The sequence below is a fragment of the Eptesicus fuscus genome, chromosome 10 (genome assembly GCF_027574615.1).
Source record: "Eptesicus fuscus isolate TK198812 chromosome 10, DD_ASM_mEF_20220401, whole genome shotgun sequence".
Taxonomy (NCBI): domain Eukaryota; kingdom Metazoa; phylum Chordata; class Mammalia; order Chiroptera; family Vespertilionidae; genus Eptesicus; species Eptesicus fuscus.
Genome location: NC_072482.1, coordinates 60,384,844 through 60,635,368, shown reverse-complemented (window position 1 = coordinate 60,635,368; position 250,525 = coordinate 60,384,844). Strand labels below are relative to the sequence as shown.

At 42.2% G+C, this 250,525-nt stretch overlaps 3 protein-coding genes across 9 annotated transcripts; 1 reads left to right on the top strand and 2 right to left on the bottom strand.

Moving 5' to 3' along the window:
* Positions 1-16,477: 16,477 nt before the first annotated feature.
* On the bottom strand, positions 16,478-35,578 carry CEP57L1 (centrosomal protein 57 like 1). Of its 3 annotated transcripts, XM_054722634.1 has the most exons (11): positions 34,794-35,578; positions 32,809-32,974; positions 31,189-31,368; positions 29,924-30,045; positions 26,658-26,774; positions 25,163-25,240; positions 24,432-24,518; positions 21,032-21,109; positions 20,675-20,916; positions 19,341-19,485; positions 16,478-17,284 (listed from the first exon to the last, which is right to left on the bottom strand). In XM_054722634.1, exons 2-11 carry the CDS (start codon positions 32,969-32,971, stop codon positions 17,066-17,068), a joined length of 1,431 nt encoding a protein of 476 aa, XP_054578609.1. In that variant the 5' UTR covers positions 32,972-32,974; positions 34,794-35,578; the 3' UTR covers positions 16,478-17,065. The 3 variants fall into 3 exon arrangements, with proteins under 3 accessions (XP_054578609.1, XP_054578610.1, XP_054578611.1); XM_054722635.1 differs by lacking the exon at positions 24,432-24,518; XM_054722636.1 differs by lacking the exon at positions 16,478-17,284 and having other exon boundaries at positions 19,373-19,485; positions 20,679-20,916.
* A 178-nt stretch (positions 35,579-35,756) lies between these two features.
* SESN1 (sestrin 1) lies at positions 35,757-130,151 on the top strand. 4 transcript variants are annotated; one of them, XM_054722633.1, is made up of 11 exons: positions 105,567-105,611; positions 110,819-110,878; positions 115,115-115,180; positions 115,928-116,128; positions 116,672-116,854; positions 118,993-119,235; positions 122,139-122,286; positions 124,488-124,600; positions 126,659-126,849; positions 128,007-128,151; positions 128,970-130,151. In XM_054722633.1, the coding sequence occupies exons 4-11, from the start codon at positions 115,958-115,960 to the stop codon at positions 129,054-129,056; spliced, it is 1,281 nt and encodes a 426-aa protein (XP_054578608.1). In that variant the 5' UTR covers positions 105,567-105,611; positions 110,819-110,878; positions 115,115-115,180; positions 115,928-115,957; the 3' UTR covers positions 129,057-130,151. The 4 variants fall into 4 exon arrangements, with proteins under 4 accessions (XP_054578606.1, XP_054578607.1, XP_027995482.2 ...); XM_054722631.1 differs by lacking the exons at positions 105,567-105,611; positions 110,819-110,878 and adding an exon at positions 35,757-36,579; XM_054722632.1 differs by lacking the exons at positions 105,567-105,611; positions 110,819-110,878; positions 128,970-130,151 and adding exons at positions 35,757-36,579; positions 128,256-128,949.
* A 14,129-nt stretch (positions 130,152-144,280) lies between these two features.
* On the bottom strand, positions 144,281-235,915 carry ARMC2 (armadillo repeat containing 2). Of its 2 annotated transcripts, none has more exons than XM_054722043.1 (18): positions 235,769-235,915; positions 230,242-230,502; positions 229,734-229,806; positions 220,452-220,623; positions 214,017-214,224; positions 200,604-200,680; positions 195,897-195,995; positions 191,954-192,129; positions 186,591-186,693; positions 184,663-184,886; positions 175,462-175,607; positions 171,632-171,731; positions 158,653-158,971; positions 155,068-155,190; positions 154,620-154,733; positions 151,999-152,131; positions 151,482-151,642; positions 144,281-144,591 (listed from the first exon to the last, which is right to left on the bottom strand). In XM_054722043.1, exons 2-18 carry the CDS (start codon positions 230,457-230,459, stop codon positions 144,434-144,436), a joined length of 2,604 nt encoding a protein of 867 aa, XP_054578018.1. In that variant the 5' UTR covers positions 230,460-230,502; positions 235,769-235,915; the 3' UTR covers positions 144,281-144,433. The 2 variants fall into 2 exon arrangements, with proteins under 2 accessions (XP_054578018.1, XP_008155002.3); XM_008156780.3 differs by lacking the exon at positions 235,769-235,915 and adding an exon at positions 234,685-234,816.
* Positions 235,916-250,525: the final 14,610 nt, after the last annotated feature.

Below are 250,525 nucleotides of genomic sequence, written 5' to 3'. Positions count from 1 at the left end.
GGAGGGGAGGCGGGGAACCGTGAGGTGGTGGGGCGCTGATGGTGGCATCAGTGTCCATTCCTTCCACGCCCGGCCTGGCAACTGTCACCTCCTCTCTTGACCCCACCGGGGCCTTCAGGGCCTGGGCTGGGACAGGGAACTGGGGGTGGGTGGTGGCGAATACAGCCTCTTTCCCATGGGGGCTGAGGACCGGCTCTCTCCTTGTGGACAGCAGCCAACCTCCCACAGTCCCTCTCCTCTCCCCCCGCCAGCCAACCTCCTGCGGTTCCCCCCCCCCCCCCGCCCGCCACGTGCATGAATTTGTGCACCGGGATTCTAGTCTAACATAATCATGATCCATGCACTTTACCGTTTGGAAGAAAATCAAACTTATGCATTTGAATGTGTTTTCTTAATTATGAATGCTTACATTTGTCCCTCTGTTTTTACCATTAAGTAAAATAGTTGAGAATCCCCTACCCCACTTAATTCACAGCCTGTCAAATTCAACACAATTGCTTACTAAGTACGTAGTTTCAACATTCTACTAAAAAACAGATTAACTGCATGTGCCAGAATGGAACCCAGACTGCAGGGATTCACCGTCCTTGACAAGTAGGGGTAAAGCCACTCCTGGCCACATTTAAGAGGTTTAAAATATTGAAACCTTCCTTTTTTCCTTTGACATTTCTAGGATTTTTAGTTTTCCTTTCAGAGATATTTTCTCAAGTTAATGTGCTGCTGTTTCAACAAGTAATTAAGCTGTAGAGATGTTTTGGTAGAGGTTTCCTTTGGGACCCTATTTATTCTTTTAATAAATATTAAAAATGGAACAGAGAAAGCTAAGAACTATATGATTTCACTCATATGTGGAATATAAAACTGAAACTTATGTACACAAACAGCAGGGTGGTGGTTGCCAGAGGGAGAGGGGTAGGGGAAGAAAGGGGTCCTAATATGAGGTGACAGGAGAAGATTTGACTTTGGGTGGTGGGCACATGGCCATATATACAGATTTTGTAAGTTAGCAATCCACACATGAAACCTATATGTTCATGTTGAGCAATGTCACCCCAATCAAATAAAAAAAAAAAAAAAGAACGTGGTTGAGGGTGTGGGTGGGCTCTGGATGGTTGGTGTGCACTGGAAAAGCAAGCACTTGGGCAAGTTGTTTACTATCTCTAGGAATTGGCCAACCCTGGGAGGGCAGTTGCTCCAGAGTCAGCAAGGCCGTTGATGTCAAAGCAGAAAATAAAATACATGGTTAATACAAAAAAAAAAAGAAAGGAAAGGAGCAGCCACGTTCAGCCTAGGTTGTGAACCTGCTGAGTAATGTCCATCGTGTTGGGCACACTGCCGGAGCTCAGTAAAGGGCACAGTTGTTCTCAGCAAAAGTGAAATGTTGTTATGAAAAATATTTGCCACTTGGCAGTGTCCTTTCAAGTTGGGCAAACAGTTAAACAGCTGCCTTAACAGCTGCATTCCAACCGGCAGCCAAGAGCAGCAGCAACATAGACTGGCTGATTCTTCTCCCAGAGGATGGACATTCTGCCCTCATTTCCTGATCAGTTTCAACACTTCACAGCTCAGAAATGAGAACATTTAATCCTGCACCCTTTAGCTTGCTACACAGTCAAGTACAGTATTCACAAAACTAACCTCCGGACAGGTCAGGCGTTGACAGCTGCGCATGAAAATGGATCCACCCCAGCGTAACCCATGCCTGTGAGCACTCATGTCTGGCACTAAAGAGACAGACAACTGTTTATTTTGGGAGCGGGGATAGGTTTTATTTATTGAGCACCTACTCTGTGCTGGACATTTAAAGTCTCTGCAAGGAGATTCTCAAGAATTGCTTAATAGTACTTTTTTTTTTTAAAGTACACTCAATAAATATTGATTGTAAACAAACAATAAACCTTTTTATGTGTTTAAAAAGTGGTAAAATCTAATCTCTAAGAGAAAGATAGGAAGATTAGCTTGAGCAGGGTCTGAGGTTGTTCATTGGGTGGTGGCAATGGGCTTTGCTGGGTTAGAGCAGACATATTTAGAAGAGAAATACATACTGAGTAACTTTAGACTCAGCTAGAAAAATGTATAATGCATGTCAAAAACTGGAAAGTGACTCCTATAAGAAGAATAGAAATGCAACCTAGAGCTTTCCAAACAGGTGGGGTTAAGAGGTAGAAATGCATCTTTTAAATCCAATAGAAAGCAGGAAAAGAGAGAAAAGGGCAACAAAAGGAAGTATGGTAGAAATAAATTCAAATATATCAGCAATTGTAATAAATGGAAATAGATTAAGCCCATCTACCAAACACACAAATCAACACAACTTCACACATTTTTAAAGCCCCTAAGATTTGGTAATGTGATGTGTACAAAAAAGAACACAATGAATTTTATTCTAGCAAAAACCAGAATTTAAACCGATGAGCAAGCTGGCCCCACATCACCAATCTTCTTCATGAAGAGCCGCATGAATAAATACTCTATAACCTCCTTGGGCAAACATGTTTCATGCTTGGTCATCTTTGTTCATCAAATGCTCTTCCTATATACAAATGAAACTTCTCCTACTTTACATTACATGCCATCTCTAGATTCGTAGGAATAAGCCCAAGCTGTTTTAACAAAAAGGCACAGTCATCAGTGGCTTAAGGAACAAAATGTTGTGTGTGTTTTGTTTTGTTTTTTTGTTAACCTCACCTAAGGATATTTTTTCCATTGATTTTTAGGGAGAGTGGCAGAGAGAGGGAATGACAGAGAGAAACATCAATGTGAGAGAAACACATCGATTGGTTGCCTCCAGCACATGCCTCCACTAGGGCCTGGGCCCGGGAGGAGCCTGCAACCCAGGTATGTGACCTTGACTGGAATCGAACCAGGTACCCTTTGGTCTGCAGGCCAACACGCTATCCACTGAGCCAAACCAGCTAGGGCAGGAATAAAATGTTTAAGTGTGTCTAACGGAATGATGCTGATGTGAATGGTCCAGGGCAATGGTCGGCAAACTCATTAGTCAACAGAGCCAAATATCAACAGTACAACGATTGAAATTTCTTTTGAGAGCCGAAAACCGACTTCTGCACGTGGGCCACGAAGTTTCAATCGCACTGAACGTGCGCGCCCGCACATGGTATTTTGTGGAAGAGCCACACTCAAGGGGCCAAAGAGCCGCATGTGGCTTGCGAGCCGCAGTTTGCCGACCACGGGTCCAGGGGAACAGAGCAGCTCTGCTCCTCTTGGACATTCAAGGACCCAGGTTCCTTTCCAAGCAGCTCCTCCATCCCCTAGGCATTGTTCAGACAAACATATTAGTGTCTTCTCTCCAGTGTGGCTATAGGACATGACCTTTGGTTGGGGACACATGACACAGATTTGATGGTTTGAATTCAATAACCTGGTTGTACTTGTAGTTTACTGAGAGTTTGCGTTTATTTTCTTGAATGGGTATTAAGTAATGTCAAATTCTATTTCTGCATCTATAGAGATAATGTGACTTTCCTCATCTAATTGTTAATGCAGTGAATGGTTGTTGTTTTTTATTGTTGATCCAAAACTGCTTTCTTGAATAAACCCCACTTGGTCATGATTTATCTCTTTTTAAAGGAAAGTGGACTCAATTTGCTATTATGTTGTTTAGAATTTTTGCATTTATATTCATGAGAAAAATTGGCCTGCATTTTCTTATGAGGCTCTTGTCAGGTTTTGATATCAAGATTATACTGCCCTCTTTTTAAAAAGTTGTGAAGTGCTCCCTTCTCTATTTTCTGAAAAAGTTTAAGATTAGTATTATTTCTTCCTTAAATGTTTAAATTAATTCACCTGTGAAAAATCTCAGCCTGAAATTTTGTTTATGGGAGGATTTTAAATTACATATTAAATAACTTTAATATATTATGATTATTCACATTTCAATTTCTTTTTGTGTTCATTTAATGAAAGTTTTTTAAAAGAATATTTCGCCTAAGTAGACAACTTTTTTGATGTAACGTTTTATTTACAATATCCTTTAATATTTCAAAAGCTTTTTTGAGATACAATTAACCCACTTAGAGTATACAATTCTATGATTTCTAGTGTATTCATGGAACTATTCAACAATCCATTTTGGAACATTTTCATCACCCCCGAAAGAAAACCCATATCCATTAGCAGCAATTTACCATCTTTCTCTAAGCCATCCAACCCTCAGCAATAGGCAACCACTAGTCTACTTTCTATCTGTATAGATTTGCCCATTCTAGACATTTTATATAAATGGAATCATACAATATATGGTGTTTTGTGATTGCCTTCATTTTGCATGTTTTCAAGGTTCACTCATGTTCTAGCATGTGTCAGTATATCATTCCTTTTTATGGCCATGGAATTTCTTTTTTAATCCTTTTAAATTGTCTGTGTCTTTTTGTGTCTTGAATCCAATTTGAAAATCTTTTAGTTCATTTACATGTAATGGTATTACTGTTATAGTTGGGTTTAAGTGAACAATCTTACCATGTATTTTATTATTATATTTATTTTTCTATTTGTCCCATCTATTCCTTGTTCCTTTATTCCTCCTTTCCTTTATCAATTTGGAGATATATATTCCTCACCTGAGGATACACTTTTACTGATTTTAGAGTGAGAAGGAAACATCAATGTGAGAGGAACATCGATCAGTTGCCTCCCATATGTGCTCCAAGCAGGGATGGAACCTGCAACCCAGGTATGTGCCCTGACCAGGAATCAAATCCTCAACCTTTTGGTGCATGGGATGACGCTCCAACCAACTGGGCCACCTGGCCAGGGAAATCAGTATTTTTATTATTCTATTTTACCTCTTCTATTAGGTTTTTTATTTTTTTAACTTATCTTTATTGTTGTATTACAGATGTCCCCTTTGTTTCTTTGTTGCTGGTTTTTCCCCATTGACTCCCTCCATCCTGCACCCACCTCTCCCAAGCCTTCCACACTCTATTGTCTGTGTCCATAGGCTATGCATCTATTAGGTTTTAAATTAAACCTGTTTTCTTTTGGCAGTTACCTAGAGCAGTGGTTCTCAAAGTTAGTGTGCCTCAAATCACTTAGAGGACTTTTCAGACATAGATTTCTAGGCTCCACCTCCAAAGTTTCTGATTTAGTAAATCTGAAGGAAGCCTGAGAATTTTGAGTTCTAAGAAATTCCCAGAGAGTGCTTATGTCTTCTCTGAACAAAAAGCAGTTAAAAGATATTTTGAGCCTATATAACAGAAGTTTTTTTTTCATATTACCAAAATAATCTGAGACTAACATTTTGTGCTTTTTTCATGCCCTTGAACTATTTTTCTAAACAAAAGTTCTTCATCTTTAAAAAAGTTCCCAAAAGATATCACTACTGATGCTTAGTTTATTTTAAATATTGCCTGTAACCCTTTTTCTTTAGTCACGTAATCATATCTTTTCTCCTCTTTTTTTTTTTTTTTTTTTTTTTTGAGATTGCATTTCTCAAATTCAGCCCCCAAATTCAGAATAATGAACTCTTACTATGTCTTTTTACCAAAATTGTCTTTGGGAGTTTCCTGATCAGGTGCTACACAGCCACAAAGGTGTGCTCATTTATTCTATTAAAGGAGGAATACTAAAAATAATTTGATACTTTTGGTATACTCCAGATTTTTTATTAGCTAGAAAATACTGTAAAAGTCTTCAATATGAAAAGACCTTGAAGTCCATAAGAGTTTAAGCTAAGTTAATCACACTTCAGTAAAGTGTATTACAATGAATGTAAAATAAATGAATTTTTTAGCAATTGTGTAACTTTCAGGTTTTACAGAAGCATACTCATGTCCATATATAAAGACTGGCGCAATAACTAGTCTTAAAAATTGATTTTTTTAAAAGGAATATTTTGTTTTCAGGTGACAATCCCAAAATGTTTTGTGGGATAAATGAAAAGCTGGAGACTTATTTTTCCTCTCTGGGTTACTATAGACTAAATCCTTATAAAATGATTATGTGTTATTCCAGAAAAAAAGGATTCCACTTTCCACTATTCTAGCAAAGTTGGCTATTACAAATGAACCTGAGCCACTGAGACGTGTCATCCACAGACAGCTTTTGCTTTTCCCTTACATTTGCCTGAAGTCCCTACTATAAGCTACATACCAGAAACGGAGTCTTCTGGAAGAAACATAAAAAGAATGAAAGCTCCAGTGAAGGTTTTCACTGTACTCATAACTGTTGTTTCTACAGGGAGTAACAGATGTTTCAGTATAAGCTGATATCAGCATAGCAAACAGATACCTGGCAGATTACCAAGAGATAGAGTTCTAGGATTCTTTAAATCTAGAAGCAGATGACTTTGTGAAATTGCTTGCATTACCCCAAATCAGAAAAATAAGAATCCATTACCTAGGACTAAATGAGCCAATTATGGCTAATGTTCTATTTCCAATGGGCATAGAAGAAAAATTCCTTTCTTTTTATTTTGAACTCTCTATTGGCTACACTTGTATAAACTGGAATGAAAACACTCTTTAAGTGATATCATGATCTATCTGACCCATTGTAATTCACATAAAATTTCTATGAAAATTCTTAATGTAGCTTGTACATAATACATTATCAGAAAAACATAAAATAATAATTCTGGAGAAAATGACGAAAAATACAAAAGTATCTCCAAATGGTAAAAGTGGTAAAATATTAGCCTTTGCTTTTCACAGCCATGTAGCTATTTTGCATAGGTTCTGTAAATCTACTCCCCTTTCCACCTGCCAGTAATTTAAACATCACTTTGGTGACCATACTTTAAATCTTATTCAGTTAGGTATGGCAAGCCCATTATTAAACAAAGTCCAAGTGAATTAATGGTTCCTGGTTCCTGATCTCAGTGTATGGGCTGGTGAGAGCAATATCTTACATACAAAACTAATGACAACCTTATGAACTTTACAAAGCCTCCAAAGCCAACTCTTCAATTTTAGTATCAGCTTTATTAACCATACTAGAGGCCCAGTGCATGATTGAATCATGCACGTGTAGGGTCCCCTACACGCTTTTGCTTTTCGCGGTGGAGCTGGGTGCCTGCCCGCTGGTGCACCAGGCCTTTCAGAAGCCTCCTGCTCAGCGGAGGCTTCTGAAAGGCCTGGTGCCGGAGCAGACAGGCACCCAGCTCCCTCACTTTTGATGGTCCGTGGCCGCTGAGGGGGGCTGCCGTGGACACCTGGCTACCCTGCCGTTGAGAGGCGCAGCTGGGTGTCCGTGGCAGGCCGTGGATCTGGCCGTTGAGAGGCGCAGGGGGCGGGACTCCTGCCCCCTGCGCCTCTCAACAGCAGGGTAGCCCCCCTCAGTGGCAGCGGATCCGTGCCTCTCAATGGCCGGATAGGCCACCCCGAGTCCCACCCCCCAGCCTCCCGCCGCCCAATCGTGGGCATAGCGGAGTGATGGTAATTTACATGTTACTCTATTATTAGATAGGATTATAGGGTCTTTGTAAACTAAGCATCACCTTTTCTCACACTTACTGGTATATACAAAACTGGCCAAATAAAACAAAACATCAAAATAGCGACACTGCGTCAGAAACTCATTAAGTAAATTTACGTGGTCACAGTACACCTTAGGAGGAAATTTGGAGGCAATATTGACACCTTAACCAGATGGGTAAGCAGTGACCATTACATTCCAGAGTCAGAAAACAAAACAACACAACACTGTGCAGTAAAGGATTAACACAGCATGTCTAGGTTGTATAAACCTTTCGTATTCCCAAGAAAGGTATGGCCCCTGCTCAGCTCCTGGGAGATAGCCATAAACCCTTGGAATACCCTGCTTGATAAGAATGTTTTTGTCTACCTGGGGAACTTAGGCCCTGCCAGACAGTCTATGTTAACAATGTGATTTATGGTGCGGGGCCTTGGGCCATGGGGTCCAGCTTGAACTCTAGAGGGGCTGGTCACACAGGCATGGGCAGTCAGCCATGCCTGTGTGACCAGCCTACAATAAAAAACTTGGCCACCAAGGCTTGGAGGAGCTCCCCTGGTTGGCAATACGCCAAGCATATCACCACACGTGGATGCAGGGAGAATTAAGGGCTGTCTGCATGACTTCACTGGAAGAGGACCATTGGAAGCTCATGCCTGGTGTTTCCTGAAATTTGCCCCATGTCCCTCTTTCCGTTGCTGGTTGAAATCTGTATCCTTTCACGGTAATAAACCATAACAGTGCTTCTCTGAGTTCTATGTATCCTTTTAGTGACTCTTTGGACCCAAATGTGATCTTTGGGGACCCATGAAACACACACTGCAACCCTGAGATAAAGTAACAACAACAAAAAGTCACTCTGTCTAGTTTTTGTTCCCCGAAGTAAATGAAACCCTGAGTCTCTCCTGTAAGTTACTCTCTAAAACAACAACTATTTCTCTGAAAATGCTGATGTCTGAAGATACAAAATGACCTTTTTGGATATGATAATTATGTGAGAAAACTGCTGTTTTCCGCCTTGAAGAGAATCACTGTAAACTTGGTGACTTTGGTAATTTTTTAGGTTTTTTTTTTTCTCCTTTAAATACTTGTCATAGTTTTAATTTGATAAGAACGTCCTTCTAAAGCTTGGACTCTCTTGTAAATGGTCTTTGCATATAAATGCCTTTTCTTTTCTAAATGCTTTAGTCTCTGAGTGGTTTGTGTTTTATTTCAGCAGGTGAGCCAATATTATTTTAGTAGACTGGTTAAGAGAAGCAAACTGTACCTTCTGCAGCATATCCAGAGGCATGCTCAGAAGTAGCTTTGAGAATGAGAAATCACAGGCAAATATCCTATCCAAATACCAAAGGCACACCCCGCCCTCTTCTTCAGAGCTATATTGTAAAAGCACAAAGAGGAAAAACCCCTCCCTGAAAAATTAACTTAGGTGCTCAATATTTAGCTCTGACCAGTTTTGCTCAGTGGATAGAGCATCAGTCTGCAGACTGAAGGGTCCCAGATTCTATTCTGTTCAAGGGCATGTACCTTGGTTGTGGGCACATCCCCAGTAGCGGGTGTGCAGGAGGCAGCTGATGGATGTTTCTCTATCACCGATGTTTCTCTAACTCTCTATCCCTCTCCCTTCCCCTCTGTAAAAAAATCAATAAAATATATTTTTTAAAAAATATTTAAACCAAACCACAAGAGAGAATCAAAGTATGTAATACTGATATAAATTTTTCCAATCTTATTAAACAGAGAAGTTATAGATATAAAATCATAGAATAAGTTTTTAAAAGATCAATTACTTTTGAGATGAAAGAAAAAGTAGAAATTCATAACCTAGAAATAAATTCTTTTAACTCTGGTACTGAATTTCCCAGCTTTACATTTGTAGCTTATATTTGGGAAAAGGAAGGCGGTAGTAACGCTTTTTATGTTGTGTTCAAGCATTCAATATTTAAGATATTAATAATGCTATTCTCTCACATGTATTACATATTGTGGATTTAGCTATCTCTGAAAAAATATTTTTACGGTACATTTTCTTTTGCTAGAAATTATAAACTATAAAACCATTAGTGTTTCATGGAATTTTCAGGAATGTCCTTAAATTTAATTTTAAATGAGTTTCCTGTGTACCAGTATGATTTATGTTTTAAATAACACATTTGTAAAGTTAAAGGACCTACAGTGATGGGCAGTGAAGTACGTTCCAGTTCAGCAAGAAGATTTTGGGCAACTGCCCTGTAAACATTAATCTTATATTTCAGGCCAGAAATGCTTCACATTCTGTGCTAGCTCAGTAATAGATTTTTCTAAGAAATGCCCCACAAGTCAATGTACATTTAATTTTAAGAAAAACTAACCAAAAAATACCTTACAACGTTTTTCAGAAGTTATCCTAAAATGTACTTAATCAGATTAAGCAGAATTAATTCAAAAGGATATTATTTTAGCTCTGACTACAAGGTCTGACTCACTTTACAATCCTCTTTATAAAGACTAAAATTCCTTTATATTCTTTCTCCCTCTCTCCTCTCTCTCTCTCTTTTGTTACTCATCACCCAAGGATATTTTTCCATTGATTTTTTTTTTAAAAGAGAGACAGAGAGACTGATAGATGTTAGAGAGACACATCATTGGTTGCCTCCTGCATGGGCCCTGAACAGGGCTGGAGATTGAGCCTGTAACTGAGGTATGTACCCTTGAGTGGAATTGAACCCAGGACCCTTCAGTCCTTGGGCCGATGCTCTACCCACTGAGACAAACCAGCTAGGGCTAACATTCCTCTCTTTAACGTTTTAAGCAACTTTAATAATTTGTAATGGTGGAAACTTTTACAAGTGGGTAGAATCCCATTATTAACACCACTCAAATGTTTACTTCCCTGTGGCACGTCTATGTTCTGACCATAGCTCAGAGCAAAATTTCACAAAATACTGACCACCTTCTCTATGTGTGATGCACTCTGATATTTTTAATGCTATTCTGTAGCATTTAAAAATGTTGGTAGTGACCCACCAAACTGATTTCATGATCCATTAATAGGATATGACCTGCAGTTTGAAAACCACTGACTTGGTCCAACAAATGGGAAATATGAAGTGTGAAGAAATTGTGTAGCTTAAATTCATAAAGAAAGTGAGTGGCAATCATTTGCATATTTTGTACAAGTCAATAATTAGCCTCTAAAATGTAACATTTCTGTATTTTATTTTTTCGTTAGTCTAACTCATTATTGCTTGATTTCTGCTCCCCTTGCTCTCCACTCCCTATTTAGTTTAATGTTTCATACGCAATTTTCTCTATTCAGGCCTTGAATTTGATACTGTTTATATGGATAGTATTACGTTTAAACTTACTAGGTGAACTAGTATCTTCAATCAACAAGCTTATAGATTAAGAATGCTAGATCAATGCTGCTACAGGTAAAAAAGCAGATGAAAGCTATATATATATATGAAGAAATACCATCAGGCCAACTTTATCAAGAAATGAAAACAAAGATTTAGTAGACAAATATTTGTTGAACACTTACTCTATGTTAGTCATTATACCTCTATGTCACATATTGTTTTCTTCCTTGTATTATATTTAAGTATGCCTTATTTCCCCTATCAACTTATAAACAACTAGAAGACAGAATCCATGCATAATTTGTCTTTGAATCTCCTATAGCCGTGGTTGGCAAACTGCGGCTTGCGAGCCACATGCGGCTCTTTGGCCCCTTAAGTGTGGCTCTTCCACAAAATACCATGGCCTGGGCGAGTCTATTTTGAAGAAGTGGCATTAGAAGAAGTTTAAGTTTAAAAAATTTGGCTCTCAAAAGAAATTTCAATCGTTGTACTGTTGATATTTGGCTCTGTTGACTAATGAGTTTGCCGACCACTGTCCTATAGCATCTAACACAGTATCTTGAGATCCCCAAATAGTTGATTAGAGATGGATAAACACTTGCTGAATGAACAAGGCAAATATACCAATCCTATATAATAAAAGCCTAATATGCAAATAGACTGAACTGCAGAACGACAGATTGCTATGGCACACACTAACCACCAGGGGCAGATGCTCAATGCAGGAACTGCCCTCAGCCCGCAGGCCCTGACCGGTGGTGGTGGGGGGCAGGGCCAGTGAGCGGGCACTGCCAGGCCAGCCAAGGCGGGTGCTTCACCCCGCAGATCGGCCCTGATCACCAGCCAGGCCTAGGGACCTTACCCATGCACAAATTTTGTGCACCGGGCCTCTAGTATACAAAGAAAGAAATACCTTGGCTCTCAACCCTCTTCCGCTTAGCATTATAATAGCAAAGAAAGCATCATTTGAGTGCCTATTGTCTGTGCCCCCTAGTAAACAAACAATAAAATACTAGCATAATCTTGAGGGATTATGTAAAACTAGTAGCCCATTTGCAGGAAAAATCTTGCAAGCGGCCGCTGCGGCCGCATGCGCTGCCACTGCTGCCGCTGTTGCGGCCGCCGCGCCTGCACCTGCACGCCTCTGCCACCCGCCCCACTCTGCCCTGCTCCGCCCCGCCCCGCCCGGGCTTTCCCTCTGGCAGCCAACTTGCTTTCCGCTTTTCCTCGGTCTTCCTTCTAAGTTGTCTTCAGTCTTCACTCCTCCCTCCCTCAGCGTATGCAAATTAACCAACATCTTTGTTGGGTAATTTGCATACTCGCCCTGATTGGCTGGCAGGCGTGGCTTGGGCGTAGCGAGGGTGCGGTCAATTTGCATGTTACTATTTTATTAGGTAGGATATGATCACATAATCCTTGAAAGGTGAAACTGCAGAACAGCTGACTTGGTGCCTGAAACAGCACCTGATCCAAAATGCTCACTTAGATGAGACCACCAGAATATATTTTCATTACATTTATCAGATACTTATTGAGGGGTTACTATGGGCCAGATATTGTGCTAGGTGCTGGGCTACAGCGGTGAGCAAGAATCTTATTTTCAAGGAGCTTTCAGTCTACTGGGAAGACAAACAATAACAAGAAAGTTTGCTAAGTACAAAGACAGTAGAAATACCTAGAAGAGGCAGCTAAGTCAGATTTGGGAGAAGGCAAGGGTGTGAAGGGGAGGCTTAAAGAGGGCTTCTTAGAGGAAGCAATAAATTGAGATCTGAGTAATAAGGGAAAGCTAGGTGAGCAAAATCTAGGTAAGAAAATCTAGACAGAGAATATGGTGGATAACTTCACCCTTATTTTAAAAATTCTAGAAAGCTGATTATATCATTCATATAACTTTTTACCTTCCTTTGATAATTCATAATGTCCAACATTCCTCCTCCAACCACCAACACCTGGATCCAGTCTTCAACATTACAGACAGTTGGTCATTAATAAGTCTTATATTGTCACATAACTGCCTCAGAGCAAAAGTAACAAGAGATCAACAGTGATTTTCTACTAAAACTGCTCAACAAATGGGTTTATAATGGGACATGCACATATAATAAAAAATAAATTTCTTCAGGGGTAGGAGGGCGGTATGCTCATTTATAATTCTGATTACCCATGATATCTTGTAGGATCTTTCACCAAATAAAAATTCAATGGCTCCATACCAATAAGGAGAACACTCCCAAAACACCCATCAGAAAAACAAAATACACCTAATTTTTAAAAATTATTTTTTATTTTTTTGTTAATCCTCACCTGAGGATATTTTCCCATTGATTTTAGAGAGTGGAAGAAAGAGGGAAAAACAGAGAGAAACATCCATGTGAGAAACACATCGATTGGTTGCCTCCTGCACAAGCCCGGAGTGGGGAGGAGCCTGCAACCAAGGTACATGCCCTTGACCAGAATCGAACCTGGGACCCTTTGGTCTGCAGGCCGACCCTCTATCCACTGAGCAAAACCAGCTAGGGAGATTCTTTTAAAAATATATATATATATTTTTTATTGATTTTAGAGAAAGAGAGAGAGAGAGAGAGAGAGAGACAGACACACACACACATTAATGATGAATCATTGATCAGCTGCCCACTGCACATCCCCAACCAGGGATTGGGCTCTGCAACCTTGACCGGGAATTGAACTGTACCTTCTGGTTCATAGGTCAACGCTCAATCACTGAGCCATGCTGGTGGGGCGCACCTAATTCGTGAAGTAAACAATTAATATGTAGCTATGATAAAAACAAACTCTGGCCTAGACAATATTTTAAAACTTTAATTTTATAACTTTATGCCTAATTCTCCTTAAATTAAAAAACACACAAAAAAGGAATGAATGGAGGAAAGTTACATGAAGATAAAGATATAGGTTACGAAGGTAATTGCTGAGGCAAGGGCAAGGCCTAATTAACAAAAAGTAAAAAATATTTTTATTTATCTTCACTTTGCTTTAATTAAAAGGTGCCATGGCACCCATAAAGAGTGGGTTTTTTTTTTTTTTTAATCTTACAGATGCTATTATGTCTTAGAGAGGTTTGTCTTGCGTACATCTGGGAGTCAGCTTGTACTTATCTAAACCTCACATACAATTAAATGTTCTCAGTAGGGACAGCTTTAGGTACAGCTGAATGGAGTTCCAGGAAACCCCACTAGGAGTTTCACTATTTACTCTACACCAACAATGGCAGCTGGTGCGTTTTGGCCATGGTGTTCCCTTCTATTGTGCGAGACCTTTACCCGTAAGTCAAATTTCAATTTAATCTTTCACATCTTATCAAAAAACTAAGAATAATACTTTACAATTAAAGCTGTATTTTTAAATGCTATACAGAAAGCTCAAAAATAATTTTGAAGTATATCATCCCAGCCAGCTAGCTCACTACATTAAGCATGCCCTTCCGTAAATTTACACTGCTGAAGCTGAGCATTTCCCTTCGACTCTCCCAGCTTTAGCGACAATCTAATAAAAATGGCTGGGTTGCCAATGACCCAAATAAGTACAATTAATGCAAGATTCCAACTCCTATTTCCAGGATTAGAATATTCACAATACCTGCTGCTTTAAACATTTGAACTTTCTCGTTTCACCCAAGTTGAGACCTATCTTGGCTAGAAAGTTCCAATCTTATTTTCTCAATTTCTGATAAAAAACCAACCAACCTGTTTTTCACTTTTGCGAACAAAATCAAGGCTCTCCTACCGCGTTTCTGCTAGGCGGTGCACAGCTGGAGGGTTGCTACAGCAACTCTTGTACACTGACTACAGATGGACCCAGTCCAGGAAGGAAATGGTTTGCTCCACCCCCTGAGGAGTCAAAGGCTCTGGGGAGCAGCAGTCTGTGAGCTGGGACACATTTTTAGTCCAGTAGGTGTGATGGAGGAACAAGAGACCATTCTTTGTTGCCTCTCAGTAAGAAACGTCACCCCAGCAACCAAACCAAGTTGCTGTGTGTGATTAGGTAGTTCTGCACCATGGTAGGGCTATATTCTTTACCCCCCTCGTCCTAGAAACCTGAGCTAGGGAACAAACAAAAGTAATTTCCTTCCAGGCACAGAGAAAAAGAAAAAACAAAGAGCAAAGATACTCCCCCGAATAAATTAGAATATTCCCACTGTTAAGAAGAATGCATGCCAGCTCTTGCTTTCAGGCTTTAAGCCATGTAAACTTCGATTCTTGACATTCCCCGCCCTCCTCCCCCGCCCCCCCCCCCCCCCCCCCGCACTCAGATTTAAATTTATTTAATTTTTACTCAGTGCCAACCTTTTTGCTGAGGGCTTTAACATGTTATTTCATTTATCCCTCACAATAACTCCACAAGGTAGATAGTAATATAATCCCCACTTTACAGAGGCTCCAACAATTTGGTGTTTGAGCTACTAAATGGTAGAATCACAATTTTAACCCAAGTCTCCTAATTCTGAAATCACATTTTTTCTACCACACTACACTGATTTTGCAAGAAAATTCTAAATAGAAATATTCAAACATTCTTGAAAGTAACTTTAACATTTTTTATGGTATTTTGTTTTAGAAACATATTTCTATAAGTAATGACTTCACTACTGATAAACTAAGTATTATATTCAGTCACTTTCATAAGTGCATAGAAAAAGGCACAGAAAGATAGGGCTATATTATGGTCCAGTGCTTTTTGTTGCTGTTTTTGTTTTTTTTTCTAAATATAAACTACAGAACTCACATCACTGAGAAAGGCAAAGTAGAAAAATAGGTGACAAAACTGAGTTTAGATGAGGTACTCTGTGGGAATCTCTGGGGCTGAAGGAACTGATAGAGGAAGGGAAACACTTTTCTCTCTGCCGTTAGTTATTTTCAAGGACAATTCCAAGCATCAATCTGCCTAGTCTCAGCCATTTCCCCACTTCAGGAACGGAAAGGTCTTCTAACCTAGTGCAGCTTCTCTTACCGAGAATGAATCTAGTTCTCCCCAGAAAGACAGTTACCCCCTTTACCCACGCACTTTTTGGGAATTTCCTAGGACATAAAAACTGTCCTTTGTAAAAATTTAAATCTTTATGAAATATGGAAGTATTACATATGCCCCCCCATTGACCCCTTCTAGCCCACCCCTGTTAAAATTGCTTTTCCTAGCTCCCTACGATCCTGACCAAAAATGCTTTTACATCTTAGCTTGAACATTCCCCCAGCTGTGGACTCAATAAAGATATACCTCTAATTCTCTCCCCTTGGAATCACCATTTCTTAAACTATTACCCTATTTTCTGAGTTCTTCCCTCCTAGTTTGCCTTTCCTGTCAGTCTCCTATTTTTATTTCAGTTAGTGACTGCAATTCTCTAGTTGTCCTGAGGGATTTCAGTGAGAAAACAAAAAGTTCAGAAGAGTCATACTAGTTTCCAAAGGCTCCTGGAAAGATAGGTCAACAAATGTTAATTTATTATAAAACATACAAATACACAGAAATCTTTTATAGCACAGATTTAAAACTATAAAAAATAAGAATGTACCATATTTCCTCAAACTTTTACTGGATGAGGTAATAAAATGTCCAACTTCTTCCCATAATTTCCTATAAAAAATATGCTGGCTTTGAGGGTCCTGAAAACTCATTCTCAATTTATACTGATGAATATTATATATAATGCAAAAACTAAAAGTCGCCAAAAGCTATAGTTATTGTAAAGGAGAATGGGAATAGTTGAGGAAAGCTTTTGCAGTTGGGTTGTCATCTAAAATTGGAGTAACTATGGGTTCTTATTGGTAATTGTCATAGAAACTTGGGCTAAAGGCTTCTTCACAAAGCTTTTCCATTCCAAAAAAGAAAAATATGTCACAGCTCTAAAACAAGATAGGGAGGAAAGTTACAAAACCTTTCTATACTCTATTAATTTTATATTGGTTCTTAGGGTTACAGGCCTAAATGAAAAAGTGGGATGGTACTTGAAATAGTATTTCAAATTGAAGCTCAATTTTAAATATCATCAATCTAGTATAATTTCTCAGATTTAGCTTAAGATATCTGAAAGTGAACAATGTTTCTAAAATATGGTGAGATTAGTATTTCAGTCAATAAGAAAAACAAAACAGCATATCATTTATTATTTGGGACTCTTAGATCATTAGGCATTAATTAAAAGATACTACAACTTGACACTTTATAGAGGCTAGAAACATAATTCAAAATTTCATAAAGATATATTAAGTTAAAACCATTTTAACAATATAAGATCTCATTGACAGTTCATTTAAGGTGACAGTTTTGCTATAGTGTTACTGTTCCCACATGATATCATCTCTTCTTAATTTCATTTGAAGATTATGGACTTGCGTTGGATGAAAGTTGCTGTTCTTCTGAAGAGAGTGATTTAGCAGACATTTTCTGGGGCTATATTTTATGTTCTTTAATCCTTTAGGGTTGCTGTCTTCTCGTTGAATACATGAAGCTTCACTCATCTTTGAGTTTTGAACTTTTTGCTGCAGTTTACGAACCTGGAGAGAAAAAGATCTACCATTTTAATACAAAACATTAAAGATATATCCTATAATAGATGGACTGGATTGATGGCTAAAGATTACATAAAATTAAAAAGCTCATTAAGGTCTTATTTATTGACTACCTATTAGATGCCTATTACTGTGCTAGTCAGGTAGAAATAAAGTAGAGCTCCTTGTTCTCAAGACACTTACTGCTCTTATTAGTGAAAGAAAACTATAAACACGACAGCTAGAGAATAATTCAAGCTGGGATAACTTGGAATAGGACAAAAACTGTGTATCAGAGAAGGCCAACGCAGGACAAGATCAATGTGGGCTGGAGAAAGGTTTATGGAGGATATGAAATGGGTAAAAACTATAAAAAAGAGAGGAGAGAGAAGAACCTTTCAGGCGATATTAACAGTAAAGACTGGGTGCTAGGAATGAACATCAAGTTTATAGAATCAAAATATATATATTACTTAAAAGTATTCCTGAATTTAAAGTACTACTGAATGCCAGTAACAACAGCAACAAAAAAGTCAAGGGAATAACCTTATCTCATTAGGAGTATCTAGTTATGGTTGGACAGACAGAATTTAAAAAACTCCAAACCTAACAACTAGCCAAATCCATTTCTTCCAAGTCTAGTCAATTACTTAGTCTATTTACTAATGCATAAGTCTAATTTGTAGAGCTGATCCTAACACAGGCAAAATACCTGATGTTCTATTTGTCTAAGGCCATTTTAATCATAGACATTAAATTTATCATGGTAAAATACTTGAAAATGTATGCTGCTACAGCTATTATGGAATATAAATATTTTCACAATATAATTTATGTTCACACTGCCTAAATTTTAAAAAATGACTACTTTTCTATTCCCTTCAAGTTTCTCCTAAGGAAGTATGTCATATAATCTTCATCCTAGCACAATCATACAACATTTTTTTACTTACTATAGCCTTAAAAGCCAATAAAATGAAAACTTGCTTCAAAACATTCATTTACCTTTTTCTTTCTTTTTTAAATATATTTTTATTGATTTTGGAAAGGAAGGGAGAGAGGAAAGGGAGAGAGAGATGAAACATCAATGATGAGAAAGAATCATTCATCGGCTACCTCCTGCACACTCCACTGAGGAGTCCGCAACCAGGGCATGTGCCCTGACTGGGAATCGAATCATGACCTCCTGGTTCAGAGGTCAACGCTCAACCACTGAGCCATGCCGGCTGGGCCCTCTTTCTTTGTTGGCCACAGAAGAATAAAGGCAGTAAAATCCTGTACCCTTTATTACTGTCCCATAAAGTGGGGGAGGCTTAATTGTGAGGTTAATATATCACCAACTTATATTAATGTTATTACACAGGCTGATGACTATGTGACTTGAGAGTTCCTAGAAAGACTCCCTCTGCCTTCTGCTCCAGAAGTGTAGTAATGCTAATATTCCCACTTATAAAGTTATTATTTTGGGATATAATAATGATCCATGATTGCTCTGTTAAAATATTAAAATTATTATGCCACTCTTAGTTATTAAGAATTCCCATGCCAGGATAGAGTCTCCCTCACCACCTCACTACAGCACAGAGCTGCAGGGAATGCAGCAAAGCACAGTTTTTTTCTGGGAAAGTGGAAATAGTGGTTATAGGATTGGGTACTGCTTAAGGAGCCAGGTACATATATGGTACTGAATTAGAGACCTGTCAACATAAGGGGCTTCATTAAGGAATCAGAGAAGGGAGGAATAGGGGGGAAATGCTAAAAGGGTAACTGGAAAGGTTATAAAGCAAATTCAGCATACCTCACTATTTTCCCAAAGACATTTCTGAATACATAACTAAATTTTCTTCCTCCCTTTTCATTATCTTATCTTGGAGAGTTCTGTAGGAGGCCATGTTATTCTGATGGAACAGATGGCTCTAATAATAGGCACAAGTGACTCCTGTTTATCATCTTTTCACTAAGTCATACATACAGACCTCAAATTTGGAAGGTCAAACAGAGATATACACTGAATCCAGGTATATTATCGTTTTATTAAAATCTTTTACTAAAACTTTCTTACACTGTCTTGATGCTTCATCAGTTTGGAAATCTGTTCTCGTTTAATTTCCATTTTCTTGACTAAATGCTCTAGTTCACATTCTATGTCTTCACAGACTGCATGGCTTTCAGTTTCCTTCATTTGATTCAGTAGCTCTTGGTGTTCTCTATAAAAGAAAAGCAAATATTAGACACATAAATTTTAGACAGAGTTAAATATTAATCTTCAAAGACAATCTGTTCCTATAATTAGGGCTATCTAATTAAATGTATGATAAATATAAATAGGTTCTTATGATTTGAGACTAGATATATATATAGAAATATCTTAGGACTCAGGATCTTAAAGAAGCTTAAAAAAAGTCCAAATTCTTGATGTTTATAGCTAAATGTAGCAAAATATGCTGATGTCCTTAGATAGAGGCATTAAAGTATTCTTTTTAGTTCCAACTTTGGAATTATTAACATAGGACCGTGGTTGGCAAACTGTGGCTTGCGAGCCACATGCGGCTCTTTGGCCCCTTGAGTGTGGCTCTTCCACAAAATACCATGGCCTGGGCGAGTCTATTTTGAAGAAGTGGCATTAAAAGAAGTTTAAGTTTAAAAAATTTGGCTCTCAAAAGAAATTTCAATCGTTGTACTGTTGATATTTGGCTCTGTTGACTAATGAGTTTGCCGACCATTGACATAGGATCTTTGGAAGAATTCCAGCTATACAAGTATTTGCCAGAGAATTCCTTAGATAGCCTACTCAAAGAAATACTGCCAAAGGAACTAGTTACCTCTTCTACATCAGTCTTAGTTCAATTAGCTGGCTAGCCAAATCATTTATTTTCTGGAATTTTGTTAAATATATATTTAAACTTGGGGCTAAAAATATGTATCCCATACAAAATTTTGTTTGCTATGGATACTTCAACTTGTAATGCAGACCAGCCAGAGTTTAAAACAAGAGACTACATTCCTACTTGTCTAATGAAATCATTCATATAACTAAAAGATTATAAAAAAGACAAAAATAATCTTTCTTTTAAAAGCCTTTGTGAGTTATAATTTAAGATCACCAGAACTCATTTGTTAGAATGACAGTAATATTGCGCTGTAAGTTGAGATCTTGGGACTACAGAGACTCCTTAGATTAGATTAATAGTAATTATACACAGTTGAAAATTTAAATCCAGTAGTATCAATAAATACAATGAAAAATCAGTGACAAGAAATCTACAGATCAAAATAAGTCCAAATGACTAAGTAAGGCCATTAAAAATTTGTAAGTGGCACTGCTCTTAAGACTAAGAAGGAAAATAATACCTAAATATCTTGCTATTTCTTCTGATAAAAAATAAAAATACTTACACACCCATTTGGTCCAGCTCTTCCTGCATCGCCATCAAAAGTTCAGACAAATTGTCACAAATGGAAACAGATTTTTCAGAGTCAGGAGGTACCACTTTACACTGGGAAGCTGTTCTAGTAGGCTTGTAGAGACATCTAGGCTCAGCAACTTCAGGTTTCTGAAGAATCTGTGGCCCATAATGTTGCACCATCTGCAGGAGGTTTTGCACACTTGCATTTACAGAATGGCATGACCTGGCAGGCTTTGGGGGAAAAGAAATAGCTGAGAATAATTTCAAGTGACTGATGGCATTTAAATAGAACTTATAACAAAGCAGGAGTTTTTCTGAAAAAGCATCTTCATTTTTTCCCTCTCACCTTTTCAGCCACCATAGGCATTGATCCAAACTTTGAATACATTTGCTGAGGTGGTCCTCTTTTTAAACATTTAGTTTTCTAAATATTAGGAAGGGAAAAAGTAAACAAAAATGTTTTAAAAGACATTTATGACATGAATAAATCTCAAAACTCAAGAGTAAACAATCTGATGAGAAAATAGACAAAAAACTGAGATTTCACTGAAGAGGACATACAGATGGCAAATAAACACAAGAAAAGATGCAGGATTAGATAACTGAACTTTATATAAACGGACTTATTTTGTTTCTGTTCTTCAGCAACTTGCTTTTTCTACTCAACATTAAGTTTATGAGGTTCATTCAACTGATATATATATATATCTGTGGTTCACTGCTTTTTATGGCTATAAAAGCTTTATTTATTCTTCCTCCTTTCAATAATCATTTGGATTGTTTCTTTTTGTTATTAGAAACAACACTGTTATGGACATTTTGTATCTGCCTTCTGGTGTATATAAATTAGGAATTTCTCTTAGATGCTGGGCCATAGAGTTGTGCATTCTTAACTTTATAAGTTAATGTCCAAAGTGATTAGACCAATCTATGTTTTAGCCAACTTGTGATTGTTCCATATCCTTACCATAAGTGTCTTTTTTTTTGTTTGCTTTGTTTTTACATTTTACTGGGAGGTCCTCTCTATCTTTAACCAGTGTCTCACAATGGTAATAGCTGGCATAGTAAAGTATAATCTATAATAATAAAAGTGTAATATGCTAATTAGACTGGACGTCCTTCCAGACGTCCTTCCGGACGAAGCAGGTGCTGTGAGGGAAGCCCAGGTCCTGGCTGCTAGAGAGTAGCTGGTGCCGGCAGCCGAGGGAAGCAAGGCCTATCTTGCACGAATTTTGTGCATCGGGCCTCTAGTATATAGAGATTCCAAGATGGCTGCAGAGAACCTTGGAAGCTGTGCCCACTGCTCCCAGCCCCAAACTGATTTACAACTAAATTACAGCACAATCAACCTGAAAAACCAACTGAAGGCTAGCTGATCTGAAATATAACCATGAAGTACAGAGCCACAGAGAGACTGGTAAGAAGGGTGAAAACGTGGAAAGGGATAGCCTTCTCACACAGGTGCAGTGGCCAATGAGGAGCCTGAGGAATAACAGAGCTACAGAATTCCCTCCCCCTAGAACCCTGGGGTCTCAACCCAGGGCAACAGAGATGGGAAGAGGAGCTTGCCAGCATCTGGTGGTGGGAATCAGTGGGATTCAGCCAGCCTGGGATACTGACCACACCTAGGGATAGAGCACTCCTAAAGTTAGAGCACCAGCCTGGGGAGTCACTCCAGACTAAGGGACGAAGGCTGGTGAGGCCAAGCTGCCATACTTGGGTCCTGCTGAGGAATCCGCTGGCTACACCAGTGTGACTTTAAGGGACCCTGCATTTTGTGGTGGAGACCCGGAGTAAACTGTATGACTTGGGAAAAGGACTGTCTCCCCGCCTCCATCACACAGCCGGCACCCCTCCCCCGACCTGTTGAGCTGTTGGGCCTGCCCAGTCCTGCTGGGTTGGGGGTGAGGGGAGGGAGCCACACAGAGCTGGGATTTTCGACTGTGTCTCCTGGGGAGGCTTCTGTTCCGGAGCCAGATGGGCAAGTGCTGGGCTGTGTGGCTACATTGGGAGGAGGCAAATCCAAGCTTCCTGTGAGTTTAGCCACCACTACCTTGGGAAGGAGAAGTGCCCACCATCTCCTACAGACTTGCAGGCACCACCCCCAACAGGAGACAGTTTGGATCAGCCCAGCCAAGTCCCAGATACTGGCAATGAGCGCAGTGGGGGGAAGGGAAAGTGGCTCAGAGTGGGAGCATTCAAAGTGTGAGACCCTCAGAGGCTACAGTCTGGGACCAGGACCAAGTGCTCAGCCCCCTCCTGTGGGCTAGGTGGGCGTCATTCCCAATGGGAAACTCTTTTGATCTGTCCCCCTGAGCCCAGGGCAGCTAAACTTGCTTCTGTTGAGGGGCTAGCTGGATGTAACCAAACTGAACCTGAAGTGAGACACACACCCTCCGCGCCCTTCCCCCCCCTCCCCGCCCCAGGGAAGTTAGAGCTGGAGACTGGCAGAAGCTGAAGGGTTTGGCTTTGAAGCAGGGGCTACTTTTTCCTCATTTGAGTGCCTGACTGCATGATTCCCAGGTAGGGGACCCACTGGCCCTCGATAGGCCAGCCTGGGCTCTTTCACTAGTAGAAGCTACCTTTTCTCTCCTTCATTTCTTTTACCTTACTTCTCCCTCTACCTTCATCATTTTTACAATGAATAGAAAAATTAAAAAAAATTTCCACTAACTCATCAAAGGATGCCATAAAACATAAATATAAAAAAAATTCATATTTTTTCTCCACTGGCAAATTACTTATAGCAATTTTCTATTTGGTTTTGCAGCTTCTAATCTCACTGTGCAAACAAGATACAGAATAAATATTTAAGAAAGGAAATAAGAAGAAAAAGTTTCATTGGGAAAATGCTTTAAATTATTGCAGTCTGCAAATTCTCTGAAAGAAAAAAATTATGAAAAATACAGCCAGACTATTGAATAGTAATTCGTATTTATGCAATAAAAGAGTAGCGCACGTAAGGACAATGTTCTCTACATTACTGTATCCACAGGGTGAGCCTATGGCAGTGGCCGGAATTCTCAAAAAGCGTCTCTGCTTCCACAGCAAACGGCACACGGAAACAATAAGTAATCACACGCATATTGAATAAATAGTGATAATGGTCATCAAAACTGTAATTTCAGAATCGCAAGATTAAAAGGAATTGAAAATTTCTTACCATTACAGATAATTAAGAAGGTTTAATACCATTTATCCGAAACATCAACTCATCTATAAAGTACTAACTTTCCAATTCTATTTTTAGGGTAAAAAGAAAATAAATAAATTGATTCCCTAGAGAAATTACTTCATAGATCTATAATTTAATATTATATGGCCTTCTCTTTTTATTGTGCTCAGAGTGGGATCTGAGTGTTGTTGGCCTGTTTTATAGAGTATCACAAAGTAATTTCTCTAAGAATTTAGTACTAGGAAAATGTCTGCCTTTCTAGAGACACTGGAATGCTTATTGCTGTTGCACAAAGGCAGATAATACTGCCCATCATTTACTCCTTTTTGCTTTTATTGTCAAGCAAACACAGCTAGGTTTTGTGCTCAACTGCTGTGGAGGTTTTATGGAATTTCTATCCTTTTACCTCAAACCATCATCACTAGATTCATATTTTTATCTCCATTTCATTGCAGTATTGCATGTCTTTTATTATAAATCTCTTCAAAAACTTCTTTTGGAAATGAATAAATATAAATATGAAAAGAGTGAATAAATAAGTATTAGCAAATAAAATAAAACGTTTGCATACCTTTGAAGATTTCTTCTTTTCCTTAGATAGTTTTGGGTTTGATACTGAAGACATTAAAATTCTATTGATTTCAAGTCCAGTTTGAAGCTACAGTATTAAAGACAAAACTTTATAGAATTGATTTTTAACAAGCTTCTTTACAATGAAAGATCAGGTTCAGTTTATAAAGATAAAAATGCTTTTTGAAAAAAAAAAGAAACCCCCAAATACTGTTTTTGTGTGCATGAAAGTCATTAAATCTATTGGTAATTGCAATCATTTTCTGTTTATAAGAGAATGAATTATTTGAGATATCAACCAAATGGAAAACAATCTATGACCAGGAGTTGATATATACATATATTTATTTGTCAAAATTCCAAAACACCAAAAGACCTCTTGTAATGCATCCCAGTATATGAATGTATTGGCTTATTGAGAATTTCATTAAACAGACAAAACTAAAAAGCTAGGAAGCAGAAATTAGAGTCTAGAATTTAGGCTCCAGTTAAGAAAATAAAGGATCAGCAGTTAGAGCGTTGGCCCACATAACAATGGGTCCCAGATTTGATTTCCAGTCAAGGGCATGTACCAAGCAGGAAGCAACCAATTGATGTGTCTCTCTCTCATCGACTCTCTCTCCTCCCCTCCTCCACTCTCTCTAAAAAGTAATGGAAAAGTTATCCTCGGGTGAGGATTAACAACAACAAAAGAAAGTATAATTGTGATACATGATATAGTGCTCTATTTACCTCAGAAGCTTTGTCTTGAAATAGCTTACGCTGGTGCTCTTCTTCCTTAAGTTTTTCCTCTAAATGTTTAATCTTGTCCTGCAAAAGAATAAAATAACTAGAGCCAACTACCCTTTGTTCCTTTTCCAAATAGTCCTTGGGGGTCTTGATTCTTAATAATTTGGCAAATTAGAGCAGAAAGTTAAGAAAAAAGTAACGGCAAAAGATGGTAAGATTTTTCTTGGCTTTCTTCTTATGCTCCTTGACCTATTACACATAAGAACAAAGGAAAAGCAAAGAATGTACATGCATAGGCATTATTAACTTCCAGGAACAAAACCATAATGATGAAACTTTGAGGGATATTAAAGGTCTAGAAGATCAAACAATTATATTCTTGGGTCTCAATGTTTCATTCAAAACACAGACAAATCACAATAAATGTCCATCATGTGCATACAGTAAGGGCACAGTTTGAGGAGGAGGGAAGGGATAGGAAGACATTAGAAATATAAGATTAGAAATATAAGATACTAGAGGCCCGGTACACGAAATTTGTGCACTGGGGGGGGGGGGGGGAGGGTCCCTGAGCTCAGCCTACACCCTCTCCAATCTGGGACATCCCTCTCACAATCTGGGACTGCTGGCTCCTAACCACTCGCCTGGCTGCCTGCCCCTAACCACACCCCTGCAGGTTTGATTGATGCCTAACCGCTCCCCTGCCGGCATGATTGACACCTAACTGCTCCCCTTGCCAGCCCGATCGCCAACTGCCCTCCCCTGCCAGCCATCTTGTGACAACGTGAGGGCAGCCATCTTGTGACAACGTGGGGGCGGCCATCTTGTGTGAGGGTATGAGGGTCAATTTGCATATCACTGCTTTATTATATAGTCCTTTTTACTTAATAGCTTATATTATATCAAGGAAATCAAAAGTAACACATGAAACAAACAACAAAGCAATGAATATGATTTGACCCAGACCATGTATATATACTTAGGCACATAAGTAATTTCATCTTATATCCTTGGTGTGGTTCACAATAGGAGGACAATACCATTGCAAAGAAAGAGTTTCCTGAATGTAGGAGAACTCAAGGAAAGCTTCATAGAGGAAGCAGGACCTGAAGAAAGTCCTATGGAATAAATAGGATTTTGGTGGAAAACGAAGAGGGCATTTCAGGATGGGACGTAGGATAGGCTTAACTTAATTAACTGGTGAAAGACAATCTTCTCAATATTTTTTAGGTAAGTTATCTGAAATGAAAATGTTCTGTCATCTCAAAAGAAGCCAAAATTACAATTTTACATCAACAGGCAAGCTCATTCATGCTGTGACAGAATATATTAATTTTTCATCTCTATGGGCAGGAATTCATGTTTGGATTACTAAAAGTTGTTAACAAAGTTTTATAAATCTAAGATTTACTGCATATTCACATACAGAGCCAATTATGCCTAATACTAAAGATTTATTCCTGGCACCACTACTTCAAAGAAATAAGTGGAAGCTTACCTCAGCAGTTTTCTGAGTTGTTGTAAGTTTAAAACATTCTTTTTCTAAGAGATCAAGCTTGTCAAGTTTTGCTTGCAGCTTCATTTGATCTTGTTCTTTTTCCCTTTGAAGCTGGGTCTGGAAAGGATAAAAACAAAACCTGAATTTGGCAAGTGATGCCAATGGCTCAAGAATAATACAATTTCTCAGAATTCAAAGCACAATATAAATATGTCATTAGAAACATGCATTTACATGCACCGAGTTTAGGTGCAATATAAATCTGTCATAAGAAACATGTACAGCCCTGGCCAGTGTGGCTCAGTTGGTTGGAGTGTTGTCCTGTACACCGAAAGGTGGTGGGTTCGATTCTCAGTTGAGGTGCATATGGGAGGCAACCAATCAATGTTTCTTTCTCACATTTCTCTCTCTCTTTCTTTCTCTCTAAATAAACAAACCAACAACAGCAACACAAACACAGAAATGTACATACATGCACCTACTTTTAGGTACTTACTAGCAAAGGCCAAGAAAATCAAATATTGTTAAAGGAGAAATAAAATGTGCAAAAACAGATGTGCTATATTAGCACTAATGGGACAAACACTTCTATGCATCTTTATATAACATTTCAACTAAGAAAAACATCACCAGTGAAACCTGTATTAAATAGTGTTGCACACAGGGTGACCAAATCTACTCACTGAATTACCCTTTCTCTGTAAGGAAGAAAAGCAGCTATCAGAGGAATAAAGCACACAAAGAACACAGAGAAAAGTAAAGTTATACATATATATGCATATCTATGTACTGTTTTGTAATGGTATTTATTACAATGCAAGATGTTAATAATAAAGGCAACTGTGAGAGGGCAAGGGGTAATAGAAAATATTCTATAAGACAGTTTAGTAGTTTCTTACAAAGTTAAACATATACCTACCCTGTGGCTCAGCAATTCTTCTACATATTTATCCAAGAGAAATTAAAACATATGTCCACAGAAAAGATATGTATAAGAATAGTCATAGCAGCTTTATCTATATAATAAAAGCCTAAGCGACCGTTATGGCGGAACGACTAGAATGACTGGTCGCTATGATGCGCACTGGCCATCAGGGGGCAGATGCTCAATGCAGGAGCTGCCCCCTAGTGGTCAGTGAGCTCCCACAGGGGGAGTGCTGCTCAGCCAGAAGCTGGGCTCATGGCTGGCAAGTGCAGCGGCAGGGGTGGGAGCCTCTCCCGCCTCTGTGGCAGCGCTAAGGAGCAGCGAGCAGGTGGGCAGTAAGGAGTGAGGGATCCCAGGTTGCGAGAGGGATGCCCGCCTGCTGGCTTAGGCCTGATTCCCCTGGGATCGGCCAGCAGGCAGACATCCCCCGAGGGGTCCTGAACTGTGAGAGGGTGCAGGCCGGCAGCCGCTAGGGACCCTACCCATGTACGAATTCCATGCACTGGGCCTCTAGTTTATAATAACCCCAAACTGGAAGCAAGCCAAATGTCTATCAACAGGAAAATGGGTAACCAAATTGTGGCATATCTATATAATGAAATTCTACACTACAATAAAAAGGAATGAACTACTGACACATAAAACAACATGGATGAATCTCAAAAACTTTATGTTAAAAAAGAAAAACAAACCCAGATACAAAAGAATATACAAAGTTCTAAGATTTTACCTTATAAAGTTCTAAGGTAAAATAAGTCAGAATAGTAATTGTCTTATTGGGAGGTGAAAAGAGAACAGAGAATAACTGTGAAGAGATGAAATAATTTCTGATGAAAATGTTTTATTATTTGATAGGGCTGTGGATTACATGAGTATATGCATTTATCAATAATCAATGATCTCTATACTTAAGATCTGTACCTTCCACTGTATGTAGATTATATATCAGAACATTTTAAAAACTATTATAAGTCACTAGTCTACTATAGCCAGGATAGAAATTTCTAGGCTGTTGGGAATGTGTATGCTGAACTTTACAAGATAAAGTGGTTGCTCTTCTGGGTGTTGTATCCTCATTTACACACAGAATTGTCAGACTTTTAAATTATTTCTAATCTGGTAGATGTGAAGTAGTATCTTACTGTGGCTCTTTTTAAATCCACCCGAGGATATGTTTTTTACTGATTTTAGAGAGAGAAATGTTGATCAGTTGCCTTCCTTACATAGCCTGACCAGGGATTGAATCCACAACTTAGGTATGTGCCCAGACTGGGAATCGAACCCACGACCCTTTGGTGCATGGGACAACGAACTGAACCACACTGACCAGGGCACAAGCATAAGTATTTTAAAGACTGTGTCTGTTAGAGCCAGTACCTAACTGGAGCGTGTTTGTGAAAGTATTATAGATAGTCTATTAAGTATGCTATATCTTGTTCTTAGTGTCTTATCTCCTTCTGCCTGGTTATCTCTGAAAGTTTCTCGCTGTGTCAAAGTAATGTTTGTAGAAATAATTTGAAGTACCTGAGAATATTAGCAATTCAGTATCACTTTAATACAATTTCAGGGATTAAGATTTTCTGAATTACTTTGATAACCTAGAGCAAAGCTGTAATCTGGTTTTTTTTTCTACTGTCCACCCTTACAAAGATTGAGCACAGAGGATATACTAGGGTTCCTATTCTTGATAGGCCATGAATTCTAACTTTAATTTCCTTAACCCCAAAAGGATGGCTGTCAAAAGCATTTTGAGCCTCTCAATGGACTGTTCTGGAATCAGAAATGAACTCAGAAGGGACCTGAAATATCAGGCCTACCTCTCTGGATTAAAGTCTGCACACAGATAATACTGAACGGGTGATTTTTTTATCAACTTATTAAATCTCCAATGCCTTTGTGTATTTTTTCTTTCTCTTGTCTTCCTTTTAATATTCTGTACAGTTTTTCTTATTTTCCTCTATAGGAAGGTTGGTCTAAATGACCTTGTCTGCATCACTGTAGGTGGAAATTTCCTATATACAGCTTTATATCCTATTTTACTTAAGACTATAATGTAATATGACAAATTTCCCACAACATTAAATATTCTTTTTTCCTGAGGGCAAACTTACCTTTTTTTGCGTATTTAATTTGTGTCATTTAATTTACATCTTACTTTTTTTACTGAGGTCTAGTTAACATACCATGTTATATTAGTTTCAAGTATACAACTTAGTGATTTCATCTTTGTATACATTGTGAAATGATCACCTCAGTAAGTCCAGTACCATCTGTCACCACAGAGACATTAAATATTCTTCAAAACCATATTAAATTATATTCCTTATACAAATATGTTCACCTGCTGTTCTAGGATCATATTCTTCTCTCGCTCTACATTGAGAACCATTCTCTTTGTATATTCCAGTTGCTTCTCCAGGAGCGTACAGCGAGCCTGAGCTGAGCTTAATTGTATACTTATATCTATGAAAAAGAAGAAGTAATTATGAGTCAATTAGTTGATTACCACATAGACCAGAGATCTGGTTACCATAAGAAATACATTATACAAATTCTACCAAGAGTTAAAAGTTCAAGACTTCATTAGTTCTACGTACTGACTCTCCCAGTGTTATAAACATACATTTTGTGAATATTTCATTAATTATATATCACTGGTTTAACATTATCTCTAACTAAGGACCTAGAGAGCATACATCTGAAAGGGGAAGATGCCAGTGACTTGTGAGATGAGAAAGATTCTGGCTGTCCCTGGGAAATGACACTAACTGGAAAAACAGAGGCTCCAATGTCTCTTTCCCATCAGTACGTTTCCTCTTTTTCAAAAAACTCAGGTACATGCATCCTACCATTCCCCCTTTCCTCTGCCCTTGACTACACACAGCATAGTTAAATTCGTAAGGTGTAACAATTTCTTTTTAATCCTTTAAGATCTTACTTTCCTCAGCTCTTTCTTCCACTTTTGTCCAATTACCTCAGAAAAATATTTCTCCCCATTTCTTCATTCCACAAGTTGAAACACAAACTTGAACCCTGTTTTTGAGGGTGAGTGTCATGTTACAAAAAGCCACATTTTGAAATGAAATTATATAAAGAATTTACGCCTAAATCTCTAAAACCTGTGTCCAGATGTCTTTTTCATAATTTCCACAGAATGGCCACCTATCGGTCCATTTCATCTAATTAACCATTCAAGTTTTTATTTTTTATTCATTTTTATTGTTTTTATATTGCTTACTTACTAGTGTTGTTTTCAAATTTTAAAAACGTGTTAACTAATGCTATAAAGCATTTCAATTATGTCCAGGTTAAACTGGATTTTGCTGGAATTCTGAGAATATTCTAATTTCTAAACACAACTTGTCTAAATACAATTTTTCTTTTAATCTCAAAAACTTATGAACCAGGATAAAACAGATATAAAAATAAGTTCAAAATTATATTCATTTCCTACAAATATCAAAATGTCTGAGAACGAGGTTTCAGGGTTTGACTATATGTAAAAGAATAAATATATTTGAGTAAATCTGCTTAGACTGGGCTTATTATTTTCAAATTGTAAACTTTAGTAACTCCTTGCTTCTGAGAACTACTGAATTTTCTTACCTTTTTTCTGCTTTATCAGTTCCTGGTGTACCAGATTTCTCTCATTTGTTTCATCTTCCAAGGCCTTTTTATACTGTGCTGCTTCTCTGGATAGAATGTTCAGGTTATCTTCAGCTTGTGTTCTTTCTAACTCTAAACGGTGAATCTTTTCTTGAAGAGTTTTTAAGGCTAAAATAAGAGCTGTTGAAAAAAACATTGCTTGATATTATAAATAAGAATATTTGAACACTTACAATCATATAAAAGTTACCAGTATATTTTTGTTAGCCAGAAAAATGTATAATACGTATTTCTAATAAAAATGGAAAATAATAACAAAAATTCTAAAAAGGAACAAATTTTTTTCTAACATATCTTGTAAAAATAATATATTTGACTGTATTTAGTGATTTTTCTATGCTTGAGAAAGATAATGACATAAGACTTAAAGACAATGTACAGTCTAGGAGGCGTATGAATCTGAGTATGACTAAAGAAAATTAAAATATAGTACCCACTATCATAAAATTTAGGTTTAAAGTTAAAGGTTCTTTTCAGTTATTAATGTGTTCAGTTTTAATCAAACTACAAACATATATTATTCATTTGTCCAAGATAGTGTTAATATTCAGGATATATGAAGAACAGTTTCTTCCACTGGAAAAAAATTATAACCTAGTGGCTTACCTGATATCAAGCTTGAAAGATTGTAAGTAGCACACATAAACTACTAAAACTTTTTTCAGTTATATTAATATCATCATGATTCAGATAAGTTCAGAGTTATAAAATATTCAAATATTACCTTACACTTTCTATTCATTTATAACTTCAAACTATAAAAATAGAGATGAATAGAATATAAATAAATGTTATAGGTTATCTTTTGTATAGTTTATATCCAATTAGAAAGATGTTTGCTAGAGATTATCATTTATTTTTTACAATTAAGATCAAGTAATTATATTTACAGTATTGTTCTTTATATGGTACCTGTGGCTGACTCATTGGTTTGGAATATTATTTCTTGTGGTTTACTCCACTCCATAAGGCTACCTTTATTAACGGCAACCTTTATCAAAGAATATTAAAAGACAAAATGATAATCAGCATCTTAGAAAGTAATCTGAATCACACAAGGTATGTCTGGGGTCATAAATCTTTTTCTAATTCAGTTTTAACATCCTTCTAAATTTATATTTTAAAATTACAATACTTGTATTTTGTAGTTACTCCAATATACTGGTTCCTCAGGAATTTTCCAGGCAATTTTGGATATATGTTACTTCTGAATTTAATCCTAAAATAAGACACAACTCTATTTACCTCACTAGCATTCTAATCATCTAGACGGATTCTAAATCTGACCTTTTAGTCTTCAAAGAATTTTCCATTTTCTAATGATGTTTTTATAATAAACCTGTGATATACTAGTATGTCATCTTACAGCTGAAGCCAAAATAAAAAATGTTAAATAACTTGCGTTAAGTTTACAGAAACTTTTAACAACAGAATAAAAATTAGTAGTTTAAGGCTAGTTAAAAACACAATATATTGTTTTTACATAAAAATAAAACATTTTATATAACATACTTTGTACCACTCCCCTATTTTTAAGTGATATTTTTATATGAATATTACCTTGGCTATTTGGACTGTGAAGCATTTTAGGAGAGGTAACTTCAAAGTTCACAGATCGGTGATTCCGAGATAATTCATCATTCTGGGTGAATGATGGAGCAAACATTCTTTCTGGAGGTTTAATATAGCTTCCTACTATACTATGCATTAATTCAGAATCCATTATCTGTACAGAATAAAGAAATTATATAGTATAGCATCACTCTTTCCTATTTGAATGACAAAAACATTAAAAGTTCAAATGAAACTTTAACATAAATAAAAAACTGTATCCTTCTGACCTTACTTGTCACAAATTCAACTATAATAATATAAGCTCAGCAGTAAAAGAAAAATGACTATTTACTATATAATCAGTATGGACAATTCTGCCTGATTTGCAATGAGCATATGGCCCTGGATTGAGCATAGGGGTGATGTGAATTTTCTGGTTTCTCAGTTGATCATAAGTTCAGATACATCTCATCATATGAGCACCTCTTTATAAACAGAGTGATTCTAGAGTTCAAAGAGAAAATACATATTTTAAAAGATAACACAGCTTTTAAAACAAGCCACTGATATAATTTAATTCTCTAAACCATTGAACTCCACTGTACTGGCTTCCCAAGGGATTTTCGAGAGTAATTTTGGATATATCAATTTCTGAATGGAACCCTTAAATAAGACACAACTCCATTTAATGCATTAGCATTCTAATTATCTAGTTTAGATGAAGAATCTAAAATGGCCATATTTTATTATTTAATCAGTAGCTTGGCATGTAGCAAGGCTTTCCAAATTAGACCAATTCTTTAAAACTATAAATCTGTTCAAGAATAGGTCACCTTCAGCATCTATCTGGAAAATTCATAGTACCTGTCTCTCTGTAGCTTCAAAGTACAGCACATCAATACACAAAAAGTCACCCCTTCCACAATGTCTATGATTTGGCTCAGGCAGTCTCCTGAAAACACCACCTCTCTTTCACTTCAGGCCTCACCATATGCTGTTTTTTGGTCCTCTTTCCCTGACTTTCCAAAACTGGGCTAAGCGACCTTTGTGGCCATCCCAATTATATCATACAGCACTGTTACTGTATGTTTAACCATTTGTTTCTCTCGGACAGGTAGGGGCTGTGTCTTTCACACTCAGTACCCAAAAAGGCGCCATGTTTTGAAACACATCTATTCTGCAATGTGAAGAATTAGAATCTGATTTGGTTATGAGCCCACTGGGAGACCTTTCTCACCGCTACTTTTCCTAAAGGGAGTTATTTTAAGCCCTAGCCCCAGAGCTCAGAGGGTGAGACCACTGTCCCACAGGCCCAGGTTGTGGGTGGGATCCCTCAGGGCACAAACAAAAATCAACCAATGAATGCATAAATAAGTGGAACAACAAAGCGATGTTCCTCTCACTCCCTAAACTCAATCAATCAAGAAACATTTTAAAAAGGAATAATTTAAAACAACAGTACTTTGTAAACAAGTGGTTGAATCCTTTTACTATACAACAATTTGAATATTTTCATGTTTTTTCACAAAGTATCCTTTAATCCTGCAAAAATTCATATCAAGGAATGCTGGGTATTCTTTGCCCCTTAGCCTCATACAACGTGGATTTGACAACCCGCTTCCAAAGCCCTGCTTGGGAGGTCACTGGGCTGAGCAAACAAAGCACAGAGCAAGCACCCCGAGGCAGGATCAAAGGTGCAATTGCCAGGGGTTCCCTAATCCGCTCCGCACGAATCCAAAAGAGCGGAAGCAGAGGCAGCAGTGCAGAGCGTCCCTCTTGCCGGGACTAAGGCGATCCCTCCGGATTGCCACCTTTCTCCTGCATCTGCGCCTTCACGCGCCCTCGGATTTGGGCACCCGGACTAGTCTTTCTCACGCAGAAAAAGTCCCTGGACAGCCCCAGATGGCTTCGTCTCCAAAACCTCAGAGGAAATGGAGGAAGGAAAAATCCCGTGGAGGGAAAAGCGGCAGCTCTGCCTAGAGTTCTCTCACCAAGCCGATGCTCTCAGTCAGTCTCCGTGAGCGCTAACCGTCGACTCGCAGGCCGACACAGGAAACGTTGCAGCGGCTCCAGGGGGCTGTAGTTTCTGTCGCAAACAGAACGCGCCAGCAGCATCCAAAACTACATTTCCCAGAAGTCCACGTAATGACGCCCTATCTCCTCAAATAAAAGGTTTGACGTAATTAAAGAGACCGTTACTATTTTTAGGCTAACCTTAACATTAGATTAAGTTCCTTCCAGAAATGCATCTTTCCCTTTCCTGTGCTTGCCTTGTCTGTGAAAGTTACAGCACTTCAACTCTTCCTGACTTTTGTTTCTTGCCCAGTCCACAGACTCCAAACGTCCAGCTACAGGAAAACGCCCCCCGCGGCACACTAAGTGCCGTTCAAGACGCATGCGCCCCGTTCGCCATGACGCATGCGTAGCAGCGGGCAGCCGTTGGCGGCAGCGCGCGGACGAGGGTCCGGAGGTAGCCCGCGGAGGGCGGGGCTTTTTTCCAATGGCTTTGCCTCCGCGGGTCGCGTCTGCCTGGGCGGGGAAGAGGGCGCTAGGGCAGGGACGGCTCCTGGGCTCCTGGTTTGGGCCGGGCGGAGAAAGGGGAGGGACTGGGGGTGAGGACCCCATCTCCCCTCCCCGCTCCCGCCCTCTGGGGCGAGCCCCACCGATGGGGCTGGGCGAAGGGGCGGGCTCTGCGCCTCGGGCCCAGCGCCGCTGCCAGCTCCGCGGCGCAACCCCGCGCTCGGGGACTGCAGGGCGGCCGGGCGTCCGTCGGGATTAGCGGGCGGTGGGCGAGGACGCCGACGTCGGGAAAGAAACGGCATCTGCCCAAGGGTCTGGCAGCGACGGGGCGGGGGACGCTTTCCTTCTACGTCGCTGCCGAGACCGCGACGGCTGGAGGCTGCCGCCCCCCGGGAGCGCCTGGATCTCTCGGCCGCAGCAGCGAGCGAACCAGGCTCGGCCAGCCTTCCCCGCCGGCGTCCAGCCAGCGTCGGGCCGCGGCCGAGGCGCGGGGAGGGCGGGGCCTGGTGCGGAGGAGGGCGGGGCGGGAACGCTCCCGAGAGCCTGGAGGCTGCCCGACAAAACCCCGAATGGCTGGAGGGCGCTCCACTGGTACCAGCCTTTCTGGGCAGAGCACGGATTTGACAGCTCGGCCGCGTGAGAATATCCGCTGACCCCGCAAGACCCAGGCGAGCGCTTCGCTGCCCAGCAAAGCCAGCTCTGCGAGGTTTCCACTTTCCAACGCTGGTTTCTGAGTCTGATCCGAGAAGACTGCCCCTTGGTGTGGAAGGAGAGCGTGAGCTCTGTCTTGCAGTTCGCTTGAAAGCCATCTATAGAAAAAGACACTCTGGTTCCACAGGTCACCCGGACGTTATGTTTTCATGAAGATTCGATTTCTCTGACACTGTTGTTACGTTTCTCGCTTAAAAAAAATACAAAGTGCTTTTGGGGACATGCTGAAAGGTAACTGAAGACTGCAAAGAAAAATCTCCAATTGTCATGGCTGAAGGGGAGAATGAAGTGAGATGGGATGGGCTGTGCAGTAGAGATTCAACTACTAGAGAGACGGCACTGGAAAACATTAGGCAGATCATTTTGAGAAAAACTGAGTATCTTCGTTCGGTGAAAGAGACACCTTATCGTCCATCGGACGGGCTTTCAGATGCTGGTTCTCTGGATGGGTTGAATAAGCTTCTTGCTCATCTGCTTATGCTTTCTAAGAGGTGTCCCTTTAAAGATGTAAGAGAGAAAAGCGAGTTTATTTTGAAGAGCGTCCAGGTAAGGAAGAGCATTGTAATTACAACTGTCTATGTAGTGAAATTTTACTTGCACTTAAATTCGCTTTGTGTTTACTTCTAATAGGTTGTTATATGAACTCATTATGAGTTCACTCTACATCTTAAAATTAGAATGTTCTATAAAACATTGAATTGGGGGCCAAAATTGTACAAGATGAACTAAAAAAAAAAAAAGCAATTTTCAAATATGAGTAAACAAGTATTGTCTTTCTAGAGAGTTTTAGCAGAAACTACATTCCTCCTGGGAAGATAAGTGAAAATTACAGTTATTTGCAAGTTAAGACTCTCTTTTCCTTTTATTTACTTTTACATGTTGTTGGGAAGTGTAGCCAGTATGCTTTTCACATTGTTACAAACTGTTCTGTGTGGAAAGTTTCACATTTAAAACTCTTTAAAATGATAAAGGACATTAAATGTTTCTTTGTCAGCTTGTTCAAGATAATTGGTGAAACAACTTTCTTTTGTTCTTAAAAACAAAACAAAAAATCCAGGGTCTGTTCTCTAAATGCAATCTTTTAAGAATTATATAAAATAATAAAAGCTTATGTTATAAAAGCTGACATCTTCAGAGTTAAAATTTGGACTCAGGTGGAATGTATGGTAGAAACACTTTTATGGTAAATTACTCAACCAGCTTTCTCTGTGTTTGCTTAAGTTGTTTGTTTCTTTTCATTTTCACATATGCACTCATTTAAATTGTGAGTGCAACAGGTTAAACGTATTATAGTTTTCCTCCTGTTTTGTACATAATCAATTTATCCCATTTTATTGATTTTTTGAAAGGTTGTTTTTTTAAGAGAGGTTGTTTTTAAATATTAAGAATGCTCAGTAGCCCTCTATACTTGTTCAAAGTATGTGTTGTTCAAAGTCATAGTGTGAAGTTTTTAAAATTTATAATTTACTTGTGTATACATGGAAATTAAGATAAACAGTTTTTCTGTTCTGTCTTGAATTTAGCTTAAAGCAATAGAAAAAAGAAGACTTAACAATCTTGGGATATTTCTTCTTAAAATTACTTTGGAAATAATCATTATAACTCCTTTATCCAGAGTTACCAGAGAGGAATTTTCTATTTACCCTTTTAAGCATCAAAAAGTTATATTTCTACCTCAGACTGCCTTTTTTTTTTTTTTTTTTTGGTAATGGGGTCATCATTGTGCACATCAATTACTGTTGCATAGCTAAAGGTGGCTTGTAGAAGACTATATGATTCATGTTTTTGAATTTTTGTGTTCAGTTCTGTTGTTTATTGTAGGTATACTTCATTTGGTTTCTTCTTTAACCTTTCATTTTGCTGCTTATTTTGTGTTAAAATGGGAAACCAGATAACCAATTTTGTTAAGCGTTATAGTGAAAACATAATCAATAAAAAAAGAAAAAAAGAGTTATAGTGAAAACAAGTAATTGGGCTCTGGGGAATACAGGGTTAAAGGACTATAATATAGTAAGTAAATGGGTACTGGAGTCAGATGACAGAGTAGGCTCAAACTATCTCTTTTATTTGTTTGTTTGTTTATTTATTGTTAAAATATATTTTTATTGATTTCAGAGAGGAAGGGAAAGGGAGAGAGAGAAATATCAATGATGAGAATCATTGATCGGCTGCCTCCTGCTCGCCCCCTACTGGGGATGGAACTTGCAACCTGAGCATATGCAGTCCGCAGGCCGACACTATCCACTAAGCAAAACCAGCTGGGGTGAATTATTATCTCTTTTATTAAGGTACTACATAATTTTGGACAAGTAAGTCACTGGACTTGTTTTAGCTTGGATTTCCACACCTGTAAAATGGGAATAATAAAATAGAGCTATTGTGAGAATTAAATGTGATGTAAAGTGTCCCACTACATTGTGGGTGATTCTCTCCCCTTTCATAAGTGAAATACATAGACTATATGATATAGTATATTTCAAGACTCATTCATCCTGCAAAATGATTCAAGACTCTCCTCAACTGTAAAGGTTTCCCATAGATTTAGATTCTTTTTTCATCTCTGCATCTATTGAACTTTATTCCTGCCACAATTTTAACAGGCACTTTACTTATATTGTGCTATAATCATGTTTATGTGTCTGTCTCCCCCAGGAGGGCTGTAAGTTCTCAAGAGTATTGGCTGGGACCTGGAAGCTACTAAATAAATATCTAGTAGATGAACAAATTTATATTTGGCTTCTTTTGTTTCTTATCAGTTTGAATAGATGAAGTTACCATAGTAGGGAGTTTCCATCCCCACATCATTCAATCATGCCTTCATTCAACCAGTGGCTATGGAACCCCAGGTGAATGCCATTCTAAGAACTGAGAACCAGTGGTCAACAATTTTGAAATTCTACTGAAGGGAGACAGACCATAAAGAAGTAAACAATTAATGTAATTTTAGATAGTAAGGGAAGACTTCCCTGAAGAGATGACATATAAGCAGAGATTTGATGAATGAATAAAAATTACCCTGGCAAAAATGAGATTTTTGAGGGGGACATAGGGATCAATACGTGTCTGTGACTCATGGCAAGAAAGAGCAGATTAAGTTCTAGGAATAGAAAGTAATGCATTGTAGTTGGGGCATACAGTTTGTTGGAAGTGTGAAAGCTTGAGCACAAACTTACATACGTAATCTCTCCTTGACTCAGTTTTCTTATCTGCAAAATGAGAATAATGCTAATAATTCTGCTTCACAATGAGAATAAAATGAAATAATGCTTGCAAAGCATAGCAAAGTGCCTCGCACGTAAGAAATGCTCAGTAATGTTAGGAATTCTTATTGCTTTTAGGCAGCCAGATAATAGGATCTTATAAGCCAGTGATGGCGAACCTATGACACGCGTGTCAGCACTGACACGCGTAGCCATTTCTGATGACACGCGGCCGCATGCCGAGGATGAAACATTTGCGACTAGAGTCTTGGAGTTAGTTTTTTCCTCAAAGTGACACACTACCCGAGTTACGCTCAGTTTTTTGGCGAAGTTTGACACACCAATCTCAAAAGGTTGCCCATCACTGTTATAAGCCTTGTTAAGATCTGTGGACTTTACCCTAGGAACAGGGAGAAGCCCCTGGGGAGTTTTGAGCAAGATGGTGACATATTCCATTGTGTATTAGAGGGATTGCTTTGGAAGCAATGAGGAGAATGGATTTCAGGGGTCAAAGTGGACGTGCAACATCAGGAGTTTGTCCACTAGCCCAAAGCAAAAATGATGGTGGAGTAGGATATAGTGGAAAAAGTGAATGGGTTTGGGAGATAGCTAGACATAATTGGATATAGGAGGTGAGGAAAATAACAAACATTAAGGATGGCTTGAAAGTTTCTGGCTTGAACTACTTGAGTAGTTCTAAAATTTCCAGAAACAGAGAGTGGGTCAATTTAGGGGGAATAAAGAGTTTTGATTCAGACATGTTGAGATTACATTGCCTATGTTGCATCCTATTAGAAAAAGCTCACCTGCTATACTACTGTTCTACCTACCATTATCTCTCACTTCTCCAGACTTAACCCATCCTCCACCTTTATATCCACCTGCAGAGCCATTTATCTAAAAAGAAAATCTGACCATGTTACTCTCCTGCCTAAAATCCTTTAAAATAGGACAGACTCTAAACTTCATAAGAATTCAGCGTCATCTGGCTTCCACTTACCACCCCAGCTCACTGCCCAGCACCCCCAGCCTCAGTATTCATACCCTAACATCAGCCTCACAGGGAAACCAAATAACTCAAATGTAGCACTCCAGAATGCTTTTTGTTATTCATTAGTAACAAAGCAGCAGAAGTTGAACTACATTTGCAATTCCTGCAGGTCAGCTCAGAGGACTACAGTTAGGAAGGGAGAGATGGTAGGGCATCTCTGTATTCCTGTTGTAATTTATTGATTTCACGTCAACATACTTAAATTTATTTAGCACATTTTTTGAGCACTATTCTGAGCCAAGCTCTGACTCAGGACTGGGGAGGTCAGTAAGATTTATTCTCCACTTTTGAGGAAGGTCATCTATTCTCATAGGGGGCTTTATATTTTAAAAATTTAACCCCATAATACTTTTTGATATGCTTGATTTCCCTAAACCAGTGATGGGCAACCTTTTGAGCTTGGTGTGTCAAACTTCGCCAAAAAACTGAGCATAACTCGGGTAGTGTGTCACTTTGAGGAAAAACATTATTTCGCAAATGTTTCATCCTCAGGAGCAGCAAATGTTTCATCCTTGGCATGCGGCTGCCTCAGTGGCCACGTGTCATCAAAAATGGCTACGCGTGTCAGTGCTGACACGCGTGTCATAGGTTCGCCATCACTGCCCTAAAAAAGGAACAGAAATAATGCACTGGCTCAATATACTAATAGAGTCCACTGGTAAACTTTAGTCTTTATAGCACTGTAATTAGGAGGTAAATGTGAATGTATATACATACATCCAAAGATTATGAGTAGTCAAAATAGCCAGGTACATTTTCAAGAATGGTCATTTGATTATTTTCATTTTCTTCTGAAAATGTCTGAAAGTAATTTGACTTATGATAGAAGATTTAGACCAAGTAACAAGGTATTTATCTTTAAGTGGGATGGAGGAGGCATTAAGTGATTGTTACACCCCAGTGAGAAATGAAACTTAGCTGTTGGGTATGGTGCACATTTACAGTTGTTGGAGTTCCAGATGGAGTATTCCTCTCTACCCCTGACTTACAGGATGAATCATATCTGCACTATCTATCCTCAGTGTCTTCTTTATAACATAATACATCCTGTCCTCTTCCTTTGTTCTGACTTTTCAGAAAGATTGAAACTAACAAGGATACTCCTTTTTTTTTTTTTTTAAGTTTTCAGCTTTTAAAATATTTTATTCCTTTTACAGTGTCCCAAATGGTCTGAAGCATAAGGGAAAAAACCCCAGAATGATTAATTTTTTATTTTACTTTTTAAAATATATTTTTATTGATTTTGGAGAGGAAGGGAGAGGGAGAGAGAGATAGAAACATCAATGGTGCGAAAGAATCATCTATCAGTTGCCTCCTGCATGCTCCCCACTATGGATTGAGCCCACAACCCAGGCATGTGCCCTTGACTGGAATCGAACCTGAGACCCTTCAGTCCTCAAGCCAAAATTCTATCCACTGAGCCAAACCAGCCAGGAGCTGATTAATTCTTTAAAATATATTTTTAACTGATTTCAGAGAGGAAGGCAGATAGATAGATGGAGAGAGGGAGAGAGAGGTCAATGAGAGAGAAACATTTCCCACATGCTCCCCTACTGGGGATCGAGCCTGCAACCCTCCTACAAGCCCCCAGCTGGGGACCGGGCATTCGTGGTTGATAGGTTGACACTCAATGACTGAAATGGACCAGAATGATTAATTTAAAAAATATTTCTCTAGCTTACTTATTGTTTGGTTCATAAATGGGAAGTAGTGTTTTGCAGGGAAATGGGATGTTGAACACTTATTAGATTTTGATTTGAGGTCATGGGTTGTTCATGATACCGTGGAGGACCCTGTGAACAGTTTAATTAGAATTTTCTTATCTTTAACACATGTGCTCTTAAGGTGATGTACAAATCATTCATGGAATAAAATAATTAGAAAATAGGTTTGTTGCTCTCTTTGTTTCAGAGTTATATTTTCCTTTTGGTAAGCTATTAGATATTTGGCAAATATCTTTTAAACCATTTGTATAGATAATCCTATCTAATAAAAGAGTAATATGCAAATTGACCATTACTCCAACACACAAGATGGCTGCCCCCATGTGGTCAAAGATGGCTGCCCCATGTGGACACAAGATGGCCACCACAAGATGGCCGGCAGGGGAGGGCAGTTGTTGGCAATCAGGCCAGCAGGGGAGGGCAGTTGGAAGGGACCAGGCCTGCAGGGGAGGGCAGTTAGGTGTGACCGGGCTGACAGAGGAGGGCAGTTGGGAGTGATCAGGCCTGCAGGGGAGGACAGTTGGGGTGACCAGGCAGCAGGGGAGAGCAGTTAGGGGCAACCAGCCTGGCAAGGGAGGGCAGTTAGGGGTGACCAGGCCGGCAGGGGAGGGCAGTTAGGCGTCAATCAGGCTGTCAGGGGAGTGGTTAGGGTGTGATCATGCTGGCAGGCAGATATGGTTAGGGACAATCAGGCAGGTAGGCAGGCCAGTGGTTGGGAGCCAGCAGTCCTGGATTGTGAGTCGGACATCCCTCGAGGGGTCCCAGATTGGAGAGGGTACAGGCTGAGCTTGAGGGACACCCCCACCCTGTGTGCATGAATTTCGTGCACCGGGCCTCTAGTAAATTAATAACTCAAATAGCTAATTTAAGGATTTGTCGAAACTTTGACCCTACAGAAGGTAGTTGTGGAATCTTGGGTGTAATAAAGGATTATTAATCACTTAAAACTTTGACATAATGGGGCCCTGAATGGTGTTATGTCTTAATCATAAAGAGTTTTCATATTTAAAAATAGAAAATATTTATGTGGCAGCAAATTAGTGTGGACTGGAGGAACTGTAGACATGGGAAAAGTTAGAATTTGTGGAAAGACTAGGGGAGATGCTAGGGAAAGGGGAGGCAATGCTTAAAATACATAGAAGGATAAAAGTATTGCTGGAGTTCATCAGTACCCAGCAAGCCTTGCCACTAATTTTAATCTTCTTTATCACAATTTCTCAAACAGTCATTTTTTTTTCATACTATGGTAAAATACTTGCTTTTTTAATGGAAGTCAGTGGAAAGGGGGATTTACTTTGACCCAGCTTTTCTAGATCACTTATTACATTAAGTGAAAAAGACCATAGTTGACCTTGATGAAATTATGCTAGCACAGTATACTCGGGCATCTGAGGGTTCTTCAGACTATTTGATGATGACATTGCTAGGGGCATTGGGCAGACTGGAAATTTAAGTATGAAAAACTCAGCCAGATACTCATACTATGGGAACATTATTTCTTGCTTTGCTTTTTCCCCTGATGGTTACTACACCAAGTAGTATTGATAAAGTACATTTACCATGACTTTAGTGTATAGAAGAAGTCTTTAAAAATATTCTTGTGGTGTGGTGTGTTTTTTAATGCCTTTTTCACTGGAAATATTTAGGGAGTTTTTGTAGGGTAACAGTTAGGACCATTTATTGGATTTTCCCAGTTGGTAATTTTATTGTTAAAAGCTGTGTATTACTAGTAAACTGTCACAATTTGTGATATTTCGAAAGACTCGTGAAATTTGGCAACATGAGAATTATCTGTCTTCTCATGCTCTAATCTCTGTTATATAACTACTTACAGAAAAATCTGATTATGGTAGTTTGCAATGAAATATGGAATTACCTTAGAAAAATGAGATACTTTAAGTTTTATATTTTATTTAAACTTACCCAGTTTTTTAACTTAAAAAGGGAAAGTTCTTCGTAGATTTACAAAGTATTACTCATAATATATCTTGAAACAACTTCCTAAGCTTTTAAATTATATTAAAGGGAAATAAAATTTGTGATATGAGTTTTGTGAGTTGTATTACCCAAATCAACTTAATATATAAATATTCATTAAAGGAATAGTATTCACTTAGTCTTTTAACTTAATTGTATAAATTGACAAACTACTAAGTATATATGTATATATACATATGCCTTTTTTAAAAAAATAGCTAGGATAATTTGTCAATTCTGTGTGTAATGTTCAGTAAAGTCTAATTAGAATTTTAGTAACCCCACTAAAATGAGCATTTACTGTTTTGATACTTCAGTGTTTGACAAGCACTGCATACTTGTCTTTAAATTTTACATGATTTCATTTTCTAGCAACTTGGCAGGTGTTAAGCTGTCTATAATTATAACTGAGTAATTTTTCAAATGCTATTCATAGCCTAAACACAGCAAGAAATTCTTCCGATCATGTGATAAAGACCAAGCCTTGCAAAATAGTGGTAGGGTGATATGTCCAATGGAACTGAAAGACATAGTTAGGAGAAGTCTTTCAAAAGTAAAAATTGATAGGGAGACAGGTTTTCTCATCAAATAAGGTCTCTCGAAGTCATTGATATGATTACATCTCACCAAATTAAGATGTGCCTTACTCAACTAACAAGTAAGGTATACATTGGCAGACTTACATTACTAAATATAACTTAAACTTATTCAGTTTTGTTGTATAATAAATAATTGACATTTTACTGAACCAATATAGATTTGACCACTGAACCTCGTGAATTATTTCTTCTCATTTCATTCATTAGGTGTTTGTTGTATGCTTACTATTTAATAAACACTATGCTTATCTATCTTTTGACATGTCAAAGGAAAGGCTGTAATTTTCACTAATTTTAATAATGACTCTACTTAAAAAAACAAAACAAAACAGTTCTGGCCAGGTAGCTCAGACGGTTAGAGCATCATCCCAATATGCCAAGGTTGCAGGTTCAATCCCGGATCAGGGCACATACAAGAATCAACCAATGAGTGCATAAATAGTGGAACAACAAATCGATGATTCTCTCTCCTCTCTCTCTCTCTCTCTCTCTCTCTCTCTCTCAAATCAATAAATAAATTTAAACAAAAAAAAAACAAAAGAAGCTTGTATTTTATTTTTTATCTCCTTTGTGATGTGATTATAAAAACTAAAGGAGATAATATTGATAAAGCATTTTGTAAGCTTCAATATACTGTATAAATTTAATTTTGAATTAACATTTGGAACTTTTACTTATATGTAAATGAGGATAATAATACCAATTTTACAGGGTAGTTTTGAGAATTAAATAACATGAAAAGCATGGAGAAGTGGGCCTGGTTCATAGTAAGCACTCAACCAATATTGGTGATGATGAAGATGAAGATGATGACCTTGATCTAGGTCATTTAGATAAAAAAAATTAAACTCCAAACTAGCATTCCTTTTGGGTTTTTATATTTACTAGAGTTTAGGATTTTTATGGGATTATTATATATTAGGAGCCCAGCGCGCGAGACGCTGCCCACCCACCTGCAGCCCTGCCTTGACACCGGAACCTGTCCACGCAGAGCTCCAGTGCGCCTGGCCCAGCCCCCAAACCCTCTGGCCTCTGGCAGCTTCAAGCCCCGACCTCAATTCCTCCAGTTGTCTCGGGCTGGTCCCGCCTTCTCTGGGCGCCTCCCCACTTCTGCCCCCGTCTCTGGAGCAACTCAGAGGCTCCTCCCTGTCATGGCGATGGAGGAGAGCATGGAAGCCTCCCGCCTGCTGCGCTGTGCTCCTTCCCCTGGCAGGTGGGCCACGGGATACTCTGAGTGCGAGCGGTGGGTGGTGAAGGACTGGTGAGGGGGTCGCTATGGGCTCTCACCCCTGCCCTCCCCAGCATGGGATGGTCCCGCCTCCCCCGGGTGCATCCCCTGCTTCAGACCCATCTCCAGAGCTACGCCCCAGTTAATATGCTAATGACCTGGTCATTACCATTACTGCGTCCCGCTTGTTAGCATATTAGCTCTTTATTAGTATAGATTTTTAAAACTGATTTCAGAGATGAAGGAAGAGAGAGTCAGAAACATCAATGATGAGAGAGAATCATTGATCAGCTGCCTCCTGCATGCCCCCTATGGGGATTGAGCCTGCAACCCAGACATGTGCCCCTGACCAGAATTGAACCCAGGATCCTTCAGTCCACAGGTCGACACTCTATCCACAGAGCAAAACCAGCTAGGCCCATGTATTAACACTTCTAATTGCCTTTTGAACATTAAATATTTATATATTGGCTGATTAATAAAAATGTCCAACTTTATGAGGGTTCTTCTAACCAGTCACTACCCCACACTTGCTCAGAGTTTTGCCCCAGAGATGGTGGCACATCTATGACATCTATCTCCTCCTTGAAGTTCAACGCCATTCTGGTATGTCAGCATGACACTAGCAGGCAGGATTTGCAAACAGGCAGGGGTGCAAGCAGGCAGCTCCATGTGTCATCCAAGTGGTCAGGTGCACACATAGAGATCCATGACTAAGGCCTGTGCTTCAGTACCTAGGCACCATTGGAGGATGAATGGTCAAGACCATAGGCTTCGAAGTTAGTCAGACCTGGCTTTAAACGCTCTTCTGTCAAACTCCGTGATGTTGGGCAAGTTACATAACTTTCTTACACGTCTCAGTTCCCCCACAGAATTTGTGAGGATTAAATGAGGTCACATGTGCAATCCTTACTGGAACCGTGTAAGCACTAAGTGAACGTTAACTATTAGTTTTATGTTCTGCCCACTCAGTGCCATGGCACAATATGCTCTTTAGGGTTCCCTAAGTCTCTGGGCAGCTGGGAAAGCTTTCACCTACTTTCCAAGTTCCCTGGCTCTAGGGAATAGCACTCTAAAGGAAATAGCACTTCTAGGAATCAAATTAAGGATTTTATAAATACTTTTTTTTTTACAACACCACCATAAGAAGTAATACGGTATTATTATCCCCATTTTATGTATCAGAAAAAATTAAGGCCCAGAGAGGTTAAATAACGCCCAAATTATCATTGCTAGGAAGAGGAGGAGCCAGATTTCAAACCCAGGTGGTGAGATTCCATAGTTTCACCATTATACTGTACTATCTGAATAAAAATTTCATATAAGTTTCCTAACACTGAAAATATATACTATTTTTCTAAATTACTTTTGCTTCAGGATGAAATGAAAACTTGAATGTTTCTAGAGGAAACCACACTTGCACATCAAATTCTTTTTTGTTAATCCTCACCCAAGGAGTTTTTTCCCCCAGTGATTTTTAGAGAGAGTGGAAGGGAGGAGGAGAGACAGAGAGAAACATGGATGCCAGAGAGATTGCCTCCCGCACACACCCTGACCGGGGTGGGAAGCTAGTGGGCAACTGAGGTACATGCTCCTGACCAGAATCGAACTCTCAACCCTTCAGTCAGTGGGCCAGCGCTCCAACCACTGAACCCAACAGGCCAGGGCTCAAATTCTCATTTAAACTCTCCCTCATCTTGAAATTGCATTTGAACCCTGCCAAATCTCAAACTTTCATAGTGGCATGTTAATTTTCATTATGTTGTCATAAATTTCAGCTGATTGCAAGGTGGCTCTGCACTGTGATCTTGAAAGTGTGGTATACAAAAGATTTATCTTTACATTAAGAGATTACCAAGTAAAATGATTTCTTTAGTGAACTGCCTAAAATAAAATTTGGTATATTTCCATGAGTAATAGAGTAAAGTTAGCTTTGAATGTTAAAAGAGCATTCTCCTAGCTAGTTCATTGTTGCCATGACAGTGCTGGCAGGGTGAGTGTTGTAGTAACTCCTTGCAGTGATCTTATTTTAGACCCTAACGTTTGCAAAGCTGAACATCCCCGTCCCTGCCCGACAAGTAACTCTAGTGGAAAAGTACTGGTTTTATAATTGGCTTCTGGCTTTGTAGCTGAAAGACTGCACTATTGTAGGCTTAGAAAAATAGTGTAGGAGTGTTGAGTATTTTTCCTGTAGATTATGAATGTTTGAAATTTCCCAAAATATGGTATTGCATTACATGTCATACAGCAAATTGTTTACAGCTAAAAAGGGACCTCAGTAGTCTTTTTAAAAATCTACCCCAGATTTTATCATACATTGAGCTCATATAGAAATCATTTTTCCATTGGTGTGTCTCCTGTGCATACTTGAAAGTCTTTAGATTCTTTATTCAGTTATTATGGAAAATTAACATTAGAACCATAAATGATTATGTTTAAACAGTGTAGAAAGGTGCTTTTTTCTTAATCTTTCCATTATTCAACTTTTATCTGATCAAATTTTAACATTTTAATCTTGATTTCCTTAAATTATGAGCTAACTTATGTAATGATTTAAAGAAATTACTCAATTTGAACTTTTGTAGTTAAACTAACATAATTGTTGAGGTGTTTTAAAGTACTTCACTAATATTTTCTAATTGTAAATCCTGTTATAACTATACTGTTACTCTAAAATATTTTCAACTCATAATAGTAAGTGCATTTTGTATACTTTTGTATACCATTTGTTCAGAGTTTTGATATTAAAAATCTAATAGAGTATGATAAAATGATTTTAACAAACTTTGTCAAAGAAGATGGAAATTTTAATTCTATACTTCCTTCATTAGTGACAATTACTACAAATAATTACATTTATTTTTTTCCTAAATGGTGCATTCAAAGCTTAGCTCATCTTCCTTAAATGCTGATGTAAGCAAATCTTGCACAATTGGGTCTGTACTAAGTAATTAAGTATGGCTGTCAGGCAAGCCCTTCCTTTTTTTTATATATTAATCATTTTAATATATAAAATGATTTCCTAAACAAAATATTTGACCCCAAGCTAGAGTTGTATTTAACTTTTTCACCAAGTAATGGGTATTTTAATCTTTATTTTTTAATTCCTTTTAATGCATTTTATTATCTCCCTACTGGTAATTATTCAGACTAAGAGGTGTCTAATTTTAAATTACACTTATCTTTGATGGCTCTTTCTTTGAATTTGAAAGTAGGTGTGTAGTAAAATGTCGAATCAAACCTTAAGATAAATATTCGGTCATTTTGATTGTACATACATATATTTATAGTAAATGCTTTTATTGGCTGGAATGAAACTAAATTATGGTTAGTTCTTTTTTCTTTGTTAAAATATTTAATAACAGGGTTACTGTTTTGTTTTTTCCTGAATCCTACAGCACCTCCAGCTGACCTCCCTTCAGCTAAGGTTGAAATTAGTATGGTTGTTTAAAGTAAGAACTCATTTTAAATCTTTCTTTGTACCTGACACTGTTCTCGCACTGTGAAGGATATAAAAAGTAGGAGACAACCACTACACTTAAGACCTTTCCAATGACATAGAGGAAAAAATTTAAAAACAAATCAAGACTGTGACTAAAAATGTTAAGTTTTATGGTACTAAGTTGACAAAAGTGTAACTGTTGGTGGGGGACTGTACATAGTAATTCTACATTTAGGAAATCATCTGAGAAGAGATTTATGTATGATAATAATTACTATAGTGCTAGTTCTGATATAAATGTATTATCTATATGTATTTTTATATGTAAGTGGGAATATAACCCATTTAAATTATGGATTAAGTTATGGTGCATCCATATAAAGGACTATTATACAGTTATTAAAAGTTGTTTGAAAATATATTTATAAGAAAAGAATAAATATATATGTAAGTGGAAAAGCAAGTTTTAAAGCAGTATGCCAAGTATATATATTTTTTATAGAGAGGGCAAAAAGTCAGGAAACCAATATGCACCAAAATATTAACTGTAATTCTCTTTTATTTTATTTTTAATATATATTTTTATTGTTGATAGTATTTCAGATAGCTCCCATTTTCTTCCCTTTTCTCTCCCACTCCCAGCCCCTACCCACTCCCCACCCCCCAGGTCTTCACAACCCTATTGCCTGTGTCCATGGGCTATGCATATCCTATATAATAAAGAGCTAATATGCAAATAGTTGTCACCACCATAATGGCTCAGATACTCAATGTTGGGGAGAGAGGAATGGGGACCAGCCAGGCACAAATGAGCTCGTGAGAGAGGAATGGGGACCAGCCAGGCTGTGGCCCGGGAGAGGGTCAAGCTGCACACCCTGTGGTCCCGGGCACCAGTGGCTGGGCTGCGGCCCGGGAGAGGAACAAGCCGCCTGCCCTGTGGTCCCGGGTACCAGTGGCTGGGGCTGCAGTCCGGAAGAGGGACAAGCTGCCAGCCCCACAGTCCCGGGCACCAGTGGCTGCACCTGCGTCTGCGGCCCAGGAGAGAGACAAGCAGCCTGCCCTGTGGTCCCGGGCGCCAGTGGCTGGCTGTGCCTGCACCTGCGACCTGGGAGAGGGACAAGCCACCCACTCCGCAGTCCCAGGCACCTGCGGCTGTGGCCCAGGCGAAGCTGCCTGCTCATGGTCCCCTGCGGCTGTGGCCGGCCTGGGCAAAGCCATCCCGGGTTTCAGGTCCTGGGTGCCTGCAGCTGGCCAGAGGGAAGAAGCCTGGGTCCTGGGTGCCTATGACTGGCCGGAGGAGGGAATCCTGGGTCCCGGGTGTGGGGTGAGGCAGAGGCGGTTAGGGGTCATCAGGCCAGCAGGGGAGCAGTTAGGGGCAATCAGGCAGGCAGGCAGGCAGAGGTGGTTAGGGGAGATCAGGCAGGCAGGCAGAGGGGTTGGGGGAAATCAGGCAGGCAGGCAGGTAAGCGGTTAGGAGCCAACGGTCCCGGATTGCCAGAGGCAGTCGGACATCCCCCGAGGGGTCCTGGATTGGAGAAGGTGCAGGCTGGGCTAAGGACCCCGCCCCCACCCCATGCACAAATTTCATGCACCGAGCCTCTAGTAAGTATGTAAGTTCTTTGGTTTATCTCTTCTTGTCCCCCAAACTCCACATTGATGTATGTCAATCTGTTCCATGGATCCCTGCTTCAGATCTTATTTTGTTGGTCAATTCCTTTTGTTCATTAGATTCCACAAATAAGTGAGATCATCTGATAATTTGTCTTTCTCAGTTTGGCTTATTTCACTTAGCATAATATTTTCCAGGTCCATCCATGCTGTCCCAAAGGGTAAGAGAGTCCTCTTTTTTACAGCTGCATAATATTCCATCAGTGTAAGTGTCCCATAGGTTTTTTATCCATTGGTAATAGATATTCTTTATGGAGAGAGACACATCTATCATATGCCTCCTATACACCCCCTTCTGGGGATGTGCACACAACCAAGGTACATGCCCTTGACTGGAATCGAACCTGGGACCCTTCAGTCTGCAGGCTGACGCTCTATCCACTGAGCCAAACTGGTTAGGGAGGAGTAAATACATTTGATGTAATAATTAACTTTACTTTTCAGCTCATCTGTTTGTTTATACAAGTATACACTGTTCTGTTTCTATCCCCAACATGCCCAAATCAAACCTCTGATGACTGGCGGGAAGTAATTAATGTTCTGTTGTACTTTCCTGTAGATTACATTTTGGCCTCATCTTTGTTTTCTTTTTATGGTCCCCTTTTATTTTCCTTTCCTTCTCACTATAGTATTGAGCATTATAAATAAAACAGTTCAGCTTGGCTATACCATTAAAATTTGAAGATTGAGATGGCTAAAGTAAAATTTACATTAATTATATTTTATAGGTCATTGAAAGGAAGTAGAACTAGATAGGATCTTGAGTCTGTCTGATGAATTAACCTTACAGCATAAACTAGGGCTGATGTTCAGCCAATATTCATTGGCACAGCATACGTGTTAAAATACTGAAGTATTTTCATACCAGCTGGTAAATAGTAAATAGAAACTGCAAAAGCAATAAAATAAATGATACATAATCAAGATGGGTGGTTTATCTTAGAAACCACACAGGCACTTGGGTTCCAAGGTGAACTGATCACTGAAGGATAGAACTAGGAAGTTTGCCCAAATGCCTTGTTATTTATTTCAGGATAGGAGAGAGGACCAGGCAGGTGAACCTAATCTGTAAACCCACAAAAGAAGTGGCCAGTTGTGCCAAGAGTCCAGGCTTGCTGGTAACCGAGGAGTCTGCCACAAGTCAGAGACAGAGACACTCAGGGTTCAGTCTCTCAGGTCAGGTTGAGCAGCTTTTCTTTAAGAATTGAATTAGTTATCTGTTACTTCATAACAAATTTGATGGTTTAAAACAGTACATATTTATTATACTAGAGGCCCGATGCACGAAATTCCTGCAAGAGTAGGTATTTTTTCCCCCGGCCGCAGCACTGGCTTCCCTCTGGCACCTGGGACCTGGGCTTCCCTCGCAGCCCCGGCTTTGTCCAGAAGGACTTCAGTCTAATTAGCATATTATGCTTTTATTATTATAGATTATTATAGACAATTTCTGTGCATCAGGAATATAGCTATAGCTTAGCAAGGACCTCTGCTTCAGAGTCTCTCATGAGGCTGCAATTAAGGTGGTGGTCAGGATTGTGATCTCATCTGACAGCTCAAATGGGGAAGGATTTGCTTCTAATTTACATGACTGTTGTCAGGATTCAGTTTCTAGAGTTGTGAGCCTTCATTGAGTGGAGGCTACTCTCAGTTCTTTGCCATGTGGGCCTCTGTACTTGCTTATTCAGAGAAAGCACCTGAGAAGAACAAGAGACTTAAGTACCAGCAAAAAGATATCAGCAAGATGGAACTCATGGTTTTTTATAACCTAATCTTGGAAGAGGCATACCATCATATTTGCCTTAGTCTGTTCATTAGAAGCAAATCACTAGGTCCAGCCCATACTCAAGAGGAGCGATTACACATGGAATGAATACCAGGAGGTAGGGATCATTGGGAACCATTTTAAAAGCAGCCTACCACAGCATACCTCCTGAAGCTAGAGGTTGGGCAGAGTGGGCCTCCTTGCTTACTGTAAAGAGAGTTGTGGTTTAGGTTATGTGCCCAGGAACCTAATTCATGTCTAGAAGAGAGTGTGGCCCAGTAAGTGATAGTATGAGCTCAAGCTCTGTTCCTTCCCCACCCTTGCAACCAGTCTCCAGATAAGAAAATCTCACATCAGCCTGGCCAGTGGATGCCCTTTCAGGCCCTGCTCTCTCCTTCAAGGTTCAGTTGGAGAGGCCAGCCCATCTGCCTCTAAGCAGCTTCTTTTCTATCTTCCCCCATTATTCCTGTGTGATCCTAGGGAATTTCCTACATTCCTTTCTTTGTACTAAAAGTAAAATAGCATTTGTCTAAAAGGTAGGAAGTGGTCAAAAGCTTTCTTTTCATTTAATGATTACCTAATGAGCTGTGAATCAAATCTCAGCTGTGTCTATAATTTGAGGAAAACGCATATTAAAAAGAAAGCCCAAAACTTTTATGAGCATTCTCAAATGAATAATGAATGAGGTTAAACATTATTGCAAATCCAAAATTTTATTCAGATGTCCCAAACTCAAATTGGTATACTTTATTATCAATTTAGTGATATCTGAAAGGGGGCAGATGAAGTAATTTATATATTTTATTTTATAAGCCCCAATCTTTATGGATTTAGGGTATTGTAGAGCAAGACCAAAGTGATTATATATCTGATAGCAATTAAAAAAAATTTACCCCATTGAATACAAAGTTGAGGCTAGAAAAGTTCTTGATTTTAGTTAAAATATATACATAATTTGCCTTTTTTTGTATTTTTAAAAAATATATATTTTATTGATTTTCTACAGAGAGGAAGGGAGAGGTATAGAGAGCTAGAAACATCAAAGAGAGAGAAACATCGATCAGCTGCCTCCTGCATACCCCCTATTGGGGATGTGCCCACAACCAAGGTACATGCCCTTGACTGGAATCGAACCTGGGACCCCTCCATCTGCAGGCTGACGCTCTATCCACTGAGCCAAACCGGTCAGGGCTGTATTTTATTTTTAATGTTTTGACCAAATATATTTTTAAAAAATATATTGATTTTTTTTTTACAGGGCAGAAGGGAGAGAGATAGAGTTAGAAACATCGATGAGAGAGAAACATCGATCAGCTGCCTCCTGCACACCTCCTACTGGGGATGTGCCTGCAGCCCAGGTACATGCCCTTGACCGGAATGGAACCTGGGACCTTTCAGTCCGCAGGCCCATGCTCTATCCACTGAGCCATACCGGCTAGGGCTTGACCAAATATTTGATTAAAATTAAGTTTTTTCCATGTACATTTTAAATCTGGGAAATATACACATATATATAATCTCCAAATGCTAATAACTGTTTCTTTCTCTCTGGACCATGATTCATGCTTTTCTAAAATTTCTCTAAAATTTTCATAATGGATAGCTCTATCTTTTCTAATAAGACCAAAACATGTTATTAAAAATAAGCTTAATACACCACTTTGTATTCATAGTAGAATGACCTATGAAAAGTAGAACTTAAGTGTACTCTCTGAAATGAGTTTCTTCTAATACAGAATATACTAATTTTATTTTTATTTATATTTTTAAAATTTGATTTTTAGACAGAGGAGGGGGGCAGAGAGAGAAAGAAACATCAATTGGTTGCATCTTGCATGTGCCCGACCAGGGATTGAACCCACAACCTAGGTATGTGCCCTAAACAGGTATCGAACCCGCCACCCTTCCCCCACCCTTTGGTGCACGGGACACTCCAACCAACTGAGCCACACTGGCCAGGGGAGTATATACTAATTTCAAAAGCTGCTATTCTTTTTTTTAATATATTTTTTTATTGTTGATAGTATCACAGAAAAAGCTGCTTTTTAATTTCCTTTAGAAATACCTTTCTTTCAAGACTTGGGCTGTTGATAGAGCAGATCTTTTTCTAATGAATTTTTTCATTTTTGTTTTTTTCTTTGTCCATCACAGGATGAAAATTAACTCTGAATTCTCAGCTTGTTGTAGCTTTCATGAACACTAGATGGCAATCTTGCTCAACTGAAATCTAATTTCTCAATCATATTTTAGTGCTATGGGCCTCAGAAGAATTGAGTATGCAACTTAAAAATGCTTATGTTTCCATTTTGTTTTAAAGAAGGGAATTTGGGGAGAAAGAGGAAGTTTCCAAGTGTAAATAGCAGAGCTTAACTGAATCAATTTTTCCATTTATCCAGAAATCACCATGTTAATAATAATATCAGTCATTTATTCCACAGATATTTATTATGCACTTAATATCTTTAGGCACTGTTCTTGGCATTACATACATCAGTGGGCAAAGGGATAAAAATCTCTACCCTTGTAGAGCCTATATCCCAGTGCTTGGATTTTTTTTCCAGGTGCCATTCTAAGCTTGTACTTTCATTCACCCATTAACTTACCCATTTAATAAGAAGCTAAAGCACAGATAGGTTATCTAACTTGCCCCTGTTCACCTAGTTAATGATAGGTGTAAGAGATGAGATTCAAAAACTGAAGAATATTTTATTATTGATTCTGTTGAATGCAAATAATAAAGTTACCTATTTCTTTATAATTGTTCCTAGATCTGTTCAGTTTAACTATTCCAATTTTAATTAAAAATACTGAATAAATAAAATGTTTATTTTTTTAATGATTCTGTTGTCAGCTATCATATTGTTTTAGCTCTTTTAAGGTAATGTAGGTCAAGTACAAACATAGCTGGTTTGTTTAAGTATATATTTAAGAATCTTTGTAGCCCTGTATTAACCATGTAGTAATTTGGATATATTGTAGAGTAAGGTCAACAATACACTATGTAATTGAAAAGTAACACATAACCTTAAATCATTTTTTAGAAGTCTAAGGATATGTTTCATAATTTGGGGAGGAGGGAGCAAATTTACCTTACTCTAAAATATGTGTGTGTGTGTTTTCATATAAACATACTAGTAGCCCATCGCGCAATATCATGTGCTGTAGGCCGCCTGCCGCTTCCGCGGGAGCCAGTGGGAACCGCAGCATGCTACTTCCACAGGAGCCATGTGGCTTCTGCGGGAGGTGAAAGCGAGCCGCCGGTGCCCACGGGAGCCCAGAGGGAGCCACGCCGATTCCGCGGGAGGGAACCGCGCTGCTTTTGTGGGAGGCGGGCCCACTGTCTCCTCTCCAGGCCTGCACTCGGCCACAGAGGCTACGGGCTGGCCCCCTTGTCCCCCAGAGGCACCGGCCACTCTGCACCCGCTGCCCAGAGGCCCTCTGCAGGGCCGAGGCGGACCAGTTGCCTCATCGCCGTAGCGACGAAGCAAGCATTCTGCCAGGCAGCTCATGCTGCCCGCTCTCAGCAGCCAGCCTCCCCCCCCAGGACTTGGAGACTCCGGTGGGGCTGAGGGGACTGGGCGCCGCCATCTTGTGGCTATGGGTGCCTCCATCTTTGTGATGGAGTGACAGTTAATTTGCATATTACCCTTTTATTAGATAGGATATACACATATATGTAATTTAGGATAATTTACAATTATACTTGTATTTCTCAATGATCAGAATTGTATTCAACAGCATACTTGTTATAAACCACTGAGCATAGAAGGAAAATCAGCCACTTTAGAATAAAAATATTGATGACTAATTCACACATAGGCAGTCAACAAGTAAAACTTACCTTCAGGGAAGCTGAAATAAGTAGTTCTTAACAGCCAGTTAGGCGAGGCCCTTACTCTTTTTTACTATAGAACTGTTTTATATAACAAAATTATGTTTTTACTATGCTAATAATTAGAGTTAACTGTCTTTTAATTAAATGAAATAATTAGTAAAAGAGGATCACTTTGTTCACCAGGGAATAGAAGGAAGTTTCCAGAGTAGAAATTTATTTTGGCAGATAAGATTTCTCACATTGAGTATTAAGGCTCTTCTAGGGGCCCATGTACCTCTAAATTGAATGTAAAATTGTGTAGACTTATGAGCATTTTTCTTGGGAGAGGGCCCAAGTTTTATCAGATTTAAAAAGAGACTGTAACCCCCCAAAATTAAGAAACCCTGCTAAAACTAGAATGACCTACTGCATAGTAATCTTATTTTCCTTAAACTTTCAAGAAATGTTTAAGTGATTGAAATTTGGGAGTTTTAAACCAACAAAGAGAAAATTTTGTTGATTCAACCTTATCCTCTCCTTGGTCTGCTATCCTTTTGTGGGTGTCTAGTGATATTGCTACTTGAATTACTTATGATGTTTATCATAAACTGTCAGTTTAGAGATTAAAAGTTCAAGTCTTGCTTCAAGAATGTTAAGACACAGGGAGTTCAGCTAAGCCCAGCAGAGCTCTAATCCTAATATTAATTAACATGAGCCATATATACCTGTGAACCAATGAGATATTAGGGTTGTGTTTTTTCCTCAGTAAAAGCTAATTAATACAGAAATTGGTAATAGCCAGACTACGAGGGTCCATGCCTTTCTTCTGCCTAGTTGTCTAACCTTGGGCAGGTTACTTAACATCTCTAAGCTTCAGTTTTATCACCTGCAAAATAAGTCAATAGTATCTTATATCAAAGAGATAATAGTGCCTTGCTCTCTTTTAAGGTTCTCAGTACAGTGCCTGCCTTAGTACTTATGGCAAAAAAACTTCAGAACTTAGGGCAAAAAAACCTTATATGCCTCAGTTGTCTAAAGTAACACCTCTTCTCACCTTCTAATTCAGGGGTCCTCAAACTTTTTAAACAGGGGGCCAGTTCACTGTCCCTCAGACCGTTGGAGGGCCGGACTATAGTTTAAAAAAAACTATGAACAAATTCCTATGCACACTGCACATATCTTATTTTGAAGTTAAAAAAAACAAAACGGCAAAAACACCCACATGTGGCCCACTTGATACAATGCTTGGGCCGTAGTTTGAGGACGCCTGTAATTCTTTATCTTGATTTTTCTTCTTAGCCCCAAACATTACCTGATACTGTACTGTTACTTATTTAATTTCGATTCTGTCTGCTCCATGAATACAGAAAATTTTTCTTATTTATTGCTGAGCTCTCTAGGCCAGTGTTAACACATACAAACAGATGTCCAATAAATATTTAAGTAGATGAATAAATGTTAGCTATGATTATTACTTGGCAATTTCTGTCCACCCCCAGCCTAGACCAGCTGATTCAGCTTTTTAAATGAGATAGGTAAGCCAAGAGAAAAGTCTCTTTCCTTAGCTGGAGTAGCTGAAATCATAGCTTCAAAAGGAATATTAATTTCTTATAGGACCTCTCTACTCAAGCTGTGGCCCACAGACCAGCAGCATCTGCATCACATAGGAGGTTGTTAGAAACTCAGAATCTCAGGCCTCACCCCAATCCTACTGAATCAGATTTGAATCCCCAGGTGACTAGTGTACATTATAGTTTGAGAAGTACCACGTTGAACATTTTAAGGATTTTGGATTTTATCCTAACAGTATTGGAGAGCCACTAAAATATTTTAGGTTAGAGATTATATTATCAGATTTGTGATTTTTAAATGATCACTCTTATGCTGGAAGCAGTTGTCTCTGGGAAGGGAAGGCTTTTGGCTGGGGACAGAGATGGGACTGAGGCTTTTCACTATGTTTTCCCAGGCCTACTCTGATATGGTGGGCTCTGGCCAGCATGTGGCCTGTCCACCCTGTCCTTCCACCTCAACCCTACTCTCAGTCCTATTCTTGAAGGATGGACACTTGCTCTCACATAATCACATCTACCTACCGCTTGCCCACTTCCTGGCCCTAGAGGTGTGTCAGTGGGCTCTGTATTCCGCCAACGGGAAGACAACGCAAGCACAGGTCCTGGGAGTGGGTTTAGCCCATTTGAGCAGAGACTCCCAGGGTTCAAGTAGTAGTACATGGTCTGAATGGGTACCTGCCCTAGGCTCTGTGGACTCTTCACCCGTTGAAGAGATGCAGCTGGAAGAGGCCTAGAGCGGGTCCTCTGAAGTACAGGTACTCCATTGTCAGGGTCTCAGGGATGTAATGCCTTTTTGTACCTTCTACTTGAAAATCATTGAATGTATTTTGTCAATGTGAATATATTCTATACATAAAATAAAATGGGACGTTAGTTATAATAAAATAAAATTACATTGGCTTCTGTGTGGAAATGGATAGGAGGGCTACAACAATGGAAACCCAGTTGAAAGGCTATTGCAGTGTTTCAGCAGTAATTGATACAATGCTTGGACTAGCATGATAGTAACAAAGATGCAATTTCAACTAGTTTTTCATTTGTGTTTCACTGCTGTTGTTTAGATTGTATAAACTCTATTTTTTTTTAAGAGTGTGTGGGAATTAAGCCTTCTGGTCCTGAATATTTGAAAGCATTTTTCTTTGCCCTCAGGTTTTATTATAGTTCACTAGAATTCTAGGTTAAAATCATTTTCTCTCAGAACTGTGAAAACCATTACACTATTTTCTAGCATCTAGTGTTTATAGTGAGAAGTCTTATGATACACTGAATCGCATTTTTTTAAAATAAAATTTGTTTTTGTTTTATCTGTCTCTGGGAGCCTTGTGGGTTTGTTGTTGTTGATGTTGTTCTCCATTTTTTTCAATGATAACCTCTTGAACAGTTCAAAGAATAATACCGTAAATACCACATATTCTTCACCTAGATTCACATACTAACATTTTGCCATAATGGCTTTTTCTAATTGTTTTCTTTCCTTTTGCTGAACCTTTTGAAAGTTACAAGCACTTTACCCCTGAATATTTTATCGTGTATTTCTTAAGAACAAGGACACTCTTGGAGTTTAAGATGTTTTTATTTATCCTTAGAGTTTTGAAATTTTATTAGTATATGTCAGATTGTATATCTCTCCCCATCTAACTTTTATTAATCCTTTACACTTGTGCTTGCTTCTCCCTCCGTTAGGAAGCTACAGCAAAGGCTCTAGGGAGAAAGAGATGTGGATAGAAATTGTAGGTTTGTCTTTATATTATTAGTTTATATTAAGCCAAAAATCAAGATACAGGATCTAAGACAGGATTACCTGTCAGTATGAATATTAATTTGAGAGAATTAATTTGAATGCAAAACCAGGATTTCTAGAGTTCTATAACTTTACCTTTTACCATGTGTATACTAGTAATTCTTTTACCCATCCTAACCATGTCTCTTTCAAAATTTAAGGGACAGTTCTTACTCTTACCTACTTCAGGTTCTTACCTTACATTAGACTAAAAGGATTGGCTTTAGACTATAATTATTGATAGAATTTTGTGTTATAGTAGATTAAAATTATTGCTATATTTTAAAGGGAAATATATTTTATTTTTAAGTTTTGTATTTTTATGTCTTTACTAAATGGGCAATATTTTGTAACACTGATAATATTACTATCACTCTGTCCACAAATTTCTGAAAGACAAATATGTGATCCAGAGATTTTTCTACACCTGAGTACACATGTATTTTATTTTTTGGCTTGAAACCTTATCTCTATGAGGTTTTTTTTCTTTTTAAAATCCTCTTGTTACCTCATTCCATGTTTGAAGCTACTTTAGAAAGAACAACTCTGCTTCAGAGCTTCCTCCGCATGTCTTCATAATCAAGTAGAAGGGAATATGTGAGAGGCACAATTAAATGATTTAAAAAACTAAATTAGTTATATTTTAGTTTTTTTAAAGCACAGCAGGTTATTTCTTTTAAAATTAAATAATAACAAGAAACAGATCCCTGAAGATTGAATGAGTAAATGGTAGTAGGAAAGGAGAAATTAAATAACAACATTCATTCTTACAAAGCTGAGAAGATCATAATAAATAACAGCAATAGGGGAAAATAATATCTTTTATAAACCTATAAGAACACCAATAATGATGGTAATTCTCAAATATACCTATAGTTAAACAAAATATAACCTTATAAAAGTCAAGGTAATAGATGTGAAAATAATAGATAATTGGAAAATAGAATTATAAAGAATAATTGGAAAATAGAATTATAAAGAGTTAATGAGGTATTGAATTTGGAGACTAGAGGAGGGAGATACTGAAACTAAATGGTGTAAAATTTTAAGTGGTTGGGGTAACTCTTAGGGTAAATAACTACTCCACTTATTTCATGTGTGTTATTCAAATAACAATTTCTTATTTTTAAATATATTTTTATTGATTTCAGAGAGGAAGCAACAGGGAGAGATAGAGACATCAATGATGAGAGAGGATCATTGATCAGCTGCCTCCTGCATAACCCCTACTGGGAATCGAGCCCGCAACCTGGGCATGTGCCCTTGACTGGAATTGAACCTGGGACCCTTCAGTCCGAAGGCTGACACTCTATCCACTGAGCCAAACCAGCTGGGGCCAAATAGCACAATTTCTTATGTGAAAAGTAACCTATATGTTGCACTTGATGAAAGAACTAAGAGTACATGGTAACTATTTTTATATTTGGCAGTTTGAAGATTTGTAGACGGATGTAGAAAGTGGAAAAGAAAGGGTTCTTTGCTGTTATTTTGCCTCCTTACACCATGTAGGGATCGCTGAAGTGTTATTAGTTTATTACCACACAAATATGCCAACATTAAAGTATATTATCAGTGATGTAGACTTGTTTACACTTGATATACTCTCCTTTTTTCTTTCTAATATTTTATATTCTCTAAGCTGATTAAAAGAAAAAAACCTGATTATGACCTATGTTTTGATTTGGTGATGAATGATAACTGGCTTTCAGATACTGCCTTTTGTTCTCAAGTACATATGTGGCTGAATCCATGATATATTGGGATCAAGTGATCTGAGTTTCCTTTAAGTTGATCGCCCTTGAGGTAACTCTGTAGTCATCCATAAGCTTTTATATACTGTTTTGGCTTATAATTCAAGAATATAAGGGTATAGCTATTATAGGATTTGGAATAATCATAGCCTGTAGGAAAAAGGTGGAGGGGGTGATAGAACCCTAAAAATTATCAGATACCAAGCCAGGTTAGTGACAAGGCATATTTAAATATCAGTTTGCTAAGATTCTAAGACTATTTTCATGATGATTTTAATGTCATGGATTTGAATTCTTTGGATCTAGAATTATACACATGGCTCAATTTTATTTCTATTAAATTTAGCATTGATATAAGTAAAAGGCTGAAAGTTGAAGTGAAATAGAAGAAAACCTAAATTTTTTAGGTTATCAAGGTATTTTTTTCTCTTTAAAAGTATATATTGTTAGATATTGTTTTTTTATTTTTTAATCCTCATCCAAGGATATTTTTTTCCATTGATTGTTTTTTTTTTTTAAGAGAGAATGGGATGTGAGGGCGATCTGGCTGCGACATCTGTCACCCCCTTGATCACCAGGGTTGATTCGGCGGATCTGGCTGGCTAGGCGGGTGTCCCCCTCCTCCCTAACCGATCCATGTGCGTCCCTCCCGAAGCTGCGCGCTTGGTCGAAGAGGATGACCTTCCCCCAGAGGAGAGGACCGGTCTTCGGTCAAGGGTATACGAGTAGCTGCACTCCCCTGCTAGAACCTCCAAACAAGCTCTTAAGAGAGAATGGAAGGGAAGGATTAAAGGAAGAGAGAGAAACATCGACATGAGAGACACATTGATTGGCTGTCTCCTGTACACGCCCTGACCAGGGAATTGAACCTGAGACCATTCAGTTCTCGGGCCAGTGCTCTAACCACTGTGAAACTGGCTAGGGCTCAGATATTTTTAGATACCAGGTGACTTGTGAAGTCCCCCCTCCCCCAAATTAAAATGCTTTATTAACTTAACAATATGCAATGATTATCTTTCTATACAAATGGTAAAACTCCCCTGCTGAGGAATTTATAAACTGGAAGATGTAACACAAGACACACGTGATACAAAATATCCAACGGTTAAATCAGCCCTGCTGGTGTTGCTCAGTGGTTGAGCATCCACCCATGAACCAGGATGTCATGGTTCTATTCCTGGTCAGGGCAAGTGCCCAGGTCGTGGGCTCAATCCCCAGTAGGGGGCATACAGGAGGCAGCTGACCAATGGTTCTTTCTCATCATTGATGTTTCTGTCTCTCCCTCTCTCTTCCTCTCTGAAATCAATAAAAAAATATATATTTTTTTAAATTAAAAAGGTTACTAGTAAATGAGTAAAGGTACACCAGCAGTGGGAAAACAGCAGTGGTTACAGTAATCTCAGAGGAGACCTCAGAAATCAAGTATTTAGACAAGTATCATGATAGTGGGTTCCTCAGCAGTAGTACCCTAAACTTTCTCTTGATTGCTCTCATCTTTTTCATGAACATTTTCACATCATCTTCATCCCCTCACATCTGTCATGTTATTATCTGGCCACTGGGGAATTTGGGTAAACAGACTCTTTAAAAGGTTACTCCTGGGCCTATCTGGCAGCTTCCTTCTTCCGTATCACTACATATATAGTGTGTGTGTGTGTGTGTGTGTGTGTGCGCGCGCGCGCGTGCGCACACATGCGCGCACGCGAGATATACATATATATATGTATGTATGTATATCACACACACACACACACACACACACACATATGTGTATGTGTATTAGAGCATTCACCTGGCTAACAGACATGCGCCTGCCCCCTTCTTCAGGCCCACCCAACCCCTGTAGGATGGCTGGGAACTGGGGCTCAAGCAGGGCAGTGACCAAGAACCCAAGGGCTGCTTCATTCTGCAGAAAGGTTTTATTGCTCATTCATTTGGTACAATTTCTGACATTCTTCCTGAGACCAACTGTGAAGTGCATTTCAGACCTTTCAGATGAAGGGATCTCTAGCAATTGTATATTTACCTTCTGGTTTAAATTCATGTTATAAAATTGCTATTTTGGGTCTCTCTTTTACACACACACATACACATACAACTTTAAAATTTTTATATATAATTTCTGTGGTGTTTTGGTTAAGGACAAAATTCTATACATGACCTCCCAAAATTTATCATTTACACTGGGACAGTATGAGACAATGCTGATTATGCCAGCTCAACAGGAATAAACCAGGATGAATAGTCACCTTCCCTATAAGGTCCCACGTGTCTATCTGGCTTCTGCTTACCTCTGTAGCCTTATCTTGCAATGTATTCTTTCTTGCTCAGTATGGCCCAGATTCACAGGCCATCCACAGTTCCTTTTTCAAGTGTACTGTGCTTCTGAGCGCTTAATCTTACTAGAAAGCCTTTATACATGCCTTTCCCTCTTCCTGGACAGAGCTTTTCCTCTCTCTTTTTTGCCTAGTAAACTCCTACTCTTTCAGATCTTAGGTGTAACTTCCTCAGGTAAGCCTTCTCAGACTTTCTTGGCTAGATCTATTCTTTCTTATTATTCCTCAGAGCCTCATACTTTATCACCTTTAGATCATTCTTGGATTAATGTCTCTCTTCTACTAGAGTGAGGCTTCTTGTAGGTAGAGGACATGCCAGGTTTTCTCATAATTTATTTCTGTATCACTCAGTAGGTACATAGTAAAAGCTAAGTAAGTATTTGCTAGATTAATTTACAAGCTGAAGATAAAGATCTAGTTTACTGTATAGCCCAAATATCTATGTGAAGTCAATTCTTACATGTCCCATTTAATTTTTGTTTAGAATAACACATTTATACTTATAATTGAAAGTGTTTAAAATTTTAGAAATTTTATTTTTACATTATACAATAATAAAAGGTTCCAAGACAGTAAATTTATTGAAAACATTTTTTGTCAAGGTTGTGTTTTCTTTATATAACATGCCTTTCAATTATTTAGGTTTAATCTGTGGACTTGGGTGTGTTTCACAAGTCTCTATATTAGTTAGTTCATTATTCTTTCTCCCTACAGGAACTGTAAATTAGAAAAAACTTATTGTTGCCTTAATTTTAGATTATGCACATTTTAAAATCAGATAGATACATCTGAGTTATAATATGTATTTCCAAGAGTTGAATGCATTTTTTTAAAGAAAATGCTAACTTTCTGTTATTATAGCAATTTTAATCACAAATTAAATCAAGGCTTATATGCATTTATTGAATTAATCATTTAAATTCATTTGATTTAAAGTCAGTTTATCCCGATAGAAAGATTGAGAGGGGGAAGTTAGAGTAGTTTGTACTTTTCCTCTGGAGATATTGAAAGACATAAATTTAACAAAGAGAAACAGGAAAAACATGTGATTATTTCTGATTTTCTTGGTCATTTGTCTTGGTGAGAAAATTGCTACCTTCCAGTAACAAATTTTCTGAGACTTAGGAGTGGCTCCATGACGCAGTCAGTTCTGATAGAATTTAATCATAATTTAAGTAAGATTAAATTATTCTATATAGTTAGAGTGGAGCATCCTACAGATGCTGTACTAATTATAGTCATCAATGGCCTACTTTTTCTGACCTAAAAAGGTAAATGAAGAAGGGAATTGTCTTTGCCTTTGAGGAATTTTCCCTCTAAAAGAGATTAGTTCACTGTCATTGCTATTTATTTTCATATGATACTTTTCTAGAATCTTTGTATAACTCCATAGTACTGAACTAATCCAAAAGGCAGACTGTGTCTTCTCCCATAGGAAAGAAGACTTGGCAGGTCAAATCTCTCTCCAATTATAAATTATAAAGTTTTATAAACAGGCTCTTTCAATAAAAGCTTAGACATAGATGGGATCTATGGATCAGGAATGTTCACATGAAACATTAGTTTAAAATACTATTACAACATTTCTTATAATAACGTCTCTTAAAAATATCCTTTTAAATGTTTTAGAATATATTTCAGGAAAAGAATCCTCAACAAATTATCCTTTGTTAATATTATACTTAGTGATGTGCTTTTTCTACAGATTCAGTGATGTGTACTCTTTAATATAAATGTATATGCATGTTGTTATTATAGTTTATTATTGCACAGTACTTAACAGAGGCCTAGCTTTGGTGCTTTCAGGCTGAAAACTAAAGGGGTGGTTTGATCAAAGTAGGTCAGAGAGTACCATGGGGTAGCAAAGGGGAAGTCCCTGTCTTGCCTCACATTGTCTTGCCTCTGGTGGAGTTCACTTTCATTGTTATGGTCTAGGCCTGTCTTCCTGTGAATGGAAGAAATACTCACATTGCAGAAAAGTCTCAGGAATATTATCATAAGTAACTTTTTAGAATAATAAGTTATTGTCTATTATTGGAAGGGTTGGTAGGGCAGTAAAGAAGAGAATAAAAATTAGAACTGAATTTATTCCTAAATTCCACAGAATCAAAAGCAAAAATATGCATAAATATGATAGCTTGTCTAAATATAACATAAGAAGTGCTGTGTAGGTCTCTGTGAGATGGGAACTAGTGTTTTAAATTTTGCCTGCCAGTTCTGCCTTTTTATATGCATAGCTGTTGTGGAAGTGACATGTTTTAGAATCAAGGAGCTGTTCCAGGTTTGTCAATCCATGTCATATTAATTCTGAACATATGCAATTGATTAAATGTTATAAGCAGATGTACTTACTGATCATTGGAACAGGACCTATCACATTTCTATGAAACACCATTTTGTGCCTGTTTGACTATGTATGATTAAGCTGCTATTAGAATCTAGGAGTATACTTCAGCGGGCTTTAAAGATCCTAGAATATTTTAAACATCTCAGAGTTAAAGTGAAATTTTCTTAAAATAAAATTTTAAGAAATGGCTTCCTTGGATTGGTTAAATGTTAAGAAGTTTATATACTTGATCAGCTGCTTATCTGATCGAGTATATCCTATCTAATAAAGAGGGAATATTCTAATTGACCCTATCGCTGTCGCAAAGATGATGGTGCCCACAGCCAATAAGGAGGGAATATGCTAATTGACTGCCATGTCCTCAAAGATGGCAGCGCCCACAGCCACAAGATGGCGGCGCCCAGTCCCTTCAGCTCCGCCAGGGCAGCAGGCACGCGGCAAGGCCAGGCCTGCCCCCAGGCGTGCCCGGCTGCTCCTCGCACCTGCCTCCGGAGTCCCCCAGTCCCTTCAGCCCTCCAGCTGCCCAGGGCCGGCCTGAGGTGCAGACAAGCCTCGGATGGCAGTTTCCCAGCCACCCAGGGCCGGCCGAGGCTGGCGCTGCCAGCAGCGGCAGCAGCAGAGGTGTGATAGGGCATCGCCTTCCCCTGATTGCTGGGTTGCCTCCAGCCACTGAGGGCTCCCTACTGTGAGAGGGGGCAGGCCGGGCTGAGGGACCCCCTCTCCAGTGCATGAATTTTCATGCACTGGGCCTCGTGTGTGTGTGTGTGTGTGTGTGTGTGTGTGTGTGTGTGTGTGTGTTTGTATACATTTTGAAAAACTATATTCAATTTGGTATTTCCTCCAATATAGTATTCCTGGTATCTTGGATCACGTTATCTCTTAGAGCAGACGTTTATTTTTCTGGCTAAATGTCCTTTTACTTATTCTTCCCACCCACCCTTTTCTAAGGGCAAGAGACCCGTGAGAACACTAAGCTTTTTAGAGCTCAAGAGTTGCTGAAGTTATTTTCTATTCTTATATTTGCCAGGAATTGCTGACAACTTAAAAGCTATCATATGAGTGAATACCAGTTGCCTAGATTGTTTGATGATTTTGGACAAGCATGGATCAGAATTTCCTGTAATTTTTCTTCCTCTTCTGGAGTTGTGTTGCCTCTATCTCTGAGCAAATGTACACTTAGAATGAAAGAAAAAAAAAAAAGCTAAGCAAGGTCACTGGATCTAAATTGCTTTTACTTCTGTGCCAAATGAAACTTTCCTTCTGTTATATGTTACAGTTTTGGCATCTTTTGGCATCTAGAGAGAGATTTGCAGTTAGGAGGGGAATGCGGGGTTAGAGACAACCAGTTCCTGCTCTTTGGCTAAAACATGTTCGTAGAATCCATGATAAAGCAGAGTATCATAAGAGAAGTCCATTTTCCTATGGGTTATATAATCCAGCAGTTTAGAATTCATTCCTGAATTCTCTGTTTTGGGGTGTAGCCAAATGGATTTTTAAAAAATAAATGTCAGAGAGAGACATATTTTAAGAAGTAGGCATTCTACTGAAGGAATTGTAGTTGGCCAGCTGAATGAAGGGGATAATCCTAGCCATTGCCTTTAAATAGCAGGAGTGCCTGCAGGACAGCTTGGGTATTTTTTTTTCTGAGTCAGGAACTGAACTGCTGGGCTCCAGAAGATAAGAGAAGTACTTCTGAACAGAGGCAGATCTTTAAATAAAAGGAACCTCTCTTTAGGAACTGTAATTGGGTTTAGGGAATTGTTGCGTATGTCAGTTAGGAGTGTGTTTGGCTGCAAATAAAACTTCACTATGTGGGCTTAAACAAATAGAGGTCTCCCTCCATAAGAAACCTTACTTTCAGTAGTCCAGAGCTGATACTGATGCTCAAGTGTACTAATAATGAGCCTTTACCATCCTTAGAATGTGATCCTCATTCTCAAGGTCACCAGATGGCTCTAAACTTTCAGGCATCATTGTATTTGTTATCTTCTGCTGTATGACAAATTACCTCCAAAACAGATTAGCTAAAAACAAACATTAATTATCTCACACAGATTCTGAGGGTTGAGAATTAAGAGTGGTTTAGTTGGGATGTTCTGACTCAGATTCTCTCATGAGGTTCAGTTAAGATGATTTCACTCATATGTGGAATCTAATGAACAAAATGAACTAACAGGCAACATAGTGACAGCCTCATAGAGAGCAGGCTAACAGATGTCGGGGGAGGGGGGTCTAGGTAGTGAGGGTGGAAGGATTGAGCCAAAAATAACATTTAAAAAAAGAGAGAGAAACTCACAGACACGGACAACAGTGTGGTATTGCCAGGAGGAGGGAGGAGGTGGAGGGTATAGGGATAAATGTTGATGGATTGACTTGGGGTGGTGAACACACAATACAGTGTACAGATGATGTATAGTAGAATTGTGCACCTGAAACCTGTATAATTTTATTAACCAGTGTCACCCCAATAAATTCAATAATAAAAAAATATATAATAGCTGGCGCTATCATCCAATAAAGGCTTGGCTGAGCTGAAGGTCTGCTTTCAAGCTTGCATGATTATTAGCAGGAGGCTTCAGTTCCTTACCACATGGGGGTGCTCATGACATAGTGAGCTTTCCCCAGGGCAAATGTTCCAGAAGGGGGCTGTGGGGGGGGGGGGAGGGGTAGTCTTTTATAACCTAATCTTGGAAGTGAAATATCATCACTTCTTCATATATCGCTCACACACCCTGATACAATTTGGGAAGGGACTATGCAAATAATAGGAGTCGGTTCACTGGAGCCATCTTGGAGGCTGCCTACTATACATCACAAATGTGTTTCAGTCAGTAAGAAGGAAAGAAAAGAAAAGGTAATAACAGAATTTTGTTTGTGTCTCATTTGCCAGAACTGTGTAATGTGGCCTCTCAAAGGAGGCTCAGAAATTAAGTGTTTAGCTTTTATAGCCTCTGTCACAGAAACAGGCAGGGAAGAAGGGTGTGGGAAATGGAGTTTGTCTGTCCCATTGTCTGTCACTACTGATACGGGAATTTTGGACTGGAACCTGTGGTGTTCCCCTGGGCAGAATTGTTTTTCCTGGGCTCTTCGTCCATCTGAGTCAAAGAATGAAACCACAGAAGGATGATGGTATAGCAAGAGTGGAAATTTATTGAAGAACAAGTACAGACTCCCACATGGGGAGAGGGAAAGAGTCCCACTGAACCCCTTTTCCCTATGGTTTATAAAGGCTATAGATCTTTGTGCCTTGATATCCCTTCTGATTGGTCACTATCCCCTCCTGGTTTGATTACTATAGCAACTCCTAAGCTCAAAGTTCAAACCTCATATGGGACTTGTGAAGCTCTCCTCCCTCATTGTTCTATTCCCTCTGGGCTTTCTTCTCCTTTAGTTTGTAAATATAGACCTTTTGCTGCTCCCAGTTCCCTTATCTTATGGAAATGTTACTGCTGCCTCTCCCAACTCCCTTGTCTTATGGAAATGTAACCTTTTGCAGCCATGTAGCCTGTGTTTTTCCCATGGACCCCCTTAATTTAAAAAATTCCCTAAACCTGCCTATTTCACCCCTAACTCCTATTTCACTACCATCGTGTTTGATGACTGTAACTAATTTTAATTTGCCTGTATTGCCTATCCTTGGAGTAACAATTAGCTTTCTGGGAAGATATTTCTTTTTTTCTTTTTTTTATCTTTTCCAAAGATAAATCTAATTTTTGTTTGTTTGTTTGTTTGTTTAAAGTATTATAAGTAGTAGTGTATATGTCTTTTTTTTCCCCCATTGACCTCCCCCCGGCATCCCCTACCCCCCAGCACATGCCCTCACCCTCCCCACCCACCCCAGTGTCTTGTGTCCATTGGTTATACTTATATGCATGCATATAAGTCCTTTGGTTGATCTCTGGGAAGATATGTAATCAATAAAAATGTGAATAAGAGGAGCCCTAAAATTTTTTTAAAAAATTAATTGAGGTATAATTGACATTCAACATTATACAACCCTATTAGTTTCTGGTATGCAACATAATGATTCAAAATCCTATATAATAAAGATGTAATATGCAAATTTACCATCACACCATCACAAGATGGCTGCCTTCGACCAGGCCGGCAGGGGGGTTAGTGAGGGACAACCAAATGACTGAACAGCAGGCTGCGTGGGGCGACCAGGCTGGCAGGGGGGCCGTGAGGGGCGACCATGCCGTCAGGGGGGGCAGTTGGGGTGACCAGGCCAGCAGGGGCGGGTAGTAAGAGGCAACCAGGCTGGCGGGGGTGGCAGTTAGGGGCGACCAGGCCGGCGGGGATGGGATACAGTTGGGGGCAACCAGGCCGGCGGCGGGGGGGGGGGAGTTAGGAGCGACCAGGCCAGCAAGGGGGGGGGCAGTTGGGGGCAACCTGGCCGGCAACGGGGGGGCAGTTAGGGGTGATCAGGCCAGCATGCAGAGGCAGTGAGGGGCGATCAGGCCAGCATGCAGAGGCAGTGAGGGGCGATCAGGCCGGGGGGGGGAGGCAGTTAGGGGCGACCAGGCAGGCAGGCAGGTGAGCAATTAGGAGCCAGTGGTCCAGGATTATGAGAGGGATGTCCGACTGCCAGTTTAGGCCCGATCCCAGGGATCGGGCCTAAACTGGCAGTCGGACATTCCCCGAGGGGTCCTGGATTGAAGAGGGTGCAGACTTGGCTGAGGGGACCACCCCCATATACTGTGTGTGTGTGTGTGTGTGTGTGTGTGTGTATGTATGTATGTGTGTGTGTGTGTGTGTGTGTATGTGTGTGTGTGTGTGTGTGTGTATGTATATGTGTGTATGTATATATATATACATACACACACACACTAGAGGCCTGGTGCACGAAATTCGTGAAGGGGGTGTGTGTCCCTCCACCCAGCCTGCACTCTCTCCAATCTGGGACATCCCTCTCACAATCCAGGACTGCTGGCTCCCAACTGCTCGCCTGCCTGCCTTCCTGATTGCCCCTAACTGCTTCTGCCTGCCAGCCTGATCACCCCCTAACCACTCCCCTGCCAGCCTGATTGATGCTTAACTGCTCCCCTGACAGCCTGATTACCCTAACTGCCCTCCCGTGCAGGCCTGGTCACCCCTAACTGCCCTCCCTTGCAGGCCTGGTCCTTGCCAACTGCTCTCCCCTGCAGGCCTGGGCCCCCCCCCCCCAACTGCCCTTCCCTGCAGGCCCGGTCGCCCCCAACTTTCCTCCTCTGCCGGCCTGGTCACCCCTAACTGCCCTCCCCTGCAGGCTTGATCGCCTCCAACTGCCCTCCCTTGCAGGCCTGGTCCCTCCCAACTGCCCTCCCCTGCTGGCCTGATCACCCACAACTGTCCTCCCTTGCAGGCCTGGTCCCTCCCAACTGCCCTCCCTTGCTGGCCATCTTGTGGCGGCCATCTTGTGTCCACATGGGGGCAGCCATCTTTGACCACATGGGGGCAGCCATCTTGTGTGTTGGAGTGATGATGGTCAATCCAACACACACACACACACACACAGTATATGCATATTACTATTTTATTAGATAGGATATATATGTATTTTACATATATATATATATATAGCAAGCCTAAGTGACTGAATGACCAGAACAACCAGTTGACCAGTTGCTATGGCATGCACTGACCACCAGGGGGCAGGCGCTCAATGCAGAAGCGCCCCCTTGTGGTCAGTGCACTCCCACAGCCAACCTCCCCTGGTCCCTCCCCTTGTCCGGCAGGCCCTGTCCAACAGGCCCCGGCTGGCAGCCAGCAGCCGGCAGGCCCCGGCCGGCCTGGCCCTGATCGGGACTGGGTGAGACAGCCCTGATAGGCCACAATTGCCAGCCAGACCTAGGGACCCCACCCGTGCAGAGTTTGTATATATTGCAAAATGATCGATACAGTAAATCTAGTTAATACCTATCACCATTATAGTTAACAGAATTTAAAAATTTTTTAAATACAGTGATTCTTCTAGTTGTTACAGAAATAAAGCTCTTCTCTGGTGGCTAGCTCTTATCTGGAGGGTGGGGGCCAGCTGGCCTGCCCTGATGGGGGCCCTGGATCTGGGTTGGGCGTCCCCATTGGGGGGCAGGGCTGGCTGGGTCGAAGGGCTGCAGGTGGTTTGCAGGCCAGCCACACCCCTGATTGGGGTATGGGTCCCCACTGGGGACAGGGATGGCCTAGGCGAGGGGCTGCGTTGTTCTGGTCTCTGGTCGTTCTGGTTGTTCCACTGTTTCGGTTGCTGGGCTTTTATTATATAGGATTACTTTTAGCTTTGTAAGAAACTAGGAAACTGTCTTCCAAAGTGGCTGTATCATTGTGCTTTCCCACCAGCAATGACTGAGAGTTTTTATTGTTCTACATCCTCACCAGTGTTTGGTATTATCACTTTTTAAAATGTTAGTTGTTCTAATAGATATATAATGATATCACATTATTATTTAAACTAGAGTCCCAGTGCACAAAATTTGTGCACAGAGGAGGGTGGTGTCCCTCAGCCCAGCCTGCACACTCTCCAATCATTGGGCCTAAACAGGCAGTCGGACATCCCTCTCACAATCCAGGACTGCTGGCTCCCAACCACTTGCCTGCCTGCCTGATTGCCTCTATCCGTTTCTGCCTGCCAGCCTGATCACCCCCTAACTGCCCTCCTCTGCCGGCCTCATTGCCCCTAACTGCCCTCCCCTGCCGGCCTGGTCACCCCTAACTGCCCTCCCCTGCCAGCCCGATTGCCCCTAACTGCCCTCCCCTGCTTGCCTGGTCACCTCTAAGTGCCCTCCCCTGCTGGCCCAGTTACCTCTAACTGCCCTCCCCTGCAGGCCTGGTCCCCCCCAACTGTCCCCCCCTGCAGGCCTGGTCACCCCTACTGCCCTCCCCTGCAGGCCTGATAGCCCCCCAACTGCCCTCCCCTGCTGGCCTGATCACCCACAACTGCCCTACCCTGCTGGCCATCTTGTGGCGGCCATGTTTGACTACATGGGGGTGGCCATCTTGTGTGTTGGGGTGACGGTCAATTTGCATATTACCCCTTTATTATATAGGATTTGCAATTTCTTGATGACAAATGATGTTGAGCATTTTTTAACATGCTTTTTGCCATCTTTTAATCTTCTTCAGTAAGTGTATATTTAGGTCTTTTGTCCATTTTTTAACCCTTTGCACTCACTTGCTTTTTTCTCGATTCCTTTATTCTACTCGGGATTTAATTTTTTAAATACCCCAGATTTTACAAAGCGCGGCAGTAGAATAAAAAAACTGGAGTTTCTTTTCATACAAACTTATTTATTTGGATTTTTTTTATATTTCAAATTATTGATACATTCAATACAATTCGACATACGAGCTGCTACCGATGCTAACCATGTCGAGTCACACTCGACATCCGAGTGCAAAAGGTTAATTTGGTTGTTTTATTATTGAGTTTTAAGAATTTCTTAAAATACATATTTTAGATAAAAGTTTTATATCAACTACAGTCATGCATCACTTAATGACAGGGATACATTCTGAGAAATGTATCATTAGGCAATTTCATCATTTTTCAGACATCATAGAGTGCACTTACACAAACCATAGAGTGCACTTAGATGGTATAGCCTACCACACACCTAGGCTATATGGTATAGGCCACAGGTCGGCAAACTCATTAGTCAACAGCCAAATATCAACAGTACAACGATTGAAATTTCTTTTGAGAGCCAAATTTTTTAAACTTAAACTTCTTCTAACACCACTTCTTCAAAATAGACTCGCCCAGGCCGTGGTATTTTGTGGAAGAGCCACACTCAAGGGGCCAAAGAGCCGCATGTGGCTTGCGAGCCGCAGTTTGCCGACCACGGGTATAGGCTATTGCTCCTAGGCTGCAAACCTGTATAACATGTTACTGTACTGAATACTGCAGGCAATTGTAACACAATAGCAAATATTTGAAATATATACATAGAAATATATCTAAACCTAGAAAGGTACAGTAAAAATAAGGATTTAAAAATGGCATACGTGTATAGGGCACTTACCATGAATGGAGCTTGCAGGACTGGAAGTTGCTCTGGATGAGTCATTGAGTGAGTGGTGAGTGAATGTGCAGGCCTAGGACATTACTGTACTCTCTTGTAGATTTGTAAACACTGTCGCACAAGCCTCCCCACCTGCTTCCTTCCGACAGCGTCAGAAATAGAACATCGAAGCTGTCATTGCTGCTCCATGAACAAGGATGTGGGCTGGATTGATTGGAAGAGAAACTGGCTGAGTTAGGCATAGATTGCCATAATAGTGACTGTCAGGAGGGAGTGAAAAGTTGACTGAGGATCAGTAAGAATAAGAAATCAAGATGGAGGGATAAAGGAACATAAGGGATTGTCATGGCAATGTGGTTTCGACTATTGCATGTTGGAATAGTGGTCAGGTAAGGAACTTTGTGGTTGGTATTCATTAAAAAAAAAAGTCTGTTTTAACATGGAGAGGGTGCAGAACTGAGGACTCAGTATTTTGACTTTGGAAATTTGTTTTTGGTTCCATTGACTCTATCTGGCACAAAGGTCTCTCTCTGGCATTGAATTAATGGAAGAAAGAAAACTTACTTATGATTTATATCAATACAGCCTGAAAATATTTCCAAAGTACAGGGACAGGCTGGCTCCACACTACCACAGAAAGCTTTTACTAAAGTGGCTGTGGTACTTAATACTTGTTAAGGTAGCTGCTGTGAGCCTGTGTCCTTGTACAGGGTCTTGAGTCCTCAACAAATAATTTACAACAATGTTCTCTGAAGACCATCAAATTAGATCTGGAAGAGCTGTAGAGCTGAATATATAGCAGTGGGGAACAGGCTCCTAATGTGCTGAAACAGGTCAGTGGCTGACTGATTGGGATGTAATCTGTGCACTCTTATTTTGAGGTGCTGTGAGTGAGAGAGAATCTATTGCCAAGCCCAAGGTATGTATATTGCTCCCATCAGAGAAAAATTTCCATTTCTTGTAGGAAATTCAGCTCCATTATAATCTTACTAGAGGTCCAGTGCACAAAATTCGTGCACGGGTAGGGTCTCTAGTGGCTACCGGCTGCCAGCCAGGACCTCCCTTCGTTCCGTGCCGCCACCTGATGGTCAGCACACGTCACAGCGAGTGATCGAACACCCAGTCTCCCAGTCGAACTCCTGAGGGGACACTTTGCATATTAGCCTTTTATATATATAGATGGGATTACCATCATATATGTGGTCCATTATTGACCAAAACATCGTTATGCAACACATGATTGTATGCGTTTTGCAAATATTTTCCTCCATTCTGTGGCTTGTCTTATCCTTCTTTTAACTGTATCTTTTGCAAAATAGAAGGTTTTAATCTTAAAGTACAACATCAGTTTATAACTAGAGGCCCGATGCACAAAGATTTGTGCAAGAATGGGCATTCCTTCCCCTGGCTGCCGGCACCGCCTTCACTCTGGCCCGAGCCGCCTTTTAAAAGGCTCTGGCCTGGAGCCACCTTTCCACCTTCCCATGCTGCCCAGAGGCCCGGAATGGCTGGGGCGGTGCGACGCAAGCATCCCGCCCCAGCCGCTTGGTGCCTGCATATGCAAATTAACCCACCATCTTTGTTGGGTTAATTTGCATAATCACTCCTAATTGGCTGGTGGGTGTTGCGAAGGTACGGTTAATTTGCATCTTACTCTTTTATTAGTGTAGATGGATCATGCTTTTGATATTGTTACATTTAGGTCTATGATCCCTTTTGAGTTAATATTGTGAAAGTTATTATTAGGCCTGTGTCCAAGTTAATTCTTTTGGTGTTTTTTTTCTTTTTTTTTTCATGCGGATGTCTAATAGTTCCAGCATCATTTGTTGAAAATGTTATCCTTTCCTTGTTGAATTACCTTTGTTCCTTTGCTAATGATCAGTTGATTATTGTATGAGTCTCTTTCTGGGTTCTGTACTATTTTCCTTTGATATGTGTCTATTCTTTCACTAATACCATGCTCTCTGTATTAATGTAGGCTTATAGTTAGTCTTGAAATCAGGTAATGTGACTGTTCTTCAGTATTGTTTTTGCTATTCTAGGCCTCTTGTCTTTTCATATAAATTTTAAAACCAGTTTGTTGATATCTATAAAATAGCTTTCCAGGATTTGGAATTGCATTGAACCTATTGATTAAGATGGGAAGAAACTGACATGTTAACAGTTGAATTTTCTAACCCATGAACATGGAGTATTTCTCTCTGTTTACTTAGATCTTTGATTTCTTTCATCAGAGTTTTATAGTTTTAGGCATATAGATCCTGTTCATATTTATAACTAAGTATTTTTTTCTGTGCTAATAATTTTTTAATTTTAAATTTTAATAGTTTATTGTTGGCATATAGGAAAACAATACACTTATATATATTAATTTTGTATCCTGGGGTTTTTGGGGTTTTTTTTGGTAAATTCCTTGGGATTTTCTGTATAGACGATCATGTCATCTGCAAATAAGTTTTATTTTTTCCTTTCTGATCTGTATGCTTTTTATTTCCTTTGTTAAATGTTATTGCACTGACTAGAACTCCCAATACTATCTTTGACTAAGAGTAGTGAGAGTAGACATCCTTGTTTTATTTCCATTCTTAGGGGGGAAAGCATTCAGTCATTCACCACTAAGTATAAAATCTATAGGTTTTTTGTAGACGCTCTTTATTAAGTTGAAGAAACTTCCCTCTGTTCTTAATTTTCTGAAAGTTTTTTAAAAATCATGATTCAGGTTTGAATTTACTCAAATACTTTTTATATCAATTGACATGATTATGTGATTTTTCTTCTTTAGCTTAATAATATGGTAGGTATACTGTTTGATTTTTAAATATTGATCCAGCCATACTACATTCCTGAAATAATCCCACTAAGTCATGGTGTATAATGCTTATAAGATATTACTGGATTCTATTTGCTTATATTTATTAAAGAATTTTGCATCCATATTCATGAGGGTTGTACTTCTTTTTTCTTTTGTACTGGCTTTGTCTGGTTTTGGTGTTTAATACTTGCTTTATAAAATGAATTGGGAAGTACTTCCTCCTCTTTAATTTCTGGAAGAGACTGTAAAATTGGTGTTAATTTTCTTTAAATTTTTAGTATAATTATCCAGTGAAAGCATTTGGACTTGGAAATGTCTTTTTTGGGAGTTAAAAAAAAATCACAGTCAATTTTCTTAATAGTTTTAGGACTGTTCAAGTGATCTATTTCATAGTAGGAGTTGTGATGAGAATTTATTCATTTCATCTAAATTGTCAAATTTATGAGTATAGGGTGTTTATAGTATTTCCTTATTATCTTTTGGTCTCTGCAGATTCTTTAACCTTAATCTTTAACTTTGTTGGTCTTGCTAGAGGTTTTTTCATGTGGGTTTTTTTTCTTTTCAAAGAACCAGCACTTAGTTTCGGTGCTTTTTTTACTATGGTTATTCTGTTTTCAGTTTCATTGGATTTTGCTTTTATCTTTATTCCTTTCCTTTTGCTTGCTTCTCAGTTTATATTTCTTTTCATTCCCTGGATTCTTGAGGGTAGGAACTTCAGTTGTTTTTGTTCTTTTTTATTTCTTCTTTCTTAATGTACTAGCAGCCTGGTGCATGAAATTTGTGCACTAGGGGGTCGAGCAGCCTGGCCTGCACCCTCTTGCAGTCCAGGAGCCCTCAGGGGATATCCAACTGCTGGCTTAGGCCCGCTCCCCTTGGGCTAAGCCGGCCGTCAGACATCCTTAGCGCTGCCACGGAGGCAGGAGAGGCTCCCACCACCGCCGCTGTGCTCGCCAGCCGTGAGCCCAGCTTCTGGCTGAGCGGCACTCCCCCTGTGGGAGTGCACTGACCACCAGGGGGCAGCTTCTGCATTGAGTGTCTGCCCCCTGGTGTTCAGTGTGCATCACAGTGATCAGTTGTTCCGCTGTTCAGTCGATTTGCATAGTAGCCTTTTATTATATAGGATGGGCTATGTTGAAAGTTCTGATTCTCTGCTAGACCTCCTCCAATACCACCCAAGTAGGGCAGGAGGGATGCTTATTGCTCCTGGTGTGAGTGGATGTCCAGGTCATCTCCACCACTATTTTTTATAGTGGTCGAGGGTGAAGAGCATTAATACCAGTGGAAATGAAAGTCCCAGCTCTCTACTCAGCCTTCTCTGACACTACCCTGGCAGGCAGTTTAGGGTACCTCATTATATCCCAGCAAGGATAGAAGTCCAAGTCTCCCCACTTTAGCCTTTTCTAGTGTGGGTGGGAATAGGGCCACAGTTCGGTGGTGATGGTGGTGGTGTTTCATTACAGAGGAGTGATTATTGTTTAAAAATGTTCTGTCTTACTAGGCTGTCCCTTTCCTGTTGCTTTGGCTAGAGAGAGCTGGCTCTTATTTTTGTTCTTGTTTTGTTAATCCTCACCTGAGGATATTTTTTCCATTGGTTTTTAGAGAGAGTGGAAGGGAGGGAGAGAAGAGGAGAAAGAGAGAAACACCAACGTGAGAGAGAGAGACATCGATTGGTTGCCTCCCACACGTGCCCCGACCCAGGGCAGGGATCAAACCCCAACCCAGGTAAGTGCCCTTGACTGGGAATCGAATCCACAATCCTTTGGTCCCCAGACTGACTCTCTAACCACTTTGCAACACTGGCCAGGGCAGAGAGAGAGCAGGCTTTTGTGTTTCTCATGTATAATAACTGATTATTAGAAAAAAAAATTGTTAGAAAAAAAAATCCTTTCTAAATAGGTCTTAATTTAAATACTTGTAAATATATAATTTGTGGTAAATTTTTTTTATCTACTATATGTATATATGTTTAATGAAATATATTTTATGCCCCAGAATCCTCCCATTTTTTAGTGACACTTAAGCTGAAACTAGAAATATTTGAGTATTTATCTAAGCATTCATATATTCATTATCAGTATTCTAAAGGACATTAAATGCTTGGAAAACTATCTACTAGATTGCCCTAATTTGATTAATTTATATCTCAGGTCTATTGCCTTTTGCTTACTGCTACTATTTAAAAGGTCATTTCTTGCCCTGGCTGGTGTGGCTCATTTGGTTGGAGAGTCATCCCATATGCTGAAAGGTTTCGAGTTTGATTCCTGTCAGGGCACATAGCTAGGTTTTGGGTCCAATCCCCGGGCAACCCATTGATCTCTCTCTCTCTCTCTCAAAAAACAAAAACAAACAAAAACTAAAAGATAATTTCTCAATGCCATGTTGCAATTTTTTAATGAAATTTTAAATATTTCAGGAATTATGACATGGTTTAAGAGAGGAAAGATCCCAGAATTCTTATTTAAGCAATCAATTGTAAATTGATCATTGCTACATTACAATATCTATACTAATAAAAGGGTAATATGCTAATTAGACTGGGAGACCGGACATCTTCCTACCGTCCGACTTCCTTCCGGACAAAGCCACAGTGGTGGGGGCCGAGGCAGAGGCAGTTAGAGGCAATCAGGCCAGCAGGGGAGGGCAGTTGGGGGCCATGAGGCCAGCAGAGGAGCGGTTAGGCAGCGATCAAGCCGGTAGGCAAGCAAGTGGTTAGGAGCCAGCGGTCCCAGATTGTGAGAGGGATGTCCGACTGCCGGTTTAGGCCCCATCCCCTAAATCGGCAGTCGGACATTCCCTGAGGGGTTCCAGAATGGAGAGGGTGCAGGCCGGGCTGAGGGACACCCCCCCACTTTCGTGCACCGGGCCTCTAGTTTTATATAATTCAGATATTGAATACGGGCCCTACTGTTTGTTGTCACATGACATGAAGAATTTTTGTGATTGAACTTTGATTCCTTAGGTTCTGGAAACTTCTACCATTTCTTCATTGCCCTCAAAATTCCCCCTTTGGCTCAGTGGTTGCTTGTTAGTGGCACAAGTATTTGTACAGGTGAATGCTGAGCTGTTCTTGGAGAGAAGAAGTGATAAAATGTCTTTTTATATTTCAACTTAAAATGGTGCACACTCAGCAAACTGAGGATATGTTACTACAAGTTTATACTAATCCTATCTAATAAAGAAGGAATATGCTAATTGACCCTATCGCCGTCGCAAAGATGGCAGCGCCCACAGCCAATAAGGAGGGAATATGCTAATTGCTGCCCCACCCTCAAAGATGGTGGCACCCACAGCCAATAAGGGAATATGCTAATTGACTGCCACGCCCTCAAAAAATGGCAGCACTCACAGCCAATAAGGAGGGAATATGATAATTGCTGCCACACCTTCAAAGATGGCAGTGCCCACAGCCACAAGATGGCGGCGCCCGGTCCCCTCAACCCCGCCGGGGTGGCAGGCGTGGCAAGGCCAGGCCCACCCCCAGGCGGGCCCGGCCACTCTGTGTGCCTGCCTCCGGAGTCCCCCAGTCCCCTCAGCTCCCCAGCCGCCCAGGGCCGGCCTGAGGTGCAGGCAAGCCTCGGATGGTGGCTGCCCAGCCGCCCAGGGCCGCCCAAGGCTCAGGTAACCAGGGCTGGCTGAGACTTGCACTGCTAGCAGTGGCAGCAGCAGAGGTGTGATAGGGCGTCGCCTTCCCCTGATCACCGGGTCGCCTCCTGCCCCTGAGGGCTCCCTCCTGTGAGAGGGGGCAGGCCGAGCTGAGGGACCCCCCACCCCTCCAGTGCATGAATTTTCATGCACCGGACCTCTGCTTTGTCATATACATGGTTAACATTTCTCATGTTTTTAAGAAGTTAAGAAGTCAAGGAAGTGATCTCCTGTTTTAATTTAATCACTGTAGCAAAACACCTGATGTAATTTGCTGGCATTGCCCCAAGAGTCCTTGGACAAATGTTTACACAAAGAATGGAGTGACACACTAAAATGATAAATTTATAACTTTCCCACATTTAACAACTAAGTTGACAGAGAAATTAAAAGCTTAAACATTAAATACAACTCTTTCATTCTTTCTCAATCCACATCCCTGCTCCCTAAAACTTCAGTTTGATACTTAAAGTATATTTAAATTAAAGAAGTATATTTAATTATATATAAAAAGGGATACCATATAAATGAGAAGAGACCTGACAAACTAAAATATTTTTTTCATGAAAGAAGGAAGAATGGCTCTGTTGTTTTGCTTAAATAGCTTTCATTAGTGCTATAGCTGAAGACTAGCAATTCAAATAACAATCTCTAATCCCATTACTGGGGTTTTCATGCTAAAGATAATACTTATTTGGAATCAATAGACCATGTGTTTCCAGTTAGTTGTTTTCCTAGTGATTCTTAAGTGAGCTCAGCCATTCATATTCTCTCACAGTCCTCCATTGGACTGGGGTACTTACACATTTGTGAAATCCCAGCCACAACTGTGGCACAGTGTATGGCCATGAAATAACCCCCCTCAACTGTGCTTTTTCCTCTCTCCCATCCTGCTTCCTTTTTAGATTTGAAGCCACAATAATTCTCTAGACTAACCTATTTTCTGCATGAACAAGACTTTAGTCAGGAAAAAAGAAATATTAACAAGGACTTGGAAAACTGAATTCGTAGCCAAAATAACTTTTAATAGACAGTTTGTAAATTCATGAAAATACTTGTTCCCATTTCCAGTAACTTCATTTTGCCATTTGAGTCAATCAGTTTAGAATCTGTAAATGTAAATTGTCTTTATATAATTTGGTGATTTGGGATTTTTAATACTAGTGATAGGACTATGACCCTTTCACTTCAGACCTTTTAGTGGTGCTTATCCAGATAAAGATAGCCAGCGCTTGTTGGCAGTACTCAATGAGAAAAGTCACAAGACAGCTCTCTGATGTGCAAATTTAATGTTCTTGTCTCCAAGTCACTTTAAATTGGATCTCATCTTAAACTGAAAATAGAAAAATATAAAGATGACACTTTGATGCTAATAGTTACTATTTGCAAAAGTGAAGTAAATTGTCAGTCATCTTGTCAGGTTGAGAAGGTAGGAGGTTATGGTTAATAAGCTATATGATTTCAAGTTTTATGCAGCATATGCATATCTGTACTCTAAATAAATGTGTGAAGTAGGCAAAACTTACCTTTGGCCATGGTCTTTCCCCATCCCACCCCCATGGATTCCTTCCTTGCTTGTAGGCACAGAGCCTATTCTTTCTTCTTCTCCTCTACTGTGCCATCACAACCTGCTGTTAAGGAAGGAACTCCCTATCATGGAATTGTATCATTCATACATTTACTTTTTGCAAATGTAACTATTTTTGCCCATCAAACATTTTTAAATGTGAGGCAGAAACTAATTTTAATGTAAATAGCATAGGTAGTTTTGCCAGACATCTCACTCAAAGAACATATGCCCTTGAGTGAGGATGAAAGACAAATAGAAATCTGCTCTTTTCTCCATTGGTCTGAATTCCTGCTTTGTTCTCATAGAGTGAGCATCTCACCCTTCTGAGGGTATTTCAGGTGTTAAAGAAATGTGCTTTTGTGTCCAAGGGTCCTAAACACAAGCCAATAACCTCAACTAGTGCTGAACCAAATAAACAATCATCTGCTGTAATGCTGGAGGATAAAATGTCTGCTTTGCACTTACTAAGAAGTGGCTTTTCAGTCTCCAGTCTGGTACCTTCCAAAGAAATTTTCAAGGACAATTTTATGTATATGATTTTCACTTTACATGCCTATGTAAGGTTTGAATCCATTATATAGTTTAATAAGTTTTGTCTTTTATACCTATTTTCATTTTAACAGAAAATAATGGAATTAATTTGCTTGTAGAATTACAGGCATAATTGAACCTCAGCTAAGTATATAAAAGAAACACAACTAGGTATCATTTACCATTTTCATCTCTGAGGAAGAATTTGAAGAATTTGGGTTTTTATCTGTGTGTGTTTTTAAAATAATAGCACTTCTAAAATTATACCAAATAAATAACTACTCTATCAAATCCTAAGGCCAGGCCGGATTTTACACACAGATGTCTAAATTTCTTAAAACTAAAGTATGATAAATATATCAACATTGAAACTATGAGTTTCACCTCTGGTTCTCAATTTCCTTCTTTTTTTTTGCATTAGAGAATGATTTTATTTCTTTTTCATGTTTATTGAGATGACATTAGTTAATAACATTATATAGATTTCAGGTGTACATCATCTGTATATTGCATTGTGTGTTCACTGCCCTATGTCAAGTTGTTTCTCAATTTCTAAGTTCCAATGTTCTTAGACACTCTCCAAATTCCTATTCTAGTTCTACTTAGATTATTTCAATAATACTTTAGCTCTGAAATTCTATGGTTATTACATCAGATATTGACTAGATGCTGAATATAATTGCATCATTTAATTAGAGGGGATTTAAACATCTTGCAGTACTTCAAAGTTATCCCTATGCATTAAGGTTTTCATAATTATTGCTATGCAAAGATACCAATTAGTAGAGATTTATAGTTTCTAGGGACTTATGATGTTTACTATGTGAAATGAAAATTCTTTTTTCTTTGCCCTAAATTCAGTTTGAAAGAATAAGAGAGAGAAAAAAAAACAACAACAGCTTTTTAGGACCTTCCTGAACAACATTTGACCAATGATTTTAATTGAAAGAATACATTTTTATAGAAAATAGAAACAGAGGCATGGCTATATGGAACAGACTGACAGCTGTTAGAGGGCAGGGGGCAGGGACTGGACGAAAGAAGGTGAAGGGATTAGCCAAAGAATATATATGCATAACTCATAGACATAGACAACATTGTGGTGATGGCCAGAGGGAAGGGGGAAGTGGGGGCTGGTGGATATGGGCAAAGGATATAGGGCAAATTGGGACATCTGTAATAGTGTCAACAATAAAAATAAAGTTAAAAATAAAGAATGGTGCACTGCTTGCACCATTTCAAATAAAAGAATGTTTTATCAACTTCATTAAAATATAATTTACACATCAAAAATAAAAGAAAAGAATAGTGCAATATTGTTGCATCATAGAGTCTTAAATAGCATAGTTCATAAATGAGGTAACTTGTTTTTCTGGACTCATGGCACATTAGGGAGGGTAAGATTATCTTTGCCACTTAGAATGTGTTTGTGCTCTTTTATGCTGTATCAGGAATATAACAAAAGTTACATTTTGGCTGTATGTCATGGACAGGGACCTTGTTGAAAAAGACAAGGGACCTTGATCAGTAGGAGTTTCCTGACTTCAGGTGCTAAACAAAAGCCAAAGAAATTTTTTAAGTATCGTTGTAAGCCTTTTTGCTAGTACTGATGGGGCAATGTTCCTCTACCTCTCTGTCTCAGATACATAATTATTTTTATTATTCTATAATTATTTTAAGAGCATTTTATTAGGTTACAGAGAGTGAACATATGATGCTTTCCTAATAGAGAATAGCTGAGACTAATATTGCTCATCTGGAAATAAGAAAGCTAAAATTGTGGTAGCACTTCCTCCAGCTATTTAGCTCAAGCTTAAGCAGAGTTGTCTGAAAGTTAACAGGAAAGGAAACTACTTGTGAAGTGTTAAAACCACAATCTAAGAAAAAAATTTTTTATAATGTCATATTGTAGAGTATTATGAACTAAATGTCATACTCAAACTGGTTTAGTATTTAATAAATATACATCGCTTACCTGAGATAAAAACAAAAAGCACCTAATCCCAACATTAGTAGCTGAGGTGTTTGTTTTATGTCTGTTTGGCATTTTTGTTTTGTTTTGTTTTCGTTCTTTTGGAGCCATATGTCCAGCAATAGTATTACCATCATTATATATACAAGAGGCCCGGTGCATGAAATTTGTGCACAGGAGGGGGTGGTGTGTCCCTCAGCCCAGCCTGCACCCTCTCCAATCTGGGACCCCTTGAGAGATGTCTGACTGGGCATCTTTAGGCCGATGCCACATCCATCTCACAATCCATGACTGCTGGCTCCCAAATGCTCGCCTGCCTGCCTGACTGATTGCCCCTAACTGCTTCTGTCTGCCAGCCTGATCACCCCCTAACCACTCCCCTGCCAGCCTGATCGACGCCTAATTGCTCCCCTGCCGGCCTGATTGCCCCTAACTGTCCTCCCCTGCAGGCCTGGTCACCCCAACTGCCCTACCCTGAAGGCCCAGTCACCCCTAACTGCCCACCCTTGCCAACCTGGTCACCCTTAACTGTCCTCCCCTGCAGGCTTGGTCACCCCCAACTGCCCTCTCCTACTGGCCTGGTTGCCCAACTGCCCTCATCTGCAGGCATGGTCCCCCCAACTGCCCTCCCCTGTAGTCCTGGTCCCTCCCAACTGCCCTCCCCTGCAGGCCTGGTCCCCCCCAACTGCCCTCCCCTGGAGGCCTTGTCCCCCCAAACTGCCCTCCCCTGCAGGCCTGGTCCCCCCACAACTGCCCTCCCCTGCAGGCCTGATCGCCCACAACTGCCCTCCCCTGCTGGCCATCTTGTGGTGGCCATCTTGTGTGTTGGAGTGATGGTCAATTTGCATGTTACCTTTTTATTATATAGGATTTTTTCTTTTTTAAACCATCATTATATTTTAGACAAAGAATGATCTTCAGGTTTTCTATGTCTCACAAAGGGTCTACAATACAGTTAAAATTCATGTTAATTATTTGAAGCTAAGAATTTATTTTCTCACTCTTGCAAGTCCTATAGACAACCAGTTAATTTTAACAGCATGAGGTTGCTAAACTATAAAGTTAGTAACATAAATAATTTTTACATTCTATTTTAGCAGTATTTCTATGAGAAAATTAAACCTAAATTTTTACTGGGAATTTCAACAACACTCCCTCCCCATTCTGCTGAATCACTTGTTCCCTCAGAAGACACTGGGAGAAGAAGGTTCTAATAAGAGATGGGAAGGGGTAGAGCTGTGAATTGGGGCTAAAATTGGGAAAGAATAGTGGGGAGCCTTTTGAGGATTTCTGAAGGAAGGTCTTTGCTTTTAGCATTGTAGAGGCAGGTATAATAATAAGGAGGGCAGATGCTGTGCTCTTGAAGTTCCAGAAGTTGAACAATAAGCTTGTCTCATATTAATTATTAACACATGAAAGAGGTTGTGAGGATGTGTGAAGCTCAGTAAAATTCAATGAACATGTATGTGTTCCTTTTCTTTCTCCCTCCTCCTTCCTTTGCTATACAATTTTATCTTTTCCTTTCCCTAAAAGTTCTCCACACCTCCTTACTTCCTACTCCCTCTCCATATGTTGGCTTTCTCTCAGTCTTTTACGTTCATGTATCTTTCACTTTGATCCAATAGGAAAATTTGGGACCACAGAGGTATAGTGCACAAATAATAAAACACAATTCAATCTACATTTTAAAATATTGCCTGACTTAGCTCTCTGAAGTCAGGGTCTGTTTTATTCGTCATCTACCAATGCCTAGCACATGGTAGTAGCTCAATAAAAATTTGTTGAGTGAGTAATGAATAAATGAATGCTGTTTTTGAGGACAGTTCTTTTATGGAGTTGAAATTCTAGAATGAAGGAAAACATGGACTCTAGAGTGGATGGAGTTAGACAAAAGGAAAGTTTAGGAATGTGATATGAACTATGTCAGTGATGGAATAGCTGAATGAACTCATCCCTTTTTTCTCTTTCACTTAATACTATATAAATGAAACAAAGGCAATATCTACAGGGGCCTAGAAATCTACAGTGTATGAAGGCAGTACAGGACTGATTTAGAGGCCCTATGGTACCCGAATCCCTTCTGTGTTTTTCCAATAGCCTTAAGATGTCGCTTGCATCTCTAAGATAGCTGTCCAGCATGGCTGCTTCAGCTCTAGAATCACATCCACATTCCAGACAGAGGAAGAATTTACTAGAAGAATGAACATACACATACTCACTATAGTAACATTTACTATGCACACACCATTCCTTTTATAATCACACTAGAGGACCAATGCACGAAATTCATGTAAAGGGCTCGGCCCACGCAGCCCTGCCTGCCTGGGCCAGGCCTCGCAGCCCCGGCTTCATCCAGAAGGTTGTCTGGACGGTTGTTCTGCTGTTCAGTCTAATTAGCATATTAGCTCTTTATTACATAGGATTGGCCAAAGCTTACTAACTTGGTCACACCTAGCTGAAAGGAAAGCTTCGGAGTGGCAGTATGCCCAGGTAAGATTTGGGTGTTTATTAAACACTAGAGGCCTGGTGCACGAAATTCGTGCACGGGGGGGGGGGGGGGGGTCGTGTCCCTCAGTCCAGCCTGCACCCTCTCCAATCTGGGATCCCTCTCACAATCCAGGACTGCTGGCTCCCAACTGCTCGCCTGCCTGCCTTCCTGATTGCCCCTAACCGCTTCTGCCTGCCAGCCTGATCACCCCCTAACCACTCCCCTGCCAGCCTGATTGATGCCTAACGGCTCCCATGCCAGCCTGTTTGCCCATAACTCTCCTGCAGGCCTGGGTCCTCTTCAACTGCCCTTCCCTGCAGGCCCGGTTGCCCCCAACTTCCCTCCTCTGCCGGCCTGGTCACCCCTAACTTCCCTCCCCTGCAGGCTTGATCACCCCCAACTGCCCTCCCCTGCTGGCCTGATCACCCACAACTGCCCTCCCCTGCAGGCCTGGTCCCTCCCAACTGCCCTCCCCTGCTGGCCATCTTATGGTGGCCATCTTGTGTCCACATGGGGGCAGCCATCTTTGACCACAAGGGGGCGGCCATCTTGTGTGTTGGAGTAACGGTCAATTTGCATATTACTCTTTTATTAGATAGGCCTAGAGGCCCGGTGCACGAATTCGTGCACAAGTAGGGTCCAGCCAGCCTGCCCTGATCGGGGTCAGGTGGGCTGATCAGGGGTGGGGCCTCGGGCAGTTGGACCACCAGCCCAGCCCCCTGGTCGAACTCCCAGTCAAACTCCCGGTCGAGGGGATAATTTGCATATTAGCCTTTAATATATAGGATAGGATATAAGAAGCAGACAACAGGTGCTAGGGACAACTGGAAATCTCTATCACATTGACCAGTGGATTTTCTTGGAAAAATATCAGTGATAAAAGGTAGTCAAAGAATTTATACTGTTACCTCTTAACTAGATCATTGCACTACCTTAAAGCTGAAGTCTAACTGCCTTTAGCTTCTCCCCACAAATCAGACCATCCTAGAGGTTTCTCCTAATCCTCTAAGACAGTGGTTGCCAACCTTTTGGACCTCATGGACCACCAGTTGGTGAAAATCAAAGCTCAGTCACCTCATTTCACTGCTTGTAATGTTTTTAATGATCCCTTGACTTTTTCCTTCATCTGAATCCATAGCACTGCTTGTGTATTTAAAATAATTCTACCATATATGGTTCTTTATTGGATTATAATGCTCCTTAGGGCTTCAGTTGTGTTTCTTTCATATTTGTATACTTTGAAATTCCTTGTGTAGGTTCTTGCAAAAGCACTGAGCTCTCTATAGATAGGTATTAAATGAAAGTTGTTTAATTATTTATTCCCTTTAACGCAAAAATGTGGTTTAAAAAAAATTGCCCGCAGCCATGGCCTGATCCAACTCTCCTCTTCATTAAGGGGCTTGGGTAGATAGAAAAAAAGAAGGTTTGGAGTAGCTATTTCAATGAGATTTGAGGCCATCTTCCAAATTATATTATTCCCTATTTTTTCATGCCTGTATATGTATATCTTTTTCCTGTTCATGTAATCTTAGGGAAAGTACCAGTAACCCCTAAATCTATTTCCTGATCTTATAACCCTCTTTACTTCCTCTGATTCACAATTATTTACCAACTGAACTCAGTGCTAGAAAAGATGGGCCATTTCTTACCCTTGAGCTTTTGATTTAATAGGGGAGATTGGCTACCCCACTAGCAATTACAGTGTTGAGACTTAACCTTTTGCACTCGGATGTCGAGTGTGACTCGACACGGTTAGCATTAGAATAAAGGAATCGAGAAAAAAGCAAGCAAGTGCAAAGGGTTAAGTGCTATAGCAGAGTAAGTAAACAAGGGGGATATCTAACCCAGGTAGGATGGGGTCAGAGAAGGCTTCTCTAAGGCAGGGACTTCGAACTTCAGAATGAAGATGAGAAGAGGGGCCAGGATTAGAGGGTACCACCTTATAATCAGAGGGAAGCGCATGTGCACAAGTCCAGGAATGATCCCTGTGGGTGGATGTGAAGTTGGGCAACATGGTGAAGCTGTGAAAGGAAGGGGAGTGGTAAGTCTCACTACCTCTTCTTTAGTGTACACAGGTTTCCTTTGCCTGTGCTCATCTTGCACACTTGTGAAAGTCACTACTGGCGTCCCGGGGGAGGTTATACTTTAGGGCTCCATTATTGCTTCCTGGCTTGTCCAGTCTCCTCTTTTCACTGGTTTTCTTGGCTCCTTGAAACTGATCCTAACCTATTTCCCACTGTTTAATAACTCACATCCGCCTACCAGAGCCAAGACAGTCTCCTTACAGTCTCAAGTTCATCCAGCTTCTTTTTTTCTCTGTGCCATTCCCCTCTACCCACCTTTCAGGTCTTTACTGATACTCTACCCCTGGATATTTACAGTTTAAGACAGAATTACACATTGCCTGGTGTTGTCCTTTGATTGTTTCTGAGTCTTTTATGATCAACTGGGTTGTATGGTAAGCTTCCTGAGGGCTGGCTCTGAAGCTGCATTTTAAACCGATGAGGAAAAGGAAGAGCAGTGGACCTGAAGTCAGACAGACCTGTATTTGACTTGTAGCTCTGCCACTTATCAGTTGCATGACTGGTTTGTTGTTGGGTAATACAGGAATAATGAGATTCATCTCACAAGGTTGTTGTGAGAAATTACATAACTCTGTGTGAAATTTGTGGGCTGTAAAGCTCTGTATACATTTTACATTTCATTCTACAGTTCTTAGGTAGAGTCATATGCAGTAACATTATGAAGCTGTAAAAAGGAAGGCAAGTGGTAATTATCCTATATAATAAAAGCCTAATATGCAAATTGTTCTACTGGGAATTCAACCACTTGGTATGACAGGCACTGACCACCAGGGGGCATCGCGGACCATGGCGGACATGGGCGATGCAGCGCTGGCAGCAGGCGGCACTGGAGGCACTGCCTGCCCCGATGGGCCCTGACAAGAGCAGGACCGCGGCGGGATGGTGGAGCAGGTGAGCGGGTGGCATCAGGCCAAAGCAGGTGCAAGCATGGACCCGATTGCCCCGCTGATCGCGACCAGTGGTGGTGGTGGGGAGGCGGGGCTGCCGCCCAGCTCCAACTGATCACCCCGCAGACAGCTACTGGCAGCAGCGGGGGTCAGGGCCACTGCCTGGATCCCAGTTGCTGAGGGAGCCAAGAGAGAGGCCCAGCCCTGACCGATCGCCCTGCAGATGGAGACCAGCGGCCGGCAGGCCCTGATCGCCTGATTGAGGCTGGGCCCTGGGTTGGGACAGGGAACTGGGAGTGGGTGGTGGCGACTAACCTCCCACAGCACCTGGGCAGGGGGCTGCGACCTCTTGCCGGCTACCTGGGGTGGGGGTGACGAGGACAGAGGTGCGGTGAGAATGCGGGGTGTCCACTGAGCTCACTCTCAATCCCCCTGCTAACCTCCCCCGGGACGCCAGGGCTCACGCTGGGGAAGCCCCTGTGCTCAGGTGCTAGGTGCCTGCAAGGAGCCTGCCCCACACCCGTGTGGCCTCTTCTGGGTGAGCCAAGCCACGGCTGCCAGGACTGCAGGGGCCATTGGGCTCCCCATGGGTTTGCGCAGGAGCTGATCTGTGAGGCTGGCCAGGAGAGAATGCACTGCCCACCTGGCTTCCATGCAGCGCCGCTGGGTGGCCCAGAGGCCCACGCTGCACCCCAGCCCATGGCATCTGGCCGTACTCACTGCATCTCTCTGGGGACTTGGGTGCCAGGACTCAGGCGGAGGGGGGCGTGCAGGGGCTCAGGTGCTGCTCAGGGCCTAGAGGTCAGCTGGGACCTGCCCTCCCATGCCTGATGCTCATGCTTCAATCACTGGCCAGGCCTAGGGACCTTACCCGTGCACAAATTTTGTGCACTGGGCTTCTAGTATTCTATATAATAATCAGCTATTTTAGCCAAAATTACTGATTTTCAAATGTGGGAGAAAACATTTCAAGGTGTGTGTGTGTGTCTGTGTAAGCCATCATTGTATTTAATCCTACCAAATAAATCACTCTGAATTCTGCCCTTCTTCCTCCCTCCCTCCCTGCCTCCCTGCCTTTCCTTCCTTCCTTCCTTCCTGCTTTTCTTCTCCCCTTCCTTCCTTCCTTCCTTCCTTCCTTCCTTCCTTCCTTCCTTCCTTCCTTCCTTCCTTCCTTCCTTCCTTTTTTCCTTCACTCCTTCCTTCCTGCTTTCCTCACTTCCTTGCTTTTGTTAATCCTCACCCAAGGATTTTTTTTTTCCAAGAGTGTAATGTTTATGACTTTATCCAAAACGTAATGGATGGTATTTTGGAGATTAAAAGGCAATGTTAGCATGGTAAACTGTCAAGTAGTAGAAGATACTCCTCATGACAAAATAAGGTATAAGAGCCTAAGGAAAACATGAGTGGGATATACAGTGTTTCTTTCCCAGATGATGTATTGAAACTATATTTTTTCTTGATTCACTATACTAGGTGTACTGGTTAATAATGGCGGATTTTGTAATCAAAGGAAACGTGATAATTTCAAGAGAAACATCAAAAGTGCTTTATTCAAAGTAATGTCCATCGCTAGCTATACATTTCCCCCATCTTTCAGGTAGTTTGTGGATACCATCCCAATAGAACTTTTCTTGTTTTGAGGCAAACCATTCAGAGACCAAATTTTCCACTTCTTCGTACATTTTGAAGTGCTGCTGAGAAACTGCGTGTGCCATCGATCAAAACAAGTGGTAGTCTGAAGGAGCAATGTCTGGTGAATATGGCGGGTGGTTTAATACTTCCCAGGCAAGATCTTTTAATGTGTCTTTAACTGGTTTTGAAGTGTGTGATGGTGCATTATCATGAAGCAAAATTACTTTGCCATGTCTTCTGGCACATTCTGGTGGTTTCACTATCAAAGTGTGGTTCAAATTGATTATCTGTTGTTGATAGCAATCAGTATTAATGGTTTCACCTGGTTTTAGAAGCTCATAATACACCACACCTTCCTGATCCCACCAAATGCAGAGCATTGTCTTCTTTCCGAAGCGATTTGGCCTTGCAGTTAATATTGATGGTTGACCTGGATCAACCCATGATTTTGTGCATTTGGGATTCTCAAAATAAATCCACTTTTCATTGCCAGTCACAATTCGATGCAAAAAAAGGCTTTCTTTCATGAAGTTGAAGCAACATTTTACTGATGACTTTTTGGTTTTCCATTTGTCTTTCGTTCAGCTGATGTGGCACCCATTTTCCTTCCTTTAAAATCTTTCCCATTGCTTGTAAAGGATCGGAAATTGTTTGCTGAGCAATGTTTAATCTTTCTGCAAGTTGTTTTTGAGTTTGACACGCATCTTCATCCAATAATGCTTGTAATTGTTGGTCTTCAAACTTTTCCGGTTGACCTGGACGTTGTGTTTCACATCGAAATCATCACTTTTAAAGCGTTTAAACCAGTGTTCACAAGTATCTTGAGATGGAGCATGTTCACCATAAGCTTCCCGAAGTATACGATACTTTTTTCTTGAAAATAAAGTAATGAATTAAAACTTTCCACAAATGCTCTTTTTTTGGCACGAAATTTGACATTTTTAAGCGTAAAAATATCTATGATGTTAACACCTTCAGCAAATTTGACATATGAAGTTTTGAAGCTTGCTGTCAATACCACAAAATAGCATAGATATCAAATCGCATATAAATCAACATATATGTAACTCCATCTATTGAAAAAATCCACATTATTAACTGGTACACCTAGTAGTTTAGTTATCTGTGACAATTGAGGATAGAGGAAAAGAATAAAGTAGGGATATCACTGATAAATAAAACCTAAAACTAGTCTCCAAACATTATCTAATTTTCTCCCACCTTCCAAGGGGTATACAGAATACAATAAAATATTGAGGGAAAGTATACATATATACAGTTTCACAGCAAACTACAGTACTAATAGCAAACCTATGTTTTTTATAGTATATAATAAAGGCCCGGTGCACGAATTCATGCACGGGTGGGGTCCCTCAGCCTGGCCAGCAATCAGGGCTGATCGGGGGGCCGGCTGGTTAGGGGAAGGGACCCTGGGGGGTTGGCTGACTGGCCCCCCAACCAGGGCCTATCAGGGGGGCCGGCCGGCCGGCCGGGGGGAGGGACCGTGGGAGGTTGGCTGTGGGAGCACACTGATCAACAGGGGGCAGTTCCTACATTAAGCATCTGCCCCCTGGTGGTCAGTGTGCATCATAGCAACTGGTTGGTCTGGTCGTTCGGTCATAATGGTCACTTAGGCTTTTATATATATATAGACTAGAGGCCTGGTGCATGAAATTTGTGCTTGGGGAGGGTCCCTAGGTCTGGCCAGCGATCAGGGCCGATTGAGGCCTTCTGGCTGCTGGCCCAGGCCTCCCTTCCCCAGCTGCTGGCTGTCGACCAGGGCTTTCCTTTGTTCCGCACCGCCCCCTGGTGGTCAGCGCACGTCATAGCGAGTGATCGAACTCCCAGTCTCCTGGTCAAAATCCTGCAGGGACACTTTGCATATTGGCTATATATATATATATATATATATATATATATATATATATGTATTTTGAATTCAGGAGATAATTGATGATATAACAAGTCAAGCTGATCTACATGAAATAATTATATTTTTAAGGTTAACTACATCAGTAAATGGTTTAAGCAGTACTTAATTAAAAAAATAAAAGGTGGCTCTTGAAGATTTTTACAAAAATATTGGAAACTGCCTTAGGACACTTTATAAATTTAGCACGCCAAAAGCAAAATGAAGAAAATTGTTAATTTATTGTTTTACAGTGTTTTTGTGTCTCTGTTGCAAGTAATACTTTGTCAGTTTGAGCAATACTGAGAATTTTACTAAACAGTGTAGTAATGACATCTGTAACTCTTTGAAAAATCCCTTCTGCATTCTCAGAAAACTTTCTTCTCTCAAAGCAGGATATGTATTGAGTGATAGAAATAAAGAGGAAGCCGAAACTGGTTTGGCTCAGTGGATAGAGCATCGGCCTGCGTACTCAAGGGTCCCGGGTTCGATTCCGGACAGGGGCATGTGCCTTGGTTGCGGGCACGTCCCCAGTGGGGGGTGTGCAGGAGGCAGCTGATCGATGTTTCTCTCTCATCGATGTTTCTAACTCTCTATCCCTCTCTCTTCCTCTCTGTAAAAAATCAATAAAATATATTTAAAAAAAGAAAAGAAATAAAGAGGAAAAATTGCATAGAATGTACTATGCAATTTGTTCAGTTTGCTTGCTTGTGTTGAAGGTTGTATTTTTATGCTGTTGTTTTTACTCGTATTTTATATTTTTGGATTTGGACTGTAGCATTTTTGAGGGATGGTCCTCCATCCATGAATTTTAGAAATTGAGTATTGGGGAATTAAAAAATGAAGAATCTATTCTTATAGATATTCCCACCCTTATCCTCTATCCACAAGCAATAAAAAAATTTCCCACAAAATTCTATATTTTATTACAGATACACCAATATTTTAAACATAACTTTAATGTATATTGTATCTGATATAGTGAGGATGAAAACAAAATTATCAATGTTATTAAAATCTGACATATTTTGATAAGGGTCGGTGAAGAGATTTTATCTTTATTACTTTTAACCTAGCACAGTACATTGTGTTTTATTACTTTTGCTCTGCTCTAACACTATATAGTTTAAAACAAACAAACAAAACACTGAATGAAGATTGGACCTCATTGGTATCTGGAGCGGTTGAGTCCTTACCTGTTTGTCTGCTTTATGATTGGCTGAAAGCTGTTGCTAAGCTTGTTTTTTTCTTCTTAGGAAAAGTTAAAAGTTAAGTGTGACCTATTTGAACTACATCCTGCTGTTTTTGACTCTGCTTTGCTCTCTGTCCTGATCCACATACTTGCTTTTATCTTTTGAAGCTTAGATATTTTTTAAAAACAACAGTTTATAAACTTAGTGTGCAGTGTTTTAAGATTTTAATTGTATATTTATAATGCACAAATTAAAGTACTGTGGTTTAATTTTTAAAATCTTGTTGAATATTTGAAAGTTGAATTTTCTGACATAAAGCAAGTTCTAATTGTAGAGAGCAAATACATTATTTTAAAACCTGCTTGTTGCCCCTAACCGGTTTGGCTCAGTGCATAGAGCATCAGTCTGCAGACTGAAGGGTCCCGAGTTTGATTCCAGTCAAGAGCACGTACCTCGGTTGCAGGCTCCTCCCTGGCACGGGCCCTGGTAGGGGCTCTTGCAGGAGGCAACCAATCGATGTGTTTCTTTCACATCGATCTTTCCCTCTCTCTTCCACTCTCTCTAAAAATCAGTGGGAAAATATCCTCCAGTGAGGATTAATAATAATAATAATAATAATAATAAACTCCCTGTTAAAAACACAAAAGATTCTTTGGATATCAATAATATCCTTATTGTTAATTTTAAAAAAAATTTCCAAAGTACTTCACTGAAAAATTTATTAGGTCAGTTTTTTGTGATCCAGGATAAAAGCTATTAAAGATCATATTGGCATGTATGTCACTGAAAATAAGGTGGACTTAACTCATGTTTTCTGGAGAAGGGCTAGAAGTATTAATAATCCTTTCATTTATAGACCAATTCCAGGACAGGCTAAATGAAAGTTTTACTGTGAGGCAAGTTTGGTTTCTAATTCAGTATACCATTGTGAAATGTGATTCTATGAGCTTTTCCTCTCTAAGGCTCTATCCCCCCCAGCACTCTGCTGGAACCAGCAGAAATCTTTAGAGCATGCCTGAACCTTAAAGCCTGACCCAAGCCTTGGGTGAATAATGTAGGGAGCGATAGACTAACATATATCCTCCAAACCTACTATGAGAGTGCTAGTGTGCAGATCAAGAGATGTAACACACACACACACACACACACACACACACACACACGAGGCCCGGTGCATGAAATTCGTGCACGGGAGGGGGAGGGGGGTCCCCTCAGCCCAGCCTGCACCCTCTCCAATCTGGGACCCCTCGAGAGATGTCCAACTGCCCATTTAGGCCAGATCCAGGTAGGATCGGGCCTAAACGGGCAGTCGACATGCCTCTCACAATCCAGGACTGCTGGCTCCCAACTGCTTGCCTGCCTGCCTTCCTGATTGCCCCTAACCGCTTCTGCCTGCCAGTTCACCCCCTAACAACTCCCCTGCCAGCCTGATTGATGCCTAACTGCTCCCCTGCCAGCCTGTTTGCCCCTAACTGCCCTCCCCTGCAGGCCTGGTCCCCCCAACTGCCCTCCCCTGCAGGCCTGGGTCCCCCCACCAACTGCCCTTCCCTGCAGGCCCGGTCGCCCACAAATTCCCTCCTCTGCCGGCCTTGTCACCCCTAACTGCCCTCCCCTGCAGGCTTGATCGCCCCTAACTGCCCTCCCTTGCAGGCCTGGTCCCTCCCAACTGCCCTCCCCTGCTGGCCATCTTGTGGCGGCCATCTTGTGTCCACATGGGGGCAGTCATCTTTGACCACATGGGGGCAGCCATCTTGTGTGTTGGAGTGATGGTCAATTTGCATATTATTCTTTTATTAGATAGGAGGATTAGATAGGATAGAGGCCTGGTGCATGGGTGGGGGCCAGCTGGTTTGCCCTGAGGGTTTCCCCGATCAGGGTGGGGGTTCCCTTGGGGTGTGGGGTGGCCTGGGCGAGGGGCCTGTGGTGGTTAGCAGGCCGGCCACGCCCCCCGGCAACCCAAGTGGAGGCCCTGGTATCTGGGATTTATTTATCTTCTATAATTGAAACTTTGTAGCCTTAAGCAGAGGCCAAGGCAGACCAGGGCTGCGGAAACTTGGCTTCCTCCATCGCCGGGGGCAACTCAAGCCTCCTGCTCTCTCCAGCTCCGTGGCTGCCGCCATTTTTGTTGGGATTTATTTATCTTCTATAATTGAAGCTTTGTAGCCTTAAGCGGAGGTTAAGGCAGACCAGGGCAGGCGGAAAGCTTGGCTTCATCCATTGCTGAGGAAACCCAAGCCTCCTGCTCTCTCCGTGGCCGCAGCCATCTTGCTTGGGTTAATTTGCATACTTGCTCCTGATTGGCTGGTGGGCGTGGCTTGGTGTAGCAGAGGTACGGTCAATTTGCATATTACTCTTTTATTAGATAGGATCCTATCTAATAAGAGTAATATGCAAATTGACTGTCACTCCAACACACAAGAGGGCTGCCCCCATGTGGACACAAGATGGCCACCACAAGATGGCCAGCAGGGGAGGGCAGTTGATAGGGACCAGGCCTGCAAGGGAGGGCAGTTGCGGGGGACCCAGGCCTGCAGGGGAGAGCAGTTGGGGGGGAGCAGGCCTGCAGGATAGGGCAGTTGGGGGGGACCAGGCCTGCAGGGGAGGGCAGTTAGGGATGATCAGGCCAGCAGGGGAGGGCAGTTAGAGGCAATCGGGCTGGCAAGGGAGCAGTTAGGCATCAATCAGGCTGGCAGGGGAGTGGTTAGGGGGTGATTAGGCTGGCAGGCAGAAGCAGTTAAGGGCAATCAGGAAGGTAGGCAGGCGAGCAGTTGGGAGCCAGCAGTCCTGGATTGTGAGAGGGATGTCTGACTGCGCATTTAGTGGGATCAGGCCTAAACGGGCAGTCAGACATCCCTGATGGGTCCCAGATTGGAGAGGGTGCAGGCTTGGCTGAGGGACACACACCTCTTTGCACGAATTTCGTGCACTGGGCCTCCGGTGTATAAATAAGTGAACAAGAAATCGATGTCTCTCTCTCTCTCTCTCTCTAATCAACAAATAATTTTTTTTTAATTATGCAATATAGTTAGTATATATGCATAGTCTGAGAGATACCTTTTTTTTTTTAGTTTGTATCATTTCCTTTTTTTTTCCTTCTTTAAAACCATCAGTAGCTCCTAAGAAAATATAGGATAAAGTACTCTTAATTTCCTACTACATTAACCTTTTCCCTGTATTTCATCCTATTCCAAATTAAACCTATTCCTTCTTATTTAATTCAACACTGATGCCAAAAAGTAATAAGCCTCTAAAAGTTGTAGTATTTCTGAATAAATTCTCCCATTTAATATTTATATCTCAACAGATACCTTCCTATCATTTCACCTTAGATAGGCCAAACTTGGTTACAAAACATTTATGAATCTTGGTTACAAAACATTCATGAATCTTGTCAAACAATGGTATGTATACAGGCAGTGTCTGACCTATATAGCTGCTATCTTGGTGTCCTGAAAGAGAGCAGGCACAGAAAAAAAATCAAAGAAGCTTGGGAGTATCTGTGGGTTCCCAAGAAGATGGGGAGAGACTATGAAAAATAGAGACTGCTTAGCAGAACTGAACCCAAGGACAATCTGATTCCTATGCAAAGCCTGCCTGCTTACAGTGGCCCCAAAGCCTTCTTAAATGTTCATCTAGATGGCCCACATCTTTCACAAACTGTATATTGAACTTGAAATTCACTATTATACTTTTGAGTTAGGCTTTTTTTTTTTTTTTTTTAATGGAAACATCTCTGCAGAGTTCATTGACTCAGTACATAATTATTGAAGGTCTGTGTGCTAGCATTAGGGCATTGGAAATACAGCAGTGAACAAAAAAAAGCAAGCATTCTGATTTTATGGCGCTTATATTCTATTGAGACAGACTAAATAAATTCGTATATCAGCCTCCATAAAATAGTGTGAGTTAAAGAACCCTGTTTTCTTCTTAATACCTACCAGCTATTCTAAGAGGAATAGGGATAACATGAGCATTTAAAAGTTAAAAGTGGGTAGACTCAGGTGAGTTACTTATTGAAAGAGCATTGGGTAGGTACCATAAAGTCACCAAATGCCTGGGAAGAAACACTGAGAAGATTGACAAGATAGAGAAATAGAGAAGAGAAGCTCTCAAAGACCAAGATCACTCATTCCATGATTTCTGTGTGTGTGTGTGTGTGTGTGTGTGTGTGTGTGTGTGTTTTAACCAGATCTCACCCTGAGTATAAACAAGGGAGCTACATTTTTCTTTCTTCCTGTCCTCTTCACTTCTCCTCTCCTCACAGTCAAGAACTTAGGCTAATGCATAGTTAAAAAAATTTTTAAATATTCATTAAAAGGAGTAGCCCAGCTTCTGCTGCTTTGGGTTCAGACAGACCTGGGTTCTAATCTCAGGTTGCATTTTACTACTTTTATATTCTTGGACAAGTTACCCATACTTTATGAATTTCTGTTTTACAAGTGTGTAAAACAAATAATTATATCTGCCTTATAGGTATGGAGTACTTAGTGTCTGATATGTAGGTGTTCATAAGTTACTGGTCTTACTGTCAGTAGCCTATTATTATTTTTGTTATCATTATCATTGATAGGTTTTATCATTAACCTGACCATGATTGAACATGCTTATTCTTTGAGGGAAAGTAATTTTCTAATTTAAAACCCCCAACACTGTTTAGAATATTGTACTTCTTATTTTCAAATATGGGTGATGGATGGCCTGTATTTTTTGAAGCCTATGTGGAGATTTAAAACTGCATTTATAAAAGAAGAAACCCTATACTAAGAGAGTAAATCTTAAAAGTTCTCGTCATAAGAAAAAAAATATTTTGTGACTATGTATGGTGACATGTTAATTAGATTTATTGTGGTGATCATTTTGAAATATATACAAATATTGAATCATGTTATACACCTGAAACTAATATAATGTTGGTCAATTATTCTTGAATTAAAAATAAGCAAAAGAAAACACCCTAAAGGAGAGAGAGAGCAAAGATTTGTCAACATTCTTGCTCCTTTATAAGTCATGTAATTCTAAAAATTAAATTGAAGAAGTGAAAAAAAGTAGAAGACAAATAAGCACAATGTAAAATTAAAGTTCAGTGCTAAAAGGATCTCAGTGTACCCAAAACATGATGTTGAAAGGGAAAAAAGTGCTTAACAGACAAGCTATATATACAAAAACAGGAAGATATCAGCTAGAGAAGAAATATCTTGACAAAATTAGCAAGCAGAAGTAATCTTATAAACCAGCACTCATTCTAAATGAAATGTTTTAAATGACAGTGGGACATTTTTAAATAACATGCTTAAACCACATAAATATAATGAATGCCATTCCCACTCTTAAAGTTATTTGGTTTAATGGCTAAAACCACTGCTCTTTGTGTTTTCTAATCATTTATTAAATATAATTCCAATTCTAATGAATAGATCTATAAATCTGTAGTACTTTAATATAATTTCTTGGGTTAATGAGGAAATTTAAGGTTTAATAGGTGGTCCATGAAAGTGTGATTGATTATGCCTTTTGGCCTGATTAGTAAGTATTCTTTCTACTAAAATCTATCCTTTTTTATGAATTGGCTAAATTTTTCAAGACAGATGATTAGAGAAAGCACTTGATCCGGATAGCAGATAATTTGAGATTTATCTCCTAAATTTCAAAGACAAAAGAATGAGGCGTGATTTCCTTTCTCAAGAAACTTATGTTGGAGAAATAACCCCCCATCATTCCTCCTCTTTGCTCCATCCCCACTGTTTCCAGATCAGCCTCTTGCCTTGCCAGAATAGCTTCAACACCCTTCCTAACTCATCTTCCTGCCTCCAGTTTTGCCTTTTCCAATATATTTTGCTAATCCTTAGCTAAAATGCAAATTTGATATCATTTTACTCTTTAAAATTTGAATAGCTCCACAGTACACTTAAGAATGAAATGTATTTCCTTTAATGACTCTTTAACACAAGCATGTCAAACTCAAAGGCTAACATGGTCCAAATAAGGTTAGTTTATGTGGGTCGCAAAAAAACAAAAGCTTCAATTTTCATAGAAATGTAGGTTTATTTCGATAGAGACATGCTGAATACTAAGGGCTGAAATAAATGAGTAATCATTAAAATAAGAGAACATTTTAATAAAAATTTATATTTTTTCTTGAACATTAACTTACCAGACACTAAATAACTGCACAAATTAATAAGTGTAACGCCAATAAACCTATTTTTCTTGTTTTCTGAAAGCGAAATATTTCCTATTGTGCACACCAAACAAGTCAGTCCAAGATTAATGACACGGCAATTGGCTTCTAAACTATTCGCTGCTAGTATTAGTGGAGAGAAATGGTGCACCTGTGTGTAAGGCGAGTAAGGGAAATGAATGCAACACAATTATAGTAATCAGTCATTAGTGAACATTGTAGTTCGTTATTAATAAATTATGTATAACAGGATAGTCTAAAAATTAAGTTACGAAATTTTTATTAAAACGTTTCTTACATACCGTTATGTTGGCTGGGCCGCAATAATATTCGTTGTGGGCCTCGTGCAGCCCAAGGGCCTCGAGTTTGACATGCTGTCTTTAACAAGTCCCCCCCTTAGGTTTATTTTTTACCTAAACTCCATCCATTACTCTGCATACCCTCTGCTCCAGACCCAATGAACTTCCTTTATTCTGCTTCCCTAATGGACCACTCTCACTCTCTCCCCTTCCTCTGGGCCTTTGAACATGCTGGTTTTGTTGCTTTGAACTCTGCCCCTATTCCCCCACTGAGAGACTCTCTTTCTCCCTCCCTCCTTCTGTCCCTTCCTCCCTCTTCTCTCCCTCCCTTTCTCCTCCCCTCCCCCTCTCTCCTTACCAAGGCCTCCCTTCCAATTCCCTAAGTCTCAGCTCAGATGTTTCTTCCTTAAGAAGCCTATCTTGACCCGTAACTCCAAATCTGGACCCTAATGCTTCATAGTTCTCTGCTCAAATGAACTCATCTTCCTGCCTCCAGTTTTTATGTGGGTGTATCAGCTTGTTTTTTAGAAAATTAGAGTTGAAACCATTACTGCTAATGACAGATGCAAAACCTCACTTTGATACAGTTAAGTTTACCAAAATATTTTTAGAGGGAAGGAAATATTTCCAAAATAATATTCTTGTATTAGATGTTAGGATTCTTCTTAGAAGAAATAAAATTTTGAAATAAATGTTTAAATAGCAGACTTTATAAAATAGCTGCTGGCCTATATTGATAACCTGTGGTAAATATCAAAAGCATAATTCTTTCCAATTACTGTTCTGTATTTAAGATGGTCATCTTTGCAGCAGATGTTTTATTGCATGCCTGTCATGTGCCTAGCACTGGGGGTTCATTAGGAGACGCACCTTCAGGACATCCAATCTACTCGAGAAGTGAAATCTTTGGAAAATACAAACTTTTTATTGAATGATTTTGTCACTGTAAGAAGCATCCAAACCTGTAAAGAATTTTTGTGAGTTTATTTAAGCCAAACTGTCAACAATTGCAGGGAAGCAAAATCTCAACGCATTGAGATAATGCTCCAGAGAATGGCAGTTTTGCACCTTGTTTTATACATCACAATCAAAAGAGAAGATGCAAGTTACCTGAGGTCTATTGGTGATAGATTGGGGGAGGGGCGGGGAGTGGAAGAAAGCAAAGGGGGGAAACCTCTGGGATTAGATGGAAAGTAACCTAGACACTTAGGTCGTTTACCTAGGTAGGTACAGGATTGTTAACAATTGCCAATTAACATGATAACAATAGCAATGAGAAGATTTGTGGTCTCCGCCCTGGTGCCTTGGTTGTGCCCTGAGGTTTCTTGAAAAAAAAAAACTAAGGAACCAACACTAAAACGGGAGTTACCCTGACATTCCATGGGAATTTTATCCTAGATGTAAAAGACAGTAGACTGGCTTAGTTAAGGTAAAGATTGACTTTTGTCCGGGAAGATCTTAGCCTAGGACATGACTACCTGCCATAAACTGCTTTTAGTTAAAACGTTTTGATTTCATACTATCCTTTGTGGTTACTTTAGGTCTCTGAGTTTGTCAGGTTAGCATGTGGCCCCTTTTTAATCCACAATTTGAAACAAAACATTTCCAAAAGTGAAATCTACAGTGATATTTTCAGGTCAATTTGTTGGTATACCTAGTTACTGTAGATTTATTTGGAGGCAATCTTTTTATGTTGGAGAACAGAGTAACAAATTCACTGTACTGCTTTATGAAAGCAAGCAGAACTTAAGTCAGTCTTAAGAGACCATAAAGGAATCTTGACATTTAATTGCTAGAAGGCCTTGGTAAATCACTGAATTAAAATACGTTTAAATTATTTTTCTTTTTATTTAAGGCATCATTGAAATAAATAAGCTGACACTTTCATTAAAATAAAAAAGGAATCCTAATTTAAACTTCCTATACAATTTTAGTATATGATTCTTCAATAAATATCAAGCACTAAGCATCAAACACTGTATGTTTAGTTTGCAGTTTTAATTTGCACCTAATTATTTTAAACCATTTTTTGGGTTAGCTAAATGCATGCTTTCTCCTTGCCTCTCATTAAAAAATAAAAAGGTAAGCATTCTCCATTTTGCAAATGACATATTTTAATGTCACAAACAAGGTTATACCCTACTAGATAACTAACCCCACTATTTTATTCCTTCCAGAAAATAAAATCACAGCCCAGCTCTTCTAGAACCAGTCATCATTTTTCACATACTTCCTTCATTATCTAACTCAGTGGTCGGCAAACGCATTAGTCAACAGAGCCAAATATCAACAGTACAACGATTGAAATTTCTTTTGAGAGCCAAATTTTTTAAACTTAAACTTCTTCTAACGCCACTTCTTCAAAATAGACTCGCCCAGGCCGTGGCATTTTGTGGAAGAGCCACACTCAAGGTGCCAAAGAGCCACATGTGGCTCGTGAGCCGCAGTTTGCGGACCACGGATCTAACTACCTTTATAGCTCACAACCCCATACAAGAAGCCCATTTGTGTTTCCTATACTCATCTACAGTCAGTGTATCTTGGAGGGTACAGCTCATATTGCTGTAAATTGGATGGTTTGCTGGGTTTATTTTTGCCTGTTTGTAGCTGAGTGGGCATTTGATTATTTTTGTTTTTGTGGCTATGCTCAGAACTCCCTCTGAGCTTGGAAGCTTCTATAGCCTTTTCTTCTATGCTATCAGCCCAAATACGCTTTTCTTGACCAGTAAAAATATTTTGGATGCTTTAACAATTTATAGAAGTAGTGTATGAAAACAAACATCTTATTTATCTGGAAAGATAAGTAGCCATTCTTAACCTGCTACTTTTAAAATATGACAGTTTGAGCAAAATGAGTAACTTAGTATTGTCTGAGACATTGTAATTTCACTTCTAAGACTGAAACTTATTTTCATTTATAAGTTCTGGTTCTGTGCCTGTCAGAATTTATTGATTTTTAAATTCCATTTGTTTCCTTCTGTCAGATGTTCCAACTTTATTTTTAATCTGAGCATGTAAGCTTTTGAAAGCCATAGGGCAAACATGTAAAAAGAGTTCTATTTAGGAGTTGATTTTTAAAAGTTAATGGAGTCATGTAAGGAAATAGTATTGACACAAGATTTGAGAGATTTGTGTTCTGGATCCAACAATGTCAGGTTTTTGTGTTCCTTTATAACCTATACTTTCTTTAAAATTTCATCAGATTTTTAGAAATTCTTTCTTTAGAATCCAAGGCGTTTAGGAGGGAACATTAGACATTTTAAAGCCTTCGAATTTACTTGAAAAGAAAATTCAGGGATCTGCTAACCTTATCTGTATAGGAGAGTGATATTTATAGTTTCTATATAGCTTACCAAAAACCAATTTACATTGAATATAGGCAGGCCATGGTCCCGTACTTCTGAGTTCTGTGGCCCATTCTTCGTTGTTTGGGCATTATTGGAAGGGAAGAGGGAAATTTCAATGGTTTGTAAAATGTAGAATGAACTTGATTCCTCATCTTGGTGTGAGGGTCAGTGTAGAGGCTGGTTGCTGTCTGGCTCTAGGTAAAAGGGTGAAGGGAGGGCAGGCTCTCGGCTGCTGGTAGTGGGGGCAGGGGCACGTTCGCCTTTCTGTGAAGCCCCGAGGGCTCGTGCTGCAGTGCACGCTCACCTCCCAACCGACTGGAGTTCCGGACCTGAGAATGAGCTGCTCTGGGGACTGGGCCCCAGGAGGTTGTTTGTCGCCCGGTTGGTCAGCATTAGAACCGCCCGCCAACGCCCGCCCCTCCGCGCTAGGAGGGCGGGGCTCCAGGGCGCCGAGGGTCCGAATTGGTGCTCGTGGCCTCCGGGCGGCGGAGTGACAGCGGCGCTGGGCGGTGCGGCTTGTTTGTTCGCCCCGCCCCTCCCCGGCCCGCTCTGCCCCCGCGGTCGGCGCTGACTGAGGTGCTGCAGCCCGAAGCCCGGCGGCCTGCCTCCCACCCGGCGCCCGCCTCCTCCGAGCCGCCCAGGCCACTCGGTGAGGTGACCGCTGCCGTCTCGTCTCCACGCCGACATGCGCCTGGCCACCGCCGCGAACGAGGCGTACACGGCCTCCCTGGCCGTCTCGGAGCTGCTAGGCTGCAAGCAGTGCGGCCGGGGCCGCGGCCAGGACGAGGTACCCGGGCGAGGGGCCGGTCAGGCGGGCGGGCGGCCCGGCCGAGCTACCTGGGCTGCAGGGCGGTAGTGCGGCTTCCCCACTGAGTCCCCCTAACAGCTTCAGAGAACGCTCCCCGGGAGGGCGCCCCTGAAACAACCGCCGTGTGCGGCCGGGGCGTCTCAGACTGGCCTGCGTCCCCTTGGGGGAAGGGGCGGGCTATGATGGAGGGGACACGCTTTCCACGCTGGTCCCTGGGCAAAACCTGCCGGGCTGGAAGAGACACCTGCCTCGGTCGTTTAAATGGAAGTCTCCGAAACGTAAATAACATTGCCTTCTGTGCAAGTCTCCACAAGTCAGAAACCGAACAAAGCTCTAGTCTCACGGTAGAACAGCCTGTGGATTTTTTTCCCCCTAGGCGTCCTGTCAAACCAGATTTTTTCCGTGACCCCTCACTCCCTTTGCCTCCTACTTAAAAAGAGAAAGACAAAGAAAAAAAATACATTTGAGTCCGTTAAAAGATGATGTTGCCTAGAGTAGGTATGTTCTGCCAGTTCCATAACGTTATGCACAACGTTTACTCTTATTACCATCCCTTTTGTGCCTGAATTGGCCTTCAGAAAGCGTCAATTGTAACATTTTGTATTTTTCCTAAGTGGTTGCAAATAGGGCACCATTTGAGAGTTACTAATATAACTTTACAATTATAACCTTTGAAAGAAAGGCTTTGGTTCAGAAACTAACAAGAGACAAAATAAGTAGTCATTAAAGTTTGCATTGAAATCAGATTGCTGTATATTGCCTTACTTCAAGAAATCTAAATGCAAAGAAATTTATCTGCAGCTTTGCCCACTAAAATTACTGTTTTAATATTCATAGTATTTTAAATGGAATCTACATTATGAGAATACTTGTATATTCACATAAACTTAAATGAAGACATTTTCTCTTGAAGGTGGTGTAATAACAGCAAATACTTTTTCTAAATTTTAACACTCATGGATATATAATATGCTCCTTGTTTACAGTTAATGCAACAACCTAAACACACACACACACACACACACACACACACACACACACAAACAACAACAAAAACTCTTATAACTTGCTTTGGAAACTTTACCAAAGAGAAAACACTGTGAAGGTGTTCAAATAGCATTTATAGTTTTTGTTTGCAGGCCATACAGATACTTTCTCATTTTGAGAAATGAACCCCAATAATTATGCTTGAATAGATCTGTTATTTCTGGCTATATTTGTGAGGCAGAATCCTGGTTCTTACCCAAATCTAGACTCTCTAAATATAGCCATGTAAATTGGAAGATAAAGAGATACATTTTAGCTTGCACATTGATTATCCATGGTATTGTGCCCATGGGATTGTGTTCGGGAAACCAGGAAGCTTTGTATAGTTGTATTTCATTTTTAACACATCCAACATATGAGAATATAAATTAGGAAGCACTGCTTTATAGGAAAATGATTTTCTTTGCAAAAGAACTAATAACAGAACTCTTTCAAATAGCAAGCTTCCATAGTGCTTTTATATTAAACACTTCCAGGAATGAAAGTTCTAACTATAGTATATAGGGCACACCTAGGGACCTAAGTCAGCCTTACAAATCTAGTACTTTGAAGTCAGTGAGTGTTTATTTTTCTAGAATCTATATATATAAGCCTAAGTGACTAAACGACCAGTCACTATGACATGCACTGACCACCAGGGGGTAGATGCTCAACACAGGAGCTGCCCCCTGGTGGTCAGTGCGCTTCCACAGCCAACCTCCCATGGTCCCTCCATTCAGCCGGCTGGCCCCGATCCGCCCCAGTCACCAGCTAGGCCGAGGGACCCCACCCATGCATGTATTTGTGCACCAGGCCTCTAGTATCCTATATAATAGCCTAATATGCTAAGTGTCCAATTGTCTGGTTGGCCATTCAACCAATCAAAGTGTAATATGCTAACAATATGCTAAGGCTGCTCAACCGCTCGCTATGACGTGCACTGACCACTAGTGGACAGACGCTCCAACCGGTAGGTTAGCTAGCCACTGGGGTCCAGCTGATCAGGACTGAGCAAGACGGACCGGGCACACCATGGAGCCCTCCTGTGGTCCCTCCCTGGCCCCGATCATGCACCAGTGGGGTCCCTCGGCCTAGCCTGTGCCCTCATAATCTGGGCTGAGGGATACCCCACCCCCGAGTGCAGGATTTTCGTGCACTGGGCCTCTAGTAGTTCATAAGTGACCAGACACTAGAATATGAGGTGCCTTGAACTTTACATATTTCTGAATTTTCTAGTAGAGTAAATGACAATTTTAAAAGAAACACTAGTATATTTTGTTATAATAGGAATATTTCTTTATAACACTTCTAGATTTCTTTATTTCTATTTAAATTTATTTGATTTTTATTGATTTCAGAGAGGAAGGAAGAGGAGAAAGAGCTAGAAACATCAATAATAAAAGAGAATCACTGATTGGCTGTCTCCTTCATGCCCCCTACTGGGGACTGAGCCCACAACCTGGGCATGTGCCCTTGATGGGAATCCAGGAAGCTCTATCCACTGAGCCAAACCAGTTAGGGCACTATGTAAAATTTTTGAATGCCAAAAGGCTAGCACCCAGCTATAGACAATGATTCTCCTTAAGAAGGGGGAATGGGCTGGAACTTTCACTTTTACACAATATATCTTTGCCTTGTTGAAATGCCTTAAAAAGCACATACTCCAATTAATATCAAATGTTGTGGTTATTAGTATTAAAGCATCTGTACAGTTTTAAGATGTACCAAGTGCAGTGTGAAAAATATAATGATTCAAATGATCTGAGTATTTTACATTTTTAAGTAGTTTTACAAGTAAATAGATGCCATAAGCCAACAAATGCTTTCATTTTGCATTTGTGACAAATTCATTCTTTCACTTAAGAATATTTACATAGATTCATAAAAGTATCTTTATCAAGTTTTTTAAAATCTCATTAGAATAGTACTTTCATACAGTGATACATAACATAGTTTTTCTGTGGTACTATCAACATTTGCTAAGAATTTTCATACTGTGAAAGTTACTGTGTCAGTAGTAGACACTAATGATACTATGTCAGAGATTTGCAGCAATGTTGTGATGGTGAAAACTTGCTATCTCTTTCAAAGATGCTGATTAGGAGAATTGTTGAGGAGAGGACTGTTAGTTCCCTTGTTATTTTTCCCAGCCACACCTTTACCAAGAGCCAATGATGTTTATGCTGTGATTAGCATCTATATCTATCTGTTTTTCAACAAGGCTACTTTCTCTTGGCAGTTTTGCTTTCTAGATCTAGATTGGACAAAATTTTATTGAAGTCTATAATTCAGTTTCTTACAGATGAAGTAACCTTTAGGAAGTTATGAAAGGCACTTAGTTTGGCTATGATTACCCTATTGAAAACCTGCAGTGCCTTTTTTGGATCAATTCCTACCAGAAAATAGGGTAGTAACTAATTTGTCATGTAACTTAAGAAAAATCAGTGTTTCAAAAGTAAGTTTTCCAAAAAATTGAAACTTTCAACCTTTTAGAGACCAAGAATACTGTTATATAATAACTAGAGGCCTGGTGCATGAAAATTCATGCACTGGAGGGGGTGTCTCTCAGCCCATTCTGCCCCCTCTCACAGTAGGGAGCCCTCAGGGACGGGAGGCGACCCAGTGATCAGGGGAAGGCAACGCCCCATCACACCTCTGCTGTGCCACTATCGGCAGTGCAAGCCTCAGCCAGCCCTGGTTACCTGTGCCTCAGGCTGCCCTGGGCGGCTGGGCAGCTGCCATCCGAGGCTTGCCTGCGCCTTGGGCTGGCCCTGGGATGCTGAGGGGACTGGGCGCTGCCATCTTGTGGCTGTGGGCACCGCCATCTTTGAGGGTGGGGCAGTCAATTAGCATATTCCGTCCTTATTGGCTGTGGGCGCCGCTATCTTTGCGACGATGTTAGGATCAATTAGCATATTCCCTCTTTATTAGATAGGACTAGAGGCCTGGTGCATGAAAATTCATGCACTGGAGGGGGGGGTCCCTCAGCCTGGCATGCCCCCTCTCATAGTAGGGAGCCCTCAGGGGTGGGAGGCGGACCCGGCGATCAGGCGAAGGCGATGCCCCCATCACACCTCTGCTGCTGCCACTGCCAGCAGCGCAAGCCTCGGCCGGCCTTGGCTACTTGAGCCTCGGGCAGCTGCCATCTGAGGCTTGACTGTGCCTTTGGCTGGCCCTGGGGTGTTGGGGGGCTGAGGGGGCTGGGGGATTCCAGAGGCAGGCGCATGGAGCTGCCGGACCCGCCTGGGGGCAGACCCGGCCATCCCGCGCGCCTGCCGCCCTGGCGGGGCTGAGGGGACTGGGCACTGCCATCTTGTGGCTGTGGGCGCCGCCATCTTTGAGGGTATGGCAGTCAATTAGCATATTTCCTCCTTATTGGTTGTGGGTGCCGCCATCTTTGCAACAGCGTGAGGATCAATTAGCATATTCTCTCTCTATTAGATAGGATAGTGATATCTAAAAGAACCTTTAAGTTATCAAAAACTCATAATGAGGCTCAATAAACACTACCTCAGGATAATTATCATCTGTTTACTTTTCCCAGAAGTTAGAACTCAATTTGTTTGCAATGGAAGGCTAGATAGAATCAGTGATCTGCTTCCCACCAGTATCTGGACTAGGATAAATTGGGATGCAATCTCATGGCTTATCAGGAGTACCCCAGGTCAACTCTTTTTGTAGAAAGGGTCATATCATGTTCTTGTATCCTTCTCAGGTACCTAATCAATTAACTAAGAGAGAAAACAAAGGACATCTTTTGAGTCCTGCCTCTAAATATTAGGAAAATAATTGATGTGAGGTCTAGAATAGTAGTAATTATATTTCTCAATCTTGATATTGATCCTTTCTGTTGGGGAAAGACTTAATTTTTTAACATCTGTCCATCTCTTCTCCTTCCCCTTATCTTTTTTTTTCACTTCCTCTCTTTCCCCCTACCATTTCCCTTTCTGCTTTTACAGAATGTCACAAACATCTCACAATTTCTTCAGCTTAGTAGGAAATTGACCCTCATAGCCCAAGGGTGAGCTCAGTAAAATTCTGTTTTACTTAGAACTAGCCTTAGGTAAAACAATGAAATTGTATTCTTGAATGTCAGAGACTCCTTTTCATTTTTATTTTTTCAGTATTTTCAGTTCTTCTGTCCCCTCTTCTTTTTTTAGATTCATCTTTTTGTCAAACTGGTGCCTCATCAAGGAATGGAATTGATCTTACACTAAGAGGTTATTAGCATAATGAATCTATAATCCGTTCCTAAAAATGTTGGCTTTTCTTAACATCCTGTTTTAAAATGCATCATTTTTTCCTTTAAAAGAATTTATTTCCTAAGGAACGGGGAGGAAGGGTTTGGCCAATGAAGGCAAGAAAGAGGGGAGACAGTGATACCAATATGGCCTCTAAATTCCTACAGCTGTACAGATGGACTTAAAAAGACTTGAAAATTACATAGGACTGTTGGCAAAGACCCTTGCCATAACGATAGGAAAAATATTCTGTTTCTGAAACATCAGAAGTGACTTTCTTAGAACTGGAAAACTATTGATTTATAATATTTTGGTATATAGACTATACATTTGGTATACAAATAAAACCAAAATAATATTCAACCTCTTTGTTTGAGGCCCATGTGCTATCAATCTGGTCTCATTAAAAAACTTTATATATATCACCTACAATTTGCTGCTAATGTATTTGTAGAACAAAGTCCTAGAAGTGGAATTGCTAAGTTTTTCCTCCTCTCTGTACAAAGAGGAACATCCTAATAATAAAAGGCTAATATGCAAATCTACTGAATGGCAAAACAACTGGTCGCTATTATGTGCACTGACCACCAGGGGGGCAGACGCTCAATGCGGGAGCTTCCCCTGGTGGTCAGTGCGCTCCCACAGGGGGAGCACCACTCAGCCAGAAGCCAGGCTCATGGCTGGTGCGCGCACTGGCAGCACTAAGGATGTCCAACTGCCAGCGTAAGTTGGGGAGCGGGCCTAAGCCAGTAGTCGGACATCCCCCGAGGGCTCCTGGGCTACAAGAGGGTGCAGGCCAGGCTGAGGGACCCCCTCCCCCTGAGAGCATGAAATTTGTGCACCGGGCCTCTAGTAATTATATACTTTGCTTTTTTGCCCCCACATTCTATACCTTGGAGATCTTTTAAAACCAACCCATGTGAAACAGCCTCATTTTATAGACTGCATGTTATTTTAGTTCAGTGATTTTCAATTGGTGTGCCGCAATCATTTTAAAACATGCAATACCTGACTATTTAGTCAGAGGCACTGACCTCTTCTTTTTCCCTTAGATTGTCAAATAAAAAATGACAACAGCCAACACAATAGCCATCTGGTGTAAATGAATCAAAATTATACCTATTTTTTTGTCAAATTGGCAAAATATATATTTTTTGGTGTGCTGCAGAATTTTAGTAATTTATGTTCAATGAAATGAAAAGGGTTAAAAATCACTGTTCTTGTCTATGTATTGAAACAGCCCTCTGTTGATGAGCACTTAGGTTGTTTTATATCTTATACTTTAGAACAATGTTATAGTGATTATCTTTTTACATACTATAACATTTCACATGTAACCTTGATGTTCAGGATGGAATTGATTCAAAAGGTATCTGACTGTTTCATTTTGATCATTTATTACAAATTGCCCTTCCAGAAGTTGTAGTAATTTATACTCATTATATATTTCTTGATCTTTTTTTCTCATACTTCAAAACACTCTCATCAGAATGTATAGCAATGAATGATATTTCTCCACACCCTGTTATCAAACATTTTTATTTTCTTTCAAACTTTTAGATTTTAAACAATCTTTTAGGTGAAAAATGGTATCTTAGTGTAGTTGCAGTTTTATTGTGAAGGATCTTTTTAGCCATTTATATTTCTTTTCATCTTAATTGTCTGTGTTCTTTGTTCATTTTTCTATCAGGTTATTGGGGTTTTCTTAATGATTTGTAGGAGTCTTTATAGAGTAAAGAAATTTAGTCTTTTGATATATGAATTGTAAATATATTTCTGTTGGCTTTTGACTTTGTATGCTTATTTTTCCCATGTGAAAGTATTCTTGTCATCACATTTATCAATCCTATGTTTTATGACTTGGATTTTGTGGCATTCTTAAGCCTGCTCCATTTCATGTGTTTTGTTATACCACTGCAATGGTTTTTAGTTTATTTTTTTTATATGTAACTCATTTACTATGGAGTAAAGTATGATTTAAGGCTCCAACTTCGTTTGGAGTTGTCCCAAGATCATTTGTTGAATAATCTCCCACACTTGATATGTCACCTTTTTATATACTAACTAGTGGCCCTGCGCACAAATCTGTGCGCGAGTAACTTGCTACCGCTTGCCTCAGCTGGCCGCCCCGCCCACCACCGCTCATAGCTCTCCACCACTCGTAGCTCACTGCCCCGCCCTCCTGTAGCTCTCCGTAGCTTGTAGCTTGCTGCCCCGCTCTACTGCTGATTGGTCGTTACCATCATGGTGTAACAACCATTTGCATATTACCTCTTTATTATATATTATATACTAAAGTCCCAAGAATAATGTCTCGTTATAAAATGAATAATAAACCATTGAAATGGATATTTTCTTAAAATGCATTTTGCTTAAATAAGATAGTAAATATATACAAAGTGATAAATATTGATATTAGCCTTAAAGTTTTGCCCAATATATTTTGTTTGAACTGTATGTAACTAGATTAGAGATTCAGCAGTTAAAAAGGCTAATAGAGTCATTGTTTTATATATATGGCTGCAATTATATCAAGATGATATATTGAATAGCAGAAATGTGGGGTTTTTTTCTTGCATTTATTATGGGATATTAAAATCAAGACACATACATAGTCAGACCAATGAATTGGGTGCCTCCTCTAATGAAGTGTATGGTGGTTAGAACATTACTATCTTCAGTATAAGTGTGGAATAATCTAATTAAGAAATCACTGATCTCCAATGCAAGATTATTTGAATTATATATGCTATACATTCATTTAGCAAATGTAGCCTACTTTGAATCTGAATCCTGAGTTCTCCTAATAAAGATTATCTTCAATTTTGTTCTGCCTGCTTAATTTAAAAAAATATATACTTTATTGATTTTTTACAGAGAGGAAGGGAGAGGGATAGAGAGTTAGAAATATCAATGAGAGAGAAACATCTTTCAGCTGCCTCCTGCACATCCTCTACTGGGGATGTGCCCACAACCAAGGTACATGCCCTTGACCGGAATCGAACCTGGAACCTTTCAGTCTGCAGGCTGACGCTCTATCCACTGAGCCAAACCGGTCAGGGCTGCCTGCTTAATTTTTAAAACTCCATTCTGCTCCAAAGGTTTTCATTCACTTGGACCAGATTTCTTGAATTGCTGCCACATGTCCTTCTTTAACCCTCCCGCCCCTTTTTTCTTTAAAAGGAAAGCATCTGGTTTATATCATGAAGGACTTTTTGAAGCAGTATTGAGAGGATAGAAATGCTATTTGTATGTAATTTTGTATGTAATGTAATTTGTACCTAAGCAAGGGTTTTAATCTTTAGTTGTTAAAACACTAAGAAGTTTTTGTTTAGAGACCAGATTGATGAGCCTTAAAAAAAATAATAAGGTTGGATTATTTTTATTTTGTTTCTATAAGCACACTATATTGGGGGGCGGGGGAAATGGAAGCCTTAACAGTAAATTTTTAGTTTCTGTTAACCACACTTCATTATCACATAAGGTATAGAATTCTAGATTCTAGGTACAGGATTCTAGATTCACTATCTCAAAAAGCAAAAAACCATTTATTTCTCAATTACTTGAGCTTGCCTAAAATATAAGCAAGGTTGATGGCATCCTGTAGATAAAAAACTTAATTTAAGGCTCACAAACAAAATTAATTTCTCTAAAATTGCTTTATTCAACCATAGAGAAAACATGTCCTGCAGTACTTTCTCTTTTGTAGATTTAAATAACTTTTCTTTTTCACAATATTTGTGTCCTTATTGTAAACCATTATTATAGATGTAATAATAATTATACTTCTTTTAGTTTAAGACATCTAGGTAGGGGTTACTGCTTTTTCATTTCCTGAAAAGATGCACGGGAATTGATATTTTGGTTGGTTGTGTTTTAGATGTACAAACACATTGGTCTTATTTTGTATCACTGACAACCCACAGGGTTGGCTGCTATGTACTGAACTTTCTGTTCTAGACATTTTGCCAAGTACTTTATGCAAAACTCTGGTTTAAGTGAAACAGGTTTCATTGTTTTTAGTCAGAGTCGTATTGTAAGCTGTTGTCAGCTATGTGATGCAAACAGAGGGGTTGGTATGTATATATGACCATGAAAGCAAACCACCAAAACAAGCCTGTCTCTGTTCAACTGGTTGTTTCCCCCCCTTTCCTGTAGCTTCAGTTCATGTTGTTTACTGCTGGAGGCCTGAGATGGTGTAATTTTCTTTTCTAGGAACTTGGAATTAGAATTCCTCGACCACTGGGACACGGACCAAGCAGATTTATCCCAGAAAAGGAGGTATGTTGTTTGTGAAAGTACATAGTGAACTGTGTGCTTTTAAGGAAAAACTTTCATGACCTACATCTTGGTATCTGAACAGTTGTTATTATTAGTCAACAACATGTTTTACGCAAAGTTGATCACAATTAATCATGCTTTGGCAGTGAATCTGTGGGATTAGAAAGCTGTTGTAGTCATGTTGATTTCTAGTATTTCTAACACCCATATTTAATCAAGGAAAGGCAAGACTTGTTTTGACCAATGATAATCCATCTGATTATATTTAGATATTATTTAGGCATGTCCAGAGCTGAGTTACTTGGTCTTGACCATCTCCACAGGTTGGTACCAGTGCTCGATTGGATCTTTAATTTTAAGTATGTAATTACTCCTATGCTTTGTTTACAGATGTTTGCTATTAGTCAGTTTTGGTTCTCCTTAAATTGAGTGAGAGTAGGCATTGTTATAAGGAAAAGCTTTAGTATCTGTTTGCAAGCTTTGCAAGTTTGATAATCTAAATATGCTTCTGTATCTGGATTCTGGACAGGTCTGCAAGCTGGCTTTCTAGATGGCCTTTAATGTTCATTCCCTTCTACATAGTATGTGACTGTTCTCCTGTCTGCTGCCAGTTGAGTTAAATTTGTAACCCCTCTCTTAAGCCAAATTTAATCTGCTTCTAGATGATACTTAGAATGCCGTGCATGCATATTTTCTTTAACACCAATTTACAATTTATGTAATCCTGGTTTTCTCTCTTTTATACAGATTCTTCAGGTGGGGAGTGAAGACGCACAAATGCATGCTTTATTTGCAGATTCTTTTGCTGCTTTGGGTCGTTTGGATAACATTACATTAGTGATGGTTTTTCACCCACAGTATTTGGAAAGTTTCTTAAAAACTCAACACTATCTACTGCAAATGGACGGGCCATTACCCCTACATTACCGGCACTACATTGGAATAATGGTTTGTGAACATTCAATGAAAAATTCTGCCTGCTTTATTAATCTTTTTAAGAAATGGTTAATACTTTAAACATAGGGATAAATACGTATATTGTGACTTCTTATTGGCTTCCTGTTAGGTAGTGTCTGTTTTTCCTCTTTCCAAATAAGTATGCTCTCAAGTATAACAGAAAAAGAAACATGTATTACATACTTTTGAGAATAAACTAGAATATCTGTTTCACTATTATAAATAGTTCACACTGATATAAGTGGTGCTAATTAAAGTTTCTTCTTAATTTGAGTTTTTGAAAGTTGGTATGTAAGTGAAGTTTCTAATGTTCAAATAATTTTATCAGATATTTTGTTCTTGGAATATTTCTGAGGTGCTCTCTATGGTATATGAATTTTTAAAAACTGTTTATATGGAAACTTCATTTCTGTAGTTTAGGAAAATTTGAAATACACTAATCAAAAAATTTAATTAGCTGTTTTGAATATTATAAAAGGATTTGTAGTTCAAGATTTTATTATAGTTAGAATAATCTTTTTATTTTCTCTTAAGGCTGCAGCAAGACATCAGTGCTCCTACTTAGTGAACCTCCATGTAAATGATTTCCTTCATGTTGGTGGGGACTCCAAGTGGCTTAATGGCTTAGAGAATGCTCCTCAAAAACTACAAAATTTAGGAGAACTTAACAAATTGTTAGCCCATAGACCTTGGCTTATTACTAAAGAACACATTGAGGTAAGTAGTAAAGTAATATATCTAGGGGGCCATTAAAAATTTTGAATTGAATTTATTGGGGTGACATTAATTTTACAGGTTTCAGGTATATAATATATCATCTGTATATTGTATTGTGTGTTTACCACCAAAAAAATTTTTTTTTCTCAATAGACTCTTTAGGTTTTAGGTTTACAGAAAAGTGTCAGACTTCCCATATTTTATCCCCTCAAACTCCCCCGAATACACATACCCAAGTTCTTCTATTATTAACATCTAGCATTATTAGTATGGTGCATTTTATGTAATTGATGAATCAGTATTGATATAAACTATTAACTATATTTACATTTGGGTTCATTCTTTGAGTTGTATAATTTTATGGGTTTTGACAAATGCATAATGTCATGTATCCACCATACAGAATAATTTCACTGTTCTAAAAGTCCCCTGTTCATTTCTCCTGCCCCTAAACTCCTGCAACTACTGATCTTTTTACTGTTGCCTTTTCCAGAATGTCATGTAGTTGGAATCATACAGTACTGTATGTAGCCTTTTTAGACTAGCTTCTTTTATTTATCAGTATGTACTTAAGGTTCCTACATGCCTTTAAATGGCTTGATAGCTCTTAAAAAAAAAAAAGAATAGTTTATTGATTTTAGAGAGAAAGGGAGAAACATTGATGATCAGCTGCCTCCTGCATAGCCCCTGTTGGGGAATCAAGCCCACAACCCAGGCATATGACCTCTTGGTGCACAGACAGTGCTCAACCAACTGAACCATACTGGCCAGAGCACTCATTTTTATTGCTGAAAAATGGTCCAGTGTATGGATGTACCACCATTTGTTTATCCATTCACCTATTGAAGGACATCTTGATTACTTCCAGTTTGGGGTAATTGTGAATAAAGCTGCTATAAACATTCATGTGAAAGGTTTTTGGTGGACATAGGTTTTAAACTCAGCTGGGTAAATAATTGAGTGATTGCTGGATTGTATAGTAAGCCTATGTTTAGCTTTGCGATAAACAGTCTTCCTTCCAAAGTGGCTGTACCAGTTTGCATTCCCACCAGCAGTTAATGAGCGTTCTTACTGCTCTTCATCCTTGCCAGCATTTGGTGTTATCAGTGTTTTGGATTTTAGCCATTCTGATAATTGTGAAGTGGCATCTTGTTTTATATCTTTTAAAAATACCAACTTAAACTATTTCCTTCTGGTTCTATTTATTAATAAAGATAATAGAATAGCCTGGCCGGCGTGGCTCAGTGTTGACCTATAAACCAGGAGGTCATGGTTTGATTCCCCAACGGGGCACATGCCTGTGTTGTGGGCTCGATCCCCAGAGTAAGGCATGCAGGAGACAGTCAGTCAATGATTCTCTCTTCCTTCCTCTCTGAAATCAATAAAAATATATTTAAAAACAATAATAGAAGGAAAGTAGATTGGCATTCTCTAAAAGTATCTACCATGCAGTAGAAATTCTTACATATTTTTGTAGAACATTTTAGATACTGTTACATAATTAAAACATCAAGAAGATACAAGCTTTGAATATGATTAATACAATATTGTTTAGTAATCAAAAATTATACAAGATTATGGAGCAGGAGGGACACAGATTTTAAGACTCTGAAGAGTTATAGACTTTGATCATAATTTTTAAAATGTAATTTAGGAATATTCTGTCAAATTGTACAAACCACTACCTTAAAAATTCCTTGAGGAGGCTGATAATAATTTAAAACCAAAAAAAAGGCATATTTTATACAGTAGCTGCCTCTTTTAACATAGATTATATTGGATTTGAAACTTTGAACAACATAGTTATTAATCCACTTGTAACCTAGTATCTGAAATAAGGCAACTGCTTTTAATATGCTTTTATTGCAAAATACATTCTATTATATTTTTAAATCAGGATTTCAGAAAATAAAAATGATAATGTATCATTACCGCATTATGTTAAGCTCTATTGGTGAACACAGTTCATAAAAATTAGCAAATTCTGGGTCTACATGTCTCAAATTGTAATTTTATGCAAAATTTTGTACACTGACTAATTCTGTTTTCAATGGATTAAATACCAAGATGAACTATCTACTTTCATTACCATACCCCAATATTAAAATATTCTTTTCCCCCCCTCTCTTCTCCCCAAGCAACTTTTAAAAGCTGAAGAGCACAGCTGGTCCCTTGCAGAACTGGTACATGCAGTAGTTCTACTCACTCACTATCATTCTCTTGCCTCGTTCACATTTGGCTGTGGAATCAGTCCAGAAATTCATTGTGATGGTGGCCACACATTCAGACCTCCTTCTGTTAATAACTACTGCATCTGTGACATTACAAATGGCAATCACAGTATGGAAGAGAATCAGGTCAACTCAGCAGGAAATGTTTCGGTAAGTCTCTTATTTTGTTACATGATTGTCATAAGACTAATCTCTAATCTCAATAATTGCTGTTTGTTTTTTGTTTTTTCCATTGGGCCCCTATATCTGTTCATTCAGCAAGTATTTATTGACTGTCTCCAAATACCCAGCATTAGTCCAGTACTAAGGGATATACAAATTTATAAGACCATCTAGGAAGTTATGTTTGAGTAATTTCAGGATTAGGAGCCACCAGCATGTGCCCCATCAGAGCCAGCTAGTACTGAAGAGCTATTGCAGTGAGAGGAGGTTGAGAATAGTGCTACGCAGTGGTAGTGACTTCCTAATGCCAATCACATCATTTTCTTCCCTTCTGGACAAAAGACACAGGCTGGTTTCTTAATTGTTTATCTTTTAGAAGAATTAATTATCCTTGACCTAGAAATTTCTCATTTTAAAATTCTCTTTCATGTTTAATTTCACACAAATAAATATTAAAACAAATGTAATTTTATTAAGATGTTTTCACCTCTACTTTGGCTTTTATATTTTCTCAATTGTTATTCCTTTGAAACAGATGAGAACGAGTTGAATTTTCTATAAGCAAATTTGAGTCAAAATTCCCTCTGCATTCTTTTGCTATAGTGAAAGGGGCTTATTTTATGTTTCCAAGAGAAATCAGAGAAATAGCATTACAGCCTTCTGAATACTTTGCACAGATTTTTTCAGTTGTATTATTCCATTGAAACAAATTTGAACAGGTTAAATTGCCTTTAACTTATATATTTGACTGTGGGCAAGTTATCTAACCTCTCTGGGCTTCTGTTCTTTCATGTATAAATAAAGATCAAACACAAGGTTTTTGTGAGGTTTAAATGAAATGTCTCCGAAGAGGTAAAAGGTCTAGAATAGCACTTGGTATTTATCAGGTGCTAAATTACATACGGTGAGATCAGCACATGAAGGAAAATCATTTTCCCAAGGTTGATCAGCATGCTTTGCTGACAAAGCCCAAGACAACCATTGTCATCCTCTTTTGAGCTAGTTGGGTTCACATTATAGGTCTGTATATGGCCAGTGATAATTTATCAAAGCTTAGAGGTGAAGAGATGGTCTAAGGGAGAGTATATCAGTTGCTAGGATGCTTGGAAATTGTATTATTACTCTTCCCTACTTTATCAAAAGTACAAGGCTAAAGAAAAATACTTGATTGTTTTTAGTGATCCTTCTATTAAATACTAGTGAAATAATAGAAAAGTTTTCTGTAGTAGATAAGCTTCCTATTTTCAGGTGTTGAGTTGGCTACTTTTAGAAGGTTTATAGCCCAGACAGATGGGACTTTACAGTAATTTGTTATAGCTTATTCTTCAGATACAATGGTGAAAAACAAACCAAAAATAATTTCCTCATATAATATCAGCATTTTAACATTAAAATATACTGTTTCCCTCTTATTTCTAAAGTGTCTTACCTAAGAATATTTAAAATTTTGAACAGTTTATTTTAGAGGAAAATGGATAAACAAATTAACATAATAAAGGGGTAATGTGAGTTGACAGAGACCTTGATTAAAAAAAAAAACAAAAAAAAGCAAAACACCTTGGGTCTTTCTCTTAAGCAACACAATCCCTTTTCAGTTTTTTAAATTTTTGTTTGGCTACTAATCCTGTCTCAGGAATAATTATGGAGAGGTATGAACCAGAAGAATCATCAGTACATCCTAGGAACACTTCCCATCATGATATTATGAGAGAAAGTACTTAGTGCAGGAAGGGCACTTTGTTGTAACTGTTAGAATCATATGAAATAAGTACCCCCAAAAAAGTAGACAGTATTTTTCTCTTAACGTAGACTTATCCTAACAGTCATTCTGCAACAAATATTTCTTGAATACTATGTGCCAGGCACTATGCTAGGTTCTGAAAATATACTAATAAGTTAAACAGACAGACCTCCTTCCCTTATAAAGGTTTGGTCTTAAGGAAGCAGGCATTAAACCGTTATCATGGAATACCCGTTACAAACCGCGATTCACTCTCTGAAGGAAAGAGCAGAGTGCTATTTGAGAATAGTGAGAGTGACTGGGTTGGGGGTGGGGACTCAGGAGAAGCATGTAACCTGACACCTGAAGGACCAATGAGTGTAAGCCAGAAGAGTAGGGGGAAGAACATTCATAGCAAAAGAAATTTATAAAGGGGAAACACTGATTTTACATTTGAACACTGAGATTTAAATTTTAAGGTTTCTTACTATGATTTATAAGGTATAAATTCCACAGATTGGATCCAGCTTTCATAGTAAGGATGTAGCAGGGTATAGAAGTATAAATTGTTGGGCTGGTTTAAGACCATTTGGCCATTCCTCTAGTATCAGACCTGTCATTACAAACATGCCACTGCTGTAGTCATCCCAGCAAGTGACAGCTGCCAGCCCCATTTGCAGAGGTCAGGTGGACAACTCCAGCCCGATAAAGGACATGTTTCATTCTTACCAGTAATTGGTAAATTAGAAAGATAGGGCTGATTACTGTAATTTAGAGATGATAAAACATGTTGACAATATGCAAAACCACTTATACTTTGTGTATCTTACTTGTTTAAACTGATTGAGTAAATAAAAATTTTTAACTTTTAAAATATTCATTTCTGTTTTAAATTGACAAATAAGATTAAATTTTAATTTTTAAAACTTAACAGTGATGACATTGATAATTTTCTAAGGTAAAAAAAAACACACATTAGAATGTGTTCTTAAAGTAATTTTTCTCTTATAGTTTAAAATCTGCATATCTCTGTGTGTAACAGACCAAAACCAATTTTTGATTCACTCACATATACTAAAATTATAAGATTTATTTTTCCTGCATTCTGTTAAAATTCAAAAATTTCATCCTCTGACTAGTGGAAGAAACGTTAATTGTATTTTCTCTTCAGATAAGTGATTCCTTCTTTGAGGTCGAAGCCCTCATGGAAAAGATGAGGCAATTACAGGAATGTCGAGATGAAGAAGAGGCAAGTCAGGAAGAGATGGCCTCACGTTTTGAAATAGAAAAAAGAGAGAGCATGTTTGTCTTCTCTTCAGGTAAAAACAACTGTTACATGCTGATTAAATTTCTATAGCTTACAAAAGAGAGCCCAATTTTTTTTGAGAAGGAAAATTTAAAAGTTGTTAAACATCAATCCAAATATGTCTTTTCTTTTAGAGACTATTGCATAGGTATTCCTGCTTATAAATAAAGAAGGCAACCTAGAAAAGGAAGTTATAGTGAAAAGAGCACTAGACTAGGTGGAAGGACATTTGAAAAAATGTAATTTATATACAGGCATACCTCAGAGATACTGAGGGTTCAGTTCCAGAACACCACAGTAAAGTATCAAAATAATGTGAATCACAGTATTTTTGCTGGTGAAGGGTCTTGCCCTCAATTTGTAAGAAAACACATCTGTGAAGTGCAAAAAATGAAGTATGCCTGTAAGCTTGTTTTTCCTTGAGGAAAAGTTTTTGTTTCTACTTACTTGAAACTATAATCTCAACAAGTCCTAAAGATAGTTCAGAAAGGTTTAGAACAGTACAGGAAACATTGTAAAAATGATCACACACACACACACTTCTTTTCTTCATTCACCATTCTAAAACCTTTGTGCTATTAGAGAAATAATCCTCCTATATGATAAAAGCCTAATTTGCTAAGTGTCCGACCAGTCATTTGACCAGTCACTATGATGTGCACTGACCACCAAGGGGCAGACGCTCCGACCAGTAGGTTAGCTTAACTGCTGGGGTCTGGCCGATCGGGACTGGGTGAGACTGGCCGGACATGCCCTGGAGTCCTCCCGTGGTCCCTCCCCGGCCCCTGTCGTGCACCAGTGGGTTCCATCAGCCTGGCCTGCGCCCTCTTGCAATCCAGGACCACTCAGGAGATGTCAGAAAGCTGGTTTCAGCTTGGTCCTTGCAGGCCAGGCCAAGGGACACCACTGGTACACAAATCCGTGCACGGGGCTGCTAGTATTATATACTATAGGACATTAATAAAAAAAAAAAATAGTACCGGTACCAAAGTTTAGAACAAGCTGATTTGTTATTACCATAAAGATTATCCAAAAGGGTGTTCATACTTTGAATACATACTTTTAAGTAGAACCAGGTATCTATAAACTGGAGACAGAGGGAGAATGAGTCTGGATGAAAAGCATAAATAATTCAACCATGAGTATTTTTTAATAACAGACTAGTGATCTGGTGTGCAAATTTGCGCAGCCCCGCCGCCCCACCTTGACACCCTAACCTCTCCATCCAGAGCTCCAGTGCGCCTGGCCCCACTCCCAGCCCCTCCGGCCTTCTCTGGCTGCTTCAAGCCCCGCCCTCGGTCCCGTGAATTGCCTTGGGCAGGTCCCGCCTCCTCCGGGTGCCTCCCCTTTTCCCCCCCCATCATGGCACCGGAGGAGAGCGTGAGAGCATGGAAGCCTTGTACCTGCTGCAGTGTTTCAAGCACCACTTCCTGGCAGTGCATGCACTGCACTCCTTCCCCTGGCAGGTGGGCGGCCGGCGCACTGAGTAGGTGGCTAAGGACTGGTGAGGGGGCCGCTAATGGGCTCTCACGCCCGCCCTCCCTGCCATGGGATGGTCCCACCTCCTCCAGGCACCTCTCCGCTTCTGCCCTGTCTCCAGAGCAACGCAGCGGCTCCGCCCCACCACACATGCAGCCTCCTGCTGAACAGTCATTACAGCGTGAGGGCGTCACAACCATTAGCATATTAGCTCTTTATTACATAGGATAATAAATACAGACAGTCCTCGGGTTATGTTGGACTCGACATAATGTCGTTTCGTGGTTACATCTCCATCTCCCATTTGTTTATAAAAAAAAAAGTTCCGTCATTTCAACGTATGTACATATGTGCTTTATGTTTTTTATTATTTACCAAAAGTAAAGGTCAGGAATTGTTTTCTTTTAAATTTTTCTGTTTCACTTCATTACTGCTGTGTATGTGCTCCATGTGAGTGACGTAGGTGCTTATGTAGGTGGGTTCCAACTTACGGCGAAAATCGCGCCGTAGGAATGGATCTCCAACGTAACCCGAGGACCTACTGTATGCTTTTATTATATTCCATTTACTGGTAAGTGAGCTATTTCTCTTTATAGTTTTAAGACTATTTTAGTTGATATTGGTTACTCAGGGTCAAAGAAAAGGTTATCCTATTTTTACTTGTTAATGGTAAAATGAATTTTAACTAGCATCCTGTTTATTTAAAGTTTTCAGTAGTTTTTATAATTATTTCAGATGATGATGAAGTTACACCAGCAAGAGATATATCTCGTCACTTTGAGGATACTAGTTATGGCTATAAGGATTTCTCTAGACATGGGATGCATGTTCCAACATTTCGAGTCCAGGTAAAATTGCAACGTATGGTATACACATACTAATAATTGGTTTGAAATAACTCAATTTGACTTAAAATAAGAAAGAGCCACGTAGATTTGAGAAGTATAAAATGTTGCAGAAGTAACTTTTCTAAGGCAGTTCCTGTAGATATATTTATTCTACTGTTAAAGGTGTATGTATTCTTAAAGTTCATAAATCAGTGGCTCAGAATTCAAAACACATTCACCCATAAAACAAAATTACAGTGATGGTTAGGTTCCCAGATGATGCATAAAAACTCAAAGTTCTAATATAACTAAACAATAAATAACAGTTGTATTTGAACGTAGCTAGCATTGGTTTTTCTCCCCCTTCCTACTGAACCCCAATTTAAAATGAGGTGATTTCTGCCTGATAAGCACCAATCCTGAATGACAAGAGAAACATCCTCAGCATATCAAGCATTTTGTGTAGGTGGAGGGAAAGGGATGAGAAAGTCAGAGGTGAAAGATGTTTAAATACAGATACCTAAGAAAATAAAGCATGACAATTACAGTATCCCAAATCCCTTTAAAATATGAACTGAATGTTATTTGAGGCAATGAGAATTTTTGAGGAATTTAAATTTAAACTTTGGGGGGATTCACATAAATAAAAATTCCAAAATTACTTAACAGCTATCTCTCAGTGAATAAAGTTAGTGATGTTGGGAATAGAATTATTGTTGATGGTCCCAGTTTCTTTAGCTCCCAAATCATTAACTTTGAAATACACAGTAAATTTCCCCAGTGCACTTCTGTCCATGGAAACATAAGGAACTGGTGGTCCTCCAGGATACCAGCCTCCTCCTCTTTTTTTGTTTTGCAGGAGGCACTGTGCTAAGTGTTTTGCAAGCATATGTTAGAAGCAACAGTAGCTGTATCCCCTAGTACCAGAATAAAAGTTGACAGTCATCAGTTAGCAAGTATTTACCTATTCTGTGCTTTAGTTTTGTAAGACTACTTCTAGCCCGTCAGTAGAAATTACTGTATTTTAAAGGTATTTTAAAATAATGTATAAATATTTAATTTAGGTAAATATTTAATTCAGATGAGTTGATATTCCAAACTTTTCCATATTGTGAGGGGCCTGTGTTAAGTAATAACTATTTTGCCAGGATTATGAAAATGCTTGAGAACTATAAGATTTCATTTCTTTGCTCAAGGAACTAAGATTATTTAAGGGAATAAAAATAGACACAAGGAAGTTAAATAGTGTATTTCTACTTGATAATGAAATTGTATCATGAAATATAATAGATTAGAATTAAAGCAATCAGGAGGACTGGGCGTTTTGTGGAGGGAGATTAGGAATTGAGATGATTGAATGGTCCAAAAGCATGGGCATTATATGCAGAGGACAGTAATTGAGCGATAATTGAGCTTAGGTTAAGGAGGGAGGAAGTCAGAAAAACTGGCTGGGCTGCTGCGAGCTTTAAACAAAGGGTTCCTACTTCAAACTAGTGGGAAATTGATCAGGTTTGTAGGTTTTGACCAGAGTAATTACATGGTATCAAAGAGGTGTTTTAGGAAAATAAATATGGGAACAACATAGAAGTGGGGGCTTTATTAAGTTTTGTTTGAGGTAGGAAGCAGGGAGGTTTAATGTGGAAAATCTAACTAGGAGACCCAGTAAACAGGTCTGAGAGTCAAAAGATGGAGCAGGGGGAAAAGGAATGAATGATGGATATTTCACAATAAAACTTGAGGACCGTTGGGATGGGTGCGGTGATGGGAAAGGAGAGAGAGGGCTCCTCTGGATGCTGAGAGAGGAGACGGGGAGAGAGAAAGCTGACAACGTTGGCCTGTGTGTAAGAGGAAGAGTACATTGGTTTTTAACTCACTGAGTAATAAACATAACCTTCTGTAGGTTGTAGGATAGAAATTGAAAATATCTGGCTGGAGTGCAAGTGAAACAGAGCTAGGGATGTACTGGAACGGCAGTGGATTCCAACTGACAATAATCTCACCACACTGCAGAGTGCTAGACATAGGATAATACTTGGCCACATTTTAATTATTCACACTTATTCTATTCTCTGTATTTAGGACTATTGCTGGGAAGACCATGGTTATTCTTTGGTAAATCGCCTTTATCCAGATGTGGGACAGTTGATTGATGAAAAATTTCACATTGCTTACAATCTTACTTATAATACAATGGCAATGCACAAAGATGTTGATACCTCAATGCTCAGACGAGCTATTTGGAACTATATTCACTGCATGTTTGGAATAAGGTTAGTCTGTTTTCTTATGTTTACAAAGAGGTATTTTCCATTGGACTAAATTATTCAGGTACTTGGAACACATATGCACACAGACACACAAGCTCAAAACAATCCCCTGTCCAGTAGCTTATTTTTATGCTTATACTTCAGAGAACCAATTTATAACAGCTTGGTTTGTTTCCTCTTTCTTAGCTAGGCGAGAGGGAGAGTTAGGGACATTGACAAGATGCGTCCAGGGAAGAGGAGGGAGGGCAAGTATCTATTTCCTGACACACTTACATTTCTACCTTCTTGGAACTTAGTACCCCTCTGGCTGTTCTCAAGCTCCTTCCAAAGCTACTCCCTACTCCCATGCTACTTCATCAAAGTGTGAAACGTTCATGTTCCGACTCTTAGGTATTCAGCCACATTATGTTATATAGGGAGTGCAGCTATTAATACTGCTTTCTGACATATGCACACAAACTCTGTGCCACAGCACTTTCTGATTGTTTTAGCTATTGACTTTAACCTCCTAAATGGTTAGGACCAGCTTTGTAATAATTTTCTCCCTTTTCCACTGAAAAACAAATAGGAAATTTTAGTCCTTGAGTGTTCTACAAATCATCACATAGTGGGGTAGAGCAGACACTGCTGCCTTTGACGATCTTGGCTTAAATCAGAACAGCGTCTCCTAAGTGTAGTAGACACTGTGAGGCTGTCTATAGACCATCTTTCCTCTGGACTCCTCCCCCGCCCCCCTTTTTTTTTACACATATAACCCCAGAAACTTGGGAACATGAGAAAAAGAATTCTAATTATTTTACTTACACAAGTGAATTACAATTTATATATCATATAATAGTACCAATAATAAATATTGTCTGATTAATTTCAGCAATATTCATAAACTGTTTCCAGAATTTGTACCTCAGTATGGTTGCTTATTCATGATTGTAAATACATACTGTTGTTTGGGCACTGGCAAATTTTTGTTCCTCTCCCTAACTTCTGTTTCTTATCCATTTCTACTCACTAATCCACTCCCATTTAAACTTTGTAAAGTTGTTATTTGGAGGGACAGCTGCCTACACAAAGAGGGAAAAAGAATATAGTATTTACTAGTGGTTTCTGTACTTTTGTAAGAAGAAAATATCTCATATAGTTCTCACTTTGTCTTTTAACAGATATGATGACTATGACTATGGTGAAATTAACCAGCTGTTGGATCGTAGCTTTAAAGTTTATATCAAAACTATTGTTTGCACTCCTGAAAAGGTTACCAAAAGAATGTATGATAGCTTCTGGAGGCAGTTCAAGCACTCCGAGAAGGTATGCATCTATTGTGGATTATTTACTCTGTAACCTAGTGATTCTTATTCTCCTTCACCTAATCTAAAGCATCTCAAACCTTTCCATCACCTCTCCCAACCCAGAAAACATTCCAGCACAGCTGCCTCAGATACCGCTTGGGAGAGAACCTCCTGGTACTAGAGTAAAAGAAGAAAGACAGGTGATCTGGCCCATCTTGAAAGTGTTGGCATGGCTGTCACTACTTAGGAGAAGACTATTGTACAAGAGCTCCTTAAAAACATTTTTGTTAGAACTACCTGGTTTAGTCTTTGATTCATCTTTATATAGGAATTATTGAATGATGATTTGACTAGGGAAATTGATATTTTAATAAAGTACTGTCTAGATTTTCTGAAATATACCTCCCAGAAGAGATGTGATAAAACATAAATAAAAGCACAAAACAACTACCCCAAAAGAGCATCAGATAGCTTTTGTTTTGAAATACTGATATTCTGGCCCAGCCGGTTTGGCTTAGTGGTTGACATCGACCTATGAACCAGGTGGTCACGGCACTTGCCGGAATTGTAGCCTCGATCCCCAGTAGGGTGTGTGCAGGAGGCAACTGATCAATGATTTTCTCTCATTGATGTTTGTATCTCACTCTCCCTTGCTCTCTGAAATAAAAAATATTTTTAAATAAAAATTAATATTCTGGTCAGTAAACACAAGACTTCTAAGTTATTCAGTGGGACACAGAAAATGTACTTGATGTTTGGTGTTTCTTTATTAGACACACTGAAAAACTAATTGTGAATGATTATAACCTTACCTTAAATGTTATGTTTTATATGCAGGTTCATGTTAATCTGCTTCTTATAGAAGCTAGGATGCAAGCCGAACTCCTTTATGCTCTGAGAGCCATTACGCGCTATATGACCTGATGCCTTTCCTTCATTAAAGATGATGGAATAATCAGCAGATATAGTCTACGAGGGAAAGGTTCTAAGCCCCAGGACCAATGGTAGATAAAAGAATTCAGAAATACATTGTGCCATGATTCCTTTAGTTTCTGCTATTTTACTGTGGAAATACCACTGTTGGCACGAGCAGTGAATGCTTGGCAGCTTCAAGTTTAGAGCTGTGAAGAAGGGTTGCCGTTCACAGTATTTTGCTTTTTGAAGTACAAGATGCTGTATAACTGTTTTAATACAGCAAATAGTAACTCTCCAAATCCTGTTGCTTTTATGTTTTAAATAAGATAACAAGAATTGGAGCATGCAAAGAATGGGACTTGGAAAATGACATAAGCCTTTTTACACAAAGAATTTTAGATCTTGGTGCTGCTATTCCTGCTGGTGGAGTGAATAGAGTGGCTGTTCCAGTTAAGCTATTAGTAATAAAGTGAACACTGCTACTATCTGAGCCTACATACATAATTTTTGTGGTTTCAAATTAAACTTGCATATGTATTAATTTTGTTGCATCTAAAAAAGCATAGAATTATTACTCATAGCTCAGCAAAAACTGTTTTGATGGTAACAGTTCAATTCTTTCATTATTGTTTTTTTAAATTCAGTTATTGGATGACATTAATTACACTGTCATTCTTAAAGATTTCCTTCAGAAAGCAATCTTAAATGTAAATGAAAATGTGTAAGTTAAGAAAAGCTGGCTATCTCTTGATATGCTGTTTCTCAAGATCCTCTGACACTGGAGGGCAGCTATCTTGTGCAGTGTTTTTGTTGCCAGCCCGGGAGTTGTGGGAAATGTGGCTATAGTCTGCCGCACAGCCCAGGTGCATTCTGCTCCTGCCCACCTCATTGACCCCACTTTAAAGATGTGCACTCCGTAAATAATAAAGCTGGAAAATATTTTCAGTCAGGTTATCAAACTTGATTTACAAAAATGCTGTTTGTTTGAAATGCAAACAGGTTTGAAAAAAATGTGTTGAGTACTTTGTATTCTGGAAGCCTGAACTGCTTTTGAAGTCTGTCAGTATTATTGGTATTTTTCAATAAAGAATAACTTTTCTCCAATTTTATTTGCTGTCTTAATCTCTTTAAAAAGTCATGACTTCAGAATTAGTAACAATTCTGAGTTTCATTAGCTTTTATTAGCCAGGGTAGATTCACACTTAAATAATGTTGTATCAGATGAGAGACTGCTATTAAATGACAAACTCAGTTATTTTGTAGAATTCAAAGAAAAGTGGACCTTCAAAATCTTAGGTAAGACTTTTTTATCTTGGAAATGGCTGGCATGGTCTCATGCCTTGTCCTTTTGAACTGAGATATTTTAGAGTTCAAATAGAATTATTAAAAATTATTAGGAACAAGGACTTATTAGGGAGTGACTATATAACAAAAAAATGGCAAACAACTAGAAATAGCTCTTAAGTTTAATCAATGCTGTTGAGCTCAGTCTATTGCCTACACATTTATAATGTGTGAATGGGGGTGGGGGTAGGAAGATACAATTTTGAATAGAGGTGATACCTGCCTTCAAAGATATATACCCTAGGTCGGCAAACTGCGGCTCGCGAGCCACATGCAGCTCTTTGGCCCCTTGAGTGTGGCTCTTCCACAAAATACCACGGCCTGGGCGAGTCTATTTTGAAGAAGTGGTGTTAGAAGAAGTTTAAATTTAAAAAATTTGGCTCTCAAAAGAAATTTCAATCGTTGTACTGTTGATATTTGGCTCTGTTGACTAATGAGTTTGCCGACCACTGGCCTAGGAAGAAGACAAGATTATCCCTAATTAAATAGAAGTTGATTATTCAATATATAAGTCCATTTATGGTTACCTTACAGGAATGTATATATACATGGTCCTACCCATTGAATTTCCCTTTGCCCTCTTCTGTCTGCTGCTCGTCATAGTAATGCAGGTGAAACTAACAAGTGAGGTTGCACTAGATACAGTTAAATTTTTACTCATTCTGCTTTGTCTTGAAAATACAGAGATTGTGATCACAAAACAAAATCAACTGAATGCATTATCTCAGTCCACTAAAGTTTATAATCACTTAGAAATCACAAGTCAGAATAAAAATTTTAATGAGTAAAATAGTATGTTTACACCTAAAGTAATAAAAGCGTGCATGTGACACAAAATTGTTTCAGTGCCTCCCATTTAACAGGTGCTTCCTGTTACACAGAATGTTTTCTCAAAACTAAACACACTGGATTGCTAATGTTACTATAATCTAATAGTTTCCAAAATAATTAAGGGAAGGTGAAATAGAATACTCTATGAGCTATCAAAACCCTCACCCCACAAGGGGAAAAGTTTTTCTTAAATAATCCTGAAAACATTTCTGGTTGATGTTTCCAGGATTTCATTATTTAAATCAGGTTTTTGGAGTAAAATTTGGGGAACTTTTTTATTAGGCCAAACTTAATTCAGTATCTCTCATTATAAGAATGAGATTAGGCCTGGCTGGCATGGCTCAGTGGTTAAGCATCGACCTGTGAACCACGAGGATATGGTTTGATTCCAGTGGGTGGGGGGCGTGCAGGATGCAGCTAATCAATGATTCTATCTTACTGACTAGAGGCCCAATGCACAAAATTCATGCAAGGGGCTCAGCCCCACAGCCCCGCCCACTGATCATTCTGCTCTCTGGTCTAATTAGCATATTAGTTCATTATATAGGATTAGTGGCCCATTGCACGAAATTCATGCACTGGGGGGTGTGGGGGGAGTATCCATCAGCCCAGCCCATATCCTCTCCAATCTGGGACCCCTTGGGAGATGTGCGATCCCACAGGGATCGGGCCTAAACCAGCAGTTAGACATCCCTCTCACAATCTGGAACCACTAGCTCCTAACTGCTCGGCTGCCTGCCTGCCTAATTGTCCCTAAATGCTTCTGCCTGCCAGCCTGATCACCCCTACCTGCTCCCCTGCTGGCTTGATCACCCCTAACCACCTCTGCCTCGGCCCTGCACCCAGGACCCAGGATTCCCTCCTCCAGCCAGCTGCAGGCACCTGGGACCTGGGCTTCCCTCCCTCTGGCCAGCCACAGGCACCCAGGACCTGGGCTGGCTGCAGCTGCAGGGGACAGTGGGCAGGTGGCTTCACCCGGGCCGCAGGCGCTAGCACCCAGGACTGCTGGCCAGCAGCTTCACCCTGCTGGCTTTGTCAGGAAGGACATCCGGATGGTCATCCGGAAGACGTCTGGTCTAATTAGCATACTATTTTATTAGTATAGATGTTTCTATCACGTCCTCTCCCTTCCTCTATCACAAAAATTTTTTATGAGATTGTATTAAATACAGAGGATTTGGAATTTAATTATTTGACTTCATGTAAACAGTGGTACTATTTGAAACTGAAAATTCATTTAAAAGCTAAAAGATTTTTATTCTAATGCTTTAGCTATTTCTGATTAATTTTGATAGCACACCATTGGTAGATGTGTAGCTAAATAAAACTTGCTGGATAAGCATGTTTTCCAAGCCTATATTTTATCATTAAGACTAGTGGCCTGGTGCACAAATTTGTGCACATTGAACAGAAATTAGAAGAAATCCTATATAATAAAAGCCTAATATGCAAATTGTCCCCTTGGATGTTCATTCAACTGGGAGTCTGACCACTCACTATGACATGCGCTGACCACCAGGGGGGCGGCAGTGGAGGCACTGCTGATCCCCGACAAGAGCGGGACCATGGCAGGATGGTGAAGCAGGTGAGCGAGCAGTGCCAGGTGAAGGCGGGTGCGAGCAGGAGCCTGATAGCCCCGTAGACAGCAACCAGCGGCGGGGGGCGGGGCTGCCATCAGGCTCCCAGGCACTGAGGGAGCCAGGTGGGGGGGGGGGGGCAGCCCTGATCGATTGTCCCACAGACAGGATGGTGGAGAAGGTGAGGGGGTGGCACCAGGCCAAGGCGGGGCTGTGAGATGGGGCCCAATCTCCGGAGGCCACCCCGAGGGACCCCACCTGTGCACGAATTCTTGTACCGGGCCTCTAGTATTTTAATATTGCTATTTGCCCTTTCTCCATAATACAAGTGTCAACCAAATTCACGATCGACAGTGACAGATTGGAACACATGCATGCGTTGGTGCCAGCGAGAGCTTTATATGTATTGCACATGCACAAGTCAACTTAGCCTTTTATAGATATAGAATAAATTTGCTTAATTAGACCTGCTTTCTGATTTAGCTAAACTTTTTCCAGGCTAGTGAAGCAGCCCAACTTCTCTTTCAGGTAATTGTCAGCAACACAGCAGTAAATATCAACATGAAGTAGATTATTATTGTAGATCACACAGGGAGAACAAAGGGTAAAATATTTATCTGCAGCAGTGTTTGACTATATTCTGCTCAGTGAGAAAATCTGAAGTCATTTTCAAGGTCCACCATTTCTTCTTTTCAGTCGGGTCAAGTTTCTAAACTTTCTAAATCTCCATTTTCCGGCTAATGAAAAGAAAAATAGGATTCCACTGAGTCTCCTATCTACCTACTCCAGGACTTCTGTGAGGATCAAATGAGATGAGGCATGGGAAAACGCTTCAGAGACATTTAGTTAAAGTGTAAAATGTTTCCACCTGGCTATAAAGCAAGTCGGGTTCCTGGGCTGAAGAAACTGCAAGGAGGCTAGTCACTAGGGAAAGGAAGCTGGGCGTTGCTACGTGATGTCATTACCAGGCGCCCACAGCCACCATTTCTGGGCTGGGCTGAGCTGTGGGCCACATTTTGTGCCATGGGATCTTGGTAATGTCAGCTATGATTTGGTGGGCTGTCGCTCTGGGGTGGTGGCAGGGCCTGTGTCTCACTTGGGGGAAGCCAAGTGTTGTTTTGTGGGTGCCAGGTCCATGGTGCCATTTCTCTGTAAATGGCCAGTGCGCATCACAGCAGCTCCTGCATTAAGTGTCTGCCCCCTGGTGGTCAGTGCATGTCATAGCTACTGGTCGGATGGACACTTAGCATATTAGCCTTTTATATATATAGGTACTCTGAAAGTTTTATTAGCTATTTGTGACTAGTGAATACAACAGACGGGTGGGGAGTCACATCATCCATGAAGCTCCTCATTCCCCGTGGAGACACTAAGGCAGGGGTCCTCAAACTTTTTAAATAGGGGGCCAGTTCACTGTCCCTCAGACCGTTGGAGGGCCGGACTATAGTTTAAAAAAAACTATGAACAAATACCTATGCACACTACACATATCTTATTTTGAGGTAAAAAAACAAAACGGCAAAAACACCCGCATGTGGCCCGCGGGCCGTAGTTTGAGGACGCCTGCACTAAGGTAACAACAATATAAGGACCAAACTCTGGAAACAAGTTGGGAAACTACAACACCCAGGTGAACACAAAGCCAGAAGGAAGCTGCACTGAAAAGTTTGTGGCATTTTGCTCATTTTTGCCCCTCGCCCTACTCAGCAGTGTGACACAATTGAGAGGAAACTCCCAATTCCCGCCTCTTCCCTTAGGACAGAAAGCACTTGTGTGTAACATTCTGGCTGTGTGAAGGTTGCTTGAGGGACTCACTGACTTGCAGAGTTAGTGGGAGTGGTGGTATGGTTTGGATGCTGGTTGAAAGCCACTGAAAACAGAAGAGAGCACAAGTGCATTAGAAGAACAGGGAGGCTACAGTTCCTTAAGCAGAGGGTGCAAAGGAGTACAGACAGGAATACAATAAAAATTGAAACAGTTCCTGAGGAGAAACCGGGGCAAGTCTGTTAGGGAAATTAAGACAGCTAAAAGCTGATGTATAGCCTAGAATGAAAGCACACACACAAACTCAGAGAAGATGCATCTCCAGAAAAAGTTTGGGAGGTCTCAGAGCTTCCAGCCAGGCTTAGAGGCACCTCTTCAAGCCCCAAATCTCAACAAAGTTCACAAGGCATATAAACAGATGAATATGGCTCCAATCTAAGAAACAAAAATCTAGGAACCAACTCTAAAGAAATACAGAATATAAGCTAAATGCAGATGCCTGAATTACCACTTTTAGTTTTTGTATAGAATTTTAAAGGCAAAGGCAAAAAAAAAAAAATAACTACAAATCTATGTTGATAGGTACAAAATAAAGTATAATTTGTGACATCAATAACAAAGTGAGGGTAGGCAGAGATAAAGGAGTGAAGTTTTTGTATGCAATTCAAGTTGTCATGACTAAGATTTTTTTATATAATCCACATGGTAACCAAAGAAAATATCTCTAGATTTTACACAAAAGGAAATGAGAAGAAAATCAAAGCATGTCACTTCAAAAAATAATCAATGAAACACAAAGGAGAAGGGAGTAGGAGAGGAAATGGTCAAAACTACAAAACATACAGAAGACAATGAACAAAATGACAACAGTATTTTCCTATCAGTAATTACATTAAATATAAATAAGTGTATTGACATCCACAATCAAAAGATATAGACTGGCTGAATGGATAGAATTTTTTAAAAGGACCCAACTAGTATATGCTGTCTAAAAGAGACTAACTTTATATCTAAGGACACACAGGCTAAAAGTAAAAGGATAGAAAAAGCTATTAATATGCAAATGGTAGCTAAAAGATAGCAGTGGCAGCTATGCTAATATCAGACAAAAGAGCCAATTCACCATGAAGATATGACAATTTTAAAAGAAGATTCCAGTCTTTTTTAGTTATTTAATTGATTTCAGAAAGGAAGGGAGAGGGAGAGATAGAAACATCAATGATGAGAGAAAATCACTGATCAGCTGCCACGCACCCCACTGGGGACAGAGCCCGCAACCTAGGCATGTGCTCTTGACTGGAATTGAACCCAGGACCCCTCAGTCTGCAGGCCGATGCTCTATCCACTGTGCCAAACTAGGGTGAAGATATGACAATTTTAAATATATACACTGAGTGGCCAGATTATTATGATTTTTTTTAAATATATTTTATTGATTTTTTACAGAGAGGAAGAGATAGGGATAGAAAGTTAGAAACACATCGATCAGCTGCCTCTTGCACACCCACTACTGGGGATGTGCCCGCAACCAAGGTACATGCCCTTGACCAGAATCGAACCTGGGACCCTTGAGTCCGCAGGCTGACGCTCTATCCACTGAGCCAAACCGGTTTCGGCAATTATGATTTTTGAATGCATAATAATCTGGCCACTGTGTGTGTGTGTGTGTGTGTGTGTGTGTGTGTGTGTGTGTGTTTGTGGCCACGGGGAGGGGACATGGGCGGTTGGCTGGCCTGCCTGCTGGTCGAACTCCTGGTCGAGGGGACAATTTGCATATTAGCCTTTTATTATATAGGATATACACTGAGTGGCCAGATTATTATGCATTCAGAGATCATAATAATCTGGCCACTCAGTGTATGTACAAAATACCAAAGCTAAATATATAAAGCAAACAACATAACTGAAAAGCGAAATAGATACTAATGGACAGTAGATTTAATACCCCACTTCCAATAATGTGTAAAACAAGCAGAAATAAGGAAACAGAATTTCAACACTATAGACTAGTTGAACTGATCAGACATACAGACACTTCATCCAACAATAGCAGAATATACATTCTTCTCAAGTGCACATGGAACATTCTCCAGGACTGACCACATGTTAGGCAATAAAACAAGTTTTAACAAATTTTAGAAGATTAAAATCACCCTAGCCAGTTTGTCTCAGTGGATAGAGCATCAGCCCGAAGACTGGAGTCCCAGGTTCAATTCTGGTCAAGGGTTGGAGGCTTGATCCCCAGCCCTGGTCAGGGTGCGTGCAGGTGGCAACCAATAGATGTGTCTCTCTCACATCCATGTTTCTCTGTCTCTCCCCCTCCATTCCACTCTCTCTAAAAGTCATTGGAAAAATATCCTCAGGTGAGGATTAACAACAACAAAAAAAGACTGAAATCATATAACATTTTTCAATCATAATGCAATGAAACTAGAAATCAACAGCAGAAAGAAAACCGACAATTTACAAGTGGTAATTAAACAACACGTTCTTAATCAACTAATGAGCCAAAGAAGAAATCGCAAGGGAATTGAATTGGAGCATATCTTGAGACAAATTAAAATGAAGACACAACATACTAATACTTATGGGATATAGTAAAAGTAGTGATAAGAGGGAAGCTATAAATTCTTACATTAAAAAAAAAAATTTCTCAAATCAACAACCTAACTTCACTCCTCAAAGAACTAGAGAAAGAAGAACATTCTAAACCCAAAGCAAACAGAAGGAAGGGAATAATAAACATTAGAGCAGAGCTAGACAGACAACAGAAAAGCAACAGAAAAAAAATTATTTGATCAGATTAACAAAATCGACACATCCTTAACTAGATTAAGAAGAAGAAAAAAAATGACTTCCATAGAGTAGGTAAAACTGTGCTCACCTTCTCCCACAACCACATCAGAATTACAACTAAATTATAGAACCATCATTGAGAGCTACCTGAAGACTAACTGAACAGCATTCCTATAAATAAGGATATAAAGCAGCAGCCATATTGAGTAGGAGGGGCAGAGGAGTGGAACAGGCAGGTCCCACACCCATAGTGTGGCAGTTAAGATTCCATTAAGATTCAGGAGAGATATCTCCGCTGCAGAAGAGAATCTAAGGTCCCCAGTCCCATACCAGGCTCCCCAACCCTGTGCTGATGGACATAAAGGGAAAGATTGAGAGTATGACAGTAATAATAGTAGGGAACTTTAACACCCTATTGACATCAATGGTTAAGTCAGACAGACAGAAAATCAACAAGGAAATAGTGATCTGAAGCAACACTTTAGACCAGATGGAGTTAATATTTTTAGAGGATTTCACCCACAAGCAGCAGAATACACATTCTTTTGAAGTGCACATGGAACATTTTTTCAGGATAGACTACATTTTAGACCAAACAAGTCTCAATAAATTTAAGAAAACTGTAATCATATCAAGCAACTTCTCTCATCACAATGATATGAAACTATAAATAATTTCCCTGATTAGTGATGTTGAACGTATTTTCATATGTCTATTGAGGATTTTTGCATCTATGTTCATGAAGGATATTGACCTATAATTTTCACAAATCAATTAACATGATACAGCACATAAACAATCCTATCTAATAATAGACAAATATGCAAATTGACCATACCTCCGACACACCCACAAGCCACACCCACCATCCAATCAGAGCGAGTATGCAAATTAACCCAAACCAAGATGGCTACAGCCACAGAGAGCAAGGTTTCCTAGGTAACGGAGGAAGCCAAGCTTTCCGCCTGCCCTTGCCAGGCCTAAGCCTCCACTCAAGCTACAAAGTTTCAATTATAGAAGGTAAACAAATTCAAACAAATGGCGGCAGAATGGAGCTTGAGAGAGCAGGCCAGGGTTGCCACAGGCAACAGGGGAAGCAAAGCTTTCTGCACACCCTGGCCGGGCCCACCCGCTTAAGGCAACAAAGTTTCAATTATAACCCCAACACAAATGGCTGCGGGCCTCGGAGGGAGCCCCAGGCTTGGCTCTGCTCCAGGCTACAAAGTTTCAATTGTAGAAGGAAAATAAATTCCAGATACCAGGGCCTCTGCTTGGGTTGCCAGGGGGCATGGCCGGCCTGCAAACCACCACAGGCCCCTCACTCAGGCCGCCCCACACCCCAAGGGAACCCCCACCTGATCCGGGACACCCTTCAGGGCAAACCAGCTGGCTCCCACCCCTGTACCAGGCATCTATCCTATCTAATAAAAGAGTAATATGCAGATTGATCATCACTGCAACACATAATATAGCTGACCCCATGTGGTCAAAGATCCTGCCCCCATGTGGACACAAGATGGCCACCACAAGATGGCCAGCAGGAGAGGGCAGTTGGGAGGCACCCGGCCTGCAAGGGAGGGCAGTTGAAAGGGACCAAGCCTGCAAGGGAGGGTAGTTGGAAGTGATCAACCCTGCAGGAGAGGGCAGTTAGGGGTAACCAGGCTGGCAGAGGAGGGAAGTTGGGGGCAAACAGGCTGGCAGCAGAGTGGTTAAGGGGTGATCAGGCTGGCAGGCAGAAGCGGTTAGGGGCAATCAGGAAGGCAGGTAGGCAAGCAGTTCGGAGCCAGCAGTCCTGGATTGTGAGAGGGATGTCCGACTGCCCGTTTAGGCCCGATCCCGGTGGGTGGGATCAGGCCTAAACAGACAGTCAGACATCCCTTGAGGGGTCCCAGATTGGAGAGGGTACAGGCTGGGCTGAGGGACAACCCCCCTCCGTGCACGAATTTCGTGCACTGGGCCTCTAGTATGAAGGATAAAAACCATATGATCATATCAATAGATGGATGTAGATAAAGCATTTGACAAAATCCAATATCCAGTTATGATAAGCACTCTCAGCAAATTGGGGGATAGAGTGAATATATCTCAACATAATAAAGGCTATACATGACAAATCCACAGCTAACATCATCAATGTTTCTATCCCTCTAAAATCAATAAAAACATATTTTAAAATAATATTCTCTCTATATAAAAGCCTAAGCAACCAGCTGACCGGCCAGTAGCTATGATGTGCAATGACCACCAGGGAACAGACGTTCAACGCAAGAGCTGCCGAGTGATAGCAACTTTGCAGAGTGCCCTCTTGCACTCCTGGATCCCTCGGGGAATGTCAGATTGCTGGTTTCAGCCTGATCCCCGTAGGCCAGGCCGAGGGACCCCACCTGTCGGAGGGACCCGCTCACCGAGAATCAAAGGACCCAGTGCTGCCCCAGGTGTGGCCAGCCAGGGAGGGACCGCAGGAGGTTGGCTCCAGGACATGTCTGGCCCATCTCGCCCAGTCCCACCCCACCATCCACCTTCTAATTAATTTCCTTTCAATGTGCATGAGTCCGTGCACCGGGCCTCTAGTAATAAAATAAATTAAAATGCACAGAATAACTGAATAGACATTTTTTCCCAAAGAGGACAAATGGCCAATAGACATGTGAAAACATGTTCTACGTCATTAATCAGGGAAATGCACATTAAAACCACAATGAGATATCACCTCACAACTGTCAGAATGGCTATCAATAAATCAACAAACAAGTGTTGGCAAGGATGTGGAAAATAGAGAACCCTTTTGCACTGTTGGTGGGATTGTAAATAGGTGCAGCCATTATGGAAAACAGTATAGACTATCCTCAAAAAAATTAAAAATGTAACTATCATTATGACTCAGCAATTTCACTTCTGGGCATTTATCTGAAGAAATCTAAAACACTAAGTCAAAAATATATATGCACCCCTATGTTCATTGCAGCATTATTTACAATAACCAAGATATATGGAAGCATCCTACATGCCCATCGATAGATGAGTGGATAAAGAAGATGTGGTACATATACAATGGGATATTACTCAGCCATAAAAAAAGAATGAAATCTTAACATTTGCAAGAACATAAATGGACCTAGAGGGTATATTGTAAGTGAAATAAGTTAGACAAAGACAAATACCATATGATTTCACTTATATGTGGAATCTAAAAATAACAAAATAAATGAACAAACAAAACAGAAACAAATTCATATATTAGAATAATTGAGAACAAATTGGTAGTTGCCAGCTGAGAGGAGTTTTGGGGAATGGGTGAAAAGCTGAAAGGGAAGCACAAATTGCCAGTTATTAAAATAGTCACAGGAAATGAAAAGTACATTCTAGGGAATATAATCATTAATCCTATGTAATAAAAGGCTAATATGCAAACCTCACCCATGCATGAATTTGTACACCAGGCTTCTAGTGTTGTAATAACTATGTATGCTGTCAGATGGGTACTAGACTTATCAGGGTGATCACTTTGTAAGGTATATGAATATCTAATCACTATGTTGTAAATCTGAAACTAATATTATATGTCAACTATAATTGAAAAATAAATTAAAAAAAATAAAATTGTTTATAAAAATATATATATAATAATTTATAAATTTATTTTTAATATATTTATTATATATATATATAATAAAAAAATCCCCAAAAATAAAAAGAAGACTAAAATAAGTAAAATCAGAAATGAAGAAGGGGACATTTAACCAATGTAACAAATAAACAAAGGATTTATAAGAGAATGCTATAAATAATAGTATACCAACAAATTGGATAACAGAAACACTCAAGATTGAATCAGTAATTTAAAACCTCTCAACAAAGCCCAGGCTGAGACAGTTTCACTGGAGAATTCTACCAAACATTTAAAGGAGAATTAACACCAATTCTCCTCGAACTCTTCCCAAAAAGCAAAGAGAGAACACCACTACAAGAAATGAAAACTACAGACCAATGTCCCTGATGAATATTGATGCAAAAATCTAACAAAATACTAGCAAAGAAAATTCAATAGCACATTGAAAGGATTATGTGGGATATTCCTGGAGTGTAAAGATGTTTCAAAGTACAAAAATTGGTCAATGTACTACACCACATTAAAGAATGAAGGGGAAAAAACATGATCATCTCAATTGATACGTAAAAAGCATTTGACACAATTAAACACCCTTTTATGATAAAAACAAAAACAACTCAGCAAATCAGGAGTAGATGAAAGCTACCTCAATGTAATAAAGGAAAAATGAAAAGCCTACGGCTGATATCATACTTGATGAAAGACTGAAAGCTTTTCCTCTAAGAAACAAGACAAGGATGCCTCCTCTCACCACTCCTATCCAACACAGTACTGAAAGTCCCAGCCAGAGCAATTAGGCAAGAAAAAGAAAAGGCATCCACATTGGAAAGGAGCAGTAAAATTATCTCTGTGTACAGATGACATGATCTTATATGTAGAAAACCCTAAAGATTCTATACACAAAAAACCAGTTAGAACTAATAAATCCAATCAAATTTAATAATACAAAATCAACATGCAAATATAAGTTGCATTTCTATATGCTAAAAATGAACAATCTGAAAAGGAAATAGAGATAACAATTCCATTTACAATAGTATCAAAAATAATGAATACTTAGGAATAAACTTAACCAAGGAGTTGAAAGAGTTGTAACTTGAAAACAGTAACACTGCTATAAGAAATTAAAGACACAAATAAATGGAAAGACATCTGTTGTTCATGGATTGAAAGACTTTATATTGTTAAGATGTCAATACTGCCTAAAACAATATATAGATTCAATGCAATCTCTAAAAACTGCCCTTTTTTTGCAGAAATAGAAAAATCCATCTTAAAATTCATATGAAGTCTCAAAGAACCTGAAAGTCAAAACAATTTTGAAAAAGAACAAAGTTGGCGATTGCTCATGTCCTACCTCAAAACATATTACAAAGCTACAGTAATCAAAACAATGTGGTACCAGCATAAAGATCGACATATAGGCCAATGGAATAGAACAGAGAGCCCAGAAATAAACCCTCATTATATGATCAAATAATCTTTGACATGAGTTCCAGGACCATTCACTGAGAAAAGGACAGCCTCTTCAACAAATTGTGCTGGGAAAACTGGATATTCACGTGCAAAAGAATGAAGTTAGACCTTTACCTTACGCCATATACAAGACTTAATTAAAATGGATTAAAGACCTCCATATAAGAACTAAAACTATAACATTTCTAGAAGAAAACATAAGGGAAAAAGCTTTAGAACATTGGATTTGGCAGTGATTTCTTAGATATAACACAACACCAAAGCAAAGGCAAAAGAAAAAATAGACAAATGAAACTACATCAAACTTAAAAACTTCTGTGCATCAAGGGCACAATCAACGAAGTGAAAAGGCAACATATGTAATGGGAGAAAATATTTGCAAATCATGCATCTGGTAAGGAGTTAATATCCAGGATTTATAAAGAATACCTTCAACTCAACAACAACAAAACAAACCTGATTTTAAAATGGGCAGGGGGTTTGCATAACATAACATTTTTCCGAAGGTGATATACAAGTGGCCAAAAAACATATGAAAAGATACTCAGCATCAGTAATTAATAGAGAAATGCAAGTCAAAACCACAATGAGATATTACTTTATACCCATTAGGATGGCTAAAAACAAAACAGGAAATAAGTGTTGGAAACATGGAACAGACTGACGAATCTCAGAAGGGAGGCAGGGGGTGTTCAGGAAGAGATTAAACAAAGTACTTATATGCATAGATGCATTACCTATGGACACAGACCATAGGCTGATGAAGGCCTAGGGTGGGGTGAGAACTGGCTGGAGTGGGGCAATGGGGGCAATAAAGGGAGACATCTGTAATTTTCTCAAAAATAAAGATTTAAAAAACAAACAAAAGAGTAGATGGCCCAAAGTGATCTTCCCTAGCTTTTCTGCTTACTTCTCTTAATATGAGAACCACAAAAATACTGGTGTCTAACCAGAAAATTATTATTAGACTAGAGGCCCAGTGCATGACATTTATACACTTGGGGGGAGGGAGGGAGGGGGTTCTTCAGCCTGGCCTGCACCCTCTTGCAGTCTGGGAGCCTTCGGGGGATGGCCGACTGCCACGGAGACAGGAGAGGCTCCTGCCACTGCTGCTGAGCTCTCCAGCCGTGAGCCTGGCTTCTGGCTGAGCAGCGCTCCCCCTGTGGAAGCGCACTGACCACCAGGGGGCAGCTCCTGCATTTAGCGTCTGCCCCCTGGTGATCAGTGTGCATCATAGCAACCGATCGTTCTGCCATTCGGCCGATTTGCATATTAGCCTTTTATTATATAGGGCAGTGATGGGCAACCTTTTGAGCTTGGTGTGTCAAACTTCGCCAAAAAACTGAGCATAACTTGGGTAGTGTGTCACTTTGAGGAAAAAACATTATTTCGCAAATGTTTCATCCTCAGGAGCAGCAAATGTTTCATCCGCGGCATGCGGCCGCCTCAGCGGCCATGTGTCATCAGAAATGGCTACGCGTGTCAGTGCTGACACGCGTGTCATAGGTTCACCATCACTGATATAGGATGACATAAGAATTCATATAGATGCTTATGTAGTAATGTATTCCTAAAGAATTCGTACATTCTTTCTATGTAAAAAAATGCAAGTCTTCATCATAAAGTTCATTTAACTACTGGGTGACAAGCACTTAAATTCCAGAATTGTGAAATCTGGATTTTTAAGACTAGAACTAAATTATTGACTAGAGAATAGAAGAAAAAGTCATTTACTGATAAAAACCATGCATATATTTTTTTATCTTACATTTCTCATAGGAGAAAGTACATGTACATTCATTTTCCCATAATACCTAACAAGAAGAAATGCTTATTTCTTTTAAAATATTTCGACTACTCACTAATATCAGTACCTGAAAATTTTTCAATATTTGTTAATATTGAAAAAAAAAATGTTCATGTTTGTTACCACTTCTTAAGAATGAAGGCGACCTGACTTCCTGTTTCCGGTGTTAATTTGCATCATGTTAGAAAGAAGGAATGGGCAGGGGTTCCAGGAAGGTGTGATGAGACTGAATTCGGTTTAGAAGCTGCTGTGCCACAGGTTTGAATTCTGTTTCCCAGTGGAGTTTGTGATAGTTTTTTAGGTCTTGGTCAAAACTGCCATCCAGTGCTAGTTCTTCGTCTGTATCAGAAAAATTAAAATTACAGCAATTATTTGAAAATATAATCCTATTGAATAAAGTTTAATTTTTGATGGCAACTCATCCCGGGTCCTCCCTAATTCCAACATGGCACAGCTAGGATTTGTGGGTTAAAAGGCTATTTTTTTTTTCTGATTTTGTTTAGACAGACTTTCTTATTAGAGAAGTTCTTCACTCTTCTCTGTTCCTCACAAATATTTTACAATAAGTATATTTTAGTCTCTTAATAAGGAAGGACAATAATCTTCTCAAACAATTCTAAATTGCATTGAGCTTTTATTTCAACTAATCTCCTATGTGGATAAATAAGTCCCCATCCAAAAGTCAGGTGACAATTGCTCAGAACAAAGTATTAATAGGTTACTTCCTTACCTGTGCATGAAAAAAGCTAATTACTTCAGTGGTTGACAGATATAAAAGGAGTCAGGAAATCTTTTGGGAAAGTAGCACAGCTGTGTTTGACACTTAAAACTTTACTAAAAATCAATTGGCTGTCTTCAGAGCAGCCTGGACATACTTCCTTAAAGAGACAACCACCCGGCCCTATGTTCTGACCCATAACAGTGCAAAGTGGGAGAACGTGAGTATCCCAACGAGTATGAGAATTCCAAGTGAGTCCATGGATAATGCAGAAAAGCACTTGTAAAAAAAAAAAAAAATGCAAAATCACAATTTTAATTAGCTTCTTAATCCAAAGACATCCTGAATTCTGTAAACATCTTAAGTATATCTCTCCAAGTAGGGAGACAAATGGCCACTAAGGTTTGTGGCTGGCCCGCCGCCGCGATTTCCCTGGTTTGTACTGGGCCTCACACCCCAGGTGAAGCACTGTAGGAAAACACACCGGCCTGCCAGTCAGAAGACGGGCTCTGCCACTTGCCAGGTCTGTGGCTGAGGTAGACTTCTTAAGTGGCAACCACTAAGTCCTAAAATGACAACAAATATTGCTACTTACATAATTTGGAAACTTCTCTCATGGGGCTAATTAAAATCCCTTTATAAAGTGCTTCATTGCTGTTTATACCGGATTGTCTGCACTGAACATTTCTGTACACTCTGTGCACTTTGGCACTCTGGTGTCCCACCCAGAGTAAGGTAAGGGCGCCTGGAATTCCAGTGTGTGCATTGCCCTCCCCTCCTCCCCTCTCCACCCAGCGGGCAGCTGTGCGGCTGAGAGAAGGGCTGGGCAGACACTTCAGTAAGGCGCCCGTGAGCAGACCTGGATGTCCCCACCCACAAAGGAGCCAGGTCTCGGGAGGGGAGCGCCGATAGGGCATGAGGCCTTCACGGGCCCTTCCCATCTGGCTCCTCCTGCACAGGAGGGGTCTGTGAGACTCCGTGGCTTCAGAGTTCTAGGTCTTTCTCCAGCTCACTCTCTTCCAGATTTTCTGAGCCCTAAACTTTCATTCAAGAATGAATTCTCTTGCCCTAGCCAGTCTGGCTCGGTGGATAGAGCGTCAGCCTGTGGACTGAAAGGTCCCAGGTTCGATTCTGGTCAAGGGTACATGCTGGGGTTGTGGGCTTGATCCCCAGTAGGGGGGCATGCAGAATCGATGATTCTCTCCCATCGTTGATGTTTCTATCTCTCTCCATCTTCCTTCCTCTCTGAAGTCAATAAAAATATATTTTTAAAAAAATGAATTCTCTTGTTTTATGCCCTTCTTTCCCAAGACGCTGAGGTCTGAGGGCTACCCAGGCCCCTCCCAGTCCCTTCCTCTGCCCAGGGCTTTGTTTGGAGTTGGTGGTTTTAGCAAACCTCTATTTTGATGCTTTAAAAAAATATCTAGCCCAGCTGGCATGGCTCAGTGATTGAGTGTCGACCTATGTACCAGGAGGTCACAGTTCAATTCCCGGTCAGGGCACATGCCTGGGTTGCAGGTTAGATCCCTAGAGTGGGGTGTGCAGGAGGCAGCCGATGAATGATTCTCTCTCATCATTGATGTTTCTCTTTCTCTTTCCTTTTCCCTTCCTCTCTAAAATCAATAAAAATATATATTAAAAAATATCTAATAGCAAGACTATGTTACTTTTCTTGAGGCTCAGCCTATTATTAGTTAATCTATACTTGGACCCTATTAATTCTAAACTGAGTTAGACAAGATAGTAAAAGTGGCCAAATAGCTGCAGGTTAAGAGAAAAGCGAGCTGAAATTTCAAAGTAAACACAGCAAATGCAATACATTTTTTTAAATTCCACATTACACTAGGTATAAAAATGTGGAACTCATAGTACAAAGAGTGGCAGAGGCTAATGCAAGAAAAATTTAGATTTTATCATTTTCAAGCTTTATTTTTTACTATGACTTAAGAAATACATATTACATTATAACTGTACACATATTTCTCTACAAGTAAACAAGTGTCTTATAATTGAACTAGTGGCCCGGTGCATGAAATTTGTGCACGGAGGGGGCGGTTCCCTCAGCCCAGCCTGCACCTTCTCCAATCGGGGACCCCTTGGGGGATGTCCGACTGCTGGTTTAGGCCCAATCAGGATCGGTCCTAAACCGGCAGTTGGACATCCCTCTCGCAATCTGGAACCACTGGCTCCTAACCACTCACCTGCCTGCCTGCCTGATCACCCCTAACTGCTCTCCCTTGCTGGCCTGATCTCGCCCCCAACTGCCTTCTCCTGCCGGCCTGATCTCACCCCCAACTGCCCTCCCCTGCCAGCCTGGTTGCCCCCAACTGCCCTCCCCTGCCGGCCTTATCTCACCCCCAACTGCCCTCCTCTGCTGTCCAATTTGATTCTAATTGGTCAGTTTCTATGCCAGTCAGTGTCAAAAGCTCCACCTCCTAGGAAGCCATTGGCTCCTCACAGTTGACCCAGATTTGGTTCTGATTGGTCAGTTTCTATGCCAGTCAACATCTCTGGGCCTATCAACAGGGCCTGATCAGAGAAAGGCAGGGCTGATCAGCAGCCCCGGAGGAGGCCTGGAGAGAAATGGAGGCAGGGCTGCTGGCCAGGCTCTGAGGGAAAGAGAGAGGCAAGTGCTGGTCAAAAGCTGCCTCAGACGCTACAGATCAGCCCCTTCTTCTCTCTTCAGGTCTCTTTCCAGGCCTAATTCAAAGCCCCCTCAGCAGTCACTGCTGGGTCACTGGGCCCGCAGCTGCAAGTAGCCATGGCAACCCAGCGCTGACTTCCAGATGGTCAACCTTTGGTCATGATTGGTCATTACACTCTGCCTCTTTATTATAGAGATACTTAGCCTTACTGTGTGTTATCTATCCTGATATTTTCTTCTTTGCTACTTCATTTGTTCAAGATGCTGGTCACAGTGTGAAAAGCACTGATTTAGAAAACCAATCCCTCCTAAGCGCTCTTTGTGTCCAGTGCACTTCCAAATACTAGTGTTTCGGGCAGTGTATTAGAGAGGATTAACACTTTGGTCAGTGATCTGTAACAGTCTCCATGACTGATGTCTTACAGCATCATCCAAAGCTCTCAGCTTGTTGCTCGGCACCAGGTAGCTCCTTAAAGGCCCTGGTATTGCCCTCTTTTCTTATAGGGCCCAGTCCCCACATGTTCAGGAGCATCTGCTGGCTCTTTGGCTCGACCATGTGACTCTCTGACTTGCACGCTGGGCCCCACTCCACCCCTTGTCGTGCAACCTAGATGCTAAGTTCCATGTACCTGATAACGAACATAAAAGCCTAGCGCATTTTACATTCACAATGATAACCTGCACACTCTGATCGCCAGTTGCCAGCTCCCCTGAGAGAAGCTCGTGGTAGACTAGTGTGCTAGGGCACAGCACTTACAACTTCAAGGTAAACACACTGCCAATGAGTTTATAAGATGTGATTGTAATACCTCAGGAGGTTTTAGACAACATTCTTTTTAAACACTTTCCAAAAAGACTGTCAACATCCTGGCATCCCTACCATGTAGTGGACCATCACTTTATCCTTTTTCCCCCCAGTACCCATCAAGAAAAAGTTGGGTAACTTATATTAATTTATGAATTGCCTTGCCATTATTTCTAAAAACAGTGCTCACACTTCAACAAGACTTTGTTATTTAACAGTTCATCCTGTTTTCAAAATGGCCTGTTTTTTAGCTATCTTTGTAAAAGAATTGAAATTTAAATACACTCTAGACTTCATATGCATTTCACTTGCTGCCACCCAGCTAACAGGCCAGACACAGCTACCACCCTTGTCAGAAGTAAGGGGTCTGAGGCCCACACGGGGAGAGAAAAGCCAGGCCCTCAGGGGTCCTCAGGAGGATTCGCGATCATGAGCCCGTGAGAAGTCCTGAGGCTGTGCTGGAGACTCGGCTGCCCGATGGGCCGTGTTTCCTTTGATTAGCCATGCCACAGCCCCTTCCACGGCAGGGTAAGGGGGTGCATGTCATGGAACAGCAGAAAAGCACGGGGCTGGATGCTTATCTTCTGACGGAACGTCCTGGCTTTGCTACACTCCGACCCTAGGCCAAGTCCCTTCACCCTCTTAGACCGCCTTCCCTCTCCTGTCACCGAGCTGATGGCCTCAGAGAGATGGTCTGAGGAAAGAAGGAACGTGCTTTTGAAAGTAAACAGCACTATTGAAACAAGGCACCACTCACTGAGTCAATCCACAAGCATCTACCGAGGACCTACATCGTATGAGGCAATATCCTTTCCCTAAACTGGCCCAGTTGGAGTGGGGAAATGGTAAAAGATACAAAACAATAGCACAGGAGAAGTCACGCAGCTCAAGATGAACTGCTGTATGAGTACAGATTTCCGACGATGAGACAGGGGGCGTGACGAGCTCTCTGAGAAGGGCCTGCAAGCACAGGCAGCACCTGGCAAGGCAGGTCGGGCATGTGCACGGGAAAGGTGCTGGCACCGGGGCAGCACACGCGGAGGCCGACGAGGCTCTAAGGGGAGGCTGAGGGTGGGGCGTGGTAGGCCCACTGCCCTTGGTGCCTGCTGGGTGTGCTGCCCCTGCTGAAAAGCCCGCCATGCCCACACCCCCGTCTAAGCATCCTTGTGCCCCATGGCCCCTCAGCCCCGCTAGTTATGGCTGACTGCCCCAGACTTACGTGCCAAAGGAAGCCACAGAGAGCCTGCGGTGGAGGCAGCTGCTGCCTGAGGCACGCAGCCCGACAGCCTGGAGAGTGACTCTCGGACCCCATCACACCTTCTCCCCAGAAGGGAGACAGAGAGATGCTCCCACGACAGGGGAACCGCAGTCGCACTCGCTGAGGACAGTGAGGGAAGCTGAAGCCCTGAATCAGCAGAAGCCGAGAGGGCAGGGGAGAAAGGACCTTTCCGGCCACAGCAGAGACCGAGCGGGCTGGGCCTCCTGCAGGGAAGGGCGGTGGGGCCGGCCACGGAGGGGCCCTGGGGCCTCTGGATCCTTCTACAGCACCTCCCAGGTGCTCTCTGGCAGGCTTTGGCACCCTGCTGGCTGCCTGGCTTCCTCCTTCCCGGTGGCCCCCTTCCCTTTAACTCACGAACCAGGGCACAGGTTCTTCTCAACCCGGCTGCTGCGTAGCAGACTCACCTGTGAGACTGGTGAAAAACAGGTCGTGGCCCTCACCCCAGAGCTCCTGAATCAGAGTTCCTGGGGGATGGGGCCAGGATACGTGCGTTTTTCTTGCATTCCGCAGCGGATCCCACTGCTCTGCCGCAAGAACTGAATGAAGCAAGTTGCTCCGGGCCACAGGGCAAAAGTGTAGGGGCCACAGAGCAGACGGCAAACCTCAGGGATTTAAATCCCTCTCGTCTATCCTTACTCTCACACGCACATTATATTTATCTGGAAGGTAGCACACCTTCTAGTGCCGCGTTCCTGCTTAACCCGCATCGTCACAACACTCAGGACTTCCAAAGCGCCTCCACGACCACGTTCCGAGGGCTGGCCCCCTGTCAGGCTCTGTATCAAGCTCTCTCTGCAGGTCGGCTCGTTTCTCACTCCAGCAACTCTGCAAAGTGGACATCCATCGTCCCCGTCTTAGCGACCAGGACCTCTCGGGTGAGGGAGGCTAAAACCTCTCTCCTGTAAGTGCTAACACGGGGACTTAAACTCAGAACCCACGGGTCCCTCCACGGTGCCCTCAGATGTTGGTGTGGTCCTCGTGACTGCCTGCAGCCGGGCAGCCGTGACCAGGCCCCTGCCTCAGGGGTGAAGCGACCGGTTCTGAGAGATTCTCGCATCAAACGACGCCACCTGAAGCCCAGCTTACACGCAGACGCCTCTCCACAGCCCTTGCGGACGCAGACCTGGCTGGCGAGGGCAGGTCCTTCTCTCTTTGGGGAAAAGGGTCGTTGAAAACATCATCTACTGCCCCCAGTCACTGTGGTTAGCCCTAGCCCAGCGTGAGAGCAATTCTTCCAAAAACGGGCATTTTAAAAAGGGAAGAAGCTATCCTCTTTCCTCTGGTGTGTATCAGTGATTTCCCACCTTCAAGGTACGGGCCCCTCTGTAATGTCAGGGAGTTTCGCACGCCCTGAGCAGATGCAGACCAGTGACAAGGAACACAGCTGCTCACTGGAGTGTCTGGTGTCACTTCGCAGCGTGACTTAATTCAGAGTAGCTTTTAGCCATGTTGTCTCAATTACAACGATGTGCATATACCTTTAAACAATAGCAGCTTATATTTATGCAATCTATAGGAAAAGCAGAGAGAGAGAGAGAGAGAGAGAGAGAGAGAGAGAGAGAGAGACCACAGAAGAAAGCACGACAGGTCCAATGAATTAGGTTTTTGTGCCCCCATTGTAAATAACATCCAGCCCCTTCCAGATACTTCTAAATTACAATCACCTTTAACAGGCTGTTGTTGCTTGTAGAAATCTAACCACCCAAATGCATACCAATCTTTATGCACACAGAAATCCATCTTACTTTGCGAATACTTACAGACTCACGGTGAGGAGGCTTACCTAAGAAAGATGACAGCAGGGCCAGGAGTGTGTTAGTGTCTTCAGCTCCAAAACACGACGAAGCGTTCGTGATATTGTCGCTGAAGTTCCACAACGTTTTGCAAACCAAGCAGGCCAGCTGCCAGTCGGTCGGGCCAAAGTCTCTCAAACAATCCACTAACCTGAGGTAACGAAAGGCAAATTGCGAAGTTAGTAGGCCAGGCTCTCTAATCGGCACAGTTTTAGCACGGTGATGATTATCCTTCTGCAATGTTTAATATGTAATGTGCATACTCCAGTGATTCTTTAAAATATTTTCATATCTCCAAATGCAGATGGCTACAAAGGCACCGTAACCTACTTCTGAATGAGGGCACGTGTCCAATGGGAACGAAGTCCGCTCTTCGGCCCTAATGCAGCTCTTCCAAATACTGAAATCCTGCTGCCCCGGGGTGAACGACCAGAGGGGCCTAAACTCCCCGGAAAGCTGCGCCCTCTGGATCCTGAGAGAGTCGGGACTCTGTGCCCTGACACTTACTTTGTAACGCCACCTCCTTCTCTGAGGATGGCATGCTTGTCTTTATCCACAGTGAGGTTCAGGAGAACACCGCAGGCGGAGAAGCACATGTCCTGGTGCGTGGCGTCCAACAGCGCGATCATGAACTTGTGTACTGGGAGGGCAGAGAACAAACGTGGGCCAGGGAAGCACGGGGTGCTCAGCTGTAGCTCATTCCCCCTTTATTGGCGGGGAAAGGGCAAAGGGGAAGTGGGAGTGGCTTGCAAAACTGCAAACCCTGCCTGGGATTTAACCCTTTCTTCCTAAGGCATCACCCATTGCCCAGCAGTGACCTGTCCCACCCCAGCTCCTCCGTCCCCAGGCACCGCTGTATCCGACCCCGAGAGCGCTCCCTCTCACGGCTGTGGCTGTGGTAGAGTCCCTGCTCATGGAAAGGAGGAAGCCATGGGCTCCAGCCACGCAGGTGACGTTCATCTTTAACATCTCACAGGCCTTTTTTATTTTTAAGTATATTTTTATTGATTTCAGAGAGGAAGGGAGAGGGAGAGAGAGATGGAAACATCAATGATGAGAGAGAATCATTGATTGGATGCCCCCTGCATGTCCTACACTGGGGATCGAGCCCACAACCTGGGCATGTGCCCTTGACTGGGAATCGAACCCTGACCTCCTGGTTCATAGGTCGAGCTCAACCACTGAGCCACGCCGGCCGGGCTCACGGGCCTTTGGAATCTCCAGCAGCATTTTTCTCTAAATCCACGGGCTTGGCCAGGGCTCCTGATGCTATCTTCCCCCCAGTCCGCCAGGGCCACAGGAGTCTGAATCAGAGCCCTGGAAACCGGGCTGTGGCCAGGCAGGACTTCCTGGTCGGGGACCTCTCAAGTGAGGACCTCTCCCCGCCTCCGGGAAGCCATTTCCCTGACGCCTGGGAATGGAACTCTGTGTCTTGTTTTCCGGTCCCAGCAGGGCCTGGGCCAAGGGCTGGGGAGAAGGGAAAGGTGTGTTCTCTGCCTCCTCCCGTTTTCCTGCTCACCTGGGAGCTGGCCACCCTGTGCCAACCTGGGCCCCACGGATGGGCCCGGGGGTGAGCTTGGCAAAGCTGCCTCACACACGTGTGTCCCTAAGAGTCTAAAGACTGTACACCAGGATGGAAGGGGTTACCTCTGCGGAAGTGAGATGGTGCGCACAGCCTGGTGCTGCTGTTCCTCTCTGTCCCTATTATCTACATTATCTGTCATAAACATGGATAATTGGGTTTTTGTGGAAGAAAAAGGGGTGCTGTGATAAATCATAAATCCCTAACTGGGAAGGCTGTGGAGGGCAGTCTCCTTCAGGTACTAGAATGCCCATTATAGTACTGCCTATACCTTCTTTCCTTAAAGGCTTTAAGCCAGGCCCTGTCCACTGGTCTGCTGCATCGAGGGCCACACACCTTTGAGATGCCGGAAGCGACACCCCTCAGAGGGTAACACCCTTAAGGAAGCATATCATCTGTGGCCCAGTCCCTGCCTGGCTTCCTTCCACCCTCACCTACTTCTCCTCACACTCCCTCCTTACTTTCGAACGCATAAGAGAGCCCGCAAACTTGTTATTCTCAGGAGCATTTGAGATTTTGCTCCCCAGTGTATGGCATCAGTTTGGCTCAAATCAGCTCATAAAAATTCTCTACAGGGGTGGACATTTCTTACATCAACATGTTTTTAGTGATTATTCTCACATGAGCTATTTGAAACATACAAAGGATGGCTAGTATAAACTCGTGTGCACCTGCCACCCAATTTAAGAAAGGTCTGAATTTGCAAAGGAAGATGGAGATCAAATGCATTCAATAGAAAAAGGACTACTGTACATAGGAAACTTTCTTTGTCAAGAAAGAAAACATTACAGATCCAATTTTATACCTGGGCATTCCTTCCCCTGCAACGATAACTTCTACCTGAAATGCGGAGTTTATCCGTTCCAAATACTATCGATACCTTACACCATTACTACATGAGTGCATCACTTAAGACCCAAGATTGTTCTGCATGTTTTAACACTTGCCATAATGGCATTATTCTGTATATATCCCCCTATCAGCAACATTTTTGCTCCTAGTTTATGTGTTTGAGGTTGATCCATGAACCTCTAGTTCATTTATTCATTGCTGTAGGACATGTTATGGCACGAATAAACCATAATGTGCTTATCCTCTTGCCTGTTGATGGACATTTAAGTTGTTTCCATCTTTTGCTGTTACAAGGAAGTACTGTAATGGGCATTCTAGTACCTGAAGGAGACGGTCTCTTGAGTAACTATTCCCAAGGACAGAAATGAGTAAATGAGTATAAATAACTTCCTCTCTCTCTTCTCTCTCTCTCTCTCTCTCTCTCTTTCTCTCTCTCCTTTCCTTCTTCCCTTCCCTCCCTCCCTGTCTCAGATGTCAGAAGACCTCCCACGAGGGAGAGGGATCACGGGGAACATGCCTAGTCCATCTTGGCACCCTGAGCGGACAGCCTTACTGCCTGCGGAACAGAATGTGAGGCACTCACTCCTCCCAAAGCGGAAACAAGCGTCACCTTGTCGTGGCCCGAGCTCTGAGACGGCGCCGCTGTTTACTGGCAAGAAGTGCGTGTTGAGGAACGCAAGTGTCAGTAACTCACGGTTCTTCCGCACAATGAAGTCGCAGACGTCGCGGTCCTGGGAGAGATTTCCAAACACACGCACAGCCTCCAGGACTCCGTCCATGTTGTTACTCATGAGAAGCTTTACAAGCACTGGGTTTGGTGACCAGAGAGTAAAATCAGCGAATTTAAGTTTTGATTTAAAGGTGATTAGAAACCAATTATCAATAGCTCAATAATCATAGTAAATACTGATACTGACAATTCAAAAATTAAAAATGATAATAAAATACAAACTGCAGGGGCCTTCAGCAAGAATTAAGAAGCTAACTTTTCTGCACAGTCTAATTTCCCCGAATTAAATCAGGCTCTTCGATATTTGTGCCAGGAAATGAGAAAATATGAATGGTTCTAGTACTGTGTTTAGTTAATAAAATCAAAACCTTCAACGAACATGCCTCTACCCAAACCCAACTCTGAACCTTACATTCAGCAACATGTAGCTTTTGGTCTTGAATCACAGAGTTCTTCACTTGGTAGTAAGATAAGTTGTTGATTGTTGCTGTAGTATTGATCACCAGCTCCTCGCAGTCATCAATTGACTTGTATTCTGAAACAAAGGAAGGGTGTCACAGACTCATCGCAGGGGCAGTCACAATGCTGTCCTCACGGCAGCCACAACCCCAGCCCCGGCGGCAGCAGGGACGCGCCCTTGTCCTGGGCAAGGTCTGTGCAGGGGCGCCGCTTGCCCTGGCTGTTGGCTGCCTTATTTCCATGGCCCTTCCTGCAGGGAAACGCTCCCCATGCAGGGGACGCCTCCTGCCCAGGGTTTAGAACAATAAGATCCATCCCTCCAACCGAGGGGTCTGGAAAAGTCTAGGCCCCGTGTCTACAGTAAAGCAAAGATGCCAGCCCCAGTGAGCCCAGCCGTCTCTAAGCCCCCCTGGTTCACCCTGACCCTAAACACACTTCTCACCTGCTCTGCTACAATCTAGCCCATCTCTCACCCCTAATTGGCTTCTCTTCACCCACCTTTGCCTCCCTGAGTCTATCCCAGGGGTCCTCAAACTTTTTAAACAGGGGGCCAGTTCACTGTCCCTCAGACCGTTGGAGGGCCGGACTATAGTTTAAAAAAAAAACTATGAACAAATTCCTATACACACTGCACATATCTTATTTTGAAGTAAAAAAACAAAACGGCAAAAACACCCGCATGTGGCCCGCGGGCCGTAGTTTGAGGACGCCTGGTCTATCCTCAGCAAGGTTATCCTTTAAAAGTTAGTCAGATAACATCATGGGTCTCACTTGCCCCCCACACCCTCTCTGGGCTGCCCCAGTCCTGACCTCTCTGGCCTCATTTGCTGCTCTAGTCCAACCGAGGGGTCTGGAAAAGTCTAGGCCCCGTGTCTATAGTAAAGCAAAGATGGCAACGCCCCAGTGAGCCCAGCCGTCTCTAAGCCCCCCTGGTTCACCCTGACCCTAAACACACTTCTCACCTGCTCTGCTACAGTCTAGCCCATCTCTCACGCCTAATTGCCCCCCCCCCACCCCCCCCCCGCCCGACAGCACTGGTCTGTGTGCTCTTTTTGGACATGGCGGCATGAGCCTTCCTGCGGATGCTGGCACTGCTATTCCCTCTGTCTGGAATATATTCTTTTCCCAGTTACCCACTTAGCTCACTCCTCACATGCTTTGGGTTGTTGCTCAGATGTCCCCTTATTGGACATAGTTTCCTTAAGCACCATATGTAAAATGGCACCCATTATCCTCTCTGCTCCTGACGCAACTTCAGTGTTTCCCATAGAACACGCGACCACTTGACTTATATGTTTAACATACGTCTTCTAGCCCTAAGATGTAAGTTCCACGAGGACGAGTGATTCATCCGTTTTATTCATTGCTACATTCCCAGCACCTTAAGCAGCGTTTGCCATATAGGGAGTGCTCAATAACTAGTTGCTGAATGCAAGAATAAGTGAATGAATAAATGACTAAATGAATGAATGAGTGAATGAATGAACCTTCTAGCTTAGCACACAGACCCTGCCTTCCACTCAGCCTGAGACTTATCTGGCCACCGTGCAGAGAAGGGCAGAGGCAAGGACGCCCGTGAGGAGCCTCCCGGGGTTCAGATGCCCAGTCCTGTAGCTTAGGCTTGGGTGGTGGTGGAGAGGGAGCACAGTGGACAGACTGAAAACCATTTAGGGAGGAAGATGGAGAGCATGCGGTGAAGGCTTGATTGGGGGGCGGGGGAGAGGAATCCCCCAGTATGATCCCTGGGTTTCTGAATTACATAATGGGATGAACGTAATCCGGAAGAGGGTCCAGTTGGGGAGAGGGTCATGAGTTCGGCTTTGGATATCTTGGGTTGCCTTTGAAGTACCCACATTTGGTGAGGGGTAAGCGGGATACGCGGTCTGGCGGTCAGAGGAAGTCACACTGGTTACACTGAGCCAACGGTCAGGACAGCAACGTGAGCCGGCCTCGGCCTCTCACCTCCGACCCGGCATATGCCCTCCGTCCCTGCCCCAGCCCGGCCGGGAGCTACCTCCACACCTGCACACACCTTGGGACCGTGCTGGGTTAGGACGTGCCTTTTACCTCTTGTATGAAACCAAACTTCCTCAGGGAATAAGGGGGCGGGGGCGGCGGCGAGCTGAGCAGGGGACGTGCCAGCTCTTACATTTTCTGATTCCATTCTCTCGTCCTTCGGCCTTCCTTTCATGAGAGAATGGCCTTTTATAGCTTACTCTATTCAAAGGAAGATTCAGTCGTTCATAGGCTACAGAAAACATATTCTCATTTGTTCTGTCTTTCTCCAAGTATTCACGGAGCGTCTACTGTGTCCCGACTCCCACGCCGGCCTTGTGGGTGGGAGCCCCGCTGGCTGAAGGACCAGTGCGTGCGTGAAGATGGAGTTACTTGGTACGTTTTGGACTTGCTTGGGACCTGACAACCAAAACCTGGTTTCTCTTTCTCCCTTTTGGAACCAGAACGTCTAACCTGTGCCTGCCCCGCCATGGTGTTTTGGAAGCACGCAACTTGCCTGGTTTTACAGATTTACAGCTGGCGAGGAATGTTTTTTTTTTCCTCAGGATAAGTCATACCTCAAGTCACACAATATCTGATTCAGATGCTATTTAAATGAGATTATGGACCTTGGACTTTAGAGTTGATGCTGGAATGAGTTAAGACTTTTGGGGCTGCTGAGAAGGAATAAATGTATTTTTTCATGTGAAAAGGATGTGAATTTGGAGGTACCAAGGGCAGAATATTATTTGGCTGAATTGTGTCCACTTCCCCAGATTCATATATTAAAGCCCTAACCTCCAATGGGATTGTATTTGGAAACGGGGGTTTTAAGAGGCAATTAATGGTAAATGAGGTCATAGGGTAGCATCCTTATCCGGAGGACTGGTGGAGTTATAAGGAGAGGAAGAGAGGCATTCTCTCGCTCCCCACGTGCACACCTCGAGGAAAGGCCATGTGAACAGTCATCTGCAAGCCGGGAAGAGAGCTCTCACAGGAACCAGACTCCAGAACTCTGAGAAATAATCCCTGGTGTTTAAGCCGGCCGGTCTGCAGGGTTTTGTTAGGGCAGCTTGAGCTGACTCATACAGGGGAAAGATAGGATCTGAATAACCTGGGGCTGCAATGACAAACAACGTAACAACCCGGAAAATAAAAAGCAAAGGTAAGCTTTAATCATGTGGGCTACCCATGGGAAAATGTGGGATTTTAAACCCTTTGTGGTTATTTTGGCCAGTTTTTGGTAACTTGATTGGGATACTTTTTAAATACTGCAATGTAATCCACATACCATAAAATTCACCCTCGTAACGTGGGTTTTAGCAGTAATACATTTTTTTTTTTTTTCACTTTTAAAAAATCTGGATTATCTTTGAGGCATTTCTGAACAGAAGAGGACTTTTCTTTCACGGGGCTGAGAAGTCTCACTAAAGCCCGCTGATTGCACGAATAAGACCCTCAGCACGCCCAGCCCGCAGAGCTGTCCCCGGCTGCAGGGAGCAGCCGCCTGCGGACACCACAGCTCCGCGGGCCCGGGTCTTACCCAGAGTGGCGAGGAGCAGGCCCACCACCTGCGGGTCGGCGGCCAGGGCCGGCCCGATGCCCGGGTGGATGGCCAAGTTGGCGAGCACGCGGGTCAGCTTGATGAGCACGTCCTCCACCTGGGCCTGCGGCTTCCGTGGCTTGGGCTGCTCAGCTCCATCGCCCGCTGGCCTCTTGGGATGCGGGTCCAGCTCGTGGAAGGCCCGGAACAGGGACAGCAGGGTCGGGATGCTCTCTTTCTCTTTGAAAAACTGCTCACGAGCCTGGTTGCTTTTCGCTGTCAGGTTGCCAAGGATGAAAACAATACGAACGACCAAGTCCTGCAATAAACGACAGACAAAGCGTCTCAAGCGCACAGCGGCCGGGACAAACTGTTGGAAAGAGTGCAGCATCTCATTTACTCGCGATGTAATTACTAGTAAAAGGGAACACGTCTGGCTTCGACGAACGTGTACAGGAGTTGATTCCCAAGATTGGTGCAAACGGACAGAGGTGATGGCAGCGTGGAGAGGAGACAAACTGGTCTGTGCTATTAGAAGGCCTAGTAACTCCGGATCCTTCCTCGGAAATGCTGGCTTGCCTGCACTCCCCCCCCCCCCCCCCCCCCAGCCGCCCACCAGATCGACTAGTGGGCTGGGATGTCATTACTAAGAACAATGCATTCCGTAAATCTAAGCTTGTTCTGGAGCAGTGGTCGGCAAACTCATTCGTCAACAGAGCCAAATATCAACAGGACAACGATTGAAATTTCTTTTGAGAGCCACATTTTTTAAACCTAAACTTCTTCTAACGCCACTTCTTCAAAATAGACTCGCCCAGGCCGTGGCATTTTGTGGAAGAGCCACACTCAAGGGGCCAAAGAGCCGCATGTGGCTCTCGAGCCGCAGTTTGCCGACCACGGTTCTGGAGGATCCGAATCTTTTCCTGAAAGTTCACCCGTGGAAGCGCTGCGTTTCTAAACATCAGGCAATGATGGCGGGTCAGCTCGTGTTGCCGCGGGGTGGCACCGGGCATTGCTGACGTTTGGGGCTGGACAGTTCTTCGCTGCGGGCTGGCTGCCGTGGGTTAGCATTCCTGGCCTCCGTGGCCAGGTACCAGCAGCACCTCCCCAGATGCCACAGCCAGGAATGACCCCTGGGGACACCACGGCCTTATCTCCGCATACCACCTTAAAGCAGGGCTGCACTTGTCTTTCTTGACCTGGGCGGTGGTTCCGTGGGGGACACCTTTATAACTGTTTGCTAACGGGTCCATATGTGTTTCATGAACTTTTCTGTGTATATGATATAGTTCACAATACATTAATAAATGTTTCTAAAAAAAACCCCAAGATGAGAACATTGTACAGCCAAACCAGATACAGCCACAGTTAACGTTCGTAATTCGACAACGGACCTGTGAGTGTGGTCGGCCTTGCGCACGGTGGTCAAGGCGGTCCCGGGAGGGGGAGATTTGAAAGGAGAACGTAGGACCGGTTACAAGCGGCTTGGGGGCTAGTGGTACTGAGCGGGGCGCGGAGCTATTTGTCGGCCACGGAGCCAGCTTGGAGAAGGGCCGGGTCAGGCAGCCAGCGAGGGCGGAGTCGGGATGTGAACCCAGGATCACCCAGCCCTGGAGTCCTCTCTGCAGCCATGGCCTACTTCCCACGTGTTTTGTCATTTAGCAATCTCCTCCGTGGACTTGCCTGCTTTCAGCACAGCGAGGGGATGATCTCCTTTTAAAATGCAACTATGTCACCGGGAGGGGTTCCAACAAACCTTTGTTTATCAGATTAGTAGTTACCGGCAGCCTTAAAGGGCCCAAAGGCAGAGGAGGCCTGGGCTGCAGGTAAAAGCAGGTTTCCTGAGCGCTCATCTTTCTTCAAAACACAAAGGAGCTTTACCATCCCTCACGTGTGGCTAATCCAGGAAGAGTCAATGCTGCTTTTCTTTTAAAAGTTCCCTCGGGCCCCTCCCACTCCTGAGGTTCTTCCCTTCCAACAGCTCTGTGGTCCCAACGTGGCCTAGAGACGCGGGAAGAAGAAACTAGGCTGTAAGGCAGGCAGGGTTCACACTGCCAGGAGCCGGCTCTCCCTGCCTTCCGAGAGGAGAAGGAGGGGGCGGCTCCTGGCAGCGGCGGTGCCAACGGCAGGATGGCATGCGAGATCCACGAAAGGGGCCGGCAGATTGCGCAGTCTGCCTCCACTCGCTTCCAGCAAGGGCTGCGCTCGCTGTCTGTCCTCTTTCCCAGGGCTGGCTGAGGCTTCCTCCCCGCCTCCCCCTTCTCAAAACATTCTCCACGGAGCGGAGCGAGTGAGGGAGCACGGAATCGGCCAAAATAGCAGCAGTCTCCAGGAGGCTGGCACAAGTGGCGTTTCCTTTTTCCCATGCCAGCGCTTGTCTTGACTCATCTGGAATCCTGCGAGCGGAGGCTGAGCAGGAGGGCGCCGCGGGCCCAGCTCCCCGCCAAGGCCTCCGCCCCGGGGCACAGCACTGCACCGGGTCGGCCCGAGGGAGAGGTCACTGACTGTTCCACCGCACAGTTCATCTCCGGCCCACAGAATGTCACTCCACTCAGAGTCCTCTAAGGATTTGAAAAATTGGACACAGGCCAAAAATCACTGATTTGCAGAGACGACGATTCCACAGCAGGAAACTCGTTCCATGTGCAATTCTCTTCTGAGGTACAACTCTCTCCTTCCTTCTCAGACAGTATCTGAGAACTACATACACATCGACAGTGCTCCTTCATGGCATTTCTACTAAATTTAACCCAAAGTTGCTTATTCCTACCACAGCTATGAAACTGCAAAGTGAAGATGAAATAGGAGAGAGAATTTTTTTTTTTAAAGGCAGTCTAGTAGAACCAGTTCATAATGACTTTCTAATTTTGCTTAAAATGGCATCGGCCTAGCAACAGCTGTGGCCAACCAGAGCTCAGACAGGTACACCCACTGTAAGAAGCCTGACCTCAACGGTGCTTCCCAGCTACCGCCTGTGGGATATTCTCTTTGGTTTCACATGTGTTGTGCCCTAATGAGTCAGCATGTTACGCAATCTGAGTGAGGCCCACGGGGCTGCAGATAAAGCTGCTTTCACTGGAACCAAACAAGGAGCAGGACGCTGCTGAGCACAACGGTCCATGTCCGTTCCCAGGTCCATGTCCGTTCCCAGCAGCAGCCGTAGTGGGCGTTGAATGTTACTTTCCACACGAGAGAGGTTGGCCTCCAGTCACAGAAGGAGATGTCCCTCTACTCGGAGATCTGGCAACTGATCCAGAGGCCCACTGACCCCAAAGTCCAACACAGGTGAAGAGAAGAGGCAGGACTTGGGTAGATGCCAAAACTACCACCAGCCCATCTCCTCATTCCCAATGACCCTCATCTTCCTCACCTGCCAGACTCAGCCCAAGGGACATCTTTGATGCCTCCCTGTCTCACTCCCCTCGCCAACCAGTCACCAGGTTCCCTCTGCTCCATCATCTCAAAATCTCCCCCAGCTCCCTCCTTCCCATGCTCGCTCTGGTTAACCTGTTGGGAGACTCTGGTCCGAGACCCTTGACGAGCTCCTCCCTGTGAGATCAACGTGAACACCACTTCTGGAAGAACAGTTCCTACGCCATCTCCTTGCTCAAAACGTCCACTGCCTATCAAGTGTCAAAGCCAAGTATCTCAGGCACTGATCGATGTTTCTCTCTCATCGATGTTTCTGATTCTCTATCCCTCTCCCTTCCTCTCTGTAAAAAATCAATAAAATATATTTAAAAAAAATAAAATAAAACTAAAAAACGGGTGGCACACCGGTGGAAAATCACTGACATGCGGATGCTCAGTCAGTGAGTGCCGATGGAACGGTCTCTGGGATGCTGGAGACTCAAAGCCCAGAATCTAGTCGAAAATCATTTAAAAACCAGGAGAGACTATACTTGATGCCTCCATCCACCTGGCCCCATGGGACCAATTCTGCTTGACCTCACACGGCTCCCTGCCCACAGCCAGCCACAGGGAACGCCTTTCTCCCTGACTCCCACACCCTTCCTACCCACCTCAGAATAGCTGGTGTGCATCACGGTGACCCGGGGAAGGGACCACCTCGGGCGGTCACAGAAAGAAGACTAGTAAACGATGTTCTACTTCACTTAGTAGAGGAGTACTTCTAAGTAAAGAACAGCCTTTTAGGCAGATTTTTTAAAACCGGTTTAAATGGCAGGGGTTGTCAGTGTGCTTAACCAGAAAATGGAGTTCACCAGCATGCTCTGTTTAAACCTTGGTTAGAAAGTTCTTGTGCAGTCTGGATCTGAGAGCTGAATCAGGATTTGCAATTTATAACAGTTGCCCAACCTCCCACCCTCATTCAAACCCGGACATGAACTGAGCTTACAGGTGGCCAGGAGACCAGGTGAGTTTCTCCAGTTTAGAAGATAGACGCACTGCTGTAAAAATGCCAACGAACCCTAGGGTACACGGAAAGTGGGCCGACAGTTTGCGTAAGTGCCGAACCGTGTACAATGGAAGGATCTGGGATGCTGGAGACTCAAAACCCAGAATCTAGTCGAAAATCATTTAAAAACCAGGAGAGATTATACTTGATGCCTCCATCCATCTGTCCGTTCCATCGGCACTCACTGACTGAGCATCCGCTTGTCAGTGATTTTCCACCGGTGTGTCACCCGTTTTTTAGTTTTAGTTTTATTTTATTTTTTTAAATATATTTTATTGATTTTTTACAGAGAGGAAGGGAGAGGGATAGAGAATCAGAAACATCGATGAGAGAGAAACATCGATCAGCTGCCTCCTGCACACCTCCCTACTGGGTATGTGCCCGCAACCAAGGTACATGCCCTTGACCGGAATCGAACCTGGGACCCTTGAGTCCGCAGGCTGACGCTCTATCCACTGAGCCAAACCGGATTAGGGCACCACCCGTTTTTTAAACATGCAATACCCGACTAGTCAGCGGCACTGACCTCTTTACCTTTAGATTCTCAAATAAAAAAATGGCAAAAGCTGTCTGGTGTGAATGACTCAAAATTATACCTTTTTTTGTGTGTGTCAGATCGGCAAAACATATATTTTTTGGTGTGCTGTAGAATTTTAGTAATTAGTTTTTGTGTGCCATGAGATAGAAAAGGTTGAAAATCACCGCACTGCCTGCTTCTGAGCACCAGGCCAATGCCGGAATCCCGCTGTGTCCTGTTCTGTGAGCCAGGCTTTTGGGTTCCGTGCTGAGCCGGGGAGGAGCCAGCTCCACAAGGGCAAAGCAGCAGGAGCGGGAGAGAAGGAACAAGCGGAGGGCTTGTGCTGCCCGCCCGCCCGGTCAGGGGTGCAGACCAAGGCCAGGGCTCAAAAAAAGGAGCAAGCTCAGCCAAATGCTTTCGGCACCCACTGGGAACGCGCCTGCAGAGGGCCTGGGAAGAGAGCCACAGGGCTCGCTCCTGCCAGGCGGGAGGCAGAGGGGGAGCTGCAGCCAAGTCACCATATAAAGGCGCCAGGGTGAGAGGTGGAGGGGCCTGCCTAACCAACCCTCTCTGGCTCCAAAGAGGATGGAGGGGAGAGAGAGGTCATGCTAGCCCTGGGCGGCCGCGCAGCTGTGCTTGCCTCAGAGAAGAACAGCGAGAACAGTGGCAGGTGCCTGTGTGCCGCAGCCCCCACTGTCCAGTCATTCCAGGTCTCATTTCCAACACCACGGTGCCCGAGCATCCAGATCAGACGGCGCTCACATGGCTGAGACGGCGCTTAAGGGGAAGTCCGAATGGAATGAGAGGCATGACTTTCAAAGCAGCACAAGCAAGGACATGTCTGGTGGCTCCCGGACAGGGTTGCGCAGGCTCTGATGATGGCCCTGCCTCTGGAAGCTGTGTTTTAACCCGCCTCCCCACCAACCGGACCTTTCTAAAGGTGGGGAGGGTTAGCCAGGCAGTTGTTCAATAGACATGAGTGACGGGAATATAGATAAGCGTTCTTTTTTTGGGACCATGACCTTTGCAAAATATTGCCAGTCTTAAAAGTCATATTTGAGGCATTTTTATCAGATATCCTGCCCGGCAGATATTTACGGAAGAAATGAGAAAAATCCCTTTAAGTTCTTTCAAGAAACAGACCCGAACGTAATTTGCGGAGATGCTAAATGCAGCCACGCGGGCGGCAGAGGCACCTCCCGGGGCAGGCTCCTGGCTCCGCTGTGCGAGGCCGCTGTCCGCCGCTCATTCCTTCGTTGCTAGCCCATCTGTTTCACATTTGGTTTGCACCAAACGCATTTCCCACCATCAAGCATACAATACGTGCACATTTCTTAAGTGGAATTTGTCATTTAATTGAGTTCCGGACAGTGGTTTTCATAGATATTTTACCTAATGCTGAGGTTTAGCTTTCGAATGGCATTAAGCCAACTGAAATGTTGTGCTTTGGTCTCACTTTTTATGTATATGGCAACCGGGGTTATTGGCTGTACCATGGACCTTGGACAAAGTAACCTCATAGACATGAGCTAAAGTCATTTCCCTGACGAAGCCCTTCGTTAGAGCTGGGAGGAGTGGATCCCTGGTCTCTGAGACCCCTGCTGAACGGAACCCCGGGCTCATCCGTGACCACCCTGTACAGACAGGCCCCGGCCCCTGTGCAAAGAGGGGTGGTATAAACCTGACCACGTTTTATTTTACATGAACTAATGTCCCTCAGATTTATTTGTTGCAAACTTCCAAAGGTTAGATATGGGTATATACAGAAGTTTCTCAAAGCGGGATTATCTGCAGGAATATTTTGTGACGATCCTATATAATAAAAGGCTAATATGCAAATCAACCAAACAGTGGAACGACCAGTCGCTATGAGGTTTACTGATCACCAGGGGGCAGATGCTCAACGCAGGAGCTGCCCCCTGGTGGTCAGTGAGCCAGAAGCCGGGCTCACAGCTGGCAAGCACAGCAGCGGCCGTGGCAGGAGTCTCTCCAGCCTCCGTAGCAGCACTAAGGATGTCGGTCGGACATCCCCTGAGGGCTCCTGGACCGCGAGAGGGTGCAGGCCGGGCTGAGGGACACCCCCCACCCAGTGCACGGATTTCGTGCACCGGGCCTCTAGTTTTAAATTAAAAGTTGGTGGTTGTGTCACTAACAAGTCAACAACTCATGGCTGATCTAACCAACTGGAGGCTGATGAGTTCTCCCTCCGGCAGGTGGCGGTGAGAGTCCCACAGCAGGGCCTGTGCTCAGCTCTCCTGAGTGGCCCCCTCTGACCAGCACCCGAGCCTCATCACTATGATGGCTATCAACGTGGTATCAGCGTTGTCAGTGCGTTTGGGCCCAGGACCACTTGTTTTGACACAAGTCAGGTGTACGGCACCATCCCGTGTTCTCTAGCTAAGAGCACCCCTCGGCTGCTGGTCCGAAAGGCAAAAGGCCTGTGGTTGTCACCACGGACTGGGGAAACGTACACCAACACCTGGCACAGCTAATGTGGTTCCTACTCGGTGAGAGTCACTCCCAGCCGCACGCCTGCAGAGGAAGACTGACCCTGTGTGGCTGATTGGATCGATCACTTTGGAATCTCTCGAGGTTTTGTAGAAAACCTTCTGCTGTTAATATTGGAGAGAAAAAAAATGTGTTAAGGACCCACCTTACTTTATACCACAGGTTCCCCAGCCTGCTGTGCATCTGAATCCCTGGAGGAGCCTCCTAAAAATAGGTTCCTGGGCCCAGCCCAGCCCTGGGTCAGGGCCTCCCAGGGTGGAGCCTGAGAACCTGGCTTTTTAAAGCTCCCCAGGTGACTCTGATGATAAGCCGCTGATTTAAATCAAGAAAGAATTAGAAATCTCACCACCTTAACAGCGATTGTTTTTATAATGTCGATTTATAAGAATCACCTATGTTCCATGTTAATAATTCTCACAACACAGATGTGTAGAAAATAAAAGTGAAAATCTCATAGAGACAGATTTTGAAAAGACCCATTCTGATACGCTGAAGTCGGACTTTACCTTGACACGAGATGAATATGCATAATGTCAAGAAACAGGAAAAAAGTTACTTTTGGCATTTTCTCGCCTACGTTCTTTTCTTTTCACGGGAAACAACAGCAGATGGGGGAGCGAATAGTCTGCTTCTCCCGGCGGCCAGCAGCCCTGTGCTTACTTGGTCCCAAGCAGGATTTCCCCTGTGGAAGCAGCTGGTCACCCTCCAGCGAAGCTCCTCACCCGGGTGATAAGGTCACTTAAAGAGGCGTGTGTGCGATATGTCATTTATTACTAGAGAGGGGCTTCTTTTCTTTTAAGATTTTTGTTTCTGTTCTTTGAAAATATAGTTAGCCATTAGCATGATTTAACTGAACAGTGAGTCTCAGAAAACGGAAATCTCTGCCGATTCCAAATGTAGTCTTCAGGCTTTTAAGACCGAGGCAATGCGGAGCCCTCAGAACAAAGATAAGGTGTAGAGACTCTTTCTGTTTCGTCACTTGATGGTAGCTGTGTCTATTTGGAGACTACAAAGCTTCTAAAGTTTATGTCTGCAACCCACAATCAGTGTTGCAGAAACGTTTCCTGGAGCTGAAACAAAAATAGTTATAGGAAGCGATCATTCTGTTTAAGAAGCTGCCGGAGAGCTGATGTAGGTTTCAAAGGCCAGTCCCAAACCTCAACTGTTCAAGGAAACCTCAGGTGTAGCAAAGTTTTCAGCCACCACAGATGAATAGACTCAGATCATGGTGTAGAATTTCTGGAAATTAATTTTCTTTCTAGGAAAGGGGGGGAAATCAAATCGTATCCCACTGGCCACTTGGGCCAAGGGAATGTGAGCATGCCGTGCTCATCTGAAGTAGTTTAAAATCCATCGCTTCTATTTTGTTGTTGTGTAAGGCAGCCCACCAATGCGAAAAGTAGGGGAGGGGGGGTGGAATTATTTTTTTCTCCTCCAAACTAAGGAGAAGTAAATATTTATGGAAGAAGCACTAGAGTACTATAAGAAATATTTTATGATACTTTACAGACTTCAAAACATTTTACATACTCAAAATTCATTCTTCAAATACACATCATAAGCCTACAATGTCAAGCATCATCTCAGGTGTATCAAGACAGGGCCTGTGTCCTTCAGGAACTCCCACTAGTGAGTGAGGCAGCTACACAAGTGATAACCATTTGCAGAATCAGAAAAGAAAGACGTATTTATAAAGACCGATGGGAGCTTTTGGTTAATGATGTTAGCAAGTAGTTGGGACACCCACCAACTTCCTTGTAGCCTGAACAATTTCCCTGCTCTTCTACAATAGTTTGGTTTTGAAGAAAATATAAATTATGTATTTATTTCTCTCACAAAGAAAACCAAAAAACAAACAAAGCTGGCTCAAAATGGTAACATTTCATTCTCTAGTACAAGTAAAAGACAGTATTAAGTCAAAGTATAATTTTAGGAACGCTAACAACATGACCTTCATACAAATATAAATTAACACATTAAAAAATTATCTCATTAATGAAGGATCCAATACAACGATAAAGTTGGTTCCAAAGAACTGGGTGTCTATAAGCATTAAGAAGCATGTTGGGATAAGATTACTAGTTAGATACACACCTGGCTAATAGCCTACAGTAGCGATTTGCAACCAGCGTGCCCCAAGAATGTTTAAAACATGCAATATACCTAACTATTTATTCAGTCAGGGGCACTGACCTCTTTTCCCTCAGATTGCCAAATAAAAAAATGACAACAGCCAACACAATAGCCAGTGTGAATGAATCAAAACTATACCTATTTTTATTGTCAGATCAGCAAAATATATATTTTTGGTGTGCTGCAGAATTTTAGTAATTAGTTTATGTGTGCCAGGAGATGAAAAAGGTTGAAAATCGCTGGCCTGCAGGGTAATAAAACCATAACTTTTGAGGTTATCTTGTCTGCCAGAGAGAAACCTACAAGTTAGTGTGTAGCTTTCTGGTGTCTGGGCTCTAAATAGCAAGTTTAAACACAGACACATTCTCCTCAAGAATAAGCGCTGCCGGTGAAACAGCGCCCCAGCATGACTTTGTCCGGACAGGCAGTCTCCCACGCCACACCCTATTTCTAAGTTTTGCGTAGTTTTTCTTAATCGCAGTGATGTGGTTATTGACATCACGGACCTACGGCTTGGATCCTAGCTCCGGGTAGACTAGCTAGGTGGACTAGCCGCGTGAAAGTCTTTAAAATGAGGCCCCGATGAGAGAGGAAGTGACTGGTCTTGAAAGGCTTCCCGGAGAAGGGGACGTGAGAGGTGCACCTTGAAACATAAACCTGCTTTTGAGGACGAGATGTAACCAGAGAGATTTCATCAGAGTCTCTTAGGCCCTTCTCATTAAGGGCCTCTTCGTATTCCATTTTATTTCAGACTTTGTAGGTGTTACTTTTAACAAGTGTGGTTATGATGTCCACCTAGTAATTGCAAGCAAATGCATAATTGCCAAAGGCAGGCAACCATCACCAAAGGCAGAGGTAACAACCAAGAGAAATGGAAGAGAGAGAAATCTACAGCAAGAAGACACAAACGTTTAAAGAACCTCATGGACAGACTCGTGCTCCCAGGGTAGACAAAGAGCCTCTGGTTATTTTTAATATCTTTTGTGATATACTTGAATGTGACTCTCACCACAATGATTGAAATAAGTTTGGTGATTAAGGGGATACATTATGCATTTTCTTGATGGTTCTGAATAAACAGCATGTTACCAAACATAGTTTGTAAGGTGCTCTTTGTTCTTTGGATCAAAATAATTTTAATAGAAACACAAAATTATAATGTAAATCAATAGAGAAAAATATGGCTTTTAAACACCAATATTGCTTTGCAGATAACTATTGGACTAAGGTGACAAGTAGTTCAGTGAGAAGTGTGGTAAATTTTATGCCAATTAGAATTTAAGCCATTTAGTCTCTGGAACCAGAAAAAGCATACCCTTCCCATACTGACACATCAAGTGTCTCATATTGGCAAGATACCAGAATTTTTGTCTGTTTATTAAACATGGCTTTCATCTAAGCTACAATCAGAGAGACAAATAGTATCTACTAGTAATGCCATAAGGCTATTTGTCACTACTCAACTGATGGATGTTCTTTCTTTATAAGTTATGACAACTTGAAATCAAACTGTTAAAAACAAGTGTTTTCTTTCATCCACATTTGAAAATTCTAGTGCAAGGCAAAGAGGTTTTCTCCAGTAACCGTCATCTAAGTTATGTATGATCAAAAAAACCAGAGCAAAAAAGAATAATGATGATAAAATAAATTTACAGTGAAAGTCCATGAAGTAAATTCACAACATAAAATTACAAAGTAATATCCAAAACTAAATCTTTTTTTATAATCTAAAATAATACTTTTAATACTATGGTATTTAGCATTTCTACCAGTTTAGTTTTTTCCCTAAAAAAGAAACCAGTAGGTATGACTAAGCTTTTCATGGGGTTAATTCACTTGTCCAAAGATTTTAGTTCTGATAATATATTGTACCAAAATCTAAAATAATAAATGCTTAATGGACACTTACATTAACAGGAGATTGTGAATACTTTAAGGTAAGTTAATCAAATTCATTCTTTGAAAAGGCAAATTCTTATACCTTGAAATCTTTCAAAGTATGTAATTTAGAGAAAATATAAAGTACATAGGGAAAGCCTTTGTAAGACAAATACTCAAAATCAGAAACTTAAATGCATATTTGAAAATCAGTTTTTAACAATTAAATAAAAACTTAAACCTTTAAGCAAGATTTTATCATCTTTAAAATGTAAATTATATAGTAAGAGCATAGAATTTTCTGTCATTCATATCACCAAAAAGAGACCTGCAACCTTTTAATAAATTGCTAATAATAGTGAAAAATCTGACAAATTTTATCATTTTCGTTATTTTTACCCAGTTTCGTACTTGGCTGAGTAAAAATAAGCTTAATGCTATTTGTGGCAAATAGGGATTATGTTGTGAAGTGGCTTTGATATGGTTAATATAATAACAAACAAATATTATTAGCATGTACATAACTTATTTGTTAACTGATGAAATTTACTATATGATTTTGAAAATTAACCACATATATAAAATGTCTCCAATAAAGAGTTGATGTCACTTTGATCATTTATAAAGGTGAATATAATTGGACTGCATTTAATGACTATTCAAAAACTTATAATACAAATTTATATTTGTACTAAGTATTATAGTTTTATTAAGGAGAAGTCTTTGTGAGTTCTTCCTTTTTTTTTTTTTTATTACAGAGAGAGGAAGGGAGAGGGAGAGAAGGATAGAAACATCAATGATGAGAGAGAATCTTTGATAGGTTGCCTCCTGAACACCCCCCACCGGGGATCAAGCCCACAACCCGGGCATGTGCCCTGACCAGGAATTAAACCATGACCTTCTGGTTCATAGGTTAACGCTCAACCACTGAGCCACGCCAGCTGGGCGAGTTCTTCCTTTTTTTAAACAACTATACATGGTTTTGCCCAACTCATTAAAACCAAACTATTTCCTTTAAATACTTATGTAGAAATTTTATTTTCTAAATATAAGGTCAGAGAAATAGAGAATTTCAGTGCCAGAAGACTTTTTAGAGTATACCAAGTGTAGGGATATCCCAAACTTCATTTATATCAGAAGTCCCTATAGTTTTTGTTGATGTGCAGATGGCCAGGCCCCTCCCCACCCATCTGACTCAGCAGGCTTGGGTGGGGTCTGGAAATAACCAGTGCACCCCCACCTCACTCCATGGTGATTCTCATGTAGGGGAAGAACAAGGCTGTGGTAGTCCAAGCCCCACCCCCCAAGTCAAGAATCCTCCTACCACATGGACATTTTATTGAGGCCTTTTCTGCCTCAAACTACTCCTTCCCCAACTCTTTGCCTCCTGGGGCAGCCCATTACACATCTAATGGAAGTTTCTAATAGAAACCTTTACATTTAAAACATCAAGTCATTCAACATGGGCTTACATGAATACACCGATACAAAGACACACTGAAGGATTAAATGCACGAAGAACTGACCTGCTTCTTCTGATATTTGTTTATCAGATTCAAAAACAAGGCGTAGCATCTGGAATAGTTGGCCAAGGCAATACAGCAGTCACGGTAAGAAGTAAGTTTGCTGCAGAAATGCCAAATGGGAAAATAAAAATAAACTTTGTTTTTCTATAAAATTCAAGTACACATTGTGTTACTTTAAAAGCAGATCTTCAAAGCATTGCCCAGTGCATGAAAAGAGTCTAGACAGAGTCCACACACCAGGCCAGAGAAGCCTCGGGGAGGTTTGCCGTCTGCGGTGGGCTCTGGGGGCATGGAGTGGGGAAACAAGAAAGGTTCTTTGATAAACAGAAGCCTGAAGCCTGTAACACATGCACATGGTGTAAATTTTCACAACCCACATCATGGTCCAGAAATTTAGACAAAATCTGGTTGGATACCAACAGTGAATCCCCTGGGGCCCCACCAGCAGCAAATGTGCTAGGGGTGCGCACTAGGCTGCTACTGGTATACTAATGTCAGGCAGAACGGACCAGAAGGCAAAAAGCCTTAAGAATAGCTTCAACGTTTCTAAAGCAAGCAAGCATGCAAACCAACAAAACCAACAAGGCAATATGGACAAACTTTCATCAAATTGGGAGATATTTATACATTTCTCATTAATTGATAGATTAATAGGTAAAACATCATTACTATTTTAAAAACTTGACCATGTACCAGGCCATTAACAAGTCTCAGTGCATTTTTTGAGAATTGGTATCTCACAGATCACATTCTCTGGTCAGTGAAATAAAATTAGAAATAAATATTTAAAATTCATTAAAAATACATTTTTGGAAATTTAAAAGCACAATTTTTGGGTCAAAGAAACATGAAAATAAAAAAGGCACTTAGATAGACTACAAATACTACAAAATACTACAAATCAACATTGTTGGGATGTAGCTAAAGCAGTTGTTAGAAAAAAAAAATAAAGCCTTAAAAGGTTGAAAAGACAAGAATTGAGTTTCTAACTAAAACAGTTAAAAGAAAAATATACCCAAGGAAAGTAGATAAAAGGGATAAATAAGGATGAGAACAGAAGTAATAAAAAAGAAAATAAACATGCAGTAGGGTGGATCAATAAATCTATTGGTTCTGCAAAAAACTGGTAAAAAATTGGAAAGACTGATTAAAAAAAGAGAAACATCAAAAATAATCAAAATGAGGAATGAAAATCAATATTAACAATAAAGAGGTAGTGTAAATAGTGGTTAAATGTATGACCTCTAGAGCCAGACTAGCTGGTTTGAATTGAAACTCTGATTTACTAGCTGTGTGGCCCTGGAAGAACTACCAAATCTCTCTACGCCTCAATTTCCACATATAAAATGAGGATAATAACTACAGTTCCTGTCTTTTAAAGTTGTTACAAGGAGTAAATCAATTAGTAGTTGGCAAGTGCTTAGACTATTGCCTGGCATGTAGTAGGCACTATAAAGTATTTGTTAAACAAGTAAAATAAATAAAAAGGGACATAATTAGAGATGGATAAGAGGGTATTTGGAACAATATCCCAAAAATGTTGATTGGTAGTATTTTGTAGTATTTATAATGTATCTAAGTGCTTTTTAATTTTCATGTTTCTTTGACCCAAAACTTAGATAAAATGGACAAATTCATAGGAAAAAAAATTTTTTTTTAATTGACACAAAGAGAAATAGGAAATGTGGTTAGGTACTTGATCAATAGAGAAAGTGACTCAGTAGTCAACAATATTCACACATTCACACAAGGATAAAATAGCTTCTCCAGCAAGTTCTATAAGCTTTTCAAAAAAAAGGTAAGTTTAATTTTCACAAATTCTTCTAGAAAAGAAAAAACCCCAAAATACTTTACAACTGGTTTTATGAGGTTCATGTAAACCTGACATGAAAACCAGACAAGGCCAATATGACAAAGGAAAAGTACAGGTCACTTTAACTCATGACCATAAATGAAAAATCCTAAACTAAATGTTAGTGAACTAAACCTAGCAAAATGTAATGGTTTAACATGAAAAAAATCTATTAATGTAATTTACTACATTAAAATTAAAAAACAAAAAACCACACAACATAGATTCAGGACAAGCATTTAAGAAAATTTAACAGCCCTTCATAGACAAAAATTTTCCTTAGCCTTCTAAAGAGTATCTATAAAAACCTACAACAAATATTATTTTTAACTGGTAAAACCACAAAATTATTTCCTTTAAAGTCGGGATAAAGACACCAGGCCAAACACGCTCACAACTTTGTATGGGGCATCCTAAGCAATCCGAGAAGAAAGAGGTGGGGACATGGAAGAGGAGTTGTAATAAATGGGAAAACATTATCCTCCAAGAGAATCTATAGATAAACTCTTACATCTAATGTTCATCAAGATCCATGGATACCTAATAGTCAAACATCAATACTGTTCACATATGCCAGCAACAGCCTATTAGAAAACCATTTTTAAAAAGATTACATCCATAATCACAGCAAAAGCTATGAAGAAATAAATCTAACAAAAGATGTGCAAAATACTTTTGGAGAAAATTATGAAATGTTATTGGAAGATATAGAGGAAAATAAGACATCATAAATGTTTATGGATGAAAGACTCAGTATCATAAAGATGTCCATCTTACCACTCCCACCCCAAATACTCTACATACTCAGTGTAGGTCCTCGATTAACCCCAAAGTTCCTATCATGGACCTTAGCTGATTTTCCAGTTCATAAGGAAGAGAAGAGAAGAATTTGGACTTTAAAGGAGAAAATAAGTGATGGATTCATCTTATAGCCAGGCAAATTAAATCTTTAATAGTAAAACAGTGTCTGCTGGTCTGAGAATAGACCAAACGAATGCCCAGAAACAGACCTACAAGTGTGTGGAAACTTGTGTTTGACTGACTAGACATGTAAAATCAGTGGGGGGAAAATGATGGTGTAGTCAATTAAAGGTGCTGGGACAGTTGACTATCCATCTGGGAGAAAAATTAAATTGGATCCCCACATGCCACCATACACAAAAATAACTTGATCATTTACAGTGCTTTTAAATGGGAGTTATAAGTACCCAGAACAAAGCTCAGGAAAGTACAGTGCTACGAGATCAAATCTGATGTCACATTCTCAAACTGGGGTCAATTACCAACTCAGTCTTCAGGAAGTTTTTTATTTTTTAAAACAACTACACTACTAGAGTTCAAGAAAGGGCCAGGTCTCTTGAGAAGGATCATTATGTAAAAACACCGGCAAAGAGCAGTGAGGAGGAAGGATAAATGCATACTTTAAAGGTGGTTCTGAAATTTGACATCGTGCTTTGAGGCAACCTGGATTCAGATGATCATTAGTTCTGCAGTACAGTGTGGACATGACCAGTTTATGTGTGAACCAAAGCTCAGCCAATCAACAGAAATGAAACTTCTATGACAAACTTCAGACTTTCTCAGCAATGATCTCCTTTTGGAGTTAAAACCCTTAAGTATGGTTTCCAAGGGTATCAGAAAGTTTGCCATGGTTTTTTGAAATAGTGCTTCATCTCCAATAAACTAACAGAAATCTTTGTTTGTTTTGTAACAACACTAGGATAACTCACAACTCACCAAAGAACTAAAGTGACTTACAATCAATGAGTTTAGAATCATATTAAAAATACATAGGAAATGGAGTCATGGGTTTAAATCATTTATTTTAAACTGGGGCCATTAGATTTGCCTTTGCTGCTAGGTGAAGTAAGAATCAAAAATAGGATTCCTTGCCAGCCACACACACAAATATTAAGGATAACCTGAAATCCAAGCATTGGCATTTTTGTAAGGCTACCTTGTTGCACAGTCTACCTACCTGAATATTCTGGCAATATTGGTGCAGACATCCTTGTCACTCGTGTACTGTTCCATCACTGTGCAGAGCTGGGCCAGGGCACCGATGCTCAGCAATTTACTTCTTGCTAGGGGTGAATCAACCAAGTTTCTCAAAGTAGCAGTCATCTAGGATAAAAGCATGTTTGTGCCTTTTTTAAAAAAACCGGAAAACATAGCAACACTAATCAGCATACCACAATTCATCACATAAGTTTCGTTATATTTGTTATGCATCTCCCACTAGAGAACGTGGGCCTAGGCACAAATAGAATTAAAAGAAAACCAAGAAATGAATACAAAGAAAGCCGGCATTGGTTCAAAGGTAAAGAATGAAATATCCATGTTAATGATCAATTAGTATACCAAAGCCCCAGGGTTACAGAAATCATCATCTGAGTTTGTCAACAGAAATAAGATCTTTAGTGACTCTGCAACATGCCACATCAGTTCTACCGATAAGAAACATCTCATCCCATAGTCTTAAAAGTAGCACCAAGGAATGCTGTGGCCAAAGAATATTTAAGACCATTAGTTTCATTCATTCTCTTCTAAGAGGCAAGTATTGATTTTTTGAAAATTTGTCTCATTTTTATAAAAAATGTTCAGGAGAGCTATCTACTTTAGCCTCTGTCTAAAAATAGAGAAGAGAACAACTTAATCCATAAAACTAACATAGTTGTTATCTAATACTCTTAATACGCACTGTGATTTGTCCTTATACTATAGTACAGTCAGGTTACTGGTTAAGAGAGTCAGATCAGGAGCTGGATGGCCTGGCCAAGTCCCAGCCCCACCACTCACTAGCTTGGGTTCGTTAGTTAACCCCCCAGAGCACATTTTTTCTCATTGGTAAAGTGGGGGTGGTAATAATTGCCAAGGAGTTGTGAGGATTCAATGAGATGAGATGTGGGAATGGCGTTGCAGGTGCCAATTACCTAACAACAGCTGAAGAATCCTGGGTTTCATCCCTACCTTTGTTGTGGGACTTCACATCCAAAATGCAGAAGAGAGATCACTGGTCTCAGATCACTGGTCTCCAACAAGGTAGCCTTGATGGAGATACAAGTCCCAAATCTCCTCCTAGTTATAGGACAAAGGCACTCCTCTTTTCCTTGTCACACCCAAATAGTCATCTGGTCTACCTCTTCTCTCCATCACCAGGTTGCTGGTTCAGTTTAAGCCTCTTCAGCTCTGTCCCAAACTCTACAGCTCACTGATCAGGCTCCTTCCCATCTCTGCCTTGTCAGGTTCATCTCCCCACAGCGTCTCCCAGAGGGAGCATCTCAAGAGCCACTCTTCCCTGTTCAAAGACCTCCTCTGACTTCTGGTGGTCTATTGGGCAAAGTCCACATCCTAAAGGCGCTTCACTCTCTGCAGTTCACCTTTCCAGGTCCATCTCCTCCTCCCCACCATTTAGACTGCACCATACACAATGCCCTCGTCATGTCACAGTTCCAAGCCTCTGCCCAGAATGTCTTCCTCCATCACACTCCGAGCCCTTTCTCCAATCTGCTCACCTCCAGCTCATTTTCTGGACCAACCTCAAGCTCACTTCCCCATGAAGATGTATCAGTGGTTGATCACTTCCTCTTCCAGGTTAACAAACCATCCTGCTCACGCCCACATCTCACCTATCACAGAAACATAGCTACTTGTTCCATGCACCTTCTCTCCCATGATGAGCTCCTCTAGGGTACAAACCATTTCTTGTTCCTCTTTCTACTCAGAGGACAACAAATATGCCCATGAAAAGCTGCCTGGATGAAACACAAAAGGAGAAAGGGAAGAAAGAGGAGAAGGAGATAAAGACAGAAAGTGGGGAAGGGACAGGGAGACAAAAAGGGAGGCATTTTCCTTTAAGGAGCCTCTGGCAAGAGAGTGCCTGGATTAGCAGAGGCCTGGTGGCAAACCAGAGTCTGCACCCTGGGGGAGGAGGGTCAGGAGGAGGTCACCAGGCAGATGCAGCCCTGAAGGTCCCCCATTTTGAGAGGCTGGCTGTGAGCCACCAGTCTCACTGCGGGTGTGGGTATGGGGTGAATGCTGAGCCCAGTCAAGTGGCCTTTTCTGGGAAAAATGTAAAAAGATCTGTGGGAGGAGAGGCTAGCTAAATACTGTGGTAACAGTAGAGGCAAATTCCAAGTCAACCCACTTAACTCTCAACCTCGGTCCAACTTTTAACAGAGATAAATTTGCGGAAATCATTAATGAGCCGTGTTCTCTGTAGCAGTCTTTGCTTCCAGCCCGCAGGAAGGCCCACCCACTGGGCCTGCAGAAGTTCACGAGTCCAAGCCTTATGCTTAAAAAAATGTATCTGCTTCTTTCTTAACTTTTTATTCTAGTCCATAATGTTCCGGACTCCACTTGGTTATGCACTTGCCTATTTTATTGTATATAAACTTTTTAAGCCATCTCAAATACTTTATAAAAAAAAAAAAGAAGTACGAGTTAGATGCCTACATAGATGCTTGGTTAGCTTCCTAACTGGAGCAATTCCCAACCTCTTAGCTACTCATCAAGATGCAGCAAACAGAAACACATGAGTTTCAATTCTTATTTTTCCCATGTCTTAATGAGCAGCCCCTTGGGACAGCTATACTGAGTCAGAAGGCAACCAGTGGGCAGAAGAAAAAGGAGAAGAATGTGGAATTGACAACCCACAAAGAGGATTAATAAAATGTCATGTGCTCTTCTTTAATAGAAGTTATTAGATGATGTCTGGGACAAAAGGGGACCTACATTTTTGGTATATATCAAGGAAAAAACATTCCAGTGTAATTCTGGTTACTAATCTACTGCTGGAAGATGACTGAGCTACTCTCTACAACTTCATGGTGCTCACTTTTTTTCTGAGGCAGTTACTTCTCTCTGTATTTCCCCAGATTCCTGGACATAAGTGGTTCTAGCATCCCTCCCCCCTCCCCGCCCTCCTCAAAAAAAAAAAAAAAAAAAAAAAAAAATCAGAATGTCCAGGTGAAATGCCTGGTGAGCTTGGCAAAGCTATCCTATCTCACATTGAATTAGTTGAGCCTCAAAGTTCTCACTATGCAGTCAACATGGGGAGCCCCATTTTAAAAAGAAAAATTATATTAAGACATGATTAGATGATTTATAGAGGCTCAAACAAGCATTTTAACACAACAAAACTAGAAGGCAAAAGATTTGGCATCTTTTTTTTTTTTCCAAAGAGATTATAGGTACTTTATTCTCAATTTCAAATTATGTTTGCAATGATTAATTGAAAAACCTTAGTAAACACAAGAAATCTTAAAAAATGAAGGGCCTCCCTCCCCCCACCCCCCAATTTAGATCACTAGACTTACGAATGACAACATAGGCCCAGCAGATGTGGCCCAGTTCCCAGCATTCTCTACGCGCTGGGGTGGACACAAGTAGGGAAGGCTTGGTGGCCTACCTGAGCTTCTCTATACTGCTCATTTCCCAGTAGATGACCCTCTCTCCTCCCTTTGAACCATTCACCCGTCAGCGTCCCCAGGCCCTAGGGAACTCACCAGATTCTTCCCCAGGAGGCCTTCAGCCATCAGAGCTGCCCCAGATCAGAGGAGCCAGATCACAGGCCACCACAGAACTCCTGTTTTGGTGCATCAGAAGTTCAAAAGGCTTTGTGGCTAGCCCGGGAACTTTACCATCAATCATGCCATTGTTGGCTGAAGAAATATTTTCCCGATTTAAAAAAAAACCAACAGCTTTCAAAGAAATCTTTGGAACATGATGCAATTGAAAACTGTACCATTAATAGTTTGAAAGGTATTTTTCTTCCTCTACCAAAATTAGCATCAAGATTCAGTTTTATTTCTTTTTACACTTTGAATGCTATTATGAAAAGGATTTGAGCAGCTACTTTATGGTTCATAAAGCTAGCTCATGCGCTTGATCTCATTTGCTCCCTAAACCAACCCCAGGAGGCCAGCAGAAAGGTAGTATGAGCCTCACTTTTCAGATGAGGAAACCGAAGCCCAGAATGCTCACCAGTGACTAGGTAGGTGGGCATCTCAGGCTCCGACTCCTCGTCTGTTGTCTCCCTCACTCCATTTGGCTGTCTCTGAAAGCGTTCTATTTTCTCAATCATCTGCAATATCCATAACCAAAAATCCCTCGAGCTTTATCTCAGCTGCCAACTGCAAAATGGTTCACTTCCCCCTGATGAAGTGACAGAATAAACAGGACAGCCAGAGACCACGAACAGTGTCAAGTGATTTAGGACCAAAGCCACACCATTTTCCAACCTCAGCAAAACCATCTCCCTCCGTTAATAAAAGCACATCTAGTTTTTGGATTTGTGCCCGACTGAGACCACATACATGCCCAAACCAGAGCCTCTGTGGTAACCCAAGAAGTTTCATATTGTCTCATATATGATTAGTTCAGTCCTGGCTAAGGCGAAAGAAACCAATGACAAGATGCTGCTATATACATGAAACCACAGGCACCAAAAACTCCTAAGCATGTCACTGGAGTTAAGACACATGCATCTGAAAGTAATGTGAACTCGGAATCCTTGATAATGCCTGCTGCCTGGCTATGGAGCCTGCTGGGCACATTCCTTCCGTGGGTGTTCTACGTCAGCAGGAACTGGTTCTGTCCTCCTCAAACCCTCAGTGTCCTACTTTGAGACTCTATTTAACATGTGCCTGGGTTTATTAGATATCCATTCATGGCCCCTACGTCAGTTACCTTGGTAAAATGAGCAGGTGGCTGCTTCTTCTAGTCAGGGCCATTGTATGTATCACTATAGCTGACATTTTGATTGACATATAAACGATGTACAATGCCAATGCAGTATAGTAAGGGAAGTGAGTGTGGAAAGGCAGTGCACTAAGAACTACCAGGGATAACACCGATTTTCACAATTTCATGTTAAAGTCAGGGACGTTTCTTTACTGCCACACAAATACAACCAAGGGATGAGGCTGAAGCCGATGGGACAGCAGTTGAAAGCAACTGGCTCTCCCCAGAAATAGCAGGGGTGGGAATACTTATTTCTTGCTTTTGATCTGCCTTTCTTGTGAGGAGACTTCCTTTGGTGTAACACTTCTGGCCCCTCTCCACCTCTCACTTCCTGTTGGTGAGCACAGGTGTCCCCTGCTCCCCCAGGGGCGGCGGCAGCCTGGGACTCGGTGGGCCAGTCTAATTGGGGGGCTCAGGGTTAGAAAGCATGCCTGCCTCAGCTTAAGCCATAATCCTTCAACCACGGTGATCACTTTCTGCCCTTTCCCATTTGCCTTAGTTTTTCTCTTATTTCCAAGTTCAAAACCACAGACATTATATGTTTAGGGCCTCTGAGTCTCCCCAAATCTTCAGACGTGTTGTGTCTGGAGAGTCCCAGGTAAAATGAGTTGCCTATATGTAGCTCCTCCCCAAGGAAGGGAAGAGCTAGGCTCTGCCTGTCTAGTCTCTCATGGGCGAGTGGCTGGTTAGTTATACACTACCGGGAATCCTTCACAGAAATACAGGAAACGTCATAAGTAGAAAATAGCTGCCCCCTTCCCACTAACAAATGCATCATGAAGAAATTAGCAAGCCTAATAACCAACACCAAAGATTATGACAAAAACACACACGCCGTTTTGCCCTGGCCAGTGTTACTCAGAGGTTAGAGCATCAGCCTGCACACTGAAGGGTCTCAGGTTCGATTCCTGGTCAAGGGCAAGTACCTGGGTTGCGGGGTGGCTTCCCAGCCTTGGTCAGGCGCCCTGCGAGAGGCAACCAATTGATGTGTTTCTCTCACCTCTCTCTCTCTCTCTCTCTCTCTCTCTCTCTCTCTCTCTCTTCCTCTCTCTCTCTCTCTCTCTCTCTCTCTCTCTCTCTCTCTCTCTCTCTCTCTCTCCATTTGGCTGTCTCTAAAAGCATTTTATTTTCTCAATCATCTGGAATATCTCTCTCTCTCCTTCCCTCCCTCCCCTCCACTGTCTCTAAAAATCAATGTAAAAAATATTAAGTGAGGATTTTTTAAAAAAAGTTTCATCTAATCTAAAAAATAATATGCTGATAAGCAAAATACGCCACACACAGTATTCTAGTTAACTGTGTTGCACTCTTATCAATTTTCTTGCTTTAGTAATGTAAGATGGCACCATTGGGAGAAGCTGGGCGATGGGTACACAGGACCTCTCTGCTATTTTTTCAACATCTTGTAAATCTATACTTAGTTCAAAATAAAAACTTAAAAAGGCAGACCCAAAGAATAAACACTATGCATTCCGCTTATATTAAATTCCAGAACAGCAGAGCTTACCAATGATGAAAGAGATCAGAAAAATGGTTCCCTTTGGTGGGGGTGGGTAGGAAAGTAGGAATTAGCTGGCAAGAGGTGGGAGGGAATTCCTGAGAAATCTACATCTTGATTCGGATGTGGATTACATGGCTGAATGCTTTTGTTAAAACTCATCAAATAGCAGAACTGAGTATTTCACTGTATTGTAATAAATTACAGCCCTCAATGAAAGCAATTAGAAAATACACGGCCTCCTCTGCTGCTTCCTAGCCAAGCAAAGTCTTCCAAAGAGATGCTTTAAAGATATGGTCTCTGTCTAATCATCCAATCTCTAATAAAATTATCTGTGCCAATTTAAGAAATATAATCATGGGAATATTTGCTTCCATTTTATAGGAAAGCTGTTTATTTCCTCCAGAAACCAGAGCAAGGTTCCATCAAGTAGAAGTTACTGCCTTGGTCCTGATTCCATGATCTGAAGAGGCAGTCTACACATAGGCAGGTTAAGCCAGAGAACAAGAGTTAACACACTTTCCAGCTTATGTATGTATACTCATAATTTATATGGTTGAAAGAGTGTTTTTTTTTTTTAAAAAAAAAACTAGATAAAAATTCCAGAAGCTATTGCATAAAAACTAAAAACAGAGTGAACATCTCAATTGGAGAATGGTTGATTATTTGAGGTATTGACAGAATATTATGCTGCCATTAAATAGAATAAAATAAGTCTATAGAGCTGACTCAAGGGGTTTACTATTGCCAAATGAGAAAAGAGAAGTAAGTGCGTGTCTACGTTCTTTTTGAAAACCTATGAGTGTATTAAAAGCTGCTGAGCACATCAGTGTGAACAGAGTTGGCTAACTGGGTGGACCAGAAGGAGAAACAGGGAGAGAAAATAATGATGGAAAACAAGCAAAAACAACTATTAAAAAGAACCTGGTCCATGATAAAAAGCAAGAATTATACATATGTAAGCATATATATGCATAAAAATGCTTAGAAGAGTGGTTACTAAAATGTTAGAGGTATGTTATCTCAGGGATAACGCTGTTTTATTTTTACACTCTTCCTTATACTTTTTTTGTATTTTAACAAATATATATATATTTTTATATATATATATATATATATCTCCAAAATAACCATTTATTGAGGGAAAGTTTGAATAAGTCAATGAAACTGGCAGCATGAAAATCATTTTCTTAAGTCATCTTAGCCCAAAGATGGCACATGCAGTAGAATTTTGAATGAGTCATGACTAAAAGAGGTTTTCACAATCTTTTTCAAAATGGAGGCAGACCACAAGTCCAAAATTAATAATCATCATAAACACTTTGAGCATCTTTATACCAGGGCCTAAATCTAATTTTTAACACACTTTCCCAAAGGCTTCAAGTGCTCTGAGTGCTTAATCAATCCTCATTAATTGACAAGCACATTTCAAATCCCATGAATTATTACATCGAAGATGCTATTATCTGACATACAAATGCTATTAAGGAGTAAAATCGCATCTAAAAAAGAATATGGGAGCTGAAGTAGCTCCAATGAAAATAATTTAACTATGAAATTTAATCTGCCACAAAAGAAGCAATAAAACTCTAACACAGAATACATTTTTCCTTCCTGCCCTGGTCATATTAAATGTATTCAGTTTTGTTACATTCATTCCTATAGTCTCAGGCCTACATGTCATCTACACACCCCCTCAAAGACTGTCCACTCAATATCATTAACTTTCTGAGTGTTTTTATTGTAGATATAATATTCATGACATTTACTACCGTCATCATGAATAATCTTCATCTATATATATAAAACCTTAATATGCAAATAGACCGAATGGTAGAACAACTGAACAACCAGTCACTATGATGTGTGCTGACCACCAGGGGGCACGCACGGAACATGGAGGACGCCAGCCACAGTGGGATGGTGAACAGGTGAGTGGGGGCACCAGACCAAGGCGGGGCACCGGTCACTGTCATTGGGGTGAGCCTCTGGTGGTTCCTGAAAATTCTTTTCTCATGTGTGCCACAGTCCTGCCTGGCACTCACACCTCCTGCCAGCGCCAGCCCTGCTCGCAACCACTGCCAGAGTTTCTGCTTGCACCCGCTGCCAGCGCCCGCCATTGGCCCCAATCGCTTGACACCATTAGCAGGTGCGAGCAGTGGCTGCTGGCCCCGATTGCCCCTCAGGGCTTCTCCACCTCCCCCTGCTCCTAAGGGGTGATCAGGGCTGGCAGCAACCTCTCGTACCTGCAGCCAGCACCAGAGCCACCGCTAGCACCCGCTGCCAGCGCCCAGCGCTAGTCCCGATTGCTTGCTGCTGTCAGCAGGTGTGAGAGGTGGCTGCCAGCCCCAATCACCCCTGAGGGTTTCTCCACCTTTCCCTGCCCCTGAGGGGCAATCAGGGCAGCAACAGCTTCTCGCACCCACTGCTGGCACTGGCCCCAATTGCTCCACACTGTCAGCGGGTGCAAGCGGCATCAGCGGGTGCAGGGCTGCCAGCAGAGAGGGGACTGGGGGTGCAGAGGATGGGCCAAGACCCACCCCTGTGCCCACCACAGCCTCGTGGCCCACAGTTCCTTTCTAGGTGCACGAATTTGTGCACTGAGCCCCTAGTATAATTATAATTCTGATTATAACATGCAATTGTTTTGCAGAGAGGCACTGCTTTTTTTATGGTTCCAGGCCTCCTTTCTCTGCATGGTAGTGGAAAATTTGTCTGCAAGCTGTGTGGACAGCTGCTCCATGAAAAGCCTTGGAAATGGGCACACACAGGGAGGAGGTGGGGCACTGACTGCTGCCCTTGATCCTCAAGGTCAGGCACTCCCGCCTAGCTGTAGGCAACAGCCCACCTGTTAACACATTCACCTGGCAGGTAACGGTTACTAGGTAACATGAAAACTAATTTAACACATCTTACCTTTTCAAGTAAAATACTTACTTGGACTAACAAATGGCCTGAATTGGGCAAACAGGTACCACATTTATTGGCGTTCTCATTTATTTGCTCTATCAAATTCATCAGTATTTCCACAGCACCTTTGCTGATCATTTCATTAAGAAATCCTGGATTTCCAGAAATGAATTTGATAGCCCCCATACAGTATAAAAGAGCTTCAGTGTTAGTTTGCAGGTCTTCACTTCTCAGGACCTCCAATAATGAGTCTGTCAAAAAGATGGATTATTACAAATGTATGATTATAACAGCTGGAGAGAGACATAGTAAAGTGTTTGTGAACATCAAAGACAATTTGTAGAATGTTGGTCAGAACCTACAGTCGAATGCTTGTTATGGGTTATTGATAGGTATAAAGAGGAAAGCCTACTTTTAGCTAAATCTTCATAATAGTAAAAACAGAAGGAAGGGATTATAATCTATATATATAAAAGGCTAAGTGACTGTCCGACCGACCGGCCATCTGACTGGCCGGTAGGTATGATGTGCACTGACCACCAGAGGGCAGATGCTCAATGCAGGAGCTGCCAAGCGACAGCAACTTTGTAGAGTGCCCTCTTGCACTCTGGGACCCCTTGGGGAATGTCGGAGAGCCGGTTTCGACCCGATCCCCGTAGGCCAGACTGAGGGACCCCACCTGCCAAAGGGACCCCACTCACTCTGCGGACGCCCTTTGAGCCACAGTGCTGCCCCAGGTGTGGCCGGCCAGGGAGGGACCATGGGAGGTTGGCTACAGGGCGTGTCCAGCCATTTTGCCCAGTCCCACTGCCTGCCACCTTCTAATTAATTTCCTTTCAATGTGCACGAATCCATGCACTGGACCACTAGTATATAAATAAGAAAGTGTTCTTTGAATGCCATTCCTTGCCTCTTACTAACACTTACCAGCCTTGTTTTTGGTTACAAACATTTTAAGCTATTAACTTATTCTGAAAGCAATTTAAGAGTTACATTTCAACAAACCATTTAAAATATACCAGTTGTATGAATGGAAAATTAATCATGATAGGATCTTTAAAAAAAAAATCTCAATCACCATAGAAAGGAATGCTTCAAATATAACACCCACCTTTTCCCAAGACAACTTAAGAACATCCATCCGAAAACATACAACTACTAGATTTTAGGAGTAATCTAAGCAAGCCTGATATGGCTAATCATGCCTATTTCATTTTATTAATATCAATGTGATCATTTGTCGGAATCTTTCTTTGATTTTAGTCTACAATTCTCAGTGAGCTGATTCACTGACACTTCTTCCAGTACTGGGCTTGTTCCTGCTTGCTGGGATAAAAAATAGATGAAGACCATTTATCCTATGTTTGAAAAAGAGGACTCAAAGTATTTTCCATGCTGCCTTCTTTTAGATCAGCAATACTATTTCATAAAAGACTTCTGTTTAGGTAGCTATTAAAGCATCTTAATTATTTAAGGGCATGTCAAGAATTAGACTGTATTAGCTAGAGTGTAGTAAAATTCTCTATCTTCATATTTGAAACACATTTGAGACACTTTGATGTCAAATTTCTACAACAGTTACAGATGTCTTCCAAGTTTTAATCATTTCTACTACATCAAAAGGCTGAAATGTCAATTATATCAATACTATATGAAATGTGGTGGGTTTTTTAAAATAGTAAATCCAAGACCAGGAAATGAATTTTTAAATAGGGAACATTTTGCAAAGTCACATAATGGCACACAAGCATTAAAAAAAAAATAGTAGGCAATCCTTCCAAGCTCCAAAGGACATATTAAATGGAATGTGGAAAACATAGGGCAGAACAGAGTAAAAATAGGTATCACATAACTTCTAATAATAATACTGGAGAATAAAATATCCTAGCTATCGCTAATTGTGACTTTGCTCTCAAGTGCAACGTTTGGTCAATGTAGCGCTGAGTGATACTCACCCAGAATGCTGTCACTTTGAATCAGAGAATCATTCTTCTCACTCCTGCTAATTTTAAATATAAGTTTGCAGACATTAAGAAGATTCTTTCTACTCGCTTTAAGCTGCAGAGAAAGAGAACACATTTCTATTATGGATGGAAATAAAGACGTCATACATTTTTTAACACAAACATGTAATTTTAAAAGTTGAGCAAGAGGTTTTTTTTGTGTGTTTTTTAATCCTCACCCCAGGATTTTTCCATTGATTTTAGCAAGAGTGGAAGAGAGAGGGAAAGACAGAGAGAGATATCGATGTGTGAGAAACATGTCGATTGGTTGCCTCCTGCAAGTGCCCTGACCAGGGCCCCAGGCCGGGGAGGAGCCTGTAACTGAGGTACACGGCTTTGACCAGAATCAATCCCAGGACCCTCTGGTCTGCAGGCTGACGCTCTATCCACTGAGTCAAACCGGATAGGGCTCAGCAAAAGTATTTTGAAAACAAAGTAAAGTTCTAAAGAAATCAACTTTAAAAAGTTCTGGCCACATATTTGCCAACCATCTAACATGAACGATATTTAGAGTAAGTGCATTTTAATAAATAAGCATTTATTTTTACTTCATAAGGTCTCATGCTTATATGTGAGATTACTAGTTACTCTTTGAAGAATATATGAGGAAAAAAGCGGGCATGATGTTGATAAATTTAATTAAGTTGACTAAATGCTTTAAAACACAAAGTAAAGGAAGATGGACACAGATTTCAGATTAAAGTGCCTTAGAAAGCACAGTGGAGGTGAAAGAAAAGAAGGGGAAGTATGGTTCTCTTTATCATTTGTGTAAAATAAAGTTAAAAAGTCATTCTCTCATTAGATAATATATGTATTTATTTTTAAAAGCTATTTCTGGAATGCTTTGAGATAATGACACATGAAGTTCAAAGTTTAAAATTACCTTCCAAATCACACAAAAGTCTTCAAATAAGATAGGGGCAATAAGGAAGTATACATTTTCTAAAAACACAGTATAAGAGGATTAACTAAATTAGCTGTGTGTTTACCTAAAATAGTAGAAATTAAAAAGAAAACTCCTGTCTAATATTAAAATAAATCCCAATATTAGGGAAAAATTTAACAAATTGTGGAACATCAATGCTAGCCATATTAAGCAGTGATAAAAAGTATAACTGTGAACACTATGTTTAAAAAGAAAGACATGTCAGCAGATGACTGGATCAGAAAACTGTGGTACATCTACACAATGGAATACTATGCTGCCATAAAAAAGAAGGAATTCTCATCATTTGCAGCAACCTGGATGGAATTGGAGAACATTATGTTAAGTGAAATAAGCCAGTCAATGAAAGAAAAATACCACATGATCTCACTCATTTATGGATAATAAAGAACATTATAAACTTGAACAAAAAGACAGATACAGAGACAGTAAAGCATCAAACAGACTGTCAAATTACAGGGGGAAAGTTAGGGAGGGGTGGGGGAGATAAGAGATCAATCAAAGGACTTGTATGCATGCATATAAGCATAACCAACGGATGCAAAACTCTGGGGGGTGAGGGCATATATGGGAGTGGGGTGGCGGGTGGCAATGGTAAGATATGTACACATATAATACCTTAATAAAAAAAATTGGAAAAAAAGAAAGAAAGACATGTATAAGCTACTATAAGATGGAAATATGGCATGCCCTCATTGCAAGACTGTAAAATATGTTTGGAGGAATGGGGTCATCTGAACAAATAAATGCATCTGCGTGAAAAGGATGGCACATGGGTCATTATTTTATTCTTAAAAAATATATTTTGAATTGTCTTTAAATATCATTTATTAAAGAGTTTTCAGTTAGTTTTTTAAAAGGTAATGGAATTTGCCATACATATCTTTAGATCTGTCCTGTGTCTGACCCACAAATATTATTGAGCTCCTAGTGTGCCCCTGGCCCTGCGGTGTTGGCTAGAGGAGACACTGTGATGAATTCGGCCGGCCCCATCTGGAGGGGCGGAGGGAGGGCGCGTTACCCTCTTTCTGCTCCCTGCTCTGGGCCCTTTGCCTGCTATCTCAGAGCCACGCTGCACATCGGATCTGTCATTCCCATCTTGCAACTGAGGAGTCTGCTCCTCAGACAGGTCATGTCAACTCATCCTGGCATCGCCTGGTCGTGTAGTAGAAAGGCAGAATCCCAGGCCCACCCAGCAGGACTGCATCAGAACCTGCACTTTAACAAGCTGCCCAGGGGATCGTGTGCACGTTCCCGTCTGAGAAGCCCTGTTGAGGAAGCCTCAGAAACTACCGACAGATCTTGTAACAGAAATCTAGCCCGGCCGGTGTCGGCTGAGCATTGGTCTGTGCACCCAGAGGTTGCCTGTACGATTCCTGGTCAGGGCACGTGCCCAGGTTGCGGCTTGATCCCCGGGGTGGGGGTCGGGGGTCAGGGTGTGTGTGTGTGGTGTGTGTGCAGGAGGCAGCCGATTGATGTTTCTCTCTCTCCTTCTCCCTTCCCCTCTCTCTAAAATTAATAAAAACATTAAAATATCTTTAAAAAGGAAATATAATGTCCTTAATATTTGGGAATATATTTTAATCCGTCAACAATGTTCCACTGTATTGTGAGACTCTTGAGGTCAAAATCATGATTTATTATTCTTTCTATGGTGGTAGGTAGCATGTGTTGTATATGTAATAAAGCTTCTTGAATACAACTAACCTCACCCTGCCACCCACGTCATATAATTTTAGTGAAAAGTGGCAAAGTGAAACAAAAAACGGTGTCAGAGTTTTCATTAAAGAAAACAACAAATAACCCACAAGTTCCAAGGTCAATTTATATTCAAAGCACATTCCTACACCTTCTCTTTTGATAACTGCAAAATTATGACTTTGAGACATGAAAAGATAATAAAACATTAAATTACATGCAAGGAATATAGACTGCCTTACATGAAACAGCACCCCCCGCCCCAGCGCTGTCCATTTCCTGAACTCTGGTTCATTTTCTTCCCACAGTACCCATCGGCCCACTCTGGCACTTTGTGTGTTTACCGTCTGTCTCTCCCGCTGCAGTGCCAGCCCAGAGGGCAGGGGCTATGTTATTCCCTCCTATTTCCAGTGTCAAGAGTCCCTGGCATGGAGTTGGTTCCTTTAATGGGATATTTTTTTTACGTTAAAAATAGTAGTCCTTTCTATTTAAAGCAAATTTGGAAAATTAAAGGGAAGTTTAAAAATCACTCATAATACTACCACTGTATATAATCACTGTTGACATACTGGAATTTCTTTTCCATTTTTTCCCCCTTTATAGGGCGCTAGATTTTTCCTCCTGCTGAACAGAATTACATTCATGATGTATAATGTTTATGCTCTAAAAAAAAATCTTAATATAGACTGATATATTTTTGTAAGATTTTTCAACACAAAGATTAAAATTAAAATGGTCTGACAAACCCCCACTTAACCAAAGAAGGCAAGAAATCAGAACAACTAACACTATGCTCATTGAAGTTTTTTTAACTATAAATAATTTAAAATGACTCAATTGTTGCATTAACCTGATAGATAAAATAAAGATAGGCAAAAACAAGTTATTAAAACCTTCTTAGTCCTATATCTATCTTTAGTTTTAGGCTGATTCTTTTCAATGGCTTTTTATGTGGTCTTTTTAAAATTTACACAGAACCCCAGCACCGAGGCCTAAGCAAAACAACGTCTCTCCTGGAACAGGATAGGAGATTCAGGAGGCAGAGGGGAAGTTGGGCCTGATGGCCTTGAGGTCCTTCCTGACCTCGTGGGCTCAGAGTTCATCGAGGGGACAGCCTGCCCGCCTCTGCGCTCGGGAGAGTAGCCCAGCGAGGCCTGCCTGGTCCTGCGGGGCAGCCAGTCACAGAGAGGGCTTCATCCAAACACACGTCTCATTCAGAGCATGCTCCCTGCCCGGCAGACCACTTCGCTTTTTGCTCTGAAATAGTTCAATTGTGCCATGTGTATAATTAATTTGAATGGCACCTTGAATCACCAAAATAACACCTTCTCTGCAGTGCGTTAACAGATTCATGGCATTTTCCTTCTCTCTCTTGCTCTTTGACTTATTCGTGTTTTGGCGTGGCACGGACAAACGTCTAGGATCTAGGTGGAAAGCCAAAGGCAGTCAGTCCCTGGGCAGCGGGCAGCGGGCAGCGGGCCGCTACACCGGGAGCGCCCTCCAGCCTCACACCGGGGCTCTCCGGGGCCAGACGGTGACCCAAATCCAGGGCCAGGAAGGGAGCTGGACAAGCACGCTGATGTCCCTTCACCTCCACTAACAACGTTTGACTTCGGAAGTCCTCCCTGTGCTTTATGCTCCTTCTGTTCCACTAAAGCAGTGGATCAATGATCATCGACGAAAGGGGATTCAAACACGACTGAAATCACTACTTCAAAGAAGTGCTGCTTTCTGAGTCACATATCATATCACAGTTTTTACAGGGAGGGTGGACAGTTTGGGGTGACAGCTAAATAAAATGGGAGCTGCTCCAAAAAACTGCGCTGGACGTGCGGTCAGAATATTCTGCTGCATGAACGACATCCCAGTGAGAAACGGTGGTCACGCTTCCTCGGCTGTCAGCGAGCGTGCCAGTGCTCACTCACTGTGCGCCTTACGGTTTTAAATGGTAAACCTTATGGGCTGTTACCATCACAGCTTCTACTTTTATGAAACTGGGTAAACAGAGCTTCGTTTGTTTTAGCAGCTCTCTCAGAACATTCTATGATGCGTGTGCCTTATCTTTTGGTCCCAACCGTTTATGGCTATGACAACAAAGGGGTCCCCTCAGACAATGGTATCCTTTTGTTGGAGGCAGAATTCTTATGCTTTTATTTGGTGTCTGGCCTTTTCTTCTAACACCTCTCAGGAGCCTTCTCTGACCCCCTTCCCACGGCCGCAGGCAGCTGTTTCTCTGCTTCACGCTGGCTCACAAAGCGGCTGGCCCTTGTGCCCAGGCCCCAAGTTATCTTAAGTTATTTATTAAATCCTGTGGCAAGTCGAGCGCCCAAACAGAAGCTGCAGGGCAGAAACCACAGCCTGCACGTCGATACGGATCTCCAGTCAAGTTATCTGAGCAAAGGTCTTTGAATGTATTTGCCTAGTGTCCCATTTTCTAACCCGGCCACCGGCCACATGTTAGAGTTCATTTGGACAGCGTCTGGGTCCTCAGCCTTAGTTCCTTAGTACATTCTAGCCCGATTCTGGGATATCGGTTTATTACCTGAACATTTATCAACATTCTAAATGAACACACCGCATTGCTAGCCGTCTTGGTGGTGTTTACCAGCAGAGCATGAAAAAACACTCTCATGTGCTACCGTCTACGAGACCAGAGGAAAGAAAAACTTACTGCTAGAATAAGTTTTGCCAGTTTGAGGCTGAGCGGGTCTGAGCCGACGTCCACTAGTTTATACAGGGTCTTCAGGAGGCCACGCCTTCTCCTGAATTTCCTTCCAAGCAGGTTTCCTTCCTCTAAAGTGCGATGGAGCTGTGTGCAAGCAGCACACAGCATTTCAGCGGCTTCTTCTGTCAGGGCAAAGAGAGGGAGGCAGCGCTTACTAATTCAGGTCAGGTTTTCCAGTGTGTCCAACACAGACAGTGTAAGGAAGAACCCCGCGATTATTTCCCCGGACATCTTCAAATGCCTGAACTAGGCCTTTCCCCTTCTCTTAGCATTGTCATCTACCCGATTTCTTTGTTTTCATCTCATTGCTGCATCTCTTACCATGTCGACTTGTGTGCTAGCCAGTCAGCTAGCTTGTCTAGCACACGGTCTTTAGGAGAGCATATCAGCGAATGCAATGGTACCCACTTCATTCTAAAGGCCTCCCCCTCCGCCAGGGCTCTGTTCGGGCTCATGGAAGCAGACCATTTACATCCCTATCTTTAACCCCTTGGGGTGCAGTCTACGGGCCTAGAATGTTCTTCTCCGTGTTCCCACTGATTCTGGTTCTTCAAGGCTCTGTTGACGTTCTGGCGCATCCAGAAAAGGTGCGCTAATCCACATACAACGAATGTTATCTTGTACTATTATGTCCACAGGTATATCTATGTATGTGGTGTGATATGTCCAGCGCCCTCAAACAGATGTCATGCTAAGTGAGTAGGAATCCTGTCTCACACGTTTGCATCAATAGTGCAGTGAGAATACTGTACCGACAACCTGTAACATAGTCTAATACATATTCATTTTCTAATATATCTGTTGATAAAAACAATGATCGATATTTTTGTGTGTGTGTGTGTGTGAGAATAATGCTCATTAGTGAGAACAGAGGGCTCAAATGGAACAAAATCTCAAAATGTCCCCACACCCACCATGATTTGGAGGTGGTTATTAGAAAAGAGGAGAATAAGAAAGGAGACTTTCGTTAGGAAGCAGGGAGACTAGAACACTTCTTGTTGTAATTAGAATTCTGAGGAAAGCCATTTCTTAAAGTGGCAGCCACCCTACCAGGCATACTCTAAGGGAGAAAAGCAGCAGGCACGGGATGTGAGGAGAAATACACGAATCCAAGGTCCACAGTATTCCGTTGAAAAATATTATCTCTGATAGATTCCATCACAAAATTTAAAACTAGGAAACCAATCTTAAATAAATACCATAATGTGCTCTTAAAAGCCCACATAGAGGAAGTGTGCGCCTGCAAAAGGAAATGACTCAGGCCATTTTTAGCTCTTTTCAACAATAACATCTAAGAAAAAATTTAAAACCTCAATAGCGAAGTAACCTTCAATGCCTTTCAGTTATGCATTTCAATAAATGAATTGATGGGAAATGACTTAGGCTCTCTTTAAATGCAGGGAAGGACCTGAGCTCTATTGTGAAAAACACTTTTGTCTTGTTGTTTTCTTCTTCTGTGACTGGCAGTTTCTTCAAACCCGAGGCCAGTGGGTACAGACTTCAAGGCATTTTCCTAATGCCTCCCTCCACCAAGCCTTCAGCCTGGCGAGTTCTACTCAAAGGCATCTGTTTCAGCTTAAAATTAAAAAATAAGGCTCAAGGGCCAAGTTTTAAACTATTGATCAAATGAACACTTCATACCAGTTGGCTTGTATCCATGCCACATAGCCTCAAAACACAACTTGAATCTAAGAGCTATCAAGATTTTCAAGGGGCTAAAGCTACGGAGTGAAAGTTTGATGAATAATATAAAAAAGAATCTCAAAGGATCAAGTAATCCAGCCTGCCCCTTTTGCTGTTAAAGTTGGCAGACACCAATTTCCTCACGTGGTCAAAGTTCACATCACCAGCAATGGACCAAGTCAGCATCGCATGCCTCCTAATAGGATGCCCTGAGGACATAGCACCACCCATCCCATATACCTGCCCCAAATGCCTACCCTGGATCTAATTGTGAGAGACTACCAGACAAACCCAATTTGTGGGGCAGTCTATAAACAATTAGACTGTACTCCTCAAATATGCCAAGATCATGAAGGAGATGCGACAAATAACTGGAACTTGTGACTGCAATTTTCTTTTTCTATAAAGGAAATTAATAGGATAACTGGCAAAAATCTGAATAAGGTTCATGTAGTACTGCAGGGTAATTTCCATATATAAGAGAAGGCCCTTGTTTCTAACAGTATATACCAGAGTGCTTAGGGATATGGGACATCGTGTCGGCAACTTGTTCTCAAAGGGTTTAAAAAAGGAAAAACAATGTGTATGTGTGTGGGGGGTGGGGGAGGTGGGGTCAGAGAAAAAGAGCAAGAGAGGGAGGAAGAGAGAGAGAGAAATGAAGAAGCAAATGTGGTAAAATGTTAATATCTGGGGAATCTGGGGGAAGAGCAAACAGGATTTCTTTGAACTGTGCTTGCAACTTTTCTGTAAGCCTAAAATTATGTCAAAATAAAAAGTGAAAAAAGAAAAAGAATCTCAAAGGATCAAGTAACCCAGCCCTGCCCCTTTTGCTGTTAAAGTTGTCTGTGGAAGACACATCCTATTTGAGCGTTTAATCCTTCTGAGAAGGGAGGTTCGTCCACATTTCAAATCCCAAGGCCCTGTTAGCTCCTGCGGGGGTCCATGGGGCTGAGCCCTCCGAACCTCCTGGGATCCTTCAGGCTGAAGACCTCCTCCAAGAGAGGCCCCCGCACCGCCAGCCCTTCTCCCCGCTGGGTTCCTCCCCGTAAGCTTGCCTGTTAAACTCCTACCAGACTAAGTGCTCCCTCACTAGCTTCGGCACACATCTCCTAAAGTAAGGGCTGAAGTTACTAGTAACCAGGCCTACCAGCAAGAGGGCGAAGATGAGCCACGCTAGGGACAACATCAGAACATGCTTATTCTCAGGAATTTGAGCTGCAGTGGACTTTGGTGAGGATCTGGTCTCACCCACGTCTCACCTGGCAGGTGAGGACATAACTTCACAGAGGTCAGGTGAGTCCGCAGATGTGCAGGCTTCCCACCTCAACCATGAACATGGCTAAGAAGCCACAGGGAGCCGAGCTCCGGTGAGCCTTTTAGGAAGTGAGTCTGTTTGGCGTGGCTGTTGGGGAGGACTCATTTACCCACTTCTCCTGGGGCCTCTTCCTGTGGCTGCCATGCTGCTTTGCTCATCTCAGGGGCACTCATCCCACAACTGCTGGTGAAGGCCTACTGTGCGCTGTGTGCCAGGCACTGAGCTCAGCCCCGGGCCATGGCTGCAGCTCCACGGGAGCCTGTTTTAACCTCAGAAATGGACTCCCCGAGCAGCAGCAGAGAGGAAGAAGGTGGGGGCCAGTCCCCTGACTGGCAAGCTCCCCACAGGTCACATCTGCAGAGGCCTGTTGATCGTGGGCCTTCGCTGCCGGGCACTCCAGAGTGCATGAGCTGGGCACACCCCACGATCCTTCCTGCTCTGAGTGGCACCCCTGACAGGTGTGCTCTAACTACAGAGAGTAGGACATACACATTTGGATCTAGAAAAGCAGGGGCACATCTGCCCAGGATGCCAGTCTATGAGACTTGGTCAAAGTTTCAGAGACCTGAAATCTGTTTCAACCTTCCACTTTCTTGCTTAACTGACACCCTAAAGAGTTCAACCCAGCATCTCTGTGGGCAGAGGAGGTGATAATTAATATATATTGCCAGGGGAGTTTTACAAGGAGTCTCTCTTGCTGCATTTAAAGTACAATTTTACTCATTAAAAATTAGGTTTACACATAGTCCTGGGTAAACAGGTAGATGACTTCATTTGTTTTTTAATGAGTTCATAGAAATGATAGTCAACGTATACTAAAAATATCAGGGCAATGGGGACATATATATAACCACAGATATTTCTGATTTTTAAAAAATACCTTTTTATTACCTTTTTCTAATTTATGCAAAATTGGTACTATCCTTGTATTCCAAAAGACATCGTCTACTTCCATTTCTGTATCCTCTTCTTGCAAGTCAGCCTTTGAACCTGCAAAAGAAACCCGGAGCAGGGGAAAGAGCACTGGAAAGAGGTATAATTGGAGCATCGTCAAAAGTATTTGCTATTTATCACTAAGATTAGTAAACTCTGGAATTAAATTACATTTTGCCCCCCAAGCTCAACTAATACTGCTTAGAACTACATGTCTTCTAATCAAATCACCCCAAATTAAATTCCAATAAGATCATGTAAAACTCCGATTGGGATACTTCATAAAATCTTAAGCTCTGTAAATGTTGAAATTATTGTCAGTAAGGCAAACAGTTTTGAGTTATTTTTACTTAAACATATCCCTCTCTAAAGCATAATAAATAGAAAACTACAGCTAGGTAAAGAATACAGATCTTGAAAACGTTTAATGGAAAGTTTTCCAACAGGGAGGCTTGTGGGGGTTTTCTGTCCCATCCTATATAATAAAGAGCTAACAAGCTAATTAGACCGAACAGCAGAATGACCTTCCCAAAGGAGCCGGGGCTGAGAGGGCCAAGCCTCTTGCACGAATTTTGTGCATCGGGCCTCTAGTATAAAATAAAATGTCCGCAGCATTGGGGCCAAGTTAATTTGGTGGGGGGTGGGGATGGGGGTGGGAAAAGCATGGGCTTTGGGTGTTGCCAAATCTCAATTGAAATTCAACTTCATTATTGATGCGTTGGGTGACCAGGGGCCAGTTTCGCATTCTGTCTAAGCCTCATTAGCAAAGCGGAGATTAGATCATTTGCCTTCAGGGTTGTGTGAGTTAAAAGACATGACTCAGGCAGAGCTCTGAGCCCAGTGCCCAGCATAACACTCAATAAATAGCAATTTATTTCCCTGATTAAAAAACAAACGGGTCATCACGTCTGAGGCATGTCAGGCTGTAGGATACAGCAAATCACGACGGATGCTGCCCGGGAAAGGCAGGCTGCAGAGAGGGACCGCGACCGTTCGTCGTGGACGTCGGGTGCAGCAGGCCCACCTTTAATTTCTGTAACAACACGATGTGGAGGTTCCCAAATTGTCTCCATTTTCCAGATGAAGAAAGTGGGGCTCAGGCGTCTTAAGTTACCTGCCCAGTGTCAAATAGATCCATAGTCTTTGCACTTGACCTCTATGCTATTCTGCCCTGTAGCAAATCGGCAAACTAAAAGGTAACTTTGAGGGAAAATGCAAATCATATCAGAAACTGTAAATCATGATTACATTTCACAAGGAGTTATCTTGAGATCTGAGACACCGACAGTCCAGCTGGAGGGGACACGGCTGTGCAGGGCACTCGGGCGCTGTGCTGTAGGCATACGCCTCATCGCCTTTCTCGGAAGTGGCTCCCCATCTGATTGGATCAGGAAATCCGTGCCCTTCCCAATACCAATTAAGTGACCACATAGTGGGTGCCTGGACCTTAAAAATGTCACATCATGAGCTAAAAATCATAGGGACATTCAAAGGAGGGCGGGGGGGGGGGGAGAGAGAGAGAGAGAGAGAGAGAGCGAGTATGAGAGAATGAGAATTGAAAGGTGTGTGGCCTGGCCCAGCCAGCGTGGCTCAGTGGTTGAGCATCATCCTATGAACCAGGAGGTCATGGTTTGATTCCCAGTCAGGGCACATGCCCAGGTTGTGGGCTCAATCCCCAGTGAGGGGTGTGCAGGAGGCAGCAGATCAATGATTCTCTCGCATCACTGATGTTTCTCTCTCTCTCTCTCCTCTCCCTTCCTCTCTGAAATCAATTTGAAAATATATTTTAAAAGAAAGGTGTGTGGCCTGTATACATTTAGGTTGTTTCAACTGCAATATGGACAAGCTGACCGGGGAGGCCCATTAGGGGCACGGGTTCTAGAGGTACTGTCTGGGTTTGAGTCCCAGCTCTGCCACCTACTAGCAGGCTCACGTTGAGCAAGTTGCTTTGCTTTTCCTCTGTAAAATGGGATGACAATGGTCATCTCAAGTGTTGGGATTATGGGTTATTAATGTCTTTCACGTGCTCTGTTGTATTTTTCAAAACTTCTCACATACTTGTATAACCCTTGAACAGAATATATGCGATGCCTATTAAATGAGGGGATGACGCAGAGAGGCAGGAAAGCTGTACACGTTACCTACGCACTCAGTGCACTCCCTGCTGCAAACAGCCACTCCCAGTTGCAGCGAGACTAAGCTCACCTTTTATTAAACCTTCCTAATACCGGGAGGGGCTGACACGCGCTGGGCAGGAAGAACACTTGAGCAGCCAAAGTAGACTAAAGGGGTTGTCCACAAAGCTGTAACTAAGCAGGGTAGGGGCTGTCACTAGTTTTAACTGCAAGGTTTCACATAATCTGTAAGCAAGAATTCACACAAAACACAGAGTTGGAATGGAAAAAAATCAGCTCATATCAGTAGAGGCTTAGAATCCCTTATCCAAAGCCTTTGGGACCAGATGTGGTTTGGGATGCAGAAAACTTTGCATTTTAGTAAGGCAGTATGGTGCACACACTGCACTTTACATACCACCCCCAGTAGGGTCTTCTGGGGCAGCCCCCATGTAGCAAAATATGTGACTATTCACATTAGTGGGACCGAGACTACATTGGCCTGGGATCAGTACTGCCCAGGCATTGTCACTAAAGGAGTTTGCAAAAACATTTCAGCTTCCAGAGCTTTTGGTATTTCAGAACTGCAGATAAAAGGTTACAGGCCGCCATCACCATCTTTGGGGTCCTGACTTTCAGGAGTCTGCCATAACTTTGATAAATTACAAATCTGGATTCTAAAAGTAAACATGAATATTCAAGCAGCATAAGACATATAGCTGTCCATATTCCCAGGGACATGACATCTTCAGGGTGCAACATACATGAGTAAAATCAACACAGATCAAGCCAAAAAGCCAAAAGATAATGTGAGACAAATAACTGCATCAACCAACATTTATGCTGCACTTAAACTTACTAGACACACAAATTTCAAGGCCAGTGAGCTCCCATCAGCGTGTTTACCTCCTATGCAATACGCTCTATAACAGAATGGCTCTATGAGAAGCCAGGACTATCCACCCCCTTTTTCTCAGGACAAGCAGAACTGGTAACATTCATCCCAGGAAGAGCTGGATTACAGGGCTCAGCCAGAAATCACAGAACAGTTTATTTGACCTTCAGAAAGGAAAGGTCCTCACAGGCCCTTCTGAATGTTTCTCGGGTGTGTTTGTTCTCAGAACAGAAGTTAGCCCGGCACGGTCCGGCGTGTCAGGGTTTGCTTCCCACTCCCTCCTCGGGATCCCGGCGTGAGCAGCTGTCTCCAGCTCCAGGCTCTCCACCTCTCCGCCCGCACCCCCCTCCTCCAGCTCTGCTCTCCACACAAATCCCATGTGACACACCGACCAGGAACTGAAGCATGGGCTCATCATGATTCCCTTTGAAGAGCCACACAAAAATAAAGTGTGTCTCAGTCCTGGGCAGCAAGCTAATATTTTAGAAAGCATTTTTACCTAGGTTTACTAAATATAAAAAGTATGATTCAACAGGAAATTGGGTAAGTCAAGCAGAAATTTCAGCATGTTTTTGAAGATTTTGCTGTCTCAGTGGTTATAGCTCTAAACCACAACTTTGAGCTCTGGACACAAAAACTTGACACGGTGTTTATTGGCTGATGTTTTTAGCCTGTAGATGTAAAGTACTCAGCAACAATGCTGACATGGAAACCAGTCCATCTAAGATTTCCCTGAGTACTACAGAAATTCTCATCGGCCAGGAAAATCATTTTATTTATAAGGAATTCATTTTGAAGATAATAAAAACGGTTTTGAACCCAATAATAGTTTGGTTTAATAAAATTTCATGTCTATAATAAAAGTACAAAGAATATAACAAACACCCGCATATCCCAGACTACTTTGGTCCAATATTAACCATATTTTCCTCCTCCTCCTTCTTTTAAAGAACCAAAATGTTACAGATATAGCTGATGCCCTCTGTATGTCTCCCCCCACCTGTTCTCCCCACTCTCTCTCCCCCTGAGGGTTACCACCATTCTAAATCAGGTGCTTGTTTTTATCATGCTTGACTTTACGTTTACGACATAGATCTATATCCATAAACAACATATATCATTATTTTTGCAACTTAACTTTCATGTAATGTTATGCTTAAACTCATTTCATTCAATATTTTAGATGTAGTCTAGTTCATTTTTCTAATTGCTATATTCCATTGCATGATCCATTTTGTATCACTTCTAGTCTGTGATTAATATTGTCACATGTTTTTCTCAACTAGTTTAAACACCGGAAGAGCTGTCTTCATATAGTTGATATAGTTTCATTTAAGCGAGTAACGATTTTGAACCAAAGTTTTGAACTCTCAATAACTATGTTGATGTCATGTTTTCTGAAATTTTCCAAACGCTTTATAAAATAATTTCATTAAGAGTGTAACCTATAGATACTAGTATTTGAGCTGGAAGAATGGTAAGACTGTTGTGCAAATAACGAAAAGCTATAAAAATAAATGCTGCTGGGTGGCCAAGCTGGGCAAAGTTCCTGGAGTTTTCAAATAGTGAGCCAACATCAGATGTCTTCGGTGCGAACACTTCTCTCTGCAGAAGGGGAAGGAATGTTGGGGACCTCTCAGAACACAAGCACCTCACCTGCTCTGGCTCCCAGCCTGCTCAGGTCCGAGCTGTTGGGGCATGAGGAGGCCCTCGGGCGCCTCTTCCCCGGGTCCCTAGGAGGAAGAGGAACACACAGCACTCAGCGCAAAGCCAGGGCATTTCTCTTCTGTAGGTGTCGGGAGTCGGCCATGTACAGTTTCTGAGGGCCACGGGGCATTGTTTATGAAGTGGGGTTTGGTAACCCAGATCCTATTTTAATCAACCTCTGATTTCCAACCAAGATTTACCTTTTGAAAACAAGTCATATTTGCTTAACAGTATGAAATATAGTTACTAGAAATAACAACAAAAATAAATCCAAAGTTGACTTTGCAAATAAAAAAGGATTTTACCACAAGAGGTCACTGTGAGAATAAGAAAGAACTCTTGTATGCTTGAATTACAAAAGCCTAGCATTTGTGAGCTGGGAGCAATCTCTCTCTCTCTCTCTCTCTCTCTCTCTCTCTCTCTCTCTCTCTCTCTCTCTCCTCCCCACCACCTCCAGACCAAAAAAAAAAAAAAAGTTCCCAAATCCATCAGATGTTCCCAAGGTCACAGAGCAAGGTCAGATCTAGAGCCCAAGTTTTATAATTCCCAATTCACTGCTCTTTCCCATCACAGTGTCCTGTTTCCTTTTTTAAATTAAATGAATATTCTCTGAAAAGGTTTTCTTTTTAAACACAATTTAAATGTTAAAAAACTGAAGGTAAATTTAGGCAGTCCTAGATGACAAATATTTTGTGTTACAAATAAGAGAGTGATGGCTAGCCAATAGCAGGATTATATACCTGTTTCTTTTTTAATTAAGGTTACATTTAATATAGAGATGGTCTATGAAGGATATAATTTCTCTTTAGCTAGAGCTGAAACTTAAAAGTACTTACTTTGAAATATCTGCATAAAATTCCAAGACAAAAAAACACTGAGAGAATAGTGAAAGTTTTGAAACAAAATTTTATTAATCAAATATAGTATTTGCTCTGAAAGCCATCAGTATACATACATGGGGCCAGGGTTACCCAGGAACATCCTCCGTATGCCCGCTGCTCCTGCTGCCGGCGACCTGAGGTGCCCATGAATGCCCAGTGCTGGTCTTGCTTGACCTTTCCCACTGCCCCAAGGATTGGCTTCTCCAAACATATTTTTTTCCATAAATAGGTCCTTTTCCTCTAACACTTGATCTTATCATACAAGAGAAAAGGACAAGCTAACCTTCTACAAAATGTCTAATTAGTTAATACCCTGAAAAAATGACTTCAGTTTTGTACAGGTAAAAACATAGGTCTGGTAGCAAGACGCCTCTAGCCAATCAAACCCAGACATGGGGAAGAGATTCTTGTCCACACTCTCAGAGTTGAAATAAATGAAGCAGACCTCAAAGAAGATAGAAGAACGAAGAGAGAAAAACAGCACACGTTTGTTTGGCAGGGTGTGAAGCTGGAAGTTTCCGTAGTTATCACCCCTAGAAATAACAAGAAAGTGTGAGGACAACAGAGGCAAGGTCCTCTTTTCATCATGGTCTGAGCAGCTGTTGAGATCAAGCAAGATAGTGTTCAGCTGATGGCCTTTCAAAGCCACTGAGGACTTGGCCAGTGATGAGGCTGCCTTCCTCTATGCCACATTTGTGTACCCCTATTTCGAGGGTGGGGGGGGGTTCCTTCTCAACACACAAGCTCGGCAGTGCTGGACAAGGGTTCTGGTTCTCAGGAACAGCACAGGCCTGGAATTGACCAACGCTGAGCATGACCATCACGGCACAGCGATTGAATGGGCAGGCTCTGCACACAAACTACCGAGGTCTAAGTGCAGGGTCCAACCCTTACCAGCTAGGTGGCCTTAGGCAAGTTCCTTAACCTCCCGGCCTTCATTTCCTTATCTTAAAATGAATGCAATGCCTCTAGTTAGTACAGTGATTGGTACATATGAATAACTTAATAAGTTGTCAATGTTGTTTTTCTCTTTAGTTCTGAGTCAACAAACACCTGTCTAAGCAGTCCAGTGCTAGATCTTATTGTGATAAAGAATATTAGAATGAGTTGCCCTAAATAAATTTAAAATCTACTATGAGGAACTAAGGGACTTTTTTTTTTTTTTAATGGAAAATTCCAATAGAGTCTCTATACAAGTACTAGAATGTGGAGTTCAGTGGGTTGCAAGAACTAGAGGGATGCCGAGAAGGAAGACGTGGACCTCAACGTGGGCCTTAAAAGGATAAAAGCTGAACCAGCAAATGACAAACCTACTCCCAGGAGGAGAGTAGCATGAGTGAAGGTAAGAGGGGCATGAGGAGCCCGTTTCTCAGGGCAGGGGAGAAGTGCACCCGGCCAGCAAGATAGGGACAGAAGGTTTCTGCTGGGAGGTACGGGGAACAGCTGCCTGAAACTTCAGGTGAGTCCATGGAACCAACGTAATGGGCAGCGAGGAGCTGTCATGGGCTCTTATACAAGCAAGTGATATGAGATTTAGAACTATCCAGTGGCAAGAGTACTTAGGAGACTTGGAGAGAGGTTAATAAGAACGAATCCTTCCAGGGTGAGAATGGGACTGGACAAGAAAGAATAAATGCCAGAGATCCTATACATGAAAGGTTGATGGGATTTAGTGACTGATTTCAGGCAAAACAAACAGAAGGTAGAGCTGGAGGCACAGGATAGTAGGGCTGCTACCCAGAACGGGGAAGGTGGGGAGTAGAACAGTTAGAGGTGTGAAGTAAGTTTGGGTTTTGCCACGTTGACTTTTGGAAAAATGGAGCATCTGCAAAGGAGATGTGAAGATCAGGACAAGAGCTCTGTCAGAGGTCAAAGCAGCAGAGGAGCAGCAGCTCAGAAGACTGGGCTCGCGGAACAAGCCCATCAGAACAAGGGAAAAGGGCGGAAAGGGGAGAGGGAGTCCAAAGGAAGAGAAGAAATAAAATATTCTCTCATGTAGCCCCAAATGTCGTGAAAATGAGTATGGTTAACAGGTCCAGAAGATGAGGACTGAGGAAGCACTGTCCAAAAATTTTGTGTTGAGTCAATGATCTTAAAAAGAAAAGCCCCCTCTTTGCTAAAGAAGAGGAGACTAGATGGCCTTCTACTCAATGGCAATCTATTTCCCTGTGACTTCTACCCATTGGTTTTGTTTCTACTGATCGGAGCCACATGAAACAAGTCTTTATCCTTCCTCTTGGCAATCCTTGAAAGATGGTACGTTCACCACTTAAAGCCATCTCCTGTGACCTAAAGCCCATGGCTCTACCACTTACTAGCTGTGTGAGCTCAGGTAAGATTTTTACCTAAACTTTGGTTTCACCTGTGTATGAGGGGGTGGCAAATAATGGTCCTTCTCCCCGTGGGGTTGTTGTGAGGATGAAATGATATAAGGTGGAATTGCTCAGCGCAGTTCCAGGCACATGGTAAGTACTTAAGTGTTTACTATCATCGCAGCTGCTGTCATTGATGTCATTAACAAACTTGTCCGGTCCCTTCAAATGTTTCTCATTTGGTAAGGTTTTACATATTCTTGCCAGCCTGTTGAGTCACTCTGAGTGTCTGTTTGTCTGGATCCCTTTTAAAGTCTGGAACCCAGCACGGCGCTAAAGGAGCAAAGAGGTGACAGTCTAAATAATACAGCCTGACACTATATTAGTGGTTTTGGTGGTCACTTCACGGTGTTGGCCAAGTCTTGTCTTTTCTTACACATGCAGCTCATTCTTATTCATTTTCTTAAACTCATTCTTATTGAATTTCAGTGTTATATTTGGTAAAGTGTTCCTGCCTATCAGATGGTTTTAGATCTTGATGCTGTCATCCAGTATAATTGCTCCTCTGCCCAGTTTCCTGTTCCATGTTGTTAAAGGCCATAATTATATTTTTCCATGATTTTGATGTACCAAGGATAAAACAATTCCAGAAATTATTCCTTAGAGCTATTCTGTGAAATTCTTCTTAGAGGTAGAATAACTCCATTTTATTTGTTAAGATTGTTTCATCTACAAATAACAAAAACCTAACTCTAACTGAAAAACAATAAATGAAATTTATTGGCTCATCTAACCCAAAAGATGAGTTCTAGGGTGGGTTTCAGGCATGGTGTGATCAGGGCTTTGGCTCCATCTCTCTGTAATTCTCTCAGGTCTGTCTTTCCTTTGGTCCCATCTGTAATCAGGTTGGAGTTCTGAGGAAAGCAAAATGGATTTGGCATCCCAGGCTTCTCATCTGTAGCCCACATGTTTCCCAGTTATTGACAAAGGTCCTCATTTCACTCTGAACAATCAGAACCAAACTCTATAGCCGAGGCATTGCCATACACAGACTGAGTTACTAAGGCCCATGCATGAATCAGTCACACTAACAACATCTACTGCTGGATAAAATATACACTAATAATAAACAAACAAACAAACAAAGAAACAAATAGAATATACTTCTTTAAAACTATCCTAAAATTCAGATTTTGCTATAATCAGACAGTTCTTTCAATCATTATGAGTAATGTTCTTTAATCAGGGGTCAGCAAACTTTTTCTTGAAGAGCCAGACAGTATATATTTTACACTTTGTGTGCCAAGTGGCAAAATAGAGGCTATTATGTGGGTACTTTTGTGACCATTTAAAGGGTCATGACTTAGCCCTGGCCAAGTGGCTCAGTTGGTTGGAGTGTCATCCCAAACCCCAAGAGGTAGCCGTTTGGTTCCAGGTCAGGGCACATACCTGGGTTGCAGGTTCAATTCCTGGTTGGTGGGTGTACAGGAGGCAACAGATGTATGTCTTTTTCTCTCTCTCCCCCTACCCCCTTCCCTCTCTCTAAAATCAATAAGCATTGATCGGATGAGGATTAAAAAGCCTATCTAACAAAGAGGGAATATGCAAATTGACCATCATGCCATAACAAGATGGCTGCACCCACAGCGGAGGCAGGGATTCCATAACACAAGATTGCTGCGCCCACAGCAGAGGTGGGGATCCTGTAACACAAGATGGCTGCGCCCACAGTGGAGGCTGAGTTCCCTTAATGAGCAATCAGCAGGGACCTGAGGCCACGCCCCCCACCCAGCGGGGCTTGACGGGGGTGGGGCTGGCCAGGTCTGGATCTAGCCCAATGAGGGTGGGGCAGGCCGGGTCTGGGTCTCCTGTGATTTTGAGGCGCATGTGGGTGGGCGGGGATTTGACTCTGGTTCCCGTGATGCGCCCCAGGCTCTGACAGGAGGAAGATTTTCATATACATTTTACTAATTTTCTTTCATCTCTGACACTTCTATTATAGAGATAGGGCAAATAGCAATATTAAAATATTTCCTCTAATTAATTCCTTTTAATGTGCACAAATTTCATGCACTGGGTCACTAGTATAATAATAAGAAAGGTAACAATTTAAAAACATAAACAATTCTTAGCTCAAGGGCTATAAAAACAAAGGTGTCTGGTCACATTTGGCTCCTGGGCTGTCGTTTGTTGCCTCCTGCTTTAGAGCAATAACTGGATATTAGGTCAACTAAATAGAAGAATTTGGAATTAAGAAAAAAAAAGGATACATTTATTTCTATTTGGGGAAAATTACATGTAAAACTGGAAAAGAAAATGTAAAGGGTACTTATGATAAAAAGAAAATTTGGCAAATTTTGAGCTAAGCTTTTTCTTACACTAAGAAGCTGACACTAGGCTTCAATTCCCTGAGCTCAGAGTGAAAGCCCAGTCTCATGCTTCCCGTGGCCTTCATAGCTGCACGGTTTCCAAGAACCTCGTGTGAAAGGCCCTCGTGCCTCTCACTGCTGCACGGTGAGACCTGAGCACAGGAGACAGTTGCTGCGCCTGCCTCTTCGCAGCATGTTTCTGAGCAAACGGGTGCCACCTGGCTCCCACTCCGCTCTCCATCCCTAAGGCCTTCATGCAGTGCTCCAGCTCACACATCGCCCCCTCCCGCCGGACCTGCAGCAACTGCTCCCCAAGGGTCACCTCTGCCCAGGCTCTCCCTTCTCCACACGCCACCCTCACTGCCGCCGGCCTCTCTGCTGCCGGGAGCCCCTCAGGGGCCCTGCCGTCTGTGGCCGCAGGTCCATGCTCCTGCTGCGCCAGGCCACCTGCCACCAAGTCAACCCCCCTTGGCTCTGCTGCTCCTTTAGAAAAGCACACCTCACTCCCCCTATTGCACATCAGCCCTGGGAGGCAACACAAACCCCCAAGCCCAGGAAACCTGCTGTGATCTTCAGTCAGAACGAGGTGCCCTCGCCTGGCCGGTGTGGCTCAGTGGTTGAGCATCGACCTATGAACCAGGAGGTCACAGTTCGATTCCTGGTCAGGACACATGCCCGGGTTGCAGGCTCGGTCCCCAGTATGGAGCGTGCAGGAGGCAGCCGATAAATAATTCTCTCTCATCACTGATGTTTCTCTCTCTCTCTCCCTCTCCTTTCCTCTCTGAAATCAATACAAATATATATATTTTTTAAAAAAGAATGAGGTGCCCTTGCTTCTACACGCCCAGGCCCTTTCTTCCAGTTCTCCTTCCCTCCTCCAGCACAGAGAAATCACGGAATAGTGCTTCCACAACGTTTGTGCGCATGCAGATCACCTGGATATGTTATAAAGATGCGGACACTGATTCAGCAAGTTTGGGTGGGGCTTGAGCTTCTAAATTCTAACACGGTCCCAGGTAATGTTGATGCTGCTCTTCCACGGACCACACCCGAGCGGCCAAGCCAGATGCGCTCGTGAGCTCCCCAAGGACAGGGTCCATTTCTACCTCTCCCAAGACATGCTTTCTACATGGAAACTCAAACAAGGTGGGACTCCCCCCAAATCATTCTGACCAATGCATCTTCTCCAGATTAAAACAGTTTCTCAGCCACATTACCCTTAATTTCTTAACAGAATAATGACTTCATTATTTTTGGAAAAAAAGAGATATATTTATTATTATTTTTAAGGCCAGGCAATATAAGAAAGTACAAAGAAAATTATAAAAAATCACCCAGGATCCCACCACCCAGAAACAAATATTGTTAATATGTAGTAACCATCCAAACATATTTTGCATATATTCAGATAAAAAGATAAAAGAATGAAAGAATGGAAAGGTGACTTGGAGGAAGGGCAGGTAAAGGATACATATAATGGGATCCCAATACATGGCATTGCAACTTTAAAGTATGAAGTATAAATTTTACTTGAGTTTAACAGAGAAACAGAAATTGAGGTGAAACTGAAGGGATTGTAGAACTTCAGATGAATGGGTCCTCCCAAAAGATTTTAGTTTCTAAAAGATTTCTCTGAAGTTAAGAAAAAGAAAAACACAATGAAAAACATTAGGATGCTGAAATCATTCTTTTCAAACAATATATTTCAATTTCAGGTTGTAGCGACTGAAAAATCTATTCCCCATTATGCAGTGAAGTCATTAGCACTCATGCTTCCCCCAAACACCGCTTCTGATTACTTATGTTACTACGACATCGTCAAGGTTTCCATTCCTTAGCCATCATTTTCAGAGTTGTTTACTTTTAATTCAATATGAAAACAAAGTCAATACTCACCACAAATGCTTCTACCACAGCTTCTTCATTTCTGAGTTTTGGATTTTGACTCATCATTTTGTGATCTAAGAGTTATCTAGAAAGCGCATTAGTACTATAGACCCAGAGTTCATTCACATTGGAAAATGTGTGTTGCCTTTTTGCTGAAGAACAACTTGGCGGGTGATCCGATTGCCGGGATGTCCTTCTTGTACTTAGGACTTCACAGACGTGACTTGACTGTCTTCCAGCACGGAGGGGCGCTTTACTGAAGCCGGGGCGGCCTGCCTTCTCCTCCTTCTGTGTGACTTGCTTGTTCAGCCTGGATGGCCAGAGGAGACCTCCTTCCGTTTATCCCTGTGACCAACAATTACTAACTGGGCGTGGACTGTGTACTGGGCAGTGTTCTAATGCTGAGCACTGTGGGCAATGTCTTATAGCATTTTTTTTTTTTTTTGGCAATACAATGTGTCCATTTGAGCTTCAGATTCAAATCTTTATTTCTGAAAGTTGTGTTCTATTATGTCTTAATATTTTTTCTGGTTCTTTTGGTTCTGATCTCTTCCATTCTCAGTGGATTTGTGTAAAAATCAAGTGAGTTAATGTATCTAAATCACTTGGAAGAGTGCTGGAACTTACTTCAGAGTCAGATATGACTGAGAGGAGGAGCGGGAGGACTCAGGAATACAAATGTCACGCCTCCATATCTATCTCAATCTCTCTAATCATTTTCCAATCTTCTTACTTTCTGCTTTTCGAATGAGTTCCTCTAGCCTGTCCACTAAGTCTCATGGTACTGTCAGCTGTTTTATTCTTATTTTTCATAACTAACGTGGCTTTCTTCCCCACATTTATACTTTTCCCCCCATTTCTTTTTAGATAGCTATGAGCATACTTTTCATCTCTTTATATGGGTTCATAATCTCTAACTTGAATTCTTATAAACCAAAGAAGAGCTCTTGTCCTAGCCGGTTTGGCTCATTTGGATAGAGCGTCGGCCTGTGGCCTGAAGGGTCCCAGATTCAATTCTGGTCAAGGGCACATGCCCGGGTTGTGGGCTCGCTCCCCAGTTGGGGGTGTGCAGGACGCAGCCAATCAATGATTCTCTCTCATCATTGATGTTTCTATCTCTCTCTGCCTCTCCCTTCCTCTCTGAAATCAATAAAAATATATAAAATTTAAAAAATACCAAAGAGTTTCCCCCCCCTTTTTTTTTTTAAATAGACTGATAACATTACCAATCATCTCTTCGATGCTATGCAAAATTGTTTTAACGCTTTCCTTGTTTTTGGAGAGTAATTCCTTTTGCAATTCATTTTCTTCACCTGTGTTTGTTAAGTTCTTTACATATCTATGATCAAGTCCCATGTTAACTCTTGTCCTAATACTAATTTTCTTTAAACAGAGTCATATATGTGTTTCATAATGAAAAGGATCCACAGAGGGAGAGAACTGGGGTATGCTGTACCTTCAGCTTTAGTTTTCTTGAACATCCATTTACCAAGTCTGTTATTTTTCTTGATTTTGAGTGTGTGTTCCCTTGGTTATGTGTAGCAGGTTGCTGTGACTTACAGAAAAGCCCTGTGTTCTAACCTATCACACTGTACCCCCATCCCAAACTAGCTGGCTCACAGGAAATTAGGTGAGCATGTCACCCTCAGCTTCATCCCCCACCCCACCCCACCCCACCCCTGTTTGCTTCATGATCCGGATCTTGAATGTCTCGAATGGGGTCTTTACCGTGGCTTCCTCGCCTCTCCTGTGGCCTGCCCACATCCTCAGATCTCGCTTCTCTAATGAGAGACACCTGGCTACATCTTTCTGAACTGAGACTCAGTTTTAGTGAAACCTGTTTCTTGCTCAAGGTCTGAGGAGGTGTCTGCTCTCCAATTCCCTCTTGTTTCCATCTATATTTCATAGAATCTGGCAGGTTAACTAGACTCTTTTAGTTGCAATATTCCAAGTGACAAAAACCTCATCTAAAGTACCACAAGCCGTCCCTGTCAAAACAAATAAAGGAAAGAAGAAAGAAAGGTAAGGAAGGAAAGGAAGGAAGGAGGGAGGGAGGGAAGGAGGGAGGGGAAACTAAAGAAGGGAGGGAGGGAGGAGGGAGGGAGGGAGGGAGGGAGGGAGGGAGGGAGGAAGGAAATGGAACATATTGGCTCAAAACAGAGCAGTCCACAGTGTGGATGTGGTGGCCTCAGGCACAGCTGGATTTAGGGGTTTATAGAACATCCTTGAACTTGGTCACTATCTCCATTCTGTTTGTTTATACCTCACTTCCCTCTCAGAGTCACTCTGCACAAGGCAATGAGATGGCCACTGTTGGCTCCAAGACAACATCATCTTTATGGCTTGTGAACTTGGAGAAAAAGCACTTTCCTCAAAGGCTTTGGCCAAAGCACCAGGGAAGAATTCCATTGGGCTGGCTTGGATTATGTGTCCACCTCTGAACCAACTGCTATGGCTGGTGGGTTGGAGAATTCTGATTAGCCAGCTCTGACCGCTAACCACCTCTCAGAAGAGGGGTAGGGGAGACAGGGACAGTGCTCCTCCAAACAGACTGAGCAGGATCTCACACCCAGTGCCAGGCAGCTCACTTTCCGGAGGGGCGGGGATGGAGCCCCAAACACAGTGTTAAGTTTGCTTCATGTTTTGTCGTTTGGGGTGGAACCATTTTTTGTTGTTGTTGTTGTTTCATTGACGACATTTACTTCTCCGTGTTTCATTCTTTGTTGCTTTGATTTGGTTTCTGCAGAATGCCTCTGCTTTGCCATCTTTGACCAGAGAGCCCTCTTTTCTTCTTTTTCACTCCAATAATACTAACAGCCCTTGGCACTTTAAATACAAGCCTTTCAAGTCTTCTTCATCGTTCCTCAACCCATGGTGAGGGCTGGGAAGAGATGGGAGTGAAGGAGCGCAGTTATTTCCATTTTACAGATTAAAAACTGAGCTTCCAAAAGTGTTGAGAGACTTGCTAAACAGCACACAGCTAACGCACGAGGCTGAGAGAATAACCAAATCAGGGATTCTGTCCCCAGCGAAGAGTTCTGACTCTACAATTAACTGCTCTTTCCTCCTAAAAATTAATTTCCTCCTAAAAATTAATTTCCAAACCACAATAGTTTGAACTATATTTACACAGAAAGGGGAGGGCAAAAGTAGGTTTACAGTTGTGAGTCCATGAAACAGTTAATAAAGCTATTGTAATAATCATAACCTGCATGTCATTTTCCATAAGGACAGCAATAAACTTACTTCTGCCCACCCCTGTATACATATTGTAATGAAAGCTGTTAAATCCTTATAGCAACACAACGTAGGAGAAAATGGAGTGTTGCTAAGGAGCAAGCCTGCCAAACCTTAAAGGGATCCTTAAAGGGACGCACAGAGGCTGCTGTGATGGGCACACTGGTGATGTGATAACTCGTGCAGTCCTCGAGAGTGTGTGCTCTTTCGGAAAGGTAACGAGTTGCCCAGGATCTTGTCTGCGATGATCTCTTGCTTAGCAAACCCTTTTCCATGACAACCAGCATGAAGTTCAACTCCAGTCCATCCCATGACTGAGTTAGCTATCTGTATTCTAAATTAAGGGTGCACAAATCAACGTGCTTTCACTGAAATAAACTCTCCTTCCATTCCCTCTCACCCCGCCTCCGCCCCTCAGCCTGAGGCGGCTGCGCCCACCCTGGACCCTGCATGGGGACCGTGTCCTCTCTTCCTCTGTCCCCTTTACCCATCCGCATGTGTCCCAGGCCGCTTCCTGTTCTAGTTGCGCATTCCCTCCCTCCCTTCCTCGGTAGCCCCGCTCATGACAGGACTCTTCACTTTACAGTTTATGGGCGAAAGAGGAAAACAATGTTAATTGAGGGTAAGGCTTCAGCATCAAAACTGGGAATACTCCACGGCATAGCAAAGATCATTTCTTGGAATTACTCACTTAAATGTTTACAAGAAACGATGATCAAGTGTCCCGGATTGATTCACAAATGTAATTAATGAAAGAACTGCTAATAGTTTCCATTTGCTGGTTTGTTTTAATCCTACCGTATAAAAAAATTTTTTTTGGCACTTCAACAAAATCCCATCCAATGATTAAAAGAGCTAAAGATTCATAAAGCAGCAATGTTATTGGCAGTGAGACTTGCCAGGGTATACTGCAGACCCAGCTCCGTCCCAGTCATTACACGGGCCAGAGCCACTAACAAAACAAAAGGGAAACAGTGAACAATTAGTGCCCACGCCTCGTAATTTTGGACAGTCGGGAAGAAGTGCGTCCAGGCCCCAACTGATTGCTTCTTGGCTTTGGTGGAATAAGCTATGTCACTGAAAAGGCCGAGGAGGATATAATGAACTCTGGCTGGCCAGGCGACTCTGCAACATCTGAAGGTTTGCGAAAATAAAAATAATAATAATAATAATAATAAAAATAAAACAATAAACAGCTCTTGCCTGGTTTTCCCTGGTCAGCTTCCATCCCTGTGAGGCTGGGCGCAGCAGGGTACCCGCTCCCTTTTTGCTCAGGGCTGAGAGGAGCACACGTCTCAGGGGGCCTGTGTTTACATTCTGGGGCCGCGGCCTGTTCTGACTCAGCAACAGCAAAGGGTTTGTGGCCTCGGCCAGTTTCATGTTTTGTGCTCGGCTCCCAAAGTCCCAATTTGAAGTTTGTTCTCTTCCACTTAAGGAGACATTTCATTGTCCCTTTAATTTAAAAGAATGTTCTGAACGCAAAGCGACCTTACAAGGACGACGAGGTTGCCTAATAGAAATCCCGCGTGTGCCTCACTCCCCGGGCTGTGTCAGCTCAAGGTCAGCTCGGCGGAACCAGCCGGCTGCCGAGCAGCCAGTCCGGGGAACGGTTCTGAGCACGTAACCTGTGTACAAAGCAAAGTCAGGCCTGAAGTCTAAAGTGAGGGCACCAAGGACTTGGTCTTGAAATGGGCCGTGGAATTTAATCTCGGTAGACAAATTTGAACTGGGCAGTTGTCCACAATGACCCAATGGAAAGTCCGAGAGAAATATCTTTGAGTGACCCTGTCCGGTCCAAGACCTTCTGCCTATTTAGGATCATGACTGGCTGGCACTGGAAACACAGCCTGCTCTCACCCTGACCCCGTTATTCAAGGCTGCCGTCGGAAAACACCAGGGTAAGAATCCACGTGGTCCGTGCAGTGAACATTTCTTCACAAATCCTTCATATGATAGGACATTTGCTCCTCACTTTTCTGGGAAAAGCCCTGGAAAGCCCAATCCAGGAACATGATATGAACTTAGGGCTCCCCAGATTGGAGGGGGCGGGGGGAAGGGGAAGGGATGAAGGTATCAGTGAGAATTAGGGTGAAAAAAAAAAAAAAAGCCCTACCTAGGAACATGGTATGAAATAAAGTAATTCCCAATCATTCATTTTATGAGGGATTAGTAGAGGGATGTCATAGAAAGAGAAACCCATAGGACTCTCCTGCTTTAACTATTAATTTGAAAAATAAAACGTCCAAGTTTCTACTGGAGAAGAACATAAACTGTCTCCTCTTTTGTGGAGCCGACAATAGTGAACTAACCCAAAGGGAGGGATCAAGAGATTCCAGGCCAGGCAAGAATCCCAAATAACACAAAAAGAACGATCAGTCATCCTCAAGGGCGGGCTAGAACAGTCCAACTGAAGCCAGGACTTTAATCTGACAGTCCTATCAAAGCAGCTTCGAGGCAAGTATGAGCAAATGTTTTCCTAAGGATTAAAGGGGGAATGATGTAAAACCAACTCCATTCAGCTGTGAGAAGAAATCTTTCCTTTTCATGTATCGCTAACTTAAAATGTGCTTTATATAACAGAGAACGTGTGAACCAATGGTCTACATAAGTTAGAGAACAAACTGGTAAGTGACATTGCGGCCCTCACCAAAACAATCAAATAGAAAGAACACTGACCCTCCACTTCTCCGATGAGACGGCAAGGATGTTGCCCCTGTGAACATTTCTTGCTCCTTGATTTCTCTGAAGCCTCCATCGTAAGTTAGCTGCAGTGGGCGACTCTTTAAGTGGCCAACGGCCTTTGGTTCTGTTAAATAAATCCCATTGATTTTCACCGGAGAGTCCCCCATCCTAACGGTGTCTTTGGATTCCACTGTCTTCTTTCCTGTAATAACCAAGGAAGTGTTTTGTCAAAGCATTTCTTATTTCAGGAATCACCATCTTTCTATATTTTTTTAAATCTAAGAATGTACACAATTTAAAAATTACATGTCACTTATAATCAAGTATGGATACAACATCCCCGGACATCTGAGACCTCACCACTGTTTTAGGCTTGGCATCATCAATTCAGCAGGTAAAAATGAAGAGGATCTTATTTCTATCAGCTTGGGGTCTACCTAAGGCAAACACTTAAATTTAGATTTATGAACTACCGAAGTCCACATACATACCCTGCATCCCATCCTATTCCTGAATATAATCATGTTAGTAATTTCTGATTCAAAAAAGATGTTTATTGAGTGCCCCCCTGATGTCAGGCACTGTCCTAGGCATGCCGGATGTATCAGTGACAAAACGAAGATCCCTGACCTCATCGGGCTTACATCCGAATAGGTAAAAACAGATAATAAGTAACACACTGTAATAAATAAGGTATATAAGACAAGTGTGATGGAAAAAAGCAAAAGGAGAAAAGTGGAGAAGGGTGAAGGGGCCTGGCAATGGGTGGACATGGTAGACGGGCCCTTGAAGGAGGTGGGGCACCTGCCCATCAGATGCTGAGGGTCAGGGTTGCCAGCAGAGGGGAAGCAGATGCGGAGGCCCTCAGGCAGGACTGTGCCTGACATGCTCAAGGAACAGCAGGCGGGGAGTGTGTGAGGGAGGAGAGGAGGAGAGGTGGTGGAGGGGCCGGGCTGGGTGGTGGAGGCTGGCAGATCATTACCAGCTGGTGAACGGAGGGGTGCGCTGAAGCCCTCCCAGGCTTTCGGAAGGGGACCGAGATAGGGCTGCAAAAAGATGTCCAGCCTCTGAACCGAAACGCCTACCTTGTTTATGGCTGCAGAGTCTTACACTTACAACACTGCTTCTTTATCAGCAACTGTGATAAAATATGTTTATTTCATCTGTGATAAAATATGTGTTCAAAGTGGAAGGGGGAATGAGCTTCATATAGGAAAATACTGTTTTGCAAGCTTTTCCAAAACAACTCAAGGTTTCCTTTTCTGCACTTGAACCAACAAACCAATGAAAACCGACAACAAAACCACCTAGTCTACGCCTCCGATCAAGCACCTTGCGTCCGCACACTGAATTGTAAAGCCGAAGGAAACCTGAGATTGGCTAGGCTCGCCTTCATTTTTCAGATGAGAAAACAGAGAACCCGAAAGGTTAAGTGACTAGTGTGAGGTCACAGAGGCAGTTCAGTACCGTGCGAAGAGAGTAGGCTTTGCATTTCGGCAGACGTGGGCTCAAGTGTGACGAGCAGGCCACTCAACTTTTCCCTCACCTTCTTCCGTGGTCCCCACTTCTTGGGGGTGTGGTGAGAATGAATGACATGGCCTAGTGACCTGTCACACTCAAAACCTAGACGTCAGTGTCGTCATTATTCATGGAACGCAAGAGCCCTGGCTGCTGGCCCAGGGCTCTCTGCACAGTGCAGGCTCCCGTAGAGATCTTTACTACTGAATCACAAGGCACACATTCTGTGTTAGATCACAAAGACGCTCTAGCCTAAGCCTATGTCTTAGCATTTGTTTCTTTCATTCATTCCCTCCTTGAATATTTATTCAGCACCCACGCCAGTGGGCCAGCTTCTGCTCCAGCTGCTGGTGGTCCAGTGGTGAACGAGAAGTCCCAGCCGCCATGGGCTACTGTCCTAGAGGGGGAAACCTACCCACCCGAGAGGTGAAGGAGCTGCAGCCCCCAGTGCAGGCTGCCTGGGGCCCACTCCTGCTCCGGATGGAGCGCCGCCATTCAACTGAGCACGAGTGGCGATGCCGCGTGTCTCCCGGCAAATCTCTGCAGCCCACTGTACTCACTTTGTAATGGGTCAGCATTACCACGCAGGAGCGGTTCCAGCTCACAGATACTGCTTTACCACCTGCTGTATACCAGATCCTGTCTTAGTCTCTCTGGCTACAATTAGAGAAAAACCTCTTCACCTCTGAAGTTGCTCAGTCTAGTAGGGGAGACAGAGAAGCAGACCTGGGTAAAGAGAGAAATGCGGTACAGACGAGTGTAGTAGCGGTCGGAGCCAGGGAAGGGTGACAGAGAGAATGGGGGAGTCCTGAGGGGTTGGGAGTTGGTCGGGGAAAGATTCAGAGAGGAGGTGGAGCCTGGGAAGCATTTTGAAGGGTTAACTGGAGAAAAAAAGGAGATCTGAGAAGGAGGAACAAAAGCTTCGAGTCCCAGCCAACCTCATGTGTGTACAAACTGGATAGTCGAGCGGGGCCCTGCTGAGAAGGGCCCCGTACTAGCTTACTGTTTGCTGTTGCCATCCTGAAATTCTGAATCATTTTTTAACAAAGAGCTCCGCATTCTCATTTTGCACCAGGTCCAACAAATTATACAGCAGTTCCTGCGTGAGGCTCGAAACAACAGGACGGGCGGGTGTGGGGAAATGCAAGGAATTCCACATTGTTGGTGCATAGCCTGCGGGGTGGGCTAGGGCAGGGAGGGTTGAGAGAAGGGCCTGGAGACTAAGACTGATCACAACAGGGCTGTACATGCGAGGAGTGGGGGCTTCATCCCCCAGGCCAGGAGCCGGCAAACTACCACCACGTCTGGCCCACCTCCCGCTCTGGTAGAGCCTGCAAGCGAAGAACGGTTTTCATATTTTTAAATGGTTGGGGGTAAAAATCAAAAGGAAAACCATGGTTTGTAACAAACATGATAATTATATGAAATTCAAATCTCACTGGCCACCAATCAGTCGACGGTTGCTTTCCATAAGGGCAGAGTTGAGTAAATGTACAGACTGCATGACCTACAAGGTCTGACATATTTACTATTAGGCCCTTCGCAGGAAAAGTGTGCCAACATCCGTGCTAGGTCAGTGTTTCTCAAACTGTGTTCCCCAAAAGACAGGTTCCATAGCCAAGCAGGCTTGTGAAATGCTGGGTTGGATTAAAATTAAACGGTTTCTTTACCAGACGGGCTTTACCAACCCTCTGAACATGCTCGCGTGTATTGCGTCTCTCCGAGAGCGAGAGAGCGTAAGCGCACCTATTTCAGCACCGAGCCCTTTTTCCAAGGAAAAGCTATTAATGTTTTGCTAAAAGTTCCCTGGAACTCAGTTTGGCAAACACTCCTTCTAGGCACAGGGGGCCCCTCTGAAGGGTTTTTAACAAGAAGATGATGCAATCTGACGTTTGTTTGCTTCCTGACCTCTTATCCCCGATGGCACACCCAGAACCTGATTTTTTGTGGTCCGGGGAGATAAAGGGATCAGGCCCACAGCCACGTCTGGTTGGGAGCTTGGCTTCCCCAGGCTCTGCTGGCTGCTCCAAGGGCTGAGCGACCTTGTGTTGACCCACTTGCAGCCCCCGCAGAGGGTGAGGGTGGAGCCGGACAGGAGGGCGGAAGACCAGGGGACAAGGCCAGAGGTGACCGAGGCAGTGAGGCAGAGGTGGGAAGGAGAACGCAGACCCAAGAAGTATTTAGAAAGCCCATGGAGGAAGCCCGTGGGGGGTGGTGATGGCCAAGATGACAGTGATGGGTGAGAAGGGGCAGGCTGCACTGAGGTCTCTGTCTGGCTTGGATAACTGAGGAGATGTCAGCAACACTGCCCTCGCCAGCCGGAAACCGGACCTGGGACACAGAGCAATGAAACTGCTGGCCCTCGAAGATGGGTACACACATCTCTTCCCCTTTCGTTTTCTTAAACTGGAAATTCCCAACCTGTCAGCACACCCCGAGCCCGGCCTGTGGCAGTAGCCGCTGCAGATGACTTCACACCCAAGGGAGGGGCGTCACCATCTCCGCGAACACGGTTCCATTTACAGTTACCCAGCGGAGGATCCCTTCTCTACACAACAGAGACTGAAACCAGCCCAGGGACCCCCTGTGCGGATGACAATGACAGCAAGGCCAGAGCGCTACAACATATGGGTTAATGGGGCAATGTGCGCTTTTAAAGGGACAGCGCCTTTTAACTGCCATAGCTTCCTGGGTGCTGACACAGACCCAGGGGATGGTGGAAATGGTGAGGTGGTGGCTAAGAGAACCGCAGCGAAGACATGCTTTGGTGCAGCTTGGAGGCGCGAAGATTGCCTCGGTGCTGGGACAGGGTCCCTGCCGCCCACGGCACCTCCCTGAGCACAACTGGGGTGCTGTGGCCAAGGGCCAGGGGGCCCAGGAGGGAAGGAGCTAGGCCATGAGGGAAGCACAGAAGACGAGGGGGTGGGTGACACATCCCCCTGTTCAGGCACCTTCACAAAGCTGCGAATGGCTCGGGAAGCAGCAGGGTTCTCAGGGTGAGCTTCCAAGAGTTCAAGCAGGGGTCCTCAAACTTTTTAAACAGGGGGCCAGTTCACTGTCCCTCAGACCGTTGGAGGGCCAGACTATAGTTTAAAAAAAAAACTATGAACAAATTCCTATGCACACTGCACATATCTTATTTTGAAGTAAAAAAAACAAAACGGCAAAAACACCCGCATGTGGCCCGCGGGCCGTAGTTTGAGGACGCCTGGTTCAATGCATTAAACGTGGCTGCGGCATCCGCATTCAAAGCCACCTAATGAACAGCCAGTTAGTAGCCCTTACACCAGCTCTGCCATCCTGTTCACAAGAAGTGACCCTGTTCCTCTCTGAGTCTACCTTCACCCCCAACCTTGGGCTCCAGAACCCATCCCCCTCACCTTGTCAAGGGCTTTGCTCCTGCAGCTGCCACTCCCTTCTGAGGAACTGGTCTGGCAGCGGCCCCAGTGTGGGGCGTGTGACAGCTGCTCAGGTGACTGTAATGTGCCCCGACACTGAGAAACGTAAGGTGGGTGATGTGTCTCCCTTGCTTAAACCCTGCCCTGGCTTTCCCCTGCAAGCAGAATGGAGCCGGGCCGTCCCCCCAGCCTGGCCTGCGTGGCCTTTGGCCTCAGCTCCCGCATCGCTAGAGGGACGACTCTCCGGCACTACACATCACCGACTGACACACACCCCCGCACTGCCTGTCTTTTCTCTCCTGGATGCTACCTCTCCAGCTCTGTCAGGCATCTCTGGAGACCACAGGAACCAGACAGCAACATGAGCTAAGTGGCTGGGCGACGTGGGGAACAGCAGATCACATCCCGGGCTAACAGGGTGGGCACCCCCAGCTCCAGTCCTTCTCTTGGGGCTGCACAGAACGGGGGCCCGGAGTGGCTGGACCGTTAGATTTTTCATAAGAAGTCATGAATCTAGACTCTCCCATGAGCTCTGCATTTAAAGGGTGATGAATGCAAGAAAATGCTTGCACTTGAAACAAGGAGGCTTCTCCGTGCGGCGCGCAGCCTCCGGCATCCATCCTCAGTCACCTCTGTGTGGCTGCCGCCATCCCTCCACCCAGCCTTAGACTGAAGGAGGCCACTTCCATCGGCCCCGGCAAAGTGGTCTTCCGCCTTTTCTGACCATAGAGAGTAATAATAAATGTATAACACGATTGAATGTAAATGTACTCTAGGATACATTTACAACATGGCCCTGAACACACGGGTATGTGCTTGAAAAAGTCTCTCAAAGCAGCACTTACTCCCCTTGTTGTCTGCCGTGCACCCCAACATTTTCCATTACATGCTGCTCTACTTTTTTTTTTTTTTTAATGCTTGGAGCGATCCACTAAATTGATGGTCATCCCACTGATGGGGGATGTTCCCTGGCTTGACAAACTCTTAGCTTGCCCTGGCAGGGCCACCTGGTGAGGCCACGCCTTAGAATGCCCCTCTGTCCCCAGGTTTAGATACCGGCCAGCAATTCCGCGACAGCAGGGGAAGCCCCCTTCAACGTTTGCTTATATTTCCCCATGGGATCAGAGAGGTCCTGCCAAAGACCCAGGCTTGGTGGACATTATGAGAGTCTTAAAAATGCCTAATGAAATGGACAATTTTTTAAACTCTAATTTTAAAATCATTTATCCAATATCGATAGACCCGTTCATTAGCAAATACTTGTCCTCATCTCCTTCTTCTACCAAGTAAGGGTTTTTTGAAAACTATGATATTTAGGCATTCTTGATAAACACCCAGAAAAATATGTGAACAAGATTTCTTACCCAGCTTTCGCACACTATTAACTGAGTCTTAGTTCATGTAAAAAAAAAAAATCACATGGGGTTTGAACATAGGATATAAAAATAGCGTTTTGTGTGCAAATTCGAGAGACACGCGCGCCCCGGGTGTAAAGATGGTCCCTGGGCCTTACGCTCGGCGGGAGGCAGCGTCCTGTCCGGCAGGAGGGCCCCCTGCGAGGCCGCCCTGAACAAGCGCGCCCGGGCACTGCTTATCCTTCGCATCTTCACGGGGTCCACCGGGGGCTTCGGGAGGGAAAGGCCGGGGTCCCCTTCTGCGGTGGGAGGTGCCGGAGCTTTCGGTTTCTGGAAAGAGAATGTTTAAAGGATTGGCGTGAGTTTCTGTGTCTCATACCAGACTCGCCCCTGGGGCTGGCCCTGCCCTGGCTCTACGTCTCATTGGCCATCTTACTCAATGTGTTGTATAGATACCTCTTGTTCATTGTTTTTGTCAAATATATTGTATTAATTACACTACGTCCTGCTTAGTGTTTTAAAAAAAACAACACCAGTTTATCCATGCTAGCAAACAGCTTAAAACATTCAGTAGAGGATATTCAACATGCTTTGCAAATTTATGTGTTCAGTTCAGTTCAGAAAACATGTATTGGGCACCTATTTGTGTCAAAAACTATGTGGAATATAAATACTATCATTACACATTTTGGATGCCACAAAAGTACTTTTGTAAATGATATAAAATTTGTTTTTTAAAATATGCTTTTACTTATTTCAGAGAGAGGAAAGGAGAGGGAGAGGGAGAATCATTGATTGTCTGTCTCCTGCAGGTCCCCTACTGGGGATCGAATCCGCAAACCAGGCATGCGTCTGACTGGGTGTGTGAATCGAACCATGACCTCCAGGTTCATGTGTTGATGCTCAACCAATGAGCCACACTGGCCGGGCAATGATATAAAATTTTAGGAACTAATTTAAAGTCATAAAACGTAAGAGCAAGAAGTTGTCTTGGACTTACGACATAAACATGTCTTATCTTCCATATCTCTAGAATTCTATGCTGATATCCTTAGAAAAGAAACATTACTGGCAAAATTTCAATTCCTTAAAGACTTTTTAAAATACCCGCACCAGGCAGTGCCGCCCAGCGCATCCTCAGATCTAACCTCCAGGTGGCAGTGGCCTCTGACCTGGGGCCAGAACCTCACGGAAGCCTAAACTCCATTTTCAGCGTTGCCTGGGGGTCAGTCCTCCCTCCCTCCAACTTTAGCAGAATTATCTGGCTGTGAGAGAGCAATTTAGGGCAGTAGTGCTTTTGGGGTCTCTAACCAAAAATAACCAAATTCAAGTTCCTCAAGTCACTTACATAAATATGTGAAATGAGTGACTCTCGATCCTACAGGTTCATCAATAAATATTTTAAAAATCCAGTGTGAACTTCAAGTCAGATAATTTGGAAAAATGGGTGAAGTCATCTATCATATATGACACATGATTTTAAACACACGTTTTTCTTATATACCTTAAGAGAACAAAGGCATCTATACTAGAGTTCTCCCGCCAAGGAGTTACTTATTTCAATAATGATGACATTTTTCAAGTTATTTTTTTCTTTTCCAATTACAATTGACATTCAATATTTTTTTTCATTCAATGCTATTTTATATTAATGTTTCAGGTGTACTCAAAATATTTGTTCATTTGCATCTGAAATCAGTTCATGAACCACATAAAATTAGTTATGACTTTAGAGACCCATACTTCTAAACACAGCTAGAAAACTGGTAAGTAAAATAATTAGCACAGTATAGAGGAAGAGTAAATGACTTTGGAATCAAACTGATCTGGAGTGGAATCCACTGCCTAGCTGCGTGAACTTGGGCTGGCCATTGACTTCTCTGAACTTGCCCAGCTACCAAATGGAGACAGCAGTCCCCTTCTTGCAGGGACACTAACATATAGACAATTCCTGTTATGGAGGCTCCAGACATGCTAGCTACCTTCCCTATGTGAGTGACTCACTCATGATTTACCGAATTTGGCTCCAAGTTACTTTTAAGTCACAAAGCCAAGGCCCTAGCCTCTGACACAACCTTGCTCGGAAGAAAAATCCTGAATTCAGAGGCAACTATTCTGAGGGAGACAACACTCATTTGTCCGTATAAATTCTGCTATATTTGTTTGATAAATAGTCACTTTATTTTTTATTCTTCCTAATGTATTGCAAAATATTCACTAGAATGTGACTTAGGCCATGAAGCTAAGAGTAACAAAAAAAAAGCTAAAAGCATATAAAACAGGAAAGTAAGTGCTTTAGGTATAATTATGGGAGATAAGATACATTAGGACAATCTCAATATTGAATGTAGATACGAGGTTTTCTTATCTCAAAACGTCTGTACTCTGCAGGTACCTTGAATATGAAGCAAAGACCAAGAAGTCTGCCAAATAATAATAATGTAGATAGATAAATGTTTGCTTTTTTTTTTTATAAATTCCATAAATATTCTAAAAGTTTTGGGCACTAAATAAAAGATCTTATAAAAAGGGAAAATATGGTTTTGCAAAGCTAAATTTTTCCCAATAACTGAATTACCTCTGATGGCAAGATAAAGCCCCTTCCCTGCTCCCGGATAGAAGGCGGGATTTTCCTAGTGCAATGCTGGTCAGTGTTGGCATAATGACAAATTAGTTCCAGTTACTGTTGACCTTTACTAAATCATTTATCTCATTTAAACATACACCTCACTGGTCTACTTAAAACATAAACTGATACATGTAAAGCATTTTTAAATTCGTCAGGGAAAACGACTAAAGAAGCCATCCATTTCTATCATGTCAGGTTCTACAAAATGGTCTTCCACATTGCAGAGCAAAATGGTGTTTATAGAGCAAAACAGTAAAAATGTTTTCATACACAATTCATGGCATTTTAGAATTCAGAGAAGATTTCAAGTAAGTTTCAACCTTCCTACCCACCCCCCCCCCCTCCCCATGTTGTGTGTCATGACATGAACCAGGGACTTGAGTATAATCAGGGACACTGGAAAGTCAGAATTTAAGATTTCTTCTGATGGATAAAACTGCTCCAGTCCATTGAAGACTGAGAGAATACTTTCACAGAACCACCTAATGAAAGAAGACAAAATTCCTGGAACATCTAAGGGATCTAGCTGGCTCGGCTCTCCTCCCAGCACCTGGGCCTTGACTGATTTCTGACCTGGATCCTTGGGATCACCAGTTGGGAACATGGAGTGTCCCCTGTTCTACATGAAGGCTGGGAACGGGAGTCTATGACATCCCACCCCAGAAAGTTGCTATGATTTAATTTTTAAAACAGAAGCACACACACGCACACACACACACACACACACACACACACACACACCTCTTAGAAGTTAGAAAGCAAATATTAAAAATTCCCCCAAGCCCATGACGTTTGCATGTGGCAATCAGACATTATTTCTATTACCATGATTTTCTCTTGCAGGTACCCTGGGCTCTTCTGTCTCTCCCAGTAGGTGACTCATGGAAGTAATGCTACCACTCCTTCCAGACACAGTGAAAAACATTGTTTTGTCTTAGTCTGCTTTTTCTCATCCTGAATTTCTTCTAACCTCAAAGAATGGGCTTCTTAGTGCCCATCTTTTAAAAATATATTACATTTTATTTTACTCGCCAAATACTTGGAGCTTGGTTCCTATCTATAGCCATAAAAGCCTAAGCAACCATTAAGACCAAATGACTAGAATGACCGGTTGACCAGTCGCTATGATGTGCACTGACCACCAGGGGGAAGATGCTCAACACAGGAGCTGTCTCCTGGTGGTCAGTGTACTCCCACAGCCAACCTCCTGTGGCCCCTTCCCCACCCTTTCAACCCCCCTCCCCCCTGTCCACCAGCCCCGATGGGCCCCGATCCCTGGCCAGGCTGAGGGACCCCACCCATGCACAAATTCGTGCACTGTGCCTCTAGTAGAATATAAAATAATGGCTCGTACTAACATGTGCTGTGAGCAGTGAGGACAGCAGTCACCGCAGGGAGGTGGTGTCTGAAGGGCTGGCAATGGTCTGTTTTCTTTGAATGCCACTTACTGAGTGTGCTGAGCTTGTGTATATTTATCAAGCTGCACCCTTTAGGATCTGTGTCTTTTCTGTGTGTCAATAAAAAGTTTAATAAAAATACCTGGAGCTTAAATAACGAAGCTTTGTAAGGGTAGGAGACACCGGGAGAATTCTGTTTTGAAAGTGATAGTGAAGAAAGACACAATTCCCTATTTATTTACACGGTCCCATGTCTTTTCCTACTTTCTACAATCAAAGCATGAGAGCAGCTGCCCCCGTGTCTATAAATCTGAATACCAGCAAACCAGAGCTGCAGAACAAAACCAGGAATAGCTGCCACCACACAGCAGCCTGGTCTCAGAGCTGCCGGGGAAGGTGGGGCTGCTAAGAAGGGACAATGGTGTGCCTAGGCATTCCTACAGCGCAGGTCGATGTAAATGTTAAGGGAAGAGTATACGGTGCAAGGCTTTCCCTGTCTTACACGGTCATACGTGCTAACGGGAACCCTGGTGAGCCCGTCAGACCAGCCAGCCAAGGCCTCAGTGGCCAGGACCAAGGGCATTCATTTTCCCATCACTCTCTGAAGCCCAGGTCATTTCTGAGTGCAGGCAGCCCACAGCCAGACGGGGGAGAAACAGAGAGGAGGGTACCGTGCAAGCGCAGAGTTGAGCTGATGTGTTAAATGTGGGAGCTGGAAAGAGTTGCTCTCTGGATCCCTCTTCCCTGTCTGACTGAGGAATAATTGATGGTTGAGGAATTATTAAACAAGCCTGAGAATTATGAAACAAGTCCTAGGTCCAAATAGTGTGGAAATTCAATTGGTTAGGACCTAGGTCGGCAAACTCATTAGCCAACAGAGCCAAATATCAACAGTACAACGATTGAAATTTCTTTTGAGAGCCAAATTTTTTAAACTTAAACTTCTTCTAACACCACTTCTTCAAAATAGACTCGTCCAGGCCGTGGTATTTTGTGGAAGAGCCACACTCAAGGGGCCAAAGAGCCGCATGTGGCTTGCGAGCCGCAGTTTGCCGACCACTGGGTTAGGACTTTACAAATTCTTGGGGCAAGTTTATCCTCTAACTATTAGATACCCCACCCCCACCTTCCTCCTTTATCCTGTCTTCTTTGCCCCCATCTCCATCCTCCCACTCTCATTTCCCCTTATTCCTCCCTTTGTCAAAGGGCAGGCAGTGTGAGGCCCCACGTTCAGAGTTTCTTGACTGGGAGCTCCAAACTTTATTGTTTAAAATGAAATATACTTAAGACCCTTACATGATCCACTATTAACAAAAATATTTCAAACTAAAGGTGTTACTTAACATGGGGATTTCTTAGCCCATTTTCACTCTGCACCTAGCACCCAACCATTCCACAGGAAAGAAATTTAACGGCAATAACTTTAAACAGAGGCCAACGCCAGCATTATCTCTGCCTAACACCCAATCCCACAGTCTCAGAACGGTACCAGTTTGACAAGGACCAGGTTTACTCTAGAAATAGAAATTTTTATGAAAGAGTGGGGGAAGGAACGGAGTGAGTCCCACAAAACTACAGCAATATTAAAAACGATTGATAGGAGTCAAATGACAGAATTATAGAATAGAGAGCCATTCTACAACCAGCTAGACCATTGGGCTGCCCAGGTGAGGTCCTCTTACTGTAGTTGGCTCAAAACCCAGTGGTTCCCAAGGTTGTCAGTGCAAGAAGCCACATATCAATAATGACCAGCAAAATATTTATTGCGTATCGGTTCATACATACTATTTTGGAATCTTACTTTTATCATCTGCAATATAAGAGCAAGTATAATCTTCTTCACAAAGGCCTTTTGATGAGTACTTTAAGACTACGTGATACATTTTGAGACAAGTGGTAATTTGGACATGGACTATACATTAAATTATATTACTGAGTAATGCTAATTTTCTGAGACATAATGATAGCATTGTGGTTATATAGGAGACTATCCTTGTTCATAAGAGATGCACACAAATTTTTATGGATAAAGTCTTACAATGTCTGAAACTTACTTTCAAACAGTCCACCCAAAATAAATACACACATGCACACACATACACAGTAACAAAAACTGAGAAGCAGCTTGAGTGACACTCCAATTCCATGACAGTCTAAGGAGTTGATGTCACTGGTACTTGTAGTAACGGGGGCATCGGGAGGGGTACCTAAAATAAGGAGGATTGGCTGCAGATCTGTGTAACTCTTTCCCAGCTCTACATAATCAGGCTACAGAGCCCAGGAGTAGATGGGAGGTTTGTTCTCTCAAGACGGTAAAACAGCAGCTCTGAATCGGGCTAACTGGGCACAGTTGATGGTCAGGGTACTTCATGTAAGCATAGATATTATATATATATATATATATATATATATATATATATATATATATATATATCTTATTGATTTTTTACAGAGAGGAAGAGAGAGGGATAGAGAGTTAGAAACATCAATCAGCTGCCTCTTGCACAACCCTTACTGGGGATGTGCCCGCAACCAAGGTACATGCCCTTGACCGGAATCGAACCTGGGACCTTTCAGTCTGCAGGCCGACGCTCTATCCACTGAGCCAAACTGGTTTCGGCACGTGTAAGCATAGATATTAATGGAACATTTAAACACTGAATGTCAGGCATTCCTACCTTCTTCTTCTACCTGATTCCTGGAAGTTAGAACCAACCTTTATCCTCCAGGCAAGAGCCTAGAAGACACTTGTACAGAAAATTAACTAGCCCTCAAGGAAAGCCCTAAAGATACTGCCATTGGGAGTTTCATAAACAACCCAGTCCAGCCAGAACCCTCCCCTCTAAATGTAAGTGTGGGACCCAGCCTGGCTTGCTCAGTGGTTGAGTGTCAACCTATGAACCAGGAGGTCATGGTTCGATTCCCAGTCAGGGCACATGCCTGGGTTGCAGGATTGATCCCCAGTGTGGGGTGGGCAGGAGGCAGCTGATCAATGATTCTCTCTCATCATTGATGTTTCTATCTATCTCTTCCTCTCCCTTCCTCTCTCTGAAATCAATAAAAATATATTTGAAAATAATAATAAATGTGGGTGTGGGTAGGTATAACCTATGTGTTGACCAACCCATTCTACATGCTACCACTCTCAACTAAGGGCGGCCAAGCAAGCAGCATGAGCTACCTGAGGAGAGCCTCTAATATGAAAAACAAACGAAACAAACAGAGAAATGCATCACGACACAGAGAAAAGACCATGTGAAGACACGGGGGGAAAGACAGCCATTCACAAGTCAGCAAAAGTCCTTAGAAGTAATCGACCCAGCTGCCACCTTGACATCAGACTTCTAATCTTCAGAACTGTGAGGAAATAAATTTCTGTTGTTTAAGCCACACACACACACACACACACACACACACACACACACACACACCAGAAATTTTAAAGGGAGAAGAAAACAACTGAAAAATCAAAACTATCATTAATATATGCAGTTAAGAAGCTACAACCATGAAACAAGAACTGAATGCTATGTATTTTTTTAAACGATAATTTAAAGGGGGGGAAGCTTTTGGAAAATTAAAAATATGAAAGCAGAAATGAAAAGAACTCAATAAAATAACTAGAAGATAACATCTCTTCTAAAAAAAGATGAGAAACAGAAAAGAGGAAATAAGAAAATTAAAGTGCCAATCCAGAGGATCCCACATCCAAATAATGAATTCCAGAAAGAGTAAACAGAACATAAAAGAGGGGAAGACATATCAAAATAGTTCAAGGGCATTTACCAGAGCTGATTCCTCATTGAAAGTGCCCAGCAGGATGGATGACAATGGACTAAAGCAAAGGCCCGTTATCATAAAATTTCAGAACACTGGGAACAAAGAGAAATCCTACATACTTCCAGAGAGAAAAAAACAGCAATTGAGGTCTCAAATAATTCCCTTCCCACACACCCCTTCTCAGGAAGTTAGTGGAGGGAGTGCGCCACCAAATCCACAGTGAATCAAGAAAGAAGAGGACTTTGGATACAGGAAACAGGACCTCCAGCATAAGAGGGAGAAGTCAGCTGTGCTCCAAACGCCCAGGGCAAGTGGTCTAGGACAGAGGGTGGAAAATTCTCCAAGGAGAGGAATCAACAGAATACCTAATGTGCCTGACTGTACGAAGAAGATGTAAAGCACTGGGAAGAGTTTGGGGTTGAAATAGTAATAATACAAAACTGAAAAAAGCAAGGCAATTACTAATCCCAGGGAAAACAAAAAGTGATGCAGGGAAGAAGAAGTGATCATCATCCATCATTACTAGTTCCAGGCTCAGCTGTAAACAGGGTTAAGGGCTCTAACCAAAGTTATGCTATATCTACACTGGGAGTAGCAGTGGGGACAGAAAGGGTGAATGTGTTGTGAGGAGGCGTGGGAGGATCGACGAGAGTTAAGACTTCATCTTCCTTAATGGGAAGTCATTAGATAATTTCTCAAGCTCCTAAGTCAGAGAGCAGCAAGACCCTGTGCTATTTAGAAATTTGGATGAAAAACAAAACAAAACAAGAAAATGTGCCAAAAGAGCTTAAAGTAAGAGCCACTGGGGAGGGGAGAATGAAGAAGGGGACAGGAGACTGCTGGAGTTGTTTTGGTAGCAAATATTTGACTCTTTATGTTCATGTTTTTATTTTTATATAACTATCCTATCTAATAATAGACAAATATGCAAATTGACCGCACCTTCGCTACGCCCAAGCCATGCCCATCAACCAAGCCATGCCCATCAACCAATCAGGATGAATATGCAAATTAACCCAACAAAGATGGCAGCTAATTTGCATATCAAGACAGCATAGAAAGAAGCCAAGAGCTTCAGAAGGGAGCAAAGCTGTGGAGAAGCAAGCAAGCCAGGGGGAGGAGAAGGGAGGAGCGGAGGCGGGGCTGGGGGAAAAGGAAGGAGAGCGGGGCGGGGCCAGGGGAGAAGGGAGGAGCAAAGGCGGGGCCAGGGGAGAAGGAAGGAGGGCGGGCTAGCAGAGAAGGGAGAAAAGCAGGGGGGCTGGCGGAGAAGGCGGGGGACAAGGGAGGAGAGCCGGCAGGGCGGGGTAGAGTGCAGCAGGAAAACCTATTGCAGGATTTTTCCTGCAACGGGAACGCTAGTTACAAATAAAAGGATATATATGCATAACTTTTTTGAATTAAAAAATACTGTGAAACATTTGGTTTGCCAGGTTACTCTGTATTTCTAAAATTCCTTATTATTAAACTGTAGATAAATAAAAATGTTTTATTAGATACTAACCATTATATTTGAAAAAGTATAAAAGAATTTGTTTTCATACTAAATTATTAGTGCATTAGGTCTATGTACTAACACTCTACCAAGTATTTTTGACCAATTCCATTTCACAGCTCTTGTGGTATAGGATACTCACAAGCTCTAGCGGGCTGAGACGTGCACTGGAAATGGGCCTGGAATCGGATGACTCAAAATTGGATGCATGCAGGCTAGCACAGGAGATGGAACAGAAATATTAGTTTGTGAAGAACCGTTTCTTTTATTTCTAGCTTATATCAGTTAACTCTAGCCCAAAACTAAAGCATTCAATGTCAAAGCCTTGAGCTATTTTAACAAATCATAGTACTTAAAACATTTTATTCCTAAGTCTTTTCATTGCATTGGGGAGAATGAAAAATACTGAATAAGGAAAAGAAATGTATATGATGATTTTGAAAAGCTTTGTTCATATTGCTTTATAAAATAGATACGACAACCGCTATTAACATTGCAAGCCAGCTTCTTGGACCCAAGGCCTAAAATTATCTTTGAGAATCCTGAACAGATACAAGAGATACAACTGGTATAATTCACAGAGGTCAAAGGGAACATGTCATCTCGTGGCTGACGTATCTGGATGTGCAGGAAAGAGAAATGTCGTATACCTGAAGCAGGAAGGGGGTCTATTTTCTGGTGTCCTTGAAGAGGCAGGTCCGAACAGCTTTCTTTGGTCTTCCTGTGGTGTGAATGGTCTTTGGGTCCCAACTGTTCTTAATGCATTTCGTGCTTCACTTATGATTTCTGCGCTGGTCTTCTGCTTGGCCACTAAAGATCGATAAAACGGATCCCGCTTCTCCAGCTTTTGATCATTTGGAGACAGCATCTTCCCTTTTAAAGTAAAATCTTCTTCAGCTAGACACCATACCCTACAAATATACGGCACAAAATATAAACTATTTTCATCCAGTAGTTTAGTTACGAGGGCTTAAACCCATCCATAGACGCTTAAATCATCCCTCTATATTAAACTTGAAAAAAATGATACCTAAATTTGAATTCAAAATCTACCAGGTAGTTACAGTTAGAAGATCAGGATGGGAGAAGAGCTTCAAAGATATAGGTTAATAGACACAGTTTTGCCCACGGGAATATACTGTATGTGATTGAGGAAAGGGATGTGCTGGGAAGAGACCCAGAATGAATGCTAAACCTGGAGAAAAAGAAGACAAGTCATGAAAGAAGATGGACTAAAAACAGAAAATGAGCCTGGCCAGCATGGCTCTGTGGCTGAGTGTCGACCTCTGAACCAGGTCATGGTTCGATTCCCTATCAGGTCACATACCCGGGTTGCCAGCTCAATCCCCAGTAGGAAGAGAGCAGGAGGCAGCTGACTAATGATTCTCTCTCATCATTGATGTTTCAATCTCTCTCTCCCTCTCTTCCTCTCTGAAATCATACATATATATGATTTCAGAGAGGAAGAAAGCGAAAAAATGATCTCATATCCTCTACCAGCCCCCCAAAATACTGCGGGGTTCTGTCAAAATTTTAAACTAAATTTTCTTTCCTACTGCTCTCCACACAAAATGCTAGCATTAAGATTACATTTAGATAGATAGGGTCTATTTCCAAACTATATTTGCTTTTATAAATATAATTTGTAAACTCAGAGAAAGGTTCAACCCCACATTTGTCCATACATTTGAATGGATTGATCCAAATCACTTTCAGTTTGTATCCTAGATGAATAAATGCCAAATACCAGTTTCAAACTACCCCTTCTCAAGCCACCTAACCTCAGTTAAAGAGTTAAAATCATGCACAAGGGCTTTGAGAATGAAGATTCTTCTTTTTTTGTTTTGTTTAATCCTCACCTGAGGATATTTTTTCCATTACTTTTTCTTTTTTTGTTAAGAGAGTGTGGAAGGGAAAAAGAGAGGGAGGGAGGGAGGGAGAGAGAGAGAAGAGAGAGAGAGAGAGAGAGAGAGAGAGAGAGAGAGAGAGAGAGAGAAACAGCGATGTAAGAGAGAGACATCAATGGTTGCCTCCTGCACACTTTCCAACAGAGACCAGGGGTTGACCCTGCAACCCAGGTACATGCCCTTGACCAGGAATTGAACCTGAGACCCTTCAGTGTGCAGGATGACTCTCTAACCACTAAACCACACAGGTCAGGGCCAGGTTTGTTTGTGTTTGCAAGGCCCATCACAGTAAGAAATGACACCACTTAGTAAGAGAAGCTTCAGTACAATGAACAAGTTTCTTCCAGAACCCAAATCAGTTTTGCGACTTTCTTGGCCCCACATGTCACCAATAAGTCTGGCAACATCCAAAGGTGATCTGACAAACCTAATGAAGATGAAAGGGCTTTGGATGAATAATGAACTATCATTCCTGACTAAGGTTCTCCCTGGCTGTACTAGGTTGCACTGAAAACTATACTCTTTCATGGAGTAATGAAGCAGGAACATTTACTCAAGTCAAGTTCTAGGAAGTATGTAAATTATTTGGGCATATAGGAGTGTAGGCTGACCAAATAGTGGCGGGAACAATGCAAATAATGGACTTAAAAAATTTTTGTCTCTAAATTTTTACCACTAATTCTACCACAGCTTCCTCACCTTTCTTCTTTCTTCCCTCCTAAATCGCATTTTAACTGTATACTGTGACAAACTGTTTTAATAGTGTAAGGTCTGTACAGTTAATCTATTATTATGTTCATATTAATGTATTATTAACTAAATCAAACATGGAAATGTTCAATAACAGTGAACTGAGTTAGAAGTAGGTTTTTGGGGGGAGGAGGAGATTTTTGTCTTTATTTGTTAAATTAAAAATTCTTATCATAGATGGTTTTTGCCAACTTAAAATAAACCCAATTACTCAGAGTTAAAAAGCTTGCCTCTTTAAAGTATTTCACATTAATATCACAGAAATTTTAACTTTATAAAAGTTCTCCTGATAAATGGAACAAGTCCATTCAGCTAGAACTGATTCACTGTTTCCTATGTGCAAAGCCCTCTGCTTGGAGCTCTGGGAACACAGATGGGAATAAATACTACCTTCACTCTCAGGCCAGAAGGACCACGAATGCTAGTTAAACATTTATTTTAATACCAAGCACTCTGCCAAGTACTCTTGAGTACATCATCTCATGTAATCCCCACAACACTTCTGTGAGGTGGACAGAGTCTTAAGCAATAGAAAAAAAAAGCAAAAAAAAAAAAAAAAAAAAGCTATGACATATGCCCAGAGATGCTATTCCAACTACTACCTGCTAGGTGGGGTAGTAGGAGGTGGGGGCATCAGAGGCCTTGGGGCTGCAGCTGTTTACACACCACTGTAGAGACATGCCATTATTTTCACAACTGGAGTGGCCTTCTGGTGGTTAGTAGCTGAGTATCAGCCCTACTTGTATTCAAATGATTTGAATACAAAGTAGAAACTGATGGGGCAATTAAAACACACACACACACACCACCATGTGATTACAAAAGAGGAGGGGGCTTCTGATTGGGAGAAGGTGTCAGGTAGACTTCTTGGAGGAGGTGATGCTTGATCTGGGTTCTAGAATCATGGGCTGATTTTGAGCAAGTGGCAATGGCTGACATGGGGGCTGGAGTAGAGAAGGAATTTCTAGCAAAGTCAATGAGTAAGCCAAGGCAGAGTGCCAGGAACGTATGGGTGTGTGATGAATGAGGAGTAGCTCTGGAAATGAAGACTGGAGTGGGACCAGACAGGAAACTGAATGGCAGGTCAAGAGATTAATAAAAACTGATGAGAAAATTAAAAGATTTTGAGGTATGATGTGATCTGGCAGGGATTGGCAGGATGGAAAGAAGGGACAAAATCAGACAGGTCTTTACAACCACCCAGCAAACCTTGGTTAATCTCTGTAGGAAACGTTCCTCTCACCCTCCCAGCCTCAGGTAGGTGCCTGTCCTCCACACTCCACAAGGCCCCCAGTTGGTCTCTGTCAGCACACCCTCCCACTGTGCCTATATAACTGGCGTTGTCCCACCAGACTCAGCCCCAGCTCTGCGTGTGAGGCACAGCTGAAGGTCAACAATTGCATATAATTGCTGGATTCCATTTTCAAATTGTGTTTTTATTCATTTTTAGAGAGAAAGGAAGGGAGAGGGGGAGAGAGAGGGAAACATGGATGAGAGACAGAAACATCGATCAGCTGCCTCCTGACATGCACTCTGACCAGGGATTGGGCCTGCAACTTGGGCATGTGCCCTGATCGGGAATCAAACTGGCAACCTTTTGATGCACAGGAAGATGCTCAACCAACTGAGCCACACCAGCCAGGTCTGGACTCCATTTTCAAATACAGACCCGAGCTAGGAAATACCCAGACAGAGGCTGCCTGGCTTCCTTAATTGGAGACATTTATTACAGTAGATTAGAAAAGCATATTGGACTTCATTTCGAATGGCATCTGATTCTTGGTGCCACGTGGTCATATGAGAACAAATGTAGCTTTGAGTCACCGGGCATGAAGTAAGACTCGATAAATGTTGTGATCAGTGGGTGAGGTATTGAAAGCCCGAAATATAGGAGTGAAGGGGAAATAGAGGTAATAAGAGAAATGAGAACTAGTGAGGAGCACCAACAGCAGAACATCCAACAGGATTTGGCATCTAAGGGGACAGGAAAGGGTAGAGGTGATACCGGGAGGGGGAGGAGGAGGGAGGGGGAGGGCAAGGGGACCTTTTAAAAGAAAACAGGGGAAGTAGACTTGGAAGAGGAAGAGGAAAGCAGCTAAGTTCCGTCTTGCATCACTGTCCTGAGTTTATGTTGTCCACAGAACCACTAGAAGATGAATACCATCAGTGGTAGGAAATTCGAAACTGGAGACAGTTTTAAACACAATATTTCTTATTGGTTGGTACAAAAGTGTTGAGTCATTATGTATAAGTTTATACCTAATTATGAAGACCCTGTCTTCACCTTTGTACTAACAGACACCTGAATCAGAGCCTTCTTGCTAAATGCAATACTGCAACTATCAAGATGTTAGCAACAGGGGGAAAGACTGGCCATTTCCATACTATTTTCCCTGCAAATCAAATAATCGGGACCTTTACCTGATTCTGAATTACCTTTGTGTTAATATGAGCATCCAAAGAGGCAGTGGTTCAGGGCTCAGATGCTGGAGGAAGGGTTCAAATACTCTGACAATTCGCAGCTATATCACCTAGGGCAGGGACTCCAACATCTCTAAGCCTCAGTTTCCTCGTCTGTAAAATATGTGTAGTGATAGTAATAGCCTCATAGAATTATTTTGATAATTAAATGACATCACTCACATAAAGTGCTTTAGCATGGTGCCTGGCCCTCAGAAAACATTTACTACTGTCCAAGCGCTCTGCGATAAAAAAAAAATACACAAGAATTTCTCCCTGAATAAAACAATACATTGCAAAAGAAAAGGAATGACATTTGTTCAGAGTTTTCATATATTTTTATAAAATTTAAGTTTAAATAAGGGGTGTTTTCCTTTATGAACAAAGAATCTTTGTTAAATATTTTATTTAATATCAACTATGCTAAATCAACAACTAATGAGAACATAATAGATTCACAAAACGGGATACAAATAAGAGTGGCACTGGCTTTCCTACCAAGTTAGAGTAATTCCAAATCAGGGTGAGATGGAAGACCTGCTGTGGTACTGGCGGGAATGAAGGATGAGAGGCAGTATGTGTACATTTTAATGTATATTGTTACACCTACACTTATTTATTCAACGAGGCTCTGTCTGTTGCAAAGAAGGTACAATTTGTGTGACCTTAGCTGGGTCACTGTCCGCCTGGACAAAGCCCTTTCGTCTACCATACTCTCGTTCAACAAATATTAATGAGTTTCTGTGAAGTACCTACCGCGCTCTCGGCTAAATGCTCAATGCATAGATGTAAAGACAGCGAGGCCCAACCCAGCGAGTAGGCCCAGCACCCTCGGGGCCTCCCTCCCCGCCCCACCCCTCCACCTGGGAACAGAAAGGAGGACTGCAGGAGGGGGTTCGCGGTGAACCCGCAGAGCCTCACCTCTCCCGCGGAGAGCGGCTCCCCTCATCCCCACAATGCCCCCTCCTCCGCTGGTCCAGGCGGGGCAGCATCTTCACCCTGCGCGTCTGCCCCACCGGCCGGCCACCGTCTCCATGGCAACCATACACAAACTACCTACCCGGGACGCCTGCTGCTGAGCCAGGTCCCCGCCGGGCAATCCCGAGGAGCCGGCCGGGGAATGAGTTGGGAGTGGGCGCCGGCGAGGGGGCTTCTTGCCAGACCCGGAGCACCTGTGATCAGCGCGGGAGGCAGTCACAGCTGCGGGGCTTCGTTCCTTTTCCAGTTTTCCCCGAGGCAGCGGCTGCGGGGAGGGAGAGGGCGGGGCCGGGCGGGGCGGGGCCAAACCCGGCGAGTGGCGTGCGGGAGAGGCGAGGGGTGGCCAGGAGGTCCCCTCCGGAAAGCCAGCCTAGAAATGCGGGGGCGTGGGCGGAGCCTGGGTCTGGGCTGAAGGCCGGGAGGGCGAGGGTCCCTTGATGAGAGGGAATGAGTGAGGGCTCCGCGAGGACGAACGGGGGGAAGCGTCTACCTTTGCAATGCCCCGCACCACCTGTGATGAGCCCTGGGCGATTCCAGCGCCTCTCCTCACTAACCAGCAGCCCTGCCGGCTGCCTTGTGCCTAGGGGTTGGTTAGAGGATTTACTAGTACTCCTTCAAATTGCGGCGCTGTATTCTGTAGAGCTAGTTGCTTAACCTCTCCCTCTGTCCATGGAGGGGATCAGGAGTGCCTAGCCAGGTCCTGGGGCGGTGAAGACTGAGTGAGAAAGTCGATTTAAAGCGTTTGCACGTGGCAACGAGCGAAAGGTGAAACGGTTGCTGTGATCGAGCCCGTGCATTTGTCTAGCACTTCAGAGATGACAAGGGATATTACACTGAATGTTATCTTTCTGAGCATCCCTGCCACTCCGCGCTGGCCAGCTTGGCATCCCCATCCACAAGAGACAGAATAGGGGCCCCGGGTCTAATGAGTGACAACCTAGATTCAGCTCTAGGCCTCCAGTGGGCAATCATTTTTGTTTCACGGCATCAAAACACCTGGGTGGCAAAAAGAACCCCACATCTTTGTCTGGTTTAATTCTGTCCTCTCCTATGAGACCACTGAGCAACACTTAACAGCGTTAAATACGAGTGAGACCACAATCACTCTCCATTCGGGTTTGCACCACATTTTACACATATGGGAATTTTTCAGCTGAAGTGTTGTTGTCAACACTGGGAAAATGCCACATCCCTTGGTGCTAAGTATATGGTAAAGAATAATTAAATCGAAGACATTTTTGAGCACATTGTGCCAGGTGGTCAATGATACTAACCTGCACTACAGGAATGTCAGTCGTCTTCAGAGTACCCAACAGGATTTCAAACACAGCAGACGATAAACATTTGTTAGTTGACTGGATAATTGGAGGGCCTCAAACAAAGTATTTGTGTTCTTCAGGGTTGAAATCTTTTTTCCAGTGACTGAACATGAATTACCACATCAAGTCCCTTTCACTGGCCACTGGACTCCATTGTGCAAAGGGACCTTTGCTCACTGAATATAAAACCATAACTAGTACTTTGAATTCACAATTTGTGTGATCAAAATACAATTTCATTTTTTGTCTCTCACTATCGTTTTAAAACATATTCAGTGTTGTTATCTTCCCCTGCCCCTGGATGGAAAGTTGGGTTGAGTTTTTGTACTTTCTGCTCACTTTTAGAAAACTGACAGTCCTATATAGTAACTACGTTTCAACCAAAACTATAATGTTGGGTACAAGACATAAATGCAGCCAACTTCCCTTGGCAGTAAGGCTTCTCTGCGGACCCAGGATTCCCCTGCAGGTGTGTAGCTGACTTTCCCAGCAGGGATGTTGGCTCACCACTCCCCCCTCACTAGAGGCTCCTTGGGACCCGCCTGCCCTGGAGGCGGGCAGGAAGTGGGGAGGGGGAAGGCTGGAGCACTTCCTCCTGGAGGTGATTGCCTTTGACCTCGCTGTGCCTGGCCTGTGGTTAAAGCAACTCATGTGGGTCTTCCCGGGCCCTTCGGAAGTTTCCCATTGAGGAGGACCTCTCCCCCGGGGAGCTCTTTGGGTGGGCGCAGCACTACTCCACAGTTGCGTACAACTCCTTCCCTGCCCTAGAAACCCAGGGTTCACTGCAGCCCCTTTAAATGGGTCTCAAGATGACCCCTCATCTTGTCCAAGGGAAAAACTCCACACCTCTCTTGCCCCAGTGACTCTGAGACTGCAGGCCCATCCCCGTGCAGCCTCCTCCAGGCTGTCACACGGAGCTTTAGTTTTCCCAGGAGTGAGTCGGGCTCCAATCCTCTGGACCAGTGGTTTTCTGTTTATTGTTTTGTTTGGAGTTTATAATAAGCCTGAGATGCAGTTAGTTCAGGGACTATTTTCCCAGTTTGAGAGTGGTGAAAACTGAGGTTCAGAGAGGGCTAGTGATCTGCCCACAGTCACACAGGTAGGAAAGCGGTGCTTTTGGTGCCCAAGCGCAGTGTGCCCTCTGCTATCGTACCCGGGTCACTACATTTTCTCAGGCTGAGGCCTCTCATTCGCAGCATTGAGAGGTACTTCCTGGGCTGCGGAGCCCGTTAGAGAATTCTCTTCATTGTCTCCCCACTGATCTCAGTCGGTCCTGTGTGGGGCTACAGGGATCAAGAACTTAAGAATCTTTACAGTCACTTAACAAATGCCTGCTGGGTTTCTGGATTTTGAGTTAAAGTGAGAGTTGTATAGATGGTAGGACGGGTAATATAATCTCACACACTCTAAGATGCAAGTAACGAAATGATGACCTCATAGATACTTATATTCACACAATCTGCCACTGTGTTTTATAGTTTATATTATAGTTTACACTACACACCCCTCATGTTTAGTATCTATAGCTTATTTTGATTTATACATTATTAAAAGATACAGTCTAAAGAAATACTTCTTTAATGCTTACAATTTCCCCAATGATTTTTATGACCATAACAGAGACATGACTCACAGAGGGGAAAAATTGCATCTGGCATAGAGTAAAAATCACCAATTTAGAATTCTACTATTCACTTAAAGGCACTTTCCGCTTTTGTAAATATGGAATCTCGGTGCTTTAATTATTATATTTATCACATAATCCCTGCGAGGAGTTCATCAAATTGATAGCCTATGTAATTTTTGCATGCGAATTTAAAGGTGCAAATACATTAAAATTCAACTTGGTGGAAATTTACAATGCAATGAAAGTTAACTAGCTTCATGGAACTGGATAGACACAGGACTGGGGAATGGTCCTAAAACTTATTCACTGAAAAAAATTACATGAGAATTCTCTATTTAATGGGGCTCAGCTGTTACTTGTACACCTTGAGTTTTACTTTGCCTTTAAGCACATTATCCCTCCCACAGCATTTCCACCACCCAAGGCCACGTTCCCCATGAGCAGCCAAGTCATGTGTTGCTAGCGATGCTAATGAATGAGGGTCCCCTTAATTACCAGTTGATTGCAAAGTCTCTTAACTCCTAGTATTTCATTGGAAGGGAAAGGGTTCTAGTTTTCAGGGACTGAGTCAGCAGGAGCCTTAACGATGAATTGCTTTGTCTGAAAGAACTGCTGCGGTACCTCCTGTCTGTGGAAAGAGACAATCGGAAAACCCCTAGTCCTTGTCAAGCTCGCTGTGAGACGTCACTAAGTGAGCATGCCTGCATCTTTTGGAAGCTTTGGGCTGCAAATAACAAAAGACCCCATCCAAAGTACCTTAGGTATCAAGGACATTCATGGTTTTGTTTAACAATAAACCTCCAGGTAGGCTGTTCCAGGGGTGATAAAGAGTGCCTGTCAGTCATGCCTGCCCAGGTGGTCACAAGACGGCTGGGGCAGCAGTGGCCTGTGCACTCTTACATGGCAGCGTTTCAAAGCAGAGAAGAGAGAGAAGGGCAGGGCCCTCTTCCTATACGTTTCTTTACACATTTTCCAGAAGCCCTTCAGCTCTGTTCTCCTTACATCTCATTGGCCAGAACTGTGTCACATGCCCAGTCCCTGCCAGAGATGAATGGAGTTACTATTATTATGATTGACTTCAATCAAGTTTCACCCTCCAGGGTTTGGGGGAGAAGCCCATCTTTTCTGAGCATTTTGCTACCACCCGAACCAAACGCGTCTATTTAGCAGGAAGAAGGGGCCATGGCTGTTGGGTAGATGCTAATGATGTCTGCCACGGTGGTCTGGGTGAACTGACGAAAAGTGTCTCCTGATAATCAAGAGATTTTGAAGGTTGCCTGTTCTGACTGGAACAAGCGAACCACGAGAGTAATCTCTGCTAGGCAGGGTGCTTAATCCTGCCTTCCAGTAGAATCACGTGGAAAGCTTCAAAACCCATCTCTGCCCAGCACCCACCCCGATGCTCTGATTCGGTTGCAGAGGAGGAGCGCACTAGGGAGCGGGTTCCGTGTCTTTTAGAGTTGGGAGGAAACTGTGATGTGCAGCAGCCAGCATGGAGAACCCAGCCCTCAGAAGGCCAGTCAGGACCCAACAGGCAGGAGAAATGTAAAAAGAGTCCTTGGCTTTCAGAGCAGAAGGAAGAGAGAGAGGGGACTCTATGCACGACCCCGAGATGAGCCTCACAGACTCACGAGGCTATCCTGGAAGTCCCTCCCTCCTGTCCACGTGCCATCTTGGACACGTTTTATATTTTCTCTCCAGCTGGCCCCTCCGACCCCACTCCTCCTCCTACTCCAAGTCCACCCTGTGTCCAACAGCCAAAGTGACTGTCACAGGCCACAGTCCTGGATGTGCCCATCTCTGCTCACCGGCTCTCAATGTCTGCCCATGGACCACCAAACCAAACCCCAGATCCTCTGCTACCTGGGCTGCCACCTTACTGTAACTAAGTTTACTTGGGGGTTCTAGCAGGTCCTGTGCTAAACGCTTTGATGACTTTAAATCAGCAGATCTTTCCATCCTGAAGTCCTACTGTGATTCTCATTTTACATGCAAGGAACTTGAGGTTTAGTTTCTTCACGTGCCCAGGTCACACAGTTGGTAAAAATGGTGAATCTAGGATTCAAGCCCAGCCAGTCGGACTCGGGAGGTCACGGTCCTTCACACACCAGGTGCTCAGCCAAACCGACTGCTGCCATTCCCTGGACACGCCCAGCGCCTCCCCACCTCTGAACCTGGCCTTTGGACAGGCTGTCTCCCTTAGAGAGCCTGGGCACTCGGCCGAGAAGTTCTGCAGCACTGGGAGGATTGCAAGGAGGAGCTTACCATGGAGTAGCCACAGGAGAAGCAAAAAAAAAACGAACTGTATCTGCCCGTTCTCCTCTGCCTCCTTTTCCCATTGGTCAGTTTCCACTGGTGGACTTAGTGGGACGCTTTTGTAGCTTTCGGTACCCGTGGCCCAGAAAGAAGAGCAGAGACAGTGTGAATGGGGATGAGCAGGTCTGGGGATGGGCCAGGGGATAAAGTCTGCAGGGGCAGGCTACAGGCCTGGGTTGATGGGGAAGCAAAGGGAGGGTCTGTGAGGTTTGGGAGAGGCTGGAGGACAGAGGTCACACAAGGGCCCAGAGCAGATGGGGTGGTTTGAAGGAGGGAACTGAGAATGTCCTGTGGTAGACAGAGCTCCGGACTGGGAGTCAGGAGGCCTCAATTCATACGCTGCTGCTGCTGCCGCTCCGGCTGTGTGCCTGGGAGCATGTCAATCAATAGCTGTAGTTTTCTCACCTGTGAGATGCGGAGGTTGAGCTAAGGGACCCGCAGGATATAGCCAAGCTCTAGAATTCTGTGGGAGGAGGTTGTAGACAGAGAAGGGGCTGGGGGTCAGAGATTTGGGAGGTGGCTCAGTTGTGAGAGCCGGTTAGTGAAGTCGGAGGTGTGGCCTGGCTGTCACCGCCCTGGAGAAGGTCAGGGCGGTTGGAGAGGCCACTAAGGCCAGAGGAAGCACTGATAGGAGGGGCCAGCGGGGGGAAGAGCCTGACCTGCCAGCAGTTTGGCCCTCAGGACTCTGGTGCTGTGCTAATAGCTCCTGTGCACAGGTGCCGCCCCACAGAACCTGGCAACCCAGAGGCGGCTGCCACCCTCGGGCTTGAGGCTCCAGGAGAGCGAGGCCTCCCGGTTCTCCAGGGTGATGACAGCACTGAGTTGCCTCAAGAAGGAATCCCCTCACTAGCCTGGACCTGTGGGGTCAGAGGGCGGCACTCAGGCCACTTACTTTGCCACTTCTGGGGGCTCTCAAATTCAGTTTTTGAATAAATGATTGGTTTATGCACTGTGAGTGATCGTGAAATGTAGAGTCCAGCTTCAGGTTTAAATATTCAGACAGAAGGAATGCTAGCAGGTCCCAAATCTAGCTGATCGCATCTGGGCTTCAAATACCAGTATTTTTTAAAGATATGTTTTTACTGAGTTTTAGAGAGAGGGAGGAAGGGAGAGGAAGATGGAGAGACAGAGAGAGATATCGATCAGCTGCCTCCTGCACAACCTCTCCCCCGCCCACCCTCACTCAGGACCGAGCCCACAAGGGGTGACGCTCAGACAACTGAGCCACGCAGGCCAGGGCTCAAGTATCAGTATTTTTAAGAGCTAAAGATGTTCAGCACACATGTTCATTGGGATGGGAACAGCCACAGAGCCCTTTATGCTATCAGATAAAAGGTATTCCTAAAGAGGGTATACAATATTTCCTACCAAGACTGCAAAAGTAATAGCCACAAAAAAAGTAAAACCTCATGAAAACCACTTTTCCACTTGCAAAGTACATTTCTTCACTGGAGCTCAGAACACTTCACCTTTCATAGAACAAAATACACACACACACATACATGTGAAACAGGGAACCGGAATGTGATGGCCTGTGTCAGTGTCACTATCCTGGCTGTGATGCGTGCTATATAAGTCCTGCAAGATGTCAACATTGAGGAAAGCGGGCAAAGTGCACCTGGGACTTCTCAGGACCTCTCCATATTATTTCTCACAGCCGCGTGTGACTCAACAATGAGCTCAAAAGAAAAAGTTTAAAATAAACCACTTCACTGTCTCATTTCCTATTTCATTTCTGCAAGACTCATAAAAAGTTGTGATGCAGCCCTAACCGGTTTGGCTCAGTGGATAGAGCGTCGGCATGCAGACTGAAAGGTCCCAGGTTCAATTCCGGTCAAGGGCATGTACCTTGGTTGCATGCACATCCCCAGTAGGGAGTGTGCAGGAGGCAGCTGATGGATGTTTCTCTCATCGATGTTTCTAATCTCTATCTCTCTCCCTTCTTCTCTGTAAAAAATCAATAAAATATATATTTTTTAAAAAGTTGTGATGCAAACACAGAAGAAATACCAGCTGGGACATAAACAGGATGACTATCCCACGATGCAGTCTGGGTAAGAGAATTTCTCTCTGAGACGTGAACACCAGCAGACTGGCCTTAGCTGGCCAAGAAAAGTGCATTTCAGCACCGCCCGTCTCAGTGAAACTATTCTTTCCTGGCTTTTTCTAAGTTCACACCCAGAGATTGTTAACATGCATAGAGTATCCATCACAGTCCTTTTTCAATTTTGATTTTGTTTTTAAAGTTTTAGCTTTTCCGGGATATAATTGACATTATTATTATTATTTTTTTTTAATGTCAGTGTCTCTTCTTATTAGGGTATGGAAAGAAATGGAAACTTTGCAATTTTGTAACCATTTCAATTCTGAGAGCTCAAACTCAAGAGAAGGAATTCTTGGGCTTAGACAGCAGTGTTCAAAGCAGCTCATTTTCTGTCAGGAGTGGACACCCCAGGCTCCTCCAGGCGCCTGCTGCTCTGCCTGCTGGCTGCAGCTGCTCCAGGCCCCCACTGATCCCACCCCCCCCTTGCCCTCTAATTAAGCTACAGGGCCAAGCCCTCAGCCAGCCATGACACCCCCCCTCCTACTTCAGCCTAGCACCCACTTTATAAAGCTCTGCCAGGCTTTGCACTAAGTGGCTTACGTTCTTAGGAAGCCGTCTGACTGCATCTTGTACCAGCTGGTCTCCTCGAACAGCTCCAGACAGAGCAGCTGTCTAGCCAGGACCCACCTGAGGTCACGATTGGCTGTGAGGAAAGCTCATCCCGAATGGAACAGCATCATCCCATGCTCCCCAAGCCCTCAGTAGCAGGGTCCCATGCCAAGTACAGTCCTTGCTTTCAAGAATCTTACCAAGAAGAAGGATTAATGCCTCTGTAGAAAGTTTTAAAAGATGCCCAAACCATCTCGTGTGTGTGTGTGTGTGTGTGTGTGTGTGTGTGTGTGTGTGTGTGTGTTTTGCTATGTAGTATACTTCTTGTCCACTTGGGTCACAGACAGGAGAACCCCAAGAGGAAAATGGAAACACTAAGCTAAATGGAATGGTAAGCTCCTGAGATCAGAGAGATCATGTCCCGCTTGCTCACCTTTGGGTTATGTTCAATACAAGAATGGGAGCTGGAACATATAGGTACATGTCAAATAAATGAACAAATGAATGTGGGCTTAAGAGCATGATATCCAGGGTCAGGGCATCATAATGAACAACCCTTACAAGGCAGATGTCTTTCCACGGACAGTCACCCCAGGCCCCTCTAGCCTCTCCACCCTCCTCTCCTGCCAATTATTTCTGGGGGTGCCTGTGGCTGTGCCATCTCCCCTGTGCTCAGGAGCAAGCCCGCTTACCTCCCCCACTCCCACCCTCTCCAGGGCCCCTTGCTGCCGGCTTCTGCTTCAGGAAGTCTTCCTCCGGGAATTGTGGTTCTCCCCTTCTCCCCATGGGTGCCACCCTGGGGCGGGGCAGGCTCTCCGGATTCTGTCTGCCTTTTGTCCCCAGGCCTGAGGCAGCACTGCTTCCGGCCTCAGCCAGTCACCAACAGTGTACTCAGGGCTTCTCACCTAAATTTCCCTCGAGGGGGCTCAAAACTCGTCCACAGGCCTGGCTAAGGGCCAGCCCCTCCTCCATCCCTCTCTGAGATTTTCCTATCCATTTTTTCCTCTCGGCACCAACACACTCCTTCTTCCATGGGCACAAGCCAAAAGCTCTTCTGCAAATCAGCTCCTGCAAGCAGGCACCTGCAGGGGTCACCAGCCTCCCAGATCTATGGTCAGCAGAGGCTGGTATGAACTATCCAGGAAGGAGCCCTGGGCTCAAGGCCCGAAGTCCGAGGTCAAGCATCACATCTTCCCCAACCACTTTGTAATGCGGAAGAACTCATGGGAGCTCCTTGGCCCCCGTTTTGGGATCTGTGCAATAGAGTGGGTCCTACCCATCTAGGTACCATGAGAGAGAAGAGTGAAGACGAGAGGCACAGGAAGGAGGCAGAGGGTGGGCATCAATGGGTGGTTGGCCAGGAGAGGCAGGTCAGGGAGCGTTCCCCTGGGCTGTGGGAGAAACAGCCCACCCAGGAGCTAACGAGGGGAGCTCGTGTGGCAGTGCAGAAAGTCACCTCGTGGGGGAGGGTCACCTCTTAGGTCCTGGGGTTTCTGCAGCTTGAAGAGCAGGTGTGGCTCTTTGTGCATTCTGGCCACACTCCTCACCCAGACCCACACTGTTTTCCTTTTTGTTGCTTGTGATTTGGGTGCCATATCTAAGAACCCATTGCCAAATCCAAGGTCATGAAGATTTTCTCCTGTTTTTTTTTTTTTTTTTTCTATGAGTTTTATAGTTTCAGTTCTTACATTTAGAAGTCTTTGACCCGTTTTGAGTAAAATCTTGTATGTGGTGTAGGGAATGGTCATACCTCATTCTTTTGCATGTGGCTATCCAGCTGTCCCAGCTACTGAAGAGGGGAGGGGGGCGTTTATTAGGCGCAATACCACGTGTCACTTCATGTCCTCTGATCCCGGGCCAGGGTAACCCGAGCAGAGTTTTCCAGGAAAAGGGTCGGGGAGATCCTGAGGGTGGGAGCTCATTAGACAGGGACTTGGAGGCGGTGGCAGTCAGGCTCTGGGGAAACAAAGCCCGCTCCTCCTCAGCCCGAGTAGCTTAGGCACACACCTGAGGCTGGCGGGAGGACAGAGCGGTGGTGCAAAGGTGGCTTGCGGGCAGGAACAAGGTCAAATCATCTGGAGGTAGCAGCAGCAGTAGCTTGAGGCCACCAGGGGGCAGAGCAGAGGGTACCTGGCGGGGGGGGGGGGGGGGGGGGAGGTCACACTACATGGCCACCACTGAGCAGTTTTTATCCAGAGGGACCTCGGCCAGGGAAGGAAAAGCTCAGCGGACCCTGGTGACAGCATTGCCATTGGTGGGCTCTGGGAGCCAAAAACTATTTTTGTTACTTTTTGCTTGTCCTCCCACAAGAGTTACTATTAATTTCCCTTTTCAAAACCCGATTCAGAAAAGAACATTCTGTTTTCCAGGACCCCGGCTTCCTGTGAGAAATTCTATACTAGCATTTAAAATTAAGCCACAGTCGCCAAAATGTAAATTTCTTTTAATGGCTAATTTCTTTCTTTCTTTTTTTTTTAAGTAACAGTTTATGTTTTTAACAGAGAAAAAAGGAGGAGTAATTATCAGAAAAACAGCAGTTTTATTTTGGGGAAGGGATGTTACAGAGAGCCGATGTATTTCTGTAATATTAATCTATTTTAAAAAATTTTAAATGTCAAAAATACAGTTTACATCCACTGCCACGAATCTGGTGAACATTTTTCATTATACACTAAGCAGAAAATTTGGAATTAAATGTTCAGCAATGTGCAGACTAATGAAGAAATCCCCTCCCCCAGGCCATCCTTTGACATAACTAGGACAATCCAATATAATAACCCTCTAAAAGGATTAATTCTGCCTAAAACCAGCTCCTGAAAAAAACCACATGGCACTTTCTGAAGCATTCTTGATAACGTGCACATCTTTATTACATTTGCAATCCATGAGCCTGGTGCTGACTCTGCTTGGGACCTCCTACGGCCGAGAAGGCTGAACGACAGTTCACAATCAGAATCGTAGGAAAACCTCAGTAATTATCAACAAGATAAAAGAGCAGTAAGGTCTCATGCTGCTTCTATTAAATATAAAAAATATTTAAAACACAGTCGTTGCCAGCGATGGTGCAATGAAACTGGTATCCACACATATATTGCTGATAACAATGTAAAACCTCTATGCCAGGCAAATCCACTCAAAATATATATAAATGATTCCGTGATTTGAATTACCCCAAAGAAGGGCAATGTTTTATGACTGTTTGATACAAAATTAATATAAAAACATTGGTAAGCTGGAAGCCTCCTAAATATCTGGTAGGGGTGATTGGTGGTTAGGTAAAATAGGTTGCACCCACTTAATGAATATAAGGGCACAGTGGACACATCGAGATATGCAAATAAGAGAATGTTAAGAGGTACTAGTAGCTCTGTCAGGCCCGGGGGAGGGCAGAGTTGTAAGTGCAATTGTCCTTCTGTTATGAAAGTGCCATTAATGTTGCCATAATTTTTTTTGATTAAAATGTTAAATAAATTGCAGGGAAGGTACATTATCTTTGTAAGAGGATAAAAAAAAATCACGTATATATGGCATCTCAATTTTTAAAAACTTTTTATTTATGCTTGGCTTGGCTAGACTGGTCTGGGATTCCTTCCACACAGTATTAAGTTGCACTTACCCATTAGGCCAGGAGGGAAAAGTCTCAGGTTATGAAGCTGTTCGGTGGAAACACTGAAGGAGAGAGGGTAAGAGCAGATTTCCATCCCAAGCAAGGTAGTGGACAAAGGAAGCCAAGTTTGGCAGCAGGGCACAACTTCTGGGGCATTGTCCACATTTTATTATGTAAGTGAGGTGCACCCCACAGAATATAGCCCTCTGGCATTTTGCAACGCCAAGTACCTACTGTAGTAGACACAGTCTTGCCTACCCAACAACCATTCTCCAATTCTTCCTTGTAGAGTTCCCCGTAATGAACAATACAACCCACTCAAGCTAGGTCGTTTAAGCCAGAAAGGAATTTATTAGGGAGCTCACAGGATCCCCAGGAGGGATGGAAGATCAGGCTTGAAGGCTACATAAACTAGAACAACACCCAAATTATACCACCAAACTGCTTCAGTGGAGACCTGTGACCATTGTCCCATATCACACTGATCTATCTATGCAGGATGTTACCACTCAGCCGTTTCTGAAAACTAGACTGTCTTTCTGCAATGATCCTCCACCTTCCCTGGAAAATGGGTTCTGCCTGTACCTAATTCCTCCATTCTGTATTCACGTCTTATGCAGGTGTGTCTGATTGGTGGCGTCCAGATAACATACCTGCTGACTGGGAAGGGAGTTCTGCTCCTATTTTGTTTTTGTTTGTTTAATATATTTTTATTGATTTCAGAGAGGAAGGGAGAGGGAGAGAGAAATAGAAACATCAATGATGAGAGAGAATCATTGACCGGCTGCCTCGCCCCCTACTGGGGATCAAGCCTGAAACCTGGGCATGTGCCCTGACCTGGGATCAAACCATGACCTTCTAATTCCTAGGTTAATGCTCAACCACTGAGCCTCACCGGTCAGGCTGCTCCTATTTTGGATAGGCAGGATCCATAATGTGGAATATTTCTCAAATATAGAGAGCCACAAATATGACTAATGTCCATAAAACTTCACCCAGTTTTGTCCTGCTGCCCATGTTACTCTTTGTGACCACGAGCTTTGGGGAAGGCTGGCCCCATTCGCCGCTGTGGTGATTAAGCCAGTTGGGGAAATTCCATTTTCCTCGATGGTAACTAGCCAAAAAAGGCATGTGACCCAATTCTGACCAATGAAGCATGAAGAAACATCTGTTGCGGGACCTCTGAGAAAGGTTTCTTAGCTCTTAAAAACAGGCACTAGGATACAATAATCCCTTTGTTCTGCCTCTGGAGAGTGGTGCGTGGGGATTTGAAGCTTGGAGCTGAGGCAGCCATCCATGACCGACATTTAAAATGGCAGAGCCATACGATGAATTAATCAAGTTCTTGATAATATTCCTAGCCACTGACTCAACCAACCATCCCAGGATTAGTTGTTACGTAAAATAATAATTTTCCATCATGTTTCAGCCAGTTGAGTAGCAGTTTTCCTTGCAGCCCAGAGCATCCTAAGCTACCAGCTCTGCATCCAGTTGTTGCAAGGATGGTTGAGATAAACACGAACACAAGAGACACTGCCATCTCCTTGGGCTGGAGGAGCCTGAGAGTGCCTCAGTGAAAATAAAATGGGTGGGTCCACTGTGGCCATGTTAGGAAAGTCCCTTCTGAACAGCGTTCCCATCAGAAGTGGACCCAGCCTCCATTCCCTCTCTGCAACAGCACCCTCTCTTTAGTGGGATTGTATTTCCTCCATCACGTTCAGTGACTGGACACCCTGCCTCACACTGAGAAGGCTGAAGGAGTTCCTGGAGGTTCTTTCTGGCAGAAGCAGCCTCTCTCTCTCTCTCTCTCTCTCTCTCTCTCTCTCTCTCTCTCTTCACACACACACACACACACACACACACACACACACACACACACACACCCCGGGGCAGGCTCAGGACCTAAACTCAATCAGACTCTTTCTCTCAAGACTTTACATCTCCAACCAAGTGACTCACAGACAGAACATAGCAGCGGCTGTTCATTCTTTCCAGAAAACTCCCCCTCTACCTGGCTGGGCTGCTGAGCGGTTCCTGCTGCCTGGCTGCCCAAAGCTGCCCTGGAGGAATATCTGTTCTGTTCTCAAACCACCATGTTCCCAGGAAACAGAGATTTCAAAACCTCCCCCAGTACCCAGCCAGAGACATTCCAGTGTGAAAGTTTACATACTTGAAGAAACTCCAAATTAGAACCTTATGGAAAGTCAGTTCTGCAGTTCCACCTCCTTCTCTAAGGATTGCTTCAGTGAATTTATACTGAAATGTTTTTTATACAAGAAGTCCATCCCATTTCTTCTTCTGGCCTCCCACCTGAAGTTGGCAAGCCAATTATGAAATAAAAAGGCTAATATAAAACAAGCTGCTGAAATTAAACACATCAAGAAGTTTACAGCTTAATCAATTGTTCATGAAAATTTATGTTTATACTAGAGGCCCAGTGCACGAATTCGTGCACAGATGGGATCCAGCCAGCTCGTCCCCAATGGGGGAGGATCGGGACAGGGCCTGTCTGGAGGAGGAGATGGTGGGAGGTTGGCCAGCCAGCCCACCCCGATCAGGCCTGATCAGGGCTGGGCCAGCTGGGGACAGGGGTTGCGGACAATTGGCTGGCAGGCCCCGCCCCTGATTGGGGTTGGGGGGCCGATTGGGGGTGGGGCTGGCCATGGGGAGGGGCTGTGGGCAGTGGGCAAGATGGCCCCACCCCCGAATGGGATAGGGGGTGCTGATTGGAGGCTAGTGGCCTGGGGGAGGGGACATAGGTGGTTGGCCGACCATCCTTGCCCCTGATGGGGTGGGGAGGCTTACCTGGGGTGGGGCTGGGTGGGGGGAGGGGCTTCAGGAGGTTGGTGGCCCGGCCCCGCCCCCTATTGGGATGGGAGGGATCGGGGGCAGGGTCTGTTGTGGGGAGGGGCTGTGGGCCAATCAGGGTGATGGGGGCCCATCGGGAGCATGGCCAGCTGGGAGGAGGGGCTGCAGGAAGTTGGCTGGCCAGGCCCAACCCCTATTGGGGTGGGGGGCTGTGATCAGGGGAAGGCAAGCCAGGGGGTGGGGCTGTGGGCCTATAGTGGTGGGGTGGGCTGATCGGGGGTGGGGCTGGCCTGGGGGAAGGGAGGAGGTGTTTGGCCTGTGGCTAGCTCTTGATGGGGTGGGAGAGTCTGATCGGGAGCAGGCCAGCAGCAGGGAGGGGCCACAAGATTGGCCGGCTGACTCCACCCCCCGAAGAGCTGGTTCGCTGGCCACAGTGGGCATCATAGCGACTGGTTGTTATGGTGGTTATGGCCGTTATGATTGCTGACTTTTTATATATAGAGACTAGA

What these genes read in the sequence shown, in the direction of transcription:
- CEP57L1 (XM_054722634.1), bottom strand. Translation starts at nt 32,971, where the DNA reads ATGGATTCTGAATTAATGCATAGTATAGTAGGAAGCTATATTAAACCT. An exon ending in CAACTCAGAAAACTGCTGAG is followed by an intron (nt 25,241 to 26,657) that starts GTAAGCTTCCAC and finishes ATTCTTTTGCAG; the next exon opens with GACAAGATTAAACATTTAGA. An exon ending in TGCCTATGGTGGCTGAAAAG is followed by an intron (nt 20,917 to 21,031) that starts GTGAGAGGGAAA and finishes TTTCCCCCAAAG; the next exon opens with CCTGCCAGGTCATGCCATTC.
- SESN1 (XM_054722631.1), top strand. Translation starts at nt 36,301, where the DNA reads ATGGCTGAAGGGGAGAATGAAGTGAGATGGGATGGGCTGTGCAGTAGA. An exon ending in TTATTTTGAAGAGCGTCCAG is followed by an intron (nt 36,580 to 115,114) that starts GTAAGGAAGAGC and finishes TTTCTTTTCTAG; the next exon opens with GAACTTGGAATTAGAATTCC. An exon ending in AGTTCAAGCACTCCGAGAAG is followed by an intron (nt 128,152 to 128,969) that starts GTATGCATCTAT and finishes TTTTATATGCAG; the next exon opens with GTTCATGTTAATCTGCTTCT.
- ARMC2 (XM_008156780.3), bottom strand. Translation starts at nt 234,704, where the DNA reads ATGCTCATATTAACACAAAG. An exon ending in TCAAAGTGACAGCATTCTGG is followed by an intron (nt 184,887 to 186,590) that starts GTGAGTATCACT and finishes TCTTTTTGACAG; the next exon opens with ACTCATTATTGGAGGTCCTG. An exon ending in CCTGCTGTCATCTTTCTTAG is followed by an intron (nt 144,592 to 151,481) that starts GTAAGCCTCCTC and finishes TTTCTGATACAG; the next exon opens with ACGAAGAACTAGCACTGGAT.